Consider the following 243,793-nt stretch of genomic DNA (forward strand, 5'->3'; position numbering starts at 1 on the left):
CAGGACTGACCACAGGCTGAGCAGGACATGGTTAGGGCCATGAGGACTGTGGACTAGACAATTAGTCAGTATGACTCATGGTACAATTAATTGAATCATCCATTCTAGAGACACTGAGCTTTGGCAGTTGTTAGTATTCTCAGCAGTGTCTCAAATAGAAGGAGCCTGTTAGTAAACGATCGAGCATCCTGAAGATCACAAAGCATGTCAGAATTTAAAAACAAAGAATACTTTGAGGTAGAGGCACCCTCAGCTCCGTGTCCCCGCTAAAAGGAAAAGTCTTGGCAATACATCCATTCCCAGCATTTTTCTGGTGTACTCGACAAATGCTATAGCATCACGACTGGCCTCCTGGAGAGAAAGAGCCTGAGCAGAGAGAAACTGTTGGCCCTCGTGAGCAGACTCACATCAGAAACAAAATTTTGTATACTATGTATATATATATATATATAAATAATATATATAATATATATAATATATATAATGTATTTTGTACATGGCATATATTACTATAGATTGTAAACACAGACATACATTTATAAGCCATTTCAAGTCTGATGGGAGTGTGCACAAAACCTCGGGCTTCAAAACAAAGAGAAAGCAGCTATACCCCAGCAAAAAACATCGGCATGCTGCCCTTCTAGAGCTTTGGTCAAGTCCTGGCAGTTGTGCTCTTCAGAGTCTCTGACCTGGGCAGTGCTGGCATTTTAGCAAGGAGGAAACTAAGGCTGGGGAGCTGAAGTTATTTTCTCAAGATCTTTTGTCCAGGGGATGGCAGTTTAGAGGTAGAATCTAACCGTGAAGGGGATAAGGAGAATTAGAGATGCGTTAAGTCTCACTGCGTGGTGATGCATGCTGACTCTACTTACTGTGGTGATCATTTCACAATGTGCACAGACATTGAATCATTCTGTTGTACACCTGAAACTAATAAAATATCATGTTGATTCCATCTCAGTTTAAAAAAGGAGACAAGCACATTTGTTGGTATATATTCATAGTCTTTCTAAATGGAGATTATAATGTAAAAAACTAATAAAGGCATTACTTCTAAATTTTTTTTTTAAGGAGGGTTGGGCAGGGCAGGGCGGGGTGGGGCGGGGTGGAGGGTGGTCAGGTCTAGTCCAAAAGGAGCTCAGAACAACACTCATCACCACTTAGGAAAATCACTGCTCTAAGAAATCTCTGTTCCAGAATTGTATTGGGGTGGTTTCCTCCCTTAGACAGCTTAGACATGAAGATGTAGTGACTGCCTTTATTCTTTGAAAGTGAAAAACAGGGATGCCTGGGTGGCTCAGTCGGTTAAGCATCTGCCTTCCGCTCAGATCATGATGTCAGGGTCTGGAATTGAGTCGCACATCGTTGGGCTCCTTGCTCAGCGGGGAGACTGTTTCTCCCTCTGCCTGCTGCTCCTGCTGCTTTACTCTCTCTCTCTCTGTCTGACAAAGAAATAAATAAAGAAATAAATAAAGAAATAAATAAAACCTTAAAAAAAAAAAAAAGGAAAAGAAAAAAACAAACCAAAAAAACCCCAGGTAAAATGACAATTTGCAGGGTAACTGAATTTCCAGGTCTTTGCTGAGACGGAGGAGGAAGAACCTGCCCTCCAGCACCCAGCCCGCCCAGCCTGCTACCCTGGTCTCAGTGGCTCAGTGGGTTGGCAAAAGACCACTGTTCATTCTTCCTTTCCCAAACTAGGACAGTGCCAAGTGCCAGGGCCAGCCTTGGAAGAAGAAATCAGGTATTTTAAATAAATTCTGGATTCAGAAATGCTCTGATTCACAGTGTGTTATAATTGACCAAGAATACATCTGCATTAGTTTTCAACTGCTGCTGTAACAAGTCACAGATTTAGTGGCTTAAAACCACACAGGTGTATTATCTTATAGTTCTGGAGGTCAAAGTCTGCAGTGGATCTCACTGGGCTAAAATCAAGGTGCTGGCAAGATTGTTTTTCCTTCTGGAGCAAGGAGGGGAGGTTTTGTTTTCTTGTTTTTTCCAGTTTCTAGAGATTGCCCACATTCCTTGGCTTGTGGCTCCCTTCTGTCTTTTAAGCTAACAATGGCTAATGGAGTCTTTCTTGCCTGCTGTCTATCATATTAGCAAATCAATCAAAATTGTTTTAGATTCCCAGTCTAATAATTACAATATCCCTGCCATGTCTGGCTTTGGTGCTTGATATATCTCTTCAAACAGTGTTTTTGGACTTTTGATATGCCTTGTCACTTTGTAGCTGCTCGTGATGTGCTGGATGAAAGGAAGGGCTGTAAATCAGCCTTCAGGAATGTGGTGGTGAGGTGTGGGGGACCGGAAGCCTTCTGGACTCCTGCCCTCAGTTCCCAGGCTTCTAGTGAGCACATGCCTCTGCGGTGTGAGCTCACAAGAGTGTCTCAGTTATGTTCTTCCCCACCTTAGGTGGGAAAGGATGACTAAAGTGGGCTGGAATCAGGCAATCCCTTTCCCAGGTCAGTTAGGCTCTGAGAAGACCCCAACTGGTCAGGCTCCGGTTAACTGGTTTCCTCTGAGGTCAGCCCTCATTAAGAACAAGTGCTCTGGCCTATTACAAGATGGTTCGTTTGCTTCTCTCTTGGCCAGAAGCCTGTGAGGAGGTTTCTCCCATATTTATCATATGAACTTGGTTGAGCTCCTGGAGGTAAGCTCAGAGCTTAGGTCGTGATGTCAGGGACATCAACCAGACAGCCCTGGTTCCCCTGGTGGTGTCCTCTCCTGTGTCCCTGCTCAGGAAAGCTGTGATCTGGGCCCATGGAGCCTGTCTCTCTAACCCTGTGGGCGGCAGCTGGCCCTATGTCTTCCTTTCTCTTATGGATCTGAGAAGAGTTGCTGATTTTTCAGTCTGTTCAGCTTTTTCTGTTGTTGTTAGGATGGGGTGGCAACTTCCAAGTCCCTTGCTTGCAAAACTAGAAACTAGAAGTCATAGGGTCTTTCTTACATTAAATCACTCTGAATCTGACTCTGCTCTCCTGCCTCTTTTTTCTTTTTCTTTTTTTAAAAGATTTTATTTATTTATTTAAGAGAGAGAGAGAGAGAGAGAGAGCACGGGTGGGGGTGGGGTTGATGGAGTGGCAGAGGGATAGGGAGAGGCTGACTCTCTGCCAAGCAGGGAGCTGATGGGGGACTCCGTTCCAGGACCCTGGGATCATGACCTGAGCCGAAGACAGGTGCTTAACCAACTGAACCCAGGCACTGCCCCCCCCCTTTTTTTTTAACTTGTAAGGACATTTGTGATTGCATTGGTCCTCACCAAATAATCCAGGATATTCTCTCCATTACTGAATCTGTTGATTAGCAACCTTAACTCCATCTGCAAGCTTAATTTTCCCTTGCCACATAACATGACAAACGTATTGGCAGGCTGCAGGGACTTGGACACAGACATCTTGGGGGGAGCATTATTCTACTTACCACAAGATCCTTTGTCAGAGATTTTTGGAGGGATGTAGGAGGCAGGCAGAAAACACAGGGGCATCGCGAGGAGAGGAACCAGGGAACCTCAAAGCATCAGGGCAATTATCCCATTTCCTGAGCCCAAAGATGTCTCCACAATATTCTTTAAAGACTTGTTTTCCTTTCTTCCTTATCTCTCAGTTCACCCCAGGAGAATTTAAATTTCATCTGTTTGAGGAGTGGGTTTCTCATGATATACAGACACAGTATGCTTTGAAGGAAAATAAAGGGCCTTTTTCCTAGGGCCAGTGGACAGTGCTTCCAAATGAGTAGTTTTCAACGTGCAAGTTTCAGTCCCCTGTTAATGACAGTGATGAATCCTGAGATCAGTGCAGAGGGCAAGGAATGGTAATAGAGAGAAAGAGAGAGAGGGAGAAGGAGAGAGAAGGGAAATGAGAGAGGGAGGGAGGGGAGGAGGGGAGGGAGTTAGGAGAAGGATGAAGCTATCAGAGTGCCTCACGTGTTCTAGGATGAAGTTGGTTTCGGTTCTATCTGCACACATGCACCGGCTTATGGTGCACGATGTGCGTCCCCAGTGAAACAGTCTGAGCTCCAGGGGCTCACCCGGCAGCCGCAGATGTGCGAGGGGAGACGCTCCCCCACGCGGGCAGGAGCTGCCCCTCATCGCTACTGGGAAAAGCGAATCTGCTTATCTGTGCAGAAATGTTTCAAAGGACTTAAGGGACTGAGGAAACAAAAAGTGAAAGGGCATCAGAACAGAAGAGGTAGTGATGGGAGTGCAAAGGAAAAAGAGAAAGTAAAGTGAAATGAAGAAGTTTCATCCAATTAGGTAAGAAAAGAAAAAAGAATAGACTCAAAAGAAATTGGCCAGGAAGATAAGCCCACACTCAGATGTCTTCCTGGGTGAAAGAACAAAAAAGAGGAACCTCACAAACCCGAGCCCAAATCACCCTGTGCTCAGTACTCCCTTTGCTCATGGTCGCTGAGCGCTCAGTCCGCACGCCTTTGCGGGTACTCATGAACAGAGCGCACGCACCATAGCCGGCCTGCCTTGTTGGCATTTAGCTGTTGTCACCTCCAGCTGGCCCTGTGCAGTGACATCAGAGCAGGAAGAAGTGAAAATGCCAGGGGACCTGGTCTGAGCCACAGGCGGTCGCCCACGCAGCTCCCACAGGCAGTTTCTGCGTAATGCTTGCTGGAGACCCAAGGTCGACCTAGAATATCAATCCATCACCAGCTCCTGTGCAACTGCTGTTAAGCGCTAGCAAATGCCAACCAGATTCCATGAATCCTGCCCCATACAGGAGAAAACTGGGTCTCAGAGGGGTTCAAGAAATTTTCCCGCATCAGTAAGGGGCGGGCCATGACTCTGGCCACCCTCTGACCTCCTCCCAGGGCTCTTTCTAACCACAAGGACTTGTGCCCTTCAAGAACAAACTTTTCAAGGATGCATGCCTATCACACATGGACATTGCATGAGCCATTGACACCTCAGACCTCCTTGTCTCCATCCCCAACCACATGGCTACACTGAGGCTTGGACAAGTAGGTCTTTGGGAGTGGAGTGGGTAGGTTACATTCCGTGGGGAGTGGGGAATCCAAGAACATGCCTTTCTCCCCTGCCCCCCCATCAGGGGGGATAGGCATGGCGGATGGATAAAAGCAGCTCTCTCTTCCCAAGATTAAAGTGAAGCTAGCGTCCCCTTTCTTCTCCTAAAAAGAAAATGCTTAAAAAGAAAGAAAAATGGTATTGTCACTTTGTTCCTATATAAAAATTTCCAAACACCTGGTTAAGCGTTATAGTCACATCCATTTTATGTCTCCCTGGTATAACTACAATGTCAGTGTACCAGTCACTATTGTTCTTCCCAGTGTTGTTGTTGTTGTTGTTTTTTCTCATTATGTCCTCAAGCACCAACTTGACTGGGAACTCAGCAAAACCTGGAAGATTCTAACAGAGAGAGGCAATGAATCTGACATGAAAGCTCTGGAAAAGAAAGCCACTCCAGTGGATGTCCGGAAACTGGATGGGGACTCTGGATTCCTGCTCATCTTGAGAAGAGAATGTCTAGAGAAGGAGGAAGGACATATGGACCTCCAGAGGGTGGCTGACATGAGGACTCCCTGAACTCAATCACCTGTTTTCTCCCTCCCATGTGACAGGATGCACACTGGGTGAGAGTGTCATGTCCCATCCTGAGGAGGAAATGTTAGATTACACAAAAATGAATCAGAAGTCTTTCCTTCAGGACTTAGTTTAATAAACAAATAAGCACTATGAGACTCCCAAAGAGGAATATGGCTAGAAGTCAGGAGTGGGGTCCAGATTTGTGAGTCTTAGAGCTCTCTTTGGAATGTCTTTCACGAAAAGTAACACTAAGCATGGGCAAAATATTGTTAATCTTGTTATACAGAGGAGGAAACGGGTTTTAGAACAGTGCAGAGAATACTGGTCCACAGAATACAAAATCTTGAATATAAACTAGATGTAGAGCTTTGGATGTTTCCCATACAGATAAAGCTTATGCTTTCTTAGCTCATGGTTAATCCATCTTTATACTCCACCTTTTCTGAATGTTTTTTTATGCTCTTTTGGGGAGGCGAGGAAGGAACAGCACTTAGGGACTGTGTTTCAAAAAACACGCTTCAGGAACTCTGACCTGGTCTACATGTAAAGTCTTCGGGGTCTTTGGCAACTAGCCTGGCTCTGCCCGGAGTGTCTGGGCACAAGCTTTCATCCGTTTGAGTCCCTTTTTGGCACTGTTTTTCGGATCCACTGAGCACAGCAGTGGTCCTCGGACTGGTGCCTCTCACAAGAAATGGTGAAGAAAGAAAAGTCCCTCGCCCCTTGATGATGGCTTCAGGGGATTTGTTGTTTTTCTTGCTGTTTGAAGAATCCTAGACACTGCGCAGAATGTTGAGAGCTCCCAGAAGGTGGACAGGCAGTGATGCCTTCCAAAGGGAATGAGCCAATTTCCGGGGGTGGGGGGGGGCATTTGGCCAGAGTAGAAGTAGACTCTGCAGAAACCTCTTGGAGAACAGTTCCTTTCAGCTTGCTGGCTTTTAAAATGTTTCTCATTTTGATTCATGGCACACAAGTCAGCGTGTGACAATTGTCAAGGATGAACTTGGACTGCGCCTTTACGCAAACAGTGCTAACATGTTTCTGATTACATTAACAATGCCACTCTTTCCTGCATGTGAACTCATCAAGGTCGATTATCAAGAGTGGATGCTAATGCTGAAATCTCCTGTTAACACATGTGTATATATTTCTAGCGGTAATTTGGTTTAATGCCAGTACAAGTATCATTAAAATCTGAATTAAATGTAAGATGACTGGCCTAAATTAGCCCTGAAGATTTACTAAGACGGACAGTTGCTACACACTGAAATAGGTTAAGGGAAGTTATAGAATCTATTTCCCTGGAGGTTCTTAAAACAAGACAATATCTATTCTATAGAAGAGTGTTCCAGGATCCTGACATAAAAGAATATTCCAGGATCCTGCTTAATTTAGCAGTCAAGGTCTTCTATACAAAATCATAGGTACTCTGCTCAAGAGCTTTATTGAAGAACCTTATTGCCCAGGTGGTATTTCGATTCCTTACTGCCTTGCTGGTGCTATTTCTGTTAGGAGAGGCAGAAATTCCACTTCAGGTTAAACCAGCCAGGTATGATCTTATTACCATTTCCACAGTGCCTTCTTACCACAGTGGTGATTATCCTCTCTACAGTAAGGTAATTACTATTGTTGTTACTACTGCAATAATTACTGTTATTACCTACCATTTTGAGCACTCACTCACTATATGTGAGGCACTATGCTGCATTGCCTCATTTTTCTCTCTTAACATCTTAGGATGAATATTAGATCCATTTCAGAGATATTTAAACTGAGTCTTGGAGAAGCTAAGTAGACTGTTGGTCCTACATTAGGATTGACCCAGGTCTGTTGATTTTAAAGCCCATGCTTTTATGTACCATAAAAGCATGGGCTTTAATATGTGGCTAATGTTTTCAAGAGCACATCAGACCACATATAATGTTGGCTCTTGTATACAATCTCATTGGGAAGCTATGCTTTTCTCTTGGTTCTCCAAAGACGCTGGGCTCTCTTTTGGACTGATATTCAGAAGTTCACAAAAAAATGACATATTTTCCATCAATCCCTGAAACTTTAGGGTGAGAAAGTTCTTCATGACTGTCGACTATTTAACATTTAAGGGATCTCACAGGAAAATAAAAGTCCTGTTTAAAATGTTTGAAAATGTATTAGATTCTTTTGAAAATTCTCAAAATTCTTTGAAAATCCATTGTGGACTTATCATAAGTGGGAGGGAAAGAAACCGCTTGAGGATTATTCAAAACCAAACTTGGCAAGTTGGGGGAATAATCAATCTAGTTATTAAACAAAAACAAAAAAAGCAAGGCCTGAATGATAAAATAATGATGTCAAGTTTTTTATGGGATTTTGTGACAAGTGTGTACACCTTGTATTTCCAGCACAACCAACTGTATTTTTCCACACTGATGTTCAACACGGAGTCTACACAGTGACCTAGAAACATCTCACCCAGGGGTACCAGGTGGCTCAATCGGTTGAGTGTTTGACTCTTGGTTTCAGTTCAGGTTGTGATGTCCTGGTTCATGGGATTGAGTCCCAAGTCAATCCCTGTGTGGGAGTCTGGGTTCAGTGAGGCTCTGCTTGAAAGATTCTCTTCCTCTATTTCTCCCCCCCCACTTTCATGCATTCTCTCTCAAATAAATAAATAAATCTTTAAAAAAGAGAAATATCTCACCTATTCGATGACTCATGTCCAAGAAAGGGCCAAAATGATGACCTACAGGAAATGCATAAATTTAGCAGCTGGTGAACTTTAGAGCAAGACAGATGGTGGAGGTGATGATATTGCATGAAATGTTTCCTCCCTCAGCAAGATTGTCAAAAATGTGCTGCTCTGCTATTTCTCTATCAAAGAGGGGGTAGGAAGAAGGATTCTTTTACTGGTGTCTATAACATATATTTTCCTTAAGAAAGATATAGGTCAGTGATGAACATGAAATTCATGTATATTTTTCATGCATATTATAAATGGGAATAAATTTAGACTCGTGATAAAAAATAATATTCTTTTGATAAGAATTTTGAATTTATTATATTTACAGTTGTTATTTTGTTTCTAATAGACTTTGGGTCATATGTTGGCTACAGCTAAATGTAGACAAAAATCAGGCTTATTTTCTGTCCCTGTTCTCCTTATAAGCCTTCATCACAAGTTCCCTGTTACTGTGAATGGCTCCACTCTCCTGCCAGCCTCCTATGTTCCCAATCTTGTTGAACCTTTCCTTTCTATCATGTTGTCCAGAAAATCACCAACTTCCTGATTCCTTGTTCTACAGGCCTTCTCAAAGCCATAAGCCATATACTCTCTCCATTCCCCAGGTACAAGCCAGACTGAATCCAAACTTCCTATCTAGACAATGGGAAGAACTTTTTCTTCCCTACCATTTGTCCCGTCTTTATGCAAACCACCTTTCCCAGCAGCAAGCTAACTTTTGATCACTTGCCTGACAAAATTAAGTCAGGGTTATTCAGGAAGCATTCTATCAATTTTTACTCACCTCACAGTTTTGTATGCCTTTCCCGTGGCCAGCATACTGTGGGACAGTATGCACATTACTGTCCCTTCTCTCAAAGTCCCTCCACATCTAAGGTAACTGCAAAGTGCCGTTGGCCTGGCACGTTCCACCAACTGTTGCCACTTGTGTTCCAACACTCTTCAACATTGTCCTTTGTCATGTTTTTCCAGAGTGCATGTGACTTCCATATTTTCATTCCCACAAATCTCTTTAACATCCTTTTAGCCCTTAGGCACTGAATTGTACAATACCTCTAAAGGTAAAAATTAAAAATTTACATGCAATTGTGTTTGTATTTCTACCCTTTCCACAATTGCTCAAATTTCTGTTGTACAAGAGTCAATTTCTATTTTTGATGCCTGGGGCAGTACCTGTCTCCCAACAAGACAAGTTCCCATCAGTCACATCTCAGCCCAAGATCTTCTTTAAAAAATTCCACATTCTCCTTAAAAATGTTGAAATTGAAAAGTCCTTCCCTAAAAAAAAAAAACAACCCCCCCCAAAATCCCAAAAAGTCCTTCCCTGAGCTATGTAACTAAACTTATCTTGCTGACTTTGATGAGTACATTGAATATATTGATCTCCTTTTAAAGAGTTTTTGCTATAAAGAAACCATTGATCCTTAAAACTGAGCTTTAAAATAATTCTTTTTTCCTTAAATGTTGGATGACAACAGAGTATTTGAGATTTTTATTTCTATTTATTTATTTTTTTTAAATTTGAGATTTTTTTTTAAAGATTTTATTTATTTATTTGACAGAGAAAGATCACAAGTAGGCAGAGAGAGAGAGAGGGGGCGGGGGAAGCAGGCTCCCCGCTGAGCAGAGAGCCCGATGCAGGACTTGATCCCAGGACCCTGAGATCATGACCTGAGCCGAAGGCAGCTGTTCAACCCACTGAGCCACCCAGGTGCCCCTAAATTTGAAATTTTTAAACAGCATTTCTCTCTGCACAAGTTGTTGAACAATCATCCTGGTGTTAAAATGTCTGTTAAGCTATTGGGCTAGGATATATTTCTTTTTTAGTACCAAATTTGTTAAGTTTGTTCATATATATCAGTTTATTTTGTCCTCACAATAATTCTTTGAGATTTATTTTATTATTCTCATGCATTGGACAATAAACCCAAAGCTCAGCACAGTTGAGCTCTAGGTTCCAGGTCACCCAAAGCTACAAGTACGTAGGATTGGTGCTTTGGTGTCTTGCCATCTAAACCTGACACCCTTTCCTATTTCCTAGCTGTTCTGTGTCCCGGGCCTCTGGTTAGCACGGAGCCTCTTGATGAAAAAGACAGAGAGGACCAGGTAGGTAGCATGGCTGACAACGGTGGTGAGGCAAGCCAGCCCCTGGGGAATGTGTCATGTGGATCAGATATTACTTTGGAACTATATCTGGGCATTAATTCAGTTCCGTTGTTTTTCTGTGTATTTGCAGTTAGTACTATACTCTTCGTTATTGAAGCTCTTTATTTCAGTATCCAACAGTGCTAGTCCCTCCCTCATTCCATTCCACTCCCAGCCCCAGATTTTCTTCTTGCTTTAGAACTAGCTTATCTAGGGGCTCTTCGGTGGCTCAGTGGGTTAAAGCCTCTGCCTTCGGCTCACTCACGTCATGATCCCAGAGTCCTGGGATCTAGCCCCCACATCGAGCCCCCGCATTGAGCTCTCTGCTCGGCAGGGGGCCTGCTTCCTCCTCTGCCTCTCTGCCTACTTGTGATCTCTGTCTGTCAAATAAATAAATAAAATCTTTAAAAAAAAAAAAAGAACTAGCTTATCTAGTTATCTAATTTATCTAGTTCAAAACATCATTCTGAAGCTTTTGGGTCTTCTGTCAAAATTATAGATTAGATCAGAGAGTGTTGACATCTTGATAATATTCTTTTCTCCCTAATGTGGAACACAGTAGGTTTTTCTTTTTTTTTTTTTTTTCCATTTGTGCTAATGTTCTTTTGTGTCTGTTTTGTGTTTCCCAGCACTGGTATCTTTTTATGTTTTTTACTAGACCATAAAGGCAAATCTTTTTTTAACCACTTTTAAAATAATCTCCCTCTCAGGTCATTCTCTGTATTTGAATGCTGCTGCCTTTTCCTCCCTCCCTCCTTTCTTCTATTTCTCCCTCTTTCTCTCTCTCCCTCTCTCTCTTTCCTACAGTTCACTTGGGAACACATAACTTCTTCATTCGGAGTCATCCCGGGCACTTAAAAGAAATTGAACAAAAAGGTCCAGGACCTTCTGTGATGCACTAACGTATTCTTTCTCCCTAGAAGAACATGACAATAAGCTTCATGGAGGAAATTTTATCTGTTATCATTGCTGTTTTCCAAGTGCTAGAACAGTACTCGAGATATATAGTAACATTAAGTAATTACTTGTTGAGTGAATGAATGGAAAACTCCATTCAGGACTCCCTAAATCCCTTTGAAACAACAAGGTCCTTGGTTTATATTTGCCAGCAGGTCAAACTAACTCTGGGTAGTTTGCTGTAGAAAGTCTGTTAGAAGAGAAGCACTGTGTAGACTATAATTATCTTCCTATGTGTGTTACACTGACCTATTTCTCCATTAAAGTATTAATAATAAATGCCCAAGGCTCCACTGAAAATAAATAGCCATATTCCTTTTGCTTCTTATTAGCCTTGAAATTCACACTTGCACAATGATGGCTCTAAAATGCATTCTAACAGATGGGTACTTCTTGAGCTATCATAAGGCTGATGGAGAAAATCCAGTCAATGTGCGGGTTAAGTCTGCAAAGAACAATTATCATTCTTATGAACCGTGGTATAAAGTGAGGCACCAGGAGCTTCATCGTTCTAGGGTTTCCTGGCAGTGTGGGAGGCAAAGTGTGTGCAGGAAACAGGGTCACTCTGTGGTTTTAAAGGGGAGTTCAGGTTGCCTTTTATGAATATGCATGAGGGGCTGGCTCTTGAGTTTTCTTGAGTTCGGCTTAACCCTCACAAACCCATTTCCTGCCCGTCATTTATCTGAAGATGGTCCCTAAGGAGATGTGAAAAAGTGAGTCCTTTCTCCACTTGTGGAGCCTTTTGCTTTCTTTCCTCTTAAAGATGACAAGCTGCACCCTGATTTATTTTTATTCCCTGTGAGTCACTTACTAGTCTTATTTTATAAATAATATTTTATACATCTTACTCAGAAGCAGATGGGAAAGTTCAAGGAAACACCCTCTGGAAAGAGGAAAAGTACGTCAGTCTGGATCTGTATGCTGGTGCCATTGCTAGAGGCCCCTGTAAAAGCACTGCCACGAGGAAATAAACAGATGGCAAAGAGTCCTTGCAAAGCAGCATTTCGGGGGGTTTCTTTGTTTTAGGAGCGACTGTTATTCTCTTAGTGTGAACTCTATGTACTCCCGAGAAATGCAAAAAACAAGTTGGAACCGCTTGTCTGATATTCATAAAACGGGTCACTGGGTTGAAAGGGTCGTTGGCCAGTTGGGAGCTCCTGAGCACACACTTGACAATTGCTGTTGCCTGTTGTCTTTGTGAGAGGAAGTGGGGGAGGGGAGAGGAGCTCTAGTTCTTTCTAGCCAAGAGGCAGCTCCAGGAACCCACGTGGTGAACAGCATGTGCTGGGAAATGCCAGCATGTGTCGCTCCTCAACTTGGCATATAGACTTGACTCCTGTTGGACAGAATTCCCAAAGCAGACAGAGAGTAGTAGGGCTGTTTTCGCTGGACAAACAGCAGTGGGTGAGGAAATGGGCAAATGTAGGTTGCTAGGCAGTTGTTTTGCTGTTGATATGGGAGCAAAGCCAGGCAGCACTTAGATACTGGGAACATTTTCATTATTCCATGGAGTCCCAGCCTTTCCATGAGAGAACCCCTGCTAATGACTTTTCCTTTAACGACAATAGTTGGGGAGAGAATGTACCTTGTTCCTAGTGGTGCTGCTTTGTTTCTCCAGAGGCTGGAAGCCCCTTCCTGAAATCCATTATCAACGCAATCTCCGTTGTCACAGATTACCAGTCTCTAATGAACTCTGTTTTGTTTGTTTGTTTTTCATGTTAAACATTCTTTTTTTTCTATATCAACATTTATGTCTTTAAAATCGTTCGGCACTCTTTTGGCATTTAAAGTTCATGATGTAAGAGCTGACGATTTTGCCTCATGGTTATGTGGTGAAATAACGGGGTCAAAGTGAGGTTCACAGCATTGGAAGCCCTCTTGGACTAGAGCCTTTCCTTTTTTTGGAAAACGGTCCGGGAAAAGAATGGAAGGATGGAAGGAAGGAAGGGAGGGAGGGGGGAAAAGCCTATTCAAGAGAAAGTCTTATCTGATCTAAACCTTTTTAACGTGCTCTTCCCACAAATACCTTTCAGGAGTGTGTACTTTGTACCCGGCATTTGAAGAAAACAGCAATCTTGGCTACCACTTAATAATAGACTGTGGATTCTCTTCCCAAAAACCAAATTCTTTTTGCAATATGTACCTCATGTTTTGTCTCTACTGCCGTTGAAAAAAATAGATTACCTGACTTTTATTAACACAGTCTTGTTTTATGGCAAGTTTATGGGTAGTGTTTTCCCACTGTCCCCTTATCTCTCCTCGATTCAGTGGTCCTGGAACACACAGGGTTTCAGAACCATGCTGTATTGTAAAAAGTCAAGCAAAGTTGACTTCAACGAATTTTTTGCAGCCCTCCATCCTAGGTCTGGACTGATTTCCTAGCACCTCTTCCAAGAATTCCAATTGCTTGTACACTTATCTGTCTCCCTACCTCCAACCCCTACATCCCCCCACTCCCCCGCCAGAGTCTGTGAGTACCTTCAGGGAAGGGCCTGCGTATTGTAGAAAGAAATGAATGTAGTCCCAAACGCCTTTGTTTATATATTCTGACCTGTTGGACTTTGATTTTTATGGCATTGGATTCCAAAAGTGAGTTTGTTGGTTGAAGTCCCGATATAGTTTTACTTTTAATAGATGTTGCTAGATTGTTTTCCAAAAGGAGCTGAAGCAGCTTTCTCCCATTTTTCCACCAGTAATAGGTTTTATTGGTCTTTTAAATGTTTGCCAGTTGAATAGTAAAATTTTTATTTTCCTGGCTATTAATCAGTTTGAGTATCTTTATATGTGTTTGTTGGTAATTTAGATTTGCTGCTCTGTGAGTTAACTTTTTATGTACTTTGCCCATTTGGCTGCATAGAAGTTTGTTTTTATATCAATACATATAAAAATAAGTATACAGTTCTTTTTACCTAAAAATTCCAAGTGTGAGTATGTATCATACAGAAATATTCAGATATATAAGCAAAATACATGCATAAGCATCCCTTTACATCCCATCTACATGATAAATGCATGAGCATCACATCTACAAACATTAGAACATTGTTTGTAGCTACAAAATCTGAAGTTTAATGAAAGGAAAGTAGTTTGATGAATTATGGTATTTTCTTATAATGGAAGAGGATGAAGAGTTAAAAAGAATGAGGTCGATCTACATGTACTACATAAAAGATTTTCAGCATAGTGTTAAATGAAAAAAAGCAAGTTGTAGAAGAGGAATTGCATAGTACTATCCTAAATTATATAATTATAAATGCATGTTGTGGCAGAAACTGTTTGTCCTTAATCTTAGAAACGATGAGAAGTTGTTATTTGAACACACTGCAACAAGCAGACAGCAATTGTAAAAGCTGGGTCACATTCCAAAAGATACGCTGACTTTTTATAATGTGGGAGATATATGACTAGTTCAAGGTGGCAAAGAAAGAAAAAAAGAACTAAAACTCACTGAATCCATTCCCTGAGGGTTCAGTTAGCTCTGAAGTGACTAACAAGAGACATAATTAATTACCAATCCTATATTGCTGTATTTTGGGACTTTCTATATTATTTAAAACCTGTTTCACAAACTCTGATACTGATAGCTAAAGATAGCTTACACTTCAGATGGGCAAATTCTGTGTTTGCAGTGAAAACATTTAATAGAGTCCTTATCTGTCTTTACAGATCCTCTCTGTATATATCCTCTAGATATAATTATATCCTCTAGATATAATTTGTGATAAAAGTGTATCACAAAATTTAATTTTACTTGAGATCATCCTCTCAATCAAATGAGTTAGCAAGTGAATTCTGTGTTTTGTTCCCTGGATCATTAGTAGTCTGTATCATTTAGCTTTCTTATCAGTTTATCAAAAGTAGCTTAACTTTAGGTCCAAGTGCTTTGCTTCATAGGCAATAAAGTTTTACTCCTACTTAAAGGAAAACACAGGGGCGCCTGGGTGGCTCAGTGGGTTAAGTGTCGGACTCTTGGTTTCGGCTCAGGTCATGATCTCCGGATCCTGAGATCAAGCCCCAGTAGGGCTCTGCTCTTAGTAGGGGGTCTGCTCATGCTTCTCTCCGTCTGCCTGTCCCCCAACTTGGGCATGCACATGCTTTCTCTTTCTCTCTCTCTCTCAAATAAATGGATAAAACTTTCTAAAAATGAAGGAAGATACACTTGTCTAATGTTTATCTCTTGCCTTCTCAAAAAGATGAATTACCTATGCAGTTCTCATACGGAGGTGTGTATCCATCTGTCTGCAAACATCTTTTTGCGTGTAAGCCCATAGAAATGAGCACTGTATGGACACACATCAAATTCTTTTTTTTTTTTTTTTAAGATTTCGTTTATTTATTTAACACAGAGAGAGAGCATAAGCCAGGGGAGAGGCAGAGGGAGAGGATGTAGCAAACTCCCTGCTAAGCAGGGAGCCCAAAGTGGGCCCAATCCCTGGGATCATGACCTGAGCCAAAGGCAGCCGCTTAACTGACTGAGCCACTCAGGTACCCCCACACATCAAATTCTTAACAGGGCATTAGTGTAGAGACAGAGAGTGGGAAAGAGGAAGTGGGATGCTGGGAGGGTTCACTTTTTATCCTGAATACTTCTATAATGTTTGAATTTCTTTAAATGACAATTTTTTCATTTTTTGGTATTTGAATAATGTTAAAAATGAAAAAAAGAAAGTAACTCATAGTTAGCAAAAATCAGTATTTTATATATCTCTCGGAATAATATCTAAGGAGGGGACAACTTTTTGGAATATGAGGATGCCCTTTAATTGTTGAGTAATTTTCTGGAGAGTTGTATGGTAGTAGTTGTACTTTTACCATCGGTTTAGAAAAGAAATAATTATCAAAAGACTACAAGTCCATTAGTACTTTTTAATCTATTATCTTGTCTATAGGGTTTCTCTTTAGTATCTCATCAGCCTGGCAAATGCCCAACCTCGAGTGAGTTCATCTGCATGTTTCTCTGTGTGCACTCACGCCCCACACTGGAGAGGGCTCCTGGAGAAATCACATGACCCGACCATGGGCACTGTTTCAACTCTGTGTCATCAGGCTGTGGTCCCTCACAGCTGTCCAGCAGCTCTCCTGTGTTTCCCTAGTCATCTTCTCTCCCACTCATCAGAGTAAATATTTCATACATTCTCTGTTCTTCTCAGACATTAGCCTCCAAATAATTCACTTCTCTGGACTTGTTTTAATTTCAGTCTTCCAGGCTAGATCTTTAGCTCTCTGAGTGTGAGACCTTGTCTATTTTGGTCTCGAGACCCAGCACCCCACTACAGTGGGCACTCAATAAATATGTAGGCAATTGGGGTGTCTGGGTGTCTCAGTGAATTAAAGCCTCCACCTTCAGCTCAGGTCATGATCTCAGAGTCCTGGGATCCAGCCCCAAATTGGGCTCTCTGCTCAGCATGGAGCCTGCTTCCTCCTTTCTCTCACTGCCTGCCTCTCTGCCTACTTGTGATCTCTGTCTGTCAAATAAATAAATAAAATCTTTAAAAAATATGTAGGCAGTTGAGCGAATGAGTGAATGAATGATGCTTTATAACAGGTAGCTGAGGAGCGAGCGATGTGGCGAGGGTTGCTGGGCAGCTTTGGAGAACCAGAGCTCTCTCGATGACGTGGAGTTGGCCTAGCACCCATGGTCAAGCCATGTTATTTCTCCAGGTACACAGAGGGAAACAGGAGGATGAAGTCACTGGGGGTTGAGGATTTGCCAGGCTAATAAGAGCAAGGGAGATGAGATACTGGAGAGAGTATTTAAAGATGGCACACGGGATCTCTGCTGGGTAGGGAAGAAGTGAAGAAAGGAGGAGATAATAGGGACAAACAGGACGAGGATGGTGTGAAGTCCTGAAACAGTTCTGACGGCGTGGGTGGAGACCGGCTGGCTGAGAGCTGGAAGTGGAGGAGATCGTGGTCGGAGAGGGAGATTCTCTCTTAAAGGTCTTGGAGGTGAAGTAGTCCCCAGTGGTGGGCTGAGGGTGTGGCGGAGGTTGTATGGGGCTGAATAAACAGAGCGGTCATTAGCTTTGAGAGGTCAGAAACAATGAGAGGCCCCCACGATGCTAGCTGTATCACAAGGTATGTGTTCCAGGTGGAGATTACATCTGTTTACAGAGGAAAGGGCCACAGTTTTCAATGACAGCAAGGACTGTGGGACTCAAACCCACACTGATGAGGTGGGATGGAAGGGGATGAAGGAATTGAATACATAGAGATGTGGGGAAAAAATTAATTATGATCAGGGGGTGTTGACTGATATTTCAGTTTGGAGAGAAGACGTAGGGGAGGAGTAAATACTGAAAAGCAGTGAAAATTGCATATAATTTTCAGTTGTTTAATGCAAGCAGTACATAAAACAAAAATTCCAGGAAATTCAAATACACGTTTCATTAGTTGATATTACTCGAAGATAAAAACTGAAATCATATTAAACTTTTCTGAACCTCTCAGAAGACCTAACATCATCTCAAAAGGGCTCACTTCTAGAAGGAAAATTGTCATAACTTGCCAATTCCAGTTCTAGTCAGGCATTCTTAGAATACCTTGGAGTAGATTTTAATCTCACGGGGATTTCTCTTTTGGAATATCAACGGGTCCTGACAAGGCTCTTAAAAATGTTTTCTACTGAAACGCTCAGTCGACAAATCTAGTTAATGACAGGGACACATAAACTTCATTTCTGGTACACTGATTGCTGATGAACTTGAGCTTTAATGCCAAGAAACTATTATTATTCCTTCTCCTCTTAAAAGATGAAATTAAAAACAACTGCCTTGTCAGAGCATCTGTGTTCTATCATTAAAATTTAAAGCAATTTATTGAATATACACTGCATGCAGGATCTGAGTCCTTCCCTCATGGAGAGCAGTACCTGAGGAGCAAGAACAGAGCAAGAGAAGCCGCCCCAGTACCCTCCCAGGAGTTCAGTGTTGACTGCGAGCAAAGAGCTGAGAACAACGTGAGGGACAGGGTTATCAGGGAAGGCCTCCATAAATGCCCAAGGAGAGAGTAAGAATTCACACCAAGGAGAGAAATTATTTAAGGTATTGCAGGAGTGAAAAGGAGTTTTTTTTTTTTTTCAAGGTCCTGGTATCTCTGATATTCTGTCCTAGTGTTTGGACGAATGGAATGACCATTATGATTGAACTATTAAAATGTGGCAGAAGATTTAGAATCTCTTTAGAGCGTGTTGTGAGAAGGGCTGACACAGTTTGGATTATGCCTTTGGTACAAGCATCACGTCAGATTGATGTCTGGAAGAGGAGTGAGATTTGGGAAACTACATAATGAGTCTTGTATTGTCTTTATCCTTTATTTTGTGCAAACCCAGTCAACATGCTATTAGTAGCATCTGCAAAACTCAACAAAAGTTTGTATGAAGGACCTGCTAGCTTGCTTGCTAGATCCTCTAGCAACCTCTTAAAACCTGGATTTGATTCAGAGATCTAGGCAAAAGCCCTCAATGAGGCCATGCCATGCCCTGCAACTAAACTTGAAGCATTTTCTCCTTCTTTGTTCCTTTAGCAGAAATTACATCCCTTCTACCCATCTATTAATTGTCCCAGCTGAAAGGGATATTTTGTGACTGTTAGTGTTCTCTCACAGCCTGGGGAGAATGACCAGATAAAACAAGAAGTCACAATATCATAAGAGGGGCGGAGGCAGGATGGTGTGCGTCTCCTCGGTATGAAGAGAAAACAGAGAATCTTTCATTTCCTTTCAGAGACCATTTGACCCACAGGCTTATAAAAACAGCAGAAGAAATGAGCCAAGAGTGGAAAAGGGTGTGTGTGGGTGATGTTGTTGCTTAGCAACGGGAAGCCTCTGGCTGATGTTCTGCATCGAACAAAGGAGAGTGACTAGGACAGCATGGAATAAATGAATGGCGAGACACGAAGGGAGGGAAGCCGATGCGGTGGTGCAGGCAGGCTGGGAGGCGAATGCAAAGGAAAGGAAAAGCATGAGAACGGATGTGGTGGTTACTTAGAAATCAGAAGACAGGGGCGCCTGTGTGGCGCAGTCAGTTAAGCCTCCGACTCTACCATTCAGGTCAGGTCATGGTCTCATGGTCATGGGATCGAGCCCCACGTCAGGCTCTGCGTAATGCGGGGTTGACTTCAGATTCTCTCTCCATCTCCCTCCCAATCGCTCTCGCTCACTCAAATAAATAAAACCTTCATAGATAAATCAAGAAATAAAAATAAAAGCTATGCTGTAAGGAGCACCTGGCCGGCTCAGTCAGAAGAGACTGGGACTCCTGATTTCAGGGTTGTGGGTTTGAGCCTCATGGTGGGTATATAAAAATAAATGAATAAATAAAAAACAGAAGACAATGAATAAAAATCACTTGGGGAAAATAAGTAACTGAAAAGACGGGACTAGTGAGAAGAATTAAGAAAGCACCTGGAAGTGGAAGCGGGTAGGCCACTAACTGGTGGGATAAAATCCCCTTCATGGAATGAACTCACTGTGCCAGCCGCAGCTCTTTCTTGCTGCTGGGGCCAAGCAGGGCGGATGGGGCAAGGTGTCCGGAACAGAGTCCAGACCGTGGTGTCTGACTAGGCGACTTGGGTGGGGGGGGCGCCTGTGTGGCTCTGTGGGTTAAGCCTCTGCCTTCAGCTCAGGTCATGATCTCAGGGTCCTGGGATCGAGCCCCGCATCAGGCTCTCTGCTCAGCGGGGAGCCTGTTTCCCCCTCTCTTTGCCTGCCTCTCTGCCTACTTGTGATCTCAATCTCTTTCTATTAAATAAATAAATAAAATCTTTAAAAAAAAAAAAAAAAAAGAAGATGAGCTAGGAGGTAAAGGAGCTTCAGGGTTGTCATGGCGACAATGCTAGACTAGGTTGGGCCCTTTGAAGACCTCTACAATAACTTTCAGGTTTTTAGACCACTGTTTCAGTCCTGATCCAAAAGAGCAACCGCAGGAGAAGGGCAGGAACTTGAGATCAGGCCAGAAAACTCTTAATTTCATCTTTGATTCCTCCAAAAGCTTATGACAGTGTCATAACCCAGAGCAGGCCAATAAATATCTACTAAGGGTAAGTAGGGCCTTTGTCATGACAGTTCTGTGACATCTTGTAGGCATCGATGTTTGTCTGTAGTACAGGACAGCTAAACTTGTCTTCTATGTTTATTTCTTAAATGGGAAGCTGTGCTTCCTAGTCCATCCTCCACAATTTCCATCATCTACACATGTAAGCCAACATATTATGAGCATTTCCTCCCAATAGATGTACATTTTTATTTGTAAACATCTATTTGTAAAATAGATGTACATGACACATGGCTCATTAGAATTATGATATACATATTAAGGAAGATGAAATAAACATAAAATGAAATATGTTTTTTAAATTTTACTTACTTAAGAGTTTTGTTTTGCTTATTAATTCATTTCCCCACCCTTCCTACAGCCTACTTATCTACCAACCACAGGGCATAACTTAGAAGGTAACATGTAATAGAGGGTCATTAGGCATTTGCAGTAAATAGAAGTGGGATGGCATTTTTCCACTCCCTGCTCTGGGCTGTCCCATCATATTTTAGAGGGATGCAGGGAATTACTTATGTTGTTAACTCCCATTACTTATCTCACCAAGTTTTATTATCAATTCCAAATTTTATTTGTTATCTGCATATAAAATAGGACTAAGTTTTTAAGTTATTCCTCTTTAAAAAACACTTTTCTTATCTATAACATCTAGTTTCTTGATTTCTGATTAAGTGTGGCTATATGGGAATACACTTTTCGGTCTGCTTCTTTCTGAAATCTCACTGAACTGACAGTTAAAGGATAGAATACGAATAAGCAATGAAAATCTTGGGGGGGGGGCACCTGGGTGGCTCCTTCAGTTAAGCCTCTGCCTTCAGCTCAGGTCATGATCTCAGGGTCCTGGGATGGAGCCCCGCATTGGGCTCTCTGCTCAGCGGAGAGCCTGCTTCCTCTCTCTCTGCCTGCTGCTCTGCCTACTTGTGATCTCTCTGTCAAATAAATAAAGAAAATTCCAAGAAAAAAAAAAAAGTCCGAAAAGTCTTGATTTATCAGTTATCTATTAATGCCTAAGAACCACCTGACAACTTAGTGGCTTAAAATAACACCATTTATTAGGACACGGTCCTCGGACCAACAGTTTGTTCAGGGCGCTGTCGGGATGACTCATCTCTGCTCCACGTGGCGTCAACTGAGCTTTCTTGCCATAGTAATCATTGGGCGCTTAGCTACAATTCATAACCAAGGTGCCTCAGTTCCCCACAGAGCTTCTCTAGCTGGCCAGCTCAGCCTTCTGCATGTCTTGTTGCGGTTCCAAAGAAGGCAAGAGTTGAAGCTGCCAAGGCTTCCCGAGGCCACATTAGAAGTCACAGGTGTCATGTCTTCACTTCTGCAGCATCCTGTTGGTTAAGGCAAGTTGCAAGGTATAGCAGGCGGAGTTGTGTTCCTCCAAAATTTTTGTTGAAGCCCTAACCCTCAATGTGACTGTATTTGGAAATAGGGCCTTTAAGAAGTAATTAAGGGTAAATAAGGTGATAAGGGCGGGGCCCTCATCCAACAGGACTAGTGCCCTTATAAGAAGAGGAAGCAACAGCAGGGATAGGCAGGCATAGAGAAAAGGCCATAGTGAGCAGGTGGCTTCCTACAAGCCATGGAGAGTGGTCTCACCTGATACCGGTCCTGCCAAAACTTTGATGTGGGACTTCCAGCTCCCAGAACGGGGAGAAAATAAATCTGTTGTTTAAGCCATTCAGTCTGTGGTGTTTTGTTATAGCAGCCTTAGCAGACTAATGCATAAGTCCAGCCCAGATCCATCTCATGACGAAAAGAGCTATAAAAAATTTTGTGACCATTTTTAATCCAGCACACTTGGAAAATGTCAGCTAGTTTTAGAAAGTGTAAATATATCAAGAGGAATACTTAGAGCAATGCCCATATTAGGTCCCTCTACCACCACTTACTTCCTTGAAACAACTTTGTAACTGAAATTGCATTAACATTTTTTATTTAGGTAAATAAGAGGTAGTGATTTAGTAGGACTGTATATTATTAGGTATAACTAGAAAATGACATCAAAGACATGGAATTTCCACTAGAAAGTAAAAGCCGCATTACGCCAAAGCAAACCCATCCGTGGAGAGTAAATATAAAGGAAAAAATGCCTTTATTTCCAAGATTGAGCATTAGCTTTAAATAGTATAATACTTGTATTCTTCTCTGACTACTGAGTGAAAGAAAACATTTCTCATTCTCTGTAGTTGTCCATATCTGTAGATGTCACACCATATGGACTTCTCTAATGGAAGCCTCAGTTTTATTCAGGTATTCAACCTATCCTTGTCTACAGAGTTAAACTCATTAGATTGAGCCATCATGTTAATTCCTTTCCCCTTCCTAATGACTGGTTCAGGAACCCAATATTGAATGCCATCCTGTCATGCTATTTCCATGGTGACCATTATTGAGGCAGAGAATGCAAATCACTCTGGATGGTGGGAGTGGGGGGCGTCTCTCTTCTACTGAACATAAACAAGGGAATATTGTGGTCTGGTGGCCACTTAAAAACTGTGAGGGGTGCTCACCTAAGGACAAAGAGAATACAAAAGGCTCCTGAAGCTCACCTTCCCTCTGGAATTCTTCTTTTGTGCAATAAACACTCTGACCCTTTAGGCCAGTTTCACATAAGGTTTTTTCTTTTCCTGTAGCCAAAAGAATCCTTCCAATCTTATGATGCTGTTCCTATGTAGCCTGAAGTGTCCTCAGTGATCTCACATCAGAGAGCCTATGGAATGGTTTTACGAGGAAAGTCAGTTCTGCACTCCACTTCATTGCCCCTCAAAAACACCAGAACTATAGGCCGGGTCACATCTCTATATGCCTCGCGAAATCCATTATAAAACAAATACAGGAACAGAAAACACACCCACCAAAGGAATGGAAATACTGTCAATTTATGTTGGCAGAATGTATGGAGAGAAAGTGTGGAAATGGATTCTCAGTGTACTAGACCAAGAAAGGAAGAACACAGTTACCGATCAGAAGTTACCAACAGGGATGCAGTTATTAGAGATTCTGGATTTAATGTGCTAGCTCACACAGTTGGAGGTTGTCTAAATTATTTGCCAAATTATCTCTTGAGTTATGCTCAGCAGTAGCCCGTTCTAAATGAACCTGCAATGCTGAAATTTTCGTGTTATAAGGGAAGCAATCCAAAGGTTAATGGACATATAAATACTGGGGTAGATGGTCGCATGTGAACTGCTCACCTATTCCCTGCCTCCTTTTCCTGGGAAGAGGAAGAAATGGCTAGAAAATATTTCCTATACCAGGGTCTTGAGAATTGTATGGGTGTACACAAGACCCAGCACCTAAAAAGCATTTTGGTGGCTCTTCTTCATACGCTGGGGTCAGAGGAAAATACTCTGTGTTTGAAAAGCACTCCTGATTGCAAATAGGGATGCTAAGATAGAAGAGGCCAAATATTGACACACTTAACTGCCAAAGCCAAGGTGGGCATGCTGATCATAATAGCAGTAGAGCTGACATGATGTTCAAAGTGATACAACTCTCAAAAATCTCTGCAAGTTTTTCATATGTAAGAGAGTTACAGGGATCAAAAGAGATGGCAGTGTGGTGTTCTCGTTCATTTGTGTAATGGAAAATACTCCAGAGTTCATGGTTGCAGGTCTGGTATTGTGTTCTTGAACTCAGGAGTTCTGGTGGTGGCCTTCTGACACCTGTCTCTCCAGTCTTTCCAGTTATTTTGTAAGCACCTAATTCCTTGTGTTGAAACTCTTTTACTTTCCCCAGAGCAGTGCACTGAACACTAACTGATGGGCTCTCCAAAGGAGCCCTGAACTCTTGCCATGATTGCTTCCTCAGTTTCTGGGTATATTACTGGGATAGATGACCTCAGCGAACGGCAGCATTCTGACATCCACTCCTGATCTGTTGAGTAGAAGTCACCAAAATTATAATGGTAGGAATAGCTTAGTGAAATCTCAGGAGCTCAACCTTCCAGCCAAAATAGTAAGTCAAGAAGTATTCTGTTATACCGCAATTAAAAAAAAAAAAATCGCATTTTTTAACTGCCTCCCTGAGAAAGCTGTTGAGCGGAAGCCACTGTGTTTCCTACCATAGCCCCATTTTTTGCCAGTGCAAAAGATGGAAGAAATTTGGGATGCCTGACTGGCTTAGTTGGTAGAACATGCAACTCTTGATCTCAAGGTTGGGAACTTTAGCCCCATGATGGGCATAGAATTTACTTAAAAAGAAGAGGGAAGAGTTTTGAGAATCATAGGGGATTACTATTACTAAATGAAGTTGTAACTACAAATATAAATGATCTTCCATGTGTAGTTGCTTAACGGCCGAAATCAACACACACTGTGACACACTAACTGCAGCATTTATCTGGACAAGGCTTCTTCTCTCACCCAATGAACAGAGAATGCCAGAAGGAGTTTGATTTAATCTAAAAGGGAAGAAATATATTTTCAGCTCAACATTATCTTAATTCTCTATTCTCTGTGCCATAAATGAGTCTTTAAAAATTAGGCTGTCGGGGGTGCCTGGGTGGCTCAGTGGGTTAAGCCTCTGCCTTCAGCTCAGGTCATGATCTCAGGGTCCTGGTATTGAGCCTCGCATCGGGTTCTCTGCTCAGCAGGGAGCCTGCTTCCCCCCCACCCCCACCGCCTGCCTCTCTGCCTACTTGTGATCTCTATCCATCAAAAAAATAAATAAAATCTTTAAAAAAAAAATTGGGCTGTCAGGGCCCTAGGTTCAATCAGTTAAGGCCCTACTCTTGATTTCCGCTCAGGTCATGATCTCAGAATTTTGGGATCCACCCCGTGTCAGGCTCCATCCTCATGGAGCCTGCTTGTCCCTCTCTTTCTGCTCCTCCCTCTTGTTCTTTCTCCCTCTCTCTCTCAGTCATAAATAAATAAATAAATAATATATTTTTAAAAAATGAGCTAGGTTCTCTAACCATCCCCAGGGCTATATCAGTGATAATCGGCTGAAGAGCTCCAGAGAACAGAAAGTGGCTGTGTTTTAGACTAAAACTAGGCAAGCCAGAGGGTGGGAAATAAATCATATGTTAATATAATGAAGTTTCTTGGGATCTGTTTTGTGTGGCGTGTGAGTTTATCCTCTTCAATGTCAAGGACAATTTGTTTCCTACATCTAGAAAAAGAAAGTGTGATTGATGGTACTTTTTAGATTTCAGAAGCAACATATATCACATTTTGTGTGCCCTTCAGCGCCCTTTCCTGAGATGCCTGAAAGGCTGACTGCTTTGAGTAGGGTCCAAAGAAAAACTCTGCACGTGGTCCAGGATGCAGCTTTTCCATATGGCCTTGGAGGACCCGGTGACATTAGTGGCGCTCAAAAACCAATTCAAGTCTGTGGTGTGGAAAGACTTAATACAAGATTCACAGCAGAAACATCCTGGTTTTAGGACAAAATTATACCTCCTTCGGTGAATAACCATTCTTCTTTGGAGGAGTAGTACTTGGCTTTCTATTGGGTCCTCATAGAAACCAGGTAATTATGAAATATAAGCTAGCTATCATAAACTGAGTGGTATCTGATCTACTCAGCTATAAAGTCAAACATCTCCAAGTGGAAATAGTAGGTGAGTTCATCTGAGCAGGTCCTGAAAGGTCAAGTTTCATATGCTGATGTCCTCCTGCTATGCCTACTCATGCCACACTACCCCCTCTCCACCAACCAACACTTATAACATCATGAACAGCTCTCTATTATGCCTTAACTGAAGAAAAAGAAAGCATAGTTTACAGATGGCTTTGCATAATGAGCTGGCGATGTTTCAAATGGAATGCTGAGTCCTACTCAGTCTGAAGGAAGAGAAGGTGGAAAATTCTCCCAGCAGGTAGAACTTTGAATGGTATAACATCTTTCCCTTTTCCTGGAAAGAGGCAGGAATTAATAGGCAGTAACAGATGGTTTAGTCCAACTGACATGGACATGATAAGAATAAGAAGACCAGAGGTCTGGTGACAAGGAGGCTTGGGAAGAAGCATGTAGGTAGGTCTCATAAAATGGGCCCATGTATGAAGACATTTGGGCTCCATATACATGCCTGTCACATCAGCTGACCACCCAATATTCATTCTTTCTTGTGAACAATACTTCAGTTTTATACAGATACCCATGAACCCTCATGTGACTTTGTACCCCAAGGCTGGTCATGTCTCCACCCCAGCAGGTGAATCAGTTAATTAAGCCAATTACAGTTCTCTATTCTCCTATGAGTGGTTGGCTTTGAAGGGGCCATATGAACAATTTTGGCCAAGGAGACACTAAAGGAAGTCTGCTGTGGGGTTAGTTCTGTGTGAGTTTCTTCGTCTATTAAAATAAAAGGTAATTCCTTCATCTGCCTTGCTTTGAGTTGGGAGGTAGCCTTACGAATCAGGAAGGAGAGGGCTGCACTTGTGCATCATGTGTTGGTTGTAGCAACCACATCTAGTTTCCAAGGACAGCATTGCCAGCTGCCTCTACAGGAGTATCCAGTGTGTGGTACCAAGAGTGTCAACAGCGCAGGCTGTGATACCTGACGCTCAGTAGCAACAACAGCCATGTCCTTGCAGAACTACTTTGGTGTCAGATTTTAGTTGTATCCCTGTCTGAATGGCTTCTGAGCTGGACTGCTCTCCTGGACAGTTTTTGGGCTAACCAATAACCTGTCAATAAATCCTTTCTCTGCCCAAACCAGGCAGAGTCCATCTCTATTGTTTGCAAGAGAAATGTTTGCAACTTGGCCAATAGATCTTCTAGATCAAATGATCTGTAAAATGTTGGTCCAAAAGAAAATTTGCAACAGTAACATTGTTTTCAGAGTTGAGTGTCTCCTTTTAAATTATACTTTTTGATGTTTATAAAAGTTAGGAAAGGCAAATGTTTCTCCACCTACCAGTAGAATTGTCTGGATCAGTCTCCAGCTGGTACAAATGATTAAGGAGGAAAACATTTCTCTTTGAAAGCATGGAAATTAAAAAAAAAATGTATTAATAGTGGACGAAGTGAAAATTAAATAGTAAGTTTGGAAACGGCAAAGAAAAGCAATACCTTACATATAGGCTGTGGTGCTAACCTTTACTTGTTCTTGTTCCAGAGGAGCAAATGGGCAGAACTTTAATTCTCACAGAGACTTTTAAAATTTATCATCAGTCTATCCTTGTTCATACACGAATGTAGCAATTTCAGCATTTTTTTTTTTTCCGATTAGCCTGCTTAGAGTTCTCTGCTTTCCTTCCATGTCGTCTCCACAGTTGAGGTCACGTGATTCCCACCCTCACAATCTTTGTGCGCCTATTTCTTCAGGCCAATGCTAATCAGAGGCAAGAAGAATTTAAATAGTCCCAGCCTCACATTTTGGCTTACTATATGCTGGGCATGCTTCTTGGCACGAAGGATGGCCCAGCATCCAAAAGAGACAAATTTCAAGCTTAGTAGAACTTCCTTTCTCATGATTTCTCTCCCTGCCTGCCAGCAAAAATCCCTGATGCTCTCTTCTGTCAATCCATCTATGCTTTGTTTCCTTTCCTCTGCACTGGCCTAGCTCACTGCCATCTGTGCCCCAAGGATGAAAGTATAATGGGATGTCTTCAGAGATCTGTTAGGTTAAAAGAAGTTGGATGTTGTTGCTGTTTCTATTTGGGAGACTAATATTTTTATTCACTTCTGATGTATAATCTTATGTTCTTATGTAACTGCTATAATACATTTATGCTTTCCTTAATGAAATAAGGCCCAGATGTTTCAAATTGGTCAATGATGGTGAGTCTTTATGGTAGGGGAGGTTGTCCTTTATAGTTCCAACCCTTAGCACTGAATACAGTCCTTGGGGATTACTTTAATGACTATATCACCTGCTAGTTTTGGGAACAAAGACCTGATGCCCTGTTTTCAATGCTTTGTCCCATATATGGGCACAAGGCTTTTCCTTGTACATCATTTAGCTCAGCCGAGACAGACTTAATGTCCAATTTAAGCTTTCCGAAGGCTAGAATATAACAAAATGGCAATCGCTGCTAAGAGCCATCCAGGCACCCATTTTCGGAACTTTCTATCTGAGGCAAGTGAGGATGAAGTATGGCTCGCCTGTTGGTTAATGGCTGACATTTGCCCTGGGGAATACTAACATCGCTAGCTTCAGGGCTATGTTTATACATAGGCCCATTTGATCCCGGGCATCGGAGAGGTCCAAGACAGAAAGCAGAAAAATTCTAATCATACCTGCTTGAGTTGGGACCTTATCAACAGAAGGTGAACCTGAACACTCAGCTGCTGAAAGCAGAGATGGGCCACAGGAATGGGAGTGGGGCTCTAGAGTATCTGCTGCCTAAAACAAACATGAGTGAAGACCTGTACAAGGTTTGCCAGTATTTGACCTTCAGTCTGTTGGCTTAAGAAATTCACAAACTAAATTCATAGCATGATCTAACAGACTTCTCAGAAACTGTAGAGAGAAAGTGTGAAAGAGCATCCAATTTTGTTTCTTATCTATGCATTGACTCAACAAATTTAATGAACATTTACCACATGCTATGTGCTGGAGATAGATCACACAGCAAGCTAAAGTACCTGCTTCACTGAGCTTAAGTTGCAGGATTTCTTTTCCTTTGGTGCCTGCCGTTCTTGGTCCCTCCACTTCCAAGAATGGAGAGGTAGGCCAGACCAAGAGTGGTGGGCAGCAAATCAAGGTTTACTGAGCATAGTCCAAAGCTCCAAAGAGGGAGGGGACCAGAGAGGGTTGCCACCAGAGTTTCTAAGTCTCGGGATCTTTATGGGCTTGTTGGCAGAGGGTGGGGGGGATGGGGGGACTAGGGTGAGGAGAGGTGGGGGGTGGTGGCCCTTACCCCTGCCTCCCTTTCTTCCCACCATCCTTCATTACTTACATTCTGGTTGGGAGATAGTCAACAAGCAATGAGTAAGGTAATTTTAGTTTATTGAGTTATAGGTGCTGGTAGAAAATGAAACAGCAGAAGCTAACCGTGAGAGAAACATGGTTGCTATTTTAGCTAGGGTGATCATAAAAGACTTTTCTACATGTGTGACATTTGAGGAGAAGCCTGAATGAGAAGGGACAAGCCAAATGAAGATCAGGGAAGAACATTCTAGGCAAGGGGAATAGTTTATGAAAGAACTTGGAAGGCAGCAGAAGCTCTTATGTTTGAGGAGCAACAAGATCAACACTGGTGAAGTCAAGAGTGAGGGAAGTAATAAGAGATGAAGGGAAATATGTCCGCAGAGGTCAGCTGAGGCAGCACTGTCCTGGCTATGGCAAGGAGGTAAGGCTTCATTCTTAGTGGGATGGAAGCCACCACAGAAGGGAGGGACAAGATCTGATTCTCTGTTTTAAAAAATCCACTTTGGTCGCTGTATGGAGAGTGTTTGTAGGCAGTGGTTTTCCCTGGATTTGTGGAACACAACAGACTTGGATATTTGTGTTTTCCATGAACAAGTGAATCTTTCAGTCACATTTTGCTTAAAACACATACAGGTTTCCACACACAGGCTTGCACACAACTGTTCTTCGCAGCATTACTCATAATAGCTAGGAAGTGGAAACTCAAATGCCCATTAACTGATGAGTGGAAAAACAAAATGTGTTTATCTTCAAGCATATATCCATGCAATGGAAAACCACTTAACAATAAAAAGAAATACTGATACATGCTACAACATGAACAGTCAAAATCATCAGACTAAATTAATAATTCAGACCCAGAAAACCACGTTACACGATTCTATTTATATGAAATGTTCAGAAAAGGTAGATCTAAATATAGAGAAAGCAGATTACTGATTGCCTGAGGCTGGGAGTGGGAACAGAGAGAAACTGCAAAGGAGCAAGAGGGACTTTAGTGGAGTGAAGAGAAAGTTCTAAAACCTTTTGGTAGCAATGGTTGTATAACATGTTAGATCTACAGAAAATCACTGAATTGCATTCTTAAAACAGGTGAGTTTTAAGGCATGTGAATTATACCCTACTGAATTTTTTTTTTAAGATTTATTTATTTACTTGAGAGAGTGTGTGCACAAGTCGGGGGAAGAGGCAGAGGAAGAGGAAGAGGGAATCTCAAGCAGACTACCTGCTGAGTGCCTGAGGCAGGGCTCAATCTCACCACCCTGAGATCATGACCTGAGTCAAAATCAAGAGTTAGACTTGCTTAACCCACCGAGCCACCCAGGCACCCCCATCAGTGAAGTTATTTCTAAAAAATAGTTATTTCTAAATTTGAGAATATATATCTTCAGACCATATGAACCCCTAGTCTCCACAGACTCTGCCTTGACAAAGGCTCTCTCCCACCCTTGCTCTAGACAGCACCATGCTGCCTCTGCTTTGGGAATCAGTTGAGTTAATGCGTCTTCCTCTCCCAACTTTTCTCCCTCTCAGGAGATCATCCCCATGATAAGCCTTCCCCAGTTCTCCAATTTTCAGGACTCACATTGGTCTTTTCCTCTATAAGAAATCTCTTTTCCATTTTCAGCCCACTCACTCCTTTCTCTCAGTTTTTGCAACCTATTTCTAGAAACTTCTTCCTGCTTTCTTCTCTCTTCCTCTGAGTATGTCTGCTTGACTGCAAGTGCTGGGAGTCATAGGAAGTGACCATGTGACCTCTATTTTCTCCACTGTCACCCCTCATCCTTTGTCTGCATTTGTGCCATTTATGACCCCTCAAAATGACTATAAAAATCACGGTCATTACGTGGGAGAACAGTACCAGGACAGACATGTAAGTATCGAGAGAAAGGAAAGATTAAGCAGTGTTTGCCAAATCAACCTTTAAACTTGGAAGTACCAAAAAGTCCTTTCAAGAATATCCTCAAGATTGGCTTTTCTCTCTCACTGTTGTATGATGAGAACTGCTCTCTCTAATTATTTTATAGGAAACTTGTTAGTAAATCATATTTTTAAATTTATGCTTATTTGTATATGACTGTTTTAAAATTACTTTTCATTGCAAACAAGAATATTTACAAAAAATATTTTATTGATGTCAATGTGGGTACTTTTGTGGTCTAACACAATAAAATGAACACTACTTATTATATTATTTCTACAGAAAAAAATGTCTGAGTCTAAGCAATGATTTGGAATTTAATTCTGGTTTATTAGTTGAAGACTGACATTATTTCACTGGCTTTAAGTACCACTCTGTGTTTCTAGGTGCTGTGTCATAATTGTTCCATGGGCCCACTTCTTACTTTATTGTAAAATTTTTCTGTTATATTCTTAAAAGCAAAAGAGCAATCATAGATATAGCTAAGTTAAAACAAAATTTCCCTATCATTAGAACAGATGACAGATTCCTCGTTCTTGGATGGTCTTAGCACATGAAATATACAATTCCGGGAATAATTAGCATATTAGTAATCTTGATTGCCAGAGTTCACTGCTCGGTTACGAATATCTAAAAGAATGAGATTCTAAATTCTTTTAAAATTCAGCATGCAGGAAACAATCACGACTGCAGATCATAATGTCCTATTATGTGAGATTATGAAATAAGGTTACTATTATGTCCAGCCCTGAGGGAGATGGACATATATAGTCATGCCAAGGCAGAGTGCATCCAGGGGTGTAAAGAAACTGTTCAGCCCTATTGGGAGAAGTGTAGGAAGAAACAATGCTGAGCTTCCATTTCCTGTAAATTGCTCATAATTGATGAGATTTCTTTGTATCTTCAAATATTGTTAAACCTTGCATATACTTGTTAAGCCATGATAATGAAAACTAAGATCATAAAAACAGCAAAAACTCCATTTGAATGTAGGGAGGAATTTTCTCATGCAGCCTAGGGGGAAAGAAAAAGTTTTGTTTTATGTTTTCATCTTTAACTGCTAATTTTATAGGAATAGGCTCCTATACAAAAGGGTGTGAGTTTGTTTTAGCTGGGTCTCCATTTCCTGTGTAAGTCCTTTGGATGGATGTTAAGTATAGATATGAAATGACTGGGAAAAACAAACAAAGAGAAAATATTATTATAAAAATTAAACATTTAACTTTCCACATAGTTATTTTGAAAGGACAGTCAGTTTGGCAAGGCAATAAAAGGACTTTGGCAAAATAGGTGGCCGCGACCTCTTTCAGCTGCCTGATGGGAAAAAAAAAAAAAAAAAAAAGAAAAAGCCCATTCCTTTGGAACAATCATCCCAAAGATGAGCAGGCCTCAATGCAACAAATGCCTTTTTACCCCACAGATTGAAGTCTGTAAGAAACAGATGATTAAGTTTAGAACTTTTACAGGGCTGGCCCTGCTTTTAAATCGTGCCTTTTAATGAACTATGTGCTTTACAAAATTAGGTAGCTGTAGTAGACAGTTACACCCACACGTTAATCACTTATTTCAGTAAGAAAAAGCTTTGGAATTTACAAATAGAAATCAGTCTGTCACTATCTGTTGATGAGAATGTTGTCATCTCCGTTGAACCATGCTGCAAATGTACCTTAATGTGGCCCTGATTTTCCACTATTGCTGCCAGAGGTGGGAGAGGAGACGGATGAGTGGGTACCATGTACTTTGGGGAATGTTACTCTTCATGCCTACCTGGGCCAAGTGACTTCTTGCAATGCAGCCAATGAAAAAAATTAAAAAGTTAAGTTTTCTTATAGAGATGTATGTATCTTTCCATATAAACATTTATAAGGTGGGAGGGACTCCCACCAGCTCAGCATGAAAAAGATGAGATTCTCCCCCAAATACTGGTTTGGAAGTCTTCCCCAAAGAAAGCCGTGTGATCAAATTGCTGCAGTTTAGGTGGTAAAAATAATGCACTATATTTGAATGTAACTATCAGATTTTTCTAGCCATAGTATACGAACCCTCAAAATCATCTTATCTAGAAATGGCAGAAAAATACATACCTTTGTAATTACGGATGGAGCACTCCTTGCAGGCTTCCAGGAACTCTACAACTTGCTAGTAGCAACTACAGGATTCTAACTGCCTTAACCTTCATTCCTAATAAAATCTCGTACCCTTTCAAATTTGGGCCATAGCTCCCTATTGGGCATTACTCTGGTTCCTTGTCCACACTGTGATTATTATTACCATTCCAGAAATTCAAGGAAGACAGACACTTCTAGACCCAAGCTCTAGAAACATTTCCATATTGGAGCTGTGAATTCCAAAAAACATTTTAGTACTGAATACGTGATATTCAAGAGCAAAAATTTACAGCAGGCTGACAGTGTGTGTGTGCATGCATTTCAAGAGTAGGAGGATTTAACTTTAGGACATGATATTATTTGAAGCTTTACTCACCACTACCTGAAGCACAAACCAAGGAAATGTTAACAGCTTAGCAGTGGAGGGGACACTTCGGTTCTTTGTGCCCTCTGGGTGCCAAATCACCCCCATTTCCTTAACACATGGTACAAGTACTTCTTTAAGACTTCTTTATGGAATTAAATTGTCGACTCCTGGAGGTGAAGCCGATGTTTGACATGCAGAGTGCCTGTGTTTCTGAATCCCATCATCCAGTATCCTCTAGTACATAAAGTACTAAAAACATGACTGACGAATAAAAGAAATCAATGTATTAGTAAGCATGTATTTACAAACTGCTGTTACTATGAGAGGTAAGGCCTTATTTAGTAAGATCACTTTGTGATACTTAGTTTGAGTAAATAGGTGCTGGGTTTCCAAAAGCTACCACATCTTCCATTTCCTTCATTGTTCGTGCTTTTCTGAGATCAGCAAATTTGAAATGAATATGAATGTGGATGGAAGCACTCTTAAAGCTGTCTGATGATATTTAAGTGCATCACATATTTGCAGGAGAGTTTCATGGGGTTACAAGTACTATTAAAAGGAAAATTACAAAAATTTAAAAACTCAGTGGGAGGAAATAAAACAACTTCAACCCAAAGATTTTGAAGTCTTTTAAGTTTTCTTAAAAATATCAATATCAGATCTGTTTACCATTAATAATGAACATACTGGGTTTTTTTTTCCCTTCAGGTCCCTGATCATTACTATTATCTTGTTCAATACCTTGTTTCCCAAACTTTCTCCCTCTTACGATTCTATAGATGAACCCAAGGGTACCCAGAGAGCACCTGCACTAAATAAAAACATAGCAGGTTCCTTATTTAAAAATGTGCTTCTGGGGGCACCTGGGTGGCTCAGTGGGTTGGTTGAGCCTCTGCCTTTGGCTCAGGTCATGATCCTAGGGTCCTGGGATTGAGTCCCGCATTGGGCTCTCTGCTCAGCGGGGAGCCTGCTTCCTCCTCTCTGTCTGCCTGCCTCTCTGCCTATTTGTGATCTCTCTGTGTCAAATAAATAAATAAAATCTTTTAAAAAATGTGCTTCTGTTTGTTGTCTTTGTTATTTCTTCGGTCAACTTGTAGAAATCCACATCTCTAAATGATCAGGACTGCATTCAATGTTAAGGTCAAAAATTGTACTTTTCTATGTTGAATTACTGGTAAGTAAGTTTTCTATGTTGAATTTCTTGGCAACCAAGTGAAAGTTCTTTATGTCCTGGACTCAAAAGCTCTTGTTTATTGTTAATCCAGAATTCAGTTCTCAAAGGAAATGTCATATGCACAATAGTCCTGTTGTAGATCCAGAGCCAAGTTTCACTTCAACAATAGTAACTCCTCCTCATCGGGCCATGTCCTGCAGACATCTGGTTTCAGCCAGGCACTTGAGAGGCACCTAAGAATGTTTTTAAGAGCTCTGAGAGAATCTCTGATCGATTCTAAAACTCTAATAGATTCTCAACTGTTTAGAATTAAGTTATTTTCCTGCTCACCTGTTACCTATGTGATGCACGTCAGTTCCATGATTCCACCTCGTATTTAAGGCATAATCTAAAATGCCAGTAAAAGTTGCTCACTGGTAGTGTCATTTTGAGGAGTTATTTTCTAACTTATTCTTCTGTATTTTCCAAAGAGCTTGTGTTATTTTATAGTTAGAAAATAAACTTTGTTTAAAAGAGCAAAGCAATCCCAAGGATAAAGATCAAGATTATTTGTGTAGAAGAAAAAAGATCTTTTTAAAAATTATTATCATTATTTTTGGCTGCTAGTGAAAATTCCACTCTGATATTCTGGCAGACTATGAAATCACCTCGTAAAGAATTTTACTTCTTCCTAAAAATATAGATATATCCTCTTTTTCTACAAGGTTGAAAATATTGTCTACATCCCTCCCCATTCAGCTCCACGGTAGTTCAGACTATGTTTGATTTCAAAATGTGTAGAAGAGGTGAAACCAGAAGCTTCTAGACCACATCAGCCCCAAATGTCTATTCCGTTTAGAGATCACACAATTTAAAAATTGAAATTGGATGCTCCTTGCATGAGCATTTTGTTATCTAGAGACCCACCACACATTTAGATAACTTGCCTGGCACCTGGAGCTATTTGAATTTGACATCTTTAGATGAGCATTTAATAGATAATGGACTGAGAAGTAATGAGACATGTTAGGCAAAACAATAGTTGTGCTAATGACATTATTCTGCTTTTCATTTTGCATATGGGAAAACTAATTTCAGAAATAAGAAATTAGAGCTTATTCAATGTCCACAATCACATGCCTCTTCTATAACCTTATAATTTTCTCCCCTGTATCTTCTTCCCTGTTTAGTCCATTCTGCACACGTTTCCTAGTTAATATTCCTTGAGCTTAACTTTGCCCACATATTAATGTTTATTCATTCTTTGTTTCTTTGCTGTGTGCCATGCCCCTTTAGGTGCTAAGGAAACAAAAATGGATATGAAGCTCACAGTTTCACACTCCTGAAGGGGATCAGATGTGTAAATTAAGAGTGACAGGATTGCCATAGTTCGTAGGAACGGAGTTCTATAGAACCACAGAGAATGATGATTGTGACAGTACCTGAGAAAGTTTTCCAAAGGTGACAATTGAGCTAACTCTTGAAAGAAGTAGATATTCAGCTGATGATCAAGTTAGATAAAGGCATTCTAAGCCAAAGGAAGAGAAAACTCAAGGCCTGGGTTCAAGGCAAGGCTTGAGAGATTCAAGGAATGGCAATTATTTTGGTTTGACTGGAACAAAAGGAGTAAGGAATGGAGAGAAAGGACTTATGCATTCTTTATTCATTTAATGATTCATTTAATAAATTGTTTAATGACTCACTATGTGTTGAGGTTGCAAGAGTAAAAATAACCAAAGTATTTGTTGCACAGAGATGACAGTCTAGTGAGAAATATAGAGAAGTAAAAGACGATAGGAGAGTAGTAAGTGCTATGGTAAGTAAATACTGGAGGTCAAGGAAGGACAGAAAGATATGCAGAAGTAGACAAGAGTATACTGGATTCTCTGATGTGCTACTGGTTCCCCTTCATGAGTAAAGGACTTTTGCTTCAAGCTTCTTGGAAGTACTGCTAGAAGACAACACTCAAATTATAGTATTGCTCAAGGTTATACTTTCTTCCAGGAATATCCTGCATCCAGTGCTTGGTCAATGTGGTATATAAAGCTCTAGCCCCCGCACCCAAACTTGGAGTATTCTGAAGGGCCATTTGAGCTACAGAGCTCCCTGTGGGGTGGGTTTAGAGGACTCTTAGAGACTACAGCACAGTTCAACTTCTCCCTCCGCCTCTTTCCTCTCCCCCTTCCATAAGTAGTGACCTACAAGGAATTCTTTAGTAAGTGTCCTGAATACCAGCCTCTGTTTCACAGTTTTCTTTCTGGAACAGATTATGAAGTGTTCTTGAAGGCCATTTTAAGTTATTTGGATTTTGTGATGTTATCAGTTGGAGCTAGAGAGGGCTTTTAACAAGGAAATAAGGTGATCATATGTGTAAGGGGTGCAAAACAGAAGGTACACTAATTAGAAGGATGTTTTAAAAATCCAGGAAATAAATGTTTAAAATCTGAATAAAAACAATGACAGTAGAGTGGAGAGAATGAGATGAATGTAAGAGGTATTTTTTGGCAACATTGGCAGAATTTGGTGATTGATTACAGGTGGCAGATAAAGTAAATCATCTACAAGATCTCCTAGGGTCTTTGCCTTAGGAGAAAGAATAATTTTGGTGCCATTAATCAAGATGGAAAACATGGTTGAAGAAACAGGATCATTAGTGAACATGATCAGCTCACTTTGGGACCAGTTAAGTTTGACGTCAACTCTGTGTAGTAAAATGCAGGTGATGTTTGGCAGGTAGCTGAAAACATGCATTGAGAGATGAGGAGAGAGACAGTGCTAGATATATAGGTCTGGGAACCATTAGCATATATGTGGTAATTAAATAAACAGATGTATGTGAGTTCAGAGTATTGTTGTTCTGCTCTAAAATGCTCAGATTTCCATATTGCTTACCAAAGCAATTCCTGACTCCTCCAACTGGCTTTCAGACAAAACAATGACAGTTCAGCACTATGGACAGTGGCAAAATTTCTTGCATATCCCTGCCCCCTCCTCACCCCACCCCCAATATTTTAGTTCTGTTAGATAAGGACTTTATTATCTTTCCCTAACCTTATTGATTTACCTCCTACCACTCCCCTGGCCCATATCTTGTATTTAAGGTAACCATGTTAAAGTCATCTAGTTCAAGTTTTCCTTTGTTTTTATCAGATGACAATGTGAGGCCCAAAGAGACAAAATGATTTACTCAAAGCCAAATTGTTGGTTAGTGACAGAGCTGGGACAGAGATCTCCTGGATCATTAGATCATTAATGATCTAGAACATCATTAATATGGTCTTACTACAATACAACATGGAGTAGTGATTCCATAATCTTCCAAGCAACAAGTTTTAAGCTAACAATTGTAAAATACATACATACATACATAAATTCAATAAAATAAAATAAATAATTTTTCTATCTGATTCTCTGGATCTGCTCAGGAAAAAAATTTTTTTGGCTTGATAATTATTTTATTCTCTGTTTTTTAACTTCTTTATTGAATATCCTAGATTTGTTCTCAATACAGCATCTTTTCTCCCATTTTATTCATTCCTTTACCATTGTCCTCCAAATTCTGAAAGATTTTGGAGTTAATCTTCAAATTCATTGATTTGAATTTTGGCATTTTCCAATTTTGCTTTTTGCTACTTCTGCTGCATTTTTAAAAAACTTTTAGCAAACCTTTTCTGATTTCTAAAGCAGTCATTCCAAATCTCAGATTGCTCCCATTTAAAATATGTAATGTTATTTTTTAAGGTGACAGCTTTACTGAGATAAAACTCATATACCATAAAATCCACTCTTTTAACATGTACAATCCAGTGGCTTTTAGTATATTCATAGAATTGTATAATCATTATCATTATCTAACTTCAAAATAAATTCTTGATTCTCCCCAAGAAACCCCATTTACTTATTAATGGTCACTTCCTATTTCTCTCACCTGTCTAGCCCTTGACAATCACTAAACTACTATTTCTGTGGATTTGCCTTTACTGAACATTTCACATAAATAGAGTTAAAGTATGTGGTCTTTGTGTGTGGCTTCTTTCCCTTAGCAAGTTCATCAATGCTATAGCATGTATCAATACTCCATTCCTTATTACTGCTGAATAATAAGCTGTGTGCATATGTGTGTTATAATGTTTATCCAATCATTAGTTTATGAATATTTGTGTTATTTCCATTTTTCTGCTGCTATGAATAATGCTGGTAGGGACATTCATTTATAGAGTATTGTGAAAACATATGTTTTCATTTTGGGGGGGTATGTTTGATTTCCCTTGGGTATACTCCACCTAGGGGTGGAATTGATGGGCCATATGGTAACTATGTTTAACTTTCTGAGGAACTGACAAGCCATTTTCCAAAATGGCTGCACACTTAACATTCCCACCAGCAATGTAGGAGAATTCTAATTTCTCCACATCCTCACCAATACTTTTTATCATCTTCCTAACTTTTTTATTATAGCTATCTTACTGGGTGTGAAGCAGTATCTCATTGTGGTGGTGTTGTTGTTTTTCAATTTAATTTAATTTTTTTTTTCAGTGATACAAAATTCATTGTTTATTTGACAGAGAGAGAGAGAGAGATCACAAGTAGGCAGAGAGGCAGGCAGAGACTGAGGGGGAAGCAAGCTCCCTGTTGAGCAGAGAGCCCAGTGCAAGGTGGGCGGGGGGGCTGAATCCCAGCCAGGACCCAGGGATCATGACCTGAGCCTAAGGCAGACGTTTTAACCCACTGAGCCACCCAGGTGCCCCCCAAAAGTCATTGTTTATGCACCATACCCTGTGCTCCATGCAATACATGCACTCTTTAATACCTACCATGGGGCTCAACAACCCCCTTTGATTTGCATTTCTCTAATGACTAATGGTGTTGAGTGTCTTTTCATATGATTATTGGCCTTTTGTCTATCTTATTTGGAGAAATATCTATTCAGATCATTTAAAAATTGGATTATTTGTCTCTTTATTGTTGAGTTGTAAGAGTTTGGGAAAAGGTCCTTTATCAGTTATATGATTTGCAAATATTTCTCTTGTTATGTGGATTGTCTTTTCACTTTTGGAGCACAAAATTTTTAATTTTGATAAAGTCTAATTTATCATATCTAAGAAACCATGGCCTAATTCAAAGTCACAAATATATGCGCTTTTTTAAAAAGAATTTTCCACTTTTAGCTCTTACAATTATGTCTACAATCCATTTTTGTGTTAAATTTTGCATATGCTGTACATATGGCATAATGTTCTTTTGAATTTTAATAACCCATCATCTTCCTACTTTCTTGCATTTCGAGATTTTTCCAAAGTTCTTTTGTTTTGTTTGTATTATTAACTGTTTCATGGGTAGGATAATTTTAGTTTATTCCTCTGATTAAACCTCATTTTATAGATTAAAACTGATTTTTAATTTAGAAGATGAGTCTTCTGCTTGTTCATTTTTATGACTGTGTTCATGTCCGTGGATGGAGCTCACAGTTTTCAGAATACTTTGCGGGTCCTGTTCAAATCTTAGGTGCAGACAATGAAAGAAGGGAAAAGTTAGAATTTGCTATAGCTCTTCAACGAATTGGATTCCAGTTATCTGTTGGAGTAGGGAAAGTCTTACAGCAGAGGTGGTAGAGCCAGAGACTTTACCATGTGCCACAGAATTTCTACTTGTCTTTTGTGATTTAGTATATAAAGGGTAAGCTGGGATGTCATGGGATATTGTTCTATATGGACCATTTGATAGACTTCTTGTAGATGTTGGTAGGATTGTTATTTGTTCCTGTCTGACTGCCTTATATCTTGCTTTTGCCTCTAGACACAGAATACTGTAATAGAAAGTCCCTTAAGTTTACAGCAAGTGCCAGTCACATATCCTATTTTTATATCTTTTTGGATATTCAAAAGTAGTTAAAACGCGTAAACTCAATGTCTTTAATCAGAATCCTTCTTTTGACTTCTGATTTGGCTGTGTTCATTACTGATCACTCATGGCTTCCATCTACTGGCTTAGATTAATTCAGTCTCCTATTCTCCTCACCTTAAATGATTATTCTGTGTTTGTGCTGGTGTTTCCCATACTTCTCCCCTACCCCGTCCACCAGTCCTCCTGACCTCAGTGACTGATCTCTTTCTTGCTGTTTTAAAGAATTAGACTAGGGGGGCGCCTGGGTGGCTCAGTGGGTTAAGGCCTCTTCCTTTGGCTCGGGTCGTGATCCTGGGGTCCTGATATCGAGCCGCATCGGGCTCTCTGCTCAGCGGGGAGCCTGCTTCCTCCTCTCTCTCTGCCTGCCTCTCTGCCTACTTGTGATCTCTGTCTGTCAAATAAATAAATAAAATCTTAAAAAAAAAAAAAGAATTAGATTAGAATCAGAGACCAGGCTGTGCTTCTGTTGGAGGTACCTAGTTTTTCCACATTGCCTCACCTTTCTTCATTCTTATTCTGAGCCCCAATTACACCTACAGTAACCAAGTCTTTGTAATGTAGAAGTGCCTAACACACATACAGGAGCTTCTTAAAGATACTGAAGTACCTTACTCATCTTTATATTGCCCACAGCATTGAGCAACATGTATGCACATAATAGGTGTTCAACAAATGTTGAAAAATTCATTAAAAGAATAAAAGAATTAAAATAAGTAAAAGAATAATATTTAATTCTTAATAAATAAACTTCCTCCTTATTTCAAATAGCTTGAAGATAGTTGTTCATCGTTGTATTTATGGGGATAATCGATTTAAAATGATACTAGTGGATATTAGTGCTTTATACATGATACCATTTAGAGGTAATTTAGAATAGAGAAATACCATATTCTCAGTAAATTTTAACAACAAAAGAGTTGATGGACTGATGATGAAATTGTACTTTTATCTTCATTGCATGAATTGAAATGGACATTTTAAAAAGACTTTATGTATTTGAAAGAGAGAGAGAGCGTGGGCTGACAGGGAGCAGCAGGACAGGGAGAAGCAGGCTCCCCATGGAGCAGAGAGCCCAATGCCGGGCTTGATCCCAGGACCCTGAGATCATGACCCGCACCAAGGACAAACTCTTAACTGACTGAGCCACCCAGGCACCCCAACATTTTTCTTGTTAACAGTAGTGTTTTATATATTCTCAGTACTGTTCCAAAAAAAATTTAAGGCGGCTCACAGAAACATACAATATAACAAGTTTTTATGTAACAACAATAGTACATTATAAGGAAAAGGAAAAAAAAAGAGAAAATGCATGTAGGAAAAAAGATGAAATCAGGAGAGATATTTGTAAAGAGAATGTACGCTGCAAGGTCACCTACATGCACTTGCCTGTGAAAGTTATTCTATTTGGCTCTGATTTTTCCAAGTAATTTTTAAAAAACACTCACGACCAGTTACAGAGTCAATGTCTATAGGTTGAAACAAACCAATTGCTCGGGATGAACACAATTTCTCCAGTTACTGAAATCAGACAGAAATTTCTCCAAAAGGTTGTCACAAAGACAACTTTACATTGGAAGTGATAACAATCACCATCCTTACAGCCAGTGCAGTACAATTTCATCAGAGTCATTTCTCAATGTAAGTTAAGAACACACAGTTCTTTACAGACAAAGTGCAGTAAACTAACTTCAAGTTGTGTAGTGTTCTTAGCACTGACAAATACCTTGACCAACCTGAGACATCTAGATGCCTCTAAGGCAGCTCAATAGCCTTCAAGACATTTTCAGATAGGTAAACATACTGATAAAATACACCAAAAAAGTAAAAGAGCAAGATGTCTGTGGTTTCAGTCCAATTTCTGCTGCAACATGCTGCATTAGAGTTTTGGCCGTACACGGAAGGGAGACCTTAAATTCTAGGGTCTGACTTAGAGAAACAGGTTTTTCCTTGAGTTTTTCTAATGAAAACATTAAGACTCTGAGTTGTTATTTAAAAATAGGTAATGTTTCCAGAAGGGAATGTTTAGTTTGTTTCCCAGTTGCTTTCCATTGTCTCCATGTTTCATCTGACAAAGAATCAAATGTAGGAAGGGCAAGAGGGTGGGTAGGTGGACTGAAGATGGATGATCGCCAGAGATGGAGGAAAGATAGAAAACAGGGCCTTGGCAGGTTGACTTTGTTTTTTATGTTTCCCTAATGTCCTCCCTAAGGTAAATCACCAGGGGCTATGTATTTGGCTTACTCCTCAAAAGCAGATCCAAGCTAAAATGGTAAGCAAACTGATGTGAACTGGAGTCGGGTTTTTTTTGAGAGAAGGGAACAGCTGTGTCTTCTGAAGTCCTCAGCAGACACGAAGCCTATCCATTACCTCGCTGTTCCTAGATGGTATTGCTTACAGCCTTGTTTGTGTTCTCTTCACTGTTCTAACTCTGTAGGTCAGTTTGACCGGATATTACTTTTTTTTAAGAGACATCTAATAGTTAAGATAGTATTTGTTACTAATGTCCTGTTCAAGTTTGACAGTTTCTTTAACATTTCATGGTTTTACTTCCAGTTTGTTTACTTCTGTGTATCGGCTCTCCTGGCAAGAAACTTGACTCCTGTAGATGATATTATCTTGGAGGAATGTAGGGCTAAGCTAGAGGGTAGTTTTTCTGAGAATCAGTGATCTAACCATACATAATAAACAAAGCAAGATAAGAAGCAGCCATTCAACATGAAACACAAAGAGTAATAATTTATACAACTTGAAAATAAAAACACAGGAAGAGATACAAAATATGTTTTAAAGTAATTATGTCCTATCTTAATATTGTTCTTTTCCTTCTATTTTAGCCTCAAGAAATGGTCCCCAAATTTTCAAGTATAATTCCTTTTTTAACATAAAAATTTCACAGAGGGTCACATAACAGTAGTTCTAACTTTAGTGGAATTTTATGGAGAAAATATATAAGGACAAAACATTGTTATGAATTCAGTAATGCTTTTAATTAAAGTTATACTTTACTGAACAAAAGAGCACTTCCTTCATTTAAAGAACAGGCAAACTTACGAAGCCACCTTATTCAGGACACAAATAGGCATACTTCATGGCACTATGGGTCTCCACAGTAATAATTTTAAAGCTCACAGATTTCCACAGCTTGTAGGTTGGGATCTAAACTTTGTCCTCCATCTTTTCTGTCTGTTAATTTTCGAAGCTGTCTTATTTAAGGATATCATCATTCTCCCGTCTACAGAGGCAAAGCAAATTGGTTCTCTTTTTTCTTTAAGTTATCATAGTTCTTAGTTTTTACTAATTTTAAATTAGGGAGACTTTGCTCTATGAATTAGTCACTACTGAAGCCGTTGATCAGCTTCTTCAGGCAATATTTAGATTTCTTTTTTCAAGAAAAAGTGTGCGTGTTTGAGTGGGGGGTGGTTGGTATGGGTGGGAGGATGAGGCGGGGATTGGGCAGAGGGAGAGAGAGAATCTTAAACAGTCTTGGTGCTGAGGGTGGAGTCTGCCCTGGGGATCACTCTCACTACCCTGAGATAATGACCTGAGTGGAAACCAAGAGTGGATTAGCCTACTGACCCAGGAACCTTTTTAAAAAATTTTCTTTCTTTCTTTTTTAAGATTGTATTTATTTATTTGACAGAGAGAGACACACACAGCAAGAGACAGAACACAAGTAGGGGGCGTGGGAGAGGGAGGAGCAGGCTTCCCGCAGTACAGGAAGCCCGATATGGGGCTCTATTCCAGGACCCTGGGATCATGACCTGAGCCAGAGGCAGACGTTTAAAGACTGAGCCACCCGGGTGACCTTTTAAAAAATTTTTCTTAAATGTAATCTTTGAGATTCTCCAATAGATAAACCAAGTAAGAAAACAATGCATAATTTTTGCATACAATTTAAAACTTGTTCTCAATTGAGGCCCTAGGGGTATAGATGGAAAACCACTGCTTTGGTTCTAATCACTGCTTAGAGATATTTAAGATACATCTCTAAGTGAAGATGTCTATTTATTTTTTATTTTTTTTTTAAATTTATTCGAAAGAGATAGAAAGCACACAAGCAGGAGGAGTGGCAGGCAGAGAGAGGGAGAAGGAGAAGCAGACTTCCCAGTGAGTAGGGAGTCCGATGTGGGGCTCGATCCCAGGACCCTGGGATTGTGACCTGAGCTGAAGGCAGACGCCTAACGACTGAGCCACCCAGGCACCCCAAGATGTCTATTTATTAATTTAAACTGAGAGACATTCCTGTATAAAGAATTGCAAATGGTTCTCTTCATGAGACATTTTACCTTGTCCTGTCCACTCAGGGAATCAAGATAAATCAAAGCAAGTTCTGTATTCTTTTTTTTTTTTTAAGATTTTATTTATTTATTTGACAGAAGGAGATTACCGAGAAGCAGGTAGAGAAAGAGTGGAGGAAGCAGGCTCCCTGCTGAGCAGAGAGCCTGATGTGCAGCTCTATCCCAGGACCCTGGGATGATGACCTGAGCTGAAGGCAGAGGCTTTAACCCACTGAGTCACCCAGGTGCCCCTGCAAGTTCTGTATTCTTGAGGAATAATACGATCAAGCAATGGTGATCCACTGTAATGCCTTCCTCATGCTAATAATTTTTTTCTCTAAAGAACTGGACAGGGAATTCTAGAATGTCAGCACCATACCCCTAGCTCAATCTTGGAAAAAACATTCTTCATAATCTTACCCGTTAAGTCGCTTTTTTAGCCTTCTGGTAGATCTTCCTTTTCCTTTTGCTATGACAGTCCTCTAACACTCACAATATGGATCGTGAACTCCAGATTGAGAACTTTTCAGGTCATCATGTGCTTGAACGTGTGTTACAGATCCTGGGTGTGGTCATCTGTGTGGTCGCCCAGACTCTGCTTGTCTACTTTATGTTGGAGGGTTTGCTTCCACTGCAAACAGAGACATTTCTCTTTCCTCCAAAGTAAATTCTTAGATATTTCTTACATGTATTGATCTTAAATATGGCTCTCTAAAGTTTCCACTATCATCAAATGTGTAACATTCTGATGAATGACTTAAGTTATAGCACGCTGTACACTGTAAGTTCCCCACAAGATTCTGAGCTACTCCAGGTCCTGCTTGTGAAGGATTCATCTTTTTTTGGTTCTATGCCTAACAGGACCTGACTACAGAGGACATGGAAAATTTCGAATGATTGCCTGAATGAATTAAGTGAATTTGTAGCAACTCAGTAAATGAGAAAAGACTGAATTGCATTATTAATTTCAAAAGCAACAATTATAAAGTTTAACTCATTTCTAGTTTGTGCCTTCAGACCTCATAATGCCCCCACGCTCTCATAGCTTCAGAAAACGGGACTTTCCAAACCACACAGAGGTCATTTTCATGGTGCAGACTGGACCATCACCCAGTATCTGCCCCCATTTCCAGCTGCGAAAGGACTGAGGGGACTAGAGCATGTGGCTGGTAGAGCTAATGATGAGAACCATACCGACTGACCCTCTGGCTTCTAATCTTGACCTTGCCATACGTTAGTTATGCGACTCTGCACAAACTACTTACCATCTCTGTACCCATACAGAGAGTAGCTAATGTGAGGATTTCATGAGTTAATACCCCCAAACTTCTTAGAATGGAGACAGGCATGTTGTAAACATCCAGTTAAGTATTGACTCTCTGACATGTTCATCCTGGTTTAGTGGACGGACCGTAAGTTTTGAGTTAGGTAGCCAGGCTTTTAATTCACGTTCTGGCCCTTCTTCTTGGGTCATTGTTTAATTCCACTAAATTTGTTTCATGCTGCGTAAAATGTGGATAATACATAACACTGGGGTTTGCTATTTAAAACTACAGAAGACTGCAGTTCTGATTCTTAGGACTCTTAAGTGGAGCAAAACTCCCTGATGGGCCTGCCTGGAGAAGAGCAAGGAAGCCCCAGACAGAAAACTAAATTGTTTTGTATGATAAGCAAGTATTTTGAGCATCCTGGAGCTTGAGATGAAAGCACCAACCTCTGGAAGGAGAGAAATCCAGCAAAACAGCCCACTCTGGGGCTTTATTTGGGGCAGTAAGCCTTACCATCCAAAATGGAATAATTTATAACTTTGGCACCACAGTGAACCATTCCTTATCTCTTTACCAGAACATACAAAAATGTTTGTTATACAAGCAGTCATAGGTGGGGATACTTCGGAGAGTGACAAAACTGGGGTGATATGTTTATGGTACTGGGTAAGGCAATACAGCAGAAGGGAAGGCAAACACAGGAGCGTTGTAGAGGAGAGTTGGATAATCTGGACTGCGAGGTGAGGAAGAGAAACCTGGAGAGGTGGCAGGAACAGCACTTCTCTCACCAGTGGATGAGATGCTAATGGAGCACTTTTAATTTCAAAAGAATGAAAAAATGCTACAGTTTGTGGATACTAAGAACCCTGGCATTTGAGGTATACACTCAGCAGGATTCTTAGGACAATCTGAGTTGATGGATGTAAGCTCCCAGCACAAAGGCGTCCTTCTGTGAATGATAACCGTCATCATTCACCCTGTTGACTCATATAATATTCAGTGAGTATTTACCTAACCCAAGGAAGCTGGGCAAGGAGCAGCTGGTATTTGTTGGGGGCAGCAGAGCATACAGGTTCATTCATCCTACCCACGGGGAGGGCAGCCTTACCCAACATTCCTGCTCCTGCTCGCCACAGCTCCACCCTGGCCAACCCTCTCCTTTCTGCACAAGAAAACACACTCCCCGAAGGAACAACATCGCCTTTCAGGGGTGCCAGGACTGTGTTCTTGGGGAACACAGGCAGGCTTGTATGAGTATCCTAAGTCATATTCACGTTTAAGAGAATGCCCGTAGACCGCAAATCTTAAAATTATTTCATTAATCGACTCCGTGAAGGGAAGAGGGACAAACAGAGTTCTAAAAACATGCAGTTATTTTGCCCATGATCCATTTTCCAGTAAGTGACTACCAAGATAGCTGGAGGCCAAGAATAGGTGACAGCTTTGTTTTCCCAAGACGCGGTCATTGTGATTATTTTTAGATGAAAGCTTTGGAGCCAGAAGCACGGCTCATAATTATGTTGCTATGATTCTACAACCAGTTGTTTTGTGGAATTAATTCAACCATGACAACTTTAAAGTCACTGCAATTTCTGAAAAAAAAAAAAAAAAGAAAAAGAAAAATCAGATGATAAAAACAGAAAATAAAATACTCCAAGACATGAAGTGCTGGCGCTTGTCGTCATCTCCCAACTTTCTGCTTTTGAGCCTTGCTTGCCCCCTTCCCTGGAGCCGCCCCTCATCCTGGTTCTACCAATTATTGAAGCCACTGACAGCTCCTCCTTCAGAAGTTCCCCTAAAAGTCCCGGCCTGATGGAGCTCCCTTCCTCTGAGCTCCTGAGCCGACTGTGGATTGTCCGCAGTCTTACCTTGGAGCTCCTCATCCTCTCCCTTGAATTCTGGTTCACTTTCGCACATCTCTCCTCATTTCTCAAGCAGGATTTGTACTACGTCCTAAGTTCACGTTGCAAAACCAGCATGTCAGATCATTATTGTAAAAAATCTGAAAGGAGAGAAAAATTTTCCTGATCTCACCATCCTAATGCTAGCTCTGTAGTTATCATTTTAGGGTGTTTTTTCCTAAACTTTACATTTCTTTTTTCAAAGATTTAATTCTAGGGGATATGGGATTTCATATTCGGACTTTTTTTCAACTAATGTTACATCACCACCATTATGGATATTGTTATATAGCCTTCATAAACACTACTTTAAAGGCTGTGTAATATTAACTATTTTAAAAATCTTATATTGTTTAGTATATTCCACTATTAAAAGTAATACTGCAGTGGGGCGCCTGGGTGGCTGAGTGGGTTAAAGCCTCTGTCTTCGGCTCAGGTCATGATCCCAGGGTCCTGGGATGGAGCCCCGCATCGGGCTCTCTGCTAAGCAGGGAGCCTGCTTTTCCTCTCTCTCTCTCTCTCTGTAATCTCTACTTGTAATCTCTGTCTGTCAAATAAATAAATAAAATATTAAAAAAAAAGTAATACTGCAGTTGACCTCCTTATACATATAGATTTTTCAGTGGGTGTATTTATATGTTTACGTGCATGCATACTTTGATAATTTTTTTCTTAGGATTGTGTACCAAAAGGAAAATTACTGCACGAAAGAGTGTGATTATTTTTATAGTTTTAGAAACATATTACCAAACTGGTTTCCAAAAGAGTTGGACGAATTTATATCACCAGGACTGTATGTGAATATCAGTTCCTCCAGACTTTCACCAGAATTATTTTCTTAATTATTTCATCTTCATATAAACAAGATAGGGTGATATTAGTTCCCTGTTTTAATTTTTTACCATTAATTATTTAAAGCGTGAAGAAAAATATTAACCCAAGGCCCTGATTTATCAAATCTTAGCACATTTCCATATTTTTACTAGTTTTGTAAAAATAAAATACTGTATCTATGGCTGACTTCTTCGTGTACCCCTTACCCAATTCTACTCCTCTCCCTTTTCCCTCCCTCTGTAGAGACGAATGGAATCGATGCTTATCATTCCTTTATATCTTCATTTTCAGATCTTTCAGTTGTGAAGTCTTTGATTACTAATGAAGTTAAACGTTTCCCTATAACCTAGCGAATATGAAAGTACTGAGGCTCTAGAGTCAGGCAGAACTGGCTTTGCATTCCTGCTCTGCCACTCGTGAACCATGTCGCCTTGAACCCCCCTGTGCCTCAGTTTCCTCATCCCAAAAATAGGCATAATAATCATTCCTACTGTTCTGTATTGTGTTGTTGAGATGATTCAGTGGAATAGTGTAGGTAAAATTCTTGGTGCACTGCTCAGCTCTCTGTAGTACCGTTCATTATCACCAAGTTTCTCTCTCGAATTAACTGCCCCTTGTGTTTCTTAAACAGATTAGGTTATCTAAAATTCATGAAACGCTTTCTCAAACATGACCATGCCTTCTCACCACAGCAGCTTTATGGGAGAACACTGCAACCATCTCATTTGATAAATGAGAAAACCGAGTCCATGAGGCCCGTTGGGCTCCCTGGTGCTGGCATCTCATGTTTCACACTTACTGGGAGCCCTCTTGTTAACCCTGGAAAGTTAACAAGCTGTTTCACTGTACAACATTGTTGGCCCAGAAAGTAGTTTTTATTTTTTTTTAAAAGATTTTATTTATTTATTTGATAGATCACAAGTTGGCAGAGAGGCAGCCAGAGAGAGAGGCGGGGGGCGGGGGGAAGCAGGCTCCCTGCAGGGATCCCTCCAATGCGGGGCTCCATCCCAGGACCCTGAGATCACAACCCGAGGCGAAGGCAGAGACTTAACCCACTGAGCCACCCAGGTGCCCCAGGAAGTAGTTTTAGTATTGCTCTTCATGATCATTATAGACAGATCCCAGTTTCTCATTTATAATTATTTTCTATTTTTTTCTGAATGTTTGCTATGAAATATTTATAGCTTTTATAAAACTGGATATAGTCTTAAGCTCAACAACAACAACAAAATGCAACCAATTATACCATATTTACATTGTTAGAGATTTCAGATCTCCAGACTTGGTATTACTTTTTCTGATGTTTTTTAAAATAAGGCAAAGTCAAGGTCTTAAGCATTTTCTGCATCTGAATTCCTATCCATGAATGTAGTAACATTAAACATTTTGCCTAAAATAACCCCATAATGGTCCTGAGTATTTATGAATAGTTAGCTGGGGTAGGATTAAAATTTGGGGATTTATAAAAATTTAATTTTAAAAGAAGAGCATAATAAGCCTTATTAAAATGTTTATATACTGTATTAATACAGTTTATAAACTGTCTTTTTTAAAATAAAATAATAAAGACTTTTTAAATAAAGCCTTGTCTTTTTTTTTTTTTAAGGCACAAGAGAAAAATACTCTGGATATAAAGGACCACCTATTCTTGCATGCATTAAGAGGACATATTAATAAATATCAGTTTCATTTATACAAACCTTAAACTATAAGAAAATTTTAAGATGACAGTTTACGTTAATCATGTTTTTCTCAGTTTATCAATACTCATTTTTTTCTTTGAATATTCTGATACTTCTCACATTAAATGACATCCTCCTTATCATATTTAATAAAAAAACAGATTCAGAGAACCCACGAGGGGTGGGAGTTAATGAGGCAGCTACAGACAACATTACAAAGCCCCTGGCCATGGTGGAAAGAAGGACCATTCATGACAACTGGAGGGGCAGAGAACATCCCCAGACTCAGGAAAAGTGTGAGTTACAGATACACAAACATGCAAAGACTGTTTACTGAAATAAATACTGAAGTATTTTGAAGAGACCAATATAGATCCTACAACCCTAAATCCAGTGTTTTTTTTGTTTGTTTGTTTCCAATAGGAGAATAATCTGGTTCTTTTTTCTCCCAGAAACCACAGGGTTCAGTATGGGTTACTGGGAGTCTATAAAAACCATCTCTTTTTAATGACAGTCTGGCCATCGCCTGGCAATCTGCCCCACCATCCAGCTCCTCACTGTAGCAATACTCTGGCTCTGGCCCTTTGCCAGTATCTGTAAAGGGATCAGGGCATATGAGCTTCACAGTGGCTCTCGAGGTCTCCTTATTCTGGCACCTTCTCTGGGAGGCAGGCTGTCACCTCCGCAGAAAGCCACTTCGCAGCCTACAAACTTTACCTTCCAACCAAGGTTGTATTAATAGGAGAAAGCCCACACATTCTGAAGCATTTTAAGGAAATTCATCATAAGCCCCTGGATGAAAAGGCAACAGGAAACCTGCAGTGCCTGGTAGCGGCTTCCCACGTGGCAGGTACGTACCTGAAGGGTGATGACTGTCTCGGCCCTGGAAACATGGAGACATAGGCTCTCATCGGCTAACCGTGACTCATTTCCTCTAAGAAATGTTAAGCCATCTGTTCTAGAAGATGGTATGTGGGAAGAAGAAAATTCCTTAAAAAAATTATGTGGTAAAAACCCAAACTCAAAACTAGAGCAAAAATGGCATTGCTCTTCTGTGCACTGAGTTGCTAGGAACAGCTTGAGGCAGCAAAATCAGGAGCTGGACGGATTCAGGGGCCATTTTAGGGCAAGTCAGGGTGGGATTAGATGTTCCAGTCTGCACTGTTCTCCTAAGCCTGCCATGATCTGAAACTTAGCTTTTGGGTCTGGGCCAGAACCAGACTGATGTTCAAGGGTGAGCTAATAAGCAAGCAGCATTCAGGCAGGGCTGTGCAGAATTCTCTGGATAATGTCTTTCACTCTGTTCTCCCTCAAAGCTGATCAAATGCCCCCAACTCCCCCTCTTCTGAGTGTCTCTATCGGTCCCTCCTGCTGAGATCATGTGTTTTTTTTTAAGATGATGAACATAAATGCTAACGGCTATCTCTATCTTTTGGTCTCAGTTGAAGACAGTTGTCCTTCACTGATTTTTCATGGTATAAATAACTTGCCTAACTTTTCTAAGGCTAAATTTGCTCCAGAACTTCATTAGGAAATTATCTGTTGTAATAATAACAATAATAATAATAATAAAAGAAACTAAACCTAGCAAGTAATGTAAAAATGTGTCTAATAATCCAATTAGGCAAATATCATAATTTCATGTATACCTTATATACACACATATGTATTTGTAATTTATTTTGCCGTCATTCATCATACATGTTGAAGAGTGAATTTACCTGTAGATACTTTGTTCATTGTTAATTCATCTCATATTCTCTGTGAACACTTATGATAATGAGTGTATTTGATATTCAGGCAGCTTTTCTGTGCTTTCATTTCGCAGTTTAATTGGTGATTCAAGGTTCATTAAAAAACAGAAGTCTCAATTACAATAATGAAAGTATAAATTAGTTATCCCACTAGGTTTTGAAAAACTTTTAAGTCTTCTTGGGTTGTAAGAAAAGTCTGTAAGATGTTATACTTTTAAAATTCAGTTTAAGGTAGTTAAAAATGTTAAATATGGGTTCCCTGAACATAACGTTGCAAAATACTACAAATCTTTAAGAAATACCTTGTTTGTGACTCAAAGTAGAGAAAAAAAGGATCAATTTTATTCATTAATTTTAATTTAGTCCAGATATGTTCAAAATATAAGGTGCTTTCCATTTTTAAAAATGGAGATGCATTTCACATGTATTTTCAAAAATGTGTTTAAAATGCAACAACTTGATATGTTAAAATTTTGAGATATAAGTGAAACAATTAAGTCCACACAATATTAGCTTACTTATATATTTATTAAATATACTAATTTAGGTATGTTGCTTTTTCCCATTGCCATATTTAACATATATTTAGAACCACTACTATGTAATACTATTTCACTACATTTTAAAGTGATCTTTGGGGGCACTTGGGTGGTTCATTTGGTTAACTGTCGGACTCTTGACATCAGCTCTGGTCATGATCTCAGGGGTGTGAGCTTGAGCTCTGGGCAGGTTCTACACTGGGCTTGGAGCCTGTTTAGGATTCTCTCACTCCCTCATCCTCTGCCACTCCCCTGTCCTCAAAAAAAAAAAAAAAAGTGATTTTTAGTTTATTTAAATATTTTATTTGTTTACTTGTCAGAGAGATTGAGCACAAGCAGGGGGCACGTCAGGCAGAGGCAGAAGGAGAAGCAAGCTCCCTGCCATGAAAGATGCCTGATGCGGGACTTGATCCCAGAACTCGGGGACCATGACCTGAGATGAAGGCAGACACATAACTGACTGAGACCCCACGTGTCCCAAAAGTGATCTTTTAAAAGTTCATTTATCTTTTTTTAAAAAATAGATTCCAAATTTTGCAGATTGAATTTAAGTCAGGCTAAGTGACTTCTTCAATCAGTATGTTGTTGATCAAAATAATTCAGAGAGTAACCCTTAAGATGAAAGACTGTAGGCACTGGAGTACAATGACTCCACCTTTCCTTAGAGATAATTTGGGTTAGAAAAACCCCAAACAACCCTTACCAATTGATATGTATATATGCTTACACAATAGAAAATTTAAAAGCTATAGTGAAGTAAGGCAATCTTTCATACCTGTCCCTAGTTTTCCTGCCTTAATTAGGTGCTCAACAAATATTTACTGAAGAATGAATATACTATCTTCTTTCTGTCTTTAAAAATATGTAATATTTTTATAATCAGAAAAAAACCCCAAGAAATCAGTTTCCCCATAAACCTGAAAATTGCAGCTAGACTGGTGTTTTGTTTTCTGAATGTAATACTTGTTAAAATTCTAGACCTCCATGGAAATTTTATCAAAAAGGCCCAATCCTTAAATTAACCCAGATCATTCTAGGAATTATTTCAGTGCCATTAACTGTACTTCCAGTTCCTGGAGATCACTATTTTCTTCCATTGTGTAAGTAATATGGGGAAAATTCTTTGGATAAAAACTTACCAAAATTAACAGCCTTATCAAATTGAATTCTCTTCTACTACCCAGTAGTAAGAAAGCTACTAGAAAAGAAAACCATGTTAACCTTTGAAAATTATTTGAATGGAGACTTTGTAACCAATTAACTATTCTTGGTTAACAAAAGTCCTGTCAATCTAAGTGAACACAGTAAATTTCATACATTTGTTATTTGCTCCTGGAAGTACTTCGGATAGTGGCAAATTTTTCTCACTGGGACAGCCGCTGCCAGGACCAGTCCAGTTAGAACTACTCAGAACTTTCTCTCATGAGTTTGTGTGTCCGAGTGGTATTCTGAGACTGCTAAATCCTTTGGCTTCTCTCAATTCTGCCTTCCCCTGGTGTTCAAACTGGAAGGTGCTTATATGTGTATACTATTGTGTAGTTTCAGTCCATGTTACTATGTGCTGCTTTCCTGATCACCCATCCTTGGTTTCCTGTCCTCAGAAACATTGTCATCACGTTTTATAGAACCCGACTTTACTATTTAAAACAAACAAACTCAACTCCTTTATGTCTTTATCCTTGCAGATTGTTTAGTTGGGTTCTCTGGGAAGCAGACACTAAAATGGAGTCAGGAGTGCAAGAGGTTTTTCTTGGAGGGTAGCACCTGTGAAAGATGAAAGGGGAGGGAAATAGTTTTGGAAAGGGAAGACTCAGATGCCAGTGCAGAGCTGACCGAGTCTCAGTCAGCCCAGCAGAGAGCTAGAAAACAAAGACTGGTGATTACACGGGTTCTGCGTGGGAAAGAATGGCAGGGCCCACCGTCTCTGCCATGTTCAGTCCCAGGCTGGAGCTATCCAGGAAAAATGGCCTGCCCTCAAAGCTGAGGCAGATTCTTCAGGAGCTAACAGCTGGAGCCACCAGTCAACTCTATTCCTTGTGGCTGAGCATCAGTGTTTTTCTGGAAGGGAGATCAGAGACCTGCAACTCCAGCGCAGCCTCATAGATAATTCCTCCTCTGCCTCACCTCTGCAATCTTAAACTCCAACTTTCTTCCCACTCACCCTAATGCCCCATCTTTCCACCATTCACCTGCCTATTGTCAGTGTATCTGCTCTTCAGTTTCCTGAGAAACTTCCATCCCTTTATTCTCTCAGCCTTCCGTCCACATTTCAGTCTTCTCTTGATTTCACTGTTCTCTTCAGAGAGGCTAGACCCAGATGCCCATCACCTCACCCATTCTCTAGCCAATATCCTTAAATTCTTTGCCCCTTTCCCTACGTGTCCACACCACAAAATCCTGTGATTTTATCTGCCTTCTTTATTCCTATACTCAAACTGCTGGCTGCAGCTAAAGAAAAATCATACAACACCACAGATTAATGTCACATGGTTTCCAATCTTAGCCGAACCCTAAACATTATACAGAAATCCTATAATTAGGTACTTCCTTCTTGCACAGCATCTGAAGAAAAATCTTATAATTTGTTTCGCAACATATTAAAGATCATGATGGGAAAAGCATGGGCTTTGGGATCATATGGATTAGGTTTGGACGCTAGCTCTTTACTGCCTATATGACCTTACTTCTCTGGGTCTTTTTCTCCCAAGCTTTAAAATAGAGCTAAGATTGCCTGATGATGACAGATTGCTTTATTTATTTTTTAATTTTAATTCTAATATAATTAACATAGAGTGTTATATTAATTTCAGGTGTACAATATAATGATTCAGCAATTTTATACATTACTCAGTCTCATCATAAGTGTACTTACTCTTAATCCCCTCCACCTACTTCATCCATCCCCCCCCATTCCCCTCCCCGCTGGGAGAACAAACTCCCAGTTTGTTCTCTCCATAGTTGTGTCTGTTTTTTGTCTTTTTTTTCCCTTGTTCATTTTTTTAAAAATTATTTTTATTTTTTAATTTATTTTTTAAAAGATTTTATTTATTTGTTTGACACAGAGAGACACAGCAAGAGAGAGAACACAAGCAGGAGGAGTGGGAGAGGGAGAAGCAAGCTTCCTGCTCAGCATGGAGCCCATGCAGGATGCCAGGCTCCATCTCAGGACGCTGGGCTAATGACCTGAGCTAAAGGCAGCCGCTTAACCACTGAGCCACCCAGGCGCCCCTATTTTTATTTTGATGACAGATTGTTTTGAGGATTACATAAAATATTTAATTGGTTTAGTGAGGAGTCTCAGTTCATTTAAAATAAATATTCCAAAGTCTCACGATTGCTATCAATTATACTTTATTAAAAAGCTGCCTTTCCACTGAGTTCATCTCAATCCAATTCCATAATATTTTGACCATTTGAAGTTATTAAAACAGTCCTCTTCTCCAGTAGTGCTGGTTAGGCAGCAGGCTGTGTGTGTGTGTGTGTGTGTGTGTGTGTAGTGAAGGTGTGAGCTGCTTTCTTGAACTCCACCCTTCTCTCCATACACTTATCCTTCTGGTGTCTGAATAGGAAGACAGGCAGGGGAGAACTTGTCTCTTTATACATTGTCAAGTTTGCTGTCCCCCTTCATTGTAAATGACCTTGCATCTTTTCTATAGGTTCAGTATGACCACGTGGTGACCACAATAAGTTCCATTCACAAATACATCAATCCTAAGCAGTTTCAGTAAACACTGCTGGTACCTTGGAAGACTTAACTTTGTCTTTCCTTTAAGTTCCATCCCTCCCAGCTTTGCCTCCCACTTAAAAGACTGCTCCATAATTTACTGGTTCATGTCTTACCTACTTTCTCATTGGCCATTACAACTCAACTTCGGAGCCAAAGGTACAGATGGGATTAATTTTCTGTATCGCCCAGGAATCATGGACTTGAAATGAGATATCCTCACCCCCTTGGCCTGGGCCACACCACAGATGAGGAAATTGAGGCACAGACAGGTTGAATAACCTATATGTCTTCTATTCACCTTTGTATAGTTGAATGTATCTGCTAGGAATCCAATTAAAATTTTTTAAATCCACTGTCAAAAGAGTTTCTTAGTGGGGCGCCTGGGTGGCTCAGTGGATTAAGCCGCTGCCTTCGGCTCAGGTCATGATCTCAGGATCCTGGGATCGAGTCCCGCATCGGGCTCTCTGCTCAGCAGGGAGCCTGCTTCCCTCTATCTCCCTCTCTGCCTGCCTCTCCGTCTGCTTGTGATCTCTCTCTGTCAAATAAATAAATAAAATCTTTAAAAAAAAAAAAAAAGAGTTTCTTAGTTCCCTTTTTTCATTATTATAAATAATTATTTGAGATTACAACAACCCACAATAAATTCAGTAATCCGTCATTTTTATGATCTGGAAGAGTAACATTATATATCAAAGCCCTTGTAACACCCTTGATACACCAGAATTATCTGTCCCTTGGAATTTTTTAGACTTCATCCACAAATCTGTCCCTCTCAAGTAGAAATTGTTCTTTAGGAGCGATTTCAATTATTACTGGATGTTTTAATTTTTCTACATTTTGTTGGTTTTGACATTTTTATATTTTTATAAACATTAACCACTCTGAGTTTTCCTCATATTATGCACATGATAGTTCCTTCTCATTTTAAAATATCACTTTTATCCTCTGTTGTATCACTCTTCAATTCTCTGGTTGTTGTTTGCCCAATACGATAAATTTATGTAAGAAAAATATATAAGATATATTATATATATATGAAAATACATATTTATATACATATAAATATATAAGATAGTTTAACTTAATCAGATCAGAGATTCATATCCAAAGAATTTAAGATTTATAAATGCAATGTTTATTTTTCATTAAAAATTTTTTTTGAATGCAATATTTCAAATGAAGAATTTAATATGGTTTGATATTAAATATGGTGTTTTTGGTACTTTTTTACTCTTTCATGACCTAGTTTATACTTTTAAAAGGTCGACTTCCAAAACATTCCAACAAGAATCTAAATTTCACCTAAGCAACTGTATTTAAACACACACATATCTACACACATGCACAGAAACATACATAGTCATTATTTTCATTACTTGCTTTTATTATTGCTGCTTACAAGAACAATTACCAGAATATTTAAGTTCAGTAATAAATGTCTGCTTATAAGATTCTCCTCATGGTTTTTTCATACTATAATGACAAAACAAAAATATGCCAATTTACAACATCAGGCTTGGTCATGGTTAGGTAGTTCTTAGGCTCTTAAATCTGTGCTATGATAAATTTTAATCATTTTGAGAACTATGGATACTGGGTGTGAGGGAAATCAGAGTTCATTATATACTATATAAATAAAAAAGTGGTTACAGTTTACTTCATATACATACTATTCTTGCTTTGTATTTGCTATTTTAATTGCATTAGATCTGTATCCTTCCAAGTTTAATTAGTAGGAACACAAAAATTTTTATCTTTGGTGCCAACTACCAAAATAGAAAGATGTTTTTACTATTTCCTTTTACCCTGTAATTGGTATTGAAATATTTTACATAGTCTCAGCTTCACATGTTCTTTTGTGTGTGTAGCAGCATGCCCTCCACACTGGCAAAAAATACATAGAAAACCTGAGCAAATGATTAAAAACAGAAACAAAAACACTGCTTAGAATTAAGGGGAAGTTGGGAGAGTTTTGGAATAACAAATAAATATAAACTCACAAAAGATCAAGATATATCTGTAATAATTCATGCATTTCTTAGAACTGTATAAAAAATTTTGGTGTTTAATAAATATCATACCTGTTATGAGACTATGGTAACTATAAATCATGAAAACAAGGATACTTTGATATAGCTATATAGGTTCTGATAATTCTTTCTGGAACTTTTTATTATTATTTTTTAGGCTTCTTTCTGAACCTCAACTATTCAAGTTTTCTAAACTTGAATAACTATTCAAATGAACTAATGCACATTTAAATCAGGAAAAGGAACCCATCACATCCTTTCATGTTTCTGTCACTTTCTGTCCTCAGGAAGAGCTGACCCTTGGGCCAACTGCTCATGATTGGGAGAAATAAATGGAACTCTACGGGTGGAAGACTAAATGTAAAACTGCAATCAGATAAATTACAACATAGATGTGGTAAGTAATAGACTAAACAACTAAATGTACTTTAACCTCTAAAATCTTTAAGCACCCCCAAAGCGTTTAAATAGAAATGCAAGGCCTCTGTTAGCAAACTTCTAAAACAGGAAAAAAGCATCACTGGACTCAAAGTCTTGTTGAGGGTAGAGGCTTGCTTTTTAGTTTATCTCTTATTCATGTACCAGGTGTAAAACCCTCCTACAGTGCTCCACCAATATTTATTAAATGAACCCTTTTGTATCTAAATGTTGGAAGGATCCTGATATTGCCAGTGAAAAGATTTAAGGAGAGGATGCTGCACTCTTTTGTCCTTCCTCAAGATACATAATCTTGTACTGGGGGGTTCAGGTGAAGAGTGGGAAGTGACCAAACGTAGGAGGAACTTGATGGTGTAGGGTGTAAGGAAGTTACTCCCATTGCATGGTTTGGTGCTATTTTGACTCCTTCCTCCGTAGTTGCTTATCTGAATCACTGGGGGGATAGATTAAAATTTACCGCCCCTCCCTGAACGTTCCGGTCTTTTTCTTTTCCGCCTTTTCCTGCGCACATTCTTCTATAGGAGCTATTTTGCTGTCTGCTCCCCGTGCCCCGCCTGCCCCCCCGCCCCCCTCGCCCAGGAACACGACTTCTTTCCTATCCCCCAAAGTGATCTATCAACGATGCTTCTGCAATGCATGATGACTTTAATCCCAATCCCAAATAAAACTGGGAGTCCTCAATCCCTCCCGGGCCGGCCTTTTATCTCAAGCAGTTATGCAGCAGGGCCAGGTCTAACACGTCTCTTTCAGAGAGGTGCCCCGAGGCCATGAGGGATTACCCAAGGGAGGGCGGTTCCGAAAGATACAGCCCGGGGGCCAGTTCTTCTCATCTTCTCTGCTCAACCGACTGAGCAGTAGGATGGGGAGGGAGGAACGCAGCTGGTGCGTGGAGGCGACCCCTCCTCAGTCGCTGGCTGAGCAAAGGGTACGCCGCAGGACCCGTCCGCAGTTCCCGCCCCGCGCCGCGCACGCGTTATGTAAGCGCCCGGGGCCACGCCCCCGTCAGGCCCCGCCCCCACCCGGCCCTGACTCGAGCTCCGGCTCTGCCGGCGGAGGGGGCGGAGAGAAGACGCAGCTGCAACTTCGCCTGGAGGTTCTGAGCCTACCTCGGGCTCAGCCGGGAACCCAGCCGCCGTCGCCGCCGAGCCGCTGCTTCCCCGGTCCGGGCCTCAGCCCAGCGGGCTCGGCCATGGCAGCCGCCGCCCCCGGCGCCGCGGCGAATCTGGCCCCTGCGCTCCCCGCCCGTCGCTGAGCAGCCGTTAACCACACCGCCCGCCCGCCCTCCCGCTCCTGTCGCCGCGGCCCCAGGCTCTGCACAAGTTTCCGCCGCCGAAGAAGCAGGAGGCGAAGGCGGGGGAGGACGGACGAGGGGAGTCGTGCGCCCCCGGCCCTCCCGCCCGCTATGTGGGGGCGCTTCCTGGCCCCGGAGGCCGGCGGCCGGGACAGCCCCGGCGGAGCCCGCAGTCTCCCGGCGGGTAAGTAACGGGACCGTCCCCGGCTGGCGCGGGGGTTGCGGCCGACCGAGGCGCCTCGGGACCCCGGTGCCGCTCCCCTCCCTTCTCAGGCCTGGCTTCCCTCCGGCCGCCTCCCCGACGCCGCCGCGCTTACGCCCACCGGGTTTCCTCCCGGCTGCAGACACCCCGGCCCCGCCGACTGACATCTGGCGGGCCGCGTCCCCGGCCCCGTCCGCCCCGCATCGCGCGGCTTGGCTCCAACCAGCTCCTCCTCGGGCCGCAGCCCCCGCGCCCCAACTTAAAGCTCGCCTGGGCCTCCTCGGGTTGTGCTTTGTTGTCCGACCTCTTCCCTTTCCCTTGTGGGTTGTGTGGTCAACGCGGGTAACAGGGCTTGCGGGGGACCTGAGCGAGAAGGTCGCTGCGACCGTGCTGCGGCGGCGGCCCTTGGCGCGCCTGGGAGGGCCGGGGTCTGCGGCGCCCACAGCCACAGCTTCTACTTGGGGCGTTTTGGGGCGGGAGGAGATTGCTGGTGATGCGGTCTCTTCCGTGAGTGATCCCGGAGGGGACTTCTGCCCCTCGGTGAAACCTGGTCACCTCCCCGCAGCCCTCTCTGGCGTAAGAGGAGGACACGTCCAGCTTGAGCTAGTCGATCTTTGAGCAGTGGGGGTGTTAATGCGTCTGCTTCTCGCTGGCCCCTTCAAGAAAATTTGGGAGATTGCCGCGTTCGGTGTGTGAAGGGAGCGGTTTGTATCGGACAGCCATTTCATGCCTGCCTCTGCTTAGAAGTTGTGTAGGATCCACCACATTAGGATAAACGCCGCCCCCCCCCCCCCCCCACCGCCCCGCCATTCAGGATAAAAAAAAGTAAGGCTTGGATTGCCTGTGACAAGTTATTTGACACTGACGGTTCCTCCAGTCACTTTAATTGGATCTTGAACCTTTTCGGGAAGCTGAAAGTTCTGTAGGCCTTTTATGCAGAAAAAAATTGCCTTAAGTACAGACGCAAAATTTTTCCTACAATTTTAGGTGTTTCCAGAACTTCTAGGTAACCTTGTTCCACAAAATGTTTGAGTTCCACTTGTAAATGACATTTTTGTGTACATTCAAAGCTATTTGCAAAGCAAAAAGGAGAAGCAGTATTTGGAAGTGTGAATTTTTTTTTTTCTGATACTATTTTCTGCTGCTTGAAATATATCAGGCACAGTTGCTGTTAAAATTTCAAATAACACAATTTTGTGATAGTCTAGAAATTTGTGATGTGTTTTTTTAGGCATATAATTTTACCAGTTACTGGGGGATATAATTGACAAGTAGAAATTGTATGTATATTTAAGGTGTACAACTTGTATAAATGCATCATGAAATGATCTTCACAATCAGGCTAGCTAATATACCCATCACCTCATAGAGTTAACCATATTTTGGTGAGTGGTAAAAACACTTAACATCTACCCACTTAGCAAATTTCAAACATACAGTACAGTATTGTTAACTGTAGTCATCATACCCTACTTTTAGATGGAGACATATATAAATTTGATTTAAAATCATTCTCTTAAATCTGGTCTTGCAAACTTTAATAAATAATGGAATTTAATAGGCATGCATTTAGTAAGAAAAACGTGAGTAGGAATTATTTTCTCAAAGATGTATACTACTTGTCGGAAAAAGGGGAGACTGCAATTAAGAGGTTTCTGATGCTTACTGAGTATTTGGAAATTCTGCAATCAAAGTAACTCCAGTAAGTGAGAAGACAGTTCGTTATCCCTAGGGGTTGTATGGAGTGCTTTCAATTTATATGTACATGTCAGAAGCCATCTGTAATGTCTTTGTAACCTAACCTCTTTAAATAGATTTGTAATAATATGTTTGGAGGTATAATATCACCCAAGCATTGTATCCATTTTTCCATTGTTTTCCATGAGGAAGAAAACATCCTAGTGCTTAGAGGTTAAGTAACTGAAGGAAGGACTTTGAGGTTGTATTGCAGCCTTTAGACCTTCCTGTAGCAAAGAACATAGTGGAAGGGGATACTTTATAAGCAGTACCCAAGATGAAGTAATTTGGACAGGATATCTTTACAAAGCATATATTTTATCTAATTTTTTTTTTTTTTGTAGTGATAGACCATTGGTATGTCAGGGCGTGCCTTTCCAAAAAAATTTTTTTTCAGCTTTTAAGCTGAGAGTGGATTACTTTTACAGTAATAATGATAAAATTTTTGTTATGCTTCTTTATTGAGCAAATACGTTTTTTATTTTTTAAAGATTTTATTTATTTGAGAGAGAGAGATGAGATAGTGAGAGAGAGCATGAGAGGAAGGAGAGGGAAAAGCAGTATCTACACTGAGCAGGAAGCCCAGTGCAGCTCAATCCCAGGACCATAATCCAAGCTGAAGGCAGACTCTTAACCAACTGGGTCACCCAGGTGCCCCATGAGCAAATAAGTATTTAAAATTATTTTTTAGTTAGTTTTATGAAGTTCTACCATAGATGAAAAACCAAGTGTAGTTTCTTCTACAAATGAGCAGATGGTGAAGGTCAAGATAATGACCTCTGAGTTGATTTATGCAGGGATTTCTTTTCCTTTTTGAGATTTTGAAGAAAATTTATATTTTTGAAATAATCTCCAGTATATCTTTTGACTAAGTTGAGTGATTTTAGGACTTTCCTGAAAACAAAGGGCTGTCTTCTGATTGAATTTGTCAGCAATCGTTTTGGTCCTGAGGGCCAGTGCAAAGACCAGGGGTAAGTAAATAATTGCTGGTATTGAAATGAGTTTATTTCATTTCCTTTACTTCACAGTAAAGGAAAGTGGGTTAATTACGGGTATCCTAAATATGATTTGTTTATGCAAATATCTAACTAGACTAAGGAGAAAAAGAAGGGTAACATAGAATCAGCTGAAAATGCTGAAGGGAACTTTTTTTAAGTAATGGCAGTAAAAACAAATAGTAATAACAAGTGTGAGTTGGAAAATCCTGAACTTTTGGCCTTTATTTAGGATTTAATTTTGTTTTGGTACCTACAGTTTTTCAGCTTTATAGAGTAATTGTATATAAATGTAAATAAGATTAATGTGTTCTTATATTTCGATACAAAGAAAAAAAAAGCTCCCTGCCCCCACCTCTTTTTCTATTGACAAGTAGGGTTAGAAAGTTAATTAAAATTAATTAGTTAATTAATAGAACAAGTGGGCGGGTCCCTGGGTGGCTCAGTTGGTTAAATAGAACAAGTGGTATGTCTTTTATGTTTTTGGTTGAGTATATTTGAGAATACCCTACTATTCAAACTGTATAATAGTTTTAAAGTTGGTTGGAGGATGGGTATATTTCCCTTAGGTTTTTTTGTTTTGTTTTGTTTTTTAGAGAGGGAGGGGCAGAGGGAGGAGAAGAGAGGGAATCTTAAGAAGGCTTTATGCCCAGTGCAGAGCCTAACACTGGGTCTTGATCTCACATCCCTGAGATCATGACTATGACCTGAGCTGAAATCAAGTGTTAGGATGCTTAGCTGACTGGGCCACCCAAGTGTCTCTATTTCCCTCCTGTTTTAAAAATCTAGTGTAATATTTTCAGTACTTATATCTAGTTACACTGAATTTGATTCATTTTATAAATCACACTTTAAAAATATTAGTATATTCAACCCTTACAACATTTTGGAGTAGGATATGATAGTTTCAAATTGTGCTAAAATATGACATTATAGAGAACATAAGATCTGAAGAGATGTCATTTGTTTAGTGCCTTGAGCTTGAAATCTACCTCTTCCTAGGTAATGCTTTGCCATAAGGTGTTTAGTGATGTCATAATGATAGTGGTGGTAACTGGTATGATTACATCAGATACTAAGGTTTTCTGCTGTGGTTCTGAATTAGATGGATCTAAAAGTACTGTGGTAACAATGAAACGTAACTCTTTAACCTAAACTCAGTTGGACATGTTCTGTTATAATAGGCATCGGGAGGTGAGGGGTGAATCTCAACTTTAGTGATGACTTTTGTGAAATGAACTTGATTAGTAATTGGAATTTGATCAGTTCTTGGCTTGAATGAAGCTGGTTAATTAATCTGAGGCCAGACAATAAATGGTGAGTTGACAACCACTATTGTCATGTTGTGAATATTTCTGTATGTTGAGAGCAGGAAGGTTTTACAGAGTCATGATTTTTCTGATTGGATGAAATGTTTGTATGTGTATTTTGAAGACATGAAGAGTCCTAGATAGTATTTTATTGAATTATGGCTTAATTAGTGGGAACTAATATATAGAATGTACATTAAAAATGAATATTGTCATCATCTAGATAACTTCCAAAGCTGCAATGAGATACTAATTATTACTGATACTTTAAGGGTCTTCTTATTTTATACTGCCAAAATAATATTTTGAAAAGTAGAATTTATCATAGAAGATCTTTCATTTTAAGTGCAGGAATGGTCAACATAAAATGAACATCAAATTTCTTCTCATACTAATATTTTGTTTCCACTTCCTATTTTTGTTTAATTAAAAAAATCCATTGTTATTACCTAGCATAGCAGTTGGCACATAATAAGTACTTGGTAAATGTTTGTGAGTCATTCTTTCAATAAATATTATGTAGTAGGCATTGTACTAGGCTCTAGGGATACATCACTGAGCAAGAAAGATAAGGTCCCAGCTCTAAAGGAGTTTATATTCTAGTGAGGAGGAAGCTGTCTGTAAGTAAACTAACAACAAGAGAATTTACCTGCTAAGTACTGTGAAGTAAAGGAAACTGGGTGAGGTGGCAGAAGATGGATAGATCTACTTTGGAGAGGCTGGTCAGGGAAGGCCTTTCTAAGGAGGTGATTTTGAGCTGAGGCCAGAACGATGAGAAGGAACCAGGCATGAGGGCGGGAGTGTTCAGGTGGAAGGTACAGAAACATCTCTATGGTAAAAATGAGGAGTTTGAGGAATATCAAGAGCCAGTGAATCTGGAGCATAGAGAGCAGGGATGTGAGGTGAAGGAGGCCTGATGATGTAAGGCGTAGTAAGAAGTTTGGATTCTATTCTTTGTGGGGGAAGCTAGGTATGAAAGGGGAGGAGAGACGACTGACTGTTCATTCATTCACCAGGGAGTGTCCACTATGAGGTTGACGCTGTTTTGTGTATTGGGGAAACAAAGTAGACATTCTCTGTTCTTGGTGTTTAAGATCACTCCTGGCTGTTTTGTGAGGGGAAGAAATTGTGGAGGGGTGTGGGAAAAGAGCAGTAGGGAAGCCAGTTAATAGGTTATTGTAGTAATTAGGTGACAGATGATGGCTCTGATCATAGTGGTAAAATCGAATTTAGAGAGAAAAGAATGGGTTTGGAATATATTTGAGAAAGCTGACAGGATTTACTGATGGTTTGGAGGTAGAAAAGGAGGGAAGGAGAAATCAAAGACGATGTCTTAGTTTGGGCTTCAGTAATTATAGTGGATGGTAGTGCCATTTCCTGAGGCAGGGAAGAGTGAGGAAGGCAGGCAGAATTGAGTTGTTTTGGCCATGTGAAATTTGAGATGCTTTTTAGAAGTTCAGGTCTGATATTCAGTCTGGAGCTCACTGGGGAGATGGGAGAGGTGGAGGTATGAATTTTTAGAGATATGAGTGTAAATGGTGTTTATAGGTGGTCACAGAAAGTATAGAGAAAACAGCAGAGGATCAAACTCTGGGACATTTAATGTTTTCTGTCAGGTAGAGGAAGAGGAACAATCCAGAGAAACAGAAGAGCCAGTGAGTTCAGAGTAAAACCAGAGTGTGATGTTCTAGAAGAAAGAAGGCTGAAAGAAGGAGTGATCACTAAAGTCTTATAGTTCTAAGGGGCCATGTAAAATGAGTCAGAAGAGAATGGACCAATGTCACTGGCCAGTTTCAGTGAGAGACTTAAAAATTTAAAGCTGGTGGGAATTGGAGATTCTTGAATCTACTCAACTCTTTATTGCGTAGAGATTAATACATGCGTCCTAAATAGAAGTTTGAATTGCTTTCTCCTTACTACTTCTCAAGTTAGGGTCACCAGCTAGGTTTGCCTTGGATGCTCAGTGTTAAAACTAGGGGAAGTGTCTCCTGGAATGCCTTACACTGAACAGTGGCTGACCCTTGACTTTGCCCAGGGCATCTAAAATGGTATAAGTGTTTTTCCCATCAGAATGCATTTTCTGTCAGGGAACCTAGACTTTGGTAATTAGTTTTTATTCTTTGATCCGAGAATCTGCCTCAAAATAGTGACTCTGCCTCTGTTTTTATTTTCTGTCATTAAGTGTCATAAGTGGTTTTAAGATTTCATTACATAGTACTAAATTAAGTCATTCATTAGATTATAAATTATAAAGAATGAGTTTAAGATCAAGATCTTTGTTTCATGCCTTTTCTGTATGGTAGATGTCTAGTAAATAAATCTGATTGCTTTACTGATGCTACTTTGCAGTACTAAAATTCTGTTAGAGATGAACTATAGTTTTTAGTTATCCTCTGGATGAGAATGGGATGAAAAATTTGGACTATATATCATGTAAAATTCAAAGTTTTCTACAAGGATGTTGTATTGCTCTTATAGAGGCAGGTGTGTGTTTATTGACCCTAAGAAATATATATTGCCTTGCCATGACATTGCAGAAGCTTTCGAGAAGCTTTCTCAGTAGTATTGAGCATTGCATCACGTTTAAGGAATAATGTACTGAAAAGCTTGACTAGAAATTAAGTTCTTTAATTTTGGGGAGATAGTTAATTTTCTCAGAACTTTATTTTGAAATGTGTTGGAACTTGAACTCATCACCCTGATATCAAGATCTGAGCTGAGAATAAGAGTCAGATGCTTAACTGACTGAGCCACCCAGACATCCCCTAGAACTAATGTTTTGTTTTAGTTTTGGCATTTAAATATGTGTGGCACTTAGGCATGAGTAAACAAAAGGCTAACAGAAATAATTAGCTTAACTTCCTTTGCAGGCTAATGGTCACCTAAATAAAAGTAGCATTTATTAGGCTTAACTACTTCTTTATTTAGGAAAACTTCTTTTGATTGGGATTTTTATTTTCTCCTAGGTGCTGTTGATCCTTCTAAGTTTTGGCATAATTTGCTACCATGTGTAGAATATATTTTCTAGTGGTACTTTGAAATAGTTATATTCAAGGACAAAGGGGAACCTCTGGAATACCATTTGGTATACTTTCTCCACATTTGCAGTGGTTTTATTAAAAAGTCTCATTTTTACTAGTTTATAAACAGAACAGAGGGTTATAAGAGATTAAATTAAATGTGGCCCTCTTTCTAAATGGCTACCAATGTACTTTTTCTGAACGCAGCATTTCAAGTAACCAGAAGATAAGACTCTTCCTTTTTAAACATATATAATGAGTACTTGGCAAATATTTATTGGTTTGAATTCATACTTTTTCTGTGAAAGGCAAACCACTTATTTATCTGATCATTGTTCTTAATTGAAGTAATCTTAACCTCAACCTAAACCAATGAAAGGTATTCCTTGTTGTGACAGAATTGTAAATAAGGAAATTCAGAATCAAATCTGAAGAATATAGTCTTATACCTTTAGTGGTAATGTGTCTAAAATTATTTAAAGTAGTTGATGAATGAACTTCTCTATTTTTTTATGTTTAGAAAGCAAAGACTAATAGTTTTTGATTATTTAAAATTCAGTTTTTATTTACATTCCCACCAGTAGTTCCTTTTCTCCACTTCCTTGCCAGTATTTGTTATTTTGTGGCTCTTTGATAATGGCCATTCTAACTGGTGTGAGGTGGTATCTCATGGTGGTTTAGATTTTGGCTATTTGTATATCTTTTTTGGAAAAATACCTATTCAGGTCCTCTGCCCATTTTAAAATCTGAGATATATATTTGTATGTACATCTATATACATATCTATATATAGATAGATATATATACACCCCTGTGTGTGTGTGTGTGTGTGTGTGTGTATTTTATATATGGCTGTTCAGTTGTATGAGTTTCTTATATATTTTGGATATTAAATCCTTTTTACAGGGGCATCTGGGTGGCTCAGTTGGTTAGGTGTCCAACTTTTATCTCAGCTCAGGTTTCCATTTCAAGGTCTTAAGGTCAAATCCCATGTTGGGCTCTGGTGGGCGTGGAGCCTACTTTAAACAAAAACGTATTAGGTACATGATTTGGAAATACTTTTTTATATTCCATAGGTTGCCTTTTCATTTTGTTGATGGTTTCCTTTGCTGTACAGAAGCTTTTTAGTTTGATGCAGTCCTGCTTGTTTATTTTTGCTTTTGTTGCCTTTGCTTTTGGTGGCAAGTCCAAAAAAATTATTGCCAAGACTGATGTCAAGGAGCTTACCCTCTATGTTTTCTTCCAGGAGTTTTATGGTTTCAGGCCTTATGTGCAAGCTTTTAACTCATTTTGAGTTGATTTTTGTGTATGGTATTAAGATAGGGATCCAGTTTCATTCTTTTGCATGTGACTGCCCAGTTTTCCCAATACCATTTATTGAAGAGACTATCCTTTTCCCATTGTATATTCTTGACTACTTTGTAGTAAATTAATACACCATATATGCTTGGGTTTATTTCTGGGCCCTTTATTCTGTTCCATTGATGTATGTGTTTGTTTTTATACCTGGCACTTTTAAAAATTTTTACTTATTAAAGATTTATATTTGAAAGAGACAGCGTGAGTGGGAGGGGCAGAGGGATAGGGAGAGAGAATCTCAGGTAGAGTCTGCACTGAACACAGAGCCCATGATGCACAGGTCCTGAGCTGAAACCAAAAGCTGGGATACTTAACTAGCTGTGCCACCCAGGAGCCCCTTTATGCCTGGCACTTTTAAAGGTATATCTCTTCATGATTTTTCACCAAGATGGCAGAGGAGAAGGAGACCTTAGTTGTGTCTGCTCTCAGGAGTTCAGCTAGATAGCTATCAAATCATTCCGAACACCTGTGAACTCAACCAGAGTCTAAGAAAAGAATAGCTGTAACTCTTCAAATAGAAAAGTGACTGCTTTCTGTAAGGTAGGAGGGATGGAGAAGTGAATCTGAGCTGATACATGGGAAGACACACTGTGAGGGGAGGGGGCCTCTGTAAGCTTGGTATCGGAAAGTGATACAGCAGCAGAATGCGAAATCAGAACTTTTATTTTTATTTATTTATTTAAGAATCCTTTTTTTTTTTTTTTTTTTGACAGAGAGATTGAAAGAGAGCACAAGTTGGCAGAGCAGCAGGCAGAGGGAGAGGGAATAGCAGGCTCCCCACCGAGCAGGGAGCCTGATGCAGGGCTTAATCCCAGGACCCTGGGATCATGACCTGAGCCAAAGGCAGACACTTAACCAACTGAGCTACCCAGGCGCCCCACAAAATCAGAACTTTTAGAAGTCTGCTACGGTGAGGGACATCCCTGCCTGAAAGGAGCTCAGGTGGTGAAGCAGGGCAGAATCCTACGTGAGACAGTGTGGTCTTGGTGTCCCCGGGGTCATAGGAAGACAAGACAGAGGGGTACCTGAGTGCGTCAGAGTTTCCAGGCATTGGAGTGGGGAAGCTGGCTGCTATCAGTGAGCCCAGGAGTGGGTTCTCAGCTCAGCGTTGCCATAAACTGAACTGTGGCCTGGTGGGGCAACTGCTTTCTGAGCAGGGGCCCAACAAGTGGCAGAACTGGCAGAACTGGTGGAGACCCCTGGGAGGAGTGGTGCAGGTGGTACATCAGAGTCTGCTGGGTTTAGAAACTCAAAGTGGGGTTGCCTGTCTGAGATAGAAATGCTTGGTCACAGGCTGGGTGAGCACGGAGTGGCAACCAAGACCAGGGAGGACCAGAGTGATTGACTGCTCTTCCCTAAGGGTGCGCTAAGGAGTCAGGCCCAAACTCTTGACTCTGAGGCTTGAGATAGAGAGACCACCATTTCAATCTCATCCGCTAAAGCAGTAGGGAAAGTCTTAAGGCAACAAAAGCCACATAAAGCAATCCAGTCCAGAACAGATTATTTAGCCTGGCCCCCTTGGCAAGGGTGGTGCAATTCTGCTCAGGTCAAAGACACTCGAGAATCAGGGTAACAGGCTCCTCCCCCAGAAGATCAGCAAGAACATCCAGGCAAGACCAACTTTACCAATCATTGAGAACTGCAGAACTCCAACACTAGGGGCATATGGCATACAGACTTCAAGTTTTTTCCCCCATAATTCTTAAGTTCATAATTTTATGACTTTAAATTTATTCATAATTTTATGAATAAATTCATAATTTTTTTCTCTTTCCTTTTCAACCAATTTCTTCTCAACTTTTTAAAAAATCTTTTATTTTCAGTTTTACAGTTACATTCTAGCCTTTCATTTTATTTAATTTTGTTTTTGTATATATATTTTTCTTTCTTTACCATTCTGGGATGCAGTTTCTTCTAACAGACCAAAATACATCAGAATCTAGTGTATGGCTCTATTCTCTTCACCTGTCTGATCATATTATCTCTCTCTCTCTCTCTTTCTTCTTTTTTTTTTTTTTTTTTGGTTCTGTTAAAGTCTTTTTTAAAAAATTTTTATCTTTACCGTTACATTATTTCAGTGTATTTTGTTTGTGTGTATATATGTATATATATCACATATACATACATACATATATATATTACAGTTTTGAGATGTAGTGTTTTGTAACAAACCAACCAAAATACAGTTGCTCTGTTCTGTTCACTTGTCTGTTTATATTTCTCCCCCTTTTTTCCCTTTTAATTTCATTTTTTAAAGTTATATTCTGTCCTTTCATTGTATTTGATTTTTTACATATATAACTTCTTCTTTCTTTACAGTTTTGGGGTCTAGTTTTCTGACAAAGAGACCAAATACACTAGCCCCCTGTCTGATTACATTCTTTCTTCTTTCTTTCTTTCTTTATTTATTTAAAAAAAATTTTTTTTTTTACAGATTTTATTTATTTGACAGAGAGAGATCACAAGTAGGCAGAAAGGCAGGCAGAGAGAGAGGAAGGGAAGCAGGCTCCCTGCTGAGCAGAGAGCCCAGTGTGGAACTTGATCCCAGGACCCTGAGATCATGACCTGAGCAGAAGGCAGCAGCTTAACCCACTGAGCCACCCAGGCACCCACATTCTTTCTTCTTAAAAAAAATTTTTTTTCCCCCAGTTTTGGGTTGTACCTGATTTTTTTTTTAATTTAATTTTTTTTTTTTTCAGTGTTCCTGATTTCTTTAGTGTATATTTCTCTGTGGTTGTTGTTGGGACAAAGGTCCATAACCTACAAGGGTAGAAACATTAGGCTTGGAGCATACCTATCCACAGAGACCTGGCAGGCCAGAAAGGACTGGCATGATATATGCAGGTACTAAATGAGAAACATTTGCAGCCTAGAATACTTTACCAAAATAGAAGGCTGTTATTCAAAATAGAAGGAGAGATAAAAAGCTTCCAGGACAAACAGAAATTTAAAGAACTTGTGAACACCAAACTAGCCCTACAAGGAATATTAAAAAGGGTCCTTTAAGCAAAGAGGGAGCCCCAAAGTTAAATAAACCAGAAAGGAACAGAGACATTTTACAGAAATGTTGACTTTATAGGTAATACAATGGCACTAAATTCATATCTTTCAGTACTTACTCTGAATTTAAATGGGCTAAGTGCCCCCAATCAAAAGACACAGTGTATCAAATTGGATAAAAAAAGCAAGCCCCCCCCCCAAAAAAGCAAGACCCACTGATAAGCTGTCTGCAAGAAACTTATTTTCGACCCAAAGACACTTCCAGATTTAAAATTGGTGGGGGGGGACCATACATTATGCTAGTGGACATGAAAATAAAGCTGGGATAACAATGCTTATATCATACAAATTAGATTTTTTTTTTTAAGATTTTATTTGACAGAGAGAGATCACAAGTAGGCAGAGAGGTAGGAAGAGAGAGAGGGGGAAGCAGGCTCCTTGCTGAGCAGAGAGCTCCATGCAGGGCTCGATCCCAGGACCCCGGGATCATTACTTGGGCCGAAGTCAGAGGCTTTAACCCACTGAGCCACCCAGGCACCCCACAAATTAGATTTTAAAACCAACGACTGTAATAAGAGATGGGGAAGGACATTATATCATAACTAAAGGGTCTATCCAACAAGAAAATCTAACAGTTGTAAATATTTATGCCCCTAACATGGGAGCAGCCAGTTATATAAACAAATTAATAACAAAAATAAAGAAACACATAGATAATAATACAATAATTGTAGGGGACTTTAGCACCCCCCTCACTGCAATGGACAGATCATCTAAGCAGAGGATCAACAAGGAAACAGCTTTGAATGACACACTGGACCACATGGACTTTAAGATACATTCAGAACACTCCATCCTAAAGCAACAGAAAATGCATTCTTCTTGAGTGGACATGGAACATTCTCTAGAATAGATAATATATTGGGTCACAAATCAGGTCTCAGCTGGCAACAAAAAAATTTGTATCATTCCCTGCATATTTTCAGACTGCAGTGCTTTGAAACCTGGAACTCAATCAGAAGAGGAAATTTGGAAAGAACTCAAATATATGGAGACTAAAGAGCATCATACTAAAGAATGAATGGGTCAACCAGCAAATAAAAGAAGAATTTAAAAAATTCATGGAAACAAAATGAAAACACAACTGTTCAAAACCTTCGGAATGCAGCAAAGGTGGTCCTAAGAGGAAAGTGTATAGCAATACAAGCCTTTCTAAAGAAATAAAAAAGATCTCAGATATACAACATAACCTTACACCTAAAGGAGCTGGAGAAAGAACAGCAAATACAGCTTCCTCTTCCCAGCAGGAGAAGAGAAAAAGAAAGAGCAGAAATCAATGAAACAGAAACCCAAAGAATATTAGAAGAGATCAACGAAACTAGGAGCTGGTTCTTTGAAAGAATTAATAAGATTGACAGATTGGGCCAGACTAACCAAAAGGAAAGATATAGATACCAAATAGATAAAATCATAAATGAAGGAGGAGAGATTACAACCAACGCCAAAGAAATACAATTATAAGAGCATATTATGAGCAACTGTGTGCCAACAAATTAGGCAATCTGGAAGAAATGGATACATTCCTAGAGACATATGAACTACCAAAATTGGACTAGGAAGAAACAGAAAACCTGAAAAGACCCATAACCAGTAAGGAGATTGAAGCAGTCATCAAAAATCTCCTAACAAAAAGTGCTCTGCGCCAGACGGCTTCCCAGGAGAATTCTACCAAACATTTAAAGAAGAATTAATATCTGTTCTCCTGAAACTGTTCCAAAAAAAAAAAAAAAAATAGAAATGGAAGGAAAAGTTGGCATCACAATTCCAGACTTCAAGCTCTATCACAAAGCTGTAATCATCAAGACAATATGGTACTGGCACCAAAACAGATGCAGAGATCAATGCAACAGAATAGAGAGCCAAGAAATGGACCCTCAACTCTGTGGTCAACTAATCTTCAACAAATCAGGAAAGAATATCCAATGGAAAAAAGACAAGTCTCTTCAATAAATGGTGCTGGGTATATTGGGAAGCCACATGCAGAAAAATGAAACTGGACCATTTTCTTAAACCATATACAAAAATAGACTCAAAATGGATGAAAGACCTAAATGTGAGACAGGAATCCATCAAAATCCTAGAGGAGAACACAAGCAGCAACGTCTGTGACCTTGGCCACGGCCACTTCTTGCTAGACAGGTCTCTAAATGCAAGGGGAACAAAGGCAAAAAGAAACTATTGAGACTTCATCAAGAAAGAAAGCTTTTGCACAGGAAAGGAAAGGAAACAGTCCACAAAATCAAAAGACAATCAGCAGAATGGGAGAAGATACTTAACAAAGGTCATTTCAGATAAAGGGCTAGTTTGTAGAATCTATAAAGAACTTATAAAACTCAACACCTAAGGAATAGATAATCTGATCAAGAAATGGGCAGAAGACATGACCAGATGTTTCTGCAAAGAAGATATCCAAATGGGGGCGCCTGGGTGGCTCAGTGGGTTAAGCCTCTCTCTGCCTTCGGCTCGGGTCATGATCTCAGGGTCCTGGGATCAGGTCCCGAGTCAGGCTTTCTGCTCTGCAAGCAGGGAGCCTGCTTCTCCATCTCTCTCTGCCTGCCTCTCTGCCTACCGATCTCTCTCTATAAAATAAATAAAATCTTTAAAAAAAAAAAAAAAGATTTCCAAATGGCCAACAGACACATGAAAAAATGCTCAACATCACTCAGCATCAGAGAAATACAAATCAAAACCACAATGAAATACTACCTCATACCAGTCAGAATGGCTAAAATTAACAAGTCGGGAAACGACAGATGTTAGTGAGGATGTGGAGAAAGGGGGACCCTCCTACACTGTTGGTGGGAATGCAAGCTGGTGCAGCCACTCTGGAAAACAGTATGGAGGTTCCTCAAAAAGTTGAAAATAGAACTATCCTATGACCCAGTGCCCTACTGAGTATTTACCCCAAAGATACAGATGTAATCATTCGAAGGGGCACCTGCACCACAGTGTTTATAGTAGCAATGTCCACAATAGCGAGATGGAAAGAGTGCAGATATCCATTGACAGATAAATGAATAAAGAAGATGTGGTAATATACGTACATATACACACACACATATACACCATATATATGGTATGCATATATATACATATATACACACATATACATGCATATATATGTACATACACACACATACACATACAGTGTAACACTATTCAGCCATCAAAAAATGAACTCTTAACCATTTGCAGTGATGTGATTGGAATTAGAGGGTATTATGCTAAGTGAAATAAGTCAATCAGAGAAAGATAATTAAATGATGTCACTCATGTGGAACCTAAGACGCAAAATAGAGGATCTTAGGGTGTGAGAGGAAAAAAACCAAAAGATAAAATCGGAGAGGGAGACAAACCATAAGAGACCCTTAATCATAGGAAACAAATTGAGGGTTGCTGGAGGGGTGGGAAGTGGGGGGGGATGGATAACTGGGTGACATGTAAGCAGGGCATGTGATGTAATGAGGACTGGGTATTAAGTAAGACTGATGAATTACTGACTTCTATCTCTCTGAACCCAATAATACATTATATGTTAATTGAATTTGAATTAAATAATAAATAAATCTCTTCATATTCATTTAATTATCACAATGCTATAAGATAGGTACTCTAATTTGTTCTCTCTTTACGTGTGAAGAAAATTGAGCTATGGTTTATTTATTTATTTATTTATTTATTTGATGTTGGAAATGTGTTTATTTATTATGTACATATTTGCCGAGTTTCTTCCAAAGGGCAGGCACTGGGAATACAGTGCTGAACCAGATTCCCAAAGACTCTTTTCTTGTGGAACTTACCTTCTAGGAGGAGAGCCAAAAATTGCAGTGCAGACACAATAAAGCTTGTGATGAGTGCTTTAAAGGAAAAAATATAAAAGACTTATGTGACAGATAAGAAAATAAAGTCAAAGGTACATTCAATAGGACCATCAGCGAAGGTCTTTCTGAGAGGTGTTCAAAGTGAGATTTAAAAAAGAGGAGAGGGGCGCCTGGGTGGCTCAGTGGATTAAGCCGCTGCCTTCGGCTCAGGTCATGATCTCAGTGTCCTGGGATCGAGCCCCGCATCGGGCTCTTTGCTCAGCGGGAGCCTGCTTCTCTCTCTCTCTCTCTCTGCCTGACTTTCCGCCGACTTGTGATCTCTCTGTCAAATAAATAAATAAAATCTTTAAAAAAAAAAAAAAAAAAAAGAGGAGAAGCAACACAGGTTAAAAGAAGGAGAAAGAGAATTCCTTGCCCAAGGAGCAGCAACTAAAAACACACTGAGTCAAAAGATAGACTGGCATGTTCTAAAACTGTCAGAAGACTATTATGGTTGGAAAAAGTGGTGCGTGGCATTAAATGATAGAATAGAGAGTTTATACGAATTCCTAGTTTAACATTTACCTTCGTCGGTTTAGGCTGCTGTACCCAAAACACCATATACTGGGCAGCTTACAAACAACAAATTGCTTTTTCACAGTTCAAGAGGCTGAGAAGTCCAAAATCAAGGTGCCGGCAGATTCTATGTCTGATGAGGTCCTGCTTCCTGCTTCCTGGACACGTGTTTTTATTTGTTTCTGTGTTTGTTTAAAGTTCTCTGGGGTCTCTTTTGTAAGGACACTCATCCCATTCATCCAGTTTCTACCTTCATAACCCCGTCACCTAATAGTAAAATTTATTTATTTATTTTTAAAGATTTTATTTATTTGACAGAGAGAGAGAGAGAGAGATCACAAGTAGGCAGAGAGGCAGGCAGAGAGAGAGGACGAAGCAGGCTCCCTGCTGAGCAGAGAGCCAGATTCCAGGCTTGATCCCAGGACCCTGAGACCATGACCTGAGCCGAAGGCAGAGGCTTAACCCACTGAGTCACCCAGGTGTGCCCCTTCCCTTTTTTTAAGGATTTTATTTATGAGCTACAGTTTAGATAAGTGATTTACTCCAGGGCTCACTGCTAATAAGAGGTTGGATAGAGCTTATGTCCAGGCAGCCTGGTTTCACGGTCCATTCTTTACCACTAAGGAATATTAGAAATTCTATAATAGAACAATAAAAAAACCAAGACAATTAGATTCACTTACCCTAGAAATAATCAGTACTAAAATGGACTAGATGATGGCAATGAGGAACAAATATTGCCGTATTGTTTCTTCCATTTTAGCTAGATAATCTCTAGTGTAGGTTGAGATTTTCTCTCTTCTGTGTGTGTGTGTGTGTGGTTACTAGTAATGTGAATGCTTTTATGTTCCTTTTAATTTTTTGTAACTTTTTCTGGTTTTTTTTTTTTTTTTGGTTCCTATAGGAGATTGTTTTCTCATATTTATTAGGAATTTTGGCCATCATCCCCCCCAAACCATTTATAATAATTATTTTTTAGCTGCTTTGGAAAGTGTTTACTGATCTTTAAATAGGTACTTAATTGCAGACTGGCTCAAGGCATAGTTAAAAATCTCTTGGATTTTAAATTAAACAGATTCCCCCCCCCCCCACCAACCCTGTTTAATCATAATTCTGAAAGGAAATATGTGTGTGTGTGTATGTGTATTTTTTTTCTTAAAGATTTCATTTGTCAGAGAGAGGGAGAGCAGCAGACAGAGGGAGAAGCAGATGCTCTGCTGAGCAGGGAGTCCAATGTAGGACTTCATCCCAGGACCCTGGAATCATGACCTGAGCTGAGGGCAGATGTTAATCAGCTGAGCCACCCAGGCATCCCAGGAAAAATACTTTTTAGATCTAATTATAAGGTTTCCAGAATTTTAATTTTATACCATGAACATTTATTGGCTAGTAGTGGCAATAATGACTGCATTTATTGAGACCCTGCCTGACTCTGCAGCTCTGTGCTAGAAAAAAAAGGTTGTCTTTTACTGTTCTTAATGTGGTGAAGAAGAAAGTCATACACAAAGGGGTTAATATAGTTTAGAAAATGCTGTTATTGGAATTTTTAATGATATATTGGGAGAGCACAAAGAAGACATTTAGAGCAAGTTAATTCCGAACTGCGACCTTTAAAGAAGGTAGAGAAGGAAAATAATTTGGAGTCATTAAAGGACCTAATCTGTTGGGAGGCAGTGATTAGGTATGTATGTTTGGAGAGTGTTTATAGGGGAGCTGGAATGGGTGAGGCTGGAGTTGGAGGAAATAGAAGGTGGGCTGTCAATTGGTGAAGAACTTTGGCAAATTTAAGTAGTTTGAGTTTTATTTAAAATGCAGGAAGGAACCTATAAATTTATATGAACAGGAGAATGATGTAAATATATTTGATTGTCAAAAGGTAACTGGCGATGGGGGTTGAGGATGACTTGGGTGGCCTTACTTCAGAGGGAGATTCTTGCAGCAGTCCAGCCAAAGATGTGATCTGTGATGGTGGGCATGGAGACGAGAGATCTAATTCAATTAGTATTTACAAAATGGACTAAATAGTTTTACAAACTGATTACCTGTAAGAGTTAAGTAAAAGAGGTGTTCTCTGGATTTATTTGTATTTAATTCAGTCATACATTGATTTCTACTGATAGTAGAATTGGGGCAGTTGAGGGCCACTGTTCTGAACTTTGCGCAGAAGTACTTTGTACAGAAGTACTTTGTACTTGTTAACATTTCAGAGGTGTTGAAATGTGAGATATGTGCATCTTCTGGCATACAAGGGTAAATATGCTTTGACATTTTGTTTTGTTCTGTGTTGGGTTTTTTTTTTTTTGTAAAACAGTTGGTTCTCAATCCACTGATAACCTGCATTTTGAGAAATACTGCAGTTTATATTTAGCAGCTTTTGTATGTAAAAGTAAATCTGCTTTGTTATTTTTATTTTCTTCTGGCTTAGAGTTGTCATTTAAAAAATTCAGTAAGATTAGTTATTCTTCTAAGTGCAGTTATAGATATATAACATATTATGGAAGACTTGATATTGTATGCATCTTTGCTTCCAACTTAAAAAAAAAAAGCTTCAAAAAGAAAATGTAATAGGTTACCTCTTCACTTGATGCTGATCTTGTATTTTCCAGAGAATTACTAGTTTTTAATTACTAGTTTTTAAGTAGTTTTTAAATTTTTGTTTTTAAATAAGTTATCCCTAGGCATTCAGTATTTATATGTAAAAGAATTGAAATTGGTGTTAAAAAATACACTGTTTTCCAAAGAGAAGTTCTAGTGTGGTGTCTTGGTATCTTTGCTATTCTTACAGAAGTGCTTCTGTCTTTGTTCTAGAGAAAACTGATTTTACAGTCAAACATTCAGTTGCTCTAATATGATAGACCTAGGTAAGACTTTATTGTTATAGGCCACTGAGACTTATTTTAATATTTTAAAGTCCATAGCTTGTCTCTAGAAATTGAGTAGTTCCCATTTCAGTAGCATAGTCATATAAATACTGTGTAAGAAAATTTTTCTTATTTTTCCTGCTAAGCATAGTTCACTTATAGTTCTTAACTGCTTTGTGATCTGGATTGACTTGAGTAGAGACAAAACATATTATTTTCAGAATAAATTAATTCAATCTAAATTAAAGATTAGAGTATTATTTTATTCATAATATTTGTTAATTATCTTTAGTGTCCTAAGCGTATAGTATAAATTGGATCTTTTTAAAAAAAGAAGTGTAGTTGACCTTTAAACAGTGCAGGAATTAGGGGTGCCAGTCCGCTGTGCAGTCAAATGTGTATGATTTTTTTGACTCTTCGAAAACTTAACTACTAATAGCTTGATATTGATTGGGAGTCCTTACAGATAACATAAACAGTTGATTAATGCATATCTTATATGTTATATCTGTTATGTACTAGATTTTTACAATAAAGCTAGAGAAAAAACATTAAGAAATTCACAACAGAAAATACAATACTGTGTTGTATTTGTCAATACCTAAGTTTATATCATCTGTGTACAAGATGAACTGTCTATATCTGTATCAATATTTTCCTAAATAATACAAAACACTGTCATTGTTATACATGTAACCTAATGCTAGATACCAGAAATGAAAAGATAGTTCGAAAAAGAAAATTCATATGTATTTACAGGTATAAGGATTCATGCATTGATAATGAAGAAGCAATAATATGATTGCTCATCAGTAGCCTAGCCTATGCATTAATGAATGAATCATTATAACATTTTAATGGCGTATAGTATTACATTTATATTCATAATACATTGTTGGAAACAGTGTTACATTTTTTTAAAAACCACTTATGTGTGATGATAAGCTGATAGAGTTTTCGTTACTAGAGAGAGGGGCATACTATAAGGTAATGTAATTCTTTGAACCCAAAGTTACAAAACTGAGAAAACTAACACATTATTGATTTGATATTTAATATTACTCATTTTATGCCTGTGTGAAGATAGGCTATCCACTACCATACAGGTTTTTTACAGGATGTTCTGCATGTGAATACTTAGGCAGTTATGATAATGGCACAAAAACATCTCATGCAGTTCTTGCCGTACAATTATTAGATTTTCATGCGAAGTCACACGTGTATACAGCGGGTAAGTTTATTAACTGTATGGCATGATGATTATTTACTGCTCATTAAGTGGAGGTAGATCATCAGAGAGGTCTTTATTCTTTTTTTTTTTTTAAAGATTTTATTTATTTATTTGACAGAAGAGATCACAGTAGACAGAGAGGCAGGCAGAGAGAGAGAGAGGGAAGCAGGCTCCGTGCTGCGCAGAGAGCCCGATGTGGGACTCGATCCCAGGACCCTGAGATCACGACCTGAGCCGAAGGCAGCCGCTTAACCCACTGAGCCACCCAGGCGCCCCGAGAGGTCTTTATTCTTGTTTTCATGTTGAAGGCTAAGGAGGAGGAGAAAGAGGAGGGGGGTTGGTCTTGCTTTACTATAAGTGGTAGAGGTGGACGAGGTGGAGGAAGTGGTTGGGGAGGCAGTACAGACAAGCACACTGGGTGTAACTTCACATGAATACATCATCATTTCTATCTGACTTCTTGACTTTCTCATTTCTCAAAAAATGTTACTAAGTAGTACCAGTCATTCTTCTGTTTTCTTTAGTTTTTAGCGCTTGCGTCGTGGAATAGCCCATGTTGTAAAAAAAGGTCAAAGCAGTCTTGAGTAATCAGAACCCTTCTGCCAGATTGTTCAATGTCAGTTTGTTTTCTGGCACTGCTGCTTCTATGTCTTCTCTCTAATTGTCTGGCATTGGTTCAGAAGCTCTCCTCTCTAAGTCATCTTCTGTTTATTTCTCAGGGATTGTATCTATTAGCTCTTGAATTTCTCCAAGATCCATATCTTGAAAGCCTCAGTTTCCCACTTACTTTGCCATTTCCACAATCTCTTTCATTATTCCTTTGGCTGGCTCTGTTGTAAATCCTGTGAAGTCATACACAACATCTTGACACAGTTTCTTCCAGCAGGAATTTATTGTTTTTGGGTTGATGGCTTTCACAGCTTTTTCTATGACGATGGTATCTTGAGTGGTGTAATCCTTCCCAAACTTTCATGATGTTCTCTCTATTGAGGTTCTTTTCCATGGCATTCATAATCCTTTCCACAGGGAACCATGCAAAATGAATCTTAAAGGTCCTTATGACCTCTTGATTCAGAGGTTGAGTTTGAGAGATTGTATTGGGGCACTTTGATATCTTTGGTACTGAACTCACAAGATTTTAGGTGGTCAGGGGCTTTGTCAGATATCAAAAGCACTTTAAAATACAATCCCTGGGACGCCTGGGTGGCTCAGTTGGTTAAGCAGCTGCCTTTGGCTCAGGTCATGATCCCAGTGTCCTGGGATCGAGTCCCACATCAGGATCCTTGCTCCGCAGGGAGCCTGCTTCTCCCTCTGACTCTGCCTTCCACTCTCTCTGCCTGTGCTCACTCTCGCTCGCTCTCTCTCTGACAAATAAATAAATAAAATCTTAAAAATAAAATAAAATAAAATAAAATACAGTCCCTTTCTGGCAAGTTGCTTCCTGACTTGAGGGACAAAGCATCAATGGAACCAGTCTAGAAAAAGGGTTCTTGTTCAGGCCTTCTTGTTTTGCAACCAAAAGACTGGCTGCTGATTGTTAGTTACCTTTTTCCTTCAAAGCTGGGGGTTAGAAGCTTTTTAGATAAGGACAGTCCTGACCACACGCAGGACTGCATTTGCACAGAGCGACTGTTAGCCCAGCCCTTCCTGCATTAAGTTTTGGTGCTCACTCCTCTTCCTTACTAATACATCTTTTGTGGCCATTTCTTTCAGAGTAACACCCTTTCGTCTGCCTTTAAAAACCTGTACAGACAGATATCCTTTCTCATCAATGATTTTCATAACAGCATCTGGGAATTCATCTGCTGCCTCTTGGTGGGCAGAAGCTGTTTCTCCTGTTATCTTGAACTTTTTTAAGCCAAATTTCTTTCTAAAAACTATCAAATCATTCTGTGCTGGCATTAAATACTTCAGCTTTATATCGTTTACCTTCTTTTTGCTTTAAGTTGTCATGTACTGTAATGACTTTGCTTTTTCTCAAATCATACTAATCTTTAGGTATGCCATTCTTACACAACCTTGCACCTACCTAAAAGCTGTATTTTCAATACAAGATGAAAAGGTATTTCACAGAAAGTTCAAGTTCTTTACTCTTGCTTGTGTAGCTGCAGTCACAGCTTCACAAATTTCCTTTTCATTTTTAACAATGATCTTTATGCTGGATTCATTTATTCAGAAATGGAAGGCAACTACAGGTACAGACCTCAAACTATAGTACATATCAAGCATTCAACTTTTTCTTTCTAATGTCCTGGCTTTTTTTTTTCTTTTTTTTTTTTTTTGGTTCTTGGATGCATTTCTAGCATCACTAGTGACACTGTGTATGGGTCCCATGGTGTTGGAGATTTATGTTATTGAACACAACATGATATTTTCATGTTTTCTTTCATATGCAAGAACCACAAGAGATCGCTTTTTACTGTGATACACAATGTACTAGAGATGATTAGCATCACATGGATTTTTAAGTGGATAATAGCAATGAGAGGCGGCTACAAAATTATAACATTAGTACAGTATGTATGTACTATGGTTAATTTTATGCAATTATGATTTATTTCTACATCTTTGTGTTTACATTTCTCTTGACTTTAAATGGCACCATGTGTGAAATGTTTGTGTAAGTTTTGATTAATTATAACTTCTTATCATAGGTTTGTATGTATTTTATGGTAGTGATAAAATAGGACTCATATTTATATGTGTTTTGTGCACTCATGACAAACCTTTTTCTTAACTTTTTTTGGTATCTCTAGGCTAGTTGGTTTATTTGTAAGTTTTTTCATATTGTCACAAATCTCCAAAAAGTTTTTTGATAATGTTTACTTAAAAATATTCTGTGTATACGGGAGGCACTCAGTTCAAACCTATTGTTGTTCAAGGGTCAACTATAATGTTAGAAGTCTAAACACTTTTACTTTCTCTCACTATCAGTAAGATTGGACATTCTTTCATATCTTTGTCATTACATGTATTCCTAGCCTATTTATGCTATTTTCTGGATATCTTAAGAAATATTTGTCCATACCTGAGGATCTGATTGAGGAAAACATTTTGGTATAGATTATGGATAGATCAGAGTTAGAGCAGACCTGGTTACAGAATACTTCACTTGTTGCTTTAATGTGTGAGTGATTAATCAAATGAATTAAGGTAAGTCCCATTCTGAGAAAGGCCTAGAATCTATTAGGTTTTAAGTGGTTGTTCTGGACATCAAAGCTGGCTGTGTGTCTCTCTGGTCAGTATTTTAAAATTTTGAGTTAGTTTAAATGTATATGTTTTATTGGGAGGTGTGTTTTTTTGTTTGTTTTGTTTTGTTTTGTTTTCTGAGATAGAGAGAGAGTGAGAAAACTTGTTGGTGGGGGTAGGAAGGAAGAGAAAGAATTGTAAGCAGGTTTCATGCCCAGCACTGAGCTGAATGTGGGGCTTGATCTCACAATCCTGAGATCATGACCTGATCCAAAATCAAGAGTCATATGCTTAACTGACTGAGCCACCTAGGCACCTCTAAATGTATATGGTTTTTAAGGCTACTTATTTACCTTATATATCTATAAAACCAAAACAAATTTAATTCATAAATGATATGAAAATAGAAATTTAAACTAGTATTAACATGGCATGGTGTTTTAGTAAAACGATATCTTTAATGTTAGGATTAGTATTGGTAGAAAATAGCTTCAGGTCTGGTTTTATTAATCTTTATGAATTTTTATTTTTAATATTAAATACAGAGAGAGGCTTTTTCAAAAATAGTGGCAAAATGATTTAATCCATTTTATGGACATGTTTTTTATTTTGTGATCCTTACGTTAAATCTAAAAACTTTATTTTTTCTAATTGCTAGAAGGTACTCCTTATATGGCAGTTTCAATGGTGTGTCAGTTTGCAATTCTGTGACGATATCTTGTTTCATATCAGGATGATAAATGCCCCATACATTATTTGCTCTTTACTTAGAAACAGCTGCATTTGTGAACAGAGCACAAATGCGGGCATTGAAATTATTGATAATAAATCTGTTTTAAGGTAGCTATTCAGATCATCTGTAGTATGCTTATTAATTTTTTAAGGATGTCATTGAATGAAAGCCCCAAATTCTTGTGTAGAACTTGTTAACTTCCACAAATAAGTTTCAGGCTCCAATTTGAGAATCACGGTGTTCATCATTAATAAAGATATGTGTTTCTATAGCTTTTATATAAAATTCAATAAATTTAAAATTGCTTTTTAAGATTACCATAACTTTTTAAATATTTTGTTTATTTATTTGAGAAAGCATGTGTGCACACTCTGCATGGGGGTGGAGGGAGAGGGAGAAAGAAAAGCCGACTCCCAGCTGAGTGAGGAGCCTGACAGATCCCAGGACCCTGAGATTGTGACCTGAGCTGAGGGCAGATGCCCAAATGACTGAGCCACCCAGGCGCCCCTCAGATTACTGTAACTTTTATGAACTAGTTATAAGTGATTCACAGACTAGCATTCTTCCTTGGATATACTTTGTGTGGCATTGTAATGGACAAAAATTCAAAAATGAAGTAAGAAGAAAAAAGTAAGATGGATATGTCAGAAAAAGGCAAATAAAAATTAAGTTAAAGTGGACAAGATAACTGAAAATAAAGACCAGGAGAACATTAAAAAGTGATGTTAGCCAAAAAAAGATTTAATATCACTCAAAAGGGAAAATTGAGAAAAAGTCATGATGATGCTATTGTGTTAATCTTTTATGAAAACATAACTAAAGAAATAAAAGAAATACAAAATGATTTTAAATGTTAAATGATTAGGATACAGTAGAAAAAATTTATTTTACATTAGCATGTTCCACTTAAATTGTTATGCAATATTATTCAATTAGGCTTTCCCTGGGCCCCAGTTCTCAACTGATTGCTCTGTGTGGTATCACAGATGTCTGCATATCAGATATTCTAGAGCAGAGTGCTGACATTTCCAGACAGATAGATAGATTTGACGTTTTAAATAAAACAGCAGTATGTGTTTCAATGTTCAAAACCTATGAGTAGAAATCCAGGTCCTTTAGTAGAGGAAGCTGTGAAATCAGCATTGAATTTTTAGGTGTACAGTATGTAAGTTTATTTGATGCATCTTAGATATCATTGATCTATTTTAATTATTTGATGCAGAAAATAACTTTATTTATGTGTATTTTTTTCTAAGTTCAAAAAAGATCTCTTCTGTCTACTTGTAGATATCATAAGTATGCTAATTTTTGCATATTTTTCTTTGTAGGCCCAGATTATTCTTCATCAGCATGGTTACCTGGTAATGAATCATTGTGGCAGGCCACAAGTGTTACATCTAACCATCGAAATAATCATATCAGGAGACATAGTATAACTTCTGACAGTGGTGACACCGGCATTGGAACTTCCTGTTCTGACAGTGTGGAAGGTGAGCTGAAATTCTTAGTGTTTAGACATGAGCCTCCAGAGAATGCTTGTGATTGAGAATATTCAAGGGATGTGTTCTGTTTTCCAAAATAAATTATAAAGTAATATTTGAATATTTAACAATAATTAATAATGTTCAGTGTTATCATTATATCAAATGAAATTATCCCTCTGATCATATTACTTTTCCCACATCACTTTGTAAACTATTTGTTTTGATATAATTATAGATTTCACAGGCAATTTTAAGAAACAGTACAGTGATTGGATGCACCCTGTATTCAGTACCTCCCACCTCCATCCATGGTAATACCTCACAAAACTACAGTGCACTATCACAACCAGGATATTGATATTGATACAGTCAAAACATAGATTGTTTCTTTTCTTTTCTTTAAAAGATTTTTATTTCTTTGAGAGAGAGAGAGAGAGAGAGAGAGCATAAGAAGGGGGAGGGTCAGAGGGAGAAGCAGATTCCCTGCTGAGCAGAGAGCCTGATGTGGGACTTGATCCTTGGATTCCAGGATCATGACCTGAACTGAAGGCAGTTGCTCAACTAACTGAGCTACTCAGGTGCCCTACAGAACGTTCTATCACCACAGTATGCACCTCATGTTGGTCATCCTCCCCTACTCCTCCTTAACTTTTGGAAACCACTACATCTAGTCTCCCATTTTTATAATTTCGTCATTTCAAGAATGCTGTATAAATGGAATCATATAGTATGTAACCCTATAATATTGGCTTTTTTCTTTGACAATTTATCCAGATTGTTGCATATATAAATAGTTCATTTCTCTTATTGCTAAGTAGTATTCAGCAGTGGTGGTGTTAGGTAAACTACATTTTGGTTAAGCATTTTCCCACTGAAAGCCATGTGCGTTGTTTCAGTTTTGACTATTGGAAATAGAGCTGCTCTAACCATCCATGTCCAGGAACACAGTTGCTGGTTGTATGGCATTTGAATGTTTAGTTTTTAAGGAAATTGTCATACTGTTTCTCAGAGTGATTATTTCATTTCCGTCAGCAATGGAAATGGGTTATTGTGAGTGATCCGGTTTTTTCTTCATTCTTGTTAGCACCGGTGGCTTTTTTTTTTTTTTTAAAGATTTTATTTATTTATTTGACAGAGAGAGAGCACACACAGGCAGAGAGGCAGGCAGAGAGAGAGAGAGAGAGAGAGAGAGGAGGAAGCAGGCTCCCTGCTGAGCAGAGAGCCCGATGCGGGGCTCGATCCCGGACCCTGAGATCACGACCTGAGCTGAAGGCAGTGGCTTAACCCACTGAGCCACCCAGGCGCCCCGCACCGGTGGTTTTTAATTCTAACCTTTCTGATGGGAGTGTAGTGATACTTCATTGTGGTTTCAATTTTCATTTCCTTAAAGATTAATAATATTGACTGTTTCTTCATATGTTTACTTTCCATCTGTCCTCTTCAGTGAAATGTTTCTTCATGTCTTTTGCCTCTGTTTTAATCAGATTATTATTTTTTTTTACTGTTGAGCTTTTAGAGTTCTTTCTGTATTTTAGACATTAATCCTTTGTTCGCTGTATGGTTTGCAAATATATTCTTCCATTCTGTAGCTCGTCATTTCATCCTCTAACAGTGTCTTTTGCAGAACAAAAGTTTTAAAATGAATAGTTTGATGAATAGTTATAATTTTAGAACTGTATATAAGGATTGTGCTTTTGGGGTCAAGTCTATGAACCCTGCATAGTCCCAGATCTTGAAGATTTTTCTCTCTTTTTGCCTTGAAGTTTTATCATTTTTTTGTTTTCTATTTAATTCTGTGATCCATTTTTTAGTTAATTTATTATAAAACAAGTGTGTTTTGGTGTTCCCAAGATCACTTTTCAGCTCAGTGATTTGCTGGAAAGAATTCCAGAACTCAGAGAAGCTGTCATGCTGGTTTATTACAGCTGAAGGATACAGAGTTAAATCAGCAATAGAAAAAGAAGCAAAGGGCAGGGTCTAGGAGACACTAGGCCCAACCATTTGTCCTCTCCCAGTGGAGTTGTGTAGACCGTGTTTCATTTTCCCCACAGTGATTTGTGAGAGCACGTAAATGCTGCTAACCAGGCAAAGTTACTTAAGCCTTGGTGTCCAGGATTTTTATTGTGGGTTGGTTATGTTGGCATGATTGACTCCTTGTGTGGATGACATTAGTCACTAGCCTTTGAGAACTCAAGCTTGTAACACGTTTCAAAGCACCCATCATAAATCACATTATTAGCGTAGACTATATGAACTAACTCAAGGTCCCCAGGTAAACAAAGACAGTCTTATTAGACAGGGTATTCCAAGGGTTTAGAGGTTACCTCTTAGGAGCCAAAGATAAGGGCCAAAACTTTTTTGTAATATGCGGGATGTTGAAAACCCTGACATGCTGACTTTAATCCTTTTTGCACAGTGTGAGACTAAGATTGGAATTCATTTTCTTTGCCTAATAAGTCTCAAAAATGGGTAGAATAATTATTCCCATTTTTCTTTTTCAAAACTGTTTTAACTATTCTCATTTCTTTTCTTTTCTTTTTTTTTTAAGATTTTATTTATTTATTTGACAGACAGAGATCACAAGCAGGCAGAGAGGCAGGCAGAGAGAGAGAGAGAGAGAGAGAGAGAGAGGAGGAAGCAGGCTCCCTGCTGAGCAGAGAGCCCGATGCCGGACTCGATCCCAGGCTCCTGGGATCATGACCGTAGCCAAAGGCAGAGGGTTTAACCCACTGAGCCACCAAGGCGCCCTTCCTTTGCTTTTCTGTATAAGTTTTAATTTATCTATAGCTACAAAAAAATCTTGCTGGGAATTATATAGGAATTGTATTATCCGTTTATCAGGTTGGGGAGAATTGACATGTTTACTCTCTTGAGTTTTCTAGTCCATTAACATGATATAGGTCTCCATTTACTTAAATTTCAATTTTACTCACCAGTATTGTATCTGTTTTGTTAGAATTAAACCTGAGTATTTCATTTTTTTCTTTTTTCTTTTTTTTGGAGTGATTGTAGATGGCATTGTATTTCCCGTTTTGGTGTCAATATGTTGTTACTATATAGAAATAAATAAATTTTTTTATGTTTATCTTGTGACATCGTTGAACCTCTTTAGTTGTAGGAGATTTTTTGGTAGATGTCTTGGGACTTTATCATAAATAAGATGTTTTTCCTTTCTAATCTATGTCTTTTATTTCCTTTTCTTCACTTATCATCACAGTAACCAGACCATCCAGAATAGCGTTGAAGATGAGTAGTAGAAGTAGACATTTTTATCTTACAGATAAAGTGCTTAGTCTTCCACTGTTAAGTAGTTGTATGATCGTTGTTAGCTGTAGGTTTTTTGTAGATATCATTTATCAATTTGAGGAAATTTCCCTCTAGTCGTACTTTGCTGGGGGTTTTTTTGGTTTTTTTAAATGATGAATGGGTATTGGATTTTGCAAATGTTTTTTCTGTATCATTTGATAAGTGATGTTCTTCATTAGCTTGTTGATATGGTGGCAGATTTCCATAGCTTGATTTTTTGAAAATTGAGTTGGCTTTCCATCCCTGGAACTCCACTTGGTCATAAGGTAGAATTATGTTTATGTATTGCTAAATTCTATTAATATTTTGTTAAGGAATTTTTCTGTGTATCCATAAGGAGTATTGTTCCATAATTTTCTTTTTAGGGGGACTGCCTTGTCCTGTTTTGATGTCTGGATGATACTAGCTTTATAAAATGAATTGGAAAGTATTCTCTCCTTTTTTCTGGAAGAGACTGTATAGAGTGACATTGATTCTTTAGATGTTTGGTAGAATTCTTTACTGAGACCCTCTGGGTCTAGAGATTTCTTTTTTTATAGTTTTAAAGTCCTGAATTTATTCTCCTTAATAATTATAGGGTTATTCAAATTATGCCTTTTTTTTTTAAAGATTTTATTTATTTATTTGACAGAGTGAGAGAGATCACAAGCAGGCAGAGAGAGAGTAGGAGGCAGGCTCCCTGCTGAGCAGAGAGCCTGATGCGGGGCTCGATCCCAGGACCCTGAGATCATGACCTGAGCCGAAGGCAGAGGCTTAGCACACAGAGCCACCCAGGCGCCCCTCAAATTATGCCTCTTAAATTGGATGAATTGTTGTAGTCCCCCCACCCAGAAGTGGCCCATTTTGTCTAAGTTGTCAAATTAATGTGTGTAGAGTTGTTCATAGCATTTCCCTATTATCTCTTGATGTCTGTAGCCTCTGTAGTGATACCACCCCCTATTCCATTTCTGGTACTGGTAATTTGTGTCACATTTCCTTTTTTATTTTTTAGTTTTAGTAAGTTTGCCAATTTTATTGACCTTTTCAAAGGATCAATTCTTTATTTCATTTTCTTTTTTCTCTTTTAAGTTTCAGTTATTTCTGCTCTTTATTATTTACTTGTTTTTGCTTTGGATTTATTTTGCTGTTTTTCTCAGTTTTTAAGGTAGATGATTAGTGGTTTTGAAACTTTTACTCTTTTTAGGTGGATGCATTTGGTGCTATAAATTTTTCCAAGCATGGTTTTGACTGTGTCCTACAAATTTTGATATTTTATGTTGTCATTTAGTTGTTTTCTTAATTTACCTTGAGACTTTCTTCTTGACCTCAGGGTTATTTAGTAGTATGTTGTTTAGTTTCAAAGTTTTCGCATTTTTATGCTATCTTTCTGTTACTAATTTCAAGTATTTGAAAATTACTAATTTCAAATTAAATTATTAATTTCAGTGATTCTGTTGTGGTCAGAACACTATGATTTCAATTATAAATTTTTTGAGGTTCCTTTAGGTCTTAGTCTGTGGTTTATACAGTATATGTTTTGTAGGCACTTGAAAACAATATGTATTTTGCTGTTGCTGGGTTGATTAGATCCTGTTGGTTGATGGTGTTTTTGACTTTTTGTATATCTTTGATGGTTTTCTATCTAGTTGTTTAGTCAGTTGTTAAGAGCATTCTTTTAGAATCTCAACTATAATTGTGGATTTGTGTATTTCTTTTTGGTTCTTGAAATTTTTGTTACATTTATTATAGTTCTAATGCTTGGTGCATACACGTTTAGGATTGATGTATATTCTTGGTGGATTGGCCCTTTTATCATTATATAATATCTTCTCTGTCTCTGGTTATTTTCTTGTGCTGAAGTCCACTTTACCTGCTATTTGTATAGTACTCTGGCTTTCCTTTGATTAGTGTTTAAATGGTAAATGTTTCCCATTCTTTTTACTTTTCAACCTGTCTGTATCATTATATATGAAGTAGGTTGCTTGTAACAACACACAGTTGGATTGTGATTTTTAATTCACTCTGCTAATCTCTGTCTTTTGCTTGATATATTTAGACCATTTACCCTTAATGTAGTTGTTGATTTACTGATACTTAAGTTCACTATTTGTCTTCTTTCTGTTTTCATTTTCCTGCTTTCCTGTGGGTTAGTAGAATGTTTTTAGAATTCTACTTGGATTTATCTATAGTATTTTTAAGTGTATCCCTTTGTATAGCTCTTCTAGTGGTTGGTCTAGGTATATATGTACATATGTAATATGAATAACCAATTTTAACACTTTGAGTAGAGTATAAAATCCTTTACCATCCCCTACCTTAAAAATTGTTTCAAATATTGTCTCTGTATATATTTATAAATATATCAGATGGTGTTATAATTTTTACTCCAACTACCAGACTTTAATTTAGGAAACAAGATGAGACACAGTCTATCTTTGCTTTCTGTGTTCTTTCTTTCTTCATGTTTCAAAGTTCCTTTTATTATTTTATTTTGGTTTAGCCATTTTTTTAATCTTTCACATCTACTTGTGACAAATTATCTGTTTCTTTTCAACTGAGAATATCTTGATTTTCACTTGTTTACAGAAGGATAATTTTATTGGGTATTCATTTCTAGTTTGACAGATTCCCCCCCCCCCCACCGCCCAGTAATTGAAAGTATTGTGCCACTTCTTTTTGACCTCCATGGTTTCTGATGACAAATCTCTTGTCATTTTTCTTTGGCTATTCTGAAGATTTTTTTTTTCATTGTGTTCAGTTTTTAGAAATTAAGTATCATGGGTCTTTGGGTGGATTTCTTTGGATTTTTCCTTTTTGGGATTCATATAACCTCTTGAAACTGAACATCCTGCCCAATCTGAGAAGTTTCCAAACATTATTTTGTTTGAGTACTTGAGCCTTTAACTCCTCACTTCCAGGATGGCCCAAGTCATAAATCTTTTGTTATTGTCCTACAGGTTTCTGATGCTCTCTTCCTTTTTACCTCCTCCCCCTCCTTTGTCTATTTTGTTGTGTAGACTGGGTAATTTTTATTGTTTTTGTCTTTCAGGTCACTGATTTTTTTTTTTTTTTGGGGGGGGTCTGCTCTGTACTAATGTTGAGCCCTCCTACTGAGCTATTTATCTTATTATATTTCTCAGTTCTAAAATGTTTGTTTTGGGTTTTTTATGTCTTTTATTTCCTTGCTGGTGCTCTCTTTTGTCGTTTCAGGCATGCCTGTATTGTTCATCAAAGCAATTTTATGATGATTCCTTTAAAATCCTTGCTAGAGAATTCTTTTTTTTTCTCTTTAAAGATTTTTATTTATTTATTTGAGAGAGAGAGAGAACAAGATGGGGGAGGGTCAGAGGGTGAAGCAGACTCCCCCACTGAGCAGGGAGCCTGACATGGGACTCAATCCTGGGGCTCCAGGATCATGACCTGAGCTGAAGACGGTTGCTCAACTGACTGAACTACCCAGGCTCCCCTTTGCCAGAGAATTCTAACAATTCTCTCATCTTGGTGTTGGCATCTATTGGTTTTTTTTTCCCATTCATTTTGGGAACTTACTAATTCTTTGTATGACAAGTGATTTTGAATTTAAATTTTGGAGTATTTTGTACAGTTATGAGAGTCTAGATTTAAATTATTTCCTGCATAACAAATGTTATGTTTATATTTTGTCACGTTTTGTAAATATAAGCTATTTACATATGAGTAAATGTAATATAAAATGATTATAAACATATAGTAAACATATTATTAACTATATGTTTAAGCCTTTTCTATTTGCCATCTTGGTAAGATACTGCTCTGGCATGTGAAGCGGGGAGAGGTACTACCTCCTTATTGCTAGATGTAGTTAGAAGTCTAGGTTCCCCAGTTGTCTTCTGTTGATACGTGAGGAGTTTGGAAGGGAGTGCCTTGTTACTGCTGGGTGGGGTACAAGTCCAGGTTTTTCATATCATCACCATTGACACCATTTTGTGGCTGGCCTCATTACTGCTGGGGGATGGTGAGTGTCCAGACACTCTGTTAGGCCTCTCTGATATAACCTAAGAATGTATCTGTGCATAGAGAATATCCATAGTGCCAGATAGAGATGAAAGTTGTGTTTCCTTGCTTGGCCTTCTGGTGGAGCTCTTTGAAGTATTTTGTTATAGCTTGGCAAGGTTGGACGTCTAGGCTCCCCACTTGACTTTTGTTGGTGTGGGTAGAGCTGTGGTTTTTTCTATGGTATTTGGCTGGAAAAGAGTGCTTACTTTCTCGAGAACTTCTTATTAGCTTCCTCTTTCCTGGTCCATTATGTAGGGAGAACTGGCTTTCCTGAGACTTTTTTGGGGTGTGCCATTTGGTTCTTTGGGGTGACTGGTTTATTTTAGCTCCAAAGCAGAGAGGCAAAAAGAAAACCCAAGGAATTCACCACAGTATTGTGTTCCTTGGATCCTGAGGTTCTTAGCTGGTCTGCCTTCTTTTCTCCAACTTTCAGTCATTTGCTTGTTTTATATATAATGTCTAGGGCTTTTAGTTGTATTTAGTGGGAAATATAGGGAAGACTGTCTTTTCCATCTTCTCATTAATGTTTCTTATCGACATTAACAAAAAATCTTAACTAATACTGTTTGTTATAACTTTGCTAGCAGTTGCATTGAATGTTGATTTCATTACGGTCTAGCATCTAATGTCAGTTGATTATTTAAACACACCAAAGAAAGGAAGGAAATATATACAAGGGTAGTGAAGGGGCAGATAGGAATGTGCATTGTAAAAAATAATAGTTGTAAAAGAAGTATTCTCTTGTTAAATTGAAAGATGAAAATAATTTAGGTTTATAGTGCTTTGTTTCTTTAACATTCTTTTTTTTTTTTAAGATTTTATTTATTCATTCGACAGAGAGAGATCACAAGTAGGCAGAGAGGCAGGCAGAGAGAGAGAGAGAGAGGAGAAAGCAGGCTCTCCACTGAGCAGAGAGCCCGATGTGGGACTCGATCCCAGAACCCTGAAATCATGACCTGAGCCGAAGGCAGAGGCTTAACCCACTGAACCACCCAGGTGCCCTCTTTAACATTCTTTTTTAACCTTTCTTAAATAAAGATTTTATATCCTGTTTTCACAGCCTTATTTAGTTTGTAAATGAATACTCTTAGAATTATTGATTTTATTATAAGTTTGTTTAAGTATTACTCATATCTTTATCCCTTGAAATAAACTTGACAAGGGTATATTGATAGTTGAATAATGGAGGTTTTTTACTTGATTGATCTGAAGTAGCATTTTATTTTATTTTATTTATTTATTTTTTTAAAAGATTTTATTTATTTATTTGACAGGCAGAGATTACAAGTAGGCTGAGAGGCAGGCAGAGAGAAAGGAGGAAGCAGGCTCCCTGCTGAGCAGAGAGCCTGATGCGGGGCTCAATCCCAGGACCCTGGGATCATGACCTGAGCCGAAGGCAGAGGCTTTAACCCACTGAGCCAGCCAGGCACCCCTGAAGTAGCATTTTAGTGTAGTGTTCTATGTATACTACGATTGAAGTTTATTTCAGAGTCCTTCAGTGGGAGGCTGGTGATATTCCTGAAGTACTAAAGAAAATGTACTATTATAGATACTTTTTTCCAAACTTTCATCATACTGATGGAATATCTTCTTAGGCTATAAATGATAAGTAGAGTTATTTTCTTTTGGTAATAGTCATGGTGTTAGTATTGGATGGGTCTTTAGAGAAAAATATAATTAATTAGACCATTGTATAAACGAACAAGTTAATTCCCCAGAAATGAAATGACTGCTCTTACTAATACGATGGCTAAGAGTTCATGCTGTGTTTAAACCTGTTACCACTTAATTATGTGTGCAACCTTGAATAATTTCTCATTTCCTTCAGCCTCAGTTTTTTCATCTGTAATTTGGAGATAATTCTTTTTTATGTATTATGAAGATGTAACAACATGACTTTTAAATTGCCTAGTGCAGTCTTAGCATTACCATCATTGCTTTAAAAATGATTCTTGTTCTCCTTTCTTACTTTCTCTTTTTTTGTGTCTCTTTCTTCATATGTCTCTTTCTTAGGAAGTTGACAAGCCTGGCTTATCTAAAACAGTGATGCTTCTGTTGCCACCCTCACAGTGTTGTACCCACACCCTTGCTTTATTTTGGTTTTGTTTATTTTTTCTATCATGGAATAGGAACTGGTATTTACTGGATATTCAGTTTTGTTCAATGAGACAGTGCATATATGGATTTTCAGTTAAGGTTCTTGTTTTTAGCCTGCTTTTGTACCTGATATTTCTGAGGTTAGAGTCTCTTCGATGTTCTCCCAGACAGGTGAACTCCCTGAGCTACATTTCCAGACTTGTATTTTATGCCATATATTTTTCTGACCTGCTTCAATAATTAATGCTTTATTTTCCAGCTTCTGAAATTTTGTTGCAGTCTTTTTTATGACGGTCCTATATTGTTTGTTGCCATGACTTCCTATTGTATTACTTTCTGTCATTTCATTGGATCTTTAAAGGGAGAGAATATAACTTTGTGCACTCGGGCAATGATCTTTAACCAGAAATTCTGTGAAATAGATACAAATGAAAAAAAAGGAGAGAAAAAGAACTGAAAAAAAAAATGGTTATAAAACTACCTAGTGTCAACAATTCTATGTATTTCCTTCTTCCCAATTTTAAAAAAGTAGTAAGTGCACATTTAAAAAAGCATAAAGATGAATGTAATTTTTTAAAGATTTTATTTATTTATTTATTTATTTGACAGAGAGAGAGAGAGAGAAATCACAAGTAGGCAGAGAGGCAGGCAGAGAGAGAGAGGGGGAAGCAGGCTCCCTGCTGAGCAGAGAGCCTGATGTGGGGCTCAATCCCAGAACCCCGAGATCATGACCTGAACTGAAATCAAATCAGACACTTAACTGACTGAGCACCCAGGGGCACCCCAATCCATTTATTTATTTTTTCAACCCCCAGTACACAGGTGAAACAGGTTCAGAACCATTAACCCATACTTCTGTGTGTGAGTTTTTTAGTTCTTCCATAGCAAATTACCACAAACTCAGTGGCTTAAAACAACAGAAGTAGATTTTCTAATGATTTTGGAGACTACAAGTCCAAAGTCAAGGTGTTGGCAGAGCCATGATCCCTTCAAACACTCTAGGAATGAATTGTCCTTCCATGCCTCTTTTAGATCCTGGTGGTTACCAGCAGTTTGTCATTCCTTGGTTTGTTAGCGTCGTAGCTCTCATCTCTACCTCCTTTGCGTGGCTTTCTTTGGCTCTCCTCTGTGTCTTCAGACCTCTCTGCTCTAAGGACAAATGTCATTGGATTTTAGGACCCCCCCCCCCCCCCGAGTTCAGCAGGATCTTATCTTGACTTGATCACATCTATACAGATCCTGTTTCCAAATGAGGCCACATTATCAGGTTCTGGGGGTTACGATTTTATTGTATCTTTGTGTGGGGGGACAACTCATTCCCCAACACTCTTATTCTAGAATTTTCGGTAAAATAGAAGGCATGAAATAAGTGCTGGAGAGTAATTTGAACTGTTTAGTTGAATATAAAATAGAAGTACTGCTTTTAGGGTTTAGAAAAATGTTACTAGCTATTCTCATCAATGAACTTTAAAAATTAACTTTTTTTGAGGAGAGAATGATGTATAGAAAGGATAACAGATAAAGGATTTAAAAGTTGCAGAGGAGAAGCCCTGGGATTTTCTTAGTGTTATTGTAAAGCTTTTTGCTTTAAGCAAATCGTACTCTTTCTTAACTTTGGTTCTGTTATGACTTCTCAAAAATTTACTTGAGATCCAGAGATTATAGCTTTTTTGAGGCTTTGGCTTGGAAACTCAGTAATTTTTTTTTTTTAAATGGTTACTTTAACCTCCATAGACTATTATGGTATTAACCTGGATCCAGCTGGGAATTTTTCTTCCTCAGTTTGGCCAAGGAGAGCTCAGAAATAATCTTCCTCTATTCCCCCCACCGACCCTGCCAATCCTTCCCAGACTAGTCTACTCAATATCAAGGCTGAGAATGCTAACCTTTTCATGATGACTGGCTGAAAAACTGAAAATATCTCAATGGGAATATTACTGGTAATCGTATCTTTTTCATAATCTCCAGAAACTCTTTGATCTTGCTGTATATTATTATATAATTATCTTTTCTGTTGCTGTTTAGAAAACAACCTTTCTCCCTATTCTTTGAGTCAGTTTGAAACTAATTTATTTGTTAACAGTAGTAGAGATCACTGTCTTTTCTCACCAAATTATTCACCAGGTGTTAAATTCAAGTTCCTTTAATCTTTTAGGGATGAAGAGCATGATTTCCATTGTCTCCTTAAATTGGGCTGATGTGAAGATGTTATTCTTTTTGGACTTTCATTATTTTTTGCCATTACCTCCAAGTTGAACTCCCAACTCTTTACCTGTTAGTTTTTTAGTAACACTGGAAGTAATGAGTGATTTAATGGTATATATAACATAGATCTATACAGAATACCCTAATGTCCAAGGAATCCATTGAGTTTAAGGCATGATCACAATTGGTAGTGTTAATTTGGAGGCTACTATATATGGATGAGGCATAGAGCAAATAGGGTGAGAGTTCTAGGAAAGGATAAGGAAGGAGTGTAATGAATGGTGGATGAAAGTAAGATGGAGGAGTAGGACTCAGGAAGACTGACAGTATCAGAAATTTGGGACTTTTGTGGAAAATGAATCAGAATTATGGTTTGGGTGGTGCTGTTGTGATGAATGATCTTGATTGTGCTTATTATTGACTGCCTGGAGACATAAAGTGAAGTGTTTAAAAAAAAGTCAGCTATTTAAAAATCTTACCTGAATATAAGAAATAGTTTTAGGCAGAATTTTTAAAGCAGGCATATTTAGCAGGCATATATTCTCTCTCTCTCTCTCTCTCTCTCTTTTTTTTAAGATTTTGTTTTTATTTATTCATTTGAGGGCGCCTGGGTGGCTCAGTGGGTTAAGCCGCTGCCTTCGGCTCAGGTCATGATCTCAGGGTCCTGGGATTGAGTCCCACATCGGGCTCTCTGCTCAGCAGGGAGCCTGTTTCCCTCTCTCTCTCTCTGCCTGCCTCTCCGACTACTTGTGATTTCTCTCTGTCAAATAAATAAATAAAATCTCAGAAATAAAAATATTTATTCATTTGAGAGAGACAGAGAGCACAAGCAGGGGGAAAGGGAGAGGGAGAAGCAGACTCCTTGCATGGGGCTCGATCCTGGGCCCCTGAGATCATGACCTGAGCAGAAGCATCTGAGGCACCCAGGAGCCCTTAGCAGGCATGTACTTTTAAGTTAGAAAGCGTGGTGTATTTGCTTATGTAGTACTGGATTCCATTTAGTTTATGTTTTCCTTCTGAATTTGTTTTTCTGAAGTTCTTGTGATATCTACTTCATGGGAGTTGTTCTTTTGCTCTTTCCCTTCTTTGTTCTTTGGTAAGTACCCTGAGTCTTCTAACTTACAGTCTTATTTTTCACTGTTGGGTTTACTTCTTGGCATATGAAGAGATCAGGAAAATAACCATTGTAGAGGATTACTGAATATTGAAAATAGTCTTAAAGTAGAACATAGCTAATAGTTTGGGATTTATAATAAAATGTCAGCTTTAAAGCATGCTGTGTGTTAATTTATTTCATGTAAGTGTCATGTGGTTGTACTTTATTTACTTTGGCCTTGTATTATAGAAATCTTTTTATCATTCACTGACCATAGATCTATAAAGAATTTATTTTTTCTCATTTATAAAATCAGATCTGTTTGAAATCCCATACATTATAGAATGACCCAAAGTATTCATTTCCTTTGTTCTACAAACCCCAGCTGAGAATTACCATGTTAATTTCTAAATATTAATTTCTAGATAATGTACATGAAATTTGGATGAGTGTTACCAAGTATAATTTGAATTTTAGAGTGTATCTACAGAATATTTTATTAGCTGCCTTTAACTCTATTACTGTTACTACTTGTCTTGGAGGAGGATATACATTCCTTCTTGCTTTTTCAGTGCTGTGGCTTGAAGTACTGTATTATTTTGGTCTGTTGTGACAATTTTTTGGTGAAATATGTAAATGCGTTTGAGTTCTTAAAAGACTGACTATTGTAAAAACCTCAATATACAAATGAAATGCCTACATGATTTACATACTACATGGTGTTATTAACAAAAACTTTTTTTTTAATTAACAAAACTCTTGATTTAACTCTACAATTTATTTGTTATACTTGGTATCAGTATACATAGTTACAACTTTTGTAAATTACTGTCAATATTTTTTTTGGAGGTATTTGAAGTATTTATGGAAAATAATAGTATTTCCTAGTGTAGTCCAGTATGGTAGCCATTGGTGACATGTGGCTTATTAAGTGCTTGGACTGTGTGCCTAATCCAAATCGAGATGTAAAATGCACTGCGGGTTTTGAATACTTTGTGTAAAAAAATGTAAAATAGCTTAATAGTTTTTAATTCTGATTACATGATAAATGATAATATTTTGGATCTGGTGAGTTACATAAAGGCATTATTAAAGTTAATTTTACCCATTATTATTTTTCAGATGCAGTTACTATAAAACTTAAAATTACAAGGGTATCTTATATTATGTTTCTTTTGGATATATTGGACATACTGGTTTTGAGAGTGTATAATTTGTAAAAGGTTCACTTTCAAAGATTTTGAGTGAGTGTGTATGTTTTATATTTCCCAGCAGAAAGGATATTGGCCTCTCAAAATAATTCCTGTAAGACAACTTAATATTTAATGTAATAGAAATTTATATTGATAGCATTATGTCTATGATAAATTATATTCTACTATCAGTCTGGGAGAACCAAGAGCACACCCCTTTATCATTTTGACAGTAAGTGATAAGAGATTCACTGCAGTGGGATTGCTCTAGTTCCTTTGACAAAGAGAAAATTAGTTAAGGTGAGTATGTTGGGGCTATAAAAGGTTGGGTTATGTAAGATTTTAGATCGGAGAATTCCTAAAATTCTGGAATTATGTTGCTGAGTTGGGAAATGGAGAAAAGGAATAATGTCCCTAATTCCTGGTGGAAATCCCCTCTTCAGGTCTGAGGTGTAGGCCCTCAGACTTAATTAGGAGGGAAGAAGGAACATTTCCCCTGGAGTCTCAGAGCATAGTTTGCTGTGAGGCCAGTAGGTACCCATGTGAAGGTGAGTGGTTTAAAGAGTATGATTGCACTGCTCTGTCATATATGAAGTTTGGTTGGAAATTGAGTGTTTTAGGAGGAAAGAGCCTTTCTTGTTATAGGCTTCTAAAGTTTGGCTGTTCTTTGCAAATAATAACATTATGCTTATGTTACACAGTTCATATATTTAACTTGTGATAGTAAACTTTGAGTTCTTATTTACCTTAGTAATTATTTCTCTTTGTGCAAAGATGATCCTGATTGAATAGATGTACCTCTATATGCTAAGTGTAAATTTAATTTAATGGATATAGAATAAAGTACATGGAATCATTTTTATTAAATTCTGGTACGTTACTTTAAGTACAGTACATCAGTGAAATAAGTTATCAAACCTTAAACTGAGTAGTACTGTCTAGTCAGACCCTCTCTCCCCACCCTATTCTCTGCCTTCTATTATTGTTTGGTTTGAAGTCGTGCTCTAAGTGATGCTCTTTGGCCACTGCTAAATTCTCAAAGTATTCTGAGAATTATCTGAAAAATAACCTGCATTCTTTTTTATTCTAATTCTTTAAAAACTTAAAATCTGCATGTGAGTATAGAGTAACTGAATACAATATAAATGCTCTATGAATTACAGCTATCCAGTTATAAATGACCGATACATAAATAGAAGTTCCTTTTTTCTTTCCAACCTATAGCTTCTAGAGGTTCATTTACTTAGTAAGCATTTACTGAATAACTAACTGTCTTTCAAGAACGGCAGAACCGAAAATATCAAAATAGAGGAGAAGATTACATCAGAATCTCAGCATGAATGGGACTCTAGGACAGAACGATATTCTTAAATTGCGACTGAGTGATTTGCTTTTAGCTCTAGTATTTTGGGATTTCAAATAATGCTAGATAAGAGTGTGAGTTTTTTAAAAAATATATTTAACAAGAAGTTGTACTAATTTAACATTAGTGGTATGATCTTTTATACCACTAATTCATGAGGTGTCAAATCCAGGTTGGTAAGAAATAGATCTGTGACATGAGGATCTGTGTGTCTGCAAGACCACCAGATTGTAACATAGGCCACGCCAGCAGCTACTTGTTTCTTCCAAGGTTTTCTTTGGTGAGACCTGGAGGTGGTAAACAGCCACTGTTACCACAGAAATTAGTTTGAGAGGGAGTTGAGTTTGAAGTACATATTCAGCACTCGTGTAGCATATAAGCTAGATGTCGTGCCAGAGTTGAATGATAAAAGGAGAAGCCAGAGGAAACTGGGAGCATAGGACCCTGTGGCAGTAAAATAACTTAATTTTTGCCTAGGCTGCCTTTGTAACCTTCCATGGGACAGTCTTCCTCACCCTTAGGACACTGAGCCTGGGAAGCAGGCTTGCAAGCAGTTCTTTTATATATATATTTTTAAAGATTTTATTTATTTATTTGGCGAACAGAGATCACAAGTAGGCAGAGAGGCAGGCAGATAGAGAGAGGAGGAAGCAGGCTCCCTGCTGAGTGGAGAGCCTGATGGCAGAGCTCGATCCCAAGACCCTGGGATGATGACCTGAGCTGAAGGCAGAGTCTTTAACCCACTGAGCCACCCAGGTGCCCCTTCTTTTATCTTTTTAAATCTGAGTTCTTAAATGTAGCTTCTAATAGTCAATTTGGGGTTAGTTTTCAAGCATATTTATATATACTTTACTGAAAAAAACGGTACAGATAGAGTTAAATTTTTTACTTTGGTAATTCCCAACTGCTAATTTGTATTAGAGATAATTTTCTTATCTAATTAACCTCATTTATTTCAAAAGGAGGGACTGATAAAAATGGACTTCAATTTAATCATATCTTCTTTAGTTAGTTGTTTTTACTAGGAAATAATAGGGCTATTTAATAATAAAAATTTTGAGGTCATCCTGTGAATATGTATATATATCAGAAGGGAAAAAAAATCAGAAAAGTTACCAGTTGGTGCATTGTCTTTATTTTGTGAAGGAGTGAAGGCCTTGTCAGGTAAGGACTTGTTCGTCATTTATTTCTTCATAGAGTCTATATTTACTGAGTGTCTACTGTGTGTGGGATACTGTGCTAGAGTAGGGGTTAGGATTAACAGAAAATTTCCCGTTCCTTATGTATGTAAACTCTAGTGGAGAAGACAGATAGGAAATAATTAACATAAAATAGCAGCGTGATACCTGAATCCACTGGATTAGATGAAAGACTCCTGGCAGAAGTAAAGTTTAACCCAATGTCCAAAATGTAAGTAGGAGCTGCCAGGGCACAAGGAGGAAGGCAATAGCATAGTCCCAGCCAGGAAGGTGTGAGATTCTGGGGATGGAACAGAGGACACCAGACTGGATACAAGGAGACAACTTCTGTTGCAGGTAGGCGCCTTGGTGACTTCTTCATAAAAAGAGAGTGGGAAAAGAGAGCATGGGGTGATTCAGGAGATATGTAGGAGGTAATAACAGTGCATTCTTTGTATTTAAACAGCTCTCTTTAGATGGAATTCACAGGGGTGCCTGGGTGGCTTAGTGAGTTAAAGCCTCTGCCTTCGGCTCAGGTCATGATCCCAGCATACTGGAATCGAGCCCTGCATTGAGCTCTCTGCTCAACAGGGAGCTTTCTTTCCCATCTCTCTCTGCCTGCCTCTCTGCCTATTTGTGATCTCTCTCTCTCTGTGTGAAATTAAAAAAAAAAAAAAAATCTTAGATGGAATTTATATACTGTAAGATTCAGCTATTTTAAATTTCTAATTCAGAGGTGGCTGGCTTGCTCAGTGGGTAGGGCATGCAGCTCTCGAGGGTTGTGAGTTTGAGACCCATGTTGGGCATGGAGCCTTCTAAAAAAAATAAAGTGTACGATTTGGTGGCTTTTGGTGTAGTCACAGAGTTGTATATCACCAGTATTTACATTTAGGGCATTTTTCATTATCCTCAAAAGAAACCCCACACCCCTTACCTGCATACCAAACACTAATTCCCCCAGCTCTAGGCAGCCACCAGTTTTGGAGGATGTCATAAAAAGTTGTTGTCTTTGCTTATGTATTTTATTACAGTGACTAAGTTTTAGTAGTTTAATTTGCCAGATGGTTTCTTTAAAATACCTCATTTTAAGGTGTAAAATGAGTACTCTTGTTCTTAGCTTTTTTTTTTACTTTTTTCCTCTTTTATGGAAAATTCCAAATTTATGCCAAATTAGAAAGGTAAAGTGGTAAAACCCACATGCATAATACCAAATTTATACAATTATAACATATGACACTCATAATAGCTATTGCTGTAGTCTAGCTATCACTTCTCCACTTACCGCATACCCTTGGTAATATTTTTAAGCAAATTGAGAGCTCCCTCTTAAACTTTTAATTATTATAATAGTATTTATTGAGCATTTACTATATAGACATAATGATAAGTTGACATGATTATGTCAGTTAATTAAAAAATTATATTTAAATGTAATTATATACCCATTTTCTAGGTGAAGTAAGTGATAGTTACATAATTTTCTAACCCGTTGTCTTTGTTTTAGTTTATAAGATGCTCAGCCCATGGTGAATAATACTATGCTTTTGCAGGTTCATAACTTCAGAAATTTCAGACCATAATAATGGCTATTCCAGTAACTGGGCTTCCAGATACTATTTCTAGATACTACAGTAGTCAGTTAGCCTTAACATTAACAAAAATACCTCCATAAATTTTTGCAATATGGAGTTTTGTGCTTTATATGTGATTTAAAAAGATTCTTCATTATAAAATCCTTTGGAGGTAAAATACAATTAACTGTGGTTTTTTTTAACCGATGAAAAAAGAGTTAGAGGGGGTTAATAATGTATTTGGGGTTTACAGCTTTTCAAGTGGTAGAGCTGAGATTCTTCAAATCTAACTCCAAAGCTTTGCCTTAACCCCACTTTGTAAGATATCTGTACTCAGAAGTGAGAAACTAGCGGGAAAGAAGTCCTGTGAGGTGTAATTTAGTATGGTATAGGTAACCCTAGACTGAGAAACAGACTCTCCTTCTATTTTGAGATTTGTACTTGGTCAAGTAATTTAACCTTTATGGCCTTTAGTTCTTTATTCGCATATGGGAGTAGGTCAGAGATTATACACAGAACATTTTTCTTTACTTGTGAAAGTAAATAATTTAACAGCAGTATTTAGAATAATTATGACTTACATTCTTTTGCAAACCAAATAACTTTTTCCTTTGCTCCTCATCTCTCCTTTGTTTTCTTGTTGATCTACATTATTTCTTGAAATTAATACTTGAATGCTAAATTCTTAAACATGGCATATAATGGCATCACAGCTCTAGAAGGCTTATAGGAGGTATATTCTGCATCATTATGGACATCATTTTTACTTTCACTGTTATTGATTCATCCATTCATTTATTCACTCAGTTTTTCTATTATTTTGTTTTTCGGCCTGGTAGGATATGAATGCTTAAACTTGACCGAGCTGAGCTAAATTTAGTTCATTTTATTTCCCTGTGATGAACCTATGTGTTTCTGACCTGGACAGGCTGTTCACACAGCCATGGCTTTAGGGAGGTTAATGACTTCACATCTCCCCAAACTACAGATGGAAGATAGATGAATAATTTGTTGTGTGTTCTGTCATAGTAAGTTTTGTTTCTAAGAAAATTTGCATTTTCAAAAACCACATTCTGTAATTTGAGAGATTAAGTTCTAATTTCATTTGTGAAAATTTTTACAGGAGAGAAATTACTTACAGTGCCTGCCACTCTGCCTGCTTGTGCGTTTGCTCTCTCTCTCTGTCAAATAAATAAATACAATCTTAAAAAAAAATAAAATAAGTTTTGTTGAATTCTTGACCTCTTTAAGCTGTACTTCAGATTGTCCTTTAATTAAGTTGCTAATAATCTGGTTGGAGATCAGAAATGCCTTCTGCCCTCTTTGTTTGAAGCCAGCTTCTCATTTTATTTTATAAACACAAATGCTTATGCACAAAATTGCATACTATTGCTATTATGTACAGTTGCTAAAGGAGTAGGCCATACATTTGGCTATAAGGAAACAAGTTTCTCATTATCCTTAAATAAAAACAAGCAATTTGAGAAAGCATGATTTGTTATGATATTGATAGCTGACATACAGTTTTCCTGATGTTAATGATATTTTTTATGTGATTCTTTTTGTGAATATTTTCAGACTTTATGCGGATATCATATTTTATCAGGATTGCTTTGGCTTTTTGGGGTCTACTGTGGTTCCATACAAATTTGAGGATTGTTTGTTCTAGCTCTGTGATAAATGCCAGTGTTATGTTGCTAGGGATTGCATGAAATGTATAGATTGCTTTGAGTAGTATAGACATTTTAACAATATTTGTTCTTCCAACCCATGAGCATGGAAAATTTTTCCCATTTCTTTGTATACTCTTCAGTTTCTTTTATGAGCGTTCTATAGTTTTCAGAAAAGAAGACTTAGTGTTTTAGGTGTATCTTTTGTGAACATTTTAACTGGATTAAAAATGATTTGGACAGTTCTTTTTGAGTAGATTTGCACTTACTGTGGTGATTATTGTATTTTGGCACATTTAAAAACCCTATTGTGTACTTCTTCTTTCATCTCAGCTTTTTTTCCCCATCCTTTCTTGCCTTTTTTTTTGTTTTTTTAAAGATTTTATTTATTTATTTGACAGATATCACAAATAGGCAGAGAGGCAGGCAGAGAAGGGGAGGGGGAAGCAGGCTCCCTGCTGAGCAGAGAACCTGATGTGGGGCTCGATCCCAGGATCCTGGCATCATGACCTGAGCTGAAAGCAGAGGCTTTAACCCACTGAGCCCACGAGGCGCCCCCTTTCTTGCCTTTTGATTGACTTTTTCTTCATGCCGTTTTCCAAATAAAGAAAATTCTCTAATAAAGAAGTTATATACTACCTATGTTTTTTTTTTTAAAAAGTGTTATTGAGTATAATCCACATACCATACAATTTACCCATTCAAAGTGTAGAATTTATTGGTTTTTAATATATTTTTATTATTGTGCAGTTATTGCCATAATCTAATTTTAGAGCATTTTTAGCCTCCCTAAAAGAAATCCACTAGCTGTCACTCTGCATCTTCCCTAAGCAACCACTAATCTTTTCTGTCTCTATAGATTTCTTTGTTCTGGTCAATTCATATAAATTGAATCATCTAACATGTAGTCCTTTGTGACTGATTTCACTGAGCATAAAGTTTTTGTTTGTTTTTTTTTTAATTTTTTTTTTAGAGGCTTTCTTTCTTTCTTCTTTCTTTCTTTCTTTCTTTGACAGAGATCACAAGCAGTCAGAGAGGCAGGCAGAGAGAGAGGAGGAAGCAGGCTCCCTGCTAAACAGAGAGCTCGATGTGGGGCTCGATCCCAGGACCCTGGGATCATGACCCAAGCCGAAGGCAGAGGCTTTAACCCACTGAGCCACCCAGGCACCCCAGCATAATGTTTTTAAGATTCATTCATGCTGTAGCATATACCAGTACTTCATTTCTCTTCATTGTCATATAATATTCCATTCTGTGGATAATACAGTTTATCTTTTCATCAGTCGATAGACATTTCGGGTTGTTTTGGCTTTGGGTCATTAAGAAAAATGTCTCTGACCATATTTTAATTTCTCTTGGGTATGTACCTAGGAGTGGAATTGCTGGGTTATATGGTAACTCTATAATCTTTTCAGGAGCTGCCGAACTGTTTCTTAAGCAATGGTGCTTTTTCTTTTCTCACCAGCATTGTATGAGGGTTCCAATTTCTCCACATGTTTGCCAGCACTTATCTGTCATTTTGTTGATAGCTCTTCTAGTGGGTATGAAGTAGTATCTCACTGTGGTTTTGGTTTGCATTTTCCTGATGACTACATGAAGTCTGCTTAGTAAGTCCATCTGTATATCTTCTTTGAAGAAATATCTGTTCAAATCTGAACCCATTTTTAAATTGGGCCCTTTGTGTTTTTATTGAGTTTTAAGAGTTTTTTAATATAGTCTAGATACAAATCCCTATCAGATCAGTGTTTGCAAAAATTCACTCCTATCTTGGGGATAGTCTGGGTAGTCTTGTCTTTTTTTTTTTGTGATAGTCTAATTGGAAGTAAGTTTTAAAATTTTTGATGATGTCTAATTTATCTTTACTTTGTTTTGTTGCTGGACTTTTGGTATTATATAGTAAATATGTATTATATTTATATTTTGGTATTTAGGAAACCACTGCCTGACTTAATGTCATGAATATTTAAACACCTATAGTTTCTTCTAAGAGTTTTATAGTTTTAGCCGTTACATTTAGGGCTTTGATTCATTTTGAGTTAATATTTATGGATGGTACAAGGTAGGGGTCCAACTTCATTCTTTACCCTGTGGCTATACAGTTGTACTAGGTCTACCTCTTCTTTTAGCTGTTAATGTAGATGTTATGTAACCCTTAGCTTGACTGTCTAGAATGGTAATTAGAGTCTTTCTCTTCCTCTTGCAGATATAAGGACCTTAAAAATGGAATTCTGGGGGTACCTGGGTGGCTCAGTCGATTAAGCATCTGCTAATTAAGTCAATTAAGCATCTGCCTTCAGCTCAGGTCATGATCCCAGGGTCCTGGGATTTTAAAAAAAAAGGAGGGGGGTGGAGGATTTAAGAAAAAAGGGGAAAGCTGATCCACCCTTGTTTTGAGTTATATGTTATAGTTGCAAATCTTCTGATTTTATGTTTTTTTAGCCCACAAATTAGATATTTTTAAAAAATTTAATTTACTTTAACTTTTCTGTGTGTGTTCCAAAATTCATTGTTTAATGCAGCACACCCAGTGCTCCATGTAATATGTGCCCTCCTTAATATCCACCACCAGGCTCATCCAACCCCCCACCCCTCCAAAACCCTCAGTTTGTTTCTCAGAGTCCACAGTCTCTCATGGTTTGTTTCCCCCTCCAATTTCCCCCAACTTACTTCTCCTCTCCGTCTCCCAATGTCCTCTTTGTTTTTCCTTATGCTCCACAAGTAAGTGAAACCATATGATAATTGACCCTCTCTGCTTGACTTATTTTACTCAGCATAATCTCCTCCAGTCCCATCCATGTTGATATAAAAGTTGGGTATTCATCCTTTCTGATGGAGGCATAATACTCCATAGTATATATGGACCATATCTTCTTTATCCATTCGTCCATTGAAGGTTATCTTGGTTCTTTCCACAGTTTGGCGACTGTGGCCATTGCTGCTATGAACATTGGGGTACAGATGGCCCTTTTCCCCACTACATCTGTACCTTTGCAGTAAATAACCAGTAGTACAATTGTAGGGTCATAGGGTAGCTCTATTTTTAATTTTTGAGGAATCTCTACACTGTTTTCCAAAGTGGCTGCACCAACTTGCCTTCTCACCAACAGTGTAAGAGGGTTCTCCTTCCTCCACATCCTCTCCAACACTTGTTGTTTACTGTCTTGTTGATTTTGGCCATTCTAACTGGTGTAAGGTGGTATCTCAGTGTGGTTTTGATTTGAATCTCCCTGATGGCTAATGATGATGAACATTTTTTCATGTGTCTTTTAGCCATTTGTACGTCTTCTTTGGAGAAGTGTCTTTTCATGTCTTTTGCCCATTTTTTGATGTGATTATCTGTTTTGTGTGTGTTGAGTTTGAGGAATTCTTTATATATCTTGGATATCAGCCCTTTGTCATTTGTGAATATCTTCTCCCATTCCATGAGTTGCCTCTTTGTTTTGTTGACTGTTTCCTTTGCTGTGCAGAAGCTTTTGATCTTGATGAAGTCCCAAAAGCTCATTTTAGCTTTTGTTTCCTTTGCCTTTGGGGCCATCTTGAAAGAAGTTTCTGTGGCCTATGTCAAAGAGGTTACTGCCTATGTTATCCTCTAGGATTTTGATAGATTCCTGCCTCATGTTGAGATATTTTATACATTTCGAGTTTATCGAAATGGTCAAGTTTCATTCTTCTATACATAGTTGTCCAATTTTCCCAGCCCAATTTATTAAAGAGATTGTCTTTTTTCCACTGGATATATTTTCCTGCTTTGTCGAAGATTATTTGACCATAGAGTTGTGGGTCCATATCTGGGCTCTCTACTCTGTTCCACTGGTCTATGTGTCTGTTTTTGTGCCAGTACCATGCTGTCTTGATGATCACAGCTTTGTAATAAAGCTTGAAATCATGAAACGTGATGCCCCCAGTTTTGTTTTTCTTTTTCAGCATTTCCTTAGCAATTCGGGGTCTCTTCTGGTTCCGTTCAAATTTTAGGATTGTTTGTTCCAGCTCTTTGAAAAATACTGGTGGAATTTTGATTCGGGATGACATTGAAAGTATAGATTGCTCTGGGCAGTATAGACATTTTAACAATGTTTCATCTTCTGATCCATGAGCATGAAATTCTCTTCCATCTTTTTGTGTCTTCAATTTCTTGAGGAACTGCAGAACACTAATGAAAGAAATAGATATTGTTTTTATTGTTTTATGCAGTTATCATCCTTTGTTTTTTTAGATTTAATTGCATTTAGTTAAAAAAAACCCAACTCTTTATTTTTATCATTATTATTATTATCATCATCATCATCATCATCATTATTTTACAACTCAGGACTCATTTGTCTTCTTCCTGAAAGAAACTAAAGGAATCTTTGTAGTTCCTTTAGTGAGTCTGTTGATAAACTCTGTTTTTGCTTACCTGAAAATATATTTTGCCCATGTTCTTGAAAGATAGCTTACCTTTCTAAGCAAATTCTTGGGTGCCAGTTATTTATTGTTAACCCTTTGAAGATATTATTTCACTGTGTTCTGCATTCCATTACTGTTGTAGAGAAGTTGGTTATTATCCTGAGAGTTCTTTTGTGAATAGTTTGCCTTTTCTCTCTGGCAGACTATTCTGTTGTCTGGTGTTTTGTAGTTTCCTTGTGATAAACTTTAGTCTTGCGCTGTAGCTGTGTATAGTGAATTGTAAACCCTGAGGGGAAGGGATATATTCATATTTTTGTGAGTAATGTATATACATTGTCTTTTCTATCTAGTACAGTGCCTTATATATATTACATTCCTAAGAGAGTCTTTGGTTGAATTATTGTTGAATTTCTTTATATAGCTCTTTTCCCACCAGGATGTAGTTTATAATATTTTACAATATTTATAAAAATACAGGGAATGCTTAGAAATGTTCGTTTGTTTAAAAAAAAAAAAAAGGATGGGGTTCATTTGTTTAAAAAAAAGGATGTGGCATAAAATTTTTTTTTTCTGATATGATTATAGCATTAGCAGGAAGGGAAAAAAGTAACATGCTATTGTATAAAACTTTATTGTCTCTGCATTAGAGTTAAAATTTTTGTTTAAAAATGTAATGTTTATTATAATTTATATTGACAACTATATTAAGTGATTACATTTGGTTTTATTTGATTTGAGAGAGATTGGGACAGGCATGTGACTTGGGGGCCACAAAGAAAGAGAGAGAGAATCTTAAGCAGGCTTCACGCCTAGCATGGAGCCCAGTGTTGGGTCTGATCTCATGACCCTGAGATAGTGACCTGAGCTGAATTCAAGAATTGGATGCTTAACCACTGAGCCATCCAGGCACCCCTAAGTAGGTACTTTTTTTTTTTTTTTTTGAAGATTTCACTTATTTATTTGACAGACAGAGATCACAAGTAGGCAGAGAGGCAGGCAGAGAGAGAGAGAAGAGGAAGCAGGCTCCCCACTGAGCAGAGAGTCCAATGCGGGGCTCGATCCCAGGACCCTGAGATCATGACCCAAGGCGAAGGCAGAGGCTTTAACCCACTAAGCCACCCAGGCGCCCCAGTAGGTACATTTTAAATCAAAATATTTTGATTTGGGGTTATATAGTTTCCTGATTAATTTTTTTAATGTTAAAACTCGTGATTTATTATTGTAATATAGGTCTGAAGGGTGTGGTCTTTTTTGAATTTATTTGCTTTTATTTAGGAAGGGTAGAACAGAGAGAGAGACCGGAATACAAGAAAAGATAGAATCAGTGTATTCATCTGTTGCCAGATAACAATAACATGACAGTGAAACAAAAGGTTGAGATTTTGTCAGAATTCAGAACATATTATCTTAAATATTCAGTTGTATTATCAGGTTACAGCAAAGTCCTCCTCTTATATTTTTCCTTTGCAATCCAAAATCTTTGAAACCTTTAGCTGTACGGTGTTCTCTGTGAGTGCTATAGACCCTGTCCTCTGGTTTTTAAAAGCACTACCCTTTGCTGGTTTCAGATTTCACTGTGGTAACTTAGATGTGGGCCAGATGCCATTGTAATAACTTGCTTTTGGGATTTGTGGCTACAATTAGATAGGATAATGAAGCACATTAGGAGTTGCATTACATCTATCTCTAATTGCCTTTGTTTCATTAACGCAAAAATAACATTCTTAAGGTGTTAATATATTCTGGACTCATCTCTGAGATATAATGGTCCTTTTTCTAGATACCCATGCTATCAAATATTTAATTTTTCTTCATTATTTCATGTTGTATGTTCATGTGTATGTATGTGCTTATTGTGTGAATAGACTAGGCTTTAATCCTTAGATTGCTCCATACTGAATTCTGAAAGTCACAGTAAACCAGTTTGTACATTAGAACTCAGATACTGGTGTTGGTTGAACTTGGGATATTTAAGTTTGAAGGCTTCAGAACTGGAATCAGACCCAGACAGAATGATGTTACAGTGAATAGAACAGAGAATCACTTACTCTCTACTTCCCTCTCTACTTTAACTGAATCAGGATCTCTCGGAGTAGGGCTCCAGATCCCAGGTAATTGTTTTTGTATGTTAACGTTTGAGAAATTCAGAAAAGTGACTTTTAGTCAATTCTGCTCTCAAAATATAATGTTCTTTGAATAGTATATGTCAATTCTTTTCATATTTGCAGGAGGAAATGCTAGTATCCTGTGGAATTGGTTTTTATCACCAATTATTGATTTTCCACGCAGTTGGGAAATAGCTAGCAAAGGTAGACAGAAAAGTAGCACATTTATCAGATATAAGTAGCAGCTAAGACTGGTGATCTGTGGTCTCAGAGGTTTCAGCTGTAACATGGAAAGTGAGTCACCTGATACATTATTAATACTTAAGTAACAGTGTTATTTGAGATATTTTAAACTCTTTGAGGTCACAAAACAAAACATCTTTGCAATAGTTTGACCAAATGGTAAGATTATGCTCCTTGAAAGGAAATTAGGACATTGTATAAAATTAAATATGGAAACGCCTTTCTCCTTTTCTCCTCTTTTCCATGATGAGGGGTATACCTTTGTTAATTATGTTCCGGGTGTATTCTTCCAGATCGTTTCTCTGCTCATGAATGTAAATGTATTTACATATATTTGCTTATGTGCTTACGTATTTTAAATATTGATATATACAAACATTGCCTTTCTTCTCTCAAAGGCTATAACAGTTTAATTTCTCATCATTGTGGGATATTGTAGCCTTTAATAACTTATGAATAGGATATTCATAATTAATTAATCATCATTAATTAACTATTAATGAATTTGAACACCTTTTTTTTTTTAAGATTTTATTTATTTATTTGTGAGAGAGTGAGCATGAGCATGAGCAGGAAGGAAGGGCAGAGGGAGATGGACAGCAGGTTCCCCACTGAGCAGCTTGACTCTGGGCTCTAGACCCCAGGATCATGACCTGAGCTGAAGGCAGAAACTTCACCAACTGAGCCACCCATATGCTCTGAACATTTTTTTTTAAACGTGTATTCTTTTTTTGCATTTCTCTTGATTTGTTTTCTGATTTCCTTTGCTCATTTTTAAATTTGGCAATTAGGTTTTGTTTTGTTTTTAAATTTATTGGAGTTCTTTGTATCCTATGGATATTTAGTCTTTGTCTGTTACATGACAGAGTAACATTTATTTATTAGCTTTTTTAATGGTGTAATGATAACTAAAATTTTTCTCTGTACCGGAAATTCTTATGAGTCCTTTATGTGTGTTTCTTCATTTAATCTTCACTCTTGTGCTGTCTGCTTTATGGACGAGGGGACTCTGAGGCAAGAAGGTTAAATAAGTTGTTTGAACACATGGCACTAAGTGGTAGAACCAGGATTTGAATCTAAAAAGACTAATTTTAAAGCTGTTATATTTAACCTTTACACTTTGTCTTTACTTATCAAGTTTTTTAAATATAAAAAACTAAAAATTTCAAATTTTTATTTTTTTTTAAGATTTTATTTATTTATTTGACAGAGAGAGCAAGATCACAAGTAGGCAGAGAGGTAGGCAGAGAGGGGAAAGCAGGCTTCCCACTGAGCAGAGAGCCCGATGTGGGGCTCGATCACAGGACCCTGAGAGCTGAAGGCAGAAGCTTAAGCACTGAGCCACCCAGCTGCACCAAAATTTTTTTTTAAGTTAAAGATCTTTAATGATTTTAATACAAATACTCCTTTAGCAATAGTAACACAGACATGTACAGATAAATACACACACACACACTTATGTAGTTGGTAAATAGATATAGTACTATAATATATTAATACAGATATTTCATACACTTTTAGGGACATGAGTCCTGTTTCTATTTAGAACTGACCTTCAGTAGCATATTCCCTAATTTTTTTCTATTGATTTTCACAATAATCTGTTAATCTTCCTGTTGCCAATCATTTTGCTTTAATCTGTCCTCAACAACTGTTATTGGAATAATCATTTTAAGTATGGTTTTGATCATGTTACTCACTCCTTTGGAAACTTTCAGTGGTATCACAGTTCTTGATGAATGAAGGCCAGGCTCTTTCCTTAATGGGGCATTTGAAGACTTAATTAATTCTGTTTCGTCTTTATCTTTTAAGAATTACCTTGAGGAAATTTTTTCTGTTTAGAAAATTTAGTCTGCTCACTGTGATACAGTATCTAGTATACTAGGCTTTGAATCCTGTGGTTCAGGTTCAGATTTCCGTGGCATCTTGTTCACATGCATATGTGAATGACATAATGCAAAGCACTGTCATTTCTTGAATTTCTGTATGGTCTGACCTCAGCTGTGGTAGACTGGTTGGAAAGGGGGCGAGAGAATCAAGCATATGTTTTTGAAGCAAAGTTTTCATAGTCAACAAGAGATTTTTCTCTCTTTAGATTGTGTATTGGGGCTGATGGAGATTGGGTGTGTAGAGCAGGACTAAAGTCCTGCCCCAGCCACCCTAGGGCACAGCCAGTTGTGCTAAGTATGGGCTTTTGCAATATCTGACTTTACTTGTTATATGATCTTGAGCAATATACTTAACTTTTATAAATGTTAACTTCCTTCTTGGAGCAACTTTTCTTAATACTACATACAGCAGATAAATGGAATAATTTGTTTTTTTCTTTGGGAGTTGCGTTCTTCTGGCTTCATACTTGGTTCAGTTTATGTTCTTAATCTGCAGAAGCTTAATGAGGAAGTTATTTAAAGGTGTTTAGTACCTCATAGAATGAGGGGTGGGGTGGAAGGTTGGAGAACCAGGCTTAAAAACTTACAGGTAGTTTCCCTCAGTTCACCGTTGAGTACCATCACTTCTCCAGCCCCACCAAGTACCAGTACTGCCCAATTGCTGCCACTTTGGGCCAGACCTTGATTGACTGCTGCTGGGTGCTGTCATTGTGGAAGGCTAATGCCTCTGCTGTTGTTTGTACCAGCCAGAAATAGTAGCTCCATACAGAGCCATTTTCTTATGTGACTCATTTCCAAACTGAGATCTTGTGCAGGTATTTCTGAATTCTACACTGTACATAGTTGCAGAGTATTGGGAATACTCAGTTGGGAATCTGAGGTCTAAAATTAATTTTGGGAGATTAGACTTATAATGTGGGAATTACCCTGAGTATAAAAAGATTCTGCACAAGCTGATGAGAAGCTTGAGCATGATAAGTGTTCGCTATAGTACTTTTCTTGTGTTCTTCCATCTGTAATATTTTTTTTCTTCATTTCCAGGTGAATAAATTCTGTGCTGGAGTTTCATTGTTAGTCTACCTGGCTCTTTCTCATCTGAGTTTTCTTATGGCCTTTTCATCATTTCTTTTCACATTATTTTATTTCTTTAGGACAACATCAGAGCTCACAAGTAGTATTAAATGTACTCTAGTATGAACCAAACAGTATGGAAGAATATAGAATAAACTTTGAAAATTGCCTTTCACCACTCCCCTCTTCTCCTTTCACAATTTCAATTATTATCCCCCTTTAAAGTGTCCTCTGATAAAAATTTATAATCTTTAATTTTAATTTAACCCATTTGATGATAATTTGTCACTTAATGGTGAGTTCATAGAAGAGAGAGGTCTTTATCTGTGGTTTGGGTTTCCATGGAGGTTACTAAAACTGTTACTGTGTGTAGAAGAATAATATGTAAAGACTTGACCTAAGGCAATAGCTGTGTTGTCATTTTGGAAGTGAAGGTTTACAACTTAGGGGTTTGGTGAATATGCAGAGAAAGGTAGCAATCTTAGTAGACTCCAGGAGTTATAGCTTGGGAAACATACCATTGAAGGTGCCATTTAAGGCATACTGGGAATGGAGAAACTACTCTGTGTCTGCAAGTATATTACTAGAGTGCTTTCTGATTATATTCCATTATTGCAGGATCTTCTTTACCCATATTTCTGATTTGAATTAGAGTTTGGGGAGATGCTATAATGTTTGAATATGGCATAGGTTTCCACAGTTTAGGAAAGACTGTGAAAAATAACCATTTTCTAGAAGAGTTATTTCTGAGGCTTCAGTGCTAGATAATGAATAAGACTTCCCAGTGGGGAGATGGATTTTTTCTTTTGAAAAAGTAGCAATAATTATGTTAAATAGGGTGACTATAAACCTGTTTTCTAGTCGTTTGTCATCTGTAAGTAGATGGTAAGTGGACATATATTTCATTATATATTCATTTTTAGAAAATAACATTTGAAAATGTTTGGTTTGTTTCAGATAAACATAATAATAACTGCATTTTGGTAAAGTGTCTCTGAAAAACTTGTGCTGGGAAACCATATTCAGATATTTGTTTTGGCATTTCACATTTAGCAAATTTTTTTCCCATAAATTATAACTAATTTGACATTCTTTTTTCTTTCCAGATCATTCAACTTCAAGTGGCACATTATCTTTTAAGCCTAGTCGATCATTGGTTACTCTTCCTACTGCCCATGTCATGCCGTCTAACTCTAGTGCTTCAGTTTCCAAACATAGGGAATCATTGACGACAGATGGCACAAAATGGAGTGCAAGCCTCATGCAAACATTGGGAAACCATGGCAGGGGAGAGCAGGACTCTTCACTAGACATGAAGGACTTCCGGCCTCTACGGAAATGGTCATCTTTATCCAAACTCACTGCCCCGGATAACTGCGGCCAGGGTAGCGTTGTACATGCTGATGAGTCAAGGAGTGGTTTGGAAAAGACAGGGAGAGCCAAGGTTTTAACGTCTCAACTAAGAACAATTGGGCCTAGCTGCTTACATGATAGTATGGAGATGCTTAAGCTAGAGGACAAGGAAATAAATAAAAAACGATCATCAACTCTGGACTGCAAATATAAATTCGAGAGCTGTAGCAAAGAGGACTTTAGAGCTTCTTCCTCCACCCTTAGGAGACCAACCTTAGACATGACATACAGTGCCTTACCTGAAAGTAAGCCCATTATGACAAGTGCAGAGGCCTTTGAACCTCCGAAATATTTAATGCTAGGTCAACAGGCAGTAGGTGGAGTTCCCATTCAGCCTTCTGTGAGGACACAGATGTGGCTTACGGAGCAGTTGCGGACAAACCCTTTGGAAAGTAGAACTACAGAGGACTCTTACAGTTTAGCTCCTTGGCAACAGCAGCAAATTGAAGAATTTCGACAAGAAAATGAAACACCAGTGCAGGTAAGGCTCAAAATCTAGTGTGTGCTTCCCTCCAGTGGATGTTATGAGTACAGTAAGTAGCACACTTGCAGTAAGCATAGAATAGTGTCTGTCCGTTGGTGCAGATGGTTTTGCTTTTCCTTTTTCAACTTACTAAGCATAAATGGTATAAACTCCCAAAGTACTGTTTTGATAAACAAAAGTTAAAAAATATTTGAGGCTGATTAAAACGAAAAACTTAAAATCTTGTACCTAACTTCGTCTTTACTTTCCTTCTCATTTGTTAAGTGAGCATAAAAATGAACAAAGCAACACATTTTCAATTTAAATGTGAAAGAGACAAAGGAACTGGCTTGGTATAGTAGAACATAAACTTGGGAGTATGAGGTCTTGGATTTTGTCTCTATCAGATTCAGAACCTGGATGATTTTTCCATCTGAGCCTCAGTTTCTTTTTCTGTTCTTCTATTTTTTTTTTTAATCAGTGAATAATTGACATGTAACATTGCATTAGTTTCAGTTCTACAACATAATGACTTGATATATGTATGTTTTGTGAAGTGATCACCACAATGAGTCTTAAGTCTGGTCTGGTTAATGTCCATCAGCATATATGCTTTCAGTTTTTTTTTCCTCGTGATAACTTGTAAAATTATCTCTTAGCAACTTTCAAATATATGGTAGTATATTATTAACTAGAATTATCATGGTGTACAGTAAGTACATCCTTATGACTTGAAGTTTTTTATCTTTTGACTTCCTTCACCCATTTTGTCCACCCCACCCTGGTTCTGGTGAACACCCGTTAGTTCTCTGTGATTTATTTTCTTTCTTTCTTTCTTCCTTTCTTTCTTCCTTCCTTTCTTTCTTTCTTTCTTTCTTTCTTTCTTTCTTTCAAGATTCTACATATAAATGTGATGATACAGTATTTTTCTTTGACTTCTTTCACTTACCACAATGCCCTCAAGGTATATTCATGTTGTCACAAATGGCAAGATTTCGTTTTGTTACAACTGAATAATAATCCATTGTATATATACCACATTTTCTTTGTTCATTCATTCATCAGTGGGCACTTAGCTTGCTTTCATGTCCTATTGTAAATAGTGCTCCGGAGGACATAGGAGTGCATATATCCTTTTGGGTTAGTGTTTTCGTTTCTTTCGGTTAAGTACCCAGAAGGGGAATTGCTAGATCATATGGTAGCACTATTTTTAATTTTTTGAGGAACCCTTCATACTGTTTTCTATAGTGGCTGCACCAATTTACATTCCCACAAAGAGTGCGCAGGTTTGTCTTTTCTCCACATCCTTGCCAATACTTGTAATCTCTTGTCTTTTTGATCATGACTATTCTAACAGGTGTGAGGTGATAGCTTATTGTGGTTTTGATCTGTATTTCCCTGATAGTGATGTTGGGCATCTTTTCATGGGTCTGTTGGCTAGCTGCATGTCTTCTCATTTCTTCATCTATGAAATGAGAAGGTGGAACTAAAGCCATTTTTAAAGTTTTGGTGGTGCTTGATACATATTTAGGTTTATAAGCAAAAAAAAAAAAAAGATTAAGTTGGGTATCGGGATTTATTAATCAGGGGGCACCTGGGTGGCTTAGTCAGTTGAGCATCTGCCTTTGCCTCAGGTCATGATCTCTCAGGGTCTTGGGATCAAGCTCCACATTGGGATCCCTGCTCAGTGGGGAGCCTGCTTCTCCCTCTCCCTCTGCCTGTCACTACCCTTGTTTGTGTGCGCTCTTCCTCTCTCAAATAAATAAAATCTTTTTTAAAAAAAGATTCATTAATCAGTTTGAGGAAAGCATTTTATAAAATAATACATATAAATAAAAGTGGCATGTATCCCCTAAAGTAACATGTAAATATGTACATTTCTTGATGTGGAGATTTTTTTTTCCAGAGTAATTTCCACAGCTCATTTTACCTGGGAAAGCAATTATCTGTAGAATTTTTTCTATAAATCTTATCATCCGTTTTTTATTACGAGAATTTTCTGAAACTAATTAATTCTATCAGAAATTATAAAATTTCCCTTAGAGAAAACATTTAAAATTACTGTTCATTACTGCTACTAATAAAAAATAGTAAAGATTAAAGGAATATAGCCTACGAAAGGGTAAGGAGATCACTTATCTAGAAACCTCTTAAATCTGAGTTCCAAAACATATACACACCTGAATATGCTACATTTACAGGGGAATCCTGAGCACATCTCATGTACCTTCTGTATTCTTGTTTTGGGCACAGTACTGAACAATCTTGATTATATATAAAAACCACATAACCAAAAGGAAGCATTATTATGATGTTTGAAATACAAATCAGAGAAGAGCAATTTAACCAGATTTGTGATTTATCAGTTCAAGTGATTGAAAAATAGGAAACCTAATTTTTATAATTTTAAAAAAATATTTTTTTTAAAAAAAGATTTTATTTATTTATTTGAGAGAGAGCATAGAGGGAGAATGGAAGGGAGAAGCAGACTCCCTGCTGAGTAGGCATCCCAATGTAGGACTCGATCCCAGGACTCTGGTATCATGCCCTGAGCCAAAGGCAGATGCCTAAACGACTGAGCTACCTCGGCACTCCAGAAACCTAATTTTTAAAATGCTATAGTATTTTAGTTCTCAAATGCTCTGTGATTATATGAGAATAGGGATCAGGCAGTTATTTCTCCAGCTGGTATTTTTGCACAGAATTGTAGTTGTCCATGGGGTGCTGAGTAATAATATTCCAACCTGAAGGTGTGATAGAAAGATAACTGAGCAGATTGGATGAATTTAGGGGACTGAGTACTAATTTACTTCTTTTACTCTACTTGGAAAACCCTCTGCTTTGGAGTTTTTCCCAACCTTGAAGCTATGCAAAGAGGATAAGAAGCTTGGAGGTGCACTGTAGAGCCAAACTTACATTTAAATCTTCTGCCTAGTACATGGTAGAGGAAGAAGGCTACTAGAGGACAACATTTGCACACACCCTGGCATGTCCTGCTTTTTGATGAACTGTATTTGGAAGGGTCTCTTCGTTGTGCTCCTAAGTGTTGTAGTAGAGAGATGAAAGCAGGTAAAGAAAACTGAAGACAGTTCAATTGCCATGTTTAAATGATCACTTCTCTTCTCATTCCCTTCTCGGACTATTACAGAAAACAGTTCTTAAATACCTTCTCCTTGGATCCTCCAAGTGCTGTCTTTATTATAAAAGTTCTTATCTTAGTTGTTTCTTAAAAGACCTTTTAAAGAATTGACTTCCTTTTTGTCTAATTTTTACATAAAGGAAAGAGCCATAGTAAGGATCAGACCATCTGATAAATTGTGAGAACGTGTATGATTTTCAGGCACAACTCCTAAACTCTCACCATGAAAGAAACCTCTCTCTTTACAACCAAGGAAAGGAATTTGGCAGAGTCATAATCTAACACCACCATAGATTTATATAGAACCTAGTAGCTCTCAAGAGTGTTTATCTCATTTGATCTGCACAGTTTCTTTCCCTGCTTTTCTCCCTCCAAAGGTTGATATTGTAACGTGGAAGCTTGTCTCTTAGGAATAATCATTGAGTCAGCTTCACAGTCACATGCTCATGCCGATTCCCATGATTTCCTACTAACTCAGATAGAATGCAGTAGACTAGTACTCTGAAACATTTTCCTTTGTAAATGAAGAGAGGCTATCTATGCCTTTAGGTGGTTAGAATATAGACCTCCATGTGCAAACTGTCTTTGGGTCTTTCCTTTGTTCTGTGTCACCCCTCTCCTCCCACCTTCCCCAAACGCTCTCTGACCCTACAGCAGAAGAGAAAGACCACCAGAGTCTTCCCTTCTCTTTGAAAAGAATGTATCCCTTACCATTTCCTCCTTTTATTTCTTTTCTGGAGGATGGGAGAATGGGGGAAGGGCGTGGAAGGTGTATACCTCTACACACAACAGTATCCATTGGATTCCTTTAAGCTCACGGTGCATCTTTTCAGGCAGAAGTGAAGAAATGGTCTGTTTTTTGAGGAAGTTGGTTATCTTCTTTTCTCTTACATTCTCTAGGATGTTTCTAAGTTCTGGGTTGCAATCATTTTTTAAAGAGAGGAAGATAAAATTTTGTACCCCACTTAAATCATGATGAGGCTGGTCAGCCAAAATATTGACACCTAGTGATTTCAACATATTTTGCTGAAAACTACATAAATCAGGAATGTAAATAAAAATTTGATAAAATGACTTAAATGACTTAGTTTTTGTTTAACATGATTAAAAAATGAAAAAGTTTTATTTTTAACATGAGAGTGTTTTATGTATTCTGTTGCATACTCTGAAAAGAAATAGTTTTCTTGTTTATTTTTGTCCTTTTTTTTTTTTACTGTTTAAGATCTAACTGTGCACTGAAAGCTGTGAACCCTATGACACTCTAGATAGGATGTGACAATATGACACATTCACTTGGTAGTTAAAAAGCATTTTGTATATATGCTTTAATAAATTAGTAGTATGTTCGACTTTTTTTAATCTTTCAACTTTTCTACATAGTATTGGCTTGTAATTTTATACATCAGAAGAGCAAATTAAAAAAAAAAACTTACTGGTTTCTCACTTTGCTAGAAGACTAAAAAATAATTATTGAGGAGAAATAAAATCTAAAAAGTAGAAAATTCATTATTTTATGTAGGTCTGCCCTCTTGTGTCTATATGAGGAAATCTTGATCTTACTTTGAGAAAAGTCACTCACTGAAAACAATCTACAAAACCAAAACTGCTTATATTGATTGTTCTATGGCCATATCAATCATGAGTTGTATTAAAAAGCAGTTTCACTGAGTTCAAGAAGGTTATTTTTGACATAGGTGATTTGCATTAAATAAATATTTTGAAACAACTACTATATAAAGGGCAGCGTTAAACATTTAGAAATTAGTTCATTTGTAGTATCCTGTAAGTTAAGGTTAAACTTTATTCTATAATAGAAAGAACATTTGGTATTTAAAAATTTTAAATACATTGTTTTATTATATCTTACTCTTTACATATAATGATAAACAGAATAAATGATTTCCATTTAAAGAATAGGTCTTTTTGTTCTACTTTATAATCTGAGTTACAGTATACTTTAATCCTCAAGAAAAAGGTTTTTAATTTCTCTTAAAGTCAGAAAGAAAAACAAAAAACTTATTTCTATTTTACTTAGGGAAATACTCCATAACTTCACATTTTCTAGTTTGATGTTGATGTTGTAATAATGAACAATACAATGAAAGGAACAGAATTTAGCATTTCAGGTTTTCACATATTAATATCATTGTAGCTAATTATAGAACTTGGTTACTTTTTTACAAGTAATTATACCAGTGATGTGAATGTATTGCTTATTATTTATAAGCCACCTAGTTGATAGTAGGGATCTCCAGCCTATAGATGAGGCTTTGCGATTTCAGCAAAAAAAAAAAAAAAAAAAAAAAGGGAGATTTCATCCCCATCAGTATGAGATCCTTTTTCGTCTGTTCCTCAAATATCAGTGAATCAAAACTACCCCCCCCCATCTCTAGTACTTGTCAGGTACCCAGAAAAAATTTATAACAGTGTCTTCTTGACTAATCTGTTAGTTGCACTTGTATTATAAATCAGGGTCAGTATTGACTTCTCAAATTCGTTTAGTAACCACATTTTAGCAAATCATACAGTAAATTATGTGTTCTCTATTCTTTTAGTATTGCTATATTTGTAATATGTCTTGAATTGAAGTTAAAATTACTAGATTATGCAGTATAGGTATAAACTACTTTAGGCCTAATTCTAAACTGAATCAAGTTAAATTTACAAATTAATAAATGTATTTTCCAGTACCAAGTTTTACTTCTGTTATGAGTTGGAGGGTATTTTTAAGTGATCAGAGAGGAAATTGAACGTGTATCCAGCAAAAAAAAAAAAAAAAAAAAATTGTAGATTAATATTGCTGGGTTTATAATTTAGCATGGTAGAATGGCCTACCAAATAGGTATTGACCATTTGGTTGACAGGTTAAGGAAAATAATTCTATTCTATTATGAACTATAGGACAAAAAGGTCATGTCAAAACGTGATCAAAGAATTAATTTTGGGGAACCCAAAATTTTATTTCTTTTAATGCTTGAAAGAATGTATTTTCCTTTTATTCTTTTTTTAAATTCTTCTTCTTGCCTATATTGAAGCTGAGCTTAAGAATAGAAGACAATCTATAAAATCATCCTAAAGTCTTAAGATTTCATAATTTCAGAGACATAGTGTGATTAAGTTACATACTTAGATGATCAACTACAGTGCCTGAAGTTAGGTTAGACTCTCTTTTATTAGTGTATTAGTAATTATGGCTAATCATACTGTCAGCTGTTAAGTTAACCAGTAGTTCTTGTCTGCTGATAATAATGTACTACAGAGAACGGATTTCTGGTTTGTCTTCATATACTAGAATTCTGTAATTCTTTGAAAAAGTAGGTTAAGAGAAATTTTATTTATGTTAGAGTATGGCTCTACTTTTCCTGCTTGGTTCTCATAAACTTTAAAAAATGTTAGTGTAGTACAGAGAAAGAATAATACAATTTCTATTTTATAATGTAGGTTATGCGAGTTACTACAAAGAGTTCTGAAGATAATAAGATAACAGATGTGAGAAATCAGTATACTATTTCAAATGATGACTCTTCATTTGAATGACTATTTTGGTACTTGGTGAAGACCTGAAAAATATTTAATAAACATCACAGAGGCTTTTACAGTACAGTATAAATTATATTTACCCCCAAGAGTGAAGCTAATGCTTTATAAGTGAAATGAACTGGTTAGCAGTGCAATTTCAAAACTAAACCTACTTCATCCTCAGAGAAGATGTGGGATAGAAACTTACAAGCTCTTTAAGTTTCTGAATTCAACAGTTACATTATGCACACTTAAAGTCATTTTGAATTTTTGAAAATAAAAGCTCTTTTCATGTTTACAGGATCCCACGGGTGAATACATTTGCTAAAAATTTGTTTTGTCCTGAATCTTGACCTTTTCAAAAGAAATTCTTCTACTTAGGAAGTGGTCTGTTATGTAGTACTTTTTCCCCTTCTTCATGGGATGACAGATTTTAAGCTGATGGTAATAAGTTGCATCACTGGAGATTGCAGCAGAACTTCAGAGAAGCATCACAATGATGCAGATCAACAAGAGACATATTAAAATGAGACAGAAATTTATAAATAGGTTCTGAAGATTTTGGCGTGCTTGTTGAGGCATTTCAATGGTTGAAGCTCTTCTTATAGCAGAGCGAGTGAGGTATTGGACTTTCTCCATGACCCCAGGAAAGCAGGAAGTCTCAGGTTTTAAATGGTGAAGAGAAAGGTAAAAGGCTGGCAGCCAAATAGGAGCTCCGTCACTCTCTTCTTTTGGGTAGCCTGGAATGTAAAAATAGCGAATGGATTAGGATCATGTGTGTAACCTATTCTCTGAACAGGTAAAGACACAATTTCATATTAATTCATCTTCCTCAATATTTGTATTTATGACATCAAATATGTAGTCTTTTTTGGTGAGGGTCACCATGATGTCTTTTTTGTCTTATATTTGGAGTGTAAGAACTTAAGTCTTTGCTTCCTTCTCTCAAAATGACTAGAAGTATAGTTTGGTTTAGAGTGCAGCTCATTTCAGACGATTTCCTTGAGTGAAAGTTTTCACATATAGTTTCATAAAGACTATTTCTCTGTGAGCATAACTGTTGTGAATATTAGTGTATTAATAACATCAGAGAAAATCTCATAAAAACAAATAAATGTAAGAAATTACTTTGCAGATGTTGATTTTAGTCCAAAATAAAAGTTAAATGGGAAGTATTATAGCAGAACTATAGATTCACATGTTTGTCATCCCTTTTTATGAATTTGTAGCTTTGTAGAATATGCTATTTTGAGTAACATTTTAACAAGACTGGATATTAAGTACTGAAGACTCTCAGGCTCAGAAAGCATAGTAATAAAATTATCATCTCGGGGCACCTCAGTGGCATAGTTGGTTCAGCGTCTGGCTCTTGGTTTTGGCTCAGGTCGTGATCCTCAGGGTCATGAGATCCAGCACTCCCATCAGGCTCCACGCTCAGCATGGAGTCTGCTTAAGTTTCTCTTTTCCTCTGTCCCTCCCCTCTGCATGCATGCATACAAGCTCTTTTTCTCCCTCTTCCTAAAATAAATAAATCTTTAAAAAAATTATCATTATCTTACTGTGTACCACAGACAGTCCCTGTTTAGAAATGACCTGCACTCAAGAATGGTGGTTTGTACTTACTTGCTTTCTTTCAGAGCTTCCATAAGTTATTCTGTCTAATTAATTAGTTGTGGTAAGTAATAAGTGAAACAAAAATAAAACAGTGCATTATTATAGAAAAATTAGAGGTTAGAAATTATCTGTAAATTAAGCATCTAGAGATAATAGTTACTAAGACGGGGATATTTTGTTGTCATCTATATTTCTTTATAGATTTTGAAATAGAAATTAGAGTGGAATTTTTTTTTTAAAAAAAGCCTGTAATTTAACTGCTGTTAACATATCATCATTGTTGATCAAGATATTACCACCTATCCCTGTATCCAGATTTCATTCTCTCCCTAATCTCTCCACATTCCACGAAAGCCTAAATAAAGCCTAGATAAAGCGGTCAGCTCTATTGAGAGAGGCTGGTGCTGGAGAGAGCAGAGAGGAGAACTGAAAGAATGGGAGAGGGAAGATATATTTCAGGCATGATCAGTGAGAACTAGGAATTTAGGTTTACAAAGAAAGCATGTGGTAAATTGTTGTTAGATTCTATAGTTTTCAGTACCTCAGTTTGGCTCTGTTAGCTTTGAATTCTATACTAGATTGCGCTTTCATTTGGCTGGAGACTCTGACCTCCTTCTATTATTGATCTATAGTGAGGAGATCCAAACAGCTAACTTAACATCAAACGTCATTCTCTTAAAGAGTTGGTAAAACCTGTGTTTCCCTAACATATATATATCTGTAACATATATTCTTTTTTTTTTTTCAATTTATTTATTTTCAGAAAAACAGTATTTATTATTTTTTCACCACACCCAGTGCTCCATACAATCCGTGCCCTCTGTAATACCCACCACCTGATACCCCAACCTCCCACCCCCCGCCACTTCAAACCCCTCAGATTGTTTTTCAGAGTCCATAGTCTCTCATGATTCACCTCCCCTTCCAATTTACCCCAAGTCCCTTCTCCTCTCTAACACCCCTTGTCCTCCATGATATTTGTTATGCTCCACAAATAAGTGAAACCATATGATAATTGACTCTCTCTGCTTGACTGATTTCATTCAGCATAATCTCTTCCAGTCCCATCCATCCCAACTTTTGTAGCAACGTGGACGGGACTGGAAGAGATTATGCTGAGTGTAACATATATTCTTCATTGTCCAACACAAGGGCTGTTAACACCTCTACTACTTGGTAATGGCATCTTAAGTGTGTTTTTAAATTTAATTTAATTACTTTTGTTTGAATTCCTCAGATAAAATACTGTAGAATAAAGCCTTTTTTATTTTCTCATTTAAGAAAATGCATGCTTTAATTTTTTTTTCTACTATTGGTTAAATGTGGGGAAGATCCCCATTATTCATTCTTTTATGTATTTGACTAGTTCATGTGAGAATGTATAACAGAATAGTTAAGAAAGCAATAAGAACTAGCATTGGTCATTCCTATTAGAACTTATATTTTTATGAAGTTTCATGACTTAAATGGTCTCTGAGTTCTGATTTTAAAAATTACTTGAAGAAAAAACTTGGAAAAGGAGGAAGCTGGCTAGTTGTTCATCATGAAGCATATATGCAAGAGTCATTCCCTATCCCGACACTTTGATGAGTGGGACTTCAGTCACATGAAACATGTCACCTTTCCATAAATACTTCATTGCCTTTTTTGATTCTGTCTTTTGCACATGTTGTTCTGGCTGTGCCTGGAATGTCTACCCTCTACTCCCCCCCGCCACCCCCACTCTACCTTTGATTCTTTGCCAGGCCAACTTCAGTTGATCCTTAAGCCCCAGTTTAGATATCACTTCCTAATGAAACTTTCCATTACTCATTAAGGTAGAATTGGTTCTCTCCTCTGGTTTTCAGTAGGGCTTTAGTGTTACCTATATCAGGAGAGCTATCTGGCTGTGCTCTAATTTTGATTCACATGTCCCCAGGTAGACTTGTAGATCATGAGTATAAGGAACTCTGCATGTTTATTTTGTATTCTGGTATGCAGTGCATAGTTGTTACTATTTGAGTAACAAATAGTACAACTATTTGAGTGAAGCTGAATGAGGGATTCTTATGATTTAATTTAATAGTTTTAGGAAATTGTTAATGATCAAAAGTAGTGCTGGGACTAACAGATTAACCAGTTAGAATAACAGAATTTGGTAGTTGAACACAGATTATAATCTCCAGTATTCTTCTCAAGTCTCTGTCACAGAAGAGAGAAATGAAGTTTAGAGGATTACAGCTTAGATAAATTGTTAGTATTAACATTAACCTGAAGGAAGCTTTGTACAGGTGGGTATTTGGTGAAATATGAGGAGGTATGCCCTAGGGAGATGAACTCTCTACTGATGAAGGTATGATGAATACATTTAAAGATGAGTTCCTCCATTCCTTAGAGGCAAGCTGTAAATAGGGTAATATTTGATGGAAATCCTCAAAAGTAATTTCATTTGATATTCATTTTATCTGATGATAATAGAGCATTCTTACAGGATAATCATAAATGGATTGTATTGGGAGAACTTGTACCTGGCACCAGCAATAATGGAGATGGAAATTAGTCCTACCTCCCTTTTTATTTATTTATTTTTTTAAAGATTTTATTTATTTATTTGACAGAGAGAGAGATCACAAGTTGGCAGAGAGTCAGGCAGAGAGAGAGAGGGGGAAGCAGCTCCCCGCCGAGCAGAGAGCCCAATGCAGGGCTCAATCCTAGGACCCTGAGATCATGACCTGAGCCAAAGGCAGCGACTTAATCCACTGAGCCACCCAGGCGCCCCCTACCTCCCCCTTTAAAGGAAATATATAGATTAATTGTATGGGACAGGAGGAGTAAGGACACTTGAAAATTTAATTCATCACCCAGGCTATAAAATCAGAACATTGAAAAATATAAAAGATCCTTTGATAGGGATCTGGTTGTAGAAATGCCATATTCCTGTCTCTTGAGTTACATGTTAGAGGCAGAAAAGTACCCACACAGTATTTTGTATACTGTGGGATCTATGATTATTTTCATTTTTGGAGGAATGGGAAGAATACTATTCTTTGTAGGATTTATAAAGTCTTTTGTTATCCACTTTTCCTCATTTGCTCAAAAAAAGTGAAATTGGGAAGTATTAAGATGCTATTCTGTTTTTTGAAATGGAGGAACAAAAGAAACAAACCACAGGGAACTCTTAATCTTCCAACTAAGTACCATCGTAGGCAACATTTTGGGTGAAAGGTACTATATCAGCTTCTGCAAGGACCCTCACTTTGTAGTGAGTCCTATTTCTTAATGTAATATTGGATGCAATCTTGTGCAAAACAAACCTCAGTCTCAGTAGACTTTGGAAAACTTGTGGTGGTCTGCTTTATGACTTGCTAGGAAACAATTTAACAACGCAGTATATGGTGAGCAGCAATCCTCACCTATAATTTACATACTTTCAGTCCTTTGCATAATTTTCTGAACTTCCAATTTTGGCGAGTACTTTCTCTCTGAAACCTTAAATTCCTGAGATTCTTTATGGAATTCAGAATTTTGCTTTTTTTATTTTTGGCTGTTTACTTCTTTTAGTAAATGGAGGCATATTTTCCTAGTAAACTCAAGTATTACACATCTAACACTGTGGTCCTACAGATACTTTTTAGAGTTCTTTTTCCACTTAATTGGTTCAGAAGATTAGAATTCTCTATAGGTTTGAGTGTACAGGACCTCTCTATATTAAGATTATTTTGGGGTTTTGTTTTTTCTTACTATTCACTGTCATTTTCACAGATATCTGGAGATACCTGGAAATGATTATATATGCATGTTTTGTGACTTGTTTAATCAAGTCAGGGCAGTTCATCATAGATTTATTATCCATCTGTTGGATGCAGAGTTCAATTTGGTAGAATAATTTTCCTTTTGAGATTATCTAATATAAAACTTGGATGTTCTATTTGAGGTTACTTTGTGGCATCAACATTCCAGAACTTTGTTGGTCTGCACTGGCTATTTGAAAGAAGCTTCAGGCTGCTTCTGCCCGGTTATGAAAAGAATTGTGTAAACATAAAAATCACTATGTTCTCAACCCCTAAATTGACTTCATAATGAAATGTTTTCCTTGCTGTAAAGCTCTGCCTTGAGGAAAATTCATTAAACAATAGCATGGAGAGATTTTCTCTTTGAAATTGTCACATTGCTGTTGCTGTTTTGTCTGTAGACTTGTCTTCATTATCTGTTTATTATGTTAAAATTAATTTATTCACATAAAGTATTCTTTTTAACCCTTTAGTAGTTGAGACCAGATTCTTCTTTTGGGGGAAAAAGTGTGGGAAGGGAGTTCAGAAGGAAAGTTTTAAGGAAAAATGAATTCTAGTTCTCTAAACCCCCACTAATATAAGTGAAATGTTTTTTTGTTGTTTTTTTTTTTTTTGAAAGACCTGAAGGTGGAGTACATTTTAAAATTCACTAGAGGTCCTCAGTTGACTGTGATTATACTGGGGTGGAGCTGTAGGCCCAGGCTTCATTTTACTGTGTTTATTTGGTAATATATGCTTCAGAATTAATGTAGGGTAAGAACATCGAAGAACAATTTCTAGAAATGTTCAAAAGACTACGTATTATCTGTTTTAGGTAATTGTAATTTAGAAAGATTATTTCCTTGATTTTTAACCTTTAGGTTTCTTCTATTGCTATGCTGATCAGCACCGTTAATTCAGTTTAGATGAAAATCATTTTCATAGCATAAATAACAAAGCAAGATATCTCTGTTGGAGCACTGTAAAATAAATGGGGTAGAATATTTTAAATGGTAGAATGTGAGCAGGTCAGAAATGAAATTGAGGTAAGAATTTAATATTGGAACTGGAATAAAATGTAAAAATGTGTCGTTTTGTGAAAAGTTTTGAAAAATTAACCTAGATTTTAGGCATCAGGGCTAAATAGATCAAAGGGATCAATATTTAAGGAATGAAACAAATTAAAAGAAACATTGATTGTGGTATGGTCTATCGTTTTTTTTTTTTTTTTTTAAAGCCTGTGAGTTATTTTGAGTTTTGCCTTCCATTGTTTATTGTTTAATAACAAGGATATCTGTAACTTTCTTATATCCCTGTCTTTAAAAGTGATCAGGAGAATATTATATAGGTTATTAAGGACATAATGCCCCATGTGTAAATTAGCTTTCAATGAAATGCAGTGGTTTTGAATTTAAATGAAGTTTGTGTCCTCTGACTTTGCATTTAGGGTACCATTAACAGTATTTGAGGACTTGAGTTTATTTTGCTTTGCCAGTGTCATGATGTATTTTTAAGTCATGCTGATCACTGGATGTGATGTGCATGTGGTTTAGAGTTCTAAAATTTTGGCTTCAACCAAGGCACCACCATTTCTTAGCTCTGTGATCTTGCAGTTCACATTTTTGCATCTGTTTCCTAATGTAAAATAGAGATGCAGTATCACACATATACACATACATCACACATATATCAGTACATTTAGACGATTGTTCAGAAATAAAGAAGGAAGTTTTAATTGACTATTTCTAGGATTGGTAATAAACATAGTCTAACTTACAGACTTAATCTAATATTTACATTTAATTTTTACTTAAAAGTTAATATATTTCATAGTCTAATACATTACATAATCTATTACACAACACATTTACTACATTAAAATTTATTTTAAAGATTTATTTATTTATTTATTTGACAGAGAAAGAGAGAAAGAGAGACACAGTGAGAGAGGGAACACAAGCAGAGGGAATGGGAGAGGGAGAAGCAGATTTCCCACCAAGCAGGGAGCCTGATGAGGGGCTTGATCCCAGGACTCTAGGATCATGATCTGAGCTGAAGGCAGATGCTTAATAACTGAGCCACCCAGGCGCCCCTAAATTTTTTTTCTTTTATACAAATTTTGTTTATACAACTATTCTGTCTCCACTTAATTAGATTAAGAAATAATACATAAAAATATGAACCAAATCATTTTTTTCTGGAATATTATTTTCCTTAATGTCCACTAAAATGCTTTTAAAATAGTTCTAATATTTGAGTTTCAGGAAATGATAATGACTGACTTCCCATAGTAAAGCAAGTACTTTAGTTCTTTCACATGTTTTTAAACAACCAGTTTTTCATAACATTCTTCATATTTCTTCCTTTTATTTCATTCAATACTTTTTTTTACACTTAATTTTAAGCCTCCTGTCTTTGTAAACAAAGACAATACTTAAATGTCACCTTATGATAGAGATAAACTAGTTGGGACATAATGTCTGGCAGTAGGGCATTTATGTTTGGAAATTTGAACAGCTGTCACTGTAACTGTAGTTTTTATTAGCCTGTATACATGATTTATCTTAGGATAACTTTAACAACAGAATTTGTGCTCTTTCTGGAAATTCTCAACTTTTTGGAGCAATATGTGATGTAGTAAAATTCTGGTACCATAAAAGAATTCATGAATATCCCATTTGAAGCACGAGAATGTAATTTGTTAGGTATTCGAGTAAAAATTTGTAAATAAGTAAACAAACACCTGCACCAAGAGACCTTTATATGATATCAAAGGAAAAACATTTTATGAATGTAAAGATATTGAGAGGCAGTTACAGTGCCTCAGTGGTAGGCAAAAATTAGAAATGTTTTTGCATGTCTTTAGGAAAGCTGCTTGTGGAATTATAAAGTTCTTTTTGAAAAAAAGCAATAGAGTTATTATTTGTCATAGGAACTTAGAATTCCAGAGATAAATTTTATTTTGACATACATATGAAAGTGTCCTTTATGTCCTGACTGATAGAGATTTAAGAATGAAGACACATTTCATATATATTAAACTGAGGATTGTAACATCAAGAGTAAGTGGAATTCAAACAGAAGTCATAAAATTTATTGTATCATCTTCATTCCTGGGCATTTAAAAAAATTTCCTTCTTTCTCATCACCCCTGTCTAAATGCAGGAAAGAATAATGAGAAACCAGGGAGGGTGGTGACTTGATAACAGTATATTCATTAATAGGCAGATCATTTTTACCAAATTCACTCAAATGAGATATTTAGGAATGTTGTACCAAAATAAGATCTCTTTAAAATTGCCAAATTGGTATTCTCTAACTTTACAAAGAATTTTACATGTGTTTTTGATGGGTGTTTTAAAAATTTCCAAGCTTGTTGTTTATGATATGGTACTGGATTTCATATAAGTAACAGAATTTATTAAATCTTGGAATTCTTTTTAGAAGTGTTTTTTAAAAAGTTGAGTGGAGTTTATAGAGAGGGAAAAAAGTCCCCAAAAGGATTTTGAGAGTAGTTTGTCTTATATTTGAAAAAATTCTATTAAGTATTTACTGTAAAGAATCATAATGATGATATTAGAATAGTAATGCCAGCGCTGTGCATGTTGTACAATCAAATGACTGGAAGCCCAGTCCTACTCTGTTTCTCAGCACAGTTACAGATAATGAGATGAAGCCACTGTTTTTGCTTGAAGAAATGAAATCTCCATTACCACCAAATATGGTAACATAATTGAAAGATATTTTAATTGGCAGAAATTCACTTTTGAAAAGCAAAATAAAAAAGTTAAATTCAAATGACAAACCAATAACCAAGGTTAAAGATGATGCGAACCTTATTATTTCAAAGTTAAGTCTTATTCTTATAGTCCCCATACAGATATGCATTTATTTAGAAATTAAAGTTTTTGTCATATCAAACATTTTATTGTTTAACCTGGAACTGAAATTTACAAAACATGATTTAACTCTTGAAAAAGTTCAGTAATTCTAAATTATAGAAAACAAGAATTGCCAAAATCAGTGAACTCTTTTCCTTACCTTGGCTGTTGTGATGATTACAGTATGGAGTATTGTGAAGTTGTATGAAGTCTTATCGGTGTTTAGTTGGAAAGTTTTCTGACTCTGTTACCGGACTTATGGGAACAATTGAAGTAGGTGTAGGAGAAAAAGTGCTCTAGGGTGGACTTATGATGTCACACAAGAATTCTGAAGTTATGATTGGCTAGTCATAGTCTTATCACAACCAAACTTTTTTAGAATGTCATTTATCTTACTTTAAGTATGGAAAGGTCATTAACACTTTGTGCCACATTTTTTGCTTGTAATTTTCAAAAGTATATGGAAGATAAATGAGAAAAAAAAAAGTGTGAGTGGTAGAAAGCTCCCTTTAAAGATTCATTAATCTTCAGGCTTAGAAATAATTGTGTACTGATGGTGATAATGTTGAAGAACTAAAATAGGTATATAGGAATTTTAATGAGCAAGAATATTACTGGCTTAAGTCAAACAACTTTTTTGGTGTCATTGCTGCTGTTGCTTTAATACTACAGTTTCATAAGATTAGCTTCTAACAGTACAGTAACTAAACATTTTCACAGAATCATGTTTAATACCTTTTACTGTCTCATTTTCTCTTTCTTCATACCACTGAGTATATGGGGGAGGGGTGTGTGTGGGAAAACCAGGCTACTAACTGATTTCAGTTTAAAAAATTAGCTTTATCATTTAAAGTAAGAACCAATACATGTATTTAATTAGTTTGTGGTTTCTTCGGGTAGAACTTTTAACAATATTTTTATGAACAATAATTTTCATGTTTAAACTGATACATATTACCCCAAGAAAAGTTGCAATTCACGAATTTCAGTATTTAAGATTTTTTAACAGCTGCAATAAACTACCATAAAAATCTTAACTAAAATTTTAATAATTGGAGGCAGTATCAAGAATAACTTTATAGTAAAAATGAAATAATCACAGATTCCTAATCAGTGGCATTCTAAATGTTAATGATGCTTTCTTGAAAATAGGTGTGCCTTTTGTTAGACATTTAAGGTGTGTAATATTTCTAAAAGGATTGCCTCATTTAATGCAGCAGTTGTTTTCCTGAAAATTACTATACAGATGAAATTTGAGTAAGTGAAATGGTATTTGAACTTCCTAGAACAATCTGTCTTTGAGATTAGAACTGGAGAAAGAATTCTTTGGAAAAGGTGTAGGCATTATTTTCCTATTTCCTCTGATTTTTTTGTTTATACTATATATTACATTTACCTCAGTCACCACACCTACAAATTCTAATATTTAACTCTCTTCTGTAATTTTGGAGGAGGTATTTGCTATTTTATTTTATTTTTTTATGTTTATAGTAGAGTGAGCTCCGCCTGCTTCCCTTTCTTATGGGTAACTAAAATGTGGTGCAGCAGCTGCTTATGTGTCCTTAAATGGAGATGGTTTTGGCTTCTTCCAAAGAAAGATAAAATCCTTCTCTAGAGCAAATCTCTTGTTATTTAAAGAATCAGCTAAAACTAACAAAAAACATTTCAAAAGACCCTCTGTGAACATTTCTAAGGGAAAATTTACAACTTAAAAATAAAACCTCAAATTAAAGAAATTACGTGAATAATGTTTGACACTTTGCTCAAAGTGCTACAAGCATTTTTTCTTTCAATCCTTAAGTAATAAATACCTCATTATTATTATCAATTGCCAATGATGATTGAAATAGAAGCCTCGGCTGGAAATACAAGCCTCTAAAGTGGTTTATGGTGGATTGTCAAAGATGGCACAGCTGCTGAGCAACACACTGAGGATTCAACTCTGGACTTCCTGCCTTATCTGTGGGATGGGCTTGTTGTGAGAGCTTAATGAGATAAAGTATGGGTCCGGACCATTAGAGATCTGCAGTGGAGTGTCCATTTAGTGTTGGTACAGTCGACCCTTGAGCATGGCGGGCAGGGGTGCCAATACCCCTTCCCATGTGGTTGAAAATCCACGGATAGCTTTTGACTCCTCAAAAACCACTAATAGCCTGCTGTTAACCAGAAGCCTTATCCATCATATAAACAGAACACATATTTTGTATATGTATTATAAATTGTATTCTTAACAATAAAGTAAACTAGAGAAGAGAAAATGTTAAGAAAACCATAAGGAAAATACATTTATACTACTATGCATAGATTTATTTATAAAAATCCATATACAGGTGGACCCATGCACCTCAAACCCATGTTGTTCAAGGGTTATCTGTGCTTATTTTCTCTTTCCTTTAGAAGAGGCCTTTTTTTCTTTTCTTTCTTTCTGTTTTTTAAAAAGATTTTATTAAAAGAAAGGAAAAAAAGGATTTTATTTGTTTTATTTGAGAGCGAGCGAGCATGAACAGGGGGAGAGGGAGAAGCAGACTCTCAGCTAAGCAGGGAACCTGACGTGGGGTTCGATCCCAGAACCCTAGGATCATGACCTGAACTGAAGGCAGATGCTTAACTGACTGAACTACCCAGGCAACCCCCAGAAGATGATTATTAACCTGCAGTCTATGGGTAGAGTTGAGTAGTCTTGAACTTGGATAGGAAAAAACAAATTACATCTTTCTATTTACTAAACTCTAAATAAAGATTTAGCATATCTTCAGTTTTGACTGTAGACTATAAATTGCGGAAGTGTTAGCAATACATTTGACTGTCAGTATAGCAAACTCAGGTAATTTCATATTTGTTTGCAGCTAGCTTAAAATACTGTTTATATCCATCATGGAAATTAACATAATTAGGCCTGCCTGAAAATACTCTTATTTAATGCATTAATAGAGAAGCACAGATATTTCACTGCAAATTTGCTTTTTAAAAGTAATTTTTCAGTGTAAGTCATTTCCTTTCTAATCTCATGCATCTTATTTATATTTTAAAGAATGTTTTAGTACAGTCCTAGATGTACAGAATTATTGCAAATATAGTATAGAGAGTTCCTGTATACCCCACACCTGTTTTCCTTGTCGGTAGCATTGTACATTAGTTAGGGTATGTTTGTCAAAATAGTTGCATCATTGTTGCTACATTATTAACTAAAGCCCATATACTTTTTGTTGAGTTTTCCTCAGTTTTCTCTAGTGTCCTTTTTCTTTTCTGGGATCATATTCAGTATATACTAGATTACGTTTACTAGACATGTCTCCTCTGGTCCCCTTGGTTTTGACAATTTCTGAGACTTTACTTCTTTTTGAGAGACCTTGACCATTTTAAAGAGTATTGGTCAGATATTTTGTGGAATGTTCCCCAGTTGTGATTTGCCAGATGTTTCAGTCATGGTCAGACTGCCAGAGAGGTAAAGTACCTTCATTACATACCAAGAGTACATATGGTCAACATGACTTATCACTGCTGCTAACCTCAATCACCTGGCTGAAGGGTAGGGTCGTCATCATTTTCCACTGTGAACTTACTTTCCCCCTTCCTTACCATGTTCCAGAAGAAAGCAGCTGTGCACAGCCCACACTTATGCTATACTATCTTAAGAGTGGAGTGTCTATAAAAATTGTTTGGAATCCTGTGTATTTTATGCATATACAAACATTCTGAGAATGGATCAGTAGGCTTCACCAGTCTGCCATATGGCACAAAAAAGGCAAGAATTCCTGTGTTAGAAGATGTTTCTATAGTTGTATGGACAGCCCTTTCTGAAAGAGGGGGACTAAGTTTTCAAACAAGCTAAAATCCAGACCTCTGTTTTTTTAGGCCCTTTAGCTTTGTCTCTTATCACATTCCTTTGTATCCTGTACTCTGGCCCTCTTCAGCTGCCTGTGACCCTCTGAACAGGCTATCGTTCTATTTTAAGCCTCCCTCCCCCTTACAAACAGAAAGTGCTGTTTCAGTTTACGTCTGTGCAGCCCTCCCTGCCTTGTACCAGTTTTGCACGTTTCTCTATTATTTGTCTCTTTTTATTGTGTTTATTAGTAGTATCTGCTTAGACTAGACTACAGGCTCCTTGAGAGCTGGTCGAGTAACTCATATTTATACCACTATTTACTTTCTCTGATACTATTTCCTAGTATAGAATCTGACTCATTATAACTCTTAAGTACTGACTGAATGAATGATTGGACAAGTGAATAAAAAGGGAACCCAGGAAGATTGCAAGATGGTTGTGAATGAGTGATCCTGAAGAAGAAAATGTTAATGATAATTAAAAAATTCTCCTCAATTTCAAAGTTCATGGAGGGCCAGGGAGGAGGAGAAGGATGTGAATGATTGAGACACTTGGGGTAAGAGTAGAATAACAGAAAATAATTTTTCTTCTTATTTAAATTTGTTGAAAATGGGGTGCCTGGGTGGCTCAGTTGGTTCAGTGTCTACCTTTTGCTCAGGTCATGATCCCTGGCGTCCTGGGATCCAGCCCGGCGTTGGGCTCCCTGCTCAGCTGGGAGCCTGCTTCTCCCTTTCTGTCTTCTTTGCCTCCCTTTCCCTATTCTCTGCCACCCCCCTCTTTGTGATATCTCACTTTCACTCTCAAATACGTAAATAACTTTAAAAAAGAAACATTGTTAAAAATACACTTGGAGGGTAAGAGCTGAGGAAAGTCACACCATAAGCTCATGCTTTCCACATTGAGCCTTTTAAAAATTAAACTTTTTTCTCTACTATTTGGATTCATAACAATCTCTGGTACTTCATATCCACTGAATATTGTATGGCCTGTTTTATATATGTAGTTACTTAACTTTTACACTAATAATAGTTATTTTTTTAATTCTAGTTATAAGTACTTTTAGGATTACCCCCTAAAACAAAACACTGGGTATTGATAATTATTTATATCTTAGCACATGATCCTGCCATGTTTCCCATCTTTTACCCACCCAAGCAAATGATTATTCTAAATCTTGGGTTCATTTTCTTGCATTTGTTTTTATATAATTTTTGTGATATTTTTAATGTGCCCGTTAAAAGTATTCTTTATTTTAGTTAACTTTATGTAAAGGAAATCATGATATATGTCATCTTTTGCACAGAGTATTTAAATTGCAACTTGTAGAATGCTGTGTTAGAGGCAAATAAAGTTTTTAATTTTTAATTTTAATAAAAATTTAGTTTAAGTGGTGATGAAATTAAACCAAAATATAATACAGTACAAAAACAATACCATAATATGCACTTTGAATCAGTTTTTGTGATACATACCACATTTCAAAGATAGGGAGCTTTTTTTAGATTTTTAGACCTGCTAGACAGACAGGAGAAAGATTTTGCCTAATTCTTGAGGATACTTTTCTATTAAAAGTTTGAGAATTTTAAAACTACCTATAGAAGGATTAACAGAAAACATCTAAGAAGGAATAAAAAGGATGAGAATAGTAGGGCTAGACTGAAGGGGTAAGGAAGTACCTAAGGCAGTAGAAAAGGGAATAGGCATTATCTGGTAGGAAAAAAAGACCAATTCTGAAGGAACCTGCAAACCTTATGCTTATTTGGGGGAGGTAGATTCACTTTTCAAATTGACTTGCCAGATACTTGGAGGCTCAGACATTTTATTTTTTCCTAAATGTCTGAACTCTTGATGGACTCTATTGAGTCCTTATTAAATTTCCCAGTTTGTGATGGGGAGGAGTTTGGTATCAATAGGGGCCAGTTAGTTAAGCTAAGAGCTCACATAGGTTTGCACAATTTTTGAAAAGTTGATGAAACACACTCTGAGTGGTAGAAAAGAAGTGTTATAGCATGGTCGGAGGCTTCAAAGGACTTGTCTAAATGAAACATTGGACATTTGGAAGTTAACCACTATTGCAAGATAACATCAGGAGGACAAGGAAATTCAGGATTAAGAATGAAATTAACACATATAATAAAGAATGATATGACTTAAGAGAGCTGCACGTTTTTACAAAGGGAGCTGACCGAACCCGAGCTAAAATAAGAAATGGATACACACACATACACTTACACCAGAATACAAATTTAATAACAACAAAAACAACCTTTAATCCTCTAGATACTTCTGTCAGAGCTCCGTAAACCATGATGCTATTCCATTTTTGTTAAGATTCTAATTCAACTCCATGATTTCTAGTCTCCCTGTCCCCCACTAAACTCATTATCTTGGTGCTTGGCATCCCAGCACCTGAGCCCCTTGCATTCCCAGTCTTTATGATGGCATCATCATTTATTTCATCATCCAAAATGGAAATTTGAGACCCATTCTTGTTTCTGTATTCTACCAGATGTCCCATTCGTTAAGAAATCAAATGTAGACCATCAAATAAGTCTCTTATCCATAGCTTCATCAGCTCTCCTCTAAACTTTTTTTTTTTTTTTTTGCTGTTTGTTTGGTTGTTTATTATAATTTGTTTTGCTTTTCAGAATCCATACAGGAGTGAAATCCTATGGTATTTGTCTTTCTCAGTCTTTTTTTTTTCTTTTCAGCGTAACAGTATTCATTGTTTTTACACCACACCCAGTGCTCCATGCAATCCGTGCCCTCTCTAATACCCACCACCTGGTTCCCCCAACCTCCCACCCCTCGCCCCTTCAAAGCCTCAGATTGTTTTTCAGAGTCCATAGTCTCTCATGGTTCACCTTCCCTTCTAATTTTCCTCATCTCCCTTCTCCTCTCCATCTCCCCTTGTCCTCCATGCTATTTGTAATGCTCTACAAATAAGTGAAACCATATAATTGACTCTCTCTGCTTGACTTATTTCACTCATCCTCTAAACTTTTATAGAAGTCTACTAACTAATCTTTCTGCCATCTGTCTTGACCCTGTCCTATTCAGCCCTTACCCTGTTACCCAAGTTGCCATCCCAAGGGCAAAATTGACTGTCACTTACATGTTGAGAACTGTTCTTTGTATCCTCATCTCCCTCAAGGTTAAAAGCCCAGACTTTACAGCATTTCACACAAAGGTCTTTCCTGATCTGTCATTGTCATCTATTCCTACCGTAATGGATTTGGTAGCTCTGCCATTGTATATGTTATTTCTTCTTTCTGGGAACTGTTCTTCCTTTCTCGTTCCTCTGAATAGACTTCATTGTTCAAAATGAGTGGGAGGGAACCTGTTTTGTTAGTTTCTAATTTTAAATTGCATAAGTAATAAATCTCTTATAATTCAAGTAAGTCAGATAAACCCCAAGTTGGAAGGCAGCTTCATATTTTTTATAGGTATATTTGTTTTCTTTGCCATGAACTTCATGAATAAAGACTTTTTGGAGAATATTTTTTCTATAATCCTTATACTGCTTATCCCTTAGAAGTTAAATTTAATGGATGTTTAGAATATTATTTGACCATTATTATAAGTGCGCTCTTAAAAGGATAAGTTGAAGGAAGGAAGAAGTGAGAATAAAGGGAGAAGCAGACTCCCTGACCACGGAGCCTGATGCCTGGCTGATCCAGGATCCTGGGATCATGACTGAAGGCAGACTCTTAACCAACTGAGCCACCCAGGCACCCCATACATATGCTTTTTTTTTTTTTTTTTTTTAAACTTATTCACATTTTGACGTATGTGTGTAACTTACCAATTCGTGGAGTAGCTATGTGTTGGTCATGGCTTATTGAGGAGCTATGGAACTTGAACTCTAGTTTTCTCATAATTAAAATGAAGGCAGGTTGACTTAATTTCTAATGCATCTTTGAGACTTAAATGTTCTATGACTATACCAAGGTGGCTTCAAAAATGGAGTTATTTTTAGAAGCCATTTATCTTGCTAGCTCTGTTAAAATAATTAAACATGTAAATTTCACATTTTGTTTCCTAATTCATTCCTTTAGTCAAACTATAGGTTTACTGGTTCTAAACACTAGGTAAATAGTTTGGTTAAAAAAGTCCTTGCCTTTATGTATCTTTTATTTTTAAAAAAACTCTTAAAATAAGAAACCAATACCTGTTAATTGAGGAGTAATTTTTACTTACTAATGTGTTTGGGCATTTTGATGTGATTACATATTAAAATATATGTTATAAACTGTAATGAAGCTGTCATTTTTGGGATATAAATGTGCCATAGTTTATTGAATTAGCCTGTTGTTATTATTAAATGATTTATAATTTTGCCTTTATAAACCACAGAAACATTATGATGAATGTTTTTTATAAATAAATCTGATACATTTCTTTGTCTTTTTCAGTCTCTTGGCTCTGTAAACTTGTTATAACTATTAGTTCATTCAAGGATGATGAAACTCTTAAATGAATTTGATTTGTGTGAAATCCAGTATAACAATTTTTAAAAAGTTAGGTAGTTAGTTGAAAGCATTTCCTTTGAATTAAAGAACTTCTTTGAGAAAGTGACCTAAGAACAGCAATTTTGTGGTGAGGGTTAGACTCGGGAACTGGTAAACATTCAGAGTGATATGAATGGCCACTCTAGCAACTGAAGGAGTAACACTTTTAGTTTAGATCAGGTGGCCTCTTAAACTGTGTTTCTGTGCTAGGATGGGGGAGATATCCTTACCTTAATTTAGGTCTGAGCTTTTGTAGAAAGGCATTGGTAATATTAACATTTAAGACAAGTCTTTCATTACCTCAGGTGAGAACCCCTAAAATATAATAGCTTCTCTTCTTCAGTTACACACTTAGCTGTCTTGAAATTGTTAGAATGCAAATGCAACTGATGCTTAATTTTTCAGCATAGATGCATTCTTGGAAAGGTTATGTAAAATGGATTTTGATATGTGGAATTCATATTTCCCTATAAAGCAGGAGATGTAAAGTGACCCAGTGGATAAGATTAATAAGCCTAACTTTGTAATATGTAGGCATGGTAACTTTTTTTTTCCCCAAGATTTTGTTTATTTGTGAGAGAGAGAGGGAGGGAGGGAGAGAATAAGCGAGGATAAGCAGGGGGAACTGCTGAGCTGTGATCCTGATGTGGGACTCTGTCCTAAGGACCCTGGAATCATGACCTGAGAAACTCAGGCAGATGCTTAGCCAGCTGATTGACCCAGGTTTCCCGGCATTATAACTTTTTATCTGCAGTTTAAGGTACTGTGAGTTGTACATTGGTTTTGATACATCTCAGTAAATCTGTACTTCTTCCTTAACCCATCTCCAAATTAAAAGCTTAGGTAACACAAAAAAAGGATGTGAACATCTCATCATTTGCTGTTTTCATTTGCCTTTAGGTTAATTGATCAAGTGTGGTGAGTGGTTTTCAGGACAGCCCTAGTATTGGTATCAAAAGGATAATTTTGGCACAGTTGTTCATTAGTGTCTCTTGCTAATACAGTCATTTTTATAGGTTTATTGCTTAGTTGGAATCATAGACATTTGAAGAACTGTTGACATTTGAAGAATTAATATATTGGTGTTTTTAAATCTAGCTTGAAAAAATAAATATCAAAAATTTAATATTCATACAGTTATAAATCTGTATAATAAATGTTAGAACACAAAGTGCTTGTAAGACTTCACATCTCCAACATAGAATACAGTATGGCTACTGAAGACTGTCTTTCAAATTTATCTCTAAAATGAAAACTAAAGTTAAATTAGTTACGTGGATTACTCAGAGATTAGCTGGGTCTGAAAGAAATGAGGCTAGACTTCAAGGGCAGAAAAGTAAGATTTTTAGTCAAATTTAAATTTGAATTGACCTTTGAACTATAATCTTTAAAGTGTTTATATTTCTTTCTATTAGGTATATTGTTGCTATGAAAATGATAAAATTTTAAGTAAGGATAATTTGGGAGATGGTAGCTTATTGTTACTGTAAATTTTTAGATTGCTCAAGATTTAGCAAAAACTGTCAGTTAGGTTTTGTGCTGAGTACCAGGGATTATAAAAAAATAAGGCCTGGTTTATGATACAGACTAAACTGGGAAAGGAATCACTGTCAAAATTACTATCATGATGCTCTAATTACAATATCTGCTTCTGCCACTGGAAATATTTAAAATTTTTTGTGAAGACTGAGAAATATACTTGAGGGAGTGTATTTTATTCATATTCTTTTCACTGATTGTATGCTGTAGGCCAGATGTTGAACTAGACTCCAAGGATAAACAATAATTTCTAACATTTCTAATTCTAATATTTTTTAGAGAACTATGTGAGGGGATGTTTGAATTAAATAGCAATCAACTTAACTCATGTTTTATGCTCTATCTCTTCTTGACAATTTTGCCCTGAGAATATTTTCCATTGTTGACTCTTGAAATATATATTTTTTGAAATATATTTTTTTTAAATAGTATTTTTAACATTTTGAAAAAGAAAACATTTAATGGCCCATAGCTGTACTGTTAGAAAAGAAAAAGTAGTATATGGATGGTAAGCAAAGTCAATAATCTACCTGATATAAAGTAAAAGTCTTCTTCCTCTCTTCCCACCAGCTAACCATCATTAATAGTTCCTTTTTTCCTTTTAGAAAAATGCTTTCATACATTTTTAAAATAATATAATGTAGACAGTGCTTTGGTCCTAAAGCACATTTATTATTATGTGTTTTTTCTTTTATCTCTTGATAGTAAAATATGATAACTTGAAAAAAACATATTTTGGTAATCTGCTTTTTAAAATAAATGAAATATGTTAGTGCTTATGCTATGGCTCTGCATAGGGTCTGGTTCTATAGTGTGGTACGTTTGGTATCTGTAACCTTGGGCAAGATCCCAGAAAAATCCACATTATGTTAAATATTTCATTTTGATAGAATTCTCTCCATTTCTGTTTCATATAATATTCCTTTCATGAATTGTCAGTTATACCCTTTATTATTTTTTTTCCCTCCAGTTTGGCTACCAGTAGAAGCTATTATGTTTGTTAATTACAGTTAACAAATTAAGTTTATTAAAGTCTTCCGTCAATATATTTCATCTTAAATTTTAAAATAGTAAATTATTAAACAAAATGGTTTGGATAAAACTATACTGGTTTATAAGTAAAAATTAATGATTAAATTTGAAGACTTAAGCTTCATTTTTTTTTTTTAAATCTTCTGATTGATTTACTTAAGGAAAAGATTTGCCTCCTCAGTCTTGGATATACCATTTCCCCTTCACGTTTGCATTTTGATTGTGATGAGATTGTGTTTCATGCATGGATCATTCCTTTGTTGGCATTTTTAAAAAAACATGGTAATACTAACAAAGATTGCACTTTGTGCATCCATAGCAGTTTGATTTTTGAGAAGAAAAGTTCCCTTCTTCCAAAAGAAAAGAGTTAATTTAATAGTAATTCAGTTGTTTAGCAAGGTGGAAATAAGTAATATTTTTAAGATTATCTTTATTTATGGGGCGCCCTGGTGGCTCAGTTGGTTAAGCAGCTGCCTTCAGTTTGGGTCATGATTCCAGGGTCATGGGATCGAGCCCCGCATCAGGCTCCCTGCTCAGCAGAGAGCCTGCTTCGAGAGCCTGCTTCTCTCTCTTCCCTTCTCCCTGCCGCTCTGCTTACTTGTGCTCTCTCTCTAGCTCTGTCAAATAAACAAATAAAATATTAAGAAAAAAAAAAAAGATTCTCTTTATTTTCATGAACTTTTTTTTTTTTTAAGATTTTATTTATTTGTAAGAGAGAGAGAGGGAGAGAGAGCGAGCACAGACAGACAGAATGGCAGGCAGAGGCAGAGGGAGAAGCAGGCTCCCTGCCGAGCAAGGAGCCCGATGTGGGACTCAATCCCAGGACACTGGGATCATGACCTGAGCGCCGAAGGCAGCTGCTTAACCAACTGAGCTGCCCAGGCGTCCCCATGCACATGTATTTTTAAGATATAAAATATAGGTATGCCTCTTAAAGGTTTTTAAATTTTTTTTTTCCGAGTTTTTACCCTTTAAGTAACGATGTATTTGCATTATTGTTTCAGTAAGTCTGATTAGGATGGCAAAGATAGCTAGCATTATAGAATTAATAATAAAGACAAATTGAAGAAATAATGAGATAGTTAAAACACAGTTCCTGCTAAGTGAAGTAAGCCAAGCAGAGAGAGTCAGTTATATGGTTTCACTTACTTGTGGAGCCTAAGGAATAACATGGAGAACATGGGGATATAGAGAGGAGAAGTGAGTTAGTTGGGGGATATCGGAGGGGAGAAAAACTATGAGAGACTGTGGACTCTGAGAAACAAACAGGTTTTGGAGGGGAGGGGTGTGGGGGTTTGTGTGAGCCTGGCGGTGGATGTTATGGAGGGCACGTATTGCATGGAGCACTGGGTGTGGTACATAAACAATGAATTCTGGAACACTGAAAAGAAATTAAAAAAAAAAAGGAAAGAAAAATAAAACACAGTTCCTTATATAATTTAAATTTCAGAAGTCAAGATGTAGACTTTAGTTTATAATTGCTCATTAGGAAGAGGTTATGGATAGAATATTTTAAAATATGCTCTTATGGTATAAATTTAATTAGAGAAAATTTGTAGTAATCGCTATAAATAATTACATGGGCTTAAGATACAGATTTTTGAAATAAATGCACATTTCTTTTAGTAATAATATAATATGTAAAATACTAATTTTACTTGAAAGCACAATTCTTTTAGTAATTGTATAATCCATGTTTTTCCTATTTTTGGTGAATAAAATGTTCTTTGAATTCTATATAATTTGTATGGTGTTTTGTTTTGTTTTGTTTTGGTTTGGTTTTGTTTTTGTTTTTGCTTTCCATTACTGAGCTTTGTGAATTTACTTTTGGGTGAAGTATCATGATTCTTTTACTAAAAAGCACTTGTAGAGTATTGCTTCAGATAGACTATTCCAGGAGACAGAGGAGATTTGCTGTGTTATGTGACATGTTGTGAGTGATGAATGAGCTAAGGAACAAAGGCAAATGAAGGAGAGATAACGAGCTTGTAAGAACTGCAGAGGCTGTATTGCAGTTAAGTGTGGTAGCACTAGATTATCTAAATTTAACAGTATTTGTCCAGGCTGAGGCCAAAGAATTTTGAGCTATTTTCAGCTGCAATATAGTAAGCTTATTTTAGAAGCATGTTTGAACATTAAGTGACTTATTTTGGCAACTTTTCACAGCATCTGGGTCTCATCTAAGTAGCAGGTATATGGGATTGTGGATGCCTGCTATCTCTATTCAATTATAAGAGTAGAATTGGCAGTTTACAATAAGAGATGCCTATGTGTGTTTTAGGGTCTATAAATCTGGATGGTCGGGGTTTAGATACAGAAGAGTGATGATCCTTCTTTGGCGGTAAACTACTGTATTCTTTTATAAACCACCATTGCAACAGTATATCTTCTGCATTTGTAGGAAAACATGTAAACAGGGATTCTCTTCTCTCCTTGAATTTGGTAATATGAATATAGAATACTTTCTAATCCCAAATGTGTCTGGAAAATGTTTACTTATAAAAAGTGTCCTTGTTTCACCTGCACAGATTTTGAAATGTTTGTTACTTTGATGACATCCTTTCTGTTCCATACTTCAGATTAGCTCACATAGTTACATGGCTTTATAATTATCCTTTAGATTTCATGTTCATGTCTAGTTAAAGTTTTATTGTTATTCATAAGTTATAAGTACAAATTATATATTAAGTTGCCTGTGTCTCCTTGATTACTTATATTGGGTATAGTCACGTAGAAACATGACTGACTACTTGAAATCCTAAGTAGAACAGCATCACAACAGTAATTTTCTATTTTATTGATATGTGAATTTTGATAAATTTTTTTTCCTAGAAAGATTCAAAGACCTCTTCAGTGAATCTTATTCAGATTCTTTCAAAAGAGTACCTGTGTTTTCTAGAATATGATATAAATGTGTATTTTACAATCGATACATAACTGCTACAAACTGGTATGCCTCTCATGACCAGTTATGATTTATAGAATAGAAATTCTTTATTGTTTTCTGACTACTTGGGGTAAAGGTATGTTCAAAATTGTATTGCTAATGGGATAAATGTGTTTATAATGGACTATATAAAATCTTTTCCTCTTCTCATATTAGGGAATGGGGTTGTCGTCTGTCTTAAGAGAAGGCTTCTGTGTTCTAGAGTATTAACAACTCTTTAAGAATTAGTTCGTAGGTGGATGTGGGGGAGGAAAAAAATTTTCCTCTGACTCTGAGTTCTTGGCTGAGACTGTTGTAATAAAAGACAGGTGAACAAGAGAAAAACAAGTTTATTAGCATGTACCTCATGTACACATGGAAGATAAGGGAGGGGAAAATGAGGAACTCCTTAAGAGGCAGATTAGAATCCAGGATCAAAAGTCATATTAATGGGGAAGGTTGGGGAGTAGGATGTAGGCCTCTAAGGGGAGAGGGAATGAATTTTAGGAAAGATAGATGGGTCCTTAGAAGAATAGATGGGAGATGTGATAGTCTGTGAGAAAATTTGAGTGCAGCATCGATTACAAGTCTCCTCTTCTGTGATGAGTGTCAGTCCTCCCTTGTTGATAAAATTTCCAGGGAGGGAATTTATGACAGTTGAGGTCCTTAAGGCAGATAAATGGAGTTTGGAGAAAGCCTCTCCCAGGGGGCTGGGGTGGCTCAGTCGTTAAACATCTGCCTTCGGCTCAAGTCATGATCCCGGGGTCCTGGATTGAGCCCTGCATTGGGCTCCCTGCTTGGCAGGAAACCTGCTTCTCCCTCTCGCACTCTCCCTGCTTGTATTCCCTCTCTCACTGTGTCTCTCTCTGTCAAATAAATAAATAAAAATCTTAAAAAAAAAAACAAAAACCCTCTCCCAACATTTGCTGTTTTTCAAGTGCCTGTGGCTCAAAATAATGTTTCAAAGGGACATATTTTGGGGTGCATGTCCAGAATCCCTGCAGCCATATTTGGGGTGGCATATTCTCCTACCCTTCGTTTTGTTATTGCATTCGTGGTGTACACCATTTACTTCATCTAGACTTTTATCTCTGGGTTATTTGCAGATAGAAGATAGTGCCAAAGTGATGAAGAGATATGAAATGACACCATTTTTAGTTTGCATACAAAAAAAAGATGGTGAACTGGATTTGCTCTACCTACTTTTTCTATTTCAGAAAGACATACTAAAGTATTTACTGTGATGTAGATTCTTTTGTTCATTTTTTAAAGATTTTATTTATTTAAGAAATCTCTGCACCCAGCATGGAGCTCAAACTCATGACCCTGAGATCAAGAGTCACACATTCCTGCAACTGAGCCAGCTAGGCACCCATTTATTTTTTAATAGTTTTTCTTCATAGGAGGTTTATTGTGTCTGTTTTATCTTCTTGGTGAATGTTGCTTTTTCCCAGTATAAAACTTTCTCATTTTAAAATTTTTATTTAATTTATCTAAAGGATTTTTAAAAATTTAATCCTTTTTTGGCTAGAACTACTAGAACTCATACAGCAGTTCAGCAATGTGGCAGGATACAAAGTCAATGTACAGAAATCAGTGGCTTTCTTATACACTAACAATGAAAATACAGAAAGGCAAATTAGAGAATCGATTCCATTTACTATAGCACCAATAACCATAAGATACCTGGGAATAAACCTAACAAAAGAGGTGAAGGATCTGTATTTGAGGAACTACAGAACACTCATGAAAGAAATTGAAGAAGACACAAAAAGATGGAAGACCATTCCATGCTCTTGGATCGAAAGAATAAACATTGTTAAAATGTCTATACTGCCTAGAGCAATATATACTTTTAACGCCATTCTGATCAAAATTCCACTGGTATTCTTCAAAGAGCTGGAGCAAATAATCCAAAAATTTGTATGGAATCAGAAGACTCCCCAAATCGCTAAGGAAATGTTGAAAAAGAAAAATAAAACTGGGGGCATCACGTTACCTGATTTCTCATTTTCTTTATTCCTCTTTGCTCAGTTTCATAGCGCAATTTTGATTTGTTTTCCAAAGGGTGTAGGTCAAGGGAGCTACAAATCAGATGAGTAAATTTTCATATTTTGTTTTATGTATGTTCATAGAAGTATCTGGCAAGTACTTTAGCAGTGCATTCTGCAAGTGATTCTAGTGCTGTACACCCAGGTGGTATCGTTATTTGCTTTTCTCTTGAAAAACCTCCTTTTCTTCCCCTTTACTCTCTTTCTTGATGCCAACAAGTGTTTCAAAACAAGAAAAGGCTTCTCCTTAAGAGGTTGTCTGCTGTGGGGAAATTCTTTAGCAGATGACTTATGAAGAGTAGAAAAGTTAATGTTTTCTTCACAAGATCATCGTGTTGCTTGGGCACTTTTTGTTGATGTTGTTTTTGTTGACTTTTTTGAGTTGTGGACACTTGTCTTACTGAAATAGGCGAAAGATACAGGAGGTAAAACATAGCTTCAGATATTATGGTATCAGTCATTCCTGATGTGTGATACTTAGAAATAGAGGAACGCTTTTTAGGTCTTTGGAAGAGGAGACAATAGATAACTCAGTGTGTATATGTATATATATTATATATGTATGTGTGTGTGTGTGTGTGTGTGTGTGTGTGTGTGTATTCACTTTTAGGCACCAAATAAGTGGAAATATTTGGTATTATAAATTCTAGCACAAATGGTTTACCAAATCATTCTGATAATTTCCAGATCTTGCATTGAATTTTGAAATTGTTGATATGCTCTTTTGTTTTGCTTAGCTTTTACTAGTTTTAATGAATTCCTGCTTGAGTTACAACTTGACAAAATAAATTTCATTAAGTGACTTACCCACTAAATTGATAGTCATTAAATAACTTGGGAGTTTCAGTAAGTAGAAACTATCTCATCGAATCAGCAATATTTATGGTGCTGAATCCTCTCTCAGCTCCTGAGAGCAGTTATTTTCAAAAATATTTTCAGGGGTGCCTGGGTGGCTCAGTCAATTAAGCATCTACTTTTGGCTCAAGTTCATGATCTTGCGGACCTGGGGGTCGAGCCCCGTATCAGGCTTTCTGCTTAGGGGGGATTCTGTTTCTCCCTCTCTTTCTCTGGCCCTCCCCCTCCACTCATGCTCTCTCATTTTCTCTCTCTCAAATACGTAAAATCTTTAAAAAAATGTTTTCATCCCTTGTGATGATATGAAATTTTGTGAATACCTTATTTAGGCCATAGTGGACACAGTGGGGTACTTAAGATAACATGCTCTTTTGTTGGAGTGCCCAGGATTCAAACCTGTTTAGTTCTGCCAACTAATTATAAGCTGGTAGGTAGTGTTGAGATGGAAACATTTTGGAGGGTTGACTAGTGCAGTGTAGGGAACCAAGTAATCAGAAAGGATGCCATTTATGGATGGAGCATCTTGAAAACCCCTTTTAATGCCAGAAACTCTTGATTTGTTGGATACTGGAGAACCTTCCAGGGGTTTGGGCAACAGCTAATTAGCAACCACATTAAAAACACTTTAGTATTGTAGCAACTAACATATCTCTGCTAGGGCATATGGCTGAATATTAGTCTGGGTTGTATGTTAGGCAAAGGAAAGAATGAAATTCAGACTAACCTGCCCCTTGTAACCCTATGTCACTTAAACTCCAAATATCTGCCCATATGACAAAGCTATATATCCTGTTATCTCTTAGTTTCTGTCCTTTCTCGTCTGTTCATCTTGTTTTGTCTGTCTTCTGCCTGAAATATCTTGTCTTGGTATTACTTGAAAATAATAATTTAAAGGGTTAATCTAGGACTAGTTGGTGTCACAAAATTAGTGGTTTATTCGGAAGTAGGTCTTGCCGGTAACGCCCTTGGAAAACAAAGAATAAAAATATCACTGCACATTTGAATTTTCCTAAAGTTGCTTTGGAGTGTTTCCGTGGGATTATTTGGCTTGCCAAGGAATTTATTCCTTGTTTTGGATATTCCTTGGTATTGGATTTACTAGTTGTATTAGTTTCCTGCAGCTGCCATAACAAAGGATACAAACACAACAGAAATTTATTGTCTCACAGTTCTGGAAGTTAGAAGTCCAGAATCAAGGTGTTGGCTCAGTTGGTTTCTTCTGAAGCCTGTGAAGAAGAATCTTATATTCTATGCTGAGTTACTAGTGGTTTCCTGACAATCTTCTGTGTTGCTTGGTGTGTAGATGCATCACTGCTATCTCTTTCGTCTTCAGATGGTGTTCTCTCTGTATCTCTTTACAGTCTTCTGTGTGTACTTGTGTTCAAATTTCACCTTTACATAGGACACCAGTCATTTTGGATTAGGGCCCACCCCAGTGACTTCATCTTAACTTGACTATGTCTGTAAAGACCCTGTTCCCAAAGAAGGTTACATCCTGAGGTACTTAGGGGTTAGTACTTCAACATACCTTTTTTGAGGAGATAAAATTCAGTCTATGGCTACTAGTATATTAAGGTTTTCTTTTTTGTTTCAATCATAGGAATTTGAGGATAACTGCCATATTGGTTTTTATCAGTATTGATTTCTCTTAAATATTTGAAATTTCTCTTAAATTCTAAGCACACTTTTTCTAAATGATGTAATTACTGGAGGCCAGTAATCACCCAACCAGATTATACCTGTTTAAGTCCTATTTTCTATAAATATGTTTACTATTTTGTGAAAGTATTTTTGCTTTTGAAAGTTTAATGTAAATAAATCTGATGTGATAGGTGACAATTTGAAGTCTGTATGCTACAGGTACTAATTTTTATTTCCTTGTGGAAACCTTTCATATAATGTTTGTCTAGTCTAACCATGGCACATTTTCTTATTTTACTTCTTCCTTAAGCAGTGAGTGATTAATCTCTCATTTCCTGAAAGTTTACACAAGATAATGAGAATAAGATCTTATTTATAGTGTTAAAATAAACCAGATTAAATATTCTATTGTCACGAGTTATTAGACTTGTACTTTTACTTCACTTCCTTGAAATTCTTCCAAGTTATGTTGTATTCACAAGTATGATTTCAGTCAGTCTTAAAAAAAAAATCAAAGAGAGAGTTCTCTGTTTTTAATGAAAATCATTGGGAAAGTATTAAATACCGTTGAAATATTCTTTTTAAACACTTTAAGTATACTAATATTATAAATATATTTGTGCAGGTTTTGACTGGATTGTCTCGTCAAAGTTATTCACCTTCTGGCTATCAGGATTTCAGTAAGTGGGAATCAGTGCTGAAAATAAAAGAAGGACTGCTAAGGCAAAAAGAAATTGTAATTGATCGGTGAGTCTGTTTTGGTTTTTTTTATTACTAAATATTTTAGGCATACAGAAATGTAGATCATGAAAAAATACCTTTGTATCCACTACTTAGAGTTTAAGAAATATCATCTTACAAATACAGTGATATCTCATGTCTGTCCTTCCCTCATCTCACCCCCTCTACAAACCTCTGTGAACCTCTGTGAGAACAGGGTTGGTCTGTTGGTCCATCTTTCTGTTTTCTGCCACCCTCCTGTTTACATTAGAGTAACTCATTTGGAAACTCCTTTATGTCTTTATACATGTAGAAAGTTAGTTGCAATGCTAATGAATTATCAAAGATACAAGGTGTATCTTTGTGTTTTACACTTGGAAACTATCAAATTGGAAAACTACTTTAAAGTGCTAATACTTCAACTAATGTATGTTAGATCTGAAGATGCAAAAACTATGAACATCATGAATGTTTAAAATTAAATCACTTACAGGTAAACATTTTAGAAATTTTGGGGGACAGGCTAATTCAAACATTTAAATGTTTTTAAGAGTCAGAATTTCGAAAGATTTTGTTTAAATATATACCAGTTTTAAGCAGGACCTACTGGAGTAGCATTTGGGTGGCTCAGTTGGTTAAGCGTCTGCCTTGCTCAGGTTGTGATCCCAGGGTCGTGGGATAGAGCCCAGCATTGAGCTCCCTGCTAAGTGGGGAGCCTGCTTCTTCCTCTCCCACTCCCCCTGCTTGTGTTCACTCTCTTGCTTTCTCTCTCTCTGTCAAATAAATAAATAAGATCTTAAAAAACAAACAAAACCCTTTGTGAGAGGCAGGGCGGGGGCGGGGGTTCTTCATGCTCACCTGGGAGGAGAGACCACTACTCTGTGAAGTAGAAGCCTTCTTATTTCTGTACTTAATAAATCTTTGCCCCTTTCCCTAAATGGCTTGCCCTTGAATTTCTTCTCACACAAAATCAAGAAGCCTCCTGGCCTGAAGCCCTCCCTCTTGAGGCTCTGCCTCTCTGGCATCACTTGCATACTTGATAAATGAAGATTCTAGAAGATATGTGATTGAGTTTATGAAAAGCTAAGCTGTTTCACAGTGAAGAGATGGGATGATGGAAGCAGGTCACAGAAGCGACGTTGCTGGAGGAGGGGGGTCGTGAGCCAAGGAATGTGAGTAGCCTCTGACAGTTGGAAGAGGCAAGGAAATGGATTCACCCCTACAGCCTCCAGAAAAGAATGTAACCCTGCCAATACCTTGATGTTATCCCGTGAGACCTGCATTGCGTTTCTAATTTACGAACTTCTGACTAAGGACATGACTGGAAAGAAAGATGTGTACCGAGGCCCAGCCATCAGGGCTCTCTGCAGAATCACTAATGGAATAATGTTGCAGGCCATCGAGAGTTACATGAAGCAGGCCATTATGGATAAAGTCTCCAGCGTATTCAGCTCCACACTGGTGTCTTCCTTACACATGAAGATAAGCCATGATGTGGTTAAGCGCTGGGTCAACAGAGCCCAAGAAGCCGCTTCCAGCGACAACATTATGTCCAGTAACATGCATTGGGAGTCCTGTATCGCCTTGAAAAGAAAGAACGCCTTGCTGTTTCTAAGATGTTGAATAAATTTACTAAATCCGGTCTCAAATCTCAGTTTGCTTACTGCATGCTGATCCGAATTGCCAGTCACTTACTAAAAGAAAATGAAGAGGGCCATGAAAGTCCACTCTTTGATTTCATTGAGAGCTGCTTGTGAAATAAACATGAAATGGTTATTTATGAAGCTGTGTCAGCTGTCATCCATCTTCCTAACTGTACTGCAAGGGAGTTGGCACCTGCCATTTCAGTTCTTCAACTTTTCTGTAGCTCTCCTAAGCCAGCTTTGAGATACACAGCTGTGAGGATCTTGAACAAGGTGGCAATGAAACACCCCTCTGCTGTTATTGCCTCCAGTCTGGACTCAGAAAACTTGATCACAGACTCAAACAGAAGCATTGCTAGTCTGGCCATTACTACACTCCTCAAAACAGGGAGTGAGAGCAGTGTGGACAGGCTCATGAAGCAGGTATCTCCTTTTGTGTCTGAAATCTCAGATGAGTTCAGGGTGACGGTTGTGCAGGTAATTAACACTCACTCTCAGAAATACCCTCAAAAGCACAGTGTCATGATCACTTTCCTCTCCAACATGCCCTGAGATGATGGAGGCTTTGAATATAAGTGGACCGTTGTGGACTGCATAATCAGCATTGTGGAAGAGAAGCCTGAGGGTAAAGAAGCAGGTCTAGCCCACCTTTGTGAATTCATTGAGGACTGTGAACACACTGTTCTGGCTACTAAGGTTCTACTAAGATTTTGCTGGGCAAAGAGGGCCTCAGAATGCCTGTCCCCTCCAAGTATATCTGCTTATTTTTAATAAGGTCGTACTGGAGAATGAGGCTGTCAGAGCTGCTGCTGTGAGTGCTTTGGCCAAATCTGGGCTCAAAATGAGAATCTTCTCCCAAACGTCCTAGTACTCCTACAAAGGTGTATGATGGACGATGAGGTTTGGGACAGGGCTACTTTCTACTTGAATGTGCTCCAGGAGAGGCAGGTGGCACTGAACGCCATGTACATCTTCAACGACCTCACCATCTCAGTGCCAGGGATGGAGAAAGCCCTCCACCAGTACACACTGGAGCCTGCAGAGAAGCCCTTTGACATGAAGTCTTTTCCTCTTGCTATGGCCCGTGTCTTTGAGCAGAAAGCAGAAATTACACTTGGGGCCACTTAGCCAAAGAAGTTGGCTCCTTCCAGGCAAGACATTTTCCAAGAACAATTGGCTGCCATTCCTGAGTTTATGGATCTGGGACCCTTGTTCACGTCTTCTGAGCCTGTTCAACTTATGGAAGCAGAGACGGAATATTTTGTTCCTTGTATCAAGCACATGTTTACCAATCACATCGTGTTCCAGTTTGACTGCTCCAGTACTCTTAACGACCAGCTGCTGGAGAAAGGGACCGTGCAGGTGGAGCCATTGGGTTCCTTGAGGTGCTGTGTTGTATCCCAGCCCCGAGCCCTGCTTACATTCAGCCAGGAATATGTTACAGTTTGGTTCACCTGCCTAATGATGATTCGACCGCAGTTGCAGCCACCTTTAGCTGCACCATGAAGTTCACGTTCCGGGACTGCGACCCTGACATTGGGGTTCTGGCTGAGGAGGGCTATGATGATGGGTGCATGCTGGAAGATCTTGAAGTGACTGTGTCTGACCACATTCAGAAAGTACTGAAGCTTAATTTTGCTGCTGCTTGGGAAGAGGTGGGAGACATATTTAAGAAAGAGGAGAACTTTGCCCTCAGTTCTGTGAAAACTCTCGAAGAAGCTATCAACAATATCACATTTCTGGGTATGCAGCCTGTGAGAGGTTGGACAATGTACCTAAAAACAAGAATTCCCATTCCCTCTCTCTGGCAAGTGTATACAGAGATGGCTATGACTTACTGGTTAAGGTCCAGGGTGGCCTCAGCAGATGGAGTGACCATGCAGGTGACTGGGAGGGAACACCTATAGATGTTATCTTAGCTTCTGTTGTATAAATTTTTACTGGGCAAAATGAAGTCAGTGCTCACTTCACTGTCAGTGGGTTTTTAGGCTAGTGGCATGAATTTCCCAGAGTCATACTTTTAAAGATTAATGTCTTTGGAGAAGCAAATTAAATACTTGGCCTTGAACCAGCAGATCAAGCCAATATCTGTCCTCATGCATGTAAATTTTTTTTTCCTTTTTATAAAATTTACTTGGTCAACTTTGGTATGACAGTACAGCTTTGGGTGATCTTGCAAATCGAATACTGTCCTATACCCCAGCTCCTTAAACCTCATTATATTCTTTAATTTAATGTGCATCTGAAAGCTCCTGACAATGTTGGAAAGCCTTTATCACAGAGGGGTGGTAGGAGAGGGGAAGACAGAGTCCATTTTTGTCAAAATTCATTTTTATTAATAGAAAATAAACGCTTATTCCAGTTTCAGTTGTTATACTTGAAATTGCTAATAAATAATTTAAGGGGTGCCTGGGTGGCTCAGTGGGTTAAAGCCTCTGCCTTATGCTCAGGTGGTGCTCCCAGGGTCCTGGGATTGAGCCCCACGTAGGGCTCTCTGCTCAGCAGGGAGCCTGCTTCCCCCTACCCCCCCGCCTGCCTCTCTGCCTGCTTGTGATCTCTGTCTGTCAAATAAATAAATAAAATCTTAAAAATTTTTTTAAATAATTTAAAATTTTAAAAAATTAGCTATTTCTAGTACAAGTGAATTTTATATGTGGATTTAGGACCCAATGCATATATATTTTACACCTACAATTTAATTCACTTGAATCATACTTGAAATGAATACTTTCTTTAAACAGACTAAAATTCAAAATTTTATTAATATGGATGCATTCTCCCTCAGAATTAATTGGCTTTTATTATTTCTTTGAACACCATTATAATGACCATTCCATTTGGTATAAGTTAATAGGTGTCTTAGTTCATTTGGGCTGCTATAATAAAATACCATAGGTAGGGTGACTTATAAACAACAGAATTTTATTTCTCCCAGTTATGAGACTGAGAAATCCAAGATCAAGGCACCAGCAGATTTTTTGTCTGGTGAGGGCCTTCTTCCTGTTTCATAGATGGCTGTTTTCTTGCTGTAACCTCACTAAAAGGGGCAAGGGACTCCTTGGGGCCTCTTTTATAAAGACACTAATCCTATTCATGAGGACTTTACCCTCCTGACCTAATCACCTCCCATAGGCCTCCAGCCGCCTTATATCATCACACTAGGCATTAGAATGTAATATATAAATTTGTTGAGGGGCACAAATAATGAGTCTATGATAGTTAGAAATGTATATAAGTATCAACGTAATCTATTAAAAACATATATTTCCTAGACTCCACCCCCAAACTACTAGAACTCATTCAGCAATTCAGCAACGTGGCAGGATACAAGTCAATGTACAAAATAAACTTTTGGGACTTCATCAAAATCAAAAGCTTCTGCACAACAAAGGAAACAGTCAAAAAAACAAAGAGGCAACCCACGGAATGGGAGAAGATATTTGCAAATGACAGTACAGACAAGAGGTTGATATCCAGGATCTATAATGAACTCCTCAAACTCAACACACACTAAACAGGCAAACACATCAAAAGGGCAGAAGATATGAACAGACACTTCTCCAATGAAGACATACAAATGGCTATCAGACACATGAAAAAATGTTCATCATCACTAGCCATCAGGGAGATTCAAATTAAAACCATATTGAGATATCACCTTACACCAGTTAGACTGGCCAAAATTAACAAGACAGGAAACAACATGTGTTGGAGAGGATGCGGAGAAAGGGGAGCCCTCTTCCACTGTTGGTGGGATGCAGGTTGGTGCAGCCTCTTTGGAGAACAGTGTGGAGATTCCTCAAGAAACTAAAAATAGAACTTCCCTATGACCCTGCAATTGCACTCCTGGGTATTTACCCCAAAGATACAGATGTTGTGAAAAGAAGGGCCATCTGTAACCCAATGTTTATAGCAGCAATGGCCACGGTCGCCAAACTATGGAAAGAACCAAGATGCCCTTCAACGGACGAATGGATAAGGAAAATGTGGTCCATATACACTATGGAGTATTATGCCTCCGTCAGAAAGGATGAATACCCAACTTTTGTAGCAACATGGATGGGACTGGAAGAGATTATGCTGAATGAAATAAGTCAAGCAGAGAGAGTCAATTATCATATGGTTTCACTTATTTGTGGAGCATAACAAATATGGAGGACAAGGGGAGTTAGAGAGAGAAGGGAGTTGGGGGAAATTGGAAGGGGAGGTGAATCATGAGAGACTATGGACTCTGTAAAACAATCTGAGGGGTTTGAAGTGGCAGGGGGGTGGGAGGTTGGGGTACCAGGTGGTGGGTATTATAGAGGGCACAGATTACATGGAGCACTGGGTGTGGTGAAAAAATAATGAATACTGTTTTTCTGAAAATAAATAAATAAATAAATAAATATATATATATATATATATATTTCCTAACTTCTTATACTGCAGAAGAATACTAAGGAAATAATCCAAAATAATTCAAGTTTCTCAGTTTTGCAGTTCTTAATCCGGTCTCATTCATCTATGCAGTGCCCTTCTTATGCCTAGTTTTAGAGCATGAGAATTAATTGCATGAAGGTATGTAAAAGCCCTAATATGGCCTGATGCATAGACACCATTAGCAAGCAGTGGCCACATATACACCATTTGTAAATAATAGTTATGTTTCTATGCTTGCCTCTCCTCAGTGGACTCTGAGCCCCCTCACAGAAAAGACTGTTTTTTAAACATTTCATTACTCATAACAGGTATTCAACCAGCATTCACTCAAGAGAAAAAGCTTTATTTTAATGGAAAAAAGGTTAAGGTTGCTGGTTAGCCTATGCTGTTACTGGTAGTAGTAGTTCTTTTGATGGTTTGCACTTTGTGATTGCTTAGCTTTTGCTACTGGATTGATCAGCTAAAATTTAGGGGTATCAGTGCACTTGAGACTGATGCAGAGAGGAAACCGTTATACCTTCTGCAATGACACAGTAAATTATTGCCATTAGTAAATGACACTCGCAGTCTAGCGAGGAATTCTCATTTTGTTATACTTGCAATTTGCAGTATATATGTTTCTTCTTCAATTGTATGTGATACTAAAATCTATTGTAATTGTACTAGTAAGCTTTTAAAATCAATAATGCATTCTTTGGTATAATGTGGATACTTTTTTATTGAATTCATAATGTCATTCTAATTCATCTGCTTTATAAGCTAAGATTTTTGATCAGATTTCTCAAAGCAAAGCTGAGATGTACATACCATGGTTACTAAAAATTATTGAAATCCCAGCCTTATGGATTTTGATCAATTAACATGAGATTTTGTTCATTGCAACTTATGGTACATGCCTTTTACTTTGAGAAGAACTTCATGATGCAAGAGTATTTTCCATCACAGGTGTTGAAGTGAGATTTGATTATCAGCTGATTTGAGCATTTAAATACAGTTTCAATAGTTCATTTCTAGGTGAGTTATTTTGGTGGTTTATACCTAGGCATATAGTATTTAGAATTAATTTCTAAATCCACAGTTGATCATTGAGCAACATCGGGGTTAGGGATCCTGACCCCCTGCACAGTTGAAAATCCATGTATAACTGTTGACTTCTCAAAACTTAAGTACTAATAGCCTACTATTGACCTGAAGCCTTACTGATGACATAGTCAATGAATGCTTGCATTGTGTGTTGTATGTATTATATATTGTACTCTTACAGCAAATCAGAGAAAAGAAAATGTTAAGAAAACCATAAGGAAGCAAAAATACATTTCATAGTATTATACTGTATTTATTGGAAAAATTTGCATGTAAGTGGATCTATGCAGTTCAAACCTATGTTGTTCTAAGAATCGTGTGTATTCTGTTTCAGTCCCATCTACTGTACTGCAATTCAGTTTTAACACTAAATACCCTAAGTTAGCATCAGACTCCACACCTTTAAGGGCACATAGTCTCCAACAAGACTGTGTAACTTCTGATGCCAGTTTGAAGGTGGCATTTCCAGGTCAACCACACTTCTAAGCAACTAACTACAAATCTGGCTAGTTCCCAGAATTTTTATTGGAGTTTCATTGTGTAGGCATGATTGATCAGATCATTGGCCACATGATTGAACTCAGTCTCCAGCCTCCTTCTTTCCCTGGTGGTTGGATTGGCTCAAAGTCACAAGGCTCTAGTTCTGTGGTTGGCTTTCTGGTGAACAGTCCCCATCCTAAAGTTTGTATCTAGGGCCCACGAGTCATCTCTTAGCATAAACGCATGTGTCTTTCAGGGGGTCATGAATAACAAACACTCCCAAAGATTTAGAGTCTACTTCCCAGGAACCAAGAACAAAGGCTGTTTCTTTATTATTCTTTATTATTGATTCTTCATTATTTGCAGAATCTTAAGATTTGTAGATAAATGTATAAGAATCCTTTTAATATACCTTGAGAATATTTTGAGGCTAAGGCACTTAACTTTGTTTGGCAGGCCCACCATTTCTCATGTCTTTTTTTTTTTTTTTAAGATTTTATTTATTTATTTGACAGAGAGAAATCACAAGTAGATGGAGAGGCAGGCAGAGAGAGAGAGAGGGAAGCAGGCTCCCTGCTGAGCAGAGAGCCTGATGCGGGCCTCGATCCCAGGACCCTGAGATCATGACCTGAGCCGAAGGCAGAGGCTTTAACCCACTGAGCCACCCAGGCGCCCACCATTTCTCATGTCTTTTTCTTAAGTAGGGAAGAGGAAGGAAGGAAAGGAGGAAAGACAGTGATTTAAATGTTTAACTTAAGAAGGCCAGTAAAGGAATAGTTAATGTAAAAGAGAACAAAGGAAATAATAAAACTAAGGGCAGAAATTAATCAAATGGTTAAATCTCTGGTTCTGCTAATTAAGGAAAAAGAGAAAGACTCAAAATATTAGGAATAAAAAGTGATGTAATTATAGAAATTATAGAATTATAGAAAGCAGTTTTAAATCATTGGTATAAACGTGTGTCAGTAAATCTGAACACATAAAAGAAAATGAATAATTTTAAAGGAATAACAAAATTGACTTAAAAAGAAATGGAAAACTTGCATAAATGTTCAAGAAATATAATAAGATGACGTTAACTAGACTTACTGAGGAGATCATTTCACAATATATACACATCAGTATGTTATATACAATCATTGTTATACACCTGAACCTAATACAATGTTATATGTCAATTATACTTCACTTAAGAAAAATAATCAGCAATTATAAGTCTTCTAGATCTAAATTGATTTTAGGAGTAAGCTTTGAAGAACTGTATCATTATATTTATTTATTTATATTTTAAGAATTTATTTATTTGACAGACAGTCACAAGTAGGCAGAGGGAGAGGGGGGAAGCAGGCTCCCTGCTGAGCCAAGGGAGCTCAATCCCAGGACCTCATCTGAGATCATGACCCGAGCTGAAGGCAGAGGCTTTTTAACCCACTGAGCCACCCAGGCACCCCTGTATCATTATATTTAAAGTTTTGTTTTTTGTTTTTGTAGCTAGCATGAAGTTGAGTCTTTATTTTTATCCATTCTGACAGTGTCTGCTTTTTAATTGGGCTATTTAGACCATTTACATTTTGTGATTATTGATACGTTTGATTTTAAATCTCCTGTCCTGCTGTTTGTTTTCTAATTGTCTCATCTGTATTGTTCCCCTTTTTTCCTCTTGAATTGGTTGAGTATTTTTTAAATTCCCTTTATGTCCTTTGTTGGCTTTATTAGTTATAACTCTTTATTGGGTTATAATAGTGGTTGCTGTAGAGTTTATAATATACATCTTTTTTTAAACAGATTTTATTTATTTATTTATTTGTTAGCGAGAGAGAGAGAGAGAGAGAGAGAGAGAGAGAGCGCGCGCATGAGTGAACACAAGCAGGGGGAGTGGCAGGCAGAGGAGAAGCAGGCTCCCCACAGAGCAAGTGGCCCGATGTTGAATTCGATCCCAGGATCCTGGGATCATGACCAGAGCAGACACTTAACCAACTGTATAATATACATCTTTAAAGTGCAGTAGTCTACCCTAAGCAGTACTATATTACTATACTGCTACATGTGCAATGTAAGAATCTTATGAAAATATGCTTCTAGTTTTCCTCTCCCAGTCTGTGAGCTATTTTGTCATACATTTTACTTCTACACTCTATAAACCCCACAGTACTTTGTGGCTTTGTTGGTTTGTTTGCTTTACACAGTCCATTATCTTTTAAAGAGATTTAAATAATAAGAATGGTAATGTATTTGCTCATGTAGTTATCATTTTGGGTGCTCTTCTTCCTTTTGTGTAGGTCCACTTTTTCATTTGGTATTTTCCTTTTACCTGGAGGTGTTCCTTTATCATTTCTTGTAGTTGAAGTCTGCTGTGATAGATTCTTTCAGCTTTTAAGTTTTCAAAAAAACCTGTTTTTACCTCTGTCTTTGATACTTTCATTAGATGAATGATTCTAGGTTGATAGTTGTTATTTTGCTCCAAGTTTATCTTGGGTAAAAAAATACTCTAGATTGATAACTTTTAAATTTTAATACTTTAATGTAATACTTTAAAATACTTTACTGTCTTCTTTGCATTGTTTCAGATGAGACATCTGCTATTTTGTTTAGCTTTGTCTCTCTGAATGAATTTATCCTTTGTTCTCTGACTACTTTTAGGATTTTCTCTTTATCACTGATGTTAAGCTATTTGATTAAGATGATCCTTGGTTTAGTTTTCTTCATGTTACTTATGCTTGGGGTTTTCTCATCTTCTTAGATCTAGGGGTATATAGTTCTCATTAAGTTTGGAAACATTGGCCAGTTTTCTACAAAATATTTTTCTTGTCCCTCCCCCCCACTTTAGGGATTCTAATTACAGTATGTTCAGTCTCTTAAATCCCACAGCTCACTGATGCACTTGAGTTTTTTTCTATTTGTCTTTTTTTTCTCTATTTCCTTTTGGATAGTTTTTATTGCTGTCTTAGAATTCACTAACCTTCCCCTGCAAATTGTAATCTGCTTTTAATCCCATTCAAGATAATACTTTTGTTTTCTTTTTTTTTTCCCAAAGATTTTATTTATTTGACAGAGAGAGGGATCACAAATAGAGAGAGAGGCAGGCAGAGAAAGAGGGGGAAGCAGGCTCCCTGCTGAGCAGAGAGCCCAATGCGGGGCTCAATCCCAGGACCCTGGGATAATGACCCAAGCCAGAGGCAGAGACTTTAACCCACTGATCCACTCAGGCACTCCTATTTATGTTTTCTATGTTTTTATTTAACATAATTGATCTAGTTTTTTGAACATATAAAAACAGTTCTAATAACCAATTTAGACTCTTTGTCTGTTAATTATCACCTATGTCAGTTCTGGTTCACTTTCAGTTGACTAGTTTTTCTTTTTAGGTTATATTTTCCTGCTTCTTTGCATGCCTGGTAATTTTTGATGAAGTACCAGACATTATGAATTTTAGCTTTTTTTTGGATGTCACATATTTTTGTATTTCTGAACTTTGTTCTGCAGTCACAATTGACCTTTGTTGAAAATTGCTGCTAAATGATGCCCTGTGAATTAGGAAGTTTTCCACATGGCATTTGAAAACAGGTGCAGTTCTAGGCCCCAAGTAAGAAAGCCTCAGGTGCTGTTCCTTCTAATCTTTTTGGTTGACCACCATTCCCACACATGTGCACTTTAAGTAGTTTTCCTCATGTGTTTATTCATTATCACTCCACTGAATAGTCAGGATGACTGCACTGTGAACTCTAATTGTCTTCATTTTTCCAGTACCCGAGCTTTGTCCTTTCAGCTCAGAGAGGGCTCTTTACCTGTGTTGAGTGGGACCTGAAGCTGGAGGCTCTGGCAGTCATAGAGCTCATTTGTTGCCCATCTCCCAGAAGTCTCTGTTCCTAAATAACTAATGTCCAGTGTTTTGAGAGTCGTTGCTTCCTGTATTTCGTTCTGTTTTGTAGTTGTGTCAGGCAGAAGGGCACAACTGGTTTCTGTTACTCTGTATTGGCCAGAAGAGGACATTTAGTTTTCTTTTGTAAAGCTTTAAATTCTTTGAAAAGTGTCATGATTAATCTCTCATAATTTATCTATTAACTATTTGAGGTTTTCTATGTGAATTTTCTTAAAGGATAGTGTACATAAAACATTAAGTGGTTCTGAGTAGAATAAGCTTTTTGATACAGTCTGAAACATACAACCTAACTTGCTCCAAAAGTTACTTTGTAAGTAATTTTAGCAAATACCAAGCTATTTGTTTACCCATGTACCTTTTCTTAAAAGCTCTTTCTTCCTCATAATCTTATTATGAGACTAGTTATTAAAGATGAGCTCTTAACCTGGTGCCTGGTACCTAACAGTTTTCAAATAATAGTTGACCCTGAGCAACCCAGGTTTGAACTGCATGGGTCCACTTACATACAAATGGACTTTTTCCAAAAATGCAGTACTGTAAGTATATTTTCTGTTCCTTATGATTTTCTTAATAACATTTTCTCTAGCTTTATTGTAAGAATACAGTATTTAATACATAAAGTATACAAAAGTTGTGTTAGTCAACTGTTCACATTACTGGTAAGGCTTCCAGTCAACAGGTTATAAGTAGTTAAATTTGGGGAGTCAAATATATGCCGATTTTCAACTGTGTGGCAGTGCAGGGAGTCAGGGGTCAGTGCCTGTAAACCCCACACTGTTGAAATGTCAGCTGTATAAAGGATGTATAAACACAGAAGTTAAGTAACTTGATTAAAGTAAGCAATAAGCTGTTGAAGAAAGATTTGAACTGTATGGTGTCTGTTTCTAACACAAAGTTATGTTAAAGTGAAATGTCTATCATATGATCTCCCTGATAAGAGGAAGTAGAGATGCAACATGGGGGGCTTGGGGGTTAGGAAAAGAATAAATGAAACAAGATGGGATCGGGAGGGAGACAAACCATCAGAGACTCTTAATCTCACAAAACAAACTGAGGGTTGCTGGGGGGGGGTAGAGGGAGGGAGAGGGTGGTGGGGTTATGGACATTGGGGAGGGTATTGTATTGCTATGGTGAGTGCTGTGAAGTGTGTAAACCTGGCAATTCCCAGACCTGTACCCCTGGGGCTAAAAATACATTATATGTTTATTTAAAAAATTTAAAAAAATTTAAAAAAAAAAGTGAAATGTCTAAGCTGTCCAAATCTAAATCTGTCACCAAGTGAATTCTCTGTCATTGGTGATGCCTATGTGTAGCCTGTGTAACCTAGGATGTTGTTGAGAAGATACAGGCACAGAATAGCAGTTGGGCAAGATGATGTTCATGAAAATATCTTTCATTTCTGACAGTGAGATTCTGAGTAATGTCAGTGTTAAACAGAATTTATATGAATGAAAATAATGGATTTTAAGGTAAAGGAATTCCAAACTGAGGACATAACATTTATTATATTAGGTAACAAGAAGAAAGCAAGCAAATGTGACTTTGTTATTATGTAAGAAGATTATTCTACTAAGATTATATTTTATATAATGCCAGAAGTATTCTACATTATAAATAAACTTCTTCTATGTTCCACATAATTCATGGTACTGTGGTTTTGAAAAATTCCCTATTATGAATTTTAAGGTTGATAATACTTTTAATTCTTACATCAAACTATTAGAAAACTTAAAATTCTGCTTTTAATGCTCTCTTAAAAAAGCATATTCTTTATAATGTCACCTCAATTTATGTTTTGCAGGCAGAAACAACAAATTACGCACCTACATGAGAGGATAAGGGATAATGAATTACGGGCACAACATGCCATGTTGGGACATTATGTAAACTGCGAAGATTCTTATGTGGCTGGTTTGCAGGTATGATAGAGAATTTTGTAGTTGTTGTTTTATTAGTAAAGCATATGTTGATTATATAATTAGCTTTTACAAGGATCTTTTTTAATTAATCCATTCACATGATTCAGATTTATATACATAATAAAAGATGTCCAAGAACTGTTTTCCAAATGTCCAGTTTATATTCCCTCCCCACACATGTAAGGAATTACTATTACCAGTTTCTAATGTATCTTTCCAGAATTAAGGTATGTTATTAGCAGATATAAATGTATTTTTTCCCTATCCTCACAAAAAGAATCAAGATATATACATTATTCAGTGCCTTGCTTTTTCCCTTTACATTACATAAAATTATTTAAAATACAGTGATTAAAAAAGCAAAAACAGACTCATAAGTACAGAGAACAAACTGATGGTTGCCCAGGGGAATGGGCAGAATGGGTGAAGGGGAGTGGAAGTACAGGCTTCCTGTTAATGAGTGAATAAGTCATGGGAGATAAAAGGTACAGGATAGGGAATCTAGTCAGTGGTATTGTAATAGTGTTGTACGATGACCGATGGCAGCTACACATGTGAGCACAGTATAACATGTAGACTTGTTGAGTCACGGTTTTGTACACCTGAAACTAATGTAGTGTGAGTCAACTATAATTCAGTTAAACAAATACAGTGGTTATTTTTATATCTTTATAAAGATAACATCCCTTTCTTTTCTTTTATAGCTGATTGATTTCCTGTTGTGTGGAGATAGCATAATTTATTCATCTTATCCCTACTAGTCAGAATTTAGGTTGTTTCTAATTTGGGGCTACTGTAAATAATGTGAAGAATAACCTTTTGTAAATACTGTTTTGCTTATATGCAAGTACTTTTGTAAGTTAAATTCTCAAGTGAAATTTATAGGTGTTGTATGAGTCGGTCATTTTTATTGTTATTATCAAATTGCTACTGTGTTACCAAACTGTGAGATGTTTACCCTTCTCTTACGTAAGGTAGGGTAGGGAGTTCTCACCATAGTTTTTAAAAAATTTAAAATTGTATAAGATACATATAAAATCTACCATCTTAACCATTTTTCCCCCATCTTAACCATTTTTAAATACATAGTTCAGGGGTGTCAGATACATTTACAGTGCTGTGCAGCCATCAGCACCATCCATTTCCATACCTCTTTATGTCTTATCAAACTAAAACTTTGTACCCATTAAACACTAACTCCCCACTCACCTCCCCACCCCCTGGCAATACTGTTCTACTTTCATTCTCCATGATTTTGATTACTCTAAAATCTCATGTTAAATAAATCATACAGTATTTGTCTTTTTGTGACTGGCTTTTTTCACTTAATGTAGTTTCTTCAAGGTTCATCCGTGCCATAGTTTGTGAGAATTTTCTTCCTTTTTAAGGCTGAATAATATTCCATTATAGCCATGTTTTGTTTTATTCATTCCTCTCTTGATAGGCACTTTGTTCGCATCCACATTTTTTAAAGATTTTTTTATTTATTTGAGAGAGACCATGAGCATAAGCAGGGGGAAAGGCAAAGAGGGAAAGGGAAGAGCAGACTCCCTTCTGACTGGGGAGCCCAGTGCAGAGACCGATCCCAGGACCCCAAGATCATGACCTGAACCAAGGCAGATGCCTGATTGACTGAGCCACCCAGGTGCCCATTTGCTTCTACATATTAGCTGTAGTGAATAACGCTGTTGTGGACATTTTTAATATTTATTTGAATATGGGTATATCTCTTGCTGGCCCTGCTTTCAATTTTTTGGAATATATATCAAAAAGTGAAATTGCTAGATCATATAGTAATTCTATTTTTAATTTTTTGAGGAAGCACCTTACTGTTTTCCACAGTGGCTGTACCATTTTGGATTTCCACCAGTAGTGTACAAGGGTTCTCGTTTCTCCACATTGTCACCAATACTTGTTACTTTTTGATTTTTGATAGTAGCCATCCCAGTGGATATGAGGTGGCATTTCATTGTAGTTTTGGTTTGCATTTTCTTAATGATTAATGATATGAGCATCTTTTTATGGCTTATTGGCTATTTGTATAACTTCTTAGAGAAAATATCTTTTCAAGTTCTTTGCCCATTTTTGAATTGGTTGCTTGTTTTTTAAAAGCTGTTGAGTTTTAAAAATTCTCTACATTCTAGATAGTAACCCTTTATTAAATATATGATTTGTAAGTATTTTTTCCCATTCTATTGATTGTTTTCTCTGTTGGTAGTGTCTTTTCATGCACAAAATTTTTAATGTTTCAAGTCCAGTTTGTTTACGTTTTCTTTTATTGTCTGCGCCTTTGGTGTCACATCCAAGAACTCATTGACAAATTCAGTGTCTTGAAGCTTTTGCCACATGTTTCCTTCGAGGAGTTTTATAGTTTTAGGTCTTATGTTTAGGTCTTTGATCTGTTTTCAGTGAATTTTTCTATTTGTTACTAGGTAAGGGTTCAGCTTCGTTCTTCTGCATGTGGATAATCCTGTTTTCCCAGCAGCATTTGTGGAAAAGACTTCCACATTGAATAGTCTTGGAACCTTGTTAAAAATCATTTTACCAGGTATGCCAGGATTTATTTCTGGACTCTGGATTCTATTCCATTGATCTATATGTGTCTTTTGTTACTCATTACCACACTGTTTTGAAGTCCAGAAGTATGAGTTCCCCAGTTTTGTTCTCTTTCTTAGTATTGTTTAAGCTGTTGTGGTCCGTTGAGATTCTGTATGCATTTTATGGTGTTTTTCTCTTTCTTAAAAAAAAAGTGTTGATGTTGATAGGGATTGCGGTAGATAATTTTGACCTAATATTAACATGTTAACAATATTAAGAACATGGGATGTTTTTCCATTTATTTATGTCTTCATTTTCTTTCAGCAGTATTTTGTTATTTTTATTATACACATCTTTTATCTCCTTGGCTAATTCCTAAGTATTTTATTCTTTTTGATACTTTTGTAAATAGGATTGTTTTCATAATTTCTTTTCCAGAGTGTTCATTGTTAGTACATAGAAATGCAACAGATTTTTGTCTGTTGATTTTGTATCCTAATACTTCATTGAATTTATTCAATAGCTCTATCAGGGTTTTTGTGGAATTTTTGGGATTTTCTACATATAGGATTGTATCATCTGAACAGAGATGATTTCATGTCTTCCGTCCCAATTTAGATGTCTTGTATTTCTTTTCTTTGCCTAATTGCTCTGGCTATAACTTCCAGTATTTTGTTAAATAGTAGTGGTGAAAATGGGTATCCTTGCCTTGTTCCTGATCTTTAGAGGAAAAGTTTCAGTCTTTCACCATTACGTGTAATCTTTGCTGTGGGTTTTTTTCTATATAGCATTATTATTGTGAGGTAGTTTCCTTCTGTTCCTACTTTTTTGTGTTTTAATCACCAAAGGATGTTGAATTTTGTCATGTACTTTTCAACGTCACTTGAGATGATTGTGGGTTTTTTTCCCCCTTTATTCTATTAATGTGGTCTATTACATTGATCAGTTTTGATATGTTGAACCATGCTTGCATTCCAGGAATAAATCCTACTTGGTCATAGATTATAATCCTTTTAATATACTGCTGAATTCAGTTTGTTAATATGTTGAGAATTTTTGCGTCAGAGATATTGGTGTGTAGTTTTCTTTTTAGTGTCTTTGGCTTTGGTATCAAAATAATGCCGTCTTCACAGAATGACTTAGGACATGTAGTTTCTCCTCTTTCAGTGTTTGGAAAAGTTTGAAAGGGATTGGTATTCTTTTTTTACATGTTTGGTAGAATTCACCAGTGAAGCCATCAGGTCCAGGGCTAGGGCTTTGTGTTTGGGGTGGGACGGAGCAGGTGGGGGTGGTGGGCTGTGGAGTGGTGGAGCGGTGGGAGGAGATTTTGATTATTGATTCAATCTCTTAATAGATAGGTCTGCTCAGATTTTCTGTTTCTTCATGATTTAGTCTTGGTAGGTTTTATGTTTTTAGGAAATTGTCCATTGTATCTGGTGTATCCAGTTTGTCGGTGTATAATTAATTGTTCACAGTACTCCTAATCCTTTTTATGTCTATAGAGTTGATAATGTCATTGTTTTCATTTCTGATTTTAGTAATTAGAGTCTTTTCCCTTAGTCCATCTAGGGTAAAGGTTTATCAATTATGCTGAGATTTTTTTCAGAGAACCACATTTTAGTTTCATTAATTTTCTGTCTTTTTATATTCTCTATTTCATTTATCACTGTTTGAATCTTTATTATTTCATTTCTTCTGATAGTTTTGGGTTTAATTTATTCTCTTTCCAGACTTAGGCTATAAAGTTAGGTCACTAATTTGAGATCTTTCTTCTTTTCTTCATATGGCTTTAATATGTTTTCCTCTTGAGTGATATTGAATTTCTTTTTACATATTTAAGTCCCATTCATATTTCTTTTCTGTGAAATGTCATTTCTTATCCACACTTCAGTTTTTTCTGTTAGGTATTGGTTTTTTGCTTATTAATTTTATAAGCCCTGTACATATAAAAGAATTAGCTTTTTGTCTATAGTTGGACTTGAAAATACATTTTCTGAATTTATCATAATATTTTCTTCTATATGTGTCATTCTATTTCTTTTTCCTATATCTGTTATTTTCTACTATGAAGTTTCTCTAATTCTAATGAGTATTTATTTTATAAATAAGTCCTGTCTTCACTAATGAACCCATCTGAGAGAATAGTTACTAAATATCCACTGTCTTAAGTTGTGAGGTCACCAAGGTGAAGAATGGTTCCTACCTTCATTGACCTCAAACAAAGAGGGAGAGGCCATATAGGTAAACATGTATACCCATTTCTTGAAAATTTATGTTCACTCTGGGTGAGGCAATGTCTAGGTACAAGGAATAGAAGTGTGAATGAGGTTGGTTTTGCCACTGAGAGTACAGTCTAATGGGAACACATGGTATATAAGGCCTTATAACAAAATTTATACAACTGAAAAGGTGGCTTTCTCATACTCAATTTTTAAGAATTTTTCTTAAAACTTGTTTATGTGGTTTTCTATATAGACTTTCTGTTTGGCTTGTTTATTTCCAAAACATTAAAAACTATTGGCATTTTTATTGGGATCAAAAGTGAGGATTAATAACTTTATGGCAGTATATATTTCTATTTATGGAAATTGTTTTGTCTTTATTTCTGGAATTTAAAAAAGTCATTTTAAGTGGAACTTTTTTCCTCCGTTAAATTTTCAAACTTGTTTTTTTTTTTAAATTAAAGGAAATATTGAAGACCAACTAATCTTCAGACTTACTTAAGGCAGAAGCATTTAAGAGAAATTCCAGCTTGCTTATCATACTTCAGTCACTAATACATCAGAATACCTCACTGCAGTGTGGTCTCATCTTTTAGTTCTATCTTATGATAGTAAGGCTCTATGGTACTGGGATTAATAGTGTAGTTATTTAACGGTGGTATTTCTGTACTATGTAAGTAGTGTAATTTGCTTTCATAACAGTTTTATAGAATCATGCAGTTTCTCCTTGTAACTTTATTTTTCTGAATAAAGGGTTAGCTTGAATTATACAATTATTATATTATCAAAAATGTGTGTATCTTACTATCCATTTGAAAGCTGAAGAAAATGGTTTTTGACGTAGCATCAGGCCAGTAGAGGGCTCTCCAAGTCAGGCTACAAGGACATATAGAAATAGCTGGCGGGATGTGGGAAAGGGGGCTGCTGAAAATAGTAGAAGGATTTTAAATTATCTAGTTACAATAGTTACAATATTGTTGAGAAATTAGACTTCAAAAGATAGGGGCAATTAATAAAAGGGAATACAAGGAAAACTGCAAGTACTAGATGGGTGTTACAAATATATGAGATGAACTTTTTTTCAATAGATAACTGAAAAACAGCAAGGTTTTAAAAGAACAACAAATATGATAACAAAATACTTAGCAAATAAAAAAATTTTGGGTGTGTGAATAGTGCTTTTTTTTTTTTTCATTGAATAAATCTGACCTGTAATATGTAAATTTAAGGTGTATGCAGACTGGTACTTTTAACACATTTATATAATGTTTACTAACGTAGTAGTATTTATTGCATTAAATAGTTATAGTTTGTATTATTGTTTATATTCATTATACTGTGCATGAAATTTCTGTGGCATATTTACTACTCCCTACAAGTTTATGCCCTTGTATCCTATCACCCTGACCTCCATCTCTGCACCTCTCATCTTTTGGTAACCACCATTTTACTCTCTGGTTTTTACAGGTTTAATTTTTTTAGATTCTACATATAAGTGATATCCTACAGTACTTCTCTTTCTGTGTCTGACTTATATTGCTTAATGTGATGTGCTTAAGGTCAATTCATGCCATTATAAATAGTAGAATATCTTCCTTTTTGTGGCCAGATAATATTCTACCGTATATATGTAACATCATATCTTTTTTATCCACTGATGGGCATATGGGTTTTTCCATATTCTAGCTATTATAAATAATGTTGTGATGGACATGGGAGGGTATGTATCTTGTCAAAATCCTGTTTGTGGGGTGCCTTGGTGGCTCAGTTCATTAAGCACCTGCCTTCTGCTCAGGTCATGATCCTAGAGTCCTGTCCTAGGAGCCAGTCCTGCATCAGGCTCCCTGTTCAATGGGTAGTCTGTTTCTCTCTCTGACCCTCCCTCCTCTTATTCTCTCTCTCTCTCTCTCTGTCTCATTTTCTCTCTCTCTAATAAGTAAATTAAATCTTCACAAAAAGAAACCCTGTTTGCATTTCTTGTGGGAATGTACCCAGAAATGATATTGCTGGTAGATCTATTTTATTGGTCCATAGTGGCTGGACCAATTTACATTCCCACCAGTGCTGTGTAAAAGGTTCCTTTTTCACCGCATCTTTGCCAGCATCTGTAATTTCTTGTCTTCTTGATGATAGTCATTCTAACAGGTGTGACAGGGTAGCTCATTGTAGTTTTGATTTGCATTTTCCTGATGATTAATGATATGGAGCATCTTCCTATGTGTCTGTTAGCCATTTTGATGTTCTCTTTGGAAAAATATTGTTTAGTTCTTTTGCCCATATTTTTTTCTTTTGCCCATTTTTTATTAAAGTAGATTGTTTATTTTTAATTTATTAAATCAAGTTCTTTATATGTTTTGGATGTTAATCCTTTTCTGATATATGGTTTCCTAAAATATTTTCTTATTCTGTAGGTTGTTTATTCATTTTGTTAATTATTAGATCTTCTGTGCAGAGGCATTTGAGTTTGATGTACTTCTGTTTGTTGATTTTTGCTTTTGTTGTTTGTGCTTTTGATGTCATATCCAAAAAACAAGTCATTGCTGAGACCAATATGATGAGTTTTTCCCTGTGTTTTATTCTAGGAGTTTTATGGTGTCAGATCTTTTAAGTCTTCCATCCATTTCAAGTTAATTTTTGTGAGTGGTGTCAGATAGGGACTCGATTTCATGGTTCTGTATGTGTTTCTACAGTTTACCCAGCACATTTGTTATTCCTCTATGTGGTATTCTCTTGTCAAATATACCTTGATTGTATATGCCAGGATTTAATTCTGGGTTCTCTACTCTGTTCCATTGGTTGATGGGTCCTTTTTGTGCCAGTACCATACTGTTTTTATGATTATGGCTTTTTAGTATAGTTTGAAACCCAGAAGCATGATACCTCTGGCTTTAATTTTTTTTCCTTTGTTTCTCAGGATTGCTTTGGCTGTTGGGGTCTTTGTGATTCCACACAAATCTTAGAGTTATTTCTTCAATTTCTGTGAAGAAATTAAATACCAAATGACAATTTTTACCTTGGATGTATGAATAATGTTATTATTTATGCACAGCATTTTATATACACATTTTGGGGCCCATAGCTTATTCATCCTACTTCCATAGCACATTAAAAAAAAAAATTAAAATTTTCATATTCTGTATATTTGAGGTTAAATACGTAAATTTTTGAAATAAAATAACATTTTTATAAACATATTCTTGAGAAATAACTATTTACCTATTAAAAACTTTGAATAGCCTTACAATCAAGATGACCTGAAAAACATCATTAAATCTCATAGGTAGAAAATGAGAACTAGATATTCATCTTAAAATTCACACTTTCTAGATTGTTTTAATAGTAGAATTGCTTGAACTGAAGAGAGATTTGTATTTATAATGCTTTATACCAAGATTTCAACCTGTAGTTAACAGGCCTTCTTGGAAAACAAACAAACAAATAGAATATAAGGGATTTTTTTTTTACCTTTTGTTAAAAACTAAAGGAACTATGGGGCGCCTTGGTGGCTCGTGGGTTAAGCCTCTGCCTTCAGCTTGGGTCATGATCTCAGGGTCCTGGGATCGAGCCCCGCATCGGGCTCTCTGCTCAGCAGGCGACCTGCTTCCTTCTCTCCCTCTGCCTGCCTCTCCCTCTTTGTGATCTCTCTCTCTCTGTGTCAAATAAATAAAAAAAAACACAAAACATAAAAACCAAAGGAGCTCCTCGATGGCTTAGTCGGTTAAGCGTCTGCCTTCAGCTCAGGTCATAGTCCCAGGGTTCTGGGATTGAGTCCAATATCAGGCTGCGTGCTCTGGGGAGAGTCTGCTTCTCCCTCTCCCTCTGCCTGCCTACACTCCCCTACTTGTTCTCTCTCTCCCTCTCTCTCTCTCTGCCAAATAAATAAATAAATAAAATCTTAAAAAAAAAAAAAGAAGAAGAAAGAGATGCCTTCCTTTAATTCAGATGTGACCCTTGGAAAGACCAACCAAATATTTATTTTAATTAAGCTTCATTGATGCATCATTTCTTATTCTCTTTCCATTTTGTACTTTTTCTTTCCATTTATATAATTTTTTTCTATTTGTTTTTCCTTCAGCTGTTTTTTTCTACTACCAAGTCGTTTGGTTTTATTAAGCATTTTATAAATGAGTTCCACCTTTACAAATGAGCTTGTTCAACAAAACATAAACATCTAATGTGGCAAATGCTGGACCCACAAGAGCGAAGAATAGTTTCTATTTTCATGGATCTTGAAGTCTACAGAGAGAGACTGTCAAAAAGCTGTGTAACCATTTCTTCAAAAATTATTTATGTTTACTGTGGATAAGGCACTGTATAGGTACTAGTAATATAAATGTGAGTGAAGTTGTTACTTCAAATAGTGTACAGTCTAATGAGGAAGACAGATAAAAGTTTGACGTACTCAAATGGGATCTAGATAAAGTGCCGTGGGAATCCCTACTAAGAACCTAGAAACTAGTCTTTCAGAGGTTGGCTCAGACTTCCTGCAGGAAGGATATCTGATCTGAGAACCTGATGAAGTAAAAGAATTTAGCAGGTAAAGGACATGGAGTAAAAAGTTCTTGAGGTATAATATACTGTGTGTGAAGAAGTCCAAAGGCAAGAGAAGAAATAATGCATTTGGAAAACAATAATAAACTATAAATTATTGTGTGTGGATGAAGTGCAGAATGAGAGAAGAGTAGTGATGAGAGTGTGCTTACAGACATGAGCAGGCTCGTAAAGTAATAAATAAAATAATTTGTCCCATTTGTCCCACATTTAGGTACAGTTCCAGTTAGTTAATGCCTTTTGTACTAGCACAGTGATTAATAGCACCCTCTTTTACTCTCCGAAGTATCCTAGTTTGGTTACCCCAGTGGCATAACAGATTTATGGTAGATATTCAGGCAGAAACTAGTCAGGAGGCTATCTCAGTAGTCTTAAACTTAGATGAACACACCTGAATTTTAAAACACCATTGGTCATGACAAGAGAAGGAATATTTATTAAACCTCTCTGTGACTAAGCATGGGCTTGATTTAAGGAGTTTAGTGAGTTAGAGAATGGGCAGAATTGCTTGGTTCATATTGTCAAAGACCAGGATAGAGATGACAACATCAGGAATAAGTTTAGGAGAGGAAAATAAGGAGGTAAGCTTATATATTGTAAATTTAGGACTCAGGCGAAGAATAAGGCTGATACTCATTGTAGGTCTAAGGGAGAGATGAGAGATTTAGGACTTGTCAGTCCACCTGGGTGGTTGTTGAAGGTTGGGCATGATCATGTATTCAAGGAGTGAAGAAAATGGGACTCAGAAGTGAAGACAGGGACTAGCCATATTTTAGAAGGCAGTAAAAGAGCACAGCCTGCGAAGGGGCATGGCAGGAGTGGGTGGTATGTGGTATTGTCACAGAAATGAAGGGAAGACACTCAGAGCCTGAAAAAGAATTTAAAGGCTTAAAGCATTTCTGGCTTCAGATTTTCCTCTTTCTGTCTGCTTCATTTCATGTACAAGTTCTACAGCCTGTCCTGCTATGAAACACTTTTCTGTAGTGCAGATTTGCCTATGCACAAATGGTAGATAGAATGTTGTCTGTGTAGTTTTCAAGTTGCGTTGGTTCTGATGCAGTTTTTGTTTTGTTCTTCCAGACAAGGGGAGTTAGACTAGTGGGAGTTAAATTAGAATATTTGGCAGGCTGCAGAAAAGGCCTAGGCTCATCTACTGCATTGGCAGCAGAAGCCTCTTCAAGCTGCATTTTCAGAGAACTGTAAGAGTGCTGTGCTGCCTTTAGAAATGGACTTCCTCTTTTAGTGGTTTGGGGACATGGCAGGTTGTGTTGCCTCCTCCCCACCTGAATAGTAGTCCCTGTATTGCAGAGTTCTAACTATATCATCTCAACACCCACCAGACCTCTAATTAAAATGACATCAGCATTTTGATAATTTCTGTGCATATGGTTGTTCAGTATTAACTATGACTGCCTGTCCAAAATGTTGAGCTCTTCTCCCCAGTTAGTTTTGATTAGTAATCTGGCTTAAGTTGTATAGGCTTTGAATGGACTATTTTTGTTTTTACTTTTCCTTTAAGACCTACTACTTTTAGTGCTTGATTTTTTAATGGTTTTCCAGATATGAGTATATTTCATTGTCCTAGAAACACCTTATTATTGGTAAAATTAATAAATCTTATATTTTAGAGCAGTTATAGGTTCAAAACAGAGGTGAGCAGAATGTACAGAGTTCTCATGTATCCTGTGCCACCGCATACCTATAGCTTTCTTCACTGTTGACATCCGTATCACAGGGTATCTCTGTTACTATTGAACCTATATTGACACATCATTATCACTCAAAGGCCGTAGTTCACGTTAAGGTTCACACTTGGTCTTGACAATTCTGTGAGTTTGGACAAATACATAATGACCTATATCCATCATTGTAGTATCGTACAGAATAGTTTCAGTGCCCTAAAAATCTGTGCTCTGCCTGTTCATTCCTTCTTCTCTCTTAGCCCCTAGCAACAACCAGTCTTTTTATTGTCTCTATAGTTTTGCCTTTTCCAGAATGTGATACAGTTGGAATCATACTGCATATAACTTTTCATGATGGCTTCTTTCGCTTCATAATATATACTCTTAAATTTCTTAAGTCTTTTTTTAAAATATTTTATTTATTTGAGAGAGAAAGTGAGAGACAGAACAGAAACAGAGTCGGGGTGGGGAGCAGAGGGAGAGGGAGAAGTAGACCCTGCTGCTGAGGAGGGAGCCAGATGTTGGCCTTGACCCCAGGACCCTGGCATCATGATCTGAGCCAGAGGTCATGAGCTTAACCAACAGAGCCACCCAGGCACCCCTCCTCTATGTCTTTTCACATATTGATAGCCTATGTCTTTTTAGTACTGAATAATATTCCATTATCTGGATGTATCACAGTTTATCTGTTCACCCACTGAAGGAAATTTTAGTTATTTTCAAGTTTTGGCAAATATGAATAAAGCTGCTAAAAACTTCCATGTGAAGCTTTTTGTATAGAATGCTTTCTATTCATTTGGGTAAATACTAGTGAACACAATTGCTCGATCGTGTATGTGGTCAGAGTATTTTCAGTTTTCAACTCACTGCCAAACTGTCATTCCAAGTGGCTTTAATACTTTACATTCCCACCATTTTGAATGGAAGTTTCTGTTGTTCCATACCCTCACCAATATTTGGTGTTGCCAGTGTTTTAGATTTTGGCTATTCTGATAGGTGTGTGGAGTTAGGTTGCTCTGTGTTTTAATTTGTAATTCCCTAAAGATGTTGGATTTTGAACATCTTCTCATATATTTGTTTGCCATCTGTATATTTTCTTCAGTGAGGTGTGTCTGTCCAGGTCTTAACCCCATTTTTAATCATGTTATTTTTAAATTTTGAGTTTTAGGAGTTTTTATAGTTTGGATACAAACCCTTTATCAGATGGATCATCTGCAAATAGTTTCTGCCAATTTGTGGCCTGTTTTCTCATTTTCTTGGTAGTCTTCTGCAGAGCAGAAATTTTTAATGAAATCCAGCTTATTATTTGTTTCTTTTTTGGATCATACCTTTGGTAATGTATCTAAAAGTCATTGCCATAATCATAGTCTTCTAGGTTTTTTCCTATGTTCTAGGGGTTTTATAGTTTTATGTTTTATGTTAAGGTCTGTGGTCCATTTTTAGTTGTTTTTTTGAAGAGTGTAAAACCTGTGTCTATAGATTGATTTTCTTGCACGTGGATGTCCCATTGTTCACCATGATTTGTTGAAAAGACATCTTTCTGCTCCATTGTATAGCTTTGTTCCTTTGTCAAAGATCAGTTAACTTGTATTTGTGTCAGTCTATTTCTGGGCTTTCTATTCTGTTCCATTGGCCTGTTTGGTCTTTCCACAGTGTCACACATTCTAGATTACTGTAGGTTTATTTTATGTCTTAAAGTCAGATAGTGTCAGTCCTCTGTCTTTGTTCTTCTCCTTCAGTATTATGTTGGCTATCCTGGATCCTTTGTTTTTCCATAGAAACTTCAGAATCAGTTTGTTCCTATCCACAAATATCTTGCTAGAATTTTGCTTGAGATTGCATTGAATCTATAGATTAAGCTAGGAAGAACCTAACATCTTGACAGCCCTGAGTCTATCTATGAACATGGAGTATCTCTTTATTTTGTTCTTCTTTGATGTCTTTGATCAGAGTTTTGTAACTTGACTTATATATATCTTGTATATATTTTGATATATTTTTACTTATTTCATTTTTTGGAGTGCTAATGTAAATGGCAGTGTGTTTTTATTTTTATTATTTATTTATTTATTTAAAGATTTTATTTATTTGAGAGAGAGAGTGTGTGTGAGAGAGAGCACAAGCTGAAAAGGGAAGGTGCAGGAGAGAAAGAGGGAGGAGCAGACTCCCTGCGTAGCCGGGAGTGTGATGAGGGGCCAGATCCCAGGACGCTGGGGTCATGACCTGAGCTGAAAGCAGACACTTAACTGACTGAGCCATCCAGGTACCTGGCAGTGTGTTTTTAATTTTAAACTCCACTTGTTCATTGATGGTATATAGGAAAAGAATGACTTTCACATATTAACCTTGTCTCTTGCAACCTTGCTATAACTGCTTATTAGTTTCAGGAGGGTTTGTTTTTGTTGTTGTTGTAGTTGTTGTCTTTTAACAGTGATTTCCTATATAGGGGATCATGTCATCTATGAACAAAAACTGTTTTGTTTTGTTTTTTCTTTTTTCCCAACTGCCATACATTTTATTTCCTTCTCTTGTCTTACTGCATTCTCTAGGACTTCCAGTACAGTGTAGAAAATCAGTGGTGGGAGGAACATCCTTGCCTTGTTACTGATTTTAGCAGGAACACTTCCAGTTTTTTACCATTAATTCTGCTGTTAGCTGTAGGTTTTTTGTAGATGTTCTTTATCAAGTTTAGTAAGTTTGCCTCTCTTCTAAGTTTGCTCAAGGTTCTTATCATGAATAACTGTTGAATTTTGTCACATTTATTTTTTACATTTACTGATGTGATCATATGATTTTTCCTCAGTAGCCTGTTGATGTGATGGATTATATTAATTGATTTTTTAATGTCAAACAAGCCTGAATTGCTGGGATAAATTTCTATTGGTCATGGTAAATAGTTCTTTTTATACATTCTTAGACTTAATTTGCTTTTTTTTTTTTTTTTTAGGATCTGCTTTTATAGAATATTTAGCCTGTGGTTTCCTTTCTATTTATTTATTTATTTACTTAAAAAAACTTTTCTTTTGGTCATCTCTACACCCAATGTGGGGCTTGAACTCAAAACCCTGAAGGATTCATATGCTCTTCCAAACAGAGCCAGCTAGGTACCCCTGTAATTTTCTTTTCCTATAATGTCTCTGTTTCATTTGGTATTAGGGTAATTGTAGCCTTATAGAATGAGTTAGAAGTATTCCCTCTGCTTCTGTGTCTGGAAAAGATTGTAGAAAGTCGGTATAATATTCTTCTTAAATGTTTGATAGAATTCACCAGTAAACCCATCGAAGCCTGGTGCTTTCCATTTTGGAAGGTTATTAATTATTGATTCAATTTCTTTAATAAATTTAGGCCTATTCAGATTATCTATTTCTTCTTACATGAGTTTTGGCAGATTGTGTTTTTCAAGAAATTAATCCATTTCATCTAGGTTATCAAATATGTGGATATAAAGTTGTCCATAATATTCCTTTATTATATTTTTAATGTCCACAAGATGTGTAGTGATACTTCCCTTTAACTTTTGGTATTAGTAAGTTTGTGTCTTCTCTCTTTTATCTTAGATAGCCTGTCTAGAAGGTTTTTGATTTTATAGGTCTTTTCCAGAGTGAACTTTCAGGTTTTTGATTTTCTGTATTGATTTTCTGTTTTCAGTTTCATCGATTTCTGCCTTTATTCTTTTCTTCTACCTACTTTGTTTTTCTTTATCTAGTTTCCTAAGCTTGAATCTTAGATAACTGATTTTAAATCCTTCTTTTTCAATATATGCTTTTGATGGCATAAATGTCCCTCTAAACACTGCTTTGGCTGCATCCTACAAATTTTAGATAATCTGCATTTTCATTTCCATTTACTACAAAATATTTTAATTTCTTTCAAGATTTCTTCTTTGACCCATGTTTAGAAATGGGTTAATTTCTAAGCATTTCAGGATTTTATAGCTACCTTTCTGTTGATTTCTGGTTTAATTCCATTATGGTTGGAGAGAGCATACATTGTACAATATCTCCTTTAAATTTGTTAAGGCATGTTTTATCACCCAAAACGTGGTCTGTTTTGGTGAATGTTCTATGTGAGCTTGAGAAGAATGTGTAATCTGAAGCAGTCTATCTACACATGTCAGTTACATCCAGTCAATTGAGGATGATGTTTAGTTCAATTTTGTGCTTATTAATTTTCTGCTTGATGGATGTTTTCAGTTCTGATATAGAGTTGTTAAAATCTCCAACTATTAAAGTGGATTCATCTGTTTTTCCTTGTAGTTCTCTCAGTTTTTACCTCACATATTTTGCTGCTGTCTTGTTAGGCACATGCACATTAAGGATTGTTAAGTCCTCTTAGAGTTTTGACCCCGATAACTTTCCTTGCTGTAAAGTCTGCTTTTTCTGAAATTAATTTAGTTACTCCACTTAACTTTTTCTTCAAAATTTAAGTACTAGTTAAACAAAATAGTGTAATGGTTTCAAGAGTAGAATGTAGTGATTCATCACTATGTATAACAACCAGTGTTCATCATAACAACTGCCCTCCTTAATACACATCACCTGTTTAGCTCATCTGCCACCCGCCTCCCTCCATCAACCCTGAGTCTCTTTTCTGTTGTTAAGTGTCTCTTATGGTTTGTATCCTCTCCTCTCTCTCTCTCTCTTTTCCTTCCCACATGTTCATCTGTTTTGTTTCCTAAGTTCCAAATATGAGTGAAATCATATCTGGGTCTGAGGTTTGGTATCTGACAGTCTGGAGACATTCTCAGTCATTACTGTTTCAAATACTGCTTTCATTTCCTCCTCCTCCTCCTTGTAGTGTTATATCCTTTATAGTTATCTCACAGTTCTTGGATATTCTTTTTTATTTTTAACAGTCTTTTTTTTTTCTTCTTAAGTTTTGGAAGAACTGTGTTTAGAGACATTCTTTTTTCTTTTTTTTTCTTTTTAAATGTTTATTTGAGAGAGTGAGAACGTGTTTGGGGTAGCAGGGGTTGGGGGGACAGAAGGAGAGCATCCTCAAGCAGATTCTGCTAAGTGCAGAGTCCAGTGTGGGGCTCAGTCTCATGACCCATGAGATTATGACCTGAGCCAAAACCAAGAGTCGGATGATCAGCCAACTGAGCCACCCAAGTGCCCGTCAGAAACATTCCTTTTTCTGTTAACAGTATTTCTGATGTCTAATTTTTTTTCTTCTTTCTAAGAATAGCCACCTCTGTGCTTCCATTATCCATCTATTCTTGTCTGTTGTTTATCTTAGCATTAATGCCCTATATTAATCATAGTTAAAAAAAAAATCTCTGGTCTGATAATTCCAGCATTCCTATCATATCTGACTCTGGTTCTCATGCCTGTTCAATCTCTGCAGACTGTGATTTTGCCTTTTAATATATTTAGTTTTTTGTTGAAAGTTAGACCTGATGTACTGAGTCAAATGAAATGTGATAAATATGCCTTTAGTAATAAAATGGTAAGGTATAGTGGGAGAAGTCCTCTGTAGTCCTGTGATCAAGTCTTATTCTTTTAGTGAGCCTGTGCTCCTAGAATGTGAACTTCCCATTCAATCATGGGACAGGATGGTTCAAGGCAACTGGAATTTAGTGTTTTCTTCTAGGTAGGTTAGCTTTCTTCTAGGTAGGTTAGTCTCTAGTTAAATAGTTTATCCTGAAGACAGGTCTTGTTAAGAAGAACATAGTATTCTGGTATATTTCAGAGTGGTTCTTTTTCACCTCTTCCTGCTGGAAACATAAAGAGATTTTCCCCTGGTGTTCACTGTGAGGACATGGTACAGCTCATGGAGATAAAACTCAGACAAGTCAGGTGTCCCCTGTGACTGGGTCTCCCTGGAGTTTTTTGGGTTTTTTTTGTTTTTTTTAAAGATTTTATTTATTTATTTGACAGAGAGAAATCACAAGTAGATGGAGAGGCAGGCAGAGAGAGAGAGGGAAGCAGGCTCTCTGCCGAGCAGAGAGCCCGATGCGGGACCCGATCCCAGGGGCCTGAGATCATGACCTGAGCCGAAGGCAGCGGCTTAAACCACTGAGCCACCCAGGCGCCCCTCCCTGGAGTTTTTGACTTGCAGACTTGTATACTCTGAGCCTCCAGTAGTTCCATCAATTTCAGTTCTTTTTTTCCTACTTCAGCATTGGTTGCAAGGAAGATTCTGTTCTGGTAAGTGTGACTTTCTCTGTTCACTTGTTTCTCCAATTCTGGGGGTAGCAGTTTACTCTGTGACCTTATTTCTGTCAGATCTAAGAAGAGTTACTGATTTTTCAGTTTGTTCATCTTTTTTACTTGTAAGTAAAACAGATGAAGGGGAAATTTCTGAGCTCATTACATGCCAAATTAGAAACTATAAGTCCATATTATTTTTTTTAGTTTCTTAGCCTAGCCTACCCATCTTACTGAGTTCTAGGCCCGCCTCTCTGTCTACTGTTCATCTCTATTTGTATGTTCAACTGGCATCTTAATATCAATTGGTTCTAATTGTAATTAAGTACATCTACATAGACCTGTTCTATTTGACCTCCTTACTTCAGCTCAGAATATGATCTTCCCTGTTACTTGACTCAAAATCTCAAACCATGGTCATAGATGCCATTTCCTGTCTATTCACTTCTTAAAAAAAAGTTTTTGCTAAATCTTCTCAATTCTATATCTAGACTTTCTTCATTCTGTTTTGTGTGCTCTTGTTCAGCTCCTCTTTTTGTCCAACTAGGTTAGAATAATTTTTTTTAAGATTTATTTTAGAGAGAGAGAGCACACATATGTGCCACTGTGGGGAGGGGTAGAGGGAGAGAATCTTCGAGCAGATTCTTTGCTGAGCATAGAGCCTGACATGGGGCTTGATCTTAAAACCCATGAGATCATGAGCTGAGCTAAAAGCAAAAGCCAGGTGCTTAACTGATATGAGCCACCCAGGAGACCCTAGAATAATTTCATAAAGTGAATTCATATCCATTCTCAATGTCTTCTAATTCCTGCTGTCCACTGCATCCAGTTGTTGTAGCACTTGCTTGTCCTTTTTACCCTTCTCTTTACCTTCAATCAAACGTTACTGAGAATCTACACATAACGCTAAATGCCAGGGAATACAGAAATTTACAAAACACAGTTTACAATCTTCTTAACTCATGCTACTTTGTTGTTATAAAACCATCACAAGTTTTCCCATTTCCTATGAATTAAGATTTAATTCTGAACCTTGTGATTCTATAGTATGGCCCCACTTGGATTTTTAAACTTTTCCTTCTATCCATCCCCCCCTCTTTTATCCATACTTTAAAGATATGGGTACTCTGAATATATTCCATTTCTACCTTTTTAAAATGTTCTTTCTGGAATACTTTTCTGTCTTTCTCCATTCCTATCAGAATCCTCCTCATTTTCAAAGTCTATCTCAAAAGTTACCTTCCCCATAAAGCTTTTTTCCTTATTCTTCTGGTGCTGTCTTCATTTATCTTCCAGCCTCCCTATACTTTGTACTTAAGATGACTTTTCATAGGTGCTGGGGTGGCTCAGTCAGTTAAGCATCTTCCTTTGGCTCAGATCATGAACCCAGGTTTCTGGGATTGAGTTCTGCATCGGGCTTGGTGGGGAGTCTGCTTCTCTCTCTCCCTCTGCCCCTTCCACTCAGTGTCTGTCTGTCTGTCTCTCTAATAAATACAATCTTTAAAAAAAAAAAAGATGACTTTTCTTTGGCTACTGTATTATATGGTGTCCTGTATATAATTATCTGAGGATTTCTCTTATGCTTCTGATAGAATTTGAGTTTCTGAAGGATAGTGCTAGAGTCTGTCATCTTTGAAATACCCAGCACATGATAAAATGCTATTTATGTAATTTTTGAATTGTAGCTTCACCTTTTGGTGAAGTATGAGTTCCTCAAGGTCTAGTTCAAATTCATTTGTATAAAACTTCCCTTAGCTACCATATAGTACCACTATCTTAGCACTTACACAGTTTTCATTTTCTTTTTTTGTGATACTTCACTAAACTGGTGGGGACTTGACTTTATCAACTGTTGAATCCCAGTACACAATTCCTAACATGTGCTTAGTAAATACTTGTTGAATAAGTAGAAAAATAATGTCCACAATTATTCAACTTATGTTGAATAAGTAGAAAAATAATGTTTCTTCACTTTGACATTACTTTATTGGTATCTCTTTTGGCACTTACCACATTCTAATTTACTTGAGGAAATATTTACATTTTCTGACTGCCTTCTCCTGGTTGTAATGCTGCAAGGGAAATGGGAAAGATCTCATCTGAAGTCCTTACAAAGCCTCACTCATGGAAACAAGAATACATTTGTTCAATCAGCAATTATTTTTTTGAGCTCTTATTTTATGCCAGTGATTATTCTAGGAAATAGGGATCTAAGAACAACTAAGGTGGGCAAAAATTTCTGCTTTCATGGACCTTACTTTCTAGTTAGGGGAAACACTTTCTTAATACTTACCAAGTTTATGGGGTGCCTGGGTGGCTCAATGGATTAAAGCCTCTGCCTTTGGCTCGGGTCGTGATCCCAGGGTCCTGGGATCAAGCCCTGCTTCGGGCTCTCTGCTTAGCAGGGAGCCTGCTTTCCTTCCTCTCTCTCTCTGCTGGCCTCTCTACCTACCTGTGATCTCTGTCTGTCAAATAAATAAATAAAATCTTTAAAAAAATAAAAAGTACTTACCAAGTTTAATATTAGCTGGAAGTGATCACCTGTTAAGAATTTTTTCTTTAGTTTCTATTTCCCTGGAACTTTCACTTCTATTTAATGTACTACTGTGTCTCTAATTATACTTTGTAACCAAAAAAGTTGCCTTTTATTAAGCTTCTGTTTATGTGATAGGAACTTTATATATTTTACCTCTGTTTTTCAAAAAACAAAAACAAAAAACACTGCAAGGTAAGCTTTATTATTTCTGTTTTATAGATAGGAAGACTGAGGCTTGGCACTGGTAAGCAAATCAACTTCATTTAATCATGGCATATAACTACAAAATCGGGGAGCTGGGATTCATGCCAAGGTCTCTCTGTTGCTAAAGCCTAGATATACTCTCTGTACTCTACTTGATTTCCAATTTCTTCCCAGTTTTTCAAGACAAGTAAACATTTATCCTTTTTTTTTTCCTCTTTCCTGATAGCCACAATATGAGAACAGTTCACTCCAGACTCCATTTTCTGATCAGTCAGTGTCCCATTCCCAGCAAGAGGAACTTGAGCAAAAGCTTGCGTCTACTGAGAAGGAGGTTTTGCAGCTCAATCAGTTTCTCAAACAAAGAATAAGCCAATTTAGTGAAGAGAAGAAGAAACTGGAAGAAAAGGTAGGTATTTTTAATAAAGTTGAATTAGGTCAATAACAGCCCTTCAACATATAATTATTCGTCATCTGCTGTATTTCAGGTGTACATTTATATTGAAATGATTAGTTTTGCGGTAACTTTTGAGAAAACCTGTGCTGTTCACAAAAATCTAGGGATTTTCTTGAGGGATAGAAAATACCACAGTACAATGGAATACTATGCAGCCATCAAAAGAAATGAAATCCTGCCATTTGCGATGACGTGGATGGAACTAGAGGGCATTAGGCTTAGCGAAATAAGTCAGTCGGAGAAAGACAACTATCATATGATCTCCCTGCTATGAGGAAGTGGAGATGCAACGTGGCGGGGTTAAGGGGGTAGGAGAAGAATGAATGAAACAATATGGAATTGGGAGGGAGACAAACCATAAGTGACTCTTTTTTTTTTTTTTTAAGATTTTATTTATTTATTTGACAGAGAGAAATCACAAGTAGTCGGAGAGGCAGGCAGAGAGAGAGAGAGAGAGGGAAGCAGGCTCCCCACTGAGCAGAGAGCCCGATGCGGGACTCGATCCCAGGACCCCGAGATCATGACCTGAGCCGAAGGCAGCGGCTTAACCCACTGAGCCACCCAGGCGCCCCCATAAGTGACTCTTAATCTCACAAAACAAACTGAGGGTTACTGGGGGGGAGGAGGGGGGTTTGGAGAAAGGGGAGTGTGGTTATGGACATTGGGGAGGGTATGTGCTATGGTGAGTGCTGTGAAGTGTGTAAACCTGGCGATTCACAGACCTGTACCCCTGGGGATAAAAATATATTATATGTTTACAAAAAAATAAAAAAGTAAAAAAAGAAACCTACAGTATATCTTGCTGATGAATAGTGAAACCTTTCTTGAGTTAGTTGCCTAAACTGAGATGTGACACAAATATCTATTTTTCTTTTCTTTTTTTTCTTTAGTTTCTTTGTCATGTTGGGTATAAAGGATTGGTATAAATAAAGATGGTACTTTTTTTTTTATAAGCACATGACTTCATGTTATTTAAGCTGCAGCCCCTGATTCTGAACAAGTGGTGAAAAGCCAAATATCTATATGTACGTAATATATTTATTTGACCTTTCTGCCTTTATTAAAGTATTTATATACTTCATCTTATTCCATTATAGTATCATTAAAGATCAAGTAGATTATCTACTAGCCCTAATTTACTAAAGAAGTATAGATCCTTAAGCTGCTAACTTAGTTGCAGAACTGGTTTTAGATTTCTCTCTTGATATACCCAGCTTATTATTCTATTAACCGAACCTTTCATTCAAGTGATCTTGAAAAAGTTACCGTGATTTCTGTAGGCACGTTTGGAACTATTAATAGAGAACTCAATTGACATTTGTATGTGTGTGTGTGTGTGTGTGTGTGTGTACACACATATATATATACACATATATGTGTGTGTGTGAATTAAAATTTTGATCTTCCAAAAACTGACAAATATTTTACATGATTTCTCTTTCTCAGCTATATGGTGTATTTTATCTTGGCTAACTTAAAAGTAACTTAAGTACCTGTTTCTTGTTTCTTTTCTATATTTGTGGGGCTTCGTACAATACCATAATCTGGAGGGAGCTAAGGAAATATTGGTTATATAGATGTAGGAGGGATTAAAATATTTTCTGACCTGATATTTGTTAATTAAAAGATTGTGTGAAAATTAATGATGTTTCAGGGGTGCTTGGCTGGCTCAGTCAGTAGAGTATGCAACTCTTGATCTCAGGGTCATAAGTTCAATATGTACGTTGATGTGGAGCCTTCTTTTAGGAAAAAAAAAGAAAATTGTGACAATTCAGTGGATACAATTTTTAAAATATATTTTTATGTTTTATCCAAAGTCTTCTCATCTTTTATTACTTTTGGTGTCCAGTGCTTAATAAAATCAATTTATATGCTGACCACATATTTGACAGTTTCTACTTGGATATCTTTTTTTTTTTAAAGACTTTATTTATTTATTTGACAGACAAAGATCACAAATAGGCAGAGAGGCAGGCAGAGAGAGAGGGGAAAGCAGTCTCCCTTCTGAGCATAGAGCCCGACGCAGGGCTCGATCTCAGGACCCTGAGATCACGACCGGAGCTGAAGGCAGAGGCCCAACCTACTGAGCCATCCAGGCGCCCCTCTTCTTGGATATCTTAAGAATATTTCAAACTGTTCATCCAAAGCATAATTCTTAATTTGCCTTCCGAGTGCCCTCCTCTTAAAACAAGATTTCTTCATTGTTCATTACTCTAAATTCAGTTATTCATGCTGAAAATTTTACTAACACTGATTAAGCCTGTCTCCTAAATATGTAATAGAATCCAGACTGGTCAAAGTTATCATATCTTGGCAAAGCTTTTGTCATCTCTGAAATCAATCTTGCCCTGCCTGTCTGCTTTCCCTCTATCTCCATCACCTTTTTTTTTTTGGTTATTGTTGCAATTTCATGTATTTTTTAAATTACATTTTGAATAATCAAAGCCTAATTTATATATAGTCAAATGTATAGATCTTAGGTGTTCAGTTTTGTTTTACTAATAGTATATAGCAATATAACTGCTATCTAAAATACAAAGCATCTCAATCATCTGGGATGCCTGGCTGGCTCTTCAATAGAACAGGTTACTCTTAATCTCAGGGTCATGAGTTTGAGCCCCATGTTGGGCATAGAGTTTACTTAAAAAAACAAACACTTCAGTCACCCAAGAAGTTTCCTTGTACTTTCTAGTCCAGTCTCCTTCTTTTTTCTGAAGCACTGTTATCACCATAGATTAGTTTTGAGTCTTCTTGGACTTCCTATAAATGAAGAATACTGTATATATTTTTTTTGTTGGTCTTTTTTCACTTAATATCTTTGAGATTTATTCACATTGTTGAATGTATTCCTATCTACTACTGAGTTGCATTCCCATTATATAGATCACAATGTATCTACTCTGGTATTAATGGATTTGGATTGTTTGCATTTTGGGGAAATTGAATAAGGTTGCTGTGAACATTCTTAAACCAGACAGTTTTTCATTTCTGCTGAATAAATTCCTAAATGTGGAATTTCTGAGTCCTACATTTCATATGTAAATAAGTAAATATAAATAGATATTTAACTTACAAGAAACTACGTGAATTCTGCACACTTAGTGACCTTTCTGAGTTGGCTATGTGGGTTGGGGCATCCTGAGCCAGTTGTCCTGTGCTGAGATGCTTCCAAGCCTTATTAAAAACACTTAGATCCGCATGAAGCCCAACTATATCCAAGTGCACCAAAAGATCTGGGTAGGAGTGAGGTTGATGGGCTTCATCGTTAATAAAATTAGGAGTGTTGATAAAAGTGGTAAAACTTTGAAATCTTCAACTCTTGCACCTGCTTATGGTCAATAATCAGCTCTACCAGGAGTACACATCAGATGGAACGTCACCCTGGCTGTAAATTTCAGTTGGCTCTGTTAGATGGGAACGTGGCACATCACAGTACACTTGTGGAAGTGCTGTTTCCTTTGTGGAATGAATAAATATACCTGCGGGATGCAAGAAAGAAAGGGAAGAAAGAAAAAGAAAGAAACCTGAGTTCTCCCTAGTGTTTGTATCTTGTAACACTTCCAATATCAGTGTATGAGAGTTCCAGTTATTCCACAGCCTCCTGGCCATTCTTCGTAGTGTGGAGGACTGAACTTTTTCTTTCTTTTTTTTTCTTTTCAGCATAACAGTATTCATTATTTTTGCACCACACCCAGTGCTCCATGCAATCTGTGCCCTCTGTAATACCCACCACCTGGTACCCCAACCTCCAACCCCCCCACCACTTCAAACCCCTCAGATTGTTTTTCAGAGTCCATAGTCTCTCATGGTTCACCTCCCCTTCCAATTTCGCCCAACTCCCTTCTCCTCTCTAACTCCCCATGTCCTCCATGCTATTTACTCCATCCCCAGACTACTAGAACTCATACAGCAATTCAGCAACGTGGCAGGATACAAGTCAGTGTACAGAAATCAGTGGATTTCTTATACACTAACAATGAAAATACAGAAAAGGAAATTAGAGAATCGATTCCATTTACTATAGCACCAAGAACCATAAGATACCTGGGAATAAACCTAACCAAAGAGGTAAAGGATCTGTATTCGAGGAACTACAGAACACTTATGAAAGAAATTGAAGAAGACACAAAAAGATGGAAGATCATTCCATGCTCTTGGATCAGAAGAATAAACATTGTTAAAATGTCTATATTGCCGAGAGCAATCTATACTTTTAATGCCATTTTGATCAAAATTCCACCGGTATTCTTCAAAGAGCTGGAGCAAATAATCCAGAAATTTGTATGGAATCAGAAGAGACCCCGAATCACTAAGGAAATGTTGAAAAAGAAAAATAAAACTGGGGACATCACGTTACCTGATTTCAAGCTTTATTACAAAGCTGTGATCACCAAGACAGCATGGTACTGGCATAAAAACAGACCCATAGACCAGTGGAACAGAGTAGAGAGCCCAGATATGGACCCTCAACACTATGGTCAATTAATCTTCAACAAAACAGGAAAAAATATACAGTGGAAAAAAGACAATCTCTTCAATAAATGGTGCTGGGAAAACTGGACAGCTATGTGTAGAAGAATGAAACTCGACCATTCTCGTACACCGTACACAAAGATAAACTCAAAATGGATAAAAGACCTCAACGTGAGACAGGAATCCATCAGAATCCTAGAGGAGAACATAGGAAGTAATCTCTTCGATGTCAGCCACAGCAACTTCTTTCAAGATATGTCTCCAAAGGCAAAGGAAACAAAAGCGAAAATAAACTTTTGGGACTTCATCAAAATCAAAAGCTTCTGCACAACAAAGGAAACAGTCAAAAAAACAAAGAGGCAACCCACGGAATGGGAGAAGATATTTGCAAGTGACAGTACAGACAAAAGGTTGATATCCAGGATCTATAATGAACTCCTCAAACTCAACACACACAAAAGAGGCAATCATATCAAAAAATGGGCAGAAGATATGAACAGACACTTCTCCAATGAAAACATACGAATGGCTATCAGATACATGAAAAAATGTTCATCATCACTAGCCATCAGGGAGATTCAAATTAAAATCACATTGAGATATCACCTTACACCAGTTAGACTGGCCAAAATTAGCAAGACAGGAAACAACATGTGTTGGAGGGGATGTGGAGAAAGGGGAACCCTCTTACACTGTTGGTGGGAATGCAAGTTGGTGCAGCCTCTTTGGAGAACTGTGGAGATTCCTCAAGAAACTAAAAATAGAACTTCCCTATGACCCTGCAATTGCACTCCTGGGTATTTACCCCAGAGATGGAGATGTTGTGAAAAGAAGGGCCATCTATACCCCAATGTTTATAGCAGCAATGGCCACGGTCGCCTACTGTGGAAAGAACCAAGATGCCCTTCAACGGACAAATGGATAAGGAAAATGTGGTCCATATACACTATGGAGTATTACGCCTCCATCAGAAAGGATGAATACCCAATTTTTGTAGCAACATGGACGGTACTGGAAGAGATTATGCTGAGTGAAATAAGTAAAGCAGAGAGAGTCAATTATCATATGGTTTCACTTAATTGTGGAGCATAACAAATAGGACTGAACTTTTTAAAAGAAAGATGCAGTCATTTCACTTACATTACCCAGCATGCCATCTGGGTGTTATCTTTAAAAATGAGAATCAAATTCTTCCCATAGCCAAAAAGACCCTGCCTAATTATATAACCCTAGGCTCTGTCAGTCTCCCCTTAGTGTACTGAGTCACGGTGTGGTGCTTGTAGCTGCTCAGACAGGTCATGGTTTGTTTCTGGTCCCAAGAGTCTTGACACAGAGTTTTCTCTTTGCCTGGTAAATACTTGTCTTCTCCCACTACTCAGTCACCTATTTATTTTGTCAAGTCTCATCTTAAATATCTTTCTCCTCCAACTCCTCCTTTCCTATGTTTAGAGCATTTCTTGCTTGTTTTTTCAGTGCTTACCACGATTTTGTATAATCGTTATGTTTTAGTTTTTCTCTGTAAGCTCCAGTATGGCAGGGGTGTATTGGTTTGTCACTGTAGCATATGTAGCACCGTTCACGGTGCCTGGCATAGGGAATGAATGGATGGATGGATGGATGGATGGATGGATGGATGCTTTCAAGTGATTTTTGCCAAGAGGGAAGAAAAGAGTGAGGTAAGCCCAGCAAAGGACTATGAAAGAATAAGTAGAAATAATTAAAGATGTCAGAGGAGTGCATGATAGAGCAAATTCCTGAGATAAATAGGGAAGGGTTGATTACAGACGCCAAGATGGAGGAATTAGTTTTGGAAAAGGGGAATAGTCTCTCTGTAGAGTAAGGCAGTTGAGAATGGAAATGTGTAGAACAGAAAAATTAAGAAGGAGGGTTGGTGTAGTTGGTTTAATTGGTTGAGTTTGTGTCAGAGGCCACGGAGATGATTTGAATTCTTCAAGGGAGTATAGGTGCTAGTAAAAAACCCATGGGTAATGCATCAGCTGACCAGCATGTTAGACCCACAAGAGATTGGATTGCATTGTTTCCTTCTACATTTCCTTTCTGTTATCCTGATCAAGACTGATACTACAACAGGAAAACATTTAATGTGATAACAGCAACAATGGAAGTTACTCTTTGATAAATTCTTTCTTGTATATACCAGACAGCATGTTAAGGTATATTCAATACATTTTCTCATTTAATACTAACTAATCTTCACAAAAACCATAAGGCATAAATACTGTACCCCCACTTTTAAAAATGAGCTAATTGGAGCTTGAAGAAGAGTTGAGTAATTTGTTCAGTTGCATGTAAGTAGAAACTGTTGAAAAGCTAGGAGTAAAATTCAAGACAGTTTTCTTTTTTTAAGACAGTTTAACTCTACAGCCAATGCTTTTTGCTTCTAATAATAATAATTTACTAAAAACAAAACAAAGCCTGGAGGAAAACATTTCCTCAGTAGTCTGTTTTGTTCTAATTATTGTATTTAAGATGAAGAAAAATATATTCATTTGTAAACCTTTTCTGAAAACAGAGCCATCCTATTACCTTCTAGAAATAATTTCAGTACTAAATGGTATCTCTTCGAAAGGATAAAAACCTAACCTTTTATAAATAGAATAGGGAAGATTTATTAGTGATTCCTTATTTGCCTAGAGGTAATTACTGAAGTTGATTTTAGTAATCAACATATAAAACTTGAAAGTTCACACACACACACACACACACAGCTTTTCATCTGCAAAGGCTTAAAAAAAAAAAGACCAGTGATCATGTGTAATCAACTTATAGTCAACAAGTAGCATAAATAGTATCCAGTAGGAGGCTGTTGGCAGAAATTAGTGATCAAAGGCAGCAAGCCTGACCTGACAGCAAAAAAGACAGTTGACCAGCCACAGATAAAGAAGAAAACAAGGACATCTTTGAGTAATAGAAGACATCATGATCAACCTATTCTATTGGATGCTTTTTGAGGACATCATTGTATCACATTTAAGACACTTGAAGAAATAAAAATGAATTAGGGAGCCTTTAGTAAAAATAGGCTGGTTAGTTATTTCTGTAACTTATAAGGTCATTTGCTAAGGCAGGAGCAGGCTTTATCAATGGGGAATCCAGGCACAGGTGGCTGCTAGAGTATAGAAATCAGGTTATGTACAGTGTGGAAGAATTAAAAGAATGTTGACCTTTCAGTCAGATGATTTATATCTAAATCTTACTTACCTCTGTCTCAGTAACTTGTGGTTAAGTTGCTAATGATCTCTGGACCTCATATTCAAAAAAGGAATCACATATCTTTTTCGGAAAAAATCTTTTCACATCCTCTGCTTAGTTTGTAATCATATTATTTGTTTTTTGATGTTGAGTTGTATAAGTTCTTTGTGTATTTGGATATTAACTCCTTATTAGATGTAGCATTTACAACAGACATATGAAAAAATGCTAAATATCACTAATCATCAGGGAAATTAAAATCAAAACCACAGTGAGATATTACCCTACACCTGTCAGAATAGTTAAAATCAAAAATGTAAGAAACAACAAGTGATGGTGAGGAACACATGTGCACTATTGGTAAGAAGGCAAATTGGTGCAGCCACTGTGGAAAACAGTATGAAGGCTCCCTAAAATACTAAAAATAGAATTATCAGACGATCCAGTAATTCCACTACTGGGTATTTACCCAAAGAAAATGAAAACACTAATTCAAAAAGGCATATGCACTCCTGTGTTTATTGTAGCATTATTTACAATAGCCAAGATACAGAAGCAGTCCAAGTGTTTATTGATAAATGAATGGATAAAGAAGATGTGGTACATATAAGTGCCACCGAATATTACTCAAATGTAAAAAAGAATGAGATCTTGCTGTTTACAATAACAAAGATGAACGTGGAGATTATAATGCTAAGTGAAACAAGTCAGAGAAAAACAAATCCCATATGATTTCACTTATATGTGGAATTTAAGAAACAAAACAAATGAAAAAAAAAAGAAAAAAGAAAGAAACCAAAAAAAAAAAAAACAAACCAGACTCTGAGATACATAGACCAAACTAGTGGTTACCACAGAGGCTGGGGGGAGAGGGGCAGTGGTAAAATAGATAAAGGGGATCGAGAGTACACTTATTTTGATGAGCACTGAGTAATGTACACAGTGTTGAATTACTGTACTGTACACCTGAAACTAAGATAACACTGTATGTTAATTATACTTCAGTGAAAAAAAGAAAAAGGGAATTGTATTATGTGGTCTTTCAGGTCATTATAATGGTCAGGAGTCTGTGAGTTCCATTAGATCACAAATTGTCACACCAGCAGACTGGCCTTTAATCCTGAGAAATCCCCAGTAAATAATGGGATTTGTCAGTTTTACCAGGGTTGCTCCTTACCCAAGGTAATAACTGGATCCTAATGTTATTGATGGAATGAATAGATAAAAGGAGATGTGGTTTATTTTTCTAATTGAAGTTGTTTTAATAAAAGTTGTTATATTGGACTTGAAAGAAATTAGATAAGGCGTGAAAGAAACTAGATTGTGCAAAGTGTTAGCGTTAATAAAATTTGGGAGAGCAAACCATTATATTGCCAATTACTGGCACTTATTTCCCTGGTGTATGTGGGAAAAGGCTGTAAAAATATTTTAGAACCCTGTAAGTTTCTAGATTTTAGAAGATTTTAGAACTTAACTGGTAAGTTAAGGTGAATAAGAGTCTGAAGCTTACTTTTTAGGTAGCTATTTGTGTACACATATTATTTATATTTGAGCTGAAATATTAAAGAACTTTGAATATGATATGAAATTTAAAGATAGTAGTTTTTAAGTAGAAAGGTGGAAAAAAAATAGTACATAGGTCTGAAGTGCAGCCTAGAGAAATTGGCATTTATTAGAATCATACAGTGTGTGTATTGTTAGGTGTTCAATTCACATATTCCATCAATCCTATAATGACATCGTTGGTGCAGCACACCTTTATTATATGTAATATTGAGTAAGAAAATATGTTGCATGTTCAATTATGACATAATACCTTAACAGTAGTCTTAGCTCGAAGGATGCGTTTGTCTCACTAGTGCCCTTATTTCTTCCCAAGTATCTGGTAATTTTGGTAAGTTCTCCTGGCTTTGATTGTGTTTCTTGAGTACATGATAAGCAATTTCTTAGCAAATCAGTAACAAAACAGCTTTAGTAACTTGTAGGTATCTTCCTTTCTTAAGTCACATAAAATATTTGGATACAGCTTTGTAAGAAATAAGTAATTGGAATCCTCTCTCCAGAGATGAATATTTACTTCACTGATTTTAAAATTATATCGTGTGGCTCTCTTTCTTTTTCTGGATACTCAGTAACTGTTTTCAACACCGAATTATAATGCAACATTTTTAAGGTAATTTAAACATCATTTAAACTCAGCACATAGTTGCAACATGTACATACTGTTGAAATGACAGAGGTGGGAATAGCTTTGACCAAGTTTGCACATGTGCTGGCAGTAAAAACTCTTATCATCATTTCTAGCCAGCCCACGGCAGTTTTATAAGATGCCATCAGTTGTAAAAGCAGACAAACACAGAACTCTTGATTTCAGTGATATGAAAATTTGTAAAAATGTGAATCTTAGAATTGATGAATTAAAGTGAATCTTACTTGAGTTGGTGGTAGCCTTAACTATAACCTAGAACTGTTGGTTTAGTTATTTTTTTAATGCCACAAAGCCCCTGAAGATTCAATATCTTTTTCTTTAGCTTAAAACCAGAGATAGATATATCAGTAGCCTGAAAAAGAAATGCCAGAAGGAATCCGAACAAAACAAAGAGAAGCAGAGAAGAATTGAGACCTTGGAAAAGTATCTGGCTGATCTTCCAACTCTAGATGATGTACAGAGTCAGAGTCTACAGGTAACATGAACTAAAATGCTCATTTTTAAATAACATGAAAGCCTACTACTTTCTTAAATTGACCATTTGGAAATTTCATAATTTTTTTATAATTTAAAATTTTTGTTCTATATTTGGCTAATTATGTTAAATCTAAGTGTTTAATTGCTATTTTGAGGATTAAACTTTAATTAGAAACTTTAAGCATGAGTTTATCTTTCTTATTAATTAACATATGATTACCTTTCTAAGAAACCTGTGTGTTAACTTTTTACTTAACATTGTACTCTAAAAGGCAGTTTCTAAACCAGTCTGACAGCTCCATTCCAAACACACAGGGGTTCACCACAGTTCTGACTTTACCCAATGTTCTCTATGATTCTCCAAGGCTCAATAAGACTTTTTTACTATCTTTCCAGATATTTGATTTGTTTACTTCATTCTTCTTACCCTTTCCATAAATTCTTTTTTTTATTATTTATTTTTTATTTATTTTCAGCATAACAGTATTCATTATTTTTTCACCACACCCAGTGCTCCATGCAATCCGTGCCCTCTCTAATACTCACCACCCGGTTCCCCCAACATCCTCCCCCCACCGCGACTTCAAACCCCTCAGATTGTTTTTCAGAGTCCATAGTCTCTCATGGTTCACCTCCCCTTCCAATTTCCCCCCAACTCCCTTCTCCTCTCTAACTCCCCATGTCCTCCATGCTATTTGTTATGCTCCACAAATAAGTGAAACCATATGATAATTGACTCTCTCTGCTTGACTAATTTCACTCAGCATAATCTCTTCCAGTCCCATCCATGTTGCTACAAAAATTGGGTATTCATCCTTTCTGATGGAGGCATAATACTCCATAGTGTCTATGGACCACATCTTCCTTATCCATTCGTCCATTGAAGGGCATCTTGGTTCTTTCCACAGTTTGGCAACCGAGGCCATTGCTGCTATGAACATTGGGGTACAGATGGCCCTTCTTTTCACTACATCTGTATGTTTGGGGTAAATAACCATGAATTCTTAAACTTTAGTCTGTGGTCTCCACTCCTCTGACCTATTCCAGCCATTTTTCTTTCTTAACAGTACCTCACCTGAGTCTTTCTACAACTCTGGTCAAGCCAGTATTCTTGAAATCTTATTTACAAATCTATTAAACCTGTTGTTTAGTCCTTTTTTCAGTTTTTCTCATCATGAAATTCTCAACCTAAGCATAATTGACATTTAAGGGTGGATAATTTTTTGTTCTGGGATTCTGTCCTGTGCATTAAAGGCTGCTTAACAGCATTTCTGGCCTCTACCTACTAGATGCCAGTAACACTGCTCCTACCCTCTTTCCTCCCCAAAACCAAAAATGTCTATAAATATTTCCAAGTATCTCCTGGGGTGGGGGGGGATCACTGTCAGTTGAGAATCATTGGTTTAATCCATGGAGTGTCATTATTGTACAGACTCTAGAACTAGAGTAGATTCTCTGTTTATATTAATTTCTGCATTTAAGAATAAGAGAGGATAATGTCAGAAAAGAACTAAAGAAGTATCACAGGAGTTTGTATGAGCAGCAGCAGAGAGGAATACCGATTTAAAAACATGTGTTCATATCACTTTATACGCATTAGGTTGATTAATATAAAAAAAAACAGAAACCACTGATGACAATGTCGAGAAATTAGAATCCTCCTATACTGTTGGTGGGAATGTAAAGTGGTATAGCCACTATGGAAAACTATATTTCCTAAAAAATTTATCATCAACTTGCCTTCTGGGTATGTACCCAAAAGAATTGAAAGTGAAGTCTCAAACAGATGTTTGTACATGACATATATTCATAATAATGTTATTCATAGTAGCCAAAAGGAGGCAACCTAAGTTTCAACTGATGGGTGAATGGATAAAATGTCACATATGCATATAATTCAGATATAAAAAAGAATAAAATTCTGAAACATGGATAAGCCTAAATACATTGTGCTAAGTGAAATAAGCCAAACACAAAAAGATAAATACTGAACGAAGTTCCTAGGGTAGTCAGATTCATAGAGACAGAGAGTCAAAGTGTGGTTGCTGAAGGCCCCGGGCAGAGCTGGAAGGGGAGTTGCTAATGAGCATACAGTTTGTTTTGCAAGAAGAAAAGAATACTGGTGATTAGTTGAACAATAATGTGAATGTACTTAAACGGTATGGAACTGTACATTTAAACATGGATAAGATGGTAAATTTATGTTATGCATATTTTACCATAATTAAAATTAAATTAAAAAATATCCCCAAATTGAGATTATTTACTGTTTTCTCTCTTTCTAGAAAATTTTTTTTCAAGATTTTATTTATTTATTTTAGAGAGTGAGAGAGGGAGCATGGTGGGTGAGGGACAGAGGGAAAAGAGAATATTAAGCAGATTCCACACTGAATGCAGAGCCTGAGGCAGGGCTCTATCCCAGGATCCTGAGATCATGACCTGACCTGAAACCAAGAGTTGGTTGCTTAACTGACCAGAACACCCAGGCACACCCTGGTTTTCTAGAAATTTTTGACCCCATTCTTCTCTGTAATCTCATTCTCTTAGCTCTCATTACACACAAAGGAGGAAATAAAGTACCCTAGATAAAGTATAGTGTGATTTTTAACCACAAGCCTGTTAATAATAATTGAGAACACTAACACCTTTAATATTCTATATGTTGTGAATTTTCTCCTTAGCTTCAGGTTCTAGAAGAAAAAAATAAGAATTTGCAAGAGACTCTCCTAGATATGGAAAAAAAGCTTGAAGAGATCAAAAAGCAGTGTCAAGAAAAAGAGGCACAGCTAATATGCCAGAAGAAGAAAGAAAAGGAGTTGGTAACTACAGTTCAGAGGTAAGAAAACCTTCAGTAATTTTTTTCTGCTTACTTCTGTTACTCCTATTTCTCATAAAGCATTTCATTTAAAATGCATTAATATATAATTATTGCTATATTGTTATCTTAAAGATGTACTTTTTAGAACTGTATTATTTCATTGAAACATTGTATCAGCTGTGATTTCATATGTTAATGCAATATCTTGACATGTTGCCAAAGGTTTTAGATGAGAATAATTAAAATCTATCCCCACCAAAAAAAAAAAACCCACAAAAAAAACACAAAAACAACCCACCAATTGAAAACTGAAAGTATTATCACAGTCCGATAGCTTTGCTTTGCCAAAAATAATGACAAATTCTAGATAACAAAAAGGGGCAAATACTCAAACTGAACTCTTTGATAGATTAAAGGGACATAACTGGCTCCCATTTTACCTGACTACAGAGCAACAGGTATGGCCATTTTGTCAAGTACCTTCCAAGTTTACTCATATAACTTGCCTCATGGTCCTCTTCCCTTTTAAATTAATGCAGTTAGAATGACCGGGAATATCACTTATTAGTATATTTAGCTAATGTATTTAAGCTGGAAAATTAATACTGGATTTTTGAAAAACCTAGAGAACTATGTTGTATATGCATCTTTCATGTACTTTGTGTTTTATAAAACTTAAGCCTTAATAGATGATCAACTACTAATAGGTGAAACTATCGAGAAGAATAAGACAGTAAAGCAACAAAACTAAGAAATACACTCACCATGCTTTTACCAGTTGTGTGTAACTACAATCCAAATCCATTTGATAATTCCATGTTAATATTGCTTTACTACTTTGAAAGTCTTAGATATGCCTGACCTACTTTTTCCCATAGATTTCAGTACAGAAAACCTCTGATTCTGGGACAGTTTAGTCTTCAGTGTTTCTAATCTCAGCTGCAAAAAATTCATATACTTTTAATTTTACTTTTATTTTCACATTATTTTCTGCTTTCTTGTTCTTTAGTTTTCCTCTCCATAACTCTGCATCTTCTATTGTCTAGTCTCAAAATAGCTTCCTCACTTCATTTACTCAACCATATATTCTTTTTCTTTGATCTTAGATGAAATGAGAAGAGGTAATGTATCTGTTCTGTTTTATGGGGCATTTTGATCACCAGCTCGGGCTGTGCCATTTTACGAATAAAATTGGAAACACCTGAAAATAATTTGAATGTTTGTTTTGCTCCATTGTGTGCTTTTATGTTTAATATGATATTATACCTTCTCTTATATTTAGATTTTCTCTTTTATTGAGTTTTTAGAGAACATTGAGTCTAGTGCTGTTGATTAGATATAATTAGTACAGTGCATTTCAGAATCCGTGTTCCATTTCTTTATCTCAACAGTCTCTAAAATGATAGCATCCTGGAAAATTTCTCTTGATTTCAAATAAGACATAAGGGACCAAAGAAGGTCTTCTGTAATTCTCAGTACTTGTAAGGCTCTGGTGTCACCAGACCCTGGAGACCGAGGTGTTCATTTTCCTCAGCTATATGAGGAAGAATTCCTTGGGTCCAGAATAACTTCAGATATATATGTGCCTGTAAATTACATCATTACGTTTATCTGTGCCTATGTAATATTTCTAAGTTAATTACTTTATGAATATATAAGAACTTCTGGTATTTAAAAATCAGATTAAAGTTTTCCATTAGAATTGAAAATGCAGGGCGCCTGGGTGTCTCAGTGGGTTAAAGCCTCTGCCTTTGGCTCAGGTCATGCTCTCGGGGTCCTGAGATCGAGCCCCACAATGGGCTGTCTTCTTAGCGGGGAGCATGCTTCCCCACTCCCGCCTGCCTCTCTGCCTACTTGTGATCTTTCTCTGTCAAATAAATAAATAAAAGTCTTTAAAAAAAAAAAAGAAAATGGAGGTAAAATATGTGGATGGGGTCCCTAGTAATGCAATAGTGGGTACTTTCACTATTCAAGAGATTAATTTTCTAAGTGAGTATGCTTCAAAACAGAAATGAAAATGTGTATGTGAAAGATTTGTTTGGTATTCCTTTCATGACAGTACATTGTTCCCTTCTCATAGCGGGTTCATTTTTTTTTAAGACCTTAATAGTTTTAATGTAATTTATTTCTCTTAGAATGTTATAAATATATAGAAGTAGTGGGTAGTGTCTTGACACTGAATTGAGAGGAAAAAAATGTATTCTCAAATAGTAATAATGTATTTTTCACTTTTAGACTGAAAAAGCAAAAACTTTTATGACAAGGAAAAACAAATTACAAAGCAGTACACTGCATTCATAATACATAAAAAACCTTCTCCGGTGCTGTTACTTATTAACATATTAGAAGCCCTTATTGTAAGCATTTAAGACTGGGAGTTCTTTATCCGGAATCTAGATAAGCATTTCTTTAACTTTTTGTTTTGTTTTGTTTTGTTTTGGAAGAGAGAGAGAGAGAGCACAGGAAAGCCATAATACCTGAAAGAAGAAAAATAATGAACGTAACAAAACTCCAACTATAAAAGTCTTTTTTAGTATTCAGCTTCTGAATATGATTATAAGCTTCCTAGGTATCTTTCTGTTTTGATTTTGGTCATTATTGTTAATGGTATAGTTCCTTTTAACCAAAACGTGACCATCCTTTCTTTCTCAAAACTAACACATTTAGGGCACCTGGGTGGCTCAGTCGTTAAGCGTCTGCCTTCGGCTCAGGGCATGATCCTAGGGTCCTGGATGGAGCCCCACATCAGGCTCCCTGCTCCGTGGGAAGCCTGCTTCTCCCTCTCCCAGTCCCTCTACTTCTGTTCCCTCTCTAGCTGTGTCTCTCTCTATCAAATAAATAAATAAAATCTTTTAAAAAAGACTAACACCTTTTAATCTTTTATTCTTAGTATACCAGAAGGGCTTCCTTTTGTTGTTTCCTCTTTTGCATTGCAGTTCTATGCCATGAATAACATGAGAATCTATTAGGTCAAGTAGTAAATAAATTGTTGCTCTTACTAATGAAGGAGAAATTAATTCTACTGGTTTTAGCAACAGCTTCCTTATAAACAAACTTCTGCTGCACTCAGAATGAAGCTAAAAGATGCGTGTTCTTATTCTTAGGTTCCCTAACACAATCCTCTTAATCAAGGAGCTCTGCTTCAGGGGGAGAAGGAAAGAACAGGATTTAGATTGCCGAGCTCACACTAGGTTCATGGGAACTTCATTAGGGCCTAAGAATGTCACACACTAAGTAACTTTTGATTCTGACTTCAAATCTGCCATTTTAGAAAAGATGATCAGCTTTCATTATATTTCTTACTTGTATGAAATACAGGTACTCAAGTGTATACATGTATAGGCTGTAGGTCTCAATTATTGCTTGGTTAAAAAGTACTACCGACCCTAAGAAAGGTACTTTATTTATGTTGAAGTCATCTACCAAAATTAGCAACAGAGTGGATTTTCTTTATCTAATTGTCTTTCTAAAACACATAGCTTGCAGCAAAAAGTAGAAAGATGCCTCGAAGATGGAATTCGCCTTCCCATGTTAGATGCAAAACAGCTTCAGAATGAAAATGATAACCTGAGAGAACAAAATGAGAATGCTAGTAAGGTCAGTTCATGTCTTTGATAATAAATGTGAAGTCTGTATTATGTTGGATATGTGTGTATAGATATATGTTATAGCTATTTTATATTTTTTTAATAATAGCTTAGTTTGAACTTTTTATATGGAAAGAAAGTGACAGTTTAAGTAAATTTAAATAAATTTTCGTAAAAGCCATGCTAAGGAAATTACATTACTTCTTAACAAAAGAATATCTTTTCCTTTCTAAATTATTCAGTGTCTGTTTCAAAGTTATTTTTATAAATTGCATAGAGTTTTATCAAGAACCAAAGGAAGACTTTTGCAGTTTTATGTGTGATCCAAATCCTATATCTATTTAAAGAATACTTGGTATGAATACTTTAATTAAAAAAAATAACACCATGATTTTTAAAAGATAAAGTCATTATTTCTGTGCTTTTGTTTTTTTGAAATATTGGTACTTTTAAAAAGCAATAGCAAAAATTTTGATTCACCCTGATATATTTCCTGTGTTTTAGATAATAGACAGCCAACAAGATGAGATTGAAAGAATGATTTTAGAAATTCAGGTAAGGGATGTTTTGTGCATATTTTAATTTAGCTGTATGTTGATTTACTCTTAATGGCTGTATAACCCCCAAAATACTAAAACATATATATATTTATATGAAAAGATTAATAGCACTTGACGTGAAGTTGCAAATTCTTTAGTATTAATCTTGTACTTTTTTAGAATTAAACTGCTATTTGGTATATCAGTTATTCAAAAAATCTGGGAAGATTGTTCTTCTCTTTTCTGTACGTTGCTTGTTTTTAACTTGATGTAGTCTACTGCTGGGGACACATTTGGTTAAGGTCAGCATTGATCTAGTTATTAAAGACAATGGACTGTTTTTAGTCCATTGTGACTTGTCAACACATCTCTTCCTCCTAGTGATTCTCTGCTTTATTCTTTGTATATTCTCCAAGTATAACACGTTGTTTTGTATTTGTGTTTGAACTCCTGCTTAGGTTCTTAGGAGGAGAGTCTGTGGTAGTTCATATGTGTATCAAGAGCTTAAGAGTGTCTGATTGATAATCCACGACCAAAACCTATGGATTAAATGTATTTTCATTTTTTATTAATTTCCCATTTATTAATGAGTACCTGCTTGTGTGCCAGGCACTGTTTCTGGCACTGGGGATTCATCAGTAAGCAAAGCAAGTCTTTAGCCATTCTGTGGGATGAGATGGAAAAAATTAAAATACCCTGTCAAGGAATGATATGTACAATTAAAAGGTACAGTACAATGACAGACAGGCTTCATTAAATACAGTGGTCATGAAGTTTTTCCTGAGGAAGTAATATTTGAACAGAGATCTGAATGATGAATAAAACCCAAGGAAAGTGCATTCCAGGCAAAGAGAGCCACCATTGCCCTGAAGGTGCCTGGTGTACTCCCAAGTCCAGCAAGAAGGCTGCTAGCCTGAAGTGCATGATGGTGAGGTAGAGTGGTGAAAGGTGATGGTGGAAAGTAGCCTGGGGCTAGATCACAAAGGGGTCGATGTCTTTGTATTTTATTCTGTGTATGATGGAAAACCACTGAGCATTTTTGCTGAATAATTTTCTTATTTTTATACCTCCTAAAATTCCATTTTTAGGAAGTAAAACATAAAAACGATAAATGGTTTAAATGTCAGAATAATAGACCATCTGTTTTGATTGTCTTCTGGCCATATTAAATGATGTATCATTTTAATCAAATACTAGGCCAGTTCTACAAGTGGTGTGTAGCCCTACTGTATTGGTTCATCGAGGTTATACTCTTTAATCTTAATTCCTATGGACATAATTTCAGTTGTTTTACTAGCCATTTGAATCACAGAATGATTAAGTTCCCTCACCCATTATTAACTGACTTATTATAGACCATAAGAAAAGGAATTTGTATTTTACTTGGTAATATTTTCCAAGAAATCATTCAAATAAAGTTATCTCAATCCAAATTAAGGACAGTCAGCATTGTCCTTTGGCACTGAAATTGTGGTGGACAAGACTTGTAATTAGTTTTATTAGTTTATCATATACTGTCTCTCACCTTATAGATTATCAGGATATATTTGTATCAATTGAAATAGCCTTTTTCTTATTTATGGTGGCATCTTAATACAATTTATTCTTACACAAAAGCAATGTCTTTTAGTCACACTTCAATATGTCATGACCATATATAAATATGTAGAAGAATATGTAATTTATATGCCATTCTATTCTTTGATTTGAAAATGTTTGTGTGAACATTTCAAATTAAAAATTTCAGATTAAACTCCTTAATTCTATTATCTTATGTTTTGAAGCAATGGGTATTTAGGTCATTGTGGCCATCTCTCTAAGCCATACATCTAATATATGGTTTGCTAAAAGAGCAGATAGCAAATGCTGATAACTGGCCAAATTAGCTATATTTATCAAGATACTACTGAATAGAAATTATAGATGGAGACAAATATGCTTAAAATGGTAAGAAAATTTTTTGCCTGATGTTTCTTATTAAAACTTTTTAATTTTGGCCCTTTATAGTTAAAAAAGCTAGGTTTTTTATTTGGTTATATGTGTGGTACATAAACAATGAATGCTGGAACACTGAAAAGAAATAAAGTGAAATAAAATAAAATGGGGGAAAAAAAGATGTGTAATCTGTAAACATCTGAAAATATTGCCTATTTTTAAAAAATGGATACTAAATATTTCCCTAACATTGGAAACCACAGGGAGAATCCTAAAGAGAACACTTTGGGTTGAAAAAGTATTCTTGTTTTGTACTACAGTTAATGGGTTTATTAGCAAGTTGATACAGATAAGAGAGCAGTTGCCTTCAATTACTAATTAATTAAAGCTGCCTAGTTTTTCCCCCCCATCTGCTTACATAAGGGATGGCCAGCCTTACTTCTCTGTAGATTATGATGTCCTTCCTATGTGCTATAGCTCTGGTTTTATTTTCTTCAGATTCCTTTCTATAGCCAAAACACAAAATATCTTATGGTGAGTGATAACACAGAGCTTCCCAGCCATTTTCTAACATGAGGTACACATGTTAGCAGTCAGTATAAAACTTACTGTAAAATTTCACTGCTGTTACAGTTTACATATTCTTTGTTCCTCCACAGTGCCAGGAAGCTGTTCCATTTTAGCAGGTTTAGTAGCCAAAACAATCATAATATTACTAGGATTTTCACTGCTTCTTTATGTCCTTTCAACCTACTGAGAAGACCACATTTGTTCAAAGTTCATTTGGTTGACTTTTGGAGTATTGCATTGCCTTGGCTATAAGCAGGTTATTGTTACAGTTTAAATTTTGTGACCTAAGGAAAAAATAAAATCCCTTGCCGTGTTCATTTTATGTCCAGTTTATAGGAGATAAAAATAAGGCATTGTTCCGGCGTGAAAGTGCTATATTTAAAATATAATTGTGATTTACCACCCTTGTACCAGAAGTCAAATAAATATAGACCTGATTTAGGTCAGGGGCAGATTTATTGATTTACAACTCTGGAAATTGGAGGAGAGTCTTCTACTAGTTATGTTGTATTTGTTGTTGAATATAGAAAAATAGTACTTCATGTAAAAGCATACACTGATATTGAAATTGAGTTCAGTGCTATACAAATACAGATTTAGCTGCTGTTTTGTTCAGCTGACAAGAGGATATTGTTAACTAACATGAATAACTTGTTTATTCATTGATCCTTTAGAAATAATGACTTTGTTTGCATTTATGAAACTAGTATAGCTAAACTGGCTTCTTCTACAAGTTTTTCTTCTGTCAGTATACAGTATAAAAAGACGTTTTGCAGTAGAACATTTCCCATCATTTCCATAAATGTGGCTTCAGTCAGAATGTGCATGCGTTCTTCATTGGGCATTGCCTTCCTTCCTATTTATTCCTTAAAAGCATGTTTTAGTTACATAATCCTGTTTCCAGTGAGCTGTTATCAATGTATGTAATCATTATAAGCTTTTGGCAGAGATACAAAGTAAAAAAGTTTATTAGGTGCACTCTGTTTTCCCTAGCATATTAAAATTGTTTCCTCATTGAAAGAACTTTTGCCTTTAAATAGTCTTTCTAAGTTGACAGCAATCAATGAATGATCATTATGTCATAAAATACACAATGATGCTTTAAATGTCATTAGGACTGTTCACTTTTAAAGGCGTGATTAGAAGCCTCCAATCTCAAAACTGTAACAGTCTGTCCTATTTATAACACTTCAAGGGAACATGTTTTCATAGCCTCCAAAGATTTTATTTCGATTTTCAGCAAGTCTCTCTTAAAGCCTTCATCCAGCAGGTTTTCTTAGTAGAAATAGTGGGAAAATGAACCATAAGTCAGTAAAATGTCTTATAAGTAGAATTTAACTTTGCTTTACCCTAAATAAAGTGATTTAATGTTTTCATATTATTTTTATGTGATGTTTATTTCCTATTTTTGCTATCTTAGTTTTGTGATGTGTCCTGACATGAAGTTCTTTCTGCTTAGTTTTTTAATTTTTAAAAGTTTACCTTTGTGAAATTGTTTTTACAATGCATGAAAAACTAAAAATATTCTTATCAGAAATTTATACTATTTTTTGAAAAAACCTATAGCCAAAAAAAAGTCTTCTATAACTTTTTAAAAAATAAGCTTTCTCTCCAGTGTTTGTATTTTAAGAAGTCTTTAATGTACATGTAATCCTATTATATGCACAGTACAGTTGTTGCTTAATTAAAATATTGGGAAATGAATATAAAAGATAGATTTAACTTCTGAAAAGTTAGTTCTTTGTGTCTGAGGTGGGGAATTCAGAGGTAGGAGAGGGAGTCCGCTCAGGTGCATCATGGAAGAATGTTCTGGAGCATGTCATCTGCCATGAATGATCACCAATCATGTATGAACATTCAAAGTATTTGTGATGCTTTTTAAAATACAAGTTTCTGGGCCCAATTATGAACCTGACAACTCAGTATCTCTGGCATGAAGCTTGAAATACACATTATTAACATGTTCTCCAGGCCATTCTTCTTAGCCTGGCAGTATCCCCATTCTGGAGCCATTAGGAAGTGCCATCATGGTCCTTAGGGGACTCATTCACTGAAAATGGGAATTGACTGGGAAGACAAATTTAAGAGAAAAAGAGGAGGAGGTAGTTCTGAGAAATCTGGATGTGTGCTTGACACATTTAATCTGTTTTACATTGTATTGATTTTTAAATAACTTCTCTATTGAGATATAATTCCCATACCCTGCGATTCACCCATTTGAAGTGTATAATTCAGTAATTTTTGATAAACTAAGACCACAGTCAATTCTGGAACCTTTTTATCACCTCATAAACCCGTTACCTTTTAGCTATAGCATTCCCTTGAACCCTGTTCTCTCCCTATCCATAAGCAATCACTAATCTACTTCCTGTCTCTATAGATTTGCCTATTCTAGATATCTCATAAAAATTTAATATGTGATCTTCTGTAACTCTTTCTCTGACCACACTAGCAGTTAAGCTCCATTAATTGTCAGCTGATTATTCTGTTGTTTTCAGTGACGCCCTCTGGTATAAATTGCTTCAGCTACACAGACCGATGTGTCCTGGTTCCTCTGAAGGAAAAACTCCTTAGGTTAATGTTTGAGATTTTTTTCCCAAGAGTGCTTTTCCCAGGTGTCTCACTTTTTCTCTTAGGACTCTAGCCAGCCAGTAGTCTGGCCTTTACCTTCAATGAATCTAACAGTTTCTTCCCACCTGCTTTTTGCCACAACTTCTACTTTTTCTCTTAGGACTCTAGCCAGCCAGTAGTCTGGCCTTTACCTTCAATGAATCTAACAGTTTCTTCCCACCTGCTTTTTGCCACAACTTCTACTATTTCATTCTTTGTTTTTTATAAAATATAAATTTGCTTAATTGTTTATTTAAATTCAATTTAATTAACATATACTATGTTATTAGTTTCAGGGGTACAATTTAATGGTTCACAAGTTGCATACAACACCCAGTGCTCATTACTTCAAGTGCCCTCTTTAATGCCCATCACGCAGTTACCCCATCCCCCTTCCCAGCTCCCCTCCAGCAACCCTCAGTTTGTTTCCTAGAGTTAAGAGTCTCTTATGTTTTGCTTCCCTCTGTTTCCTTATTTTATTTTTTCTTGCCTTCCCCTGTGTTTGTCTGTTTAGTTGCTTAAATCCGACAGATGAGTGAAATCATTGGTATTTATTTTTCTCTAACTGACTTATTTTGCTTAGCATAATACCCTCTAGTTCCATCCACGTCATTGCAAATGGCAAGATTTTGTCCTTTTTGATGGCTGAGTAGTATTCCATGGTAAATATACACCACATCTTCTTTATTCAATCATCTGTCGATGGACATCTGGGCTCTTTCCATAGTTGGGCTATTGTGGACATTGCTGATACAAACAGTGGGGTGCAGGTGCCCCTTCAAATCACTATGTTTGTATCCTTTGGGTAAATACCTATTATTGGGTTTGAGGGAAATTCTATTTTTAACTTTCTGAGGAACCACCATACTGTTTTCCAGAGTGGCCGCACCAGTTTGCATTCCTGCCAGCAGTGTTAAGAGGGTTCTCCTTTCTCCACATCCTCACCAAGATCTGTTTTCTTCCTGACTCATTAATTTTAGCCATTCTGACCAGTGTGAGGTGTTATCTCATTTAGGTTTTGATCTATATTTCCCTGATGCCAGGTGATGCTGAGCATTTTTCTCGTGTGTCTGTTGGCCATTTGTATGTCTTCTTTAGAGAAATGACTTTTCTTTTTCAACATTCCTCTGGCTGGTTCCATACAAATTTTAGTATTGTTTGTTCCAGCTCTGTGGAAAATGTTGTTGGTATTTTGATAGACCTCTACAGCTTTTGCTATTGCCCCTAAGGCTTGAACTTCACAGTCTGTTGCAAATGAATTCAGGTCCTTTAGAGAGATATTTAGAGCTCTCTGTTCTGTGACTTGGTTCTCCCTGAGCAAAATCTTTGAGCCAGGCCAGTGCTGATAGAACAATACCCTGCAGCCCCTCAGACTTCTGAGTGACTCACTATAAGATAAAATTCAGTGGCAGTAGCTCTAGATCTTAGCTTGCTTCTGCCAGTGTGGAACCCCTGCCACAGAAGCCAAGGCAAGGGCAGTCAGGTTTACAGTATTCTTTGTGGTGCTGTACCTAAGTAAGGTCTCCATCCCAGTAGGGAGCTTAGGCAGAAGAAGGGGGCGGGGTTCCCCATCTTTTGGCTATACTTGTCTGGAACTTAGTCTGAGGTGCAGGGAGCTGAGGGCAGGCTAAGAAATGCTGACATCCTGTCCTTCCTGGGAAGGTAGCGTTATAACTCAGAGCTAGGGGGACAGGGACCCCTGTGTTACTGTTACTGGCTGTCCCAGTCTGGAGTGGAATTTCCATCTTGCTGAGCTATGAGAGCATAAAGATGGCCTGGATTCTGTTTCAAATACTATAGATTTTTCTGTTCTTACTTTCAATAGATTTTCTTGAATATAAGTTTATTAATTTTCTGTTTACTCATAGGACCATTTATAGAAACTTTAAATGTGCTCTTCTGAAATTTTCACTGAGGGGCCACCTGGGTGGCTTAGTCACTTAAGTGTCTGCCTTCGGTTCAGGTCATGATCCCAACATCTTGAGATTGAGTCCCACATTGGACTCCCTGCTTCTCCTTCTCCCTTTTCCCCTTCCTTCTGCCCGTTTCTCTCTCTCTCACTCGCTCTCAAATAAATAAATAAATAAAATCCTTATAAAATAATAAATAAGGGACTCCTGAGTGGGTCAGTTGGTTGAGCATCTGCCTTTGGCTCAAGTCATGGCCTTGGGGTTCTGGGATTGAGTCTCATTCGGGCTCCCTGCTCAGCAGGACATCTGCTTCTCCCTCTCCCTCTGCCCCTACCCCCTGCTTGTGCGCGCTCTCTCTCTTTCTCTCTCTCTCTCTCTCTCTGACAAACAAAAACTTTAAAAAAAATAATAAAATTTCCACAGAGAAGGGGTCTTAAAGGCTTCTCATGCTGTCTTGCTGGAAACAGAATTCTCAGGCAGATTGTTCTTAAAGTTGTATCAGGTAGTGAGGTGATAGTTAATGTAGAGGAACTTGAGCTGTACAGTTGGATTTTTATAAACAGAAACCTAAAAAATAGCAACTTTTATGGTGTTTGCATGTTCCTTATTTTGTAATCTTAGTTTTTACAAACATTTTGAAAATTCTTCTTTTTATTAATATGCAGAAAGGAATAAAGGGATTTAATATTTCTCCGCACTTAGGCTAAAGTGAGAAATGGAGCCCCTGTTAAGTGTAGAGGTATCAGTGATGATGCTAGTGATAATGATATTACACATTACAGGAGCTGTGCTTTCTGATTATACTTACTATTTCTAAACCTCAATAGTAAGCTTACAAGGTGAGAAAGAGTGTCTTTCTATATATGAAGCAGCCAGGATTTAAAAAGATGTGCCTAAGGTCTCAGCGCAGATTCTAATTCATGTCTGACCTCAGAGTTTGTGCTGTTGGCATTGCTCCTTACTGCTTCAAAGTGAAAAATCCCAAGAGAAAGGCAAAAATGCACCAGAGAAGTGTTAGTCTGATCGCTTCCTTGTGTAAGCCTTAGGGGGAAGTTTGTTTTCAGTGTCTTCTCCTGGAATGAAAGATCCTTAAACTGGAGCATGTCGGAAAGCTAGTCTTGTGGAAAGCACTTGGCATTCAGTTGCCTAGAAGTAAAATTTTGAAATTTTGTCTCCAAAGTGAGACCCACCCACCTCTGGAAACCATTAATCTATTCTGTTATTTCTGAGGGTTTTTTATTTGTTTGTTTGTTTGTTTTGATTTCACAGGTAAGTGAGATCACATAGTATTTGCCTTTCTCTGTCTCACTTAGCATAATGCCCTCAGGGTCCATCCATACTGTTGCATGTTGTAAGATTTCCTTCTTTTCTATTGCTGAGTAATATGCCATTGGGTGTCACTGGGTTCCTTGTATTTGGAAGTCTGGATCTTGAGGTCTACTTCCTTCCCCAGGTTAGGGAATTTTTCAGTCAATGTTTTTTCAGAGAAGTTTTCTGCCCCTTTCTCACTCTCCTCTTTCTGGGACCCTTGTAATGGTCCAAGATTTGCTTAGTAATGTCCTTTCGGTCCCTTCAGCCATCTTCATTCTTTTACTTTTTGCTGCTCTGATTGAGTGAAATCTGCCCTGCCTTTGAGTTCACTGATACATTCTTCTGCTTCATCCAGTCTGCTGTAGAACCCATCTATTAGATTTTTCAGTCAATTATTTTACTCTTCAGCTCCACAAATTCTACTTGCTACTTTCTTATAGTTTCTATTTGTTGAAACTCTCGCTTTATTCATGCATTGTTTTGCTGACCTCGGTTAACATCATTATGACTGCTATTTGAACACACTTATCTCTGTTTCATTGAGGTCTTTTTTTTTTTTTTTTGAGATCATTTAGAGCTTATTCCTGTGTGTTTTAAAATTTTTTTTGACTCTTCTGTGTTTCTGTGCATTAGATGAATAATCTTGATGGACTTCCCTGTTTTGGGAGATGAACTTTCTTAACTACATTTTTAAAAGGTGTTGAGAGACGGTATCACTAAATTTCATTCAAAGAATCCATCTCCCTCCCTGAAAAAAAGAATGTGTTCCCCTTGTTAATGCTTTCTAAATATTTATTTTTTTTAACATTTTATTTATTTGACAGAGAGAGATCACAAGTAGGCAGAGAGGCAGGCAGAGAAGGGGTGGGGGGGAAGCTGAGCAGAGAGCCTGATGTGGGACTCAATCCAAGGACCCTGAGATCACTACCTGAACTGAAGGCAGGCTTAACCCACTGAGCCACCCAGGTGCCCCTGTTAATGCTTTCTAAATGCCATTATTACCTTACCTATTAACTGTGCATGTTCTTTATTGTTATTTCTAATGCCAGTAGCACTTTTATCTTTTTTAGAGTTACATTATTTCAAGAATAGTGTATTTGTATTAATAGAATCATAACAGTATGAAACCTTTTATCTGTTCTCAGTAATAAATTCAAAGTGATTGACTTATACCTTGTTTCTAGATCATTGAAATACATACAATAAAATTTTAACCCAAAAATTTCAAAAGAACTCATATTAAAAAGGTTTTTTGTTGTTCTTGTTTGATTTATTTAACTAGACACAATAAATTTAACACCTTTGGCACAAATCCTATTATAATAAAGATTCAGGCAGGTTAGTAGACAAACTTTTGTTAGTATACAAAAAATGGAGAAAAAACCTTATTAGAAATTTTTCTGTCTTATAATTTAGGGGTAAGTTTAATTTCATTTGTGATATTTAAGTAAAGTTAATTTTGAAGAATGTAAAATGTTTTCAAAAAATTATATTATACTTCAAAAACGGGATTTGTTTCTTTCCTAGAATTGTCTGCTGAAACATGTCTTAGTGATCTTACCAAGTCTCGTGGTTTTACGTATAATATGTGTGCTCACTTCTCCCTTTTTCCAGCTATAATTCTCCCCTGACCTTACAACTTGTATATCCAACTGCCTACTCAACAGCACCACTTAACACATCAGACATAATATGTCCAAATTGAATTTCTTACCCTCCTCAGACAGAAGATAGTAAAACCTGCTCTACCTTCCATGTTTTCTTTCTTTATTAATAGCAAATCTGTCCTTCCTTTTTCTCAGTCCAGAAACATTAGACTTATCCTTGACTTCTCTTCTGCCTCACATTTGTGAACAAATCTTACTATCTTCAAAATATATCTAGCATCTGACACATTCTTCTGACCTCTGTTGTGTTACTGGTCCACCACATTTTTATTCTTTGTATGAATGATTTCTGCCTGCTTCCATCTTTGCATGCCTCTGGTCTATTCTCATTAGCCTAAGTGACCTATCAAACAAAAACCAGATCATGTCTCTTCTCAGAACCTTTTAGTGGTTCCTCATTTTTTCCAGAGTAAAAATCAAAGTTTTCACCCTGGCTCATGAGGCCGTACACAATCTGTTCTCTCTACCACCCGCCTTCTCTGACTTCATCTTTTTCTATTTTCTGCCACCCTGGCTCTCATGCTTTTTCTCAAACACAGAAGACACCATCTGCCTCAGAACCTTTGCACTGACTGAAACACTCTTGGGAGATGTAATCTTTCACCTCCTTTAAGCCGTTGCTCAAATGTCACTTTTTCCATGACCCTCTACTCTACCCCATTTGAGATCTCAGCCTCCTCTCCCTTGCCATGCTTTTGTTTTCCAAAAAACTAGTCACATTCTAATATGTAATACTATGTAATACTATGTAATTTACATATCTGTTATATTTTCCTTGATCTTTTATCTCCTAGTAAAAGTTCTGAAAGGGTCAGCAGTTTTGACTTTTTTTTTCACTGATTCATCACGCAATGCACAGATTGGACTTGGCTATAATTTTTGTTGGTTAAATAATTGCATGAAGGAATGTTTTTATGAAATTCTTCATAAAAGAATTTCATGCATGCATGCATGCATACATGTACATGTATAGGGGGTTGTGTGTGTTTATATAGTAAAATAACAAGTTAACATAAGTTTTCATAATAATAATAACATAAGTTAACATAAGTTTTCATCAAAATATTTTCTCTTAAATTGGGTTTGTGGAGTATATAGTTGTTGGCTAAAGCACATCTGTCTTTCCTTCATTTGAGCTATTTTGTATATGGGACAAAAGACAGCAGTTTCTAAATATTTAGATCAAAGCAAGAAATGTTTTTAAACCATTTTTCAACTTCAAGAATGATTGTGATAAGTATCTGTAGGTCAGTAACTTGGAATTTTTTAAAGACATGATTATTCACTGAAAATTTTTTAAAGAGATAATGTAGACATCTGAAAAGTAAAGTTTTTAATTTTAGTAATCCCATTCTAAGCTTCATAGAAATTTTCCTTTCTCTTTTTTTCTTAAACTTAAACATAAGCTTTTTCATACCATTTAGAATAAAGAAATAATCTTTTAGGTGGAATGTTGTGTCAGATAACTATGGCACTCATACCCTCATATTACTCTAGAAATTGTACAACATATGGTACTTTTAGGATAAGCTTATCTCTGAACCCTTTCCCTTATTAAAGGACTATGTCGTAAGTACCTTTCTACCCAACCAACATGACATCTTAAGCCTGATATATTTCCCAAATCCAAATCCAATTTTTTTCTTATGACAAATAGCACTACTGCCAAACATTTATGATTTATTCTGATGGAGAAAAATGCTTGTTTCTTCACTGATTTAAATTTAGTCTTACATGTGAATATTTGCTAGCTAATTATTACTCATATTCATTATGACTCTGAATTGGTAAAAATAAAAAACACTAGAATTTTCTAAAGAATAATATTACAGCATTATGAAAATACCTCTTGGAGTCAGTTTTCATTGTTAAAATGTTAGCTTCAGAGTAGTTAATCTGTGGTGCCTTTCTTCCACAGTTCTGATAAAATAGTCAAAGATGTTAAGAAAATTTTGGATGAATTCTGAATTGTAAACAATCATGTTATGCCATTATGCATAGATGTTCAACTAAATGAATAAATCCCTGTATATCCTTTTAGTTCAATAGGTTTTTGATTCAGTCACATGCAGTTACAAAGGAATTTCAGATCCAGAAATGTACATACTCAGAAAGCCCATGTGACATTGTGCTGAAAGATTAAAGTTTGTGGAATATAAAGTTTACCCTGGAAGGAAATATATACTTGTTATAGAGCCTAATTCATTTGTATCCAACTTGTGAGTTATTAAATGTGAAGTTTGTTTTGTTTTTCTTTTTTTTTTTTTAAGATATTTTTTATTTGACAGAAATGACAAGTAGGCAGAGAGGCAGGCAGAGAGAGAGGAGGAAGCAAGCTCCCTGCTGAGCAGAGAACCCGATGTGGGACTCCATCCCAAGACCCTGGGTTCATGACCTAAGCAGAAGGCAGAGGCTTTAATCCACTGAGCCACCCAGGCGCCCCTAAATGTATAAAGTTTTTTATAGAGTTTAGCAAATAAATGCAAGAGCTACTTGGTGGAGTATGTGTTTCTGAGAAAATTGCTTTGTATTTGCAGTCTTATCTCCACCCCTAGTAACAGCTATCTTCTCTTGTTCTAGTGAGAGATAATATGAGGGGGGAGAACACCTTCCTTGTGAATTGTGTTTTAGGTAGTCAGCATTCTGAAGTAGTTTCAGAATTGAGACTAAATAAATACAGTCCTGAGGAGGAAATAAAAGAAATCTCTTGTTATATGTTTATTGATCTTGTGATTTCACAAAAGGAAAAAAGTGTTGATTGAAACACCTAGAAATCACTGATATCTACAGAGTTTATGATGAGTTTGACCCAAGTACTCTTAAGATATCCTATATACTGCTTTATGCACTCAGGATATTCTTAAAATAGTATCTTGTTCTGGATAATTCATAATTTTATAAAGAGTTAAGAGATTCATTTATTAAACCTTTGGCTTGAATTCAACATCATAACTATTGCTTGGAATACCGTACACTGAGAGAAGTGTGTTTAGCTATGTTTCAAATGATGGAAAATGAGGATGGTCTTACATTACTTTGTTTTATCTTATTAACCATAAGAAAAAAGCGGGGGTATGGATTTGCTAATACACTCTGAATGCATAAACAAACAAACAACAACAACAACAAAAATAAGAACTGTTTGTGAGATAGCATTAAATAGCAGCTGTTTAGGCTTAACATGTTTTACCCAGATTAAAAACTTTCTTGGTAAAGGTGGTTCTTGTTTTTCCTTTTGCTGAGGTCCCCTCTAGAACAATATGGGTTGATTTAAAAGTGAAGGCCTCCATCTTCCAGGGGATAGGGAGGACAGATCCAAAGTATTCAGAGCCCATATTCCTAGTTACCCCTCTGACTGCGTTTTGCTTTTAGCATTAACAACATGCTTGCTTTCTGATTCTCTTTATTTTAGTCTATGCAGGGGAAACTTTCTAAAGAAAAATCAACTACTCAAAAGATGATGGAAGAGCTGGAAAAGAAAGAAAGAAACCTACAGAGATTAACAAAAACTTTGCTTGATGTGAGTAGAAAAAATTCAAATTACTTTCAAAGAATGATTCAGTACTTACTTAAGTTAAAGCAGATACTTATTTTGTACATATTCATAGAATATTTTTTACTTGAAGACTTGATTTCGGTGTGCCAATTAATTAACTCCATTAGGTTTTTATAGAGTTGAGTGTATAATTAAAAGGCAAACTTCTATTTTTCTTATGTATCTGAATATAATTTCACAGACTTAACTGCAACATAGTCAAATATATAGAGATTTGGTCCCAAAGTAATTCAGTAAAGCATAAATTGAATATAAATAAAATTACCTTTGAAAATCCTTAAGGAAGGTACAATGTTGACACTTCATCATTGGAACAGATCACATTTTCTTCATTTAATTACAAGATGACACACTTGGCCTGCATTTAAGGATATGTTGTACAAAAAAATAGTTATATTAGTTTTTTAACTCTCATCATGACATTTTGCCTCTAAATACCCAGAATGCATCTCCAAAAATCAGGCACATTTCCCATATAACTGCACCACAATTGTCAAACCCAACAAGAATAATATTCCTCAATATTCAGTAATACCATGAGTTGCATTTCATTTTGTCTTACGAAGTTTCTCACTTTTTCCATGTTAGTGACTTGTTGATAAATCTGGGCCTGTTGTCTTAAAGACTTATATATTGTCAGGCCTTCTAGATTTGTCTGATTGCTTTCTTATGGTGTCATTTATCTTGTTCTCTACCCCCTCTATCTCTTATAACCTAGAAGTAAGAGCTAAAGATATTATTAAGTCAAGACAAACATTTTTTGGCATGAAGACTTTGTAGGTGTTGTTCATGTCCTCAAATTATTTATGTTTGATTATCCCACTGTAAGTGACAGAAATACTGATCTCACTGGTTAAAATGGTAACAGACTAATTCTTATGGCTTCTGCAAATAGCAGGTAATCTGTGGAATGATACTTAGGTAACACTGAATATGTAGTTTATCAGTACCCTTTCCCTTGATGGTTTTAGTATTTACTGGTGATCATTGTCTAAATCATTACATGATTAAAAGAATCATATTCTTTTCTAATTATATTTATATTTTTTAGCTGGCATTCATCTATTAAAAAATCTTTTCCTCTTCAGTGCAGGCTGTTTGGTTATTTTGAAATACAGGTCTAACTAGAAAGCTAATTAAATTGCCTGTAGCAGTTTTCACAATGAGAAGTAGATGGTGACAGTTTTGGGGATGAAGTGAAGGTAGCTTTTTCTGAGTGTAATAAATTATGAGTTCATATTGATAGTCCCAATTTAAATTTCACAATTCCAAATTGTTAGGGTTTATTTCTTTTGGTTTTATACTTGTGTTTCTTTTTCTCTTAATGCTGAAAATTTTGGTTCCTATCAACACTAACATAACATATATACTTTCTTCTCAATATGCAACAGATAGTTTCAAAGTAAATAAATCACTACTGTTGCTAACAGTAAAACTATAGGGTAGGGTTTAAAATTTCTTCATAGTTCTTTTTGTTCTTTGGATAAATTTTATTATAGAGGATTACATATACAACCAAGATGCTTATTATGTGACATTATGCAGCGTGAGATACTCTCGAAAGTAAGTCTGGGTTTGTTGCCTCTTTCAGATTTACCCTAGGGCACAAGATGGCACAGAGGAATCCTGGAGTCATTTCCACTATTTTAAATGCCTTTCCTTTTTCTTTTTTCCTACTGTATGTATGCAGTTTAATTTGGTTAATGTATATGTAATATGACTCTAACGTTTCATTAATAAATGGGGGGAAATGTTCAGACAGCTGCATGGCTTTGAATACCTTTTCACTGTTCTAACAACCTGGTTTGTGTTTTCTTTATCTCTTGCAGAACCAAAGGCAAACAGAAGAGACATGCTCCTTATTGGGTCAGGGCCAGGAAGCAGACCAATCCAGGCAGCAGACAGTACTTACCAAATGGCCACTATCTGATTTGAGTGTGATTGATCAGCTGTTCAAGGAAATGTCCTATTGTTTGTTTGATTTGAAGGCATTGTGTAGTATTCTCAATCAGCGAGCTCAGGGCAAGGAGCCTAATCTTTCGTTATTACTGGGAATCAGATGTAAGTTGTTGATGCCTTGTTCTTACTGTATTGCTTAGCAATTAGAAACCTGTCTTCATGGATCAGGAACCTCTTACTGCCTTTTCCCTATTTGTTTTTATCTCCTTTCCTACTTAGATTTATAAATCTCTGAATAAATCTGTAGGTCTGTGAATACCTATTATTACTTGATTGCTAGGACTTACCTCATACTTAGAGAAGTGAGCAGTGTCATATTGATATGGACTGCCACTTGGAAGAATGCCTACAGAGCTTCCTGTATGGATGAGCTGTGCTGGATCTGCTAATATGTGATTGGGGTGGTAGTTCAATGTGATAGTCCTGATTACTCTTCTAAAAGTAATGATTCTATTGGCTTTCATGTGGCAATTGTCTAAGGTAATGATCCAGTCATCTGTCTGCTGGTAAAATATTTAAGAGAAGATACTCCTTTGCTTTTCCTATGCAGTGTATGTCTGCGACAGTTGCTTAATGTAAGTACCAGTGCTGGGGCACCTGGGTGGCTCAGATGGTTTAGCGTCTGCCTTCGGCTCAGATCATGATCCCTTCCTGGGATCGAGTCCCACGTGGGCTTCCAGCTCAGCGGGGAGTCTGCTTCTCCCTCTCTCTCTGCCTTTCCCTCTGCTTGTCTGTTTTCTCTCTCAAATGAACAAATAAAACCTTTAAAATATATATATATATACACACACATATATATATATATACTTAAATATATATAAAATAAAAAAGAAAATATGTATTCTATATCTATGTGCTGTCACAAGAGCTAATTTTCATGGCCTGTGGATCTATTGCCCTTGTCATGCATTCACACTCTGGCCTTATCCCTTTCAATATGACACCCCGTCCCCCCATTGTTCCTCAGTTCCATGTTCTTCCACACGTAGTTGTAAGAGCTGCCACAGGAATATCCTAGTTTCTCTTCTGTGCTGCTTTTGCAGAAACACACATCTCTGCACGTGGTTCTAAATTACTATATTGACCTATTGGTCTCCTTTTAATACAGAAGAAATGAGCATAAGTAAGGAGATAAGATTGGAATAAGACCATAATATGGTTTATGCACTTTCTATGTTGTATTGAGAAATTGCCTAATAATATAGTTAATGTGTGACTAGAGGGGAGTCTAGTTTTACTTACAGTTTCATCAAAAAGATTCTACCGATTGGCGTCATGATAGTTATTTTGGCAAACCAAGTAATACTTTCTACCAAAGTATATCCCTTGTTAAATGAAACATGTAACTATGCTCAGAGAGATCAGCAGAATTTTCCCTTCCACTTCGTAGATGTTTATATACATATGTTTGGGTATGTAAAAAACACTTTAAAGTGTAAATATGTTGACTTGTAAGTAATGCTTTATATGGTCCAGACACTAAGGTGCAGATAATGGAGTTGTACACAGCCCTTGGCCACCACACAAACTCGATTACTAGAGCATTGTGATAAGTACTATAATTGAGATGTGGATGGAGGAAAATGGGGGCCCAAGGGGAAAACTAACTAAATGGGAAGGGCTATGAAGGCTCTGATGTTGGCTTAAATCTCTGGAGGAGAGGTTTGCCAGGTCATGGGGCGATTTAGTCAGCAGTGATCTCTTGAAGAAGTAAAAGCTCACACACAAGACTCAATTCTCTTTACCATTTTAGGAGTAGTCACCCCTTCAGTTATTTTGTAACTTTCTACATTTATATTCTCCTGTATAGTATTTGTCACCTTTTCCAGTAATTAGATTAAGAGAGCTATCCAAACGTGAATATAAAGGGAGATTTAAGAACTTTGTCACATCACCCCCAATATATCCCTCTTTCAATCTTTCAGGTTTAACCCCATATCCCTTACCTTGTATCTTGGTACTGTGAAAATTTGACCAGCTAGGTAATTTGTCAAAAACCAGTGTATTTTGAATTCTTATCTCCTCACTTCACCCATTGTTCATTGACACTCTTTACCCCACCTTTCTTTTTTTAAAAATGCTCTGCTACCCTGGTTTCCATGGCTTTGTATTCCAGGTTCTGCTTCTGCCTTTATGACTATTCAGTCTTAGTGTTCTCTGGAATTCTCTGCCATTTAAATTATTACTGTTCCCCAGAAACCCTTTGTTGCTCATTTTTTTTTCCTTTTTTAAAATTGGATTATTTGTGGGGTTTTTGGTACTGTGTTTATAAGTTCCTTATATATTTTGAAAATTAACCCTTTATCCAGTGTATCATTTGCATATACCTTCTCCCATCCTGTAGATTGTCTTTATTTTGTTGATGGTTTTTGTTTTGCTGTGCAAAAGCTTTTCATTTTGGTATAATCCCAGTAGTTTGATTTTGCTTTTGTTTCATTTGCCTGAAAAGACCTATCTAGAAAAATGTTTCTATGGCCTATGTCAAAGAAATTACCACCTGTGTTTTCTTCCAGGAGTTTTTTTATTGGTTTCAGGTTTCATATTTAGGTCTTTAATCTATTTTGAGTTCATTTTTGTGTATAGTCTAAGAAAGCAGCCCAGTTTCATTCTTCTGAATGTAGCTGTCCAATTTCCCCAACACCATTTGTTGAAGAGATTGTCTTCTCCACGTTGTGTATTTTCGCTTCCATTGTCAAAGATTAATTGACCATATAAGCATAAATTTATTTCTGGTCTCTCTATTCTGTTCTTTCGATCTATGTGTCTCTTTTTGTACCAGTACTATATTCTTTTGATTACTATAGCTTTGTAATACATCTTCAAATCTGGGATTGTGATACCTCTACCTTTGTTCTTTCGCAAGACTGCTTTGGCTGTTTGGAGTCTTTTGTGGTTCCCATACAAAATTTTAGGATTGTTTCACAACATTTGTGAAAAGTGTTAGTATTTTGACTGGGATTACATTAAATCTGTAGATTACTTTGGGTTGTATGGATATTTTAACAATATTAGTCCTTCCAATCCATGAGCTTGCTATATCTTTCCAATTTGTTGGTGTTCAGTTTCTTTCATCCATGTTTTAAAGTTTAGGGCCTACAGGTCCTTCATCTCCTTAGTTAAGTATATTCCTTGGTATTGTATTCTTTTTGGTGCAATTGTAGATGGGATTGTTTTCTTAATTTCTCATTCTGCTTCTTCACTATTAGTATATAGAAATGCAACGATTTCTTTATACTTCTGTAATTTCGTGTCCTGTGACTTTACCGAATTCATTTATCAGTTCTTTCGTAAGTCTTCAGGGTTTTCTGCAAAGAGTGTCATTTACAAACAGTGTAAGTTTTACTGATTCCTCAATAATTTAGGTGTTTTTGTTTGTCTCTCTTTTTGTATATTTTCTCTTAGTAATCTTACCCGTGTCCTTTTGCTTTCTTTTAGTGCTGTCCCTCTGACCCATACAGACATTTATCTCTTTCCTGCCTAGAATGGCCCCCCCGGGCTCTTGTTTATACTTTCCTTATATTAGAACCAGTTACTCTGTAGGCATCTTAGTACTCAACTATGTCCAAAAGAGAACCTGATTTCCTTCCCTCCTAATCCTGCACCTCACTAGTGGTGCTAGTGAGTAGCACCACTATCCACCTGTCCGCCCTAATCCAGATTTTTCTCCACCCTGCTCTTTCCTTCATCTGGGTATGTCCTTTGCCTAGGCCCTAACCCCTATATAACTTAGGATGGTTGAGCTCTATCATTTCTACCAGTTCCTTCTTAGCATTCATCCCTTCCATTACATCTCCATTGCACTGTTGCCTTAAATGAAGCTTTCAGAGTCCTTCACCTGGACTGGTCTCTCTGTCCACTGTCTTGCCTACTTTCCCCCACCAATCCATTTTTTTCACAATGCTGCCAGAGTGATCTAACCTAATGGTAATTCTGATTTCCAAATATTTACAGTCCCCTAAAATAGAGATAGGTAGGTCTCACATGCCTCTTTAGCCTTATTTCTTGACCCTTGCCTTCATAATTTGTGCTCTGCCATTTTAGAGCTGGTTACTTACTTTCTTGAAGCTTCTCAGATTCTTTGGTTTTCTGCCTTTGTGCCTTTTTTCATTCTGCATCTTGGCCCATCTAATGAACCTGCTCCCTCTCCAGTTGGCTGGTTGTTCTCTTCCTTGTGCCACTGCAGTCTGTGTATGGTGGTAGGACACCTATAATACTTAACTGTGCTTACTTGTTTATGAGGTAAATCATTAAGAATAAACCACTGCATCCATTATTTTGCTGGCCTTTCCATCTAGCATAATGCCTGGATCATGGTAGGTGTTCAGTTAGTGTTTGTTGAATTAACAAGTTAATCTGACTCTTACACCTCCAGTAAGCTACCAAGGCCAGTAAAAGCATAAGGAAAGATTTATTTATTTATTATTTATTTATTTATTTTTAAAGATTTTATTTATTTATTTGACAGAGAGAGAGATGACAAGTAGGCAGAGAGGCAGACAGAGAAAGGGGCGGGGGAGGCAGGCTCCCCACTGAGCAGAGAGCCCAATGCGGGGCTCGATCCCAGGACTCTGAGATCATGACCTGAGCTGAAGGCAGAGGCTTAACCCACTGAGCCACCCAGGTGCCCCAAGGAAAAATTTATTTTACAATTATTGACTCCATCTGCTTTAATATTGAGATGTGCTGACAAAGAGAGGAACTGAGGTAAATAATTAACAGCCAGCTGACTCAGGGCCTCACCCTCCCCTCCCTAGGTCATTCAGCGATTGGGCAGCTAGCCGTCAGCCCAATTGAATTGCATGGGGTTGTAGCATTCCATATATATATATATATATATATATATATATATATATATTTCACACACCACACATAAACATACATATACATACATATACACACACACTTACCATATATTTTGGAAATTTATGCTTTCATGCTAATAAACCGATTTTGCAGTCTATAGAAATTAAAGCTATCACTCCTTAATACAGAAGTGATTTTCCGTTTTTTGTCAAGTCAGAATGAGTGCTATAGTTGAGCTTGAGAGTTATTAGAGCATGCTTTTTCTTACTTTTGGAATGTTGTCATGCTTTAAACATGTTGAACATGTATATTACAGTATGGATTTAATGCAATTTAATTAGTGAAAATTTTGTAAACAAGATCTATTTAATACTGAATGATACATTTAAACCGGAACCTGATTTGTATTCAGGATACAGCATTATATTTCTAATGATAATTAAGTTAAAATTCCTAAAATGCCTTTCGTCAAAAAAGTGTGAGACATTCTCCATATTTTATTTCCACAGCAATGAACTGTTCAGCTGAAGAGACTGAGAATGACTATAGCCCAGAAACACTCAGTAAAAAATTGTCAGATGTATGCCAGTTACGGAGGGACATCGATGAATTAAGGACTACAATATCCGACCGCTATGCTCAGGACATGGGAGACAACTGCATTACCCAGTGATCAGCTCTTGGTCCCACAGCAATAACGACCCATTGTTAAATGCTGCTGTGTTACAGTTCTTCATATTTCTGTTTAGGAGCCATAATGGAAAGTCACAAGTGATATATAGGACTTTTTTTTTCTGTGGATTTGTTTTCCTGGGGGAGAAAGCGGATTTGATGAGGCTTCAAAGGGGGCTTATCTAATCAGGCCAAAAAACCAAATTACTATTTGAAAAATGTGATGAAGTATACAAGAAAAACAAAAAATCGGTCTTCTCATACTACTGATTGTAGGACCAAGCTGTGAATAGTGCCCTTCAGATAAATGGATAGGATTTCTTTTTATCTGTAGCTGTGTGTGTGCGTGTGTGCGCACATGCGTGCACATGTGTGTTTATTCACAAAATTACAAGGATTTCTAGGGTCAAAGCAAAGCTTCCGAGAAAGGCACACACTGTTTATTCCTGTATTTCTTTTCTTTTATTAGAAGCTTGTGTTGTTCTTTGGGGTTTTCAAGGGCTGGCTGAACAAGAGTTCCAACAGCAGGCAAGTGTTTTAGTAGGAGTACAGCTGGCAAAACCATTTGTCTTTTGAACAACCACTGTGCTGCGATGATGAGGTTATGGGTTTGGGTTGATTTAGTACTGTGGGTAGGTCAGCTATTTTTCCAGAGTGATTATGGGTTGCCTTAGAGGTATGAAATTTTGATGTGATAATCTTTTCATTAGCATTGAAATTTATATATCACAAGGCAACTTAACATAATTTGAACTAATTTTAACATGTCCCTTACTATTAACAATTTTTAATTTACAATAATCAATGTAAACAAAGCCATAAAGAATTAATGCTAACCATCTAAAGCCATTGTTGTAAAAGAAGGATTAACAAAGTCACTCTGGAGCAATAGTTTATTTATCCATTTCTCACGTTTACATTTTAATAGTTTTGTATGTTTTAAAGTTTAAACTACTTTAAGAAAAAGCCAACCTGTATTCTTGATATCTGAACTATCACAAACATAAAACAATATCAAAACCAGGTGATATTTCAATTATATTTATTAGGTAAAGTACATTAAAAACTGGGTTTTTCATATAATACAAGGTTATTTCTTCTTCTGGAGTACAGGATATCATTATGAAATGAAACTGATTTTTAAGTAGACATACAATTATTTAAACTTCCAAACAAGTATTTTCCTGTTTTATTTGGAATTTTGGGAGGATTATATGTTTTATTACTTTAGAACGTTTATTACTTTCTTTTGAATACACTTAGTTATGGCAATCATTGTTCTTTACAAATTGGTTTGTTTTCTTGATGCAACCAGGTCTCAAGTAGGGTAAGACCAAATAAGAGGTAGAAGAAATAAGGGGCATGAATTCAACAGGATAATACTGTTTTGGGCAAGAACAGATCACATGTCTGTTTCTGTTGCCAGGCTTATATACTGGTATAAAGATTGCTCCTAGAAAAGATTTTTCTTAAATATTTTCAGTAGTGAAAACATGTGGGATAAAAACTTGAAAGAAACCCCAGGAAGACATTCAGTTCAGAATTTGGCTAATATGCAGCACACAGTAAGTTACTCTGTGGTTATGTTACAACAGTCAGTTATAATACATTGTAAGTACATCCAACTGTACTTTTGTTTAGTGCCTGAGTCCTCCCTACTCTTACTTCTTAGGATCTGGACACTAAGAAATCAGTGCATGATAGTGATTTTGCATTCCAAGTACCTATGCTCATATGGAAAAGTCACTTGTAAGAACATGGCATTCTAATGTGTTCATTTGTTTTTTAACGTTGGTGGTTTGAAGACAATCAGGGAGTAGTAAATTTATACCAAAAATCTGAATCAAAGAACTCTGCCTTGTAAAAATATCTGTAAAAATGGGCCTTTATATTAAGTAGATACTAGCATCTGAAAGAGATAAACCACAGTGCAACACACAACATTCTTAACATTCTCTCTGAATAGAAACTCCAACCCCTCCCTCTCAACTTCCACAGTTTGGGAAATAAAGGCACCCTAAGATGATAGTACTGATGTGCATAAATAATCACTGATTGCGTCACTAGGTTCTTACTGTCTTCTAGGTTTTTAGTATATGTTTTGGGGTTTTATGGTTATTAGTGTTGTTTTGAACCAACTTTTGGTCATTTGCTTTAATTTACTGTAGACATATTTTTGTTTTCTGACTTAAGGTAAAATATTTAATTTTTAAAATAAGTTTTCTTTTAGAACTTACAGAATTTGACTTAATTCACATGTCTTGAGGTAAAAGTGTGTTAATTTAGAAAATTGACTACTACTGGTGTATTTCCATTTCTAAAATGTCTACCTCCTCATAAATAAAAAAGGAAAATAAGATGTGATAGTTTAAGTATAACCCTGAGTTACAAAATTAATCTCTTGGAGTTTGGAGTTTGTGAAGGGACCTAGATAATAAGTAGACAGTCTTGGAGGGAATATTTTTGGGGAAATGAAATAGTAGTATTCTATTTGTCAGCATTTAATTTTAATTTTATTTTTCAGGAAATTCCCCTTTCCCAAGATAACTTCTTCTGTTAGATTGCAATAATACTGATATCTCATTGAAAACAAAGATTTGACTGTTAGGTCAAGTAAGATGGGCAAATAGAAATACTAAGTGTCTTATTCTAGTTTGAACTAGGATGTTCTCAGATGTTATTATACTGATATATGTCTGAGATGAAAATTAACCTAAATTTTGAAGTTAAATCTATTTGGGTGATTTCCTTAGATGTGAAAACTTTTTAATTATGCTTTTGTGAATTAAATGCTTATCTTCTTAGGAAGTATCTCATGCAGTGTTAACATTTATTATTGGTGTTCTGGATTTTGAGATTATTCTGCCTCAGTCACACAAAAGCAGGGATAAAGTAACAGTATCTCAGTAAAAGACCCACTTACCTGTGCAGACAAAAATAACGGAATCAAAGGCACAATAGTTGTCTTTATTTTGATGTCTGAAGGATACTTTAGTTAAGCTGTTAGTAAATTTTCAGTGGCCTCTAATTTTAAAAGCTTAAGTAGTGACTAGATCAGTCATGCCTGGATTTCTTTTTTAAATAAGTATTGTCCCTTTTTATATTTGAAATGGGATTCACTATTTAATATTAACAACATTATTTTTGTGTGTAATTTATTTTGGTCATGACAGTTTAGTCAACTGAATTAGGCTTCTTTCAATAGCTTCTTAAAGACAATCTCAAGGGCTGCAGTGTTGCTAAAGTGGATATTGTACATTTCTAACTCAGTAATGAGCTTATAAATTAATTTTGTCATAGTTCAAGACGTTACTAGAAATCCCTTAGAGGATATTTTTAAAGGAACTACTTTATTGGGAAAATGTTCTTTCGATATCAGTAATCGTTCATTGGATAACTTAGTAACCGAGAGTTTGGGACTGTATTTTTACATAGCTTAGTTCAGCTCAGGCACACTTTTTAGTTTGAATTATTGGCATTCTCTTATGTAGATTTCTATCATTATAGATATGTAATAATAAGCAATTCTCATAACCATGCTCACTCAGACTATATCATTTGAAACTGCCAGTAGCTGTAGCTCTCTGAGCCAAAGTTTAATTCATTTTGTTTCCGTTTTTGACAATTTTCAGTGTTCACAAAACAAGAAAAATAATTTCCTATTTGGTGAAAGAGTATAATTTCCAGCTTTACCCCAAGATGCCATGGTGATATATTGCTGTATGACAATATTATACATTTAATCATGAAAGGGGAAAGCTTTTGGATTTTTTTTTCTTACTTAAAAGAAGTACTGAGTATATTAATGTAGTTTCAAGTCGGTAAGTCATTAACAACACTATAGCAGCAGCATACAGAGAGAACCTTTTGTGCCTTTTTGCCTGCAGTAAGCGTTCATTTGTTTTACATGAGTTTTAAGAATGTTTATGATTATTGCACCTTGTTCTTCTGTAAATAGACCTGATTAAGGATTTTTTCTTAAGCAAGGAGCAGGTTTTCATTATTAGGTTAGATACCTTAGGTTAGGAAACATGAGAGGATATATGTCTTTGGAGCCCAACCTTTCCCCAGTGTAAGCAGGAAACTCCTCCCAGAATGTAGTTATTTGTGTGTATATGTGTGTACATATATGTATAAATATTTAAATACAGAAACATAAAGTTTGGCATCACAGTGGTGTGATGACAAGAAGTAGTAAGGTGCTAGCTAGGTGGTTACATTAAAAGCACAGCAGAGTATATAATCAGTCACTATGACTGGTGGTTTTTGTAAACTAGGTTCAGTTTTTGAACCACCCAGAATACCTCATGTGTAAATACAGAGTGGTCGTGACTTAATTGAAATACAGTTATTGTAAAAGGAATGTGAAGCCACTGGTTGGCTTATGCCTTCTGATCTATCATTCTTGCCTCTTTTTTTGTAAAGGGGTTATTTTTTGTTTTTGTTTTTTAATAGGGTTTACAGCTAGAATTTTGAATGCCAAAGTTCTATTTATTAAATTTTAAAAAGTTTTCAATGTTAATGGCTAAGTATTTTTCCACTGGACTATTGTTTGTGATGTTGGAATTTGTATTTACAGAGAAATAAATTTTTTATAAAAAGATATATGTCTTTGGAAGTGCCTAATCTTAATATAAGAATGTATTCAAAATTTCAGACTCCTCTGAATTCTCGAGGATAAGAATATGCTGACTTGACTTTTAGGTAAAAGCTTTCTATGAATACACGAGAAGAATCTTTGACTAGAATACTTCTGCTTTTAGTCTGTCTTACAATTTCTTTTCAGTTACTGAAAAGCTTTTTCTCAGGGTCTTCCCAAGAAGGGCACTGAGATTTTCTGATGACAGGTGCCATAAATACCAAGGCATGCCTGTATTTATTTTAGCAAATAGTGCTGTGTTGCTTTTTCAGTTTTTAAAATCCCTATTTAAATCAAGAGTTTTCTTTCTAGTTTTCCAACAGACAGCATTGGTTTCAGTACTACCAGAAGGTTGAGCTGGCAAGTTAAATTTTTTCTGTTTTCCCCCTTTTAATCAGAGGTTGAAACCTTATTGAAACATACACAAATACAGAATTGTTTAAAGGTTACTCTGCAGGGGTCTTGACATCTCAGCTTTAATGGTTTGCTAGCCTAGGCCCAGAGATGCCCTGTGGATGGCACCCTTGGTCCTTGCTTTAACACATATGGATGGTGATAGCCTCAGTGTCTCTAGGAAGTTGGTTAATTTTTGGATTAGCAGTATCTTTTTGCAGTCCAACTAATATGGCATGGCTATCAGTCTTTTTTGAGACATCTAATTCAGTTAACAGGAGAAGGACCACTTTGGAAATCATGCATCACAAACCATTTCGGTTGCAAGCAAATGTCTTACAAATAAAAACAGAGTGGATAAAATCCTAGACTATTTTTTTTATTTTATTTACTTGACAGATCACAAGCAGGCAGAGGCAGACAAAGAGAGGGGAGGGAGGAAAGCAGACTCCCTGCTGAGCAGAGAGCCCAATGTGGGGCTCGATCCCAGGACCCTGAGATCATGACCTGAGCTGAATGCAGAGGCCCAACCCACTGAGCCACCCAGGTGCCCCAATCCTAGACTATTTTTAAGGTGATTAGTAAAGAGGTCTCTCCTTCAGAATGAAAGATACGATTACTTTTGATCTGGTTTAAGAAAGTATTTTAATGGGGGGAGTCAACAAAGAGCTTTTGATAGTGTGCATCCCAGTGATTTTCCCAATGGTTTGGGCTTCTCTTTATGCGAACTTTCCCTAACCAAACAAAACCATTCTGTGTGGAAACATAGAAGTCCGTTTAAAAGAGGCGTGAGATACCTTGTTAGTATTGGCACAAAATGGTGGGGTGTGGATCCAGCAGAGCAAACATCCTTTAAGAAGGAACAAAATCTTAACTTAGAAAATGAATGATATTGCATCTAACTTTGAGTGCATATATACACAATTTTGAAGAATAGTAATTTAAGCAGAAATAGTGTATATAGTCACATCCCTTCTAAACAAGCAAGCAAGGTAATTTAATTTACATCTTCTATTCCTACACTGATCATTTAGTCATAAAACAAGTGGTTAAACTTGTTTAATCGCCTGTACTTTAAAAATAATGCACAGCCTTCTATGCCTTCTGTATCATCATCATCAGCATCATCATCCTCATTAATCAACATTTGAGCACATGCCAGACAAGTATAAGGACCTTGCATAAATCATCTCATTTATTTCTCTTTATAATACTCTATGGAATAAGTAGGTGCTATTTTTATTCCCACTTAGACCAAAAAATTGAGCCAAAGAAAGGTTTAGTATCTTGAACAAGTTTGAACAGCTTGTAAGAGACAGAGCCATAATAAGAACCAGGTCTCTTTAACTCCAAAACCTGACTCTAGACCACTCACTAGACTTCTGTTGCAGGTTAATGTTCAAAATTAAACTACTCCTTCCAAAAGCTTCTTCCTAGTTGAGCTGCTACATTTCCAAAAGTTACACCTTTATTCCAAGAATCATTTGTGGTGATTTCTTCCTTTTATACCCATCCATATTAGTTTCCTATTCCTTCTGTAACAAATTTCCACAAACTTACTAGTTTATTGAAATGCAATTTATTAACTTACAGTTCTGGGGGTCAGAGCTCCAAAATGGTTCTCTCCGGACTAAAAATCCAGGTGTTGACAAGGCTGTGTTCCTGTCTGTAGACTCTGGGGGAATGTTTCTTTGCCTTTTTTTTTTTTTTTTTTTGGTCTTCTAAGGCTTATTACATTCCTTGGTTTATGGCCCCATTCTTCTCTCTTCAAAGCCCACAATGTCAGGCCAAGCCCATCTGACACTGCTTCTCCTCTGCTGCCCTCTTCCTCTTTTAAGAGACCCTGAAATTAGATTTGGTCCACCCAGATAATCCAGAATAATCTCCCTATTTTAGGGTCATAGTTGATTAGCAATCTTAATTCTACTTGGATGTAGAATGCAAGTAGACATTCTACTCTTTGACATGTAATCTGACATGTAATTTCATAGGTTCCAGGGAATATGATGTAGATGTCTTTATGAGGGCTACTGCTATTATACCTTCCACACCATGTCCTAAACAAATCAGTTGTCAAATCTTTAAAATCCTATTTTTTCCATTCTTTCACATTTGTTTTGGGTACTTCATTTCTATTAATCTTGTTTGGTTTAGTTGAGACTCAAAACTACTATAAAATAGATTTCAAATACTTGAGCTTTAAAAAAACTTAAATTGGAACCTCCAAAGTCTCCTTTTAAGTTATATCGTTAATGATTCAGGTATTTGCTTAATCAAGAAAACACATGTAAGACCCCTGGTTTAGCTTCTAAAAAAACAAAAGCAAGTATTGTCTTTTTGGAGAATTTCTGAATTTTTAGAGCATCAATATTTGTCAATATCTTATGTGCCACAGTCTGGATTTTTCTGATTCTTTGTCGTGATTAGATAGAGGTCAAACATTTTTGGCAAAAATGCTACTTGGATGGTGTATATTTTTTATCATATTTGGAAACTCATGATATATCATTATTGGTGATGCTAAATAATCATCTTCAATTTTAACAGTCAAATAGAGGACAGGTGGCAAGGCTTTTGACCATATAAGATAGTTAGCTGGGTGCCTGGGTTGATCATTTGGTTAAGTGTCTGACTCTTGATTTCAGCTCTGGTCATGATCTCAGGGTTGCAGGATTGAACACCATGTCAGGCTTAACTATTTGTAATAATGTAATTATCATGTTATAAACAGAAAATACTTTATGATTAAATTTATTTAAAGTGTTAGACCATGAAGATCTCATCTATGAGATAGTGACTAGAAGAGGCACAAGGGAAGTTCTGGGTTTCTGGGGTTGCTCTATTTCTTGATCTGGGTGATATTTACACAGATGTGTTCACTTTGTGAAAATTAAGTGTACTTTTATAATTCCTGTGCTTTTCTATATGTGTGTATAATTAAATAAAAAGCTTACACTAAAAAAGAAGCAAGGCGGGGCGCCTGGGTGGCTCAGTGGGTTAAGCCGCTGCCTTCGGCTCAGGTCATGATCTCAGGGTCCTCGGATCGAGTCCCGCATCGGGCTCTCTGCTCGGCAGGGAGCCTGCTTCCCTCTCTCTCTCTCTCTCTGCCTGCCTCTCTGCCTACTTGTGATCTCTGTCTGTCAAATAAATAAATAAAATCTTTAAAAAAAAAAAAAAAAAAAAAAAGAAGCAAGGAAATTTGGAAAAAATCAAATAGAATTTTTAGAAAGGAAAAATATAATTAATTAAATGGGGGGGTGCCTGGGTGGCTCAGTGGGTTAAAAGCCTCTGTCTTCAGCTCAGGTCATGATCCCGGGGTCCTGGGATCGAGCCCTGCATCGGGCTCTCTGCTCAGCGGGGAGCCTGCTTCCTCCTCTCTCTCTCTGCCTGCCTCTCTCCCTACTTGTGATTTCTGTCTGTCAAATAAATAAAATCTTTAAAAAAATTAAATGGAAAAATTAAATAGCATATTAGATATCAACAAAAGGAGAATTGTAAACTGGAATATAGTCAAGAAGAAATCATCCAGAAAAGGAGGTTGCAAAACATGAAGGGTGTAATGACATAGCCTAATAAAAAAATTAATTAGAATTTCAAAAGGAGAAGATTGAGAAAATGGAGACTATGAACTATTTTTTAAATATTTTATTTATTTATTTTAGAGAGGGCATGAGAGGGGGTTAGTGGGTGGGGAAGAGGCAGAGGGAAAGAGAGTCTCAAGCAAGACTGCTGCACACAGAGCCCGATGTGGGGCTTGATCCCACAAACGTGAGATCATGGCCTGAGCCAAAATCAAGAGTCAGACTTTTTTTTTTAAAAGATTTTATTTATTTATTTGACAGAGAGAGAGGACAAGCAGGCAGAGAGGCAGGCACAGAGAGAGGAGGAAGCAGGCTCCCTGCTGAGCAGAGAGCGGGATGCGGGGCTCGATCCCAGGACCCTGAGATCATGACCTGAGCTGAAGGCAGCGGCTTAACCCACTGAGCCACTCAGGCGCCCCAAGAGTCAGACTTTTAACTGACTAAGCTACCCAGGTGCCCTGAGAATATGAAATATTTAAAGATATCATACTTATTTACCTGGATAGTAAGTTTTTCAGGATGGTACATTATATTAATTTTTGTATATTGAACCATCCTTGCATTTAAGGAAGAAATACTACTTGGTCATTGGGGTATAATCCACACCTCCCACCTCAGTAGTAGTAGTTTTGTAGTATAATGCTCCTAGGAGTGGTTTTGCTTGTATTGTTCCTGTTTAGAATTTTCTTTTTAAGATTTTATTTATTTGAGAGAGAACAAGAGCAAAAGAGATCACAGAAGGAGAAGCAGACTCACCACTGAGCAGAGAGCCTGAGGGCTCCATCCCAGGACACCCATGAGATCATGACCTGAGCTGGAGGCAGATTCTTAACCAACTGAGTCACCCAGGTGCCCTGTCCCTGTTTTGGTTTGATAGGTTCTTTGAATCTGTGAGTTGATGTATTTCATTTTGGAAAATTCTCAGCTTATTATACCTTTTCATATTATTTCTGCCACATTTTCTGTCTTCTATTTGTGACTCTTAATTATGTGTATCTTCTCTTTTATCCTTTATGTTTCTTATATTCTTTACTAATCTTTCGTTTTTCTTCTTTCTGAAAGTTCTGGTGTATCTTTCATTTCAATATTTATGCTCTTAACTATTTTACCTGTGAAATCTATTCATTGAGTTCTCCAATATATGTTATTATATTTTTCAGTTCTAGAATTTCCATTTGGTCCTTCCTTAGAATTTTCAGTTTTCTGCTAAAACTCTCAATTTTTTTCATTTATTTCTTGGATATATTAAGTATATTAAGTATAACTATTCTAAAGTCCATTATTTGTATCTTACCATCTTTTTAAAAGTCTTTTAAGACTTTTATAAAGTCTTATTTCTTCACATGCCTGATCATTTTTTGCCTAAGAGCTCAATATTTTATATAAAAAATATAGACATAATTTGAACCTCTTGATAATGTTATATTTCTTCAGACAAGATTTAAATTAGCTTCTGGTGGGCCAGGAGAACTAATCACCTTAACTCAGAGATTCAGATGATTGAGAGCAAGAGTTTGAGCCCCTGGGAGAGCCACTCTACATCTGGCTCACCTAGCAGAATCAAAACCCAAAGCCATGGTGCTTGGGTGGCTCAGTGGGTTAAAGCCTCTGCCTTTGGCTCAGGTCACGATTCCAGGGTCCTGGGATTGAGCCCTGCATTGGGCTCTCCTCTCAGCGGGGAGTCTGCCTCCTCCTCTCTCTCTGCCTGCCTTTCTTGTCTGTCAAATAAATAAAATCTGGAAGAGATTATGCTGAGTGAAATAAGTCAAGCAGAGTGAGTCAATTATCATATGGTTTCACTTATTTGTGGAGCATAACAAATATCATGGAGGACAAGGGGTGTTAGAGAAGAGAAGGGAGTTGGGGTAAATTGGAAGGGGAGGTGAATCATGAGAGACTATGGACTCTGAAAAACAATCTGAGGGGTTTGAAGTGGCGGGGGGGTAGGAGATTGGGGTACCAGGTGGTGGGTATTATAGAGGGCACGGATTGCATGGAGCACTGGGTGTGGTGAAAAAAATAATGAATACTGTTTTTCTGAAAATAAATCAATTTAATAAATAAATAAATAAAATCTTAAAAAAAAAAAACCACCAAACCCAAGGCACTTTACCAGGGCTTGCCTTCCTGCAAGGGCTATAGTTTCCAATTTTTACTCTACCCAGGAATTAGTGAGTTACGACCCACAGGCCAAATCTAGCCTACCACCTGGTTTTGTAAATAAAATTTTATTAGATCACACTTATGCCCATTTACTTCTATATTGTGTAAGGCTACGTCTATGCAATAATGAAAAAGTTGAGTAGTTTTTAGAGACAAATGGCCCCCAAAGTCAAAATTATTTTTTATATGGCTCTCTATAGGAAATTTTGCTAACTCCTGTCTACCTAGGTCCATAAGTGTGAGGAAAGTTCTGTCTAGTTTCTTAGCAATCTCTTCCAGAAATGGCAGGTAGTCCTAAAGGAAAAAGAGCCCCTAAGTCTATGGTAACCTCTCTTAACTCCTTTCTTCTACAGGCTCATGGGCCCATGATTTTTTTTTTTTAATTGCATCATTAGCTTTCTGATGTCTTTGAGTTGATTTTTTTTTTTTCAGCATTTCCTAGTTGTTCACTGTGGGTGGGTTGATCTGATCTGAATTTCATGGATTGTGAGGAAGCAGACAGAAATCTTTGTTTCTTGTAAGACAATTGTACAACAGTTTTAAAACAAATTCAGCCTGACAGTGGGTATTCCAGCACCTCCTTTTCTTGGTTAAAGTATTGTTTTCTAGGGATATTTTCCTTTGTTATCTTTGATCTCTTCTAGTTGTTTTGCTACAGTGATTATGGTGCAGTTATTCTAGAGTTGGTTCTTATAAGAACTGCTATCACCACATAAAATGAATCCCTTTCTAGACTAATTTTTTTAAAGATTTTATTTATTTGACAGAGAGAGACACAGCAATATGGGGCACACAAGCAAAGGGAGTGGGAGAGGGAGAGGCAGGCTTCCCGCTGAGCAGGGAGCCCAACGCAGGGCTTGATCCCAGGACCCTGGGATCATGATCTGAGCCAAAGGTAGACACTTAAGGACTGAGCCACCCAGGCACCCCAGACTATTTCGTAATGTATTTACTATACATATATATTAATATACTATACAAAATATATTCACTATAACATTTACATAATAATTTTCCCCACTTCCAATCAGTCCTACCTATCTGCTTCTGAATTACCTTGAAAATGTCTCACAAACCTTCAGTTATTCCCCATTGTCTACTAAAGAAATTCTTAACTTGACATTCAGTGTTCTTTTTGTTCTCTTTTCCCTGGTCCTATGGTTCAAGCTTTTCCCTCCTGCTGGTCTGGTATAACTACTTTGGTCAAAACAGACACTCAGCTCTGCTTAATAAATACCAAATTATTCCCAGCCAACTTAATGCTTCTTTCTCTTTTACATTGAACGTCTTTCCATTTCTACTTTTCAAAATTCAATTCAGATGGAATTATGTCTAACCACATCTTTCTTATCCTTGTATGTCTCACAGTGGCATGTACCTAGTGCACAATCAATAAGTATGTTTTATTTTCATTGTTTATAAATTGGAAATAAGAGTTGGGTTCTACAATATTTGCTTTCAATAACTTCTCTTTCTGAACACTTCAGCTGGAGAAGCAAAGATAAACTTTTTAATAGGGGAATATTGTCAGTCGTTTATTTTTTTCTACAGATATTTATATTATTAAAGTAATTGTTAAAGTTGATGAATTATTTGTATCATTAAATTGGCTAGATGATAATTATTAAATAAAGGCTGTTATCAGATATCTCATTGAAATTTTTTTTTTCTTAAAGATTTTATTTATTTATTTGAGAGAGAGAGTGTGTGTGTACACAAGAGACAGCATGAACGGGGGATAGAGGGAGAAGCAGGCTTTCCACTGAGCACGGAGCCCGACATGGGGCTCAATCCCAGGACCCTGGGACCATGACCTGAGCCAAAGGCAGACACTTAACCGACCGAGCCACCCAGGCACCCCCCTTTTTTTTCTTTTTTAACTTAAATTCAATTAATTAACATATAGTATATTATTAGTTTCAGAAGTAGAGTTTAGTGATTCATCAGTTGCATATAGTACGCAATGCTCGTTTCATCACGTGCCCTCCCTTATGTCCATCACCTAGTTACCCCAGGCGCTTGCCCCCCTCCCCTCCAGCAACCCTCAGTTTATTTCCTATAGTTAAGAGTCTTTTACAGGGGCGCCTGGTGGCTCAGTGGGTTAAAGCCTCTGCCTTTGGCTCAGGTCACGATCCCAGAGTCCTGGGATCGAGCCCCTCATGGGCTTTCTGCTCAGCAAGGAGCCTGCTTCCTCCTTTCTCTCTATCTGCCTCTCTGCCTACTTGTGATCTCTGTCTGTCAAACAAATAAATAAAGTCTTTAAAAAAAAAAAAGAGTCTTTTACAGTTTATCTCTTTCTCTGATTTCATCTTGGTTTCCCCCCCCCACCTATGAACTTCTGTTTTGTTTTGTGAATCCCACATATGAATGAAATCCTATGATAACTGTCTTTCTCTGATTGACTTTTTTTTCTTAGGTTGGACTGACAAATCTCTTAAAACTTTTAAACTGTTGGTAACAATTGAATAATGTGAATGCACTAGTCCTTTTTTTTTTTTTTTACTAATTCCTATTTTAATTCAAGTAACAAGGTAAGCCATGTTACCAGTATTTAAAAATCCTAATATTTTAAATATTTAGACCCCTTATTAATTCTGCTAATCTCAAATCTCTGGGTAATTTTATGAAAAAATCATCAAGAATAGACATAGGTTAGTTAATTAAGAATCTAGAGGATGAAATATGGTAAGTCTACTTGAAAGGATCTGGGTTTTAAAACTTTCAGAGCTAGACTGAAATGTTCAATTCCCTAATGTGTGTAAAATGGGATAATTATCAATCCTTTCCATAAATATAACCTTTGTGCAATATTTAAAACTGTGATGAAATCTGTGGTGAACTAAATTCAGGTGCCTGGGTGGCTCAGTCAGTTAAGTGACTGCCTTCAGCTCCAGTCATGATCCTGGAGTCCCAGGAGCGAGGTCTGCATCAGGGTCCCTGATCAGTGCAGAGTCTGCTTCTCCCTCTGACCCTCCCCTCTCTCATGCTGTCTCTCTCATCCTGTCTTTTAAATAAATAAATAAAATCTTAAAAAAGAAAAATAACTATATTCTATTTGTATCTTGAACAGTTGCCCTCAACAGTTAAGTCATGTTGGCAAGTAGCAGGCAGTATAGAAAACAATAACTAAAAAGGTCAGGTCCTCCTGGGCCAGAGCTAGAAAAAGTGCCTACAATAAATATCATGAAGAATGAAGAGTGGTATGTAAAACTGGACCCTGAGGAGGACATCACAGATTGGTGAATGCTCCTGTTGGGATAGAAAGTGTTTTTGAGTCCAAAATAAAGGTAACTTTTATGGGCAAATGGCAAAGGAAGTGAAATGTGTAGAGATTTAAGACTCGGTGCTAATATTTGTCCATCAGCGAGTCTAAGCAGGAGTAGACAAAAGGAATGGTGCTAGAGAAAAAAAGAATGAACCAAAATTCTTCCAGAGTATTCAGGAGGCCAAATTATGACAGGAAGAGTGCTTTTATTTAATGCGATTGAAGAGATGTTGGGAGAATAGCTCATGACAAAACACCTGCCAATATTTCACAACTCGTGATTCACACTTCTGTGTTAGACATTTTATTCGCCCATTCTTTTTTTCATAGGTTTGTTTTTAGGGCACTTACAGGTTTACAGGAAAATTACATTGAAAGCATACCTATTCTCCCTCTACCTGCATGCAGTTTCCTCTGTTATTAACATCCTCGTGATCATATGGTACATTTCTTATAATGGGTTAACTAGTATGGATGCATTATTATTAATTGAAGTCCATGGTTAACATTAGGGCTCATCTTTGAACAGCTTTGTGGGTTTTGACAAATATATGGCATCATGTATCTACTATTGCAGTATTTTATAAAACAGTGAAAATCCTCTGCTCTACCTATTCTTCCCTCCCCACAAACTCCTGGAAACCATTGATTTTTTTTTTTAACTGTCTTTATAGTATTGTCTTTCCCCAAATGCCATATAGTTGGACTCATACTGCATGGAGCCTTTTCAGATTTGCTCCTGTCACTTAGCAATATGCATGTATGATTCCTCCATATCCTTTCACGGCTTGACAGCTTATTTCTTCCAACCACTGGTTATTCCATAGTATGGATGTACCGATTTTATCCATTCACTTATTGAAGGACAGTTGATGGTTTCCAGGTCTTCACAATTATGAATAAAGTTGTTATAAATATTCAAGTACAGGTTTTTTGGGTGGACAAAAGTTTTCAACTCCTTGGGATATGTATACCTAGGACTACAATGGCAGGATCATATGATAAAACCACGTTTAGCTCTACAAAACACTGCCAAACTGTTTTTCAAAGTGACATTTTCCATTCCTACCTACTGCTCTATGTCCTTGTCAACATTGGTATTAACGGTGTTTTGGATTTTAAGCAGGCTAATAGGTATGGAGTGTCATCTCATTATCATTTTAATCTGCACTTTCCTGATGACATATGATGTTGAGCATCTTTTCATATGTTTATTTACCATCTGTATATCTTCTTTGGTGGGGTATCTGTTCAGATCCTTTGCCTGTTTTTTAACTGGGTTTTTTGGTTACTTATTCCTGAGTTTTAAGAGTTCTTTGTATATTTTGGATACAAGTCTTTTATCAGATATATATTTGGCAAACATTATCTCCCAGACTGTGGCTTATCTTTTCATTCTCCTAACAGTGTCTTCCTCAAAACAAAAGTGTTTAATTATAGCGAAGTCCAACTTTTCAACTTTTCTTTAATGGACTATATTTTTGATGGGGTTCTTTAAAATTACCAAACCCAAGGTCATGTAGATCTTTAATGTTATCTTTGAGGAATTTTATAGTTTTGTGTTTTACATTTAGGTCTGTGATCCATTTGGGATTAATTTTTTGAAAGCTTTAAGGTCCCTATCTCGATTTATTTTGTATATGGATGTCCCATGGTTCCAGCACCATTTGTTGAAAGGACTGTCCTTTCCCCATTAAAGTGCTTGTGCTGTTTGTCAAAGATTGGTTGACTATATATGTGTGAATTGTGATTCTCTTTTAAAATAATGTTCTTCATGAGAAAGAAACCATGTTGAAAGTTGTGAATATTTTATTTATTTATTTATAAAATATTTTATTTATTTATTTGATAGACAGAGATCACCAGTAAGCAGAGAGGCAGGCAGGGGATGGGGAGCAGGCTCCTTGCTGAGCAGAGAGCCCAATGCGGGGCTCGATCCCAGGACTCTGAGATCATGACCTGAGCAGAAGGCAGAGGCTTAACCCACTGAGCCACCCAGGCACCCCCTTTTTAAAATTTTTTTAACTTTATTTAAATTCAATTAATTAACATAGAGTGTATTATTAGTTTCAGAGGTAGAGTTCTGTGATTCATCAGTTGTGCATAACACCCAGTGCTCATTATATCAAGTGCTCCCCTTAATGCCCATCAACCCAGTAACCCCATATCATACCCCTACCAACCTCCCCTCCAGGAACCTTCAGTTTGTTTCCTATAGTTAAGAGTGTCTTATGGTTTGTCTCCCTCTCTGATTTCATCTTATTTTTCCCTCTCTCCCCTTATGATCCTATTTTGTTTCTTGATTTCCATATATGAGTGAAATCATATGATTATTGTCTTTCTCTGATTGTCTTATTTCACTTAGCACAATACCCTCTTATTCTAACCATGTCATTTCAAATGGTAAAATTTCATTTTTGATGGCTGAGTAATATTCCATTGTGTGTGTGTGTATATTGTGTGTATATATGTTGTGTGTGTTTAGACATAAAATCTATGTATAGATACATAACATCTTCTTTATATTTATCTGCTGGTGGACATCTGGGCTCTTTCCACAGTTTGACTATTGTGGACATTGCTATTATAAACATTGGGGTACATATGCTCCTTCAAATCACTGTGTTTGTATCCTTTGGGTAAATCCCTAGGAGTACAATTTCTGGTTCATAGGATAGCTCTATTTTTAACTTTTTTTGTGGAAACCCCATACTATTTTCCAGAGTGGCTGCACCAGCTGCATTCCCACCAACAGTGAAAGAGGGACCTCCTTTCTCCACATCCTTGCCAGCATCTGCTGTTTTGAAGAGTTATTAATATTTTCACATGAAAATTTACTCAAGTCTTATTGACAACAGAGACTGGATCACAGAATATTGGCTGTTGAGGTAGCCATAAGGGATTGGCAGCTGAAAAACAGCAATGTTGTATTCTCCAACGTATTCTTAATTTTGCCTGGGACTTAAGTGTATAGGAGTGAGATTATCTGCGGCCAGAATTTTGGTTCAGCTGGGTCTCCCTCCCCTAGATGAAGGATTAGACTGGAGGATATATTCTCTTTCTGCTCCTTCACTTATTCTCTGACATGTAAATTGTGAAGTTATTATTCAACTATTGTAGCTATTGCATTGTCATCAAACGGTTATTTTTAGAATTATATTGCTGTCAGTCTTAGCTTTGACTAAAGCAAGCCAAACGAATTAATATTTTCTATGGCTATATCCCAGCTTTTCCTTAGCCCTGGACCAGAGTTGGTCTGAAAATTTTCCAGGCAGAAGTCATCAAAAATTAGAATACTATGGAAAAGCAGTGCACTCAATAGCCTTGACGTGGTAGCCCATCTATGCAGGAATTAATGCTTTCATACAAGAGTCCTATTCCAAAAATATGTAACAAGAATATATAGATTCATTTAAATTTAATCTAATGGCAACATTCAATTTTCAGTAAAAATTCAAGGCTTCTTTTCAATCTGAAAATGGTGGAATATTTTGTTTGATAAATCTGTTAAAGGATAACATTCAAGAAAGCATGACTCATACAAATATAAAATGAACATGCATCAAAGATTTTATGTGACTTATTAAGTGAGGGAACCAGAAAAGCTATTATAACTAATTCAAAGGAGAATCCAAAGAACAAACATATTTATAAATCAAGAGTACTGAAATGAATTTGCAAAATGTTTTTCCATCATGAGGAAGGGAAGTGAATTGAAACTTCACTAGTCAGAATTTATTGCATCTTGGTAAATAAGAGTTGTCAATAGACAATTATTTTGCCTTATTGTCAGTTTTATCTACAACTTATAAGAATTGTAAATAGCTCCAAGGGCAATAACAGACTTACATCAGATAATCTAGAATGTACTCTAAACAAAGCATAGTTTTCTATTGAAGGTACTCAGTAAACATTTTTATTTATTCCGGATTTCCTTACAAATTTTTCTGTACTTCTGTTTTCCTTTGGCTTATGGGACACTTGTATCATGTCAAAGATTATTGAGGCTATATTGAGGCTATAGATATAGGCAATATTTATAAATTCTTCCTGAGCCCAATCCAGATAATGAAAAGTTTGTTTCATCTCTAGGCTACCTTAGGTAAAACAACGTAGGACTGAAACAGGGATAGATTTGTAAAATACAACCAGAAATATGTTTTATTAAAATATATTTATTCAGAAAAAATATTTTCACTTTACTCTTTCTCTTCCTCCTCCTTCTTCTTGAAGCACATTTATTGTTCTCCCCTTATTATTGATTGTATAGGTTTTTTATCGTTTTATTTTTTTCATCATGGTACGTATACACTAATATGTATATGTATATGCTAATCCCCATTTCTTTAGGTCCTCAGCACCCCACCCCCACCTCTCCACTCGTAACCATCAGGTTGTTCTCTCTAGTGAGGAGTCTGTTTCTTGGTTTGTTGCTCTCTTTTACTTTCTTTTGTTCATTTGTTTTGTTTCTTAAGTTCCACATAGAAGTGAAATCATGTGGTATTTTTCTTTCTCGGACTTATTTCGCTTAGCGTAATACTCTCTGGCTCTATCCATGTTGTTGCAAATGGCAAGATTTCATTCTTTCTTATGATTGAATAATATTCCTCTATGTGTGTGCGGACGCGTGTACGTGTATATATGTATACATATATACATCATCTTTATCCATTCATGTATCAGTAGACACTTGGGCTGCTTCCATAATTTGGCTATTGTGAATGATGCTGCAGTAAACATAAAGGTGCATGTATCCTTTGAATTAGTGTTTTTTGTATATTGGGGGTAAATGCCCAGTGGTGTGATTACTGGGTAGTAAGGTAGTTCTATTTTTAACTTTTGCAGGAACCTTCATAGTGTCTTCCACAGTGACTGTGCCAGTTTGCATTCCCACCAACAGTGCACAAGAGTTCCTTTTTCTCCACATCCTTGCCAACGTTTGTTGCTTCTTGTGTTTTTTATTTTAACCACTCTGATGTGGGTAAGATGACATCTCATTGTAGTTTTGATTTGCATTTCCCCGATGATGAGTAATACTGAGCATCTTTTCATGTGTCTCTTGGCCATCTGGATGTCTTCTTTGGAGAAACGTCTGTTCATGGCTTCTGCCCATTTTTTAATTGGATTATTTGTTCTTTGGGTATTGAGTCATATCGTTTTTTTGTATATTTTACACACTAACCCATTATTGGATGTGCCATTTGCAAGTATCTTCTCCCATTCAGTAGGTTGCTTTTAGTTTTATTATTTCCTTCATTGTACAGAAACCTTATTTTGATGTAGTCCCAATAGCTTATTTTTGCTTTTATTTACCTTGCTTCAGGGGACATATCTGGAAAGAAAAATCTGCTATGGCCAGTGCCAGAGATATGGCTGCCTATGCCCTCTTCTAGGATTTTTATGGATTCAGAT

At 37.1% G+C, this 243,793-nt stretch overlaps 2 protein-coding genes, 1 long non-coding RNA gene and 1 pseudogene across 7 annotated transcripts; 2 read left to right on the forward strand and 2 right to left on the reverse strand.

Moving 5' to 3' along the window:
* The first annotated feature begins 51,115 nt into the window (after positions 1–51,115).
* Positions 51,116–225,414, forward strand: CEP85L (centrosomal protein 85 like). 3 transcript variants are annotated; one of them, XM_032339690.1, is made up of 14 exons: positions 51,124–51,516; positions 59,004–59,113; positions 85,847–86,008; positions 116,496–117,283; positions 152,174–152,295; positions 165,578–165,695; positions 185,804–185,983; positions 196,249–196,401; positions 199,085–199,239; positions 202,701–202,818; positions 203,313–203,363; positions 216,763–216,870; positions 218,736–218,967; positions 224,178–225,414. In XM_032339690.1, exons 2-14 carry the CDS (start codon positions 59,032–59,034, stop codon positions 224,339–224,341), a joined length of 2,433 nt encoding a protein of 810 aa, XP_032195581.1. In that variant the 5' UTR covers positions 51,124–51,516; positions 59,004–59,031; the 3' UTR covers positions 224,342–225,414. The 3 variants fall into 3 exon arrangements, with proteins under 3 accessions (XP_032195583.1, XP_032195581.1, XP_032195582.1); XM_032339692.1 differs by lacking the exons at positions 218,736–218,967; positions 224,178–225,414 and adding an exon at positions 212,317–212,380 and having other exon boundaries at positions 51,116–51,516; positions 216,763–216,811; XM_032339691.1 differs by lacking the exons at positions 51,124–51,516; positions 59,004–59,113 and adding an exon at positions 60,189–60,629.
* On the reverse strand, positions 122,748–133,461 carry PLN (phospholamban). Its single transcript, XM_032339693.1, has 2 exons — positions 133,328–133,461; positions 122,748–124,663 (listed from the first exon to the last, which is right to left on the reverse strand). The coding sequence occupies exon 2, from the start codon at positions 124,560–124,562 to the stop codon at positions 124,404–124,406; it is 159 nt and encodes a 52-aa protein (XP_032195584.1). The 5' UTR covers positions 124,563–124,663; positions 133,328–133,461; the 3' UTR covers positions 122,748–124,403.
* Positions 153,525–155,844, forward strand: LOC116587887 (annotated as a pseudogene).
* LOC116588524 lies at positions 203,843–220,921 on the reverse strand. 3 transcript variants are annotated; one of them, XR_004284987.1, is made up of 5 exons: positions 220,812–220,921; positions 217,172–217,264; positions 205,892–206,032; positions 205,722–205,788; positions 203,843–204,011 (listed from the first exon to the last, which is right to left on the reverse strand). It is a non-coding gene; the product is annotated as an uncharacterized LOC116588524 (long non-coding RNA). The 3 variants fall into 3 exon arrangements; XR_004284986.1 differs by having other exon boundaries at positions 205,892–206,035; XR_004284988.1 differs by lacking the exon at positions 205,892–206,032.
* Positions 225,415–243,793: the final 18,379 nt, after the last annotated feature.

This window comes from Mustela erminea, chromosome 4 (assembly GCF_009829155.1).
Source record: "Mustela erminea isolate mMusErm1 chromosome 4, mMusErm1.Pri, whole genome shotgun sequence".
Taxonomy (NCBI): Eukaryota; Metazoa; Chordata; class Mammalia; order Carnivora; family Mustelidae; genus Mustela; species Mustela erminea.

Coding starts and splice junctions, on each gene's coding strand:
- PLN (XM_032339693.1), bottom strand. CDS start 124,562: ATGGAGAAAGTCCAATACCTCACTCGCTCTGCTATAAGAAGAGCTTCA.
- CEP85L (XM_032339690.1), top strand. CDS start 59,032: ATGATTGGGAGAAATAAATGGAACTCTACGGGTGGAAGACTAAATGTA. Junction 86,009..116,495: donor CTGTTCTGACAGTGTGGAAG/GTGAGCTGAAAT, acceptor TTTTCTTTCCAG/ATCATTCAACTTCAAGTGGC. Junction 218,968..224,177: donor GTTATTACTGGGAATCAGAT/GTAAGTTGTTGA, acceptor TTATTTCCACAG/CAATGAACTGTTCAGCTGAA.